The sequence below is a fragment of the Mesoplodon bidens genome (genome assembly GCF_964165515.1).
Source record: "Mesoplodon bidens genome assembly, chromosome: 17".
Classification (NCBI taxonomy): domain Eukaryota; kingdom Metazoa; phylum Chordata; class Mammalia; order Artiodactyla; family Ziphiidae; genus Mesoplodon; species Mesoplodon bidens.
In genome coordinates, this window is record NC_138174.1 from 45347682 (window position 1) to 45636039 (window position 288358).

A 288358-nucleotide genomic window follows, 5' to 3' on the forward strand; every position below is an offset into this window, starting at 1 on the left:
CTAACTCCAAGCTGCAAACATTTTTATGTCACCCCAGTCCTCTACATTCCAAGCTACAAAATTTCTCAGTGATACCACCATAGTATAATATCAGTGCTTTGCAAAGCATCTGACACACAGTTGGTGTTGAATCTTGCTTTGTTGATTTAAAAAAAAAAAGGGGGGCTCTGGGATACATTGTGGATTACTGAGTCTGAAGTTTCTTCTTACAGAGACTATTTTCTTGAGAAACTCAGATTTTTATTTTATCAAAGAGAATATGGGAACAAAGTTTAGAAATAACTTAATGTAAGCTTTTTTAAAAAAATTTCAGTAGAATAGTAAATGATAGTCCTTTAACATATAGGACAGATTATGCATTAAGTCCATCTCCATGGGATCCTAGCCACAGGATGAAAAGGGCAGATAAAGTGTCCAGGATGACACCTATCAGTGAATGTGAATCTTTAATATTCTAAAGCTAAGAAGATTTTTACCAAGAAACTTTAACTTAAAATTTTAAGTTAGATGCTGTATATAAAGAATGTGCTCAGTTAACAAACAACCTGAGTGTAAAACATAAAGGAATAACATTTATATTATTAAACCAAGAAAAATAGAGACTTTGTTTCTGAGAATTCAGTACATATTTACCTTCCTCAACCATATTCACTGGAGGTTTTTTTTTTTTTTTTTTTTTTTTGCGGTATGCGGGCCTCTCCCTGCTTCGGCCCCTCCTGTTGCGGAGCACAGGCTCCAGACGCACAGGTCCAGCTGCCATGGCCCACGGGCCCAGCCGCTCCGCAGCATGTGGTATCCTCCCGGACAAGGGCATGAACCCGCGTCCCCTGCATTGGCAGGCAGACTCTCAACCACTGTGCCACCAGGGAAGCCCTCACTGGAGTTTTAAGAAACGTGAGAATCTGCATCATTCTTTATCTAAATGAATAAATCTAAAATAAAGCTTTTTGTAAACTTAGTTTTTTTAATGCAATGGCTCTTTTTATGAATTATGAATTTGTTTTCACTTCTCTAACCAAGCTTCTAACTGAGGAACTGTATTTCCCTGGGGTAATGCAAGGACTTTCTAAGAGTAAAAGTGCAGATAGTTTTAAGGGAATCAATTTCTAGGTCCTCAACTTCCATGCATACTTTTTGCTACAATTGATTTGCCTGAAAGATGCCTATGAAGTGGAAGTGTCCATGGAGAGATGAATGGATAAAGAAGATGTGGTATACACATACAACGGAATATTATTCAGCCATAAAAAAGAATGAAATAATGCCATTTGCAACAACAAGGATGGACCTAGAGATTATCATACTAGGTGAATTAAGTCAGAAAGAGAAAGACAAATATCATATGATATCACTTATATGTGGAATCTAAAAAACAATACAAATGAACTTATTTACAAAACAGAAACTGACTCACAGACATAGAAAACAAACTTATGGTTACAAAAGGGGAAGTGGTGGGAGGGATAAATTGGACCTATGGGATTAACAGTTGCACACTACCAAATATAAAGAAAAAAAGTGCCTACGAAGGAGGGCAGTTTCTTCTTTTCCATCTCCCCTTTCACAGTACCCCTCAGCTTGCTTTGCAAAGGTAGGCATATCTTTCACTGGCCTTGACCCTCACTAAACATTTTAATAATTTTATCTTTGAACTTGTGTTTTGAAAGTGAAGTCTGATGGAATGGTGAAATATGAAAATGAGTCGAGGAGATACACACACAATATATGTGTCTACCATTCCTTGTGGTCTTTTTTGTAATCGTTTTTGTAGTGCCATGAGCTCTGGTGGACCCAAGATGCCTGGGAATTCAGCAAGACTCAAAACAACTACAGGGTAAGTGTGTTACAGGACAGCTGAGTAAATGGGGGCCATTGATGACACTAGGACGACACAGTTTCCACTTGAATCAGGACTTGCTTCATAAGAAGAAAGAAGGTGATAAAGGGACATTCTAACAAATGCAAATGACAAAGGAACCCTATCATATCTGTTCTTATTTGTGTTACTTCTCTATAGTGGCCAACCATTTAAGCTTAAAATGATGACATTGAAGAAAAGAGAAAGATAGGACAACCCAGAGTTGACTTTTCCTTTCCATCTTTCCTTCCTCCCCAGTACACCAAAGGTAGAACATGTGTGCATATCAAAACAAAACAGCAAAACAAAAACAGTTTAGTTAGTTTTGTATAGTTTTCCTACTATTCTTGTAAGAACAAAATGTATATGTACTTATGAGCTACAAAGTACAAATTGTATAATTTATGTGATTCAGCTTACAAGTGAAATATTTTTGTATTTGCATATAAAACTGTCTTTACATCATATAAACATGAATGGTAAAATTCATGCTAATATTTGACATTTTTAATTTGTCTTTACTTAGAATGACATTAAACAGCAAATACAAAACTTCATGATAAGTCAAAAGAAAGACTGGAATAAATTTTTTTAAAGCAATATATTTTAATAAATTTAACATCAATTTTTCCCTGCTTTTTGAATAAGGGGCTCACATTTTTATTTTGCACTGGGACCAACAAATTATTTAGCTGGTCCTAAACATTAAGACAACAAAACCTCACTTTCATCTACTTTTTATGTAGATAAATAAGCAAAGTTCATTATGCTTTTACTCATAGATATGAAAGATTAGAATGAAATTAATTCTAACATTATCACATACTAAATATAACAGTCATCCATAGATATGAGAAATAGCACCACTGCTCTTTAAGAGTTGTATTTTCAATAAAAATGTGCCTTGTTGTATTTAATAATTACCTATAAAATACATAATTTATAATATTTTGGGATTACTCCAAAGGTAACAATAATTCAATCCAGAACACTTTCAAACACTGAGAGTTATGGTCACAAGAATTAAGAAGTAATATTAATTCTAATTTATAGACAATTTTTTTGTGTGTGTGTGGTACGCGGGCCTCTCGCTTTTGTGGCCTCTCCCATTGCAGAGCACAGGCTCCGGACGCGCAGGCTCAGTGGCCATGGCTCACAGGCCCAGCCGCTCCGTGGCATGTGGGATCTTCCCAGACCGGGGCACAAACCCGTGTCCCCTGCATCAGCAGGCGGACTCTCAACCACTGCGCCACCAGGGAAACCCTAATTTATAGAAAATTTTGTTGAAGAGAAACACAATAAGGAGATCAACAAATGACTTTCAATGTTAAAATACTTAAAATACTCCACATTACAGGAAAGTTAACATTACAGAAAAGTTAACTGAAAACTACAAACATTTCCAATTCCCCAGTTTCTGTGGGTCGGGTATCAGGTATGGCTTAGCTTGGTGGTTCTGGTTCCGTGTCTTCCCAAAGCTGCAATCAATGTGTCAGCAGTTTCATCACCTGCTAAGGGTTCTGCTTGGGGAAGATGCACATCTAAGGTCACTTGTGGGAGTTGGCAGGACTGGGTTCCTCTAGGGCTGTTGCATGTAGGGCCTCAGTCACTGGTTGTTTTTTGAAAGGTCTTCCTCACTGTCTTGTTTCTTGGGGCTCTCTGAGGAGCATCTACTTTCATGAGAATAAACAAGTGAGAGGCAAGAGAGAAACTACAGTTTTTTTTAAGAAATTTATTTTATTGAAGTATAGTTGATTTATAACATTGTGTTAATTTCAACTGTACAGCAAAATGATTCAGTTATATATATATATATATATATATATATATATATATATATATATATATATATATATATATATATATATATATATATATATATATATATATATATATATATATATACACACATATATATTCTTTCCCATTATGGAAACCATAGTCTTTTTGTGACCTAATCTCAGAAGTGACAGCCCATCACCTTTGCTGCATTCTGTTCATCAGAAGTGAGTTTCTAGCTCCTCCCACACTCAAGGGAAGAGGATTACACAAGCATCTGAATATCAGGAGGTGGGGATTATTGGGGGGTATCTTAGAGGCTGCCCTCCACAACTGGGTAGGGGAAGGAATTTTTAAAGACTCAAGTAAATATAACCTCAAGTTCAAACCTTTCGATTTCCATTTCATTTTTCTTTATTTCTAATCCTGCCAAGTAAGAGTTATTTTAATGGTGTGAGAGACAACAACAAAACAAACTGACAAAAACTACTGAACTCTTCCTGGAATAGAGAATTTCTCACTTATAAAGCAGTTCTGTAAACAAATGTAGCTCTGAAGAAATTTTATGATATGATATATAAAATTTATAACTGTTCTTAAAAATACATAAAATATAATTATAATATTTCTTTATGAAAAACATATAACCCTCTTTTGCATATATAAATATATATATGTGTATATACATGTTTCTAGTATGTATACTACTATATGCATATGCATATATGTGTATTTTGTATATTATACCTATTTTATATATATATTTTTTGTATATTATACCTATTATATATATATATATATATATATATATATATATATATACACACACACACACACACACAAATGTATATATATGTATATTAGTGGGTTCAACTGTGGCCCCCAATGCACAATCTGTGCATGTGACCTTACTAGGGAAAAGGGTCTTTGCAGGTGTAATTAGTTAAGAATTCTGAGATGGGGTTATCCAAGATTTATGGTGGGCCCTAAATCCAATGACAGGTATCCTTAAAGAGAAAGGCAGAGGGAAATTTGAGACACAGAGACACAGAGACACAGAAAAAAGGTCAGGTGGAAACAGAGGCAGAGATTGGAGTGATGTGGCTACAAGCCAAAGATCACCAGAGATTGCTGTCAGCCACCAGAAGCTAAGAAAGAGGCTCCCTCAGAGCCTCCAGAAGGAACCAACACTGATGACATTTTGCTATTGGAGTTTTGGCTTCCAGAACTATGGTGAGAGAATGAATATACTTCTGTTGCTGTAATCCACCCAGCTTATGGTAATTTGTTACAGCAGGTTAAGGAAACTAGTATATGTATGTATGTATACATATGTATATATATACATATATACATATATATGAAAGAGAAAGTGGTATAGATAGATATATGGAGATTAAATTGTTTCTGCCATCTATGTATAGATGCCCCATCATAAAACTAAGACACAGGATGCCCCATGCTCATTATTTCACTATGAAGGTCATTTCATGACCTGTAGCTGAATTCCAGATCTATTCTTCCCAATTCCATCGCCTTTTCTTCATCCTCCCTTTTCCACTTCTCTCCCTCTTCTCCTGTCACTGTCTTGCTCCCCAGCTGGCACACGTCCCCACCCCATCAGCTTTACACTGTTCTGGGTGGCCTCTTGATTCTGAATTCCTGCCGTGAAACATGTAGGGACTCACAGCTCTAGGGCCTCTGCGTTTCCAGTAAGGTTTCTGTGCACTATGGGATTTGCTTTCCCCCCTTTTTGACTGACTTTTACTGTATCTGCCATCAAGTGGTAGGATCCGAAACTACACTGTGACATGGAGAAGTCACATTGGCTATATGGATGACACACATACGTAGACTCCGTGTTAGATGTTGTCAGTGATCAATAAGTGATCAGTAGAATGGAAGCTGAGATTGACATATATACACTAATATATACAAAATAGATAACTAATAAGAACCTGCTGTAAAAAAATAAATTAAATTAGGGTCTTCCCTGGTGGCACAGTGGTTGAGAGTCTGCCTGCTAATGCAAGGGACATGGGTTCGAGCCCTGGTCCGGGAGGATCCCACATGCCGTGGAGCAACTGGGCCTGTGAGCCACAACTGCTGAGCCTGCGCGTCTGGAGCCTGTGCTCTGCAACGGGAGAGGCCGCGATGGTGAGAGGCCCACGCACCGTGATGAGGAGTGGCCCCGGCTTGCCACAACTAGAGAAGGCCCTTGCACAGAAATGGAGACCCAACACAGCAAAAATAAATAAATAAATAAATAAATAAACTCCTACCCTCAACATCTTCTTAAAAAAATAATAAAAATAAAAATAAATTATATTAAATTAAAAAAGAAAAGAATGCAAGCTGAAATGCTGAAAGAATGATGACAAATTACCACATTTGGGCTGTTTCTTAAAAAGAATATTGCACACTGTTTGTGTTAATATCTCTATTTTTAAAAAGGTAATTAGCATAAAGATTTCTATGATTTCATCTCAATTTCATGGGTCTAGTATACTTTAGCTAGTGATTAATCTAAATCAAAATTTTATTTTTTTTAAAAGCTTCAGTTCCAGTAGAAAACACTGAAAGGTATTTACCTTTGTGAATAGAAGTGCAAGCATAAGCACAATTCATATTTTTTATTATTCTTGTTTTTAGATACTAGCTAGCTTTTTATCCTTAGATAACATATAGAATGATAAACACATTTTTATAAAGAATTCCAAGAAGAGTTAGTACAAAACTATACTGTACTTTTATCTAAAAAAGAAATATCTATTTTGTGAGAATAAAGGGGCAATTTTATTAACTCAAAGTTTTAAAAAATTTCTTGAGGTCTTGTCAATTGATTTCAACTGATTTCTCACAGCATTATATCTATGCATATGATTTTTAAGGGTAATAAATCATCTAACCCTTCCCTCAATGTATGCATACACATATTTTGCTAGTAAAAGGTCTGTTTGATTACACTTTAAGAAGTATAGCAAGGCATCCAGTCATTTAATGTATATTATGATACCATAACCTACCACTTAACCTTATTTCTAAATATGATTTAAACTAGGCACACCTACTTCACTTCATCCCTTTCTTACAGACCTCCAGTCTTCTGCAGGAAAGGTGAGGGCTTAGAGAGATGCTGAGACTCAGCACATGTGAAAATAATACTGGATTAAGAATCACAAGGCTCGGGCTTCCCTGGTGGTGCAGTGGTTGAGAGTCCGCCTGCCGGTGCAGGGGATGCGGGTTCGTGCCCCAGTCCAGGAGGATCCCGCATGCCGTGGAGCGGCTGGGCCCATGAGCCATGGCCGCTGAGCCTGCGTGTCCGGAGCCTGTGCTCCACGGCGGGAGAGGCCACAGCAGTGAGAGGCCCGTGTACCGCACAAAAAAAAAAAAAAAAGAATCACAAGGTTTTACTTCAAAATGCCACTTACCAGCTCTAAACCATTTTTAGAGCTTTAGTCTTGTCATCTGTAGAATGGGAATGACACTTGCCTGATTACTGCACTCCTACTCACTGTCAGGTGAATCTCCCCTTGTGTCAGGCTTTGTGCTGGCAGTGCATTGGTGAACAGGACAGATGTGGTTTCTTCATCCACCCAACCACACTAACTGAGAATCCAACGAATTAAACTTGTGGTTACTGTGTTGTGGTGAGAAAGAAATTAGATAACGCTATGAATGCACTTTACAACCTGTGGAGCACTGCACTAAAGGGAGTTGATCAAGGAAAAGAAAATCCTAGCTGAGTACAAGGAAGGGAACCAGTTACTACTGGTGGTGGGAGGGACAGGGGATTCCTTAAATGTTCTGAATTAAATTTATTGAATTGTTTTCTGTCAACAATTTATTGAATTGTTCCCTCTGATACAGATTATGTTATCAATGTCTATACCCAAGATTGTTGGGATTATCTCTGACTTCCTTAAATAAGAAGGTCTTCTATAACAGGATAAAGGAAAAATGAAGGAGAAGAAAGATTGGAAAATGATCTGCTTTATCATCACAACTGAATTCAAAAGAGAGTCAGAAGGAACGTGAGTCACATCACTGTTTTCTCAGGATTTATTTAATTTTATTTTTTTATTGAAGTATAGTTGATTTACAACGTTGTATCAATCTCTGCTGTACAGCAAAGTGACTCAGTTATCCTCATATAGACTTTTAAAAAAATATTATTTTCGGGCTTCCCTGGTGGTGCAGTGGTTGAGAATCTGCCTGCCGATGCAGGGGATATGGGTTCGTGCCCCGGTCCGGGAAGATCCTACATGCCGCGGAGCGGCTAGGCCCATGAGCCATGGCCGCTGAGCCTGCAGGTCCAGAGCCTGTGCTCCACAACGGTAGAGGCCACAACAGTGAGAGGCCTGTGAACCGCAAAAAAAAAAAAAAATATATATATATATATATATATATATATATATATATATATATATATATATATATATATATATATATATATATATATATTCTTTTCCACTATGGTTTATCACAGGATATTGAATATAGTTCCCTGTGCTATACAGTAGGACCTTGTTGTTTATCCATCCTCTATATAATAGTTTGCATCTGCTAATCCCACACTCCCAATCCTTCCCTCCCCCACCTTTTCCCCCTTGGCAACCACAAGTCTTGGAAAACAGTGTGGAGATTCCTTAGAAAACTATTTATTTTTTTTTTCTTGGCCCTTCGTCAGCCGCCTCTCAGAGTTTGGTACTTCTGCATTTAATTTCTCGGCAACATCTCCTGAGGAGTGAGGAACCCTTTAAAACTTCTCCCCAAAGGTCAGTCGCTCTTTTCCTTTACCCTATCTGTTTTCTTCTCTTGCTGTGAAATAAAATTCCCAGAGCTATCTGAATGTACTGGGCAAAGAAATCATCAGTAAAATAGAAAGAATAATGATGAATTATATTAACAAGATCTTCCCATTTTTGTAATACTTTCCCATTTTTATCATAATAATGAATTATCTTGTCTGGCCAATAATACTATGTTTGACCAACATCTGAAAATCTGTAATATTTAATAGATCTTTTGGGAAGAATTCTTTCTGGAAGTTTAGATTACAGCTGCCTTTTTGTTGGCCAATGGGTTTAAAAATTTCTTTTTAATTTTTTACTTTTTAAATAAATATAATTTTTAAAGGTTACTTTCCATTTACTGTTGTTACAAAATATTGGCTATATTCCCGGTGTTGTACAATACATGCTCGAGCCTATCTTACACCAACAGTTTGTATCTCCCAGCCAGTGGGTTTTTCTGAGGTTTAATTTTTTCTGTAAAATGGGAGCCTTGGTGACTTTCAAAACGCTGTTGTGAAGAATAAATGGTAAAAAGTATATAAAGGCATTTTGTGAATAATAAAGTACTGTGTAGCTATCACTCTGCAGACATGCTCTCCTCTGCCTGTTAACACCTTTGCCCACTCTTTTTTTTGTTTGTTTTTTGCGGTACACGGGACTCTCACTGTTGTGGAGCACAAGCTCTGGACGCGCAGGCTCAGCGGCCATGTCTCACGGGCCCAACCACTCCGTGGCATGTGGGATCATCCCGGACCGGGGCACGAACCTGTGTCCCCTGAATCGGCAGGCGGACTCTCAGCCACTGTGGCACCAGGGAAGCCCTCCTTGCCCACTCTTATCCTTTCTTCACCTAGACCACACCAGTGGGCTGCTCTAAAGCCTGTGGTCAAGTGCTTTGTAAAAGCTCTGTAGTTAGAGTTATAATTTATGCCTTACTTTGCTGAGAGGATCGAAGTAATCAGAAGGGAACTTCCTTATACTTCACCACATTGACCACCTATGGTATGGGCATCTGCAACTCCACACCCTGCTTCTTGCTGGTCACCACAGACCCAACCACCTCTGCTTCTATCTAGAGCCAGCCCCGCATGCTGTGTCTACATCCCACCTCTCTTCCGCCTGAACAACACTCTAGGAATCCTCCCTCTGCATCCTTAATGTTTCATTCTCTATTTGATCATTGCCATCAGCAAGTAAATATTCTGCTGTCATTTCTCTCATTTTAAAAATATATTATCTCTTGATCTTTCCTGCCCTCAGCATCCACCCTATTTCATTGCTCTTCTTGAGGACAAAATCTTTGGAAAAAGTTGTCTGGTTTTTATTTGCTCCAGTTTCTCTCCTTTCATTCTCTCTTAAACTCACTCCGATCTGACTTTCATCTAGCGATGCTGCTTGCTTAGAAGCCATGTTGCTAACTCCCTGGTCAGTTCTCAGCTTTCATCTCCTTGAACTGTTAGTGGCATTTGACATAATTGATCACTCCCTCTTCCTTGATACTCTTCCCTCCATTGGCTTTCTCTACACTCAACTGGTTTTCCTTCCATCTGCTGGCCTCTTGCTTTCTTCTCCTTTGCATGACTTTCAAGGATGAAGCAAAGGTATTTGGACCCATCTCTTCTCCATGTACACACACTTTTTTGGTATGTCCGGTTTCATGGCTTTAGATACCACCCAAGACATCCACATTTCTGTTTCCATTTCATCACCCCTCTCCAGACTGATAAATCCAACTGTCTCCTCGACATTTCCACTAGTCCATATAATAGATAGCTCAGACTCCACAGATCCAATTCGGAACCTTGTTTGCCTCCTTCCCCAAAATCTATTCCTTCAGCAGGTGATGGCAATTCCATTCTTCTAGGTATTTAGGCCAAAAACCTTGGATTTATTCTTACCTCAATTCTCTCACTCACACCTTACTGTCAGTGAATCAGGAAATCCTATCGAGTTTGTGTTTAAAGTATTTCTAGAGTTTAGTCACTTTTCACACCTCCACTGCCACCTGATTTGAGCCACCATCATTTCTTGCCTGATAAGCTCCTATCTGGTCTCATTTCTTTTATTCTTGATCTCCTAATGAATTTGTGAATTCCTGATACAGAAGACAGAGTGATCCGGTAAAACATAAGTTGGATCACATCAGTCCCATGCTCACAACACTGAAATGGCTCCCTATTTCTTACAGGGGCCATGTTCCTTATAATGGCCGATGAGACCTGGCATCCCAGCTCCTCTCTGAACCTTCTCTGTTCCAATCACACTGGCTTCCTTGCAGTTCTTTGTTATGTCAGGCGGAGTCCCAATTTAGGGGCATTTTACTGGTTGTTCCCTCCATCTGGTTTACTTTTCCTCCAGATAATATTAACTTTTTCTCACCTCCTTCAGTCTTTGCTCACATATCCCCTTGTTAACGAGGCCTGCTCTGACAACCACTTTTACAACTGCCTGCCCCACCCTCTTTACCTCCAGTTGCTTTTTTCCCCTTTTTAAAAAGCATTTTCACCTTATGATATGCAATATAAATTATGTATTCATTATGTTTATTGTTTATGGACTATTTCCACCTATTAGAATATAAACATCATGTGAGGCAGAATCTTTGTCTATTTTGTTCACTGCTGCATATTAAAGATCCCAGAACAGTGCTTGACATATAGTAAGCACACAATAAATATTTTTGAATGAAAGGAAGGAAGGATTTGTTGTAACAATGCATCATGTGTATTAAATGGACTTTAACAGTTGTCCTCAGTCACTCAGTTATAAATTCCTTTAAGGATAGGAGTTTTTCAGCTCTGTATCCCCATGGGTAAATGATGGACTAAAACAAGAAATGCGGGAAGATGGATGTTGATTGCTAATTACATAACTGCTCTTAACTTCATTCACAATTCCGATGCTTCTAAAAGATTTAGGAGATTATATGAACAGAACCCTGAAGGAATGAAATTCACACATAGTCAAATAACACTATAAGACACATTTGTTAAGGCAAAAATAACACAGCATTGAAAATACTTGGGCATTTTTCATGTTTATATGACATTAGATTTATGTTTAAAATTTTTTCATCAATAGTAATAAGACAATTCAGTAGCGATAGATGAAATTTTACACAAGATACTCATTAATTTTTACAGATATCATCTCATAATCACCTTGGAAAATTTGGTTTCCATTGTTACTAGACAAAATTTTATAATGCAAAAGTATTACACTATATGTCAAGTTAGCTTTCGATTAAGGTTAATATTACTGAAATAACTACATCTGCTTTCTTCTCACTGTGATGTTTATCACCTAATAAGAATGCTAAAGTTACCAAGGAAAGATGTTTAATTTGTTCTCACTGCTCAGTTGTATGTTGCATCCTATTTTGTAGTAAATGGCATAATGTCCCAAGTGAGCTGCCATACTGTCAGATACATTATTTATACATAACATTACTGGTTAATCAATGAACAACAAATGTAGTAGCCTTTTCTTTTCTTCTTTATTTTTAAAGTGGTAGAAAGAGGAATTATGTAGAAAAAGATTTCATTTTCTGATATTAAATAATCTTTGATGACTAAAAAAATGAAGTCTACAAATATGAACATAATAATTAAATCACATGCCCTAGTGCATTCCAATGAAGAAGGACAATTAACTAGTCAAATCTAAATATGGATTGCTTCTTTTTTTTTTTTTTTTTTTTTTTTTTTTTTTTTTCTTTTTGCGGTATGCGGGCCTCTCACTGTTGTGGCCTCTCCCGTTGCGGAGCACAGGCTCCGGATGCGCAGGCCCAGCGGCCATGGCTCACGGGCCCAGCCGCTCCACGGCATATGGGATCCTCCCAGACCGGGGCACGAACCCGTATCCCCTGCATCGGCAGGCGGACTCTCAACCACTGCGCCACCAGGGAGGCCCTGGATTGCTTCTTTTTCTAGAAAAATATGAGGAAATCACTTTTCAGTATAGCTTGCAAACTATTAAATAAATAAGACTTTTCCCCAAAGAAATGTATAAAATTCATCTGAGAAAAAATAAATTAAAAGGGCATTAATGGTCCATTTAGAATCATAAATTCTGTGTCAAACTGAGTGATATGACAACAAACAAAAGACTAATTATACATAGATAAAACACCTCCTTTAAAATCTTATTAATATTTTGGCAATGAATCAAACTGTGTTTAACTTCAATTCCTATATGGACAAAACTTTAACTCTTTCTGTAGTTCCTTTCACACTTATATTTTGTGAGAAATAAGGCAGCACAATTGGTATAAATTGCCTTGTGTTTAGACATTCTTCTCTTCTACCAGAAATGGTATTCTGAAGCTAAAATTTTTTAGTGGGGAAGGTTATTATAGATTGTTTAGCCCTTTTAAATAAAAATTTTATTTGTGGAAGGATGAATATGAAATGAAGGGTAAAAACTTAATTTCATGATATAAAAATAACTGTACAATGTCATGTTCTCATAAGTAGAGAAAATGACATTGTACTGTTTGAGTTATATAGAAACAAACATATAAACAGATATCCAGCTGGATTCTCACAGGACAGGTAACCTCTATCTAATAAGGGTCTGGAAGTGTCCAGTTTCCAAGAGGAAACTATATGCTGCACTAACATATCTGGAAAAAGAAAAGACAAAGAAATACTTATCACTGATAACCAGCATTTATTGAGCCCCACTATGTGCAGGACACTGAAGTCATGTATGTATATCCTCCTACAAGTAGATTTCAAATCAACTGATTTAATAGCTATAATTCCCAAATGCATAAACATTTTTTTCCTATGAGAATGATAATAGCATTTAAAAGCCCATATTTAAAAGAAAAAAGAAGAGGAAGAAAACAAAGAAGTATGGTTTGTTTTTACTTCAGCTCATTCTGTTGTGTTTTTATTAACAGAAGTTTTAGATCGATACCAAATATTCTGCTCAGTTCCAGTGATTGAATATGAATACATTATGTGCATACAAAAATAGTCATAATCTAAGTTGATACAATAGTTCATTTTGCATTAGTGTCCTAGATGGGACAACGTTAAGAAGCAATTTAAATGAAATTCATTTAAATGTCAACTCTCATGCTTGTGATTTTTCTATAATTGGTTATTTAATTAAAATAATTCTCATAGTCATTAATTTAGACTAAAACTTGCTGTGCACTGACATGTTTTAATTACATGGTATTAACAAAATTGATATGCTTTAAAAAAGCATGGTTAAATTTTAAACAAGAATAAATTAGAAATCTCATAGATCATCCTACTTAGTGTATTTATGAGAAAGTCGGTCATTTTAAATGTTTATTGCTAACAAAGTCCCACAATTATTTTGCACATGGTGCAGTTTATACCCCATATCTTTTAGAAAGTTTTGATGCATATACAGGGCTCCCATTCATGAATATCTTTAACAATGTGTAAAGTAAACTAGATAGTAATAGAAAACCACAAGATGACCCAGGGATAGAGAAAGAGCTAATGCTTATGTGATACAGAAGCTCAGGGGACTTTACATAAAGAATATAATTTCATACATAAGAAGATAACTTCAAGCTTATACTAAAAGGTTAAAAAAATAAATGATTTTGTTGTGTCATTCTGTGAATCCTTCTTGCAGAGACAACAGAAATAGGTATATTAATTCAGTCTTATTTTTTTCAAAATTAGTTTTCACATTACATTTGTGGAGTTACATTTGTGATCAGTCTCATTCTCATTTCAATCTTTGTCAGAGGACTAGATAAATATTTTACCCTTTTCAAACCACAATTACAATCTTTGTCAGGAGCATGAGAAATCAGAATTTTAGTGTTTTCTATGAATTAGAGGACTTCTATATTGCTTTGACCTTTTTAATATTCTGTAATTTAATTGGAAGGACAGTCTACTTTTACCCAGGATTGCCAGTCTTCCTATTTAATACACTTACTGACACAAAACATCATTTTAAATGGCTGCTTCTTCTTTGTTCCCTGAGTGGAAGATTCTGGACTGATTAAAGCATTGTTTTTGCCAACTCATATTTTGCCAACTCATATTTTGGTTAGCAGATATTTAAAAATTCTTGTGTGGCCAGCTGGGTTCCCTTACTTAGTTTGTGTTTTGGATGTATGACCATGGCAGAATCATGTTTCCAATCCAATTTCTTTCACCTTGCTCAACATTTGTCTAAGACCAGCATTCATCTAAGCCCACAGTATGATACCCAGTGGATAATATAAAAGGAAAGGGGAGACATCTGCTTATACCTTACCTCTGCCTATGTTTTTATGTTTTTAAATGCTGGGCCCAACCAGGGTACATCTGTTATTTTAGATCATCTTCACTATCTGGTTGAACATGGCATTGGTTGTCTTGCACACAAAGGAAGAAAAGAGAATAGTAATTACTCACCAATTTTGGCTTTTGTAACTTAAGTTCTATTTAGATTATCTAAGTAGGTGAAAGCTAGTTTACAGAACTCATTCTGATTCCCCTCTTCATTATTACTTTCTTGTTTCCTGTATGTTTCTTTCTCATTCTGAAAATCATAAGACTCTGTATTATGAATGGGTAGGTAAGAAGATAAAAGAAAAGGATGGCCCTGGTCTTCATTACAGACAGTTTTACAATGAGAGAAGTTGGAGTAGATATATTTTTCTCTTCAAACTAGAACACTTCCTTCAAATCATGAGATCTTGGTTTGACTGGTTGCAGGTGATGAACAGGAACAAAAATATTGACATAGAGTATTAGGATCATTCAGAAGATCATGCCATCATTATAGGCTCTGAGTATCAGGATCATGCTAGGCAGCATTATAATATGAATGAGAAATAATAATAAAGAGTGGATGAAAACTCAACAGTGTATCCGCATGGATATTTTAGGGGAAAAAAATGAATAGACTTTTTTCTCTAGTCCAGGAATTCACACACAAAGCACACATACAATTTAGCCAGATGTTCAAAAGTATTTATTGAAAGGATAATAAAATATGTAACATTATTATCCATTTTTTAGTGGTGAAAAATGCCCTAACTTAAAAGAAAATTAATGCTTAATCTTCATTCCATATTACCTTATGCAATAGGTGTACCCCTATTAATAAAGTGACACTTTAGTAAATTGAATCTTACTGTAACATAACCATAGTCATCTGTACACTTGGTACAATGTGAAGAATTTCTCTCAATTTATGTTTTGTAATAAAAGATTTTAATATATTTGATTTACATAAAGTGCATCAGATGATTTAATCTAGTGATAGTTTATATTAAATAGGGTTGAGTTTTAATATGAATCAGCAACGGATGGTCATCTTACCCATATACCCAAGGGTCTGCAATTTTTGTCTTCCCATTCAGTGTTCTTTTACCTACTTTCCCTCTTCCTTTCAATAAATGGTGCAACAAAGATGGAGAAAGACAGTGATAATGATCAGGATAATATAATTAACTCTAGTAGCTTTACTTAACAAATTCTTCATATCCTCACCATATTGAAGGAGTGCCAAACTCAGAACCAGTACATCAACAAGATTCAGGGATACATGTTAAATAGTTTAAATTCAATATCCCACATAAATAATTTTAAAAAAATAATTGTAGATAACCATGAAATATAGAGAGCTTCTGGAGGTGGACTCAAGTGAGAAAAATCTAATGGAAAAATGGGCAAAAATTTGGAACAGATAATTCTCAGAAAATATTTACAAGTTATAATAAATAAACATATAAAATATACTCAATGTCACTAGCAATCTAAGAAATTAAAATCAAAATGTTGAAATGATAGTTTCTAATCCATCAGATTAGCAAAAACTAAAAATATAAATAATACCCAGTTTGGGTGAGGATATGGGGAAATAGGGTATCTCATACACTTTACTGGTACTATAGATCAAAAATTTTAACTGAGGAAGTACTTTGATTTTGCAATTTGACTTTTATAGATCTATTCAACAGAAGAATATCCACCTCTGTGCACAAACATACATGTACAGGTCTGGCCATTGCAGCATTTTTGGCAAATGTATAGCCTTGCAAATAAAAGAAAAAAATTTGGGGAGCCTATTGTATTTATATAGCATTGTGAGAAAAGGAAAATACTGAGAGGATTAAATAATTAAATCTGGATTTTTAGTTTAGAAGTTGAGAAATATTAAGAAATGTCATATATAGGATTTTTTTTTTAAGGTTTGCTTTAAAAAAAATTCCTTGCTTACTAAAGTTTCATTTGCTAACTTCCAGGTGGCAAAAACTATGGTGTTTAAAATGGTTTCTGGGACATCTGGAATTTTTGCTGTAAGTTCTACAAATGTAGTTTTACTTGTGTGAGTAAGGACCTTCTGCATTCCTCAGATGTGACTAGTAAAAACAGTTGTCAATCTCATCAAGCAAACTTCTCCGTACCAGTCAGACGATAACATTTCCTTCTCTTCCCCTGAGAGGATTGAAAGAAATTAGTCAGAAACTAATCTATTTATTCATTCAAGAAGGATATATTACACATGTACACTATGTCTGGTTGCTCAGGTACATCCTACAGATGAAGACATAGTCCTGTCCTTAAGACATTCACAGTTTAGACACAAATAACCATATGTATAAATGGCATGACCAGTACCATCCCTTAGGTATAAAAAGGATCCCATCTTTTTTTTTTTCAAGTTAAAATCTACTCAAATACCTATTTAGCAAAATATTCAAAATGTTTAGTGTGTCTTGGGGCCTCCAACCCTATCCATAAAGAGTACAAGAAAAAGAGAGGGCTCCTCAGGCCAAAGGTACCAGTTCTGTTTCTAATTGCCTCCTAGAGAAGGAACTGGAGAACCTTGTCAATTCCCTGGTGTGGCCCCTATTTTTGAGTGGCATTCTTTCTTTCTCTAAGACATGGTATTGATGTCAAACATGGATGGCTCAGCCCAGCTTGGAGTCATCTGCATCAGTTGTTGTGGTGATACCATGGTGGCGATGCAGCAGATGTGGAGAGAGACAGTGATACTGATTAGGATGAGATAATATAATTAACTCTAGTGGCTTTACCTAACAAGTTCTTGGTATCCTCACCTTTTTGAAGGAGTACCAAACTCAGGACATTACGCTACAAGATTCAGGGATGCATGTTAAATAGTTTAAATTCAGTATCCCGCATAAGTAATTTTTAAAAATAATTGTGGATAACCATAAAACATAGAGAGCTTCTGGAGATGGTTTTAAACTATCTAATCCCTGTGCCCAGGCTGTACACAGATGTTCATTGAGAGAAGACACTCTGACCCGCCCCCCCACCCCAGGTATTATGATGGGCTGAAGGGTTTTCTTACTCTGACTCTCGATAGCTATCCTCAACTCCTGAAATTACTGCTGCTTTAGATTCTTTTGCATGGCCACCTCTCCCAGGCACCAGTCTGTCCTCTTTCTCTTTGACTCAGATCCTCACTGATTTCCTGTCATACAGTGATTGACTTTTTTCCTCCCTGGGGAACTACATGACCAGAGTACATATGTAACAGCAGCAAAAAAGTGGAGATATGCAGCTCAGCCATCATCTCTGGACTGGATAATCCATGCTAGGTCCTGGATGGAGAAACTGCCTCTGGATAGAGGCTGCTGATGAAGGTTAGGGAGGGTAGAAAACTGCAATCTCAAAGCTTTGGAAAGGGTTCCATTTTTGTAACAATTGGAGACTTAAATTCACATTTGGTGCTCCTGATTCCTTTGCTGGGGAAACTACTTGTGTGAATTTTTCAGTATTCAAAATTAAATATAAAACATTTGAAGAAATTGTATCTGTGGATTTTTCTTAGTTCAGTCAAAGACTGATTTTTTAGTTCAAGGATACTCTTAAACTGAGAACACAGACATACTTAACTTCTACCAATTAAGGTTCAGGGTTTATTGCTATCTCCTACCACCCTTAGGCCAAATGGGGAGGACAGAGAGGGCTCTTTGTGTGTGTGTTTCACAGGGTGACAAGTAGGCACTGGATATGCTTGTCTGGACTGGGAACTAAAGAAGGATCCTCCAGGCACACCAGCAAAGACCAGAGTATCTATTCTACTATGTCAGGCTATCTGAGGGAGAGGCTCAGAGAGGGTTTTAGATGGCTATCTGGGTGTCACTGCAACAAAATTGAAACTATGAATAAATTTTAGTATTTCTTTGATAACTTTGAGCCCATAAATTTTAGCTAATTTGTCAAACAATCTGGTAACCAAAGGGAGAAGACCTCATTTAAGGTTATCAGATTTGGCAAGTAAAACACAGAAGACACAGTTGAATTTAAATTTCGTATAAACAGCAATATTTTATTGGTATAAGTATGTCTAAAATATGGCATGGATATGCTTATATAATAAAAAAACAATTCATCATTTATCTGAATTTCAAATTTAACTGGGTGTCCTGTATTTTTATCTGGTAAACCCAGCCTCATTTTATAATAAATTCTCTCACAAATTAATTTTCATGGTATTTTAGGTTCAATAGATAAATCCATTCAAGATTCATTTTCAGTCATTTTCTCCCTATTTTACTTTTGGAGTCTGGTGAGATAAGCACTCAATTTTCTTGGTCATCATTTTGCAGGAGTAGTCAAGGACTCAATAACGGCCAGACACATGAAGACGTCTTCTAGGAAAACCTCCCTTTTGGAGTAAAAAGACACTACTTCTCAAGGAAAAGACTTTTTGATATTTCTACACTTTTCCTGTCTATGACCCAAAAGTAATGGCTGTAAGTACTGCAGCCCTCTTGTGGTCAAGAGATAAGCATAAGGACAGATGTCTACAAATTAGTGGAGAAACACTGGGTCCCAGATCATCACTGAGTCACTCCACATGCCCTGCACCAGCAATCTCCAAACATCTTGTTATTAGACAGAAAATAACTCTTATCATTAACAGATGTTATATTGAATTTCAGTTATTTGTAGGTGATTGAGTTCCTTACTGATACATCTTGGAACAACTACCAATACAGAGCTTTTAAGCTTTAAGTAATCAAAACATCAAGTTTTGGAAAGAAAGAGTGGCATCACAGGTAAACTAATTTACTTTTCTAAAGATTTTTTGGGGCTGAGGAGAGAGGACAAAAAGGAAATCTGATGTCTTGCATCAGATTCTTAGAAGCCAATGGTTGAGCTTCTGGCTAGAGAGATATATATGCACAGAGGTTTTTATGAGAAATTTGGTGAGATCGCAAGTAAGAAAAGAGGGTCAGAAACAATGGAATTGTTTGAGAAACACTGTGAAATTTTGGATACCAACAGAACTGCTCTGGGCCAAGTGACAGATTGTGGACAGAGTTTGAAGAGGCTGTTCTCAGCACCTTAACAAAGAACACACCCCATCTCTGGCTCTCAAGGTTGGTGGTTTGGAGACCATCCAGAGGCAGCATCGTTGGCATGACCAGTGGCCTTCTCACAAGGGTCACATCAGCAGGGGCAGAAGTGGAGGCCTTGCAGGACCCTAGATTAAGACACGCTAGAGCCAGAACAAAAGAATAGACACCATGTAGTAAGCAAGGCTGCCAGTCTAGTTTGTGAACACAGTAGACATGTCCCTTTAGGAGCTCCCAGTAATAACTGGGGGACATTTTAAATTTCACTGAAGTTCAATTATTCCATAGGTTGAGGAACTTGATTCATTGCATTTGGTATTATAAGCTCATGAGTATTTTGGCATAGCCTTTTGGTGGGGCAATATTCCTGTTGACCCCAGGATTTTAGATTTATTTATGCTCCTCTAAGACTAAGGTGTATGTGTGGTGTGTGTCTATATTCTTTGAATAATTTTGCAAATTGCATTATAATTATATAATGGAGAGTCTACTCTTATTTATTTCAGGTGTTGCTATTACTTATCAGAGTTTTTATAAATGTCTCCTAATAGATCTTTATGCTTACTCCCTTAGCCTTCTCAAATCCATGCTGTACTCTGCTACCAGATCATGTCTGTTCCATATTAAAAACCTTTCAATTATTCTCTTTTGCCTATAAGGTCCAAGTTAAATACCTTCCATAATATATCCTATGTCACCTTTACAACCTGATCCTCCAACATTCCCAAAGTGTTCCCGTGTACCCCAGCCATGTAACCACTTCTTGAACACTTTATATCCTTTCTTTCACTGGCACATTCTTTTCTTACTGCATGGAACACCATTTTCTTTTTGCCTACTTCACTTACTCCTAAAGATTCTTCCCAAAGTGATTTTCTTTATTAAGTCTTTCCTGGGACCCATTAGGGAGAATTCGTTATGCCCAATGTCATGCTCCCATAATAATTTGCACACATCCTCATGTTGAACTCATAAGTTAGGATTATAATTATTTGATTGCATGTCTCTTCCATTATATCGTGAGTTCCTTGAAGGCAACTAATCTGATTTTGACCTCTTCTTAAAACAAGCTTCTAAATAGTAGGTGTTTACTAATTTCTAATTATGTAAACCAATGACTTATACTCTTTAAAATGAACTCCACTTCAAGTCCTGTTATTTCTACAGGGCAAGTATTTCTCAATTTGGTTGGTTTCTCTCCATTCCAACAACCACTGCCATAGATTAGAATTTCATCAAGTAGCTTTAGGATTATTTCTATGGCCAGTGCTTTTCTCTTCTTTCCATCAGAAGTGTTTTAAAAAGGGAAATTATATGAACAGGTTTGTGGTTTCAGAAAAGTAAGCCTGGTGGCTATGTAGAAATTGGACTGGGGCTGGTGAAGGAGGGAGAAAACAAGCCAGACTGATTTCCACGTGGCTGCTGGAGTTATTTTTCTAAAACCCACAACTCTGCTCATATAATTTCCCTTTTTAAAATACTTCCAACCAAAAATGATGGGCTAAGCATTTGCTTCAACATATTGTTTCTCCTGTAGTTTTCTGTTTTGGTTACTAAATTCACACAGGGAGGGAAAAATTAGTGTCACAATTGGAACCCAACGCAGCGGTTTAGTTAATTACCTCAAGTTTGGTGTTCTCACTGAGTAGGTGTGATCCAGATTGACGGCAGGGATCCAGATAAACCACAGGGCTCCCTTGACTGTTGCCCCTCCACTGCTTGAGGCACCAGAGGAAGAAAACAGACTCTGGGCATCAGGCGCACTCAGTAAGATTTTTACACCAAAGTTATTATTATTTGAGCTCTCATTAGGACCAGTGACCCTTCAGCAGCCAGTCTTTTTTTTTTTTTCTTAAAGATTATTTATTTTAGAGATAAAAGATTTGCTCCGTAAAAGCCAGTTTGGGGGATTACCATGAAAAGTAATGCAAAAATTTAAGTTTCTGCGAAAGAATGTAGGGTTTAACCATTTTAAGAGCATAACTGTCATACAATAAACTGCATATATTTACAAAGTGTACAGTTTGATAAGTTTTTATCTATGAATACAACTGTGAAACCAACACCACAATCAAGATAATATCCACATATCCACCCCGGCCCACCTAAGTTTCCTCTTGCCTCTTTTTTTTTGTTTGTTTGTTTTTTGTGGTACGCAGGCCTTTCACTATTGTGGCCTCTCCCACTGTAGAGCACAGGCTCCGGACAGGCAGGCTCAGCGGCCATGGCTTGCGGGCCCAGCCGCTCCGCGGCATGTGAGATCTTCCCAGACCAGGGCACGAACCCGTGTCCCCTGCATCGGCAGGCAGACTCTCAACCATGGCGCCACCAGGGAAGCCCTCCTCTTGCCTCTTGATAACCCTTCCCTCCTGCCTGTCTGTCCTTCCCTGACTCCCATACTCTATGCCAGTCCCAGGCAAACACCCAGTCTTGTTTGAAAAGGCCCAGCCCCCTGAGCTGAACTGATCCAAGTTAAGGTGGCTGGCAGAAGACCTAGCCTTACCATCCTGCCTTGCCCTGGGAAAAACCTGTGAACAACTGATTCAGTTGAGGGGCCTAACCTACCAAGCTAATTCCCTCTAACACACTGGAACTGGAAGATCTCCCAGACCACTTCCGTGGCAGCCATCTATCTCAATTTAGGTAAACTATCTAACCTTCTCATTTATGCATGTCCAGCATCCCTGGAGAGAAAATTCTCCTTATTTGCTAGAGATCTGATAGCAACTAATGCTCAGAAAATGCTACAAGTGGACCTACACTACACAGGGAACAAAGGAATACACTGTTGCTAGTCATCTGATAATTATCATGAGAGCTAGCACTATTTGAAGGCTTACTATGTACCAAGCACTGGCTAAGTGTTCTATATATTTAATCATTTGGTACTATTATTATCTTTATTTCACAAATGAGGAAACAGAGGTACATTATCCAGGTAGTAAGTAAAGAGCTGGAATTTAAACCAAATGGGATGTACAATTTCCCTGCTGAAAACTGCATGCCTATCACACATTGAAGACTCACTGGGTATATAATGGGAGTCAGCAACAAGAAGAGGGGGTTTGATTTTCACAATTAGATACAGTGTCACCCACTGACATAGTAATGCAGTAGGTAGACGAGAACTTGAAATACCCACTTGAAATATCAGTCTCAGTAGCAATTGAATGATTATGGCATTAACAGTTTTATCGATTGGATCCAGACTGCCACACCAAGGGCAAACCGAGAAGCAGAAAGAAAGAATTCGTAGAATCAAAAACATAAAAATAAACTCCTCAGTGGAATGAGGAAATAGTGGAATGGTGTAGCTCAAATCAGAATTACTGATTCTAAAATCCAATGATATCGGTGTGTAGAGTAAAAAGGAATGAACTGCAAATTAAGAGAGGAAAGATAAGACATAGATAATATATAGATGAGATGGAAGAAAGAAAGGATTGAGCACAGAATTATTTCCTGGACTGAAACAGGTGAGATTTTAGATACAAAAGAGTCAATAATGCCAGGTAATAATATGTTTTAAAAGCATATTTTTAAAAATATTCAAGGAAGTACTCTAGCTCAGTGAAAATTTATGATGGTAAAATTTTCAAGAGAGAAGAAAATAAATTATTAGTCAATGAAAAGATATTTCTGTGGGTCTACAGCAAAGATTTATAGATTCATAATATTCTTCATTAATAAAATGTTGGGAATGTAAAATATTTTTAAAGCCATTTTTTTCATGACCTATCAATATTTCTTTGATCCAGAAAATCCACTAGTAGGAATTTTTGGTGCTGAAATACCTTTTCAATTCTTCAATATATAGATTTTTATTAAAAAATTAATTGTAGGGCTTCCCTGGTGGCGCAGTGGTTGAGAGTCTGCCTGCCTATGCAGGGGACACTGGTTCGTGCCCCAGACCGGGAAGATCCCACATGCCACGGAGCGGCTGGGCCCGTGAGCCATGGCCGCTGAGCCTGCGCATCAGGAGCCTGTGCTCTGCAACGGGAGAGGCCACAACAGTGAGAGGCCTGCGTACGGCAAAAAAAAAAAAAAAAAGAAAGAAAAAAAGAAAAAAAGAAAAAATAATGAATTGTCACATTTTTATAAAAGTGAAAAATATACTGATCACATTTTGTATATAGAAATAAAATATAGTCAAAGGTATAGAACTAGATTCATAGATGTGTTTGTGGTATGTAGAAAAAGTAAACTTGTCTCTGCAATTATTTCTTGAAGGTAGAGTAACATGTAATTTGTTTCCTACTTTATGTATTTTCAAAATGTTTGAAATTTTACAGTAATATCTAACATTCTATAATCAGTAAGAAAATATAAAAGACATGATTATAATCTTGATAATTTGTGAGCCAGGTTTTGCATCTCTGAAGCCTTCTCCACAGTGGGTCTATTAGTCTTTTGTATTTTTTTTATACGCTACTGAGTTCTATGTACTGGTGTCTCTTTCAGGTTGTTACATCTATGTACATAAGTGGAATTACTCTACAGCTTTCCTTTTTTCTTCTGCTGTGCTAGTCCAGTTTGGGTTACTATAGCTACATTTGTCACATAAAATGAGCTTCTCTCCCACCATGCCCCATGCTGTGTTCAGTGTATGATCTAATCGCTTGAACCATTTTTATAAAAAGTGCTACCTTTTTCATGCCTCTGTGCCTTTGTTCATGATATTCTCTCTGCCTGGCAGGCCCTTTACTGTCTTCTTTCTCCGGAAGCTTCAAATTATCTTTTGAGACACAGGTTAAATGTTCCCTCTCATATGAAGTCTTCTCTACCACCCCAAGAGATTTTGTTTTCTTCTGATCCCAACTCATTTTATAAATAATGTTATCACTCAATAGCATCTATCACATTGTAGGGCAATTATTTTTCTACCTGTTTGTCTCCTTGATCTGACCAGAGACTTCCTTTCATTCCTCTTTGTGTGTCTAACCCCTGGTACACTGTCTGGTTCATCACAGTTTCTCAGTCTCAATAAATATCATTTGAATAATGCAAAGATACCAAGGATCACCTGAGAGTTTATGAGTTAAAAGTAAAAGTTCACCACTTCCTTGCTCATCCTTTTGAATGATTATTTAATTTTCCAGACTGGTAAGGTCAGCGGTTACTGTGTTATAAGAAAGAGTGAGGTGGGGTTTAATGTCATCTCTCCTAAGCCCTTCTATTCCTAGAGACCCAGAGAAGATTTCCCATCCTCGCTGAGACATGTTAAAATGTCCTTTATCCTTCAGTTGTCCCTTGCTACGTTCAATTTTGCTGTTCCAGATGTTTATTCTTCTGGTTACCCTTTTCGATTCGCAAGAACACTTTTTGACTTTTGTTTCCCAGATCCATTCTCACTGTCCATGTCTCTACTTGTCCTTCAAATACCAATGCTACTTGGATCCAACCAATAAGCCGGAATTAATATTATGAAAATTGTCATAATTAAACCGAATCTGAGCAAGATCCTAGCCTTCCTACAAATCTTTCACTTCTTAACTCCTTCATTGGTTTTTACTGATTGTCCTTTTTGAGTTTCTGTATGATTTGCCTCAATTCTTGGAGCAGGAGTCCTAGCCTGAACCTGAACTGAAATTTAAATGTATCTGGGACCTCCAGAAGCACCTTTGTCGTTTATGTGTTTCCTAAATAAGAATGAAGAGTGATCTTGTTACTCACCTAAGGAAAGTTATAAAGGTTGTGGAGGAAAACTTGAGTTCTGATCGAATGTTTTGGTCCATACAAAACCTACGGATTAACCTGCAGTCCCCGTGGAGAGAAGCATCCTTGACAGAAGAAAATGCTTTTGTGTGGAGGTCTGTGAGGCATGAGGGCAACACAAAAACTTCTTTGCCCCTAGGACACCACAAAGCTTTCTGTGGGCAGCAAGGGCTACTGGAAGCATAGCACCTCTTGTGTTTGCAACTTTGGCACAAACACCAGCCTCAAACAGTCAATCAAGTATCCAGTATGTTCCTTTATATTTATTTCTTAAGATATTTTAATTTAAAAGTGATGTCTGTTCATTGTGAAAATAATGGAAAATACCAAAAAAAATTTAATGGAGCAACTAACAGTCCCTGATAATTCCACAACACAGATACAGCTATAGACTTACATAATTAACTTGATATTCTATATGATTTTTGGTTACCTTTCTACTTACCATCATAGAACTGCTTTTTCATGATTTACTGCCAGACTTGTCTTCTCTAGAAAACTTTTCCTGAGTGCATCTCTACCTCCACCCCAGGTAGAATCATGGTAACTATCTTTGTCCCTCAATTGTTCAAAGTACATTCTTCTATCAAAAGATGTATAAAAATCTAGTCAACCTATTTATTTATGTATGTGTTTTCCTCTTAAAGATTGGAAGCATTTTTAATACAAGTAACTAACCCAGTGGCCTGGTACATATTAGACTTTTATCAAGTTAGTTAAGTAAATACATGACTAAGTAATCATAATTATTTTAGCCACAGGATAAATATCTCTTTGTAGACAATATGTTAATAGCTTGATGATATTCTATCACTTGGATGTAACATGAAGAATTCATTATTCTCCATTTATTAGGATACTGATGTTATAGCAAATTATTCTTATAAATAACATTGATAGGAGATAGTTTTGTGTGTAAATTGACATCTTTCTACATTTTTTGATTGTACAGTAGAAGAGGAATTATTGAATTAAAAGGCATAAATGTTAGCCATAACAAAATTGTTGTTCAAAAAGTCAGTATCATTTTGTACTCCCAGCAATGTATAAGCTTCAATTTCACTTCATCCTTGCTAACACTGATTTAAATATTTAAATGTTTATGCAAGATAGTTTTCTTTACACCCATACATCTTAATCTGATTATAATTTAATATATATACAAACACATTTAAACATGGTGTTTTTAATTACATATGTATATACATTAAGAAAAACCATCACATTATTTAAAAATTTTTGGACTGCTTTTTTAAGCTACCAAATTTTAGAAACTAATGTTTGTTTACAAATCATATCAATTTTGAAGGTGACAGTAGAGAACAAAGTCAAATATATATATGTATGTGTGTGTATTTAAATACATATATGTTTGTGTGCCTATATATAAATCACACTATGAAGAATACTGTTGAGTTCCTGATATATGCAAATGTGAACATTATGATTAACAAACCAGGTAAAGGCCAAAATAAAATTAAATTATATATTATAATCCAATCCATATGATACTTGTTCCTTTCCTGCTTCTCCCCAGACTGTCAGCCAACCACACAGTACAATCGCCTCAACTTCTATTTCTATCTACTACACCTTTCACTTGTTTTGTTCGGTTTGCAAGTTACTGTGATTTGACAGCCCCTGAGATTTTCTGAAGCATAGTATCTCCCTGTTCTCTAGAGAATATTCATGTTTTTTTTTCTTACTGTTTGATTGACATGGTGGAAGTGTGGTATTTGGAAGTGCAAGGGTTTTAATTTTATTTCATTTTATTTTCACTGGTGAAAATGAAACAATTTCAGCCTAACATCGGGCATTAATCTTTTTCTTAAAAGCTGTGGATTGTCATTAACTGACAAAATATTATGCTGCCAAGATTTTGCAAGCATTGTATTTGTTGTCTGATGCCAAACATCCTCTTTAAATGCTAATGAACAAAGTATGGCATACATTCTGTTCTTGATAGATTATGCCTATACCTTCTGTGGTCAACAGAAGGGGAATTCCAGGCCCATATGATTTCCATTCTGGAACACTCATCTCCTTAGCACTCACAAGCCAGTTAGCATTTAGATATATTATTCAATCTTATTCTTACAACGAACAGAGAAGCCGCAGCTTAGCGGCCATCTACTAAACCTGAAGAAACAACACTTTGAAGCAACTTCCCCTTGCATTTTTTCTCCCACTGAGCAAATACAGTAAATATTTGATTTCACACCTAAACTTCCATTGACTGAACTTAAGTAGCCAAATTGCAGAAAACTTTGAACACTGTAGGGGAACAGAATTTGCCACCCCAAAGTGTCTCTTTGGTATGTGGATTATTTTGAGCTGAAAAAAAGTAAGGCCCAAAAGACTCAGGGAGAAACTTTGACCTTCTGCTTAACTGCTTAAAGAATGTTGATAGAGGACCTGTTCCAGGAAGGGAGCTGTCACCATACATAACTATAGTATGAATTAGGTGTGTGGACAGGGAACAACCTAGCAAAGTCAGCTTGTTGAAATTCCTCTCTGTGTCCCACTGCCTCTTGATGGTCCAGCAAACATTTGTTTACCAAATAGTTGCTTTTCCATCTCCACGTGAATTACCTTCCTCCCCTTTGAAGTCCCAAACCGCATCCTGTTTTGTCTTTAGTGGAAGATGGTATTTAAGGTGAGGGTTTCAGCCATTTTGGTGAGTTACTCAGTTTTCCTTGGGCTCTTCTGTATATACATGTTATTAAAGTTTTGTTTGATTTTCTCCTGTTAATCTGTCTCATGGTAATTTAGTTCTTAGACCAGCCAGAGGAACCTAGAAGGGTAGAGAAAAATTTCTCCCTCCTCTCCCCCGACAATATGCTCCCAACTAGTGTGGCCTTTCCTCCATAGGCATTTTGGAGCCATAAAAGTATTTCAAGATGATGTGGTGACATGATCTGATGAAAAATTTGGGGGAAGGTAGGACAGTGAAAAGAGTGTAATACAAAAGCAATTCATAGGCATTTGTCATAAACTAGACTTGTACTAAGATAGAATGATGCTGGTGCATTAATTAGGAAAGGGTCTAGGGAAGATATTCTGAGCCATAAAGGCCTATAGGCTTCAGAGCCAGACTACTGAGTTTGAATCAGGGATTCACCCCATATTTATAATTAATTAATTATAAATATATATAAAATTAATTTATAAATCTCTTTAAGTGTCTGTTTTGTTAGATTTATCACCTGTAAGATGGTTGGAATACTAAGATGTAAGATTAAATATTGTTATAAAGTTTACATGAGACAATGGACTAAAACTTCTAACAAAGTACCTGGCATGTGGTATGTGTTCAAAATCTCTAGTGGTTTTCACTTGCTGCATCACAAATTTAGCAGCTCACAACACATATTTTTAAATCTCACAGGTTTTCTATGACAGAAGTCTGGACACAGCTGAGCAAGACTTCTGTTCAGTGTCTTAAAAGGCTGCAATCGAGGTGTCAGCCTGGCTGCCTTGCTTTCTGGAGCTTAGAGTTCTCATCTGAGCTCACTTCGTGGTTGGCAGAATTCAGTTCCTCACAGTTGTAAGGCTGACTTCTTCACTTTCTTGGTGACTGTCCATGGGAGAGCCACTCAGCTCCTAGAGACCACCCACAGTTCCTTTCCAAATGGTCCCCTCACAGACCCTCTCACATCATGGCAGCTTGCTTCTTCAAGGCCAGTGAGAGAATCTCTTTGTCCAGTCTGGTAAGACAGAGTCTTACATTATGTGACATAATCAAGGGAGGGACTCTCCCATTGCCTTTGAGACAGTGGATTGACTTGAAGAAAGTTAAAAGTTTCTGTAGCACCATGTTCAGGAGGAGGGGGTTATACGAGATTGTGGGACATTGGGGGTCATCTTAGAGTTCTACCACAATATATGTGTTAGCTCTTGTTAGTCAAATACTCTTTGTTATAAGACACAGAAACCCAACTTAAACTAGAGTAATCAAAGTAACATTTCAAAAGGGAGGATTCATTGGAAGTATTCTGGAGTTGCTCACAACATTCAAAAAAAGGGCTGCAGGAATCAGGGTTGTGAAAATGACTTTAAGAATCTGAACAAGGGTCATAATATCTTTGGAGACATGATGTCTCAGCATATAAGGAGACTCTTTTTTTTATGTGTTAGCTTTGCCTTTTTCTTGGCATTAGATTCACTCTCTCATGCTTCTCTATGAAACCTGGGGATTACCTGCCGTAATGTTCACCACCTTGCACCTTCTCTGAAGGATTCAGACTCTTCCTCACTATCTCCCGAAGCAACATGTTTGAAAAGGACTCCAACTGATTTGCAGTAGATCATGTGACTACTCAGAGACCAATAACTCTGGCCATGTCATTGAAGTATGATGATTGACTTAGTGAAGATCACAGGCCCACCCTCATGGTTAGGGGCAAATATATCAATTTCCAGAAAATGAGTTGGGCTGGAAACAGAGCTGGGAAGATGGAAGGCTGGTAGAATGATATTTTTCCCAATAAAATATTATGAATATTTTCAAACATGAAGTAGAAAGAATTACACAGTAAACACTCGTATACCCGTCTCTTAAATTCTATAATTATTAACATGTTGCTTTGTTGGTTTTACCACACATCTATACATCAGTTTTTGTCTTGGATCCATTACAGATACGTTATAGACAGTATACATCAGTCTAAACACTCTATCATGGCTATCATTAATTAGAGTTTGGTAGACTGAGTTCGAAGATGAAGGTCAAAGCATAAACAGTTTATTGAATAAACTTAAAAGGATAAGCTTTACCAGATAATGATTTCTCATTAACTTGGCTATGATTTTCCTAATATAAATGACAAAAATGACTACCTTAGGCATTTTATTAAAATGGAGAATTTGAAAACAGCAAATATGTCCAAATAATATTAGAAATAAAGAGAAAAAATAATAGAGTAAGCTCTCTCTATTCACTGAAATGATAGTTCAATCCACTTATTTGTCTAAGTTGGAACCCTTAGAGTCATATTTCTCTCCGTAAACTCTGTTATCCAACTGGTGTCTAGTCAGCCAGCTCCTTTCAGTTCTAGATAACCACCTCCCTTCCCCCTCCCCCATTCTCCTGTCCCCGCTTACAATTCTATTGTTTTCTAACATTCTCTCTCACCTTACTCTAAGGAACAACCTCACAATTTATCTCTCTGACTTAGGTAACTCCTTTCAACAAACTAATCTTTATAATGCCACCAGATTTTCTTTCTAAACACAGGTCTGGGTTTGTCACTCTGTAAAACTTGATACTTCTCCTTTGCCTGCAGGAGAAAGTTGAACATCTTAATATGGTAGACAAAATATAGTAAAGACCAAGTATTTTGTAAATGGCCTCATCAGTACCCTATATAACTGTAGAGAGTATTTGTACCATTCACATTGTGGCTACTGTCAATGGGTTGCCTCAAATATCTGTTGATCTTGATTTTATTTTTGGTAAAAAAATGCACTGAGTTGGCCCTGAGATGCTCTGGGTCAGGCTGATGTTACTACACACCGTGGAGTGTTATTATGGAACAATAAACTCATATGAGCAAGAAATTATGGAACTTGCTAAGAGCCACATTGGGACTGAAAGTATTTGATAATGGCCCTTTACTATTTAATCCAAAACTGATGAAAATGTCAGTTGACTAACAAATGACAATAGGAAATGTATTCTTACTAGAATTCTATGCCCTCTCTCCACACATATATGGTAGATAAGCCTTTATAAAATATGATACATAAGAAGGGGTAATTTTTTGCTTTAGTTAGATTTAATCCTATATTTATACCTTACAATGCCCTAATTAGAAAGTGTGTATTAAATTTCACCATTAGCTAAGACTACATTTTATTTAGGTTCAAGTAAATGCATTAAGATTTTACAAAGTAATAAGACTGCTCTGCAAATTTAAAACACAAATTCTGCATAGGATGGGGACATGAATTAACATAAGCTTAATGTTACATTGTTTTTAGTTTTTATGAGCCAAATGTTTTCAATTTTTGAGGTTTTTGGTTTTTATGAGCTTTGCATTAGTAGACTCATTTTTTTAAAGAAAGTTAACCGAATCCGCTAGTCATCAAGATTATAATATATCATGTACAATTCTTAGAACATTCTAGTAGAAATTTTGGTCATTTGTAATAGCATTTAGATATTGGAAGTAAATTATTTAGATGTAATGGGAAAATGTTTATATGCTTCCAAATAATTTATTATAAGAGCTTTTCCATGACTCTAATTATCTATCTTTCCTAATACACTTTACAATGAAATCCAATTTTCATAATTTCAACAGAAAAAAACAGTACTTTATTAGTGAAATTGGAATGCATTGTATGTTCACAAATGAAAGAAAAAAACATAAAATGCATGCATAATTTAAAAAATCAATTGATATGGATTTCTCTGACAATCAAAGGTGTAGTATGAATACTTTATTGTCTAAACTTGAAGGCACTGCAACTGCTGTTTCCAAGGATGCACATGTTTTCATGGAAACAACATGGATTTTAAATCAGGAAAAACCATGGTCTTAAACTATAGAATTCATAAACTAAGGCAAGTTATTTACCCCTCTGAACCTGTTTTTATGAAAAACTAAGTCAATCATACTTACTAGATAGGACTATTAAGAAGATTAAAAGTTCCAATGTATCTGAACCACCTCACATGCATAAGATTATAGAAGGTCCAACAAAAACATTAGCTCCCTTCCCTTGGTTTCTTGTAAAGAAATCAAAGGCAAAAATTCTTTTGAAAGGACTAATGGACATATCCCAAGGCAAAATATGTTTAGAATTTGGAGCATATGGAAGTCAAACATAAACTCTAGAATGTAGTTTGACACCAATGGTATCGCAAAGTAGAGAAGCTAGACAGAGACATGGATTCTAGACCTATTCTCTACCAGTTAGATCTGTAAGTTTGAGACAATGGTGCACTTCACAGACTCTCAGCTTTTCCAACTATTACATGATAAAATGAAGGTGTTGAGAATGACATTCCTCTGCAGCACTAAAAATTAAATTTTTCAATTTTTTTTTCTGTTTGTCAAAACAAAGTTCTGGAAGATATGAGCACCTAGGAAAGTTTGAATTTTTTTTTCTTAGAGAATGATAGCAACTTATTTTCTTTTCTGTGCTTTCTTGTTTTTTTCAGTAGGGTTCTTATTCCAGTATGAATTAAGTGATAAATAATATTCATTTTCACCTCACAAATTTCCTTCTCTTTTGCTCTTTGGACTCTTTAACTGAGTTCCTAATTTTCTAAATTCACTAAAGCATTGCTTTTCAAAATACCTCTACAAAGATCATGGCAAAGTTGACATTTTCAAGACAAGGATACAAATTCTATATATTTCTTCAATTAATTCCTCTCCTTAGTGTTGTCACCTACAACCAACTTGTTAACTGTAGGCCAAGTATAAACTTTTAAGAAATAAACTCCTCTACAGACCTCTACATGTATATTGAATTATGCAGAGTATTGGATGGTAATAAGTACATTTATAAGCATTATTTCTATAGTCAAAAAAAGGTTAATTTGAAAGTCATTCCTCCATTCAAGAAGAACAATTTTCTCCAGTCTTCTGACTATTTATAGAAAGACCTTTACATGTGCAAACTAATTAATAAATGGGATCAATTTCAAGGTATTTTTTCTGGTTCATCACCACTTAATCATTCAATTTAAAAAACATTTTAAAGGCCAAGTCTAAAATAGATTTGCACCCACGCCCCCAGTGTGAATTTTTCATTCTTTACAACATGGAGTAGGTACTGTATAATGACCTTTTCTCTGTTTGGAACAGGGATTAGAATAATACATTTGACCCTTTACAGTCACCTGGGAGAGACGTTAGTCTCCATGTTCAATAAACTGAAATATGTCTCAAGTGTCCCAAGGTTAAGGCCATGACTTTAAACTATTTAACACAGAGTATCATACTGATTCACTTAGACTCTCAGGCTTTTAAAAAAAATATTGGGCTGAATTTTATCTCCCTTATCAGAACTATTTCTTTTCTTCATACAATTAAAGCAAATATTTTACATTGCAAATAAAGCAAGTTAACCTAAGATGCATTGTGCATTATAATAAAATTTATAACTGCATAAATAGCAGTGTAAACTTACAGAAAGACTAGTAATTATAGTGCCATTGATGGTCTTTGTTGCTTTAATTCTGAGGCAGCCAGAATGATTAAACTGAATCTTAATCGACTTCTCCATTAAAAATGCTGGCAGAGGAGCTCCTTTAACCTTTCCCATTGATTGAACACAACAATCACCATTCGATTATAATGCAAAAGGACATTTGTTATAATGTAGAAAAGATGCATGAGCCATTTCCTTTTACTCAAGACAATCAATGAGGTGACTCCTACTTCTGCAAAGGTGAGAATGCTCTACCTGCGAGTCTGATAAAGCCAAAACCAAACAGAAACCTCCCCCCTGTACAGAAGAGCAGGAATGCACTGATGAAACTCATCTGGAACAGATTTATTAAGAAGAAATGTATCTTCTATTACTATTTACAATAGCCACATCTATCCTTGATATATTGTTTTTCTTCATAGGATTTCAAAGTACTTAAATTACCATGATCAAAGGTTTAATGGTGAATTAGTGAGGGTGGTTACTGAACCTTTTATATGTGTTCTCAGTGCATGCTTAACAATACAAATCAAGGCAATACTGGTAATTGGAGTAACAGAATTTTAGACTAAAGAGGAGCCTTCAAGATTAACTATTTTACTTAAGGTCAGACAGCTAATTGTAACAAACCCTGCACTAGGATTCAGGTCAGTCAATTGCCCATTCAACACGTTGAATTTGTCACTTCTGAAGTATGGTTCTTTTTCAGTTATGCTTTTTACCTGATTCCATACTTGTACAGAAGGCTCAGGTAATATACTTACATCATATAACCTCCAACATATAACAAAATATGGAAGTATAGCTGTGTTGCTCCATATGCATAATAGGGGTAGAGTAAAGATGGCCATGGGTTCTTTGCTATTCCTTCCATTGAGAGGTGAAGTATAATTCCCCACCCCTTGAATCTAGGCTAACTTAGTGATTTGACCAATAAAATGTGGTGGAAGGGACATTGTGGGACTTCATGAAAAGTACTGCAATTTTTGTCTGTGGTTCTTTGGACACTTGCTCTGGGGGAAGCTAACTGCCCTGTGAAAAATATGACCACTGAGAGTTCACCACATTATCGGGAAGCAGATGCCACATTATCGGGAAGCAGATGCCACTGTATGGAGAGGCTGTGAGGAGAGAAGCCCAAACGCCTCCGCTGTTCCAGCTGTCCCAGACCAGGGCCCGGATGTGAGTAAAGAAGACATCTTGGATAATCCAGGGCCAGCAGACATGCCGTGGAGAAGAACTAACGAAACCAGCTGACATCCAGAAACAAGGCCTTAGAAATACGGCCCTGGTCAAATCATGACAAATGACCAAGACAACCTTAATGTTAACCTCAGCTTGACTAAACATTAGAAGGTTTCTGCTGGGGAGACATCCTTTTGAAATGTAAACATCAAGAATGAGAGAGCCCCTATCTTCTCATCGTTGTGGGAAGGTAATTGTCTAACTTGGCAAGCACAGATAGCCAATCACATTGACCAGCCTTCCTTTTAATATTCTCCAGTACTTTCAGTAGCTCACCTCAGCATTTAAAAACCCTCCCACCTTTTTGTTTCAGTGGAGTTGAGTTCAATTTTTCTCCCTTATTGCAATAGTCTTGAATGAAGTCTCCCTTGCCTGCTTAACTCTGGTGCAGTTTTTCCTAGAGATGGCCAACTTGTTCATTTGTTTCTCCCCATCTGAAGCCCTAATCATCAAGGAGCAGGAATGAAGCATTCCTACAGTTCCCTGCTCTAACTCCAGACTTCCAAAATCATGGGCACAAGAAAATGGGTGCTGTCTTATGCCATTAAAATTTTGATATTGTTTGTTATGCAACAATAGATAACTGGAAACTTTCTTTGTCTCTTTCTCTCTCCATAGGTAGATAGATAAATAGGTAGATAGATAGATAGATAGATAGATAGATAGATAGATAGATAGATATGTATATACATGTATATATACACACACATTTATAAGATACAGTTATACATTATATAGATATAGACTGTTAGATAATGTATAACTATCTATTGAAGTTCATGGGCCTCAATTTCTAACAGTATTCAGTAGGGGCTAGAAGTGTTAAGTTCATAGCACCAATTTACTTTGGAGCATGCATTAGGGGTTCAGTGCATCTTGTTACTTAGGGAAACATGCACAACTCTTTAAGTACTTTGAATATGTGTCTAATCACTAAAACTAAAAGATTATTAAATACATAATAATTTTGTGTATACTTAAGCAACTGCTTATATGTAGCCAGCCCCATATCCCCTAATTGCTTCTTTTAAAAGACAGTTTGAATGTACAACTGACAGCAATTAGGATTTTTTAAAATAAATAACATATAGTCTATTGAAATAATCAAAGAACATGGAGACATAAGGTGAACAAAACAAAGCAATCTTTCCTCTGAAAAAGACCTGGATTTGAAATGGCAGTCTTTCAAATTAAGGGCCATCAGGTTTCAAATTTAGGTTCAAGAGAGTAAATCAATTTTTTTAAAGCAGGAATGAAACTTTCAAGAAAAGCATAATTTATTTGATTGAAATCATCCTATTGTATTTCCAAATTAACGTACATTTTTGTGAAAAAAATATCATTTTCTATTGAAGGAAAACCTAGAATATCTCTTAATATAACACCAGCCTTATTTGATCAGAGTGACCAGTTATTTCTGAGAAACTTGCTATACCATAGAGTCAGTTTTCGTATTCATGTTTGTCAACCCAGCCTTTTCAGAGGGTCTATCCAGAGGTCTCTTTAATGTCTAGATCCATTATCTTATAAAGGGAAGAAAAAATGTCATGATCCATAATTTTGAGTGCAAGATTAAAATATTTCTTCTTAGCACATTTTTGCTGAACCTGCTTGCTTTTTATTGAAAATTATTTCATGTATAAATCTCTAAAGTGTGGCTTTTATTGGTTTACTTATTTTTCATATACTATATATTTACATTATACCTTATTAATCATTTTCCAGGTCATAAAATTAAAACTGCCATTTCATTATGTTTTCTGAAAATATGTTGACTATAGAATATCTATGACTCACGTATCACTTGTGGGAGAGCAAATATTACAAAAAAAGACCCCATATCCTGCACTCATGGTGGGCCACAGCTCCAAAGTGGTTGGGAATGTTAAGATGAGTATTTACATAAGGAATAGCTTAGCTGGAAGACACTAGACAGATTATGCACTTCATCAGACTAAGGGTAGATGTGGTACTGCTCAGTCAGGCTCTGGGCACAGGGACTTCATGGCAATTCTTGATGTTGAGTGGCATGGGAACTGATAAATTCTTTTCTGTGGGCTAAAAGATTTGCCCCCAAGCTTAGGAAAAAGAGCAAGCTCTGTCTAGTGTAATAGGTTCTGACTGTATCACTCATGGAGTAGAAAACTTTGATGAGTGATTGCCCCAAGAATTAAACCCTTCCAAAGTCAACCTTCTTGCATCACTTTCCATTGATAGTGGCTGTGAAGGTATAGATGGGCCATTTAGTGACAGGGCTGTGCCTTTGTCTTCCCACTGTTACTTATTTAGTTTTATAATATATCCTAGAACTTATGCATTCTGGTTATGCTGACCTACCATGTGCCTTTCTTTATACTGATAGAACGACAGGTGTAACAGTGGATGGGATTTAGATTGGGCTTAAAAAAATCCTTTTTGATTATCAAGTAAAAAAATGTTTTAAAAATATATTGGAATCTCTTTTTCTATTTTCTTGGTTAACTCTTTCCTGGGGGAGTTCAAGGGACTCAGAGAAACAGGTATTTCATTCCTTTCTACAGGCTCATGAGAAGGAATCCCAGCCAGAAAAGAAAAAAAGTGTTCCGTGGATTCTAAATGGGTAACCTTGGCACAAGGAAGCTGGTCTTCAAGTTTCAGAATCTGACTCCCAGAAGTTGCTGAGAATCTTTTTAGAAAGTACTTATATTTCAAATATATACTGTATTTATATTATGTTTTGTTTTGGTAAATTTTGCTATTTTTCCTCAATTCAAACTTCCTTATGTGCTGGTCTAATTTTTTGATATATAAGGTATATTTGGAAGCTGTTAAGTCCTAAATCTAAGAGATATTAACTAAGTAAATTTATGCATTTATACATTCATTTTTTAGAGTAACATAATGTCAGAAGTGGTTAAGTCTGAGATAATATTGAATTATCAGTTGAAGGAATGTCACGTACAAAAGAAAAATATAACATGGAAAGGAAAAAAACAAAAACTTATTCTAGAGATCAGGAAAGCTTCTTAGGGAACATGATTTAGGGAATGAACAGGAAATTTATGAGAATGAAAGGTAGAAGTTTGCTAAGTGAGTTGCTAGATTGGGGGTCAGGGTGGTCCACTGGGGGATGCTGAAAAAGAGAAAACTCAGGAAAGTCTTATCTTTTAAAATGAATCAAGAAGATTTAGATATTTTTCTAGTCTACAGAAGAGTTTACACTCATAGGAAGTACGTGTTTCTAGAAGATGTTAAATAACTTGTTCATAAGTCCATCTGAACAGTCTCAGGAACACAAAGAAGTAGAAGTTTTTATACCCCCCCCCACTCCCAACTGCTCATGGCATTTGGGTTCAGCACCAGAAAGGTATGAAAGTCAAAGCCGACCTCTTAGGTTATTTAACTGAGGAAGCTCTGCCCACCCTGGCATGGCCAGGAACTGGGGTATGAAATAGGACATGGAGGAACATTAGCTGGGTCCCTTCTTGCCAGCTCAGCATTTGGGTGTGGCTGGGGGATGGCGCTGTCCAGCCTCTCTCCTGACTTAATCAGGTGTCTGATTCTAACCTGGTGCTTGCAGCCGTGGGAAGGGGCAAGTCACAGGCAGGAGTCGCATCTCTGTTCATGATTTCAATCAGCCACCCCTTCCTGGCATGATGACATAGAGAGCTGGAATCAAAGGCTTGCCCTTGGCTGGGTTTGGTTGCCTCCAGCACTTTAGGCCAAGTCCTTTCAGAAGCCAGCCCTCAATAGGGTCAGTCATGAACAGCTTGACCTGAGCTCTCAGTATTAACAGAAAAAGAGTTCTAATGTCAAAAATGCTGGACTGTGTTAAAGAAGGGATTTCATAAAGCTCTGATATGCTAATTTGAGGGGAAATTTTTAAAGAGGGAAGTATAATAATAGCTAGACTATAACCAAAAAAGGGAGAAGGACCAAAGTATAGTAATGGAAGAAGTGTTATCCCTACAGATACCACAGACACTGAAAGGATGATAAGGAAATACTATAAATAACTCAGTGCACATAAACTCAACAACTGGTTTCTCCTCTCATTCTTCTAGAGCTAAGGCCAAGCCTGGAAAGTTTCCTCATTGTCTTTCTCTATTAGGTGACTTCTTTTTCTTCCTGCTGATTTATACTTAATATGTCATACTTAAAGCGTTCTGGCTTTCTTCAGGATTTAATTAATTTGTAAGTTAAAGAATCTTACAATTATATGGTGTTTATCATTGTTTAGGCCTAATATAGATCTCTAGAGGCTCAAGAAGAAAAAGATCCAATATTATTTTCCCTTCATTCCTGAAGAAATTTATTTTCTGGATATAGAATTCTGAGCCATTGTTCTTGTGGAGCACAGGCTCCAGACGCACAGGCTCAGCAGCCATGGCTCACGGGCCCAGCCACTCCACAGCATGTGGGATCTTCCCGGACAGGGGCACAAACCCGTGTCCCCTGCATTGGCAGGCGGACTTGCAACCACTGCGCCACCAGGGAAGCCCCATTGTTCTTTCTTTTTTTGGTAGTTAAAAAATGTTGTGTCACTACCTTCTGGTCTCCAAGGGTTCTGATAAGATATCCACTGTATTCTAATTACTTTACCCTATAAATAGTGCCTATACTCTCTTGGTGCTTTCCAGATGATTTTCTTTTAGTTTTCAAAGGATTGACTATGATGTTTCTTGGTGTGAATATCTTTTAGGTAATGTAATCATTTTGCTGAAAAAATTGGTATGTTTTGTTTCTAAGGAAAAAGGAAAGACTGGACATTAGGAAGCAACTGATTATTGCTGCAAAATAATCTTCTTTATAACCATGTTTGCACCATCTTTTTTTTAATCCCCCCACCCCCCTTCCCTCTGGCAACCAGTTGTTTATTCTCTGTGTCTATCATTATGTTTCTGTTTGTTATGTTTGTTCATTTATTCTGTTTTTTAGATTCCACATATAAGTGAAACTATACAGTATTTGTCTTTCTCTGCCTGACTTATTTCACTTAACATAATACCCTCTAAGTCCATCCTTGCTGTCACAAATGGCAAGATTTCATTCTTTTTTTAAAATGGAATACAGAATGGAATATTATATATTCCATTAAAGAATATGGAATATTCTTTATCCATTCATATATTGGTAGGCACTTAGGTTGCTTCCATATCTTCTCTATTGTAAATAATGCCATAGTGAACATCAAGGTGCACCTATCTTTTCAACTTATTGCTTTTGTTTTCTTTGGCTATATACCTAGTAGTGGAAATGCTGGATGGTATGGTAGTTCTAGTTTTAAAATCTTGAGGGATGTCCATACTGCTTTCTATAGTGGCTGCACCAACTTACACTCCCACCAATAGTGCACTAGTGTTCCCTTTTCTCTACATCCTCGCCAAAACTTGTTATTTATTGTATTTTTGATAATAGCCATTCTGCGTTTGTACCATCTTTTAGAAATTTTATATTTACATAGTTTCAAGTTTCCAGTTCTGTTGTAGATGAAATGCCAAGAGGTTATTCAACCAGGAATGCTTTCAGAAACTCCTTGAAAGTTCTTTAATATTTTGGTAGATTGAAAAATGGCATCGGTTCTTCAATCTGTCCTGTAGTAACACCCTTTGCCATGTAACTTTAAAATGTAATCTTCTAGTGTCCTCATACTCAGACTCTGGGCAATGTCATGCCAGCTGTTTTGGGCAATTGTACATGTAGATATAAAAGTATCCCAGTTCTGAACCTAAGCTGAAAAGCCTTGTGTGTTTCTGCTTCTCCTCTTGGGTTCTGCTGTCATCATGAGAAATGCCTGCTGAAAGATGGAAAAAACATAAAGCAGGGTTAAGTGACCCAAACTCCTGAGTTGAGACCAGCCTCGATAAGCCAATGGCCAGTGGATTCCCAAAGAGGTGAGCAAACCCAGCTAAGATCAGGTAAACCTAATAAACTCTGTTGATCCCAGACACCCAAACAGCAGCGCTTATTTTTGTATATTACTAAGGTTTGAGGGGTTGTTTGTTATTAAGCATTATTATGACAATTGATAACGGATACATATATGGTTAGTGTTTCTTTGTTCATTTGAACTGCTATAACAAAATACCACAAACTGGGTGGCTTATGAACAACAGAAACTCATTTCTCACAGTTCTGGAGGCTGAAAGTCTAAGATCAGGGAGCCAGCATGGTGGGGTTCTGGTGAAGGCCTTCTTCTGGGGTGCAGACTCACAAATTTACTTCACTGTGGAAGGGACAAGCTAGCTATCTGCCCTCATGACCTAATCACCTCCCAAAGGCCTCACCTCCTAATACCATCTCCTTGGGGGTTAGGATTTCTTTTTTTTTGAGGGGGGGTGGGATCTGAGACCACTAGTTTATTTTTATTTATTTTTATTTATTATTATTATTTTTTTATTAGTCTCTGCTTTACAACAAAGTGAATCAGTCATACATATACACCTGTTCCCACATCCCCTCCCTCCTGCGTCTCCCTCCCTCCCACCCTCCCCATCCCACCCCTCCAGGCAGCCACAAAACACCGAGCCAATCCACCCACGCCACGCGGCCACCCCCCACCATCCATCCACCCCACGCCCAGCAGTGTATACAACATATGAATTTAGAGGGGACACAAACATTCAGACCATAATAGTATTATTCCCTTATTTCCAGTAATGAAACAAATTTGTCCTTTTCAAATATTTACTTGGTTATTTCAATTGGTGGAATTTGATGTCTGTGCTCAAGTTTTTATCTCATCCAAAAGTAATAATGTGCATTTTTATGGAATTCTCACCCTATGCCTCTAAAGACATGCCTCTGGATGCATACTATTTTCCACATATAATAAAAAATATATATATATTTTTTAATTTATGTGATTGGTATCTGTCCTATTGTCTGTGTAAATTTCCACAGGTTTTCAGTTAAGCTTGATAACAAGCCTTTCTTGTGGTACCTGAAATGATAGTTTTCCCTTTTGTGCATTCACAAAAACAAAGGTCACCTGACAAATCCTATGTCATTAAGATGAGAAAAATATATATAACATCTTCTCTATTGACGATTTTTAAATGCATATTATAACTTAAGGGTAAATAGAAGTGAGAGATTAAAAAATCCAATATAGTGCCATGAATTCCCCAAAGATCAAATTATGTATATTTGCATAGAAACAATACACATTCCTAAAGGATATTATGGGAAAAAATTTGGGGGGCCATTTAAGAAATGTGTGATATGTAAAATCCTAGGTGGCTTTCTTCTTTTGAGTTTTGAAACTTCTAATACTCTCTCTTCCTTTTTGCTCTTGGGTTCAATAGATTAAAAGGCACTTGGTCATTAAATACCTTTGAAGATAGTTATCTGCAGATTTGACTTTGGGGTACAAATATACAGGAAGAATTTGTAACCTGAGATGGTGGTAGTATTAAAGAGTAATATTTGAACAAGAATTGCTTGAGGAGGAATTTCTTACTTCAGACAGGCATCAATAGCAGATGGTAGGACCTACTGGGAAATAAGTACAAGTATTGGGATGGGGAATACTGTATTGTGGCAAATAGAAGATCGGATGCAGCAGAAATCTCTCTCTGGGAACTGAAGTTAAATTGCCCATTAATGTTTTATAAACACTTTTTTATGGAAGGGCTAAAAATTAATCAGAAAAGAGGTGTTTTAGCTAGCAAGCTTTGTGCAGAAATTTCTCAGATCTACTGGAAACAATTGATTATCTCTCCAGAATCTGTAAAATGTGCAAGGTTACAAAAAAACTTTTTCAGTGTTTTTTTGTTTTTGTTTTTTTAGTTTAAGTTGTTTGGATACAACATTGAATAAAATGTTTGAATACTATATTAAAAAAAGACAATTAAAAATAACATTGAAGTTTACTTTTTCTAAAGTATACAGTTTAAAAGTTTACTATCACAAGTCAAAATTTCATTATTAATATATGAAAAATAAACTTACTAAAAATCAATATTTTTAAAGCATATGTAAAATTAATTTTAAAATAAGATTAAAATATGCTCACCAATTTTTTTCCACTGAGAACCAAAACATCTAAGCACCATTTTATGGTCACACAAAGACCATTTACACACAGGTCCAACATATCAATATTCTACTTAATTTTTAAACAGAATTGGAGGGAGTTTCCTAAAATTTTATTTTGAAAGTTCACTGGGCATTTATTAAGCACTTTACTTTAGGACATAAAAGCTAGCTGGTACCATTGTACTGAAATATATGTATGTGATTGGCTAGCATTAATTTTTGAGGGCTTAAGAAGAACATTTGGTTTAAACACATAAAAGTAAATTAAATATTTAAAATAAATCTGGGAAAATATGTCAGATACCTAATATATGACTGAAGCTGTAATCTAATAAATAGTTCTCCTATGATCACACATCTGTTATGTATAAAATGGATTTTCTATGAAACCAAGAAGAACTTAACATGTCATGTTTACTGAAACACAAGATATGAAGGAGAAATGAGTGATAGGAACAGGCTTTACAAATAAAAATCTATATACAAAATTAATATACATACTTTTATGTGTTGAATTGTATCAACCCAAATTTGTATGTTGAATCTTAATCCCCAGTACCTCAGAAAGTGACTGTATTTGGATAGATAAAGTATTTAAAGTGTAACTAAGGTTAAATAAAATCAATTTGGGTGGACCCTAATCTGATATGACTGGCGACCCTACAGGAAGAAGAGATTAGGACAAAGTGGGAAAAGCATGTGAAGCATAAGGAAAACATGGCCTTCTACAAGCCAAGGAAAGAGCCTTCAGAAGCAACCAACCCTGCTGATACCTTTATCTTGAATTTCTAGTTTCCATAATTGTGGGAAAATACATTTCTGTTGTTTAAGTCACCTAGATTATGGTACTTTATTATGGCAATCCTACAAGACTAATACAAATACCTAGAAGAAATGGAATTTGTTTAATATAAGAAAGTCAGTTTTGTTACTGTCCTAATAATGCCATTGTGATGTCATAATGATGGCATGATGATATGTTATATTATACTGTCATGATGTCTTAGAAAAAGCTGTGTTTCCTTCTATATAATTTTCCAACCAGTGTTATGCTTGGTACACAACCATTTCTGCTATGAATTTTCTCTGCATTTTATATGTAAATTATCCCTTTTACATCCTCTTTTTTCGACTCAGCCCCACTCTCTGACCCTTATGTAACAGCAAGTATGTCTTATTGTCAAAAATGTATTGCACAGGAAGTCTAAACTAAGGCAAGTGCATGAATTTGTCAGACTTAAAAGTCTTTCCATGTTTCCTAAAACTCCCTTGGAGAGAATCTCTCCTTTCTTAATGGGCCAATTGTTTTCATTAACCACTAATTACTTTTTCTAAGCATAGGAGTATATGTGAAAAAGATGATGAAATGATATGGAAAATATTTTACTGATAATTGGGAAATATTGTACCAGCTAAAAATACCAAGCATCCAGGAGATTATTACTTTAAGTTTGTAGAAAAAATTAAAGCCTTAATCTTGAAGTATTATTATTATTATTATTATTTTTTGTGTGTGTGGTACGTGGGCCTCTCACTGTTGTGGCCTCTCCCTGTTGCAGAGCACAGGCTCCGGACGCACAGGCTCAATGGCCATGGCTCACGGGCCCAGCCGCTCCGCGGCATGTGGGATCTTCCCGGACTGGGGCACGAACCCGTGTCCCCTGCATTGGCAGGCGGACTCTCAACCACTGTGCCACCAGGGAAGCCCTTGAAGTATTATTATACCATGAGGACTGAAGATAAATTTGAACTGTTTTAAAAGCAAATCACCAAATTCTGCTTATAATACCTCTAGAAAAACACAGTCCAAATTTCAGTGTTGTGAAGAATCCCCATATATCACATTATATTTGTCAAGCATCAAGGTCTCCCTATAGTAATTTATTTAGCCAGCTCATATTGGACTGTTGACCACCATCCTCTCTGACAGGTACAAAGTAGATTTTGTACCATTTATCTAAGCCTTATTAGACAGCATGAAATAAAGTGTACACAAACCACTTTCCAAAAATAAGACGAACTTCAGGTGGAATAGGAAACTGGAAAGCTACTGTTTGGCTGAGTTTTCAATCTTTCAGAAAAGTTTTTCACTTAAGTGTTGTAAGAGTCGTAAAATTTCTTGTGACAGGCATTTAAGAAGTTTAGGATGCTGATGACTCTACTCTGGAAGCATTCAGATAAACACAAAAGACATGCAAATTTCATTGGCAAATATTTTCTCCCATTCTGAGGGTTGTCTTTTCACCTTGTTTATGGTTTCTTTTGCTGTGTAAAGGCTTTTAAGTTTCATTAGGTCCCATATGTTTATTTTTGTTTTTATTTCCATTTCTCTAGGAGGTGGGTCAAAAAGGATCTTGCTGTGATTTATGTCATAAAGTGTTCTGCCTGTTTTCCTCTAAGAGTTTTATAGTGTCTGGTCTTACATTTAGGTCTTTAATCCATTTTGAGTTTATTTTTGTGTATGGTGTTAGGAAGTGCTCTAATTTCATTCTTTTACATGTAGCTGTCCAGTTTTCCCAGCACCACTTATTGAAGAGGATGTCTTTTCTCCATTGTATATTGTTGCTTCCTTTTTCAAAGATAAGGTGACCAAAGGCGCGTGGGTTTATCTTTGGGCTTTCTATCCTGTTTCATTGATCTATATTTCTGTTTTTGTGCCAGTACCATACTGTCTTGATTACTGTAGCTTTGTAGTTTAGTCTGAAGTCAGGGAGCTTGATTTCTCTAGCTCCGTTTTCCTTTCTCAAGATTGCTTTGGCTATTTCAGGTCTTTTGTGTTTCCATACAAATTGTGCAATTTTTTGTTCTAGTTCTGTGAAAAATGCCATTGGCAGATTGATAGGGATTGCATTGAATTTGTAGATTGTTTTGGTTAGTATAGCCATTTTCACAATGTTGTCTCCTCCAATCCAAAAACATGGTATATCTCTCCATCTGTTTGTATCATCTTTAATTTCTTTCATCAGTGTCTTATAGTTTTCTGCATACAGAACTTTTGTCTCCTTAGGTAGGTTTATTCATAGGTATTTTATTCTTTTTGTTGCAACGGTAAATGGGAGTGTTTCCTTAATTTTTCTTTCAGATTTTCATCATTAATGTATAGGAATGCAAGAGATTTCTGTGCATTAATTTTGTATCCTGCTACTTTACCAAAATCGTTGATTAATCCTGTAGTTTTCTGGTAGCTTCTTTAGGATTCTCTACGTATAGTATCATGTCATTTGCAAACAGTGACTGCTTTATTTCTTCTTTTCTGATTTGGATTCCTTTTATTGTTTTTCTTCTCTGATTGCTGTGGCTAAAACTTCCAAAACAATGTTGAATAATATTGTTGAGAGTGGACAACCTTGTCTTGTTCCTGATCTTAGTGGAAATGGTTTCAGTTTTTCACCATTGAGAATGATGTTGGCTGTGGTTTTGCAACTGACAAAGGATTAATCTCCAAAATATACAAGCAGCTCATGCAGCTCAATATCAAAAAAACAAACAACCCAATCCAAACATGGGCAGAAGACCTAAATAGACATTTCTCCAAAGAAGTTATACAGATTGCCAACAAACACATGAAAGGATGCTCAACATCACTAATCATTAGAGAAATGCAAATCAAAACTGCAATGAGGTATCACCTCACACCAGTCAGAATGGCAATCATCAAAAAATCTAGAAACAATAAATGCTGGAGAGGGTGTGGAGAAAAGGGAACACTCTTGCACTGTTGATGGGAATGTAAATTGATACAGCCACTATGGAGAACAATATGGAGGTTCCTTTAAAAACTAAAAATAGAACTACCATGGGACCCAGCAATCCCACTGCTGAGCATATACCGTGAGAAAACCGTAATTCAAAAAGAGTCATGAACCACAGTGCTCATTGCAGCACTATTTACAATAGCCAGGACATGGAAGCAACCTAAGTGTCCTTCGACAGATTAATGGATAAAGAAGATGTGGCACATATATACAATGGAATATTACTCAGCCATAAAAAAACCTGAAATTGAGTTATTTATAGTGAGGTGGATGGATCTAGAGGCTGTCATACAGAGTGAAGTAACTCAGAAAGAGAAATACAAATACCATATGCTGACACATTTATATGGAATCAAAAAAAAAAAAAGGTTCTGAAGAACCTAGGGGCAGGACAGGAATAAAGACACAGATGTAGAGAATGGACTTGAGGACATGAGGAGGGGAAAGGGTAAGCTGAGGCAAAGTAAGAGAATAACATTGACATATATACACTACCAAATGTAAAGTAAATAGCTAGTGCGAGTCACATAACCACAGAGCACAGGGAGTTCAGTTTGGTGCTTTGTGACCACCTAGAGTGGTGGGATAGGTAGGGTGGGAGGGGATATATGTATACATATAGCTGATTCACTTTGTTATACAGCAGCCACACACCATTGTAAAGCAATTATACCCCAATAAAGATGTTAAAAAAAAAGTAAACACAATAAGAAAAAAAAGAAGACATGTAAATTGTAGACCATTTTGAAGAGTCAGCACAATGATGAAGACTTAAAATTAACCTAAAGATAGATCTACTTGCTCTAGGGAAAACTGATAGCAGTCAAAGATCTTCATTGATGATTCAAAGCTAAAAGTTTCTCTCAGATTCTGCTCTTTCAGCAGTATATGGTCAAACTAGTACACTAATAATAAAGTGGATGAGAAAAACAATTGTTTATTTGCAAAGCTAGGAGACTGAAAAATACATTCCTTCCTACGTCTTCAAATTCTAGTCAAAGTCAGATGTTGGTTTAAACTTTAGACTTTTATAGTGATTTTTGGAACTCAAGTATTATGTCTAGGTGTTCTGAAGAGAATCTAAAAATTAAGTTTGTGAATGTTCTAAAATAACATTTGAAAAAAACCCCAAAAAACAAAAAAAACAACCAACAAAACAAAACAAAACAAAAACACCCAGAAGGGACATTAAAAGAGAGAGAGAAAACTGTTACATGTGTAGGATCCAGCAGGTTTGCAAGAAGCAGTTGAGTCAAACATGCCATCAATTCAGTTGGGGAAAAATATTAAGTAAATCAGTTGTTTGGTCATGTGAAGATAAAACTGGATTCATTACATAATCCAAATACATTACTTTAGCTCTCTACATGCGTGGAGGTAAGAAAACATCATTGTTAAGAGTATGGGCTCCAGAGATAGACTACATGGGTTCAAATCCCAACACTAGTTGGTTAGTTTTCTTCTGAAAGTTAGCCTAAGACTTGGTTTTCTCATCCGATAAAGGGGAAACTAACATTACTTCCTCATAGGCTTGTTGGAGAATTAGATGATCAATGCATGTAATGTACTTCACAGAGGGTCTGGTGTAAGTAAATGCTTAATATGTGACAACCATAATTATTTATACCCATCATAATCAAACTAATTTTCAATTCATACCTAGGAAAATAATAACAAAATCCTCAAAGGTAAAAAAAAAAAGGGAAAAAGATATATCCTCTTAATTTATATATTTGGAATTACAACATGGCTTTAATAGACTTAGAATTTTTTGTGCATGGCCTCATAATGCCAAAGTACCTTAATGAAATGCCTAGATTAGGGATTAAAGTCATCCTATACCAGGCAAAACATTGTAAAGGGACAGAAACATCTACTATTTTAGTATTCTTGGAAGAAATTATTTCTATGTCTGATTAGATATATTATCCTCCAGGTTATAAACTGTTTCAGAATCTATATGGTAATTGAATACGTTCTTTGGGTATTATTCTACAATTAATAATTAGTTCTTTTTCAAAATTTCTGTTCTCCCTCCACCAGTTCTGTTTTAATTCTAAGGACATTAGCCAATGATTTTTTACTCCTTCCTTCCAAAGTATTTGAAATACACGTGACAGAAGAAAGAAGTTCTCTTTTCTAGTCAGCATACCAATTCTCAGTACACCCAGGCTGGTTTTTTTTTTTTTTTTTTTTTTTTTTTTTTGTAAAATGGTATTTTTAAAAAGCGCCGGGAGAACTATTCAATGTTTCTCACTCTAAGAAAAATTGAGGACAGCTGTGGAGGCTGGGATCCTAGGGAGAATGAGGTAAGGTTCCAGATGCTGCCTTTGGCTGCCAGGTCTGTAAAAGAGTATTGTAGTAAAATAAATAAATAGATAGATAAATAAACACTGCTCTTTTAATTACTAAGAAGACAGGTTTTGGTAAAAGGTGTGCCAAGCCACATTTAAGTGCTCACACACACACAATGTAGCTTTTAATTTCCTAACTTGTGTCCATCAGTATGATGGTTGCCCATAGGACGGATGACCAGCTATCTTGAGCATAATTGCAGCAGGGGAAACTGAAGAACTGTAGGTGATATTATTTTGTCTTATTTTATTTCCCTTATTGTCTTTCAAGATTTTTAAAAGCACTTTTGAGTGAAAAATGTTTAAAATAATTTCTTAGAAATATTCGTTATAGTCATCTTTATTTCAGTTTTATCACTTCTCGGTTTAGCAAAACAACTCTGCATTAACATAATGAGCCCATACTTTCTCACAAAGTCCATTTCACTCTGTGAGTGAATCAGCATATATTTATGTTATGTGCATAATTTTTAAGTTTTTAATGTTAAATGAACAGGGAAATTGATGATCTCTAGATCAAAAATGAGGTACCCAAGGTAACTCATGCATGTATGCATGAGGGCAAGGTACACTGTTTTGTTTTGGTTTTTTTTTTTTTTTTGGCTTCAAGCACAATTCTAGAAATTTCTCAGGATCCCCTAGGGAGTATGACTAGGAATCAAGTCATGCTGTAAAGGAATGCTGAGTGTGAGGACCCAGTTTCAGTTGGATAAACATAAGTTTATACAGGAAATAATAGATCAGCTTTCTCCAGAAAAGGTCAACTACCTAATAGCATGGGCAGAAAAAACAGTGTTGTGGTCAAACAGGGCAGACACTGGTATAAAAGATAAGGGAGAGAGGGCATTAGGGAGGAAGGTTAAGGGCCTTGTAAAGGATTGGCCATGGGTCAGTGAAGGAAAGGAAAGCAGATTGTGGAGAAGGGTGATGATCTCTAAGATTCTAGGAAGTGGATTGAAGGCTTGAAATTAGGATTAAAAAAAGCCCTTCAGGGCTTCCCTGATGGCGCAGTGGTTGAGAGTCCTCCTGCCGATGCAGGGGATGCAGGTTCGTGCCCTGGTCTGGGAGGATCCCACATGCCGCGGAGTGGCTGGGCCCGTAAGCCATGGCCGCTGAGCCTGCGCGTCCGGAGCCTGTGCTCCGCAACGGGAGAGGCCACAGCAGTGAGAGGCCCACATGCCGGAAAAAAAAGATAAAGAGCCTTTTGTTATGCTAATGAGAAGACTTTTTGGACCGAACCTAAGGATGGAGGCTGGTTGCCAGGAGACCCAACCTAGTGATTGGAGGGTTGGAACTTTCAGTCCCACTGCCCAACTTCTCGGGAGGAGAAAGGGGTTGGAGACTGAATGAATTGCCAATGGCCAGTGATTTAATCAATCATGACTATGTAATAAAGCCTCCAGAAAAACCCCAAAGGACGGGATTTGGAGAGCCTCTGGGTTGGTGAACATGGGGAGATTTGGGGAGTGTGGCATGTCTAGAGAGGGCATGGAAGCTCCATACCCTTTCCCCATACTTTGCCTTGTGCATCTCTTCCATCTGGCTGTTCTTGAGTGATATCCTTTTATAATACACTGGTAATCTAGTAAATTAAATGTTTCTCTGAGTTCTGTGAGCCACTCTAGCAAATTAATCGAACCCAGGAAGGGGGCTGTAGGAACCTCTGAGCTAAAGCTGTTTGGTCAGAAGCACAGGTGACATTCTGGACTTTTGACTTGTGTCTGAAGCGTGTGTGAGGGGGAGGGGTAGTCTTGTGGGATTGAGCGCTTAACCTGTGACATATGACGCTGTTTCAGGATCGATAGTGTCAGAATTGAGTTGAATTGCAGAACACCCAGCTGTGTCTGGAGAATTACTGGAGATGTGGGGAAAACATTGTAACTGGGTGCAGCATCCTTAGACCTCATCTTAACTAATTATATCTGCAAGGACCCTATTTCCAAATAAAGTCACATTCTAAGGTGCTTGAAGTAGGACTTCAACAGATCTTTTGTGGACACAATTCAACTCTTAACAGCATATGAGGCCAAGCTGGGGAGCAGGGGTAGGGCATTCAGAAGCAAACGGATGTCAGCCCAGGTGGTAATTCTTGGGTAACAGAGAATCACAAACTGACACTGACATTTGAAACTGAGAAATGTTACTAAAACAGTAGGACACATGTAGAAAGTGGGAGAGCTGGATAAAGCAAATTACAACCAAAGCTAAAATCAGCACCCCAGCCACAAAAGAAAAGAGGAATCAAATTTTACCTACTGTAAATAGGAATATACACTTATTTTATTAAACTATAGCAAATATATCAACCTTAGATAATTAAATGTCAGGATATACATTTTGGGAGATTTAGTCAGTTGTGACACTGATTCCTCCGTAAGCATTTCTGATTGTTAATCTGTAAGTGTTAGTCAAGTGTCACAGCATGGTGGATGAGGACAAGCTCTAGAGCCAGGATGCTTGGCATGAAAGCTGCCCCGTCCTCTGTTAGCTGTGAGACCTCAGGCAAGTTATATAACTTCCCTGTCACTCAGTTTACTTATCTGTAAAATGAGTACCTATCTCACAAGGTCCTTGTGAAGATTAATTGAGTTAGCCTATGTAATCTGTGTCTGGCGCATAGGAAGTGTTGAAAATATATTAACTATCTATATAGTTTTATTTTAATTGACTACCTCACTTTCATAAATAAAATTCTTGAATTAAATTAACTTAAATATAACTACAACAAATATAATCAAATTATTAAATTCTATTTCAGCTTAAAGTATTTTATTAAACATGTACGGTAGCTTTTCTGCTTTTTTCTCTTTATGAAAAATAGGGTTTTTTTGGCATAGGTCTAAAAGAAATTATTACATAGCATCTCCATCAGAAACTAGAATATGACATTTATTAAAAGATACTTGTTAATTAATTTTTTCATGTACTTTAAAAATCCTGTCTTTTTGTGTCTATTATGTAAGTGATCAAAATAATAGTACACATTAGTAAGGTAATATTGATCACTTACTAAGTGCCATTCTACCAAGCACATTATAGCCACTTTCTCATTTAATCTGCAGAATAGCCCCATTGTGTTATGTGTATCATAATGTTATTTCTTCTTATTGCTCTTTTAAAAATGAGGTCAGTTAAGCGCAGAGTGGTTCGATAATTTGCCCATGGTCACACAGCTAGCAAGTGGTTTAGTGAGAGCCCAAATCAGTTTTATCTGATAAGAAAGTCTGGACTCTTAGCTTCTTTGCTTTGCTGCCAGGCCAATTTCTGGGTCTCATTTTTATACACAGAGATTTTTAAAGAGATGAAATATATGGCAATTCAAAAATTGTTTCTAAAATCATCCTTTTTCCGTAGTTTTTTAAGCAGATAATCAGAAGACTAAAATATGTTTTGGAGCCTAATTCATCTCTTGTATTTCTAGAAATTGTATTAAATGAAATTATTAGTTCCTCAGTAAGGATTTCTCATTCAAAAAAAAATTCTTTCTTTTCAGAAATATTTAAAGAGCAACACATGGAAATGACAAATGCTATTCCTATTATTCCCTTACAAAGTGAAGCCTTGGTCTAGAAAATTTTCAAAGTCAAAAGGCCAGGGCTTCCCTGGTGGTGCAGTGGTTGAGAGTCCGCCTGCCAATGCAGGGGACACGGGTTCGTGCCCCGGTCTGGGAAGATCCCACATGCCACGGAGCGGCTGGGCCCGTGAGCCATGGCTGCTGAGCCTGCGCGTCCGGAGCCTGTGCTTCGCAACGGGAGAGGCCACAACAATGAGAGGCCCACATACCGCAAAAACAAAAAACAAAAAACAAAAAACAAAAAACAAACAAACAAAAAAAAGGCCAAAAGTATTGCCTTCTTGTTTTTACTTTTTCAGTGTTTTTCATCTCAATAAACCAAGTAACAACACTCTTGAACCTCACATTCCATAGACCATTATCACCTCTTCTCTCTTATGGATTCATTTAGAATTGCTTTCTACCTCTGTCTCTAAGCACACGCTGATTAAAATGTTTTAATTAAAATTATGACTACTACAGAAAAATTATTGAGAAATTCTTCAAGATGAAAATGCTTTGTGTTGGAAGCCTAATTCCACTATTCATGCTTCTACTGAGCAATATTTTCTAAAAGGTTCACCTTCATGTTGTGTAATATTGGATTTAGTCTCAACAGCTTGAAGGTAGTGTTTTTAAAACAAGGCCAAGCAAGCAGAAAAGTTTGTATGATGATACAGATTTGATTAGCTCTTAAACAAAACAAGTTCATCCAGGTTGGCCTGTGCAGTTATTCTAGAACTGAATCCTATAACTTTCTTCCACAGCTGTCGTTCTGAGAAAGAGAGAGGTCTTGTTATATTCTAAAACCGTTTTTAAAAGAAAGAAGCATCGTGATTGAGTGGGTCAGAGTGTCTGCAGCTTGCACTCAAACACTGGAGACACACTGGGATGAAAGCCAAGTTACTTAGCACTGTAATACAGTGAAAGGGAGTTTCACTAAGAAGCCAGTAGGATCATTTCTTAATAAGAATGGGCTCCTGTTTCCTACTTGATGAAACTGTGTACAGCATAGAGAGCTTTACTCTTCCCTTTTGAAGGCTTCTCCTCATTGCTCAATACAACCTTCCTTTTGGTGTTGCAAAACCCTGGGAGGACCATCTTGGGCCAACCTGGGGAATTCATTAAGGTTGATGTTCCTAATCAAGGATCAGAGTTTAACCCGGCCAGACATTCACACGAGCTGCAGAGTGGCCCGTTTAAAACCTGCTTTGTTTTTTTTCAGAAAAGCAGAGGTACATACAAATGAGTTTAGTCCAAACATTACTTCTCAAACGGTAACTTGTGTACAAATAACCTGGGGATCTTGTTCAAATGCAGTAGGTCTGTGCTGAGGCCAGAGCTTCTGAACTTCTGTTAAACTCTAGAACATCGATGCCATTGGTCAGTGGATCCAGCAATGGACCGTTAGTCTCTTTTCTTATCTTTTTAGGCAAGACCGTGACTTTGCCACACTGGCCAGATGAAAACCTGCCTTGATTTTAAGGAAATCGTCTATAGATTGGACATTTTTTCACCAACAATTTAATTCAAATTTAACAAACATCGAAGGAGAACTAAATTCTTTCTTACAGTTACACTAAATCTTCCATGAAACAGCTTATAGCCGGTTTCCCTTCTTTCTACCTAATGGCTTCCTACTCTTTAGCGTGACTGCCCTTGTCTTCTATGTTAACAGCCTTTGCTTAGTTTGCAGTCCCTCAGAGTTCTGGAGTCTGTGGCAAAGTGGAGAAGCTTCTTTCACTGAAGACGTTCCCTGCTGTGCTCAAGAATCACCTTAAAGAATTGTCAAAGTGTGCTCTGCTTCCAGGATCAGCCATAAGAAAGTACAACTTGTACCAAACCCAGAGAAGAATAAGATTTATTTGCAACTTGTTCTATAAGACAGAGGTTCTCAACTTGGAGGAATATAATTACATGAGGAGCTTAATCCAAACACCACATCCACACCCAGCGCCTCCGCCCCCCCCCATATACACCTTCTTCCTTTCTCACCCCGACCACTCACCAAATCCTGATGGATAACTAACTTTTCCCCAATCTTCTTTTTCTCAATGTGCCACCATCCCCATTAAGTACTACAATTTTAGAAGGAAAAATATGAGTAGCAGGGTTCAATGCTGTTGAGAGGTCAAGAGAGATATATTGCTTCCATGTAGCAATGGCAGAGAAGACAATATGGACTCTGACTCCTTCCTATAGCATCCTTCATTTTAGAGGGTTTATAAAATAAAAGGATTTTGGGGAAAAGACATAAACCTACAAAGCTGGAGATAACATGATCATAAATAACAGCAAAACAGTCTGGAAATTGGAAAGAAATAAGTATACAATATAGGAATCATTATACCCAATGGAATGGACTTTTAAATGGCAACTTGAAAAGCCCAAACAAACAAACACACAGAACAAAACTCAATTTGTACCACAAAAAAACATCAAAAGACTGAGGGATTAGATGTATCACACAGCTCTAGAAGTGGGGTAAATGAATACTCTTAGGACAGAATTAAGGCATTTTCAGACATGCATGTTCTCGAAACATTAACCTTCTTTGCATCTTCTGTGCAAGAAGCTGTGGATAGTTTCCTTCAAAATGAGTGAGTAAAGCAAGGAAAGCGGGAGATGCACAGTACCTGGTGCAGGAGCTCCAACACGACACAGAAACAAAGGGCAAGCTGGAGGAGGGGATCCCAAGATGACAACTGTGCAGATGTGTAGATATGAACCCATCTAGAGGGGAGCACGTCATAAAGGCTCCTGATGTCTCCAACAGGATTAAATTAATAATATCCCAGATGCATTGGAATGGATGGAGAAGAAATTTAGACAACAGGTACAAGTGTTTGGAGTAGAATTAGTGAAAAAAATATAACAATTGAAGCAACAAAGTTCAACGAATAGGTCCAGGAAAAAATTGTGCAAGAATATTTATCATATTTAAATTATGATCTGACGATATGGAGAGAATAGGGGTGGGTAGATAGGAAATTTGCACATATGAGGAGAAAGTAGGGGTAGAAAGGAAATCAACAAATAATGACTAAAGCTGAAAAGTGAACAGATAGAAATACAAGAATATTATTTAGTGCCACTATTGTAGATGTAAAATAACTGGCTGAAAAGTGTGAAAATGGTTGCCCTTTGTGCAAGGAAAATGGAGATGGGGAACGGGTGTGAGGAACTGTTCTCTTGTGGTCTCGTTCTTTCTCTCTCTTTGTAATAAACCTTGTGAATTCTTTGAATCTTTTTCAACTTCTTGATTAAAATAAAAAATAAAAAGAGTGGGGAAAGAGTAAAAAGTGTCCATTGAATTTTTGACAACAGTAACTTAAATTTGCAGTTGAGGCACAGAAGTCATTTAAAGATGAATTTGGTGGGTAATGTGCTCACAGGATGTCATTTTAAATCATTCCTCTGTGAGACGCATAGCTTTTGGTCCCTCGAAGTGTGGCCTCTGAGCACTTGTCTCAGAGTCAGATTGTTTGTGAATATTTGGGTTCCTGGCCCTACCCCGATTTTATGAATCAGGATATTTAGAGAAGTCACACTATAAAGAAGCTCTCTGGGTACTTTCCATTGACCATTAACATTTGAGAAGCACAGCCCTAGCGGAAGAATACATAACCAAGAGGTCTCATTCAGGTGACTAAAGAGTGTTTTTTCTTAATTGAAGTGTAATTGATTTACAATATTGTGTTAGTTTCCGGTGTACAGTAAAGTGATTCATATATATATATATATATATATATATATATATATATATATATATATATATATATATAAATAAATAAAGAATGTATATAAATATATATTCTTTTTTATATTCTTTTCCCTTATAGGTTATTATAAAATATTGAGTATAGTTCCATGTGCTATACAGTATGTCCTTGTTGGTTATCTATTTTATACATATTAGTGTGTATACATTAATCCCAAACTCCTCATTTTTCCTTTCCCTCCCTTTCCCCTTTGGTAAACATGTTTGTTTTCTATGCCTGTAGGTCTATTTCTGTTTTGTAAATAAATTCATTTATATCACTTTTGTTTAGATTCTACATATAAGCAATGTCATATGATGTTTGTCTTTTTCTGTCTGGCTTACTTCACTTAGTATGATATTCTCTATATCCAACCATGTTGCTGCAAACAGCATTATTTCATTCTTTTGTATAGCTGAGTAATATTCCATTGTGTATATATATATATATATATATATATACATATGTATCTGTATGTATGTATATATATATATATATATATATATATATATATATATATATATATATATATATATATATATATATATACACATACATATATACCACATCTACCGTAAGATCCAGGGATCTCACTACTGGGCATATATCCAGAGAAAATTATACTTTGGAAAGATACATGCACCTCAATGTTCATTGCAGCACTGTTTACAATGGCCAAGACTTGGGAGCAACCTGTCCATCAACAGATGAATGGATAAAGAATGTTTTTAAGATGCCCATCTTTTATTCTGCCAGTAGCAAAATGAATTCAGTAGGTCAGGGTTTATTCTCACTGGGAATATATTCCCTTCAAAAGTTCACCAGACACTTCTAATGCTCCTTCCTGGATCAGTAGTCCTGCTGAGGAATTCCAGAGCTGTCAGCCTCTGTCCTTTTACCATGACCACTCTGGAGACTAAACAGCTGTGCAAAGAATAGTGGTCATGACTTTGAGAGTCTATAGCAGACAGTTCTCTACGCAGTAGTGAAAAAAACATTTAGCATCGTCTTAAAGCCTTAATTATGTAGGCAAACTTGTACCAACTAATTTAACTTAATGTTGTTTGATTCAGTTATGTCACTTCATTAACAACCCTAATGTCCACAGATACCTTTGAAGTTATAGCTGGATACTACATTCCAGGAAGTGTTGGGAATGTGGAAAGGATTATTTTGTAGCTTTTACATGCTTTAATGTATCATTTAAAACAATTTAAAATATACATTCTCTCCCAACCTGGAGTGTAGAGTATATTATTATTCTGTAAAATCAATATCTCTGAGTTTTGAAAAATGCCAATTAAAGGAAAAAATAAATTATTGAAATATTCTTTCCTGTTTTAAATAATGTATAAGTGTGTTTGAGCTTCTGTAATGAAGCACTTATTACTGTGATAATGTTATAATATTGTTAGAATAAAATATTTCTGTGGTATTTGTAGATCTCAAATTATCTTATCAAAAATATAACTTGTGATAAAAACCTTAAATAACTGATATTTCCAAATAATGAATATAATATCATTTCTAAAACTCCTGGTTCTAATCCAAAGTACTGTGGCTCAGAAAATATCCAGTTAAAAAACATGCTAACGAGTCATTAAGAGATCCCCTATGAAACTAACAAGGCCATTTTAGTGGATGAGCCAACTAGCTGGAGAGGACTCTCCATCCACTGAGACATCAAACCTCCAAAGGAAACCCCCTACCCCACGAAGTCCCTTTCATCCACTCGGGTTTATTCCAGAGGATCATTGGTAGTTCTAATAGGTTGTGAGAGGAAGACAGGAACGAAATCCCATCAGGTAGGATCAGCTTACATTATTCAAAGCTTAATATTTATCATAAGGGCTCTGAGATTATTGACTTTTGAGGAATAAGATTTTCATAATTTAAGGAGGCATGCAGGTTTTCTGCATGCAATGTAGCCTTACAAGTGGTTTTACATAAGAAGTTAAAAAGTACCAATTAACAGAGGCAGTAAAAAAAGACACATCCATATACTCACACTATATACCCAGAAAGAATAATCATATATTAACATTTTTAAGGTTAAAAGTAGCACGTCTAGTTCTCAGCCAAAACAAAATTTGCATATTCTGTTTAGAATCAAGAAAATGACACACAATCTTTATTGTTTCGTATATGCTTCAGGAATTTAAGAAAAACATATTTTTAATCTCTTTTCCTGCCATCAAATTTGTACCTCTGGGTAGTAAACCTCATTGAGTATGTACCCAGAGTGTCTGGACCTCTCCAGACTGATACTACAGCATCATAAAGAGAGTCATTACTGAAATTTCACTTTCTGCCACTCCTACAAAGCAGCCCTTGGTACCCAGGAAAGTTTCTGTGTTGTCAAGCACTGGTCTCTTCTCACAGGTCTTGTGATCTGTGGTTTTCTTTTGCTCTGTTCCATTAGTGTGTCAGGGCAATGTGGAAGAGTAAGGACACCAGCATCTTTCACCGTAGCATACACAAGTGACACAAAAATAACCCCCCAGCTCGAGCCTGCTGTGCAGTGCCCAGCACTTGGGGCTGTACGTCATCTACCTCTCTCCCTGGCAACCTCACCTATGACTCTCCCTCAAGGCCACTGGGGCATCCACAAATGCCTCCAGAGTCCCCTGTTTTCTTCAGCCAGGAGGAAAAAATATCTTTTATACTAATTGGTACAAAATGACCCCTTAAAGGAACTACCCACCAAATAATCAAAGTAAGATATTGCTCAGTGTATAATAGCTGCCCTGTATAGGTTCAGCTTGATTCAAAGGAAATTTACAGAGAGAGTTGATTTAATACATCATCTAATCATGAATATCAATAGTAGAAATGGTTGTTTACTTAGATCTTTTTCAAAATACCTACACATACAAGCATCTGTTAAAAACATTTTATAAGATTCAAAAATCCTCAACAAAATACTAGCAAACAGAATCCAACAGAACATTGAAAGGATCATACAGCATGATCAAGTGGGATTTATCCCAGGAATGCAAGGATTCTTCAATATACACAAATCAATCAATGTGATACACCATATTTACAAATTGAAGGAGAAAAACCATATGATCCTCTCAATAGATGCAGAAAAAGCTTTGGACAAAATTCAACACTGATTTATGATAAAAAACCCTCCAGAAAGTAAGCATAGCGGGAACTTACCTCAAAAAAATAAAGGCCATATATGACAAACCCACAGCCAACACTGTTCTCAATAGTGAAAAACTGAAACCATTTCCACTAAGATCAGAAACAAGACAAGGTTGCCCACTCTCACCACTATTATTCCACATAGTTTTGAAAAGTTTTAGCCACAGCAATCAGAGAAGAAAAAGAAATAAAAGGAATCCAAATTGGAAAAGAAGTAAAACAGTCACTGTTTGTAGATGACATGATACTACACATAGAGAATCCTAAAGATGCTACCAGAAAACTACTAGGACTAATCAATGAATTTGGTTAAGTAGCAGGATACAAAATTAATGCACAGAAATCTCTTGCATTCCTATACACTCATGATGACAAATCTGAAAGAGAAATTAAGGAAACACTCCCATTTATAATTGCAACAAAAATAATAAAATACCTAGGAATAAACCTACCTAAGGAGAAAAAAGGCCTGTATGCAGAAAAGTATAAGACACTGTTGAAAGAAATTAAAGATGATACAATGGAGAGATATACCAAGTTCTTGGATTGGAAGAATCAACATTATGAAAATGACTATACAACCCAAAGCAATCTACAGATTCAGTGCAATTCCTATCAAACTACCAATGGCATTTTTCACAGAACTAGAACAAAAAACTTCACAATCTGTATGGAAACACAAAAGATCCCAAATAACAAAAACAATTTTGAGAAAGAAAAACGGAGCTAGAGAAATCAGGTTCCCTGACTTCAGACTATACTACAAAGCTACAGTAATCAAGACAGTATGGTACTGACACAAAAACAGATATATAGATCATTGGAACAGGATAGAAATCCCAGAGATAAACCCATGCACCTATGGTCACCTTATCTTTGATAAAGGAGGCAAGAATATACAATGGAGAAAAGACAGCCTCTTTAATAATTGGTGCTGGGAAAACTGGACAGCAACATGTAAAAGAATGAAATTAGAATACTTCCTAACACCATACACAAAAATAAACTCAAAATGGATTAAAGACCTAAATGTAAGGCCAGACACTATAAAACTCTTAGAGGAAAACATAGGCAGAACACTTTACGACATAAATCACAGCAAGATCCTTTTTGACCCACCTTCTAGAGAAATGGAAATAAAAACAAAAATAAACAAATGGGATCTAATGAAACAAAAGCTTTTGCACAGCAATGGACACCATAAACGACAAGAAGACATCCCTCAGAATGGGAGAAAATGTTTGCAAACAAAGCAACTGACAAAGGGTTAATCTCCAAAATATACAAGCAGCTCAATATCAAAAAAACAAACAATGCAATCATAAATGGGCAGAAGACCTAAATAGACATTTCTCCACAGAGTGGCAACAAACACAAGAAAGGATGCTCAACATCACTAATCATTAGAGAAATGCAAATCAAAACTACAATGAGTTATCACCTCACACTGGTTAGAATGGGCATAATCAGAAAATCTACAAACAACAAATTCTGGACAGGGTGTGGAGAAAACAGAACCCTCTTGCACTGTTGGTGGGAATGTAAGTTCATACAGCCACTATGGAGAACCTTATAGAGGTTCCTTAAAAAACTAAAAATAGGGCCTCCCTGGTGGCGCAGTGGTTGAGAGTCCGCCTGCCGATGCAGGGGATACGGGTTCGTGCCCCGGTCTGGGAGGATCCCATATGCCGCGGAGCATCTGGGCCCGTGAGCCATGGCCGCTGGGCCTGCGCATCCGGAGCCTGTGCTCCGCAACGGGAGAGGCCACAACAGTGAGAGGCCCGCATACCGCAAAAAGAAAAAAAAAAAAAAAAAAAACTAAAAATAGAACTACCATATGACCCAGCAATCCCACTACTGGGCATATACCCTGAGAAAACCATAATTCAAAAAGAGTCATGCACCACAATGTTCATTGCAGCTCTATTTACAATAGCCAAGACATGGAAGCAACCTAAGTGTCCATCGACAGATGAATGAACAAAGAAGATGTGGCACATATATACAATAGAATATTACTCAGCCATAAAAAGAAACGAAATTGAGTTATTTGTAGTGAGGTGGATGGACATAGAGGCTGTACTACAGAGTGAAGTAAGTCAGAAAGAGAAAAACAAATACCATATGCTAACACATAAATATGGAATCTAAAAGAAAAAAGCTTCTGAGGAACCTAGGGGCAGGACACAGAGGTAGAGAATGGACTTGAGGACATGGGGAGGGGGAAGGGTAAGCTGGGACGAAGTGAGAGAGTAGCATTGACATATATACACTACAAATATAAAATAAATAGCTAGTGGGAAGCAGCTGCATAGCACAGGGAGATCAGTTCGGTGCTTTGTGAACACCTAGAGGGGTGGGATAGGGAGGGTGGGAGGGAGATGCAAGAGGGAGGACATATGGGGGTATATGTATATGTATAGCTGATTCACTTTGTTATACAGCAGAAACTAACACACCAGTGTAAAGCAATTATACTCCAATAAAGATGTTAAAAAATTTTATAAATAAATTTGTTACATGATTGAGTACGTGTCATTTTCACATTCTCATAGCTTTGTAAAACGTGACTGACTATAATGGGAGTTATAAAAGAAATGCATACGAAATGCAATCAGAACTCAGCAAATGCAGTAGTTAAATCTGGAAGTCAAGGAATTCTTCTCCGTAAAGATACCATTTGTGTTAGGGTTTGGGTGATGATTAGGAGCTTAAGAAGAGAAAAAAGCTTGAGCAAGAAGCCTGGGCAGGAAGAAGGAAGGGGGAACAAGGAGTGTAAAGATAAAGGTACACATGGCCTGTGAAGATATTTTATCCCTGGGTTTTTCCAAAACCAAATAAAGATTTGCCGGCAGCTAGTTTATTTTATAAAGCAAATAGGTGGAACATGAGTGGAAGAAAAGGAATTGTAAAGTGGGGAGGAGGAAACACCAATCCAAAAGTACATTCCTAAGCTCCTTACCACCGTGGGCAATGGGAGCTCAAGCCCCTTTTGGACCCTCAGAGAAACTTGTGGACTGTACTCCAGATTTCTCTTCTCAGCATGTGGAACAGGGCTCTATTTACTGCCCCCCAAGGTCACATGTTGTCCCAGGTGTGTTAACTCCCTTGGTTTAACAGATTCTCATGGGTGTGTCAAGTGCAGGTGGCAGAGAAACCTCGGGGTGGAAATAAGAGATATTCTGGACGGTGGAAGCGATATGTCAGGGAATAACTTTGCACAGCTGGTTGCTACAATAGAGGCTGGAGTAAAATGTCAGATCAAAGTGATGTGAGACTGAGTAGAATATATATCAATATATAAGGTAAGAAGAAGTTGTCTGATATATAGACAGAAAACGTGGGTGTAAAATTCAGAGAGAAAATCTACCAAGTTAGGTTGTGGATATATTGTGAAGGACCATAAAACGCTTTGTAAAAGCAGCTTGATCCTGTAGTCAATTAAGAAGATCAAGGTTTTTAAGAGAGAAAACTGACTCAGTTATATTTGTGGCTTAATGAGATAATGCTGGTGTTTGTAGTTGTTTATTTGGCAAATGTATAAAACTTTCCCTCATGCCAAGCACTGTGCTAATTCTTGGGCATATTATGAAAAATAAGAGGAACAAGATGATCCTGCCTTCCCGGGTCTTCCAGCCTATGGAGGAAGACAAATTCACAGGCCGTTGCAATCAACTGGGATAAGTTTTAGAACAGGACATATGGGTGCCATTGGAGCCCACAGCAGGAGTCCTTGGAGTAGTCTATGGAGTTCAGAGATGGCTTTCTAGCAGAGCTGACACTAACGTGATATTGAAGGGTGAGTGGAGGAAAAGAGGAATGGCCCAGAGGGACCGGCACTGCCAGAAGGAACAGAGGGAAATAAGCATGGTGGGTCCAAGGAACTGAAGGTAGGTCAGCAGGGATGTTAAGAGTGGCATGTGACGGAAGAGGTGCTGGGAGATTCCTGGAGAGGTAGAGAGGGACTAGCTTGTACAGCACTTTTGAAGATTCTAAAAAAACAGTCAAGAATCACTGAACTAAATGAACAAAAATGTTGTGAATCATCCTTGTTCTTTAGTGCAAATAAGTTTAACTTTTATTTAGATCCCACCTCCATGTTCCAAGCCATATTTTCAGCAAATTAACCTTTGGCAGATAGAATGGAGCCAGTTTTCCCAGTTCTGAGCTCACCAGAGCTGACACTTATGTGGCCATCTCACAACCCACTGGGTGGTCTCTCTCCTCCAAGGCTGGGATCACATCGCACACAGTGGAAAATGGCATCACATGGGACTCTTGAAAAGGATGCTGAAATTTTTATAACAATAATTTTCAAAGACCACTTCAATCTGTCACTCTTTTATTCCACCCTTCTTTTATCCCATATAACAAGCAGGCGTTCCCTGACTTGTTTCCTATTTGTTTCCTATTTTATCGTCTTTGTCGTGTATCTATAAATAGAATAAATCTGCTCTTTTCTTGGTGACTCTGGATGTTTGTTATCTACTTCTATGTTTCCTGGGGGAAAAATATGACACGCAACTCTGAGACAGGAAATGTCTCTCTGCTACATTTTAGAACTATTAGAGATTCACAAAGGGTCACGTGGAAGACGAGATTGTTTGCTTTGCATCAACTGTAGTTTACAAGAGCAAACGCACTGCTCCAGGAATGTTGGAAATGTATGTGATGTTAAATTTGAGGTCATCCTCTCACTTGTCAGAACGTGGCTTCTTGTCCGAAGTTCCAAAACTTTAAGGCCTGTGAAATACTTGGAGTGGTTCCAAGGGAGAGCAATGAAAGTGATAAAAGATTTGAAGGCTAATACTTTTGAGGGAAGGCTGAAAGAACAAGAATTATTTCTCCTCTAAATGAGAAGTCAGAGGTAATTTAAAAATCTTCAAGAATATGAAAGGTTTTATGGGTAGAGCAATGGTGTCCAAATCTAGGGAAGTTTGAGCAATGGGGCCTGGGCACAGTGAAGGCATGCTGTCAAGGAGGGTTGCTGTGTGCTGGCATGGGGTATTTCACTGCAGAACCCCCTTCTTCTGAGGCCCAGAAGATTCGATATTATCTAGCAGTGAGGTGTCATATACTGCCTTACGTGAGCACTGGGGTAAAATAAATGACTTCTAAAAATCTCTAAATTCAGTAGTTTTCAGGTTTTTAAAAGGTCTTCCATTTGAAAGCACTCTGAGTGCAAATAAATTATTAGCCAAGACTTTATTCTTATACTTTCTAGAAATAGTAGCACATCCTGATTATATACTGGTAATATCTGCAACCAGAATTCCAGAAGCTCCTATCATATTACCAGTTTACCAGAATTATACATAATTATATACAATACACATACACGCAATACATACACAATATACAATCATCATACTACCAGTCTTTACACAGTATTTTCAAAAACATTTCTATTCCTATATTCCCTAGATCCTCTCTATTCTGTTTATCTCTTACAGTCCGATGAGATACTGTTGTCCTGAGCCATCTCAGCCTTTCATTCTCAAAACTGAGGATGATAAATATATAGTCTAATAATTCAGTTGAAATAGACATTCTTCCATTTCAGTAACAGAATCTATGCAGAGAGACACCTACACATTTTGGGATGTATACGAAGTTCTAATTTTATGACAGACAGCAGCATAGCATTGCATTTACAATCCTTTTACAAAGGTGGATGATAACAGAAGCTAGGACAATACAATAAAACACTATGTCTGCAATAAAAAGTCAGACTTCACTCGCCTGAAATGGGCTGGTACAGATCACTATATCTCTGTTTACGGGGAATTTTAAGATACTCACAAAACAAAACTGCCAAGCATGAAAGAATAATTTCTTTAGCAGCTGTTCAGGAAGGTCAAAAACACAGAAACTACTGAAGGTTACAAAAATATAGCTAGAACTCTTGGGAGTTGAGCTCCATTGCAACGGAAATTTCAGAATCATCTTCTGGTTGTGCCCCGCCAGATGTGAGCGCACTTGTGACGGGTTCCAAGATGCTAGGAGCTCAGTTCTGCCATTTGAATTACCACCTCCTGGCATCACGACTGAGGGGACAGAGTTCATAAATAAAAGCATAGATGTCTCTGATGCTTCGTTCAAAAAAGAAACCAACACGGATCGATAGGGACAATCTGACACCAGTATCCCAATTTCTGCCCAGACGCCAGCAGTAGGAAGGTTATTGTGCACAATCTTGAAAATCTGTTCTCCAAATGCATTATTGACAGAAAATGACATAATATGAAAGTAAATGAAGCTGAATAAATACCTGTACGGAGGGCCAGGCATCAAAACTACGCTTGGTGAAAAATAACCAAAAGAAAAAAAAAAGGCATAGGTCAAAATGTCATCATATGAAACATTGCTGTTTTTGTGGTTCATGACTCCAGATTGAAATATAAAATCAGCCCAAAGCCAGATTTGTTTTTTCTTTGCTATTTAACTTGAATAGATTTCTCTCTACTTTTGAATTTATAGAGCTTTGCCTGTCTTACTTTTAAAAAAAAATTCTCAATGAAATCCAAATTTTATGAAATCCAAATTAGGGAATTAGGTCATGTAATTTTGACTTTGAAGTCATTGCGGGGAACTTCCAATGTAAATAGTTTGTGCAATTCTGCTTAAGAGCATAGAGTGATTAAAAGAGAAATTAATATAAGTCGGTGTACTGTGACCATGAACATAATGTCTGTCAAGGTGGTTCCTTGAGTTCCTCAGTTGTTAACCTCATCGGATCTTGAATTTCATGGGTTCTTTGTTGTTCTTTCTAGCGGTCCAGCATTACCTCACTATTCCAAAAGCCTCGATGACTTCATACTGTTAAAACCACATTCAATTACATTTGTTATTAAAAAGATTAAAGGTGTGCTTGGACTCTTCATTTGTACAGATTGCAACAAACACAACTTTGTGCAGATCCTACTTACAATTTGGAACTTTCCTCTGTGTAGGGCCGCTGACTTATGATGAAGCAAAAACAAGTGCTGATGGAAATTAGTCAGACGTTGACAGAGATGATTTTAAATTCCTCAGGTGGAGCAATCTAGAAATGTTTTGTTGTAAAGTATCCTCTCAGAATAAAAAAAAAACATTAATGTAAATGTGAAGGATTTGAAACACTTTCACATTTGACAAATTTATTAATCCTAAGAAATCGACAGTTCAATTATTAAGCCCATTTTAGGGATAGGAAAACCAAGGTAATTTATCCAAAGTCATGGCAGTACCAGACCTAACACCTAGGCCCTCTAATTTGAGCCCCCAAAACTTGCTTACTCAAACTCAAACATATACTCAGAGAACGCTCCCACAAAGATGCATTGGCAACAGATGGCATTTTTCCTATTGAAACATTCTGATGAAGAGAATTTGTCTTTCTAGAAAAGTCCTCGATGTCCCATTTATCCAAAAGAAGAATACTCATGGTAGTTATAGGTCTAATAACTTCTATCATGATGTTTCTGAGAGAAAATGCATTTGGTGTCTCCTTTGGGGCACAGGAATATAGCTCACTAAATACAGAGGGTCAATTTTTCCCCCATTCATGGGCAGTGCGTACAGGGCTCCCACTAATGCCACCCCAGCTCTAACAGAGAGATGGTTCATGGGCCAGGTTTCCAAGGAATCACTGTGAGGAGTTCACAGTTTCTTTTTTTAATTTATTTTTTATTGAAGTATAGTTGAATTACCATGTTGTGTTAATTACTGCTGTGCAGCAAAGTGACTCAGTTATATATATATACATTCTTTTTCATACTCTTTTCCATTGTGGTTTATCACAGGATATTGAATATAGTTCCCTGTGCTCTACAGCAGGACCTTATTGTTTATTCATTCTATATATACCATTTTGCATCTGCTAATCCCAAACTCCCAATACAACCCTCTCCCATCCCCCTCCCCCTTGGCAACCACCAGCCTATTCTCTATGTCCCTGATTCTGTTTCTGTTTCATAGATAGTTTCATTTATGTCATCTTTTAGATTCCACATATAAGCGATATCATTTGTCTTTCCCTTTCTGACTTACTTCACTTAGTATGATAATCTCTAGTTACATCCATATTGCTTCAAATGGCATTATTTCATTCTTTTTCATGGCTGAGTAGTATTCCATTGTATATATGGACCACATCTTTCTATCCATTCATCTATCCATGGGCATTTAGAGTTCTCTTTTCTCCACACCGTTTCCAGCACTTGTTATTTGTAGACTTTTTAATGATAGCGTGAGGTGGTACCTCATTGTAGTTTTGATTTGCATTTCCCTAATAATTAGTGACATTGAGCATCTTTTCATGTGCCTATTGGTCATCACAAGTTCTTCAGTTTCCTTTAGACCATCTGTCTTAAGCTGACTCTCCATTACTCCTGTTATTTCCTTGTTTAAGTACCAAGGAACGCCTTTCTTCTTGTCCCTGCAAGAAAGCTACTACTCACTTTCAACCAGAATTCCTTACAGTTTCTTTCTTATTGCCATCTCTGAAACACACGCATTTCTTTGAACATTTTAAAATGTGTGAACAAGTGTTTTCTAGCCCTCTAGCCTTTTAAAATGTTGTTCTTTACAACAACATTTTAAGGATCCATTCCATCTACAGCAGGATGCCTGGGGCCCACCTTCCAATATATCTGAGTGCTGTCGCTTGTCTTATGTCCCTCTGGTCCCCTCCCACTCCCATTTCCCACCTTGAGGAATACTTGATGTCCACGTTTTGGCTCCCATGTGGTGATCTTCCCTCAGATCACAAACTTGTCAGGGCCTGTTCTCTCTTCCTCTTTCATTCACAGTACACTGTTGCATGTGACCCCCCAAAATGACTAAAAGTAAGGGGACAAACAATGATGGTGACAACATATTGAAAATATATGATCTTAAAGTCTCCTGACTATTCTCTGTGTTAGCATACTAGGGCTGCTATAAGGAATTACCACAGGTTGGTGGCTTAAAATAACAGAAATTTATTTTATCACAGCTCTGGAGGCTAGAAATCTAAAATCAAAGTGTTAGCAGGGCTATTATCCCTTGGAAACTTTTAGGGAAGGATACTTCCTTGCCTCTTTCTAGTTCCTGATGATGGCCATCCATCCTTAGCCTTCTGTGGCTTGTAGGTACATCATTCCATAATCTGCCTCCATTGTCACATGGTGTTCTTCCTGTGTGTCTCTGTCTTTACATGTCTTGTCTTTGTGTCGGTGTCTAAATTTCCCTCTTCTTGCAAGGACACCAGTCATATTGGATCAAAAGCCCAACCCACTCCAGTATTACTTTATTTTAGCTTAGTTAATTGCATCTGTAACAACCCTATGTCTGAATAAGGTCACATTCTAAAGTATTGAGAATTAAGGGTCTGTATTAGTCAGGGTTCTACAGAGAAATAGAAGTGTGTGTGTGTGTGTGTGTGTGTATGTGTGTACATGTATCCTCCCCAAATATATACATGGGGGGAGAGAGAGCGATTCTGCAGAACTGGCTCTTGTGATTATGAAGGCTGAGAAATCTCATGATCTGCCATCTGCAAATTGTGGATGCAGGAAATCCTGTGGTACAATTCCAGTCTGAGTCCAAAGGCCTGAGATCTGGGGTTGCCCATGGTATAAACCCTAGTCCAAGGATTGGAGAGAATCAATGTCTCAGCTCAAGCAAGCAAGCAGAAAAGGAACAAATCCTCCCTACCTCTGCTTTTGGCTCTATTCAGGCCATCAACAGATTAGGTGTGGTTCATCCTCACTGGGGAGAGCCATCTATTCTACAGAGTGTACCGATTCAAACGTAATCTCGTGTGGAAAACACTCTCACAGATGCACCCAGAAATAATATTTAATTTGGGCCCAGTCAAGTTGGCATCACTGGTTCCAACATTTCTTTTTCGGAGGACACAATTCAGCCCCTAACACTGTCACAGGGAATCTCTCCCCATTATTTGTTCTGTGATTCAGCCACTCCATTTTTAGGGCTTACCCCTAACCCCTCACTATGTAAATAAACTCTGGAAGGGTTTCTAGACCTGGCCCTGGCCCTCTCCAACTCTTCCTTTGCACTGCCAGAAGAACATTCCAGGTTTCTATGACTTCTTTCAAAGGACAAATTTGTGTATGTGTGTGTGTGTGTTATTGTTGTTATTGTTGCTGTTGTTGTTAAAGGCTTTCTTGCTCATATTTGGGTCTCTTATAATGAATTGGATAATTTGTGTTTTTTTCTAGTGGTTATGTTTTTAAGTATTTTATATAATAGCCTTAATCCACTACTCCTTCAGGTAGTCTCTACTGACTACCTGTTACAAACTGTAAGGATATAGTAAATTAACACTTTCTTCCTCTCTCTTCCCAACACTTCACCAGCAGGTTTTAGTTTATTATTACATTCTTTATTGTCCACTATACTTTTAAATACACCTATGCCTCTCTTTCTTGATTTATTAGGCTTAATGAAATATTTTGATCTCAGATTATAAAAGATGAAGTATTCAGCATACTTATACTACCTCTCTATTTTCCTCTCTCCCTTTCCCCACTTTTGTTACTTATATCCACACTGACAGGTGTATAACTTTAACAGTTGTTTTGTAATTCTTTTTGTTTTAGACTTAGTTCTACATTTAAACACATTCACAAATAACTTCCAGACTTTTTGCAGTAGTTTCTTGATTCATTTTTTGGCACCTATTTCTAGGAAATTATATTAAATTATTATTATTTTCTATAATAACTTATTCCTGAGGGACACTAATTATACATATATTGTATCCCCCTTGTCTGTGTTTCCTGTCTTCTATTTCTTTTAATTTTTAACTCCTGGTTTATTCACCCTTAATAAAATCTTGAAACACATGTCCTATGTTGTGGCTTCATCATCATTATTCTCTTGGCTTCTGATATGATCTTCATTTTTTTGGTTATTTTGTTATCTATTCTACTTTTTCTCTTAGTTCTCTCAGCTCATGTTTCATTTGCTTCTGGTTCCTTGCTCTACTTTCCCCTTGTTCTTTGCACTAAGACCCTGATTTATAGAGATGTTTTGCATCATTAGGTTTTTAAAAAATTTGTGTCACATAGTTTAATCATAATTTTTGTATCCTCCATGGCAAATATTCCTGAGGAGAGTTCTTTTTCTGCCCTTTCCCCCCTATTCATTTTAGTCTTTTTTTCGCTTGCAGTGTCTCTGTAGAGACTTGTACTCTTCTTTTACATAATTATTTAGCGTTAAAATTTTTTTTAATTTTATTTATTTTTGGCTGCATTGGGTCTTTGTTGCTGAACACAGGCTTTCTCTAGTTGTGGTGAACTGGGGCTGCTCTTCCTTGTGGTGCACAGGCTTCTCATTGCAGTGGCTTCTCTTGTTGCAGAGCTTGGGCTGTAGGTGCATGGACTTCAGTAGCTGTGGTGCATGGGCTTAGTTGCTCTGCAGCATGTGTGATCTTTCTGGACCAGGGATCGAACCTGTGTCCCCCGCATTGGCAGGCAGATTCTTAACCACTGCGCCACCAGGGAAGTCCGAATAATTATTTAGCTTTGAGTGAGATGAATCCTTCCTGAAGCCACTATCTCAGTGACATTTGTGTTGGGGGTGGAGAGTAGTCAAAGCCACATTCTGAGCCTTAGGAGTACTTCTCTGGGTGAAATAAGGGTGTGTATGGGAACAAGTTCCTTTTGCTTTTTCTTCTCTTAGCCAACCAAGATTGATAGCTGTAGTGGTAACTACAAAGTCAAGTCTCTTCTCTCCTGACTGCCTCACTAATATGCCAAAGGACAATCCATGTGGTTCCCGCCAAAAGGACAATCCGTGTGGTTCCTCTGTTACACCCACCTCCCCTGCTTTTCCTTTGTACCAGACTGGGTCTTGGGAAGCAACTAGGACTAACTCAAGACCTTGTATTGTGTTTCCAAAGGACATAATGTTACTCGATTTTCCCCCATGGAGTAGGCTACTTTTTTGAAGAATTGTGCCAGTTGTCTTCAATCTAAGATCTGCAGCCCCAAGTATCATGTCTTTGAATTTTCCTGTACTGTTGTTAGACCTTCTCTGTACCTGGGAGCCGTTCCACATACACTGTGGCTCAGGTTACAGAGGTTTTTCTAATTGCATCAAAGATGGAGGGTTTTTTTTTTTCCTTTCAGTTTCTTGTCATCCTTATTATTTTTGGGTGATTACCAAGAGACAAGGAGAACAGTACTATTTTTGTCTCTATTACTTAAAATCCAAAAATGAAGACTGGTCTCTTATTTTTGTTTTGTTTCAAACTTTATTTAACCTTTTTAGAGGAAACTACAAAGATGAGAAAACTCAGAAACCACAATCAAAGAAATTACCCCTGTCACGATGTAGCACATCGAGGACAAGAATTCTTTTGTCTACTTCTTCAACTCAAAGAGCTTGCCACTGTATCACAGTTTGGCATAATTTTAATGGTGGATTTGACCTAAAATATTTCTAAGAAAATAAACATAAAATCTGGACTTTGTACTAAGAGACTCACTTTTCATACTTGAAAATAGAGTTTCTATGAAATCTCAAAAGTTTGAAATAATAAATATTTCTCCAGTGATCCTTTCACACATATTCTGTTTACCCTCAGAAGTAGATTTTGGTGAAGGATAGTTAATATGGAAAATATTGAACTATTCATATATTTTCCTGAATTTATTTTATTAACAGAAAATGTATTTTTAGATCATTGATACAGCAGCATCCACTAAGAACTGACCTCTTAATACTGTTAAAACACAGTGGTATGTCACATTCATAGTGTACACCAATATCTCTTTTCTTTTTGGCAAAATAGAAAAGGTAAATATTCAATGCCCCCATTTAGATAGACTCAGATATGCAACAATTTCTGACACCAATCTAGAAATCTAGAAATGCATTACCTTAAAAATAACTGGAATTTAAAAATAAAACAAATAAAAATATTCATAGAAATGTTTTCATTCGCTGATTTGCATTTTTGGACAAAAATTAACTGAAGGATGAATATTCCTATATGGTTATATTCAATGAAATCCAGACTTTCAGGTAAAAATATCTAGGACGTATTCACATATGTGCCACTGAAGTCTGTACAAAAAAAAAAAAAAAAAGCTGTGGAGTAGAAATTCACCTAGCTGAACCTTGCAGACACTTGAAGAGTTAGGGCAAAGGCATTGTTAATAGATTACTTCTTTTAACATGTTCTAACTCTTCTCTTACTGTTACCTACACTGCCAGTGGTGGGTGGGTAAATATCTTTCAGCTCCTGAAAACCTTTTTGTTTGGAAGCAGAAAGGATCATGGTTTGGCCCGCCACAATTGTTTTCATGGTTGGCAGGGAGTTCTAATTATTCTGTGATATATCACAAGATCTAATAATCACACATTGTTCTTCATCTAGGGTCCTTTCTTTTCTACCCTAGTTTCTGCTTAAGGCTGGATGTTCCAGCATCTCTGTGAATCTTCCATCTAGCCTTTTGTAAGTGTTCTGATTATTAATGTTTGTCTTAATACATTCTGTCAGTGAGTACAAAGGATATAAGGGTGGTCAGACCCTTACATTAAAAATAAAAATAAAGAATAAACTTATTAGAGGAAGGTCAGTTATAACATAAAAAGCAAACAAGTGTCACATATATACATGGTGCAGATTATATGTGTTTCGATTCCATCTGCATGGGAAGTGCTGGCATATGGAAAGTTTTCTATTGGAAAGTTTTCTGACCTGCACTTTTATGTTAGTTGTGACATTAGATATGATATTAACTATGTAGATAACAAAAAGAAATAAATATTCTTGATTTTTTTAAAAATGTGAGGTTTGATAGTTAAGGCTTAAAACCACAAGGAAAGAGCAATCATTAAATCTTTATTAAGTATTTATTATGTTGAATACATGTTATCCACTGCTAGGGGGGTATGAACAATTGAGTTTCTGTCTCTCAGGAATTTTTAACACATTTCTTGAGAAGACATGGAAATTAAAAGAAATATAGACTAAGCCAGAAATAAATGATTTCCACAAACATTAAATGATTAAATTTCAAGACTAATAGTTCATAAGAAGAACTATATCAAGTCAGGGTCTAGAAAGGTCTCATGTGGGAGTGAATTGGGTTAAGCCTTGAAAGGTAGATAGAAATTGGATAAGTAGAGATAAAAAGCAGGGAGTCTGAGGGTGAAAGGAGGTCTGAACATATTTGGAGCTAGGGAAGTTTTGAAGTTATTTGGTTAGAGAAGGTGATTTATATGGGCAAGTAGGAAATAAACTTAGAAAAGAAGATCAGGACCAAACTCAGAAACTTAGCACAAAAGGAGATCTCAAAGAGTTATTTATTCCAATACTTAACTTTTGCCTAAGATCATACTTTTAAAAACAGAATTAGATAAATAATTTTTTCCTATTTTTATAGAATTGGTGATTTTATTAACTCTCGCTTTAGAATTTCTCTTACTTCAATTTGGGCTTATTTTCTCCTCAGTGCTGAATTGAACTCTCTTTATAGAAGGCTTTGTATTAATCCAAATGAGTTAATTAATGCTGTGGTAAAAAGACAGTCTCCCAAATATCAGAGGCCAAATACAACAAAGGATAATTTCTCACTCACTAAGAATAAATATGCAGTGTGGTCCGACAGGAGACTCTGCTCCACACAATAACTCAGAGATCCAAGGTAACTGAGGCAACCTCATTGATCAGCTGTGCCACGTGGAACACTGGTTTCTAGGTTGCTTCAACAAGGGAAAATCCAGCTGTGGGATCACACGCTGCCTTTCCATAATTTGGCACATCACTTCCTCACATACTATTGGCCAGGTCACAAGGCCCTCCAACTATAGAGGAGTGTAAAAGATAGGGGAACAGATGGGATGTTTGGTGAACTCCACTGTCTTGGCCACAACTTTCAATGTGGGAAGCACATCAATTGAAGGCACTTCATAAAATTTCTCCAACCTCTTGTTTATTAAAATACTTCTTGTTCTCAAAACTTAAATTTGGAGATTTTACTTCCTAGACTTTCATCTTTGGGTGAGTATCTTCTCTAAATTCTTGCTAACTAACCCCTAAGTGGAAATTCATTTTTTTAAAACACAACATGATCACATTTTAATACACAACCAAAATACAAAACACCATAGTAGATTGATGGCAATGAAATATGATATTTGCGTGACAAATGGTTAACTTCCTTAGTCATAAATGAGCTCTTAGAAACCAGTAACAGAGACGTTGATACACCAAGGGAAGTGAAAAAAACAAAAAACAAGAAAATGAAATAACACGAGTGACTAGTAAGGATTAAGCATATATGAAGATGACTGAGTTAAACAATAACAGAAGAAAAACAATTTCTTTGTAATATCAGATTACCAAAGATTAAAAATCTAACATTTATACAGTTTTAGGAAACAGACCCACATAAACACTGGGAGACAAGATTGATGAGGTCCCATCAATATAGTAGGGGAAATGTGGTTTGGACTCAAACTATAAATTTTGGATATCCTTATTCCAAGCAGTTCTAATTCATTGGAATTGTTTCAACAAATTAGTTGGATAATTTACAATTTATATATAAATCATGTTTACTGCATAGAAAGTTTGTAGCTAGTATACAGACCCGCAAAAAATGACTTGCATATTAATTTATTGATACGCCCAAAAGGATGTGCACAAAATTTCATTAATAGTAGATAACATAGATGGAGGTGGCAGAATTAGAGGAGGAAAAGAGGCGTTTAAGAAGTAAAATATTGTACTTCACAAAATTCCTTGTCCTTTGAAATCTTGAAAAAGATGATTTTTGATGAATCAATTTTAAATTTCTCTGTGATAAGTGAAAATTTTAAGTATATCCACTTATGGGAGCATGGAAATGAAGCCTTAAAATTACACCATCCTGAGCTTCTCTGTGTAATAATGCCTCCGCTATTCAAGCTCCTGAGATTTAGTCCTATGGCAACAATGGAAACAGTCAAGATGTTTGGTTACAATTTTCTCTTTAAGTCACTTTCCAACTTGAGCCTTCTCAGCCAGTTTTTCTGTTCTACAGGGAGTGTCCATTACAACACATCAGTGAGGAATCTCCATACGTTATGAAGACTGTCTTTTGGTTTTACTGAAGATGGTGGCATAAGCAATGACATCGGTTCTCCTAATTAGTCATCGCAATCATTATCGCCAAGAGGGGAAATTATATTTAACACTGGTTCTCTAAGAAATGTAAGAAAAAACCCAATGTAATTTTTTTTTATTAACTGTGTATGGATTTACCATTTCATAAATTATCTATTAACCAAAGTTAATTTTAGATCAGCTGTCTGCACCACATCTCTGGCTGCTCTCTGAACTCATCCTGTTTTAGTCTACTTTTAAGATTTTGCTCCAAGTCTTTTACCTTCTTGACCAACCCACTTTCACCCTGCAAAAATATGTCCTTTCTTCAAAGTCCTCAGCCAGTCATCTTCTCCAAAAGGCTTGCCCTGATTCTCCCAATCAAAATTAATACCTCCCTCTCCAAACTAACAAAATGTGAACATCCAAGACTTACCCTGGCATGCATTGTGTTTGCATCTCTATAAGTTATGCAATAAGGACTTTGCTGTCTCCCTTCTTCCACCTCCCACCCCAACTCCCTGGAAACATTTGGTAATGTCTGAGGACTATTTTGATTGTCACATTCTGGGGAGGTAGAGGACTGCTACTGGCATCCAGTGGGTAGAACAGGGATGCTGCTAAATATCCTACAATCACACACAGGACAGTCACCACAAATGAGGCTAGTCCAAAATGTTAATTAGTGTCCAGGTTGAGAAACCCTGCTGGAGATAAGAAGACCAGAATAAGAACCATTTTCCCCCATATTTCCTTCCCACAGAGTGCCAACAATAATGCTCAGCAGACAGTTATGTACTCAATAATGAACAGGCTTCAGAAATGTCTAAATGTGTCACCAGCAGGTATTGCTAGGAAGGAGAAATTAACTTTTACTAATAGCCATGGTTGAGTCTTCTAATGTTTGCCCATAGTTTCCTTCTTTTTAGGTCCATGAGAACATTATATCAGTACTTCCCCATTTCTTTTGCAGTTGAGTATGACTGTTATTTCTGGCCATTACGTGGTATGTGCAAGTGACTTGAGCCATTTCTGGGCCAGAGTTTTTAATTGCTGGTCTGAGATCCTCAGGTTCCCTGTTCTTTCCGCTGCTGAAATCAGTGATTCCATCCTGCATCCACAGTGAGCATCCCACAAATATACGAAGCATAGGTAGTGTGAGCAAGAGCTCATTGTTAAACCAAAATGCTACCACCAGTTTTTAGTGCCATATGCATATGAATATTTTTTAAAATCTCATGTAAAATTCTGCTCACTCCTTAAAGGTTTTCTTATATCAGTATGGTTCTTCTTAAAATGTCAACGTTATCATTGCAGCTTGTTAGCCTACCATTCTCTGATGTGAACCTGTTCTTTGGATTCATTTTACTGATTAGTCAAAAGATTTTTGAAATCAACCATTTTTGAAAGATTTCCTAAAACAGTCTTCATTCTGCTTTTGGACTTTTGTTTTACTACCTTCATGCATAGGGCTGTAATATTGACTTTACCTTTTCTAGCCAACTGTAGTTTATATATGATCTCAGTTGCCCTATATTTATTTCAATTTGCCTCACAAATCTAATTCTATTTGCTTCTGTTAGTTTGTAAAATATTTTCTGTTAACATGAAGTCACTCATGGGACACAGAAGTACCATAAAATTATAGAAAGAGCACAGCAATGGGGTAATGAGGTAGTACATAGAGCTTTGTGCCTAAGGTAGAAAAGCTGGGTCCCAGTATAACTCTACTGGTTTATTGCTGTAAGATAGATAAAGCCTACACATGCACTTTGTAAACCATTATGTGCTCGGCAAGGGGAAGTTTTTATCAATGTGCTCATGGGTCTCCTGCTCTGGCTTTGCTGCCACTGAAATATACAACCATGAATAAGTAAATTGACTCCTTGGTTTTCAGTTTCCTTCCTCATATACTAGATGGTAAAGTAGTTGATTTTTATTTCTCTTTCTGCAAATTAAAAGTCCAGGTTTCTATACACACTGAGTTATTCTTAATTTAAAGGCTTTTCAAAAATTCTATCCTCTTGAAAAAAGAAATGTGACTTATTCCCTTATTTCTCAAATTATTTAAATTGTTTAAATATCCAAGAGATAAGTAATCTCTATGCATTTCCAACTTTATATAACAAACATAGTGCATGACCCACTGTTCTCAATAAATGTTGAGATGAATAACTATTTACCATAGTATTAAATCACTCAACAAAAACAATTCATTTGTAGCATAGATTTATAGTATTAAATACGAATAGGAATAATAATAGGAATAATAATAGCTTTTTGTAAGGGAGTGTTTCATGGGCATTGTGTTTATTATCTTAATTTAACAACAATGGTAAAAGGCAGATGAAAATAATAATGAAGTGAAAATGAAGGTAATATTATTTTTTAGTTTGGGATATATGACCTCTTTATTCCTTTTAAATTTCCCAAAGCATTTGTGATCACTCTTAGGAATCGGTGTACAAACTATAATCTGAAAGAAATTGGTGGTATTTTTACAGTACGTGAACACAAGCATCTGATTTATAGTTCAATCTGTTAATGCACTCTGTTATTAGGCCACCTGGCAGTTTTATGCATTGTGAATTTAAAGAGGAGCTCGCTGTAACATAAGCTTTACAAGCTGGGGAAATATTATTGAAATGAAACATGAATGAGGACCATTTAAACAATAAAATAATGTGTAGAGACTATATATTTTTTAGTTTTAGCTAATACACGCCTTAGGTATAAATTCTGAAGCAAATTGAGGTTCTTATGAGACTATAAAGATGAAATTCAAAATAAAATTATTCTTGTGCTATTGTTAATCATGTAATATTCATGTGCATATAGAGAAGAAAACTACAGCCACAAATTCCTCTGAAAAATTAAGATTGCATATCTACTACGTTTTCTTTGAGTACTTACAGAAGTGTACTTGGGGAAATGCTGTCAGAATGAAAACCCAGAATTGAAAGGTGAGAAAAAAAACCCTGTAACTTATTGACCATCTCTTTTATGACTCTCAGTTTTATTATCATTGAAGGAATTTGATCCACCATTGTTGAAGTACAAAATAAGTTCTGTACAAAGATAATCCTAGAAAATATGTCAATAAGATTAAACAGTGGCATAACAGTGAATCTGTATTAGACTTGAAAAAAGTATGTCTATGTAGTGTGACAATATTCATACTACATTGTTCAAAATGCATCAGTTAATAGCTCATGTAGTTTAGGAAAAGTGTTATATTATGAAAAGTATGATAAGTAAGCTGAATTCTTTACAGTGATCCATGAAATTTGGGCTTGGTCTATTTGATTTTATGTCACTACTGTAGTTCTCTTTAATTAAATTATGAATTAGAAATTAAAAGATAGTTATTGTTTTTATTCAGACATTATACTACAATTAAACTGCATTATCCATATCAGGCTTTTGAAGGGATCTTATTTTATCATTCAACTTCTAATTTCAAGACAAGTTTTCCAGTATATATTTGCTTTAAGAACATTCAAATGGCTCAAGGGAGATTGCATTTTTGTTTATATAAACATACCCCTTATCTTTCATTTTTAAAATTGAGAAAATGTGAAAGACTAAGAATGTTACATGTATTATATTTTGAATATAAGGCACTTCATAAATACTTCTGGAAAATAATGGCTTTTGAAATACATATTTCTTCTCTAAAATTCATGAGCAAGTATTGAAACTGTTTCTCGTTGTCTCAATGTTTTTCATATACTTAACAGTCTAGTGAAAAAAAGTAAAATACGTTTTCTTATACATTGGAAGACAAAATCAAATATTTAAAATATATACAGTAACTAATGTACTATTATTCTTTCAACCTTAATATTTACTTTATCGTTAGACATTTGGATCTACGTTTTGATTCTGATATTTCTGTTTAATCTTCTAGTCTTAATATTTCACTTTAGAGATTTTGATAATATGATGTCCAAACATTTTCTTACAGTAAAAAAAGAAGAAAAAACAATGAAAATAAGCGATCATTTAACAAGTTAAATTTCCCCAAGTATTAGTCACGGCATATTATTTGGGTTAATTTTTTGAGATTTGACATTTGGATACTTCTTATCCTGCCATTTACTGAGGTTACTGTGTATTTTTTGCCAGTCTAATGTACCCTGAAGACTTTTGGTTTGGGAACTTCGGGAGGTCACAGGATATGATAAAATTCATTTTACTGAAGTGTACTGGTTATGAAAATTGCTTGTTCCAGTGGGCGATTTCACTACTTCATTTACAACGTAAGTGCTCATTGTGCTTCCCGTGGCTGGGATCTGACCCCTATATTTCTCATTTTCCTTCTGAAATGTGGGTCAGCAGTGTTGTCAGATTCCCTCTCTCCTGTAAAACATTTTATTTTTAACTCTTTGACACGAGAGCTTTCTAAAAGAACAGGTTAAAAAAAATGTCCTGCTAGACGGCATTTATGCCTCGAAGGAGTATCATTGCCATTGACCTCACAGCTCTTCTTAAATAGTCAGAGAAGGGCAACAGAATTGTCAATTAGGCTTCCGGGGGGCAGCATTCAGCCCAACTCGACTGGTGCATGGCAGCATAATCATGCAGATCTGGCTTCAGGAGGAGAAGCCGTTCAAACCTATAATAATGAGGGTTCAACAAATTTGAATTTCCTTTCTCAACAGCAGATATAGAAGATGTGGATTTGTTATACACTTATGAGAAGATTTTGTATCATTGAAATGTTACTTTGGATTATTCAGCCTAATTCTCAAATCAGAGGTCAGGCTTCTAGAAAGCCTCTAGAAGTCCATTTCTGCTTTCACAGATATGCTGGTTAGAAACAAAACAGATTTTTCCCTTCTGATTTTTTTCTGACAATGCATTCTATGTTCTTCCTTTTCTGAGAGACCACTGGACCAAAGAGGATTTATCAGTATTCAGTAACAGTTTACTAGGAAAAACTGATAGCCTTACTTACCTTTTAGGATTTGGTATACTCACCAATAATGAAAAGAATAAGTAAAAAATTCAATAATAAATTATAACTCGGTCTTTATATTTTACTAACTACCACAACATTTTTATGATGTAAATTAACACCAATTTTTCTTAAACTAGGAAGAAAGTAATAGAAGGAAAATATAAGTAATATAAAATGCAAAGTAGCAAGTATATAGTCAGTATAGTGTAGTAAAAAGAAATAGTCAATAAGATCTGCTCTTCTTTTCTGCCAAGCCACCATCCTAAAACTGGGCTGCAACACTTCAACTAGTAAGATGATATCCATCTGAAATATTTTTCCTTCATGAAGAAATTGTGTCTGGTCTTACCCAATAGTAACCTGACCTATTTGTTTCATTTGTAAATGAATTTTTACCAGGCCTAGACCGGTTTCTCAAAGGGAGACAAAGACAGGGAGGTGGGACCAAGGCCAATGGTGCTTGCTTAGTCTATAAGAGAAGAATGATTTCCCCTTCATGGAATGGAAACCAGTTATAATCATACTACCTGAAGATAAACAATAGAGGCTCACTGTAGTAACTGCCAGAAGCTGAATTGGGAAATCAAAAGTAAAACAACAGTTGGGCTGGGTCTTGTATTGGTCACCTATTGCTCTATTTAGTTCCCAGCCAGAATGGATCTCTTCTATCTTTCTGTGTAACATACGGGCACAAAATCTCAACCACACGTTTACACTGGAGTCTAAATTCCTTAGCCAATTAGTGCTATGATTTATCACAACAATTATTTGAAACTGAATTGAAGTAGTTATTATCCAGGATGGTCCTTGCTCCCTGAGGACAGTTGCTGAGTTGAACAAACCGGGAAAAATGCCTCAAAGAAAATTCATGCTACAAAATAACTACAATATTTATAGTTTATCAAATAAGAGTGCTAAGGCCAGATTTAGTGCCACATGTGTCTGTTACCCAAAGTGGTAATAGTTAAATGAATTCACAAGGATGCCGTATGTTTTTAAAAAAGGAAGATAAAGGGCTTGGCTATCTATTGCAAAGACCTCATGAAATTCTCCACTGAGATTGTGTAACAAATTTGTCACCAGGTGCAGGCACAGAGAACAGGTATTGAAATGGAATCATAAGCCGCAGTTGTTATACATAATAAAAATCTACTGTGGAGATGTCTCTATGTAATATTTCTGAACACTGAAGCGCCCCTTTTAGAAAAGGTTAAAGCTATATTACAGCTGTTAGTGATCCAATAGGAACGGTGTCATTTTCCTATGTGTGTATGCTACATTCATATATGCATAGTCATATCCATATTGATTGATTTGCCACATTTTATATTGACCATTACAATGAAAGATGAAAGACTATACCTAGATAGATTTACTGTTAGCTTATTGTAAATAGTCTGCAAACATTTTTAAAAGTTGGTTTACCCAAGAATTCCTGCTATCATAATCTCACCACTTGTTTTTCATTTTTTCTTCTATTCCATGGGGTATGTGACTCTGCATAGAGTCTAGACACCTACACATCATAAGTCTATTGACCTGGAATAATTGTTTGTACACATACACCCCTCATGTGTATTCCTTTATCAAGACGTTTCCTCCGGGTTTAGGGATTCCCTGAGAAGCATCTAGCCATAAGAGGTAGAAATGTTATCACCAGTATTTCTGAGCTAGTATATTTTTAACTTGTTTCAGTCTCTTAGCTGAGTCATTTGCCCTGGGGGAGAGAAAAGAAAATGAAAAACAAAGAGCAGAATAATGATAGTGGGAATTCTGACACACAATGGAAAAAAGTAAGAATTTGGGATCCTCTAGAGATAATGTAGTGAAACTAGCCCCTCCTTCTTTTATCCTTTAATAGAATGTGTGTACAGATGTGGTGTCAGTCTTTGAGGTTCATCAACATTTTAGTGCATGCTTGCTACAGAGTATTTATATTGGTATAAGAAAATATGTAAACTTCTGTTCCTTTTACAGACTAAAGGAATAACACTCAAATCCAGTTACAATTTCTACCTTCACTGTGCGTCTGGTGTTTTTTCTGGTGTTGTCAAGTGTATTATTTCATTTATCCCCAACAATGCCCTTTTGACACTGGATATTGCCACCTGCCAACTTTTCAAAAGAGGAAAGAGCACTGCTCTAATTTGTTTTTTTTTTTTCCAGGCAGTGGTGCCTTTCACTGAAGCTCAAAATGTTGCACTGTTAAAACTGCAAAAAACTTAAAATAATTAACCTAAAAAATGGGAAAACTTCACTTTGGGGAAATGCACTGAAGAAGAGACATAATTCATCTCGTCATTCGCAGAGAGGTCCACCTCTCTGCAAAGAGAGAAATTCATAAATATAAAAGCACTCTTGATTCTTGAGCCCCTATTCACACACTTTAAAATGGAATACTCATCTCTACATGTAGCCGTCCCTCAACAAGTGATTAAGAAGAGAAAAACATACATTGGGAGATTGACAAATGCCTTTGACTTCCTGAAGGTATACCTGCCTGCCAGACTGAAAGTCTGGGAGTGCAACTGCTGACAGTAGGGAGGTTCTACTGTAAAGCCCTGTTCCTTTTTGCTAGAACTTGTCCAGACCACTTAAGCTGGAAAAGAGTGACTCAGACCTCTAGAGCACAGTTGTTTTTATCTTTCTATAAAAATAGCAAACCAAAGCAACTTCTTTTTCTTCAGAACTAGCCTTTTCACCATTGATATGCGTTCCCTATTGCCTAGATTTTAAAGAAGCCAGAGTATTTATTAATTAGACTTAGGTTGGCACATTTACCTTAGGGGGAGCAAACTGATTTGCCTAGGTACTCCCAGACCCTGCAGAAGGACGAAAGAAGAGGTACAGGTTCCCCACTATCTGAAAGTAGAGGGTTCCTGTGAAACCTTTCCTAAGCCAAAACACCGTAAAGTCAAGAAGCAATTACCTTAGGACACATCCAGCTAGTGGATGCACAAAATAAATCGAGATAAAGCACAGATGCTCACAGACACAGTTCAAAGCTATGGAGGCTTGATGCTGAGATCCTGAGGGGAGTTCTCAGGGAAGGAGCTTGACTGTTGCACTCTCTTTGCTCTTCCAGTAAACAGCTTGCTGTAAAACCAACGCTGACCGCTATTTTTGCGTTTCGACTTTTTTCCATAAAAGCAAACATCTTCTTCAGATTTCTGTTCATTAGCGAAAACAGGTAGTACTACTGTAGGTCTTTCGTAAAAATGAAACTGCGTAAGATGAACCTTTGAATAGCGGGGGATACCAGTCTTTGTAACGGTTGCCAAGGATCCTAGATTCTTGTGCTTGAAACTGCCAGGCCAGACCCAGTGGTGTGACATGGCAGCACCTCCCTCCCTGGAAGGCAGAGGGAAGGACTGAAAACAGCCTGAGTCAGAGGGGAGGCACAGGACGTCCTGTCCTGCCTCACGTCCGGCAAAAGGGACCAGCTAAGGATGTGATGATGCAATTTTACAGTTTTCTCCTTTAATACACCTCTAGGGGATTTGAGTAAGTCCCTTGAAAGAGTTATTCCTTGAAGGAACAGAGCAAGAGTTTGCAGCACCCACAGGAGATTTTAGGACCCAACTTGCTTTAGGACCCACTTCCTGAGATGATTGAGCAGAGAGCAGCCAGTGCTGAAAGCTGCTGCTGAGGACCCTGCGGCAGGCAGTCACCCTAAGACACCTGACTGACAGGAAGCCAGAGAGCGCCCTGCCTTATCTGGGACATGGGAGAGCTCAGAGCTCCCACCGTCCAGCGTGGGCCACGCTGTAGGAATAAGTGATTCAGCTGAACATCTCTGGGAGGGTAGAGACAGGTTGGCGTTTGTTATGTTCCTTTCTCGGGAAAGTGAATAATAGTGTTCATTCAAATTCTGGAACTGGCATCAGCCAATTAGAGATAGTCCCCGTATTGAATCAAACCTGTAGGGTTGGCCCAGGAGAAAAAAAAAAAAAAAGTTATATACTGATAATTCCGGCTGAAGATTCCTTTCAATGTAATTTTAAAATCTTTTTCTTCAAATCTTGACTCTTCAGATTATCTCGATTAATTGGTAACAACAGCTACTATATACAACAGAATTACTGTCATCCCTTCTCAGCCAGATTTGTGTTTGAATCACAGTGTCAATGTTATATAAGGGATTTATTACAAAATTATCTGATAGTATGTCTAACAAACAATTCCTTCCATTAATATTCACAATTGAAAAGAAAAAAATACTACTGTGGGGAAAAAATGAGAAAAATCAACAGAAGGTGCCTAAAAAATAACATTAATATATATTTTGGGTTTTCCTTTCTGTTAAATTCCATGCTTTCACAGATTTCACATGAAAGAAAGTGAATATTGAATCAGGGGAATTTTAAATTATGTAAAATTGTGCCTATCATAGTCATGTGTGGGGAATAGTATACTGTTATAAAAATTTTCACCGTTCTTATGATTATTATTCTCAAAGAAAACTTGTTCTATAAAATAGTTAATTTTGTCATTGTCAGAAACCAGTTCCACCAGCAAGAAGACCTGCATTGTGATTTTTTAAAAGATAATATTCTAGGGCTATAGCTGCTCGGGACGCTTTTTTAGAGTTTGGGGTTGAGAGTTGGAAGAGATGGAGGGATGAGCGGAGGCAATGTTTACGAACAGCCAAGCCAACCTGACCGACTGACAGTAAAGCAGCATAATCAGAAATGAACGCTGTGAGCTAGAAGGACTGTTGACTTTTTTTTGCCTGATAGGACACTGGGGACAACCAGAGGGATGCCACCAATTTAGAAAGAAGGCTCCAACGCAGTTCAAAGAACTAGTCTGAGAGGCTGATGTATCTATCATGTCTTGCTCCTGAGAAATAGTCCTAATTCTACCTCCCCCAAAGTTTAAATAAGATACTCATAAATTATTTTGCTTTATTTCAAAGTAAAGTTGCATTCTCATAGATTTTTTTCTTACTCATGTCCTCTAACTAAATATTAATGCCTAGAAAGGCACTTCAAACTAGAAAGTGTTCAGATATGGGAGTATTGACTGATGCCTCCCAAATCCCAGAAATGCAAAGTGATGCTTGAGATTTAACAGCTCTTTGGGTAACCTCTGTTTAACCTTCCTGACATGCTAAAAAGTATTTCTCAAATTCTTTCTCCAAAGCATCTGGCAGACTCCCCCAACAACTCAAGCCCTTTCTGCAGACAGCTCAGTTCCCTTCTCTCTAACGAATGGAGAGTGAGTTGAAAGGTCCAGATTACGTTGCATGAGTTTCTTTAATCTCTCCTAAGGCAAAACCTTCTAACATCTCCTCTGAGGTGGGGATTCCCATTCTTCCTTTACTCTTCCTAGTAGTCCCATCCATGTCTTTCTATTTTCCTTCAATAGGAAAAACTCACAAGTTGTGTATTCTAGAAATAAAATTCTCACTGTTGAGCACATGATTTGCTGGGTGGAATAGAATTTGTTTAAGGGGAACTCAGAGCTTTGAAGGAATTACTTAGCAAAGTAATTTCTTATTCAGGGGTTACATAAAATAAATATTGCCTATAGTCTAAATTATCCTTGAAATATCTTAAACTCTCTATAAAATATTATAGAATATTGTATAATTTTATGGTCTGTTCAGTACCTGGCACCGGAACACTGCTACACAGAATGAGATGGTTGGCTTGCATTTGGGTTCCATGTTGAAATGAAAGCACAGAGAGCTGAAATTTCTCAAGGTCAGTATTCTTACAATGTGCCTTTTCTCTCTTGATTATAGAATAACACTGATTACTCCTGCTTAGAGTTATAACTACCTTTCCAGATTACAGTGATACCCAGTAGTGACTATTGCAAATCCAAGAACTTTCTTTGAAAGGTTAAAAGAAGGTCTAGGCTCAGAAACTGTGCTAACACAATTCAACCCCAATGTTCATTGACAACATTACTTCATTGCCATTCCTATCAAATTTTTCCTGTGACAAAGAAAACTCAGAATAGTATACCTTCAGTATTCATGGGGTTTACCTAAAATCTCCACATTACAGTAAAAAACAAATATTTTATTAGATATTTCAAATGACTTATTTTTTAAAAAGACAACTAAAAAATTATTTTGCAGTAAAAAAGTAAAAGATTCCTATCATACTTAACAAGCTATAAATATCCTGTCTTTTCTTTCTCTAAATTATAATTTCCATTTGTTTAACATCTAATTTAGTTCTATAAATATCCAATACCATTTTGATATTTACTCAAATGTGCCAAGTACTGACCTCTTTATCAAATTAGGTCTGTGATCAAATCAGGGAAAAAATAATACACTTAAATTCTAAATATGTTTATTATTTGTCTAGCAAATAATAAACTAAACCAAACAGTTAACCTTTAATGTTCTAAACCTTTCTAGAAGTCTGTGGTTTTTGGTGGAATTGGTAATCAAAACTCTTCAAACCATCAACCTTAAAAATATCTTTAATGATTTGCTTATAAAATTAAATAAACCAAAAGTATGTATTTCATAATTTCAAATTATAATTTTTTTTACTTGTTTATGTAGCTATTGATGGTATCTAGGTAAAAATGTTTGTATCAACAATTTATTTGTAGAAGTCTATTTAGAAATACTTTAAAAAATATAAATAGCTTTAAAAAAATTATAAATATATGACAAATCAATTGTAAAACTTTCAGACAATGCAAATAGAAAGTAAAAGCCTTCCTTCAGAAATAGGCACTATTAATATTCTGTGCATAAGATTTCATGTTTTTTCAATATGTAAATACAACACACACACACACACACACACACACTTGCTCTGAAACTAGGATCAGTTGATACATACTGTTTTTTAAACTGCTTTTTTTTTTACAACTTGGACATTTATCACATATCCATTATAATTTTCAACATTTATTTGGTACTTTTATTATATGGGCAATAAGTTATATACATATTTCTCTCTAATGGATATTAAGTTTGTTTCTTCCTAGAAGTTTGTTTATTAATTTTTTTTCTGTTTGGTTTTTTGTTTGTTTGTTTTTTGTTTTGTTTTGATGTTTTTAATTTAATTTGTTTATATAGCAAGTTCTTATTAGTTATCTATTTTATACGTTAGTGTATACATGTCAATCCCAATCTCCCAATTTATCCCACCACCACCCCCACCCCACTTTCCCCACTTGGTGTCCATACGTTTGTTCTCTGCATCTGTGTCTCTATTTCTGCCTTGCAAACTGGTTCATCTGTACCATTTTTCTAGACACATATATGCATTAATATACAGTATTTGTTTTTCTCTTTCTGACTTACTTCACTCTGTATGACAGTCTCTAGGTCCATCCACATCCCTACAGATGACCCAGTTTTGTTCCTTTTTATGGCTGAGTAATATTCCATTGTGTATATGTACCACATCTTCTTTATCCATTTGTCTGTTGATGGACATTTAAATTGCTTCAATGACCTGGCTATTGTAAATAGTGCTGCAGTGAACTTTGGGGTGCAGTGTCTTTTTGAATTATGGTTTTCTCTAGATATATGCTTGGTCATACGGTAATTCTATTTTTAGTTTTTTAAGGAACCTCCATACTGTTGTCCACAGTGGCTGTATCAATTTACATTCCCACCAACAGTGCAAGAGGGTTCCCTTCTCTCCACACCCAAATGCTAAAGCATTCATTTGCACAATTTCTGATGATGCCCATTCTAACCAGTGTGAGGTGATACTTCATTGTAGTTTTGAGTTGCATTTCTCTAATAATTAGTGATGTTGAGCAGCTTTTCATGTGCCTCTTGGCCATCTGTATGTCCTCTTTGGAGAAATGTCTATTTAGGTCTTCTTCCCATTTTTTGATTGGGTTGTTTGTTTTTTTAATATTGAACTGCATGAGCTGTTTATGTATTTTGGAGATTAATCCTTTGTTGGTTCATTTGCAAATATTTTCTCCTGTTCTGAGGGCTGTCTTTTCATCTTGTTTATAGTTTCCTTTGCTGTGAAAAAGGTTTTAAGTTTCATTAGGTCCCATTCATTTATTTTTGTTTTTATTTCCATTACTCTAGGAGGTGCATCAAAAAAGATCTTGCTGTGATTTATGTCAGAGTGTTCTTCCTATGTTTTCCTCTAAGAGTTTTAGAGTGTCCAGTCTTATATTTAGTTCTTTAATCCATTTTGAGTTTATTTTTGTGTACAGTGTTAGGGAGTGTTCTAATTTCATTCTTCTACATGTAGCTGTCCAGTTTTCCCAGCACCACTTATTGAAGAAGCTGCCTTTTCTCCACTGTATATCCTTGCCTCCTTTGTCATAGATTAGTTGACCAAAGGTGTGTGGGTTTATCTATGGGATTTATATCCTGTTCCACTGATCTATATTTCTGTTCCACTGATCTATATTTCTGTTTTTGTGCCAGTACCATATTGTCTTGATTACTGTAGCTTTGTGGTATGATCTGAAGTCCGGGAGTCTGATTCCTCCAGCTCTGTTTTTTCCCTCAATATTGCTTTGAATATTGGGGGTCTTTTGTGTCTCCATACAAATTTTAAATTTTCTGTTCTTGTTCTGTAAAAAATGCCATTGGTAATTTGATAGGGATTGCATTGAATCTGTAGATTGCTTTGGGTAGCAGATTCATTTTCACAATATTGATTCTTCCAGTCCAAGAACATGGTATATCTCTCCCTCTGTTTTTGTCATCTTTGATTTCTTTCATCCATGTCTTATACTTTTCTGAGTACAGGTCTTTTACTGTCTTAGGTAGGTTTATTCCTAGGTATTTCATTCTTTTTGTTGTAATGGTGAATGGGATTGTTTCCTTAATTTCTCATTCAGATCTTTCATTGTTAGTGTATAGAAATGCAAGAGATTTCTATGTATTAATTTTGTTTCCTGTAACTTTACCAAATTCATTGATCAGCTCTAGTAGTTTTCTGGTGGCATCTTTAGGATTATCTATGTATTGTATCATATCATCTGAAAACAGTGACAGTTTTACTTCTTCTTTTCCAATTTGTATTCCTTTTATTTCTTTTTCTTCTCTGATTGCTGTGGCTAGGACTTCCAAAAATAGGTTGAATAATAGTGGTGAGAATGGACATCCTTGTCTTGCTCCTGATCTTAGAGGAAATGCTTTCAGTTTTTCACCATTGAGAATGATGTTTGCTGTTGGTTTGTTGTATATGGCCGTTATTATGTTGAGATAGGTTCCCTCTATGCCCACTTTCTGGAGAGTTTTTATCATAAATGGGTGTTTAATTTTGTCGAAGGCTTTTTTGTGTGTGTGTGTGTGGCACGTGGGTTTCTCACTGTTGTGGCCTCTCCCGTTGTGGAGCACAGGCTCCGGATGTGCAGGCTCAGCAGCCATGGCTCATGGGTCCAGCCGCTCTGTGGCATGTGGGATCTTCCCGGACTGGGGCACGAACCCATGTCCCCTGCATCGGCAGGGGTACTCTCAACCACTGCACCACCAGGGGGACTCTCAACCACTGCACCACCAGGGAAGCCCTCGAAGGCTTTTTCTGCATCTATTGATATGATCATTTGGTTTTTATTTTTCAACTTGTTAATATGGTGTATCACATTGATTGATTTGTGTATTGAAGAATCCTTGTATCCCTGGGATAAATCCCACTTGATTGTGGTGTATGATCTTTTAAATGTGTTGTTGGATTCTGTTTGCTAGAATTTTGTTGAGGATTTTTGAATCTATATTCATCAGTGATATTCGTCTATAATTTTCTATTCCTGTAGTGTCTTTATCTGGTTTGGTATCAGGGTGATGGTGGCCTCGTAGATTGAGCTTGGGTATGTTCATTCTTCTGCAATTTTTTGGAAGAGTTTGAGAAGGATGGTTGTTAGCTCTTCTCTAAATGTTTGATAGAACTCACTTGTGAAGCCATCTTGTCCTGGGCTTTTGTTTGCTGAAAGATTTTTAATCACAGTTTCAATATCATTACCTGTGATTGGTCTGATCATATTTTCTATTTCTTCCTGGTTCAGTCTTGGAAGATTATACCTTTTTAAAAATTTGTCCATTTTTTCCCGGTTGTCCATTTTACTGGCATAAAGTTGCTTGTAGTAGTTTCTTATGCTGCTTTTTATTTCTGTGGTGTCCATTGTAACTTCTCCTTTTTCATTTCTATTTTTATTGATTTGAGTCTTCTCCCTCTTTTTCTGGATGAGTCTGGCTAAAGGTTTATCAATTTTTTTTAATCTTCTCAAACAACCAGCTTTTAGTTTTATTGATCTTTGCTATTATTTTCTTTGTTTCTATTTCATTTATTTCTGCTCTGATCTTTATGATTTCTTTCCTTCTACTAACTTTGGGTTTTGTTTGTTCTTCTTGCTCTAGTTCCTTTAGGTGCAAGGTTAGATTGTTTATTTGAGACTTTTCTTGTTTCTTGAGGTAGGATTGCATTGCTATAAACTTCCCTCCTAGAACTGCTTTTGCTGCATCCCATAGGTTTTGGATTATCATGTTTTCATTGTCATTTGTCTCTAGGTATATTTTGATTTCCTCTTTGATTTCTTCAGTGATCTCTTGGTTATTTAGTAACGTATCATTTAGCCTACATGTGTTTGTGTTTTTTATGTTTTTTTTCCCTGTAATTTATTTCTAATCTCATAACGTTGTGGTCAGAAAAGACGCTTGATATGACTTTAATTTTCTTAAATTTACCAAGGCTTAATTTGTGACCCAAGATGCGATTTATCCTGGAGAATATTCTGTGTGCACTTGAGAAGAAAGTTTAATCTGCTGTTTTCAGATGGAATGTCCTATAAATATCCATTAAATCTATCTGGTCTCTTGTGTCATTTAAAGCTTGTGTTTCCTTATTAATTTTCTTTCTGGATGATCTGTCCATTGGTGTAAGTGAGGTGTTAAAGTCCCCTGCTATTATTGTGTTACTGTTGATTTCCTTGTTTATAACTGTTAGCATTTGCCTTATTGATCCCTTGATCATTGTACAGTGTCCTTCCTTGTCTCTTGTAACATTGTTTATTTTAAAATCTATTTTCTCTGATATGAGTATTGCTACTTCAGCTTTCTTTTGATTTCCGTTTGCATGGAATATCTTTTTCCATCTCCTCACTTTTAGTCTTTATGTGTCCCTAGGTCTGAAGTGGGTCTCTTGTAGACAGCATATATATGGGCCTTGTTTTTGTACCCATTCAGCTAGCCTATGTCTTTTGGTTGGAGCATTTAATCCATTCACATAAGGTAATTATCACTATGTTTGTTCCTATTATGTTCCTATTTTCTCAATTGTTTTGGGTTTGTTTTTGTAGGTCATTTTTTATCTTGTGTTTCCCACTTAGAGAAGTTCCTTTATCATTTGTTGTAGAGCTACTTTGGTGGTGCTGAATTCTCTTAGCTTTTACTTATCTTAAAGCTTTTGATTTCTCTGTCGAATCTGAATGAGATCATTGCTGGGTAGAGTCATCTTGGTTGTAGCTTCTTCCATTTCATCACTTTAAATATATCGTGCTGCTTCCTTCTGGCTTGTAGAGTTTCTGCTGAGAAATCAACTGTTAACCTTTTGGGAGTTCCCTTGTATGCTATATGTCATTTTTCCCTTGTTGTTTATAATAATTTTTCTTTTTCTTTAATTTTTGTCAATTTGATTACTGTGTGTCTTGGTGTGTTTCTCCTTGGGTTTATCCTCCCTGGGACTCTCTGTGCTTCCTGGACTTAGGTGGTTATTTCCTTTCCCGTGGGAAGTTTTGTCTATAATCTCTTCAAATATTTTCTTGGGTTCCTTCTCTCTGTCTTCTCCTTCTGGGACCTCTATACTGTGAGTGTTGGTGTATTTATTATTGTCCCAGAGGTCTCTTAGGCTGTCTTCATTTCTTTTCATTCTTTTTCTTTATTCTGTTCCATGGCAGTGAATTCCACCATTCTGTCTTCCAGATCACTTAGCCCTTCTTCTGCCTCAGTTACTCTGCTATTGATTCCTTCTAGTGTATTTTTCATTTCAGTTATTGTATTGTTCATCTCCATTTGTTCTTTAATTCTTCTATGTGTTCTTTAATTCTTCTAGGTCTTTGTTAAACATTTCTTGCATCTTCTCAGTCTTTGCCTCCATTCTTCTTCCAAGGCCCTGGATCATCTTCACTAACATTATTCTGAATTCTTTTTCTAGAAGGTTGCCTATCTCCACTTCATTTAGTTGTTTTTCTGAGGTTTTATCTTGTTCCTTCTTCTGGTACGTAGCCCTATGCCTTTTCATTTTGTCTCTATCTGTGAATGTGGTTTTCATTCCACAGGCTGCAGGATTGTATTCTTCTTGCTTCTGCTGTCTGCCCTCTGCCTGTCTCCTCTTATAATATCTTCTAGTGTTGGAGGGCCTCCTTCACAGGCTGTGGGGTGGGTGTGTCTCACCCTGAGGACATGGACACTGGCAGCAGAAGTTCTGGGAGGTACTTCTTCTGTTTGTTTAATTTTGATGGACAGCCAAAAGAAGTTTGCGAATGAACAAAGACATGAATGTTCGTAGGAGGATTTGCATTTAGAAGTAAGATATGTATATATTATATTTTTAACAAATTTATATTCAGTTTAAATCAATGGCTTTTAAGATACTCTACAAGTTCCAAGGACTCTCCTAATGTTTGCATGTATAAGGTCATCTAATTTATAACTGAACTCTACTATCCCTGGTTTTACAAATAAATGACCATAACACTGAACTTTTTCCTGTAGAAGTAACATTTAGTTAGTAGCAACTCATAAGCACAAGGCACACTTCTGTTTTAAAGTTTTTTTTTTTCACTTACTTCATATTACTTAACCAGTTGCCTCAAAAATTACTACAAAAAATTAACAATAGAGTTATATTTTTGTCTCCTGACCACAGCCTCTGAGGTAGGTGCCAGTTTTATTTGCTTCAATTTACAGATGAAAAACACTGAGGTTGAGGGATATGTACCTGTCCATGATCCAGCAGTGGTGGGACAGGTGTGACATAACCTCTGGTCCCATCCTGCCCTCCTGCTCAACCATCACACTGTTGGAAGGACAGAAATTTCAGCTCTAGAAGATAACCAGAATAACTCTGTTGTGCTTATGTTCATTTAAGCATACACTTTGGGTGGGAAATTGAATTTTCCAGAATAACTATGTATATTGATAAAGTAAATCAGATAAATTCTGTATCTCTCCTTCACTTTCTGCTATGAAAGAGGAAATATATGGCACACTCAAATAGAAATAAACTCTTTACAGCATTCTGTACTGACGATCATTTTTCTGATTTTTCTCAAATTGGCACATGAAATCTGGACTCTACTACAAGAAGATGTCAACTCATTTTCGTATATCTCTACATTGATGGTTTATGTTCCTTGAGATTTTACGAAGATATCAAAAGAATTTTTAAGAATCAGGGAACCCATATTCTGAAATTACTATATAACTTTTCTACATCATTACACCCAGAAAACTAAGAAAGTTACACACTGAGCTCTGGCAATCACATTTTTTTCTTTTCTCATGAAGGGATATCATAACCTTTTCTGCTATGTCTAAGGGAATTGTTTTTAGGCAAAAACTGGATTGTCTTCATGGGCTTCACTTGATTCTCATCCTTTTGTGTGCACTTCTTCAAGGCCCAACTTGTGGTCATGTATAGTTCTTAATCTTTGTGTAATGTGGCTACTTTCTGTGCCTTTCTGTCCTTAATATTTGCCATCTCTCTATCAGTGACTGGATTCTTTCTGCTCCATTAGCATGCTCCTGCACCCAGGGAAAACTGGAGTTGGTGTTTCCAAGTCTATTTACAAGGAAGATTTGCCCTTTTTTTGAGTCCTCAAGCCAATCCCCATGCAGGCAGCCCTATGATAATACTTTCTGAGTAATGCAGTTTAACACTCTCCAGACCATAAGAGCTCAGGGATTATAACATATTACTTCATACTCATTATCTTTTTTTTACTTTCTATAAATGGAAATGAAATTAAAATCATTTATAATGTCTTACCCTGATTTGTTTTCATATACGTATCATGGGCATATACTCCAAGCTTCTCTATTGTAATATCCAATGCATTATATGTGTGTTTCCTGCCAGCAAGGCTGAGCTTCTCATGGCTCATTCACATCTATGTTCCCAGAAGCCAGCCCAATGTCTGATACATAGCAGTCAAGAAAAGTTTGATGAACATAAGAGCGAATGAATGAATTGAGGGTATTCTTTTCTTCTCCTAAATAGTCTATTTTTTAAAAAATTATGGCTTCATAGTGTTATTAAAGCAAATAAAATTTCAGTTACCCTAGTCATTTTTAGAATTGATTATCCCACATAATCTAGAGAATTAGTCTTACAGTACTCTACAGTAGAGTTTAATGTTAAATTGTAAATATGAAAACAGAAGAAAAACTAAATTTATAAAGGAATTCTGGGGGCTTCCCTGGTGGTGCAGTGGTTGAGAGTCCACCTGTCAATGTAGGGGACACAGGTTCGTGCCCCGGTCCAGGAAGATCCCACATGCCGTGGAGTGGCTAGGCCCGTGAGCCATGGCCGCTGAGCCTGTGCGTCTGGAGCCTGTGCTCTGCAACGGGAGAAGTCACAACAGTGAGAGGCCCATGTACCACAAAAAAAAAAAAAAGAATTCTGCAATATACAGGTAAAAACAGGTATGGTTCCCTTCAGCAAGCTTTCCTATTCAAAGCATTTCAGTAAATAAATGTTTAACAAGTAATGAAACTGATGGTTCTATTTACATGGCAGTCAATTTATGTTCTACAAAAGCTAAATTCTGCATTCCCACTAATACTTTATATTCCTTGACATTAGTCTACAACAAATGGCACAATTATGTTTTTTTTAAAAAAAAGAAAAAACCCATAATAGAAACCATTCACTCTGCCAAATATGTCATTACATTTTTTTTTTCTGTTCAGCTGCCAGATGTATTGCATTATATTATCAAATTGATAGATCTAGTGTTATTTCTACATTTACCATTTTACAGCAACAAATAGAAATATAAGGAAGGCTTGGTAACAAATCTTGCTTAATATGTATGTGAAGTAGGCAGTTTGTCTAAGAGAAAAATATAACTGATGACAGATTTTATTTCAGTCTGCTAGTGTTTATTAAGATGTCTACAAACAGAAAGCCATATCTGGGTACATCTCTTTCTGCAAACAGAGGAAAGTTTTAATTGCTTTAACCAGCATTTGCATTGTCTTTGTGGTGACATAGAAAAACATTTCAGGTCTAATCAGAAAATGTCTTCCAGAGGAGAATTCTTCAGCTTACACTTTAAGTCTAATAACATATTTCTTATAATTCTGGAATAAAGTTTAACAATGTAATACTGTGCTGTCTTCTATTTAAATTATTCCTAAGCCATTAATAGAAAGACTGGTGCTGTTTTTTGCTATGACCTTATTAGGAATATCATTTTCAGATATGAAAATGGCTTTATAAAATCAAAAAGCAGACTGATCAACCAACCCCAAGCCTCAGCATTATACATCTTTTCCATCAACAATATCTTAAACATAAAGAAGGTTTTGCTTCCCAGATATTCTTTTCAATTCAGTTCCCCAAACATGGACTACAATCCTACTAGGTGAAAGACACTGTTACCAGCAAAGAACATATTAAAGAATAAAAGAACTTTACTACATTTAAATAAATTTGCAGCCTGAGGTACTTGACTGGGAGCATTTTCAAAACTCTTGCAATTTCAATGAGGGATGTGTTAAAAAAAAGAAAGACCATTTACTACATATAAATGTTACAACAACCTTCAATACGTCAAAATATCCTCCAATTCATGTCTTAGTATCTCATATGTATCACTTGCATTCCATAAATACTGCAATGACTCCATTCAGGAAATAAATGCTGTCATTAATGGGTGGATAATGTATTGATAAAATGTGGTATGGAGTGGAAAGAGAGATTCAAAGTTGGAAAGAACCAGATTCAAAGCTTTCCTCAATATATCTCATTTGAGTTGCGTAAGCTTGGGCAAGTCATTTCTCATCTCTCTGCTTTCAGTTTGCTCATTCGTAAAATGGGGATTAGTTCAGTTTTCTTCAACAAAAATCCCTGCTTCTCTCCTGTGGACTGAGCATTGTGTTGGTCTTGAGGATATAAGCACCCTGTCCTCATGAAGCTTCCTTCTAGTGTGGGCACACATATTAGTCCAATAATCACATAAACCAACAGGGCAATTGGAGGGCATCGAGGATTACATAGGGCAGATTCACAATTGATTTGGGGCCTAAGTCCTCAGAAGGTGTAATTTATATTAAAACTGGAATCAAATCCAAAAAATTTCTTATAGGAAAGTTTAATTTTCCTGTAAGAAAGACCTGGAAGAATAGAGTGCAATAAATATTTGCATACATTGAGATGGATTTAGCTTTACATTTCCTTTTGACTTTCTTGATGTCAATAAATTTAATGCCAGAGGATGAAGTCCCGAGTCATTACTATACAGTTCTTCAAAAGACTGAGTGACTTTGAACAAATTACTTAACCTCTCTGTGACTCATTCTGCTCCGTTCTAAAACAGGAGTTTGCTTCATAGTCTTATTATTCAGATTAAATAAGTTAGTATTTGTAAGGTTTTAAGAATAGTGTGTTATATCTATGTCTTACATTTTGGCAAAGAAAATACAAGATTAAATTAAAGGTACTCTTAACATGTACACATTACTATATTTAAAATAGATAACCAACAAGGGTCTACTGTATAACACAGGGAGATCTGCTCAATATTCTGTAATAACCAAAATGGGAAAAAAGTTTGAAAAAAGATAGATACATGTATATGTATAATTGAATCACTTTACTGTGTACCTGAAACTAACACAACATTGTTAATCAACTATGTGCCATTATAAAATAAAAAAATTTTTAAATTGTTAGCGGAAAAAAAAATTAAAAAAAATAGTACTCTTTTCTGGGGTTGAGAGAAGGTGAAGCTTTTTTGTCAAGGTTCCTCTTTCCACCTCACTGCCCGGGGCTAGGCGCCGTGCTTCCCCATGAGTAGGTAAACCCTGAGGGGAGATTGTGGTCATGATGGAAAGTGGGTGTGGCAAAGGTGTCCATCTCTCCCGGAGTCCTACTGTGATTTCCTACCTAGTAACTCCACAGATATTGGACACAAAGATGCTTAAGAAAAGTCCTTTGCTTTCAAGGAGACTACACACCAGTGGGTAAGAAAAACAAAACAACAACAGTAGCATACATTCCAACATAATAACGTTTATGAAACAGTCTATATGGTGATCAACACCATGAATATAGAAATCAAGCCTTATTTATCTCTATGTCCCCCAGAGCCTGATAATAATGCTCAATAAATGTTTGCTGGATTGAATTGAACACATTAACAAGTACAAACAAATAGAGCCCGAGAATGTAATTGACAAAAGAATGCCACGTCGAGGAATGATCACGGTGTGACTCCGGGGTCCTCATGGCAACCTAGGAAGACATGAGGAACCCTCAGCTTTCTTTGTGAGCTCCTGATGTGCCAGTCAACTTGGAGATACTCAGGACCAATGGAGCTAGAAGGTAGATATCAGGTACCATTAGTCAATCCAGAGTGTTTACTTAATATTTAATACATTTTGCAGTGAAATGTTTTTTCCTGCTAATGGAATGTCCTAATTTGAAAGGCTTGTTTTCTGTGAATGACTTCATAAGTAATTTGATTTAGAATTAAAGCAATGCTAACTATTCCTAATTTCATGCCTTAATTTATTCCTGCAAAATTAAACACTTACCTCAACATAAATATTAGTGTCAGTCTTTGTGACATCTGGGAGGGGATAGAGTTGTCTCATGACACCTTCCAACCTGGAGCAGAGAGTTTCCTTATCCAGCAAAGGGAAGAAAAATTCTGTACATTCGGTATGGGCTCTGGATTATTCAGGAAAATTCTCTTTTGGATCCTGTTGTTCCTTACATGTCTCTTTTTCTCTAAAAAGGATAAACATAACGCTTTTTCAGTTCAACCTATCTGCCAAAAGCAGAAGTTGCACTCCATTCCCCTTTTCTGAGACTAAAAATGTTTTAATACATTAGGGATACATGTTATTATGCAAATAAATATGTTGATAGAATTCAGGCAGATGCCTTCTCTAGTATCTTGAAGTTATTCTGAATCTTTTAGAGGCTTGTTACTCAAAGTGTGGTCCTTAGACCAGCTGCATCAGTATCTCCTCGGAATTTAATGGAAATGTAGAATCTCAAGCCCCATAACAGACCTGCTGAATCAGAGGCTGCATTTTAACAAGAACCCAGGTGATGTACATGCATGTTAGAATTTGAGAAGCACTGACGTAGGATACATCTTTGGAGGATCAATTGGGTAAAAAGCTCTTGGGAACACAGCTCGACTGAAGGTAGTTGGATCACCTGTTGATGAGGTGGTATCAGATGTCCACCCCTGACCCAAGGGGCTCCAGGGGATCTTTTGGGGGCTTAGTTACAGAAGAAGTTCATTCACCAAATGAGTTTTCTAAATGGTTACTGCACTAACCTCTCTTCTTGCTGATGAAGGAGAGAGAAAAATGAAGTCCATTATTGATTTGGAATTATTACAGAACATCATAAGCAAGCAAGAGATTGCAGAGGTGGTAGTGTGCTTATCTTTTTTTTTTTTTTTTTTTTTTTTGTGGTACGCAGGTCTCTCACTGTTGTGGCCTCTCCCGTTGCAGAGCACAGGCTCCGGACACGCAGGCTCAGTGGCCATGGCTCACAGGCCCAGCCGCTCTGCAGCCTGTGGGATCTTCCAGGACCAGGGCAGGAATCCGTGTCCCCTGCATTGGCAGGCGGACTCTCAACCACTGCACCACCAGGGAAGCCCATGTGCTTATCTCTTGAGTGAGCGCTGTTGGAGGGATAAAGGAGCCAGCATTTATGTGAAGACGGACGTGCAAGTTTTTGCCTTCATAAATATTTGCCAGCCAGGAAGTGAGAGAAACCTGGAGAGGCATGTGTTGGGAGGTTTCTCTGAGTTTGCTTTGAGATTTTTTTCAAGATCATCTGCTATATTTAGGTAATTGGAATTCCATGTGCATTGTTGTTGAGAACTTAATATAAAAATATTTATATTTTGAGCTGCTCTTGAATAAAATTATATTATTTCTTTTGATGCTGTTGTCTGTTGCACACCTTTTGCCTATTATCAGTCACACACTATCAGTACTGAATTATTCTGTCAAGTGAGAATCTAGGAACTTTACACCTGCCAGTTAGGGCTGATTTTCAATATTGTGTGAAAATGCCAAGGAATGACCTGTCAGTCTGGATTTGTGACAAGAGTCCTGTTCATGTTGCCAATGGTTTGTAAAGTGTATCTTTGAAGAATTATTTTTATATGGTTCAGTACATGTCAATATCTGAGGCAATAATTATCTGTATGCTAGGCCCCAAATAAAAGGAACAAAACTGAAGGGGTTTCTTTGTTAGTAATTATATGTGAATATGTTGGGAAGTTTTTTTTATCTCATTTTTTTCTGAATCTATTCAAACCTCAATTGCAAACAAATGCCATTTATATATATATAAATCAATATATATATATATATACATCTGAGCCATTTTTGATCCTATAACATAACTGTGCCTCAAAACTGGAGTGCCTTCTCCTGTTAGGATAACTGATATAAAATCCTACTAAGACATAAATGAAGTTCTGGAGCAGAAGCAGTCAAACTCTCAAACTCCACAAAGCTCTCTTAAAATCAGAATGAAACTTTGGGAGATTTGTGGTAAATTGTTTGTATTTTTCTTTAGATACTTTTTTTTTGTTCTTATTTTAAACAAGGGTCAACCATAGCAGGGCTAGGAGGTAATTGACGACCTCTGCTGGTAGGCCTGAGCCAAACCCCACAGAAACCAAAAACCGCTTTCCTGATAGTTTTGTGGCCGACCTCAAGGTTAGGTCTTCATTCCTTACCTCAGCTGGCCAAGGGCATTATGCTCTAGTCTCAGGTCAGAATAAGAATAGCTACAGAACAGAAATGGACCCACAGACAGAGAAAAGAAAATTATGGTTATCAAAGGGGAGGGAGGGGGAGGGATAAATTAGGACTTTGGGATTAAAACATATACCCACTACTATATATAAAATAGATAACCAACAAGGCCCTACTGTATAGCACGGGGAACTATACTCAATATTTTGTAATAACCAATAAGGGAAAAGAATCTGAAAAAGAATAGATATACGTATGTATAACTGAATGTATATGCTTGAAACTAACACATTGTAAATTAACTACACTTCAATAAAAATTTTTTTTTAATGAAAATAATAGCTAACAGTTTGTGAGTGCTTACTCTGCGCATAAATTCATATAATCAGCTCATAACCAACCTATGTGTCAGGCACTGATGTCAGCACTCTACAAATATTTCTGCATCCAACCCTTAAAACAAAATGATGCTCGTTTTACTGAAGGAGATTTAGGTACAGAGAGTTAAGAAATTTGCTCAAGGTCACACAATCAGTAAGTGACAAAGCCAGGATACCTTGGCTCTGGCGTGCACCCTCTGACTGTTCAGTCATACGATGCACCCCATGATGTCATGGGAAAGCCTGAGCTCTTTCTCCATACCACGCACTGTATCTCACTTAATCCCCCCACCCCAGTGACTAAATGAAATAGATTGTATTATTATAACCCGCATTCTACAGATGAGAAAATAGAGGTCCAACCAGATGAAAGGCACAGAGATGGTAGAGAAGAGACTTATGAACAGGTAGATTGTTACTCTAAATCCTATGTCCTTAACCAGATTTGCTCTATCTGGATCTCCAAAACCAGTATGCAGTAATAAAGATGCCTTTGATTAAGATTAAACAGATTATGAAGACTGAAAAAAAAAATGGTTGAGAGTGATAACTAGATTTGAAGTTAGTTACCAGAGGTGAAGCCTGCTCGCTTTCCTAAAAAGTCAAATCTAAACTGCACGCCATCACATGTAAACTCCTCCAGCTTTAGGACGTTGCTTGTCCCAGTAGCTTTATTGCCTGTTGTTCTCTGTCTCCTTCTCCACACTCCAGTGCCAGCAAGCATCTGATTTTTCTTATCAGAACGTCCTGGATGCACTGTCCACTGACTGTAGACTTTCTCTTCCCTGCCCACCTCCTCAGCGATCGTCCTCCCTCCTGGAAACACTATATTAAGACTCAGTTCAGGGGTAGCTCTCACCAGGATCTTCACCTTGACCTTCTCCTTCAGACTGTATGAGGCATCTGTTCTCCTTTCCTAGGCTCCCCCCCTCATATCCTTTCTACATCTCTATGTATTGTCATCCTCTGTTCTGTAACTACTTACCCAACTAGAGCAAGTCCTTCTTAAGGTCAAAGATTTTATTTTGCTTCTGTTTGTGTCCCCAGCACCTAAAACTGTGCTTGGGAAACAGTAGGCACTCTGTAAGTGATTACTCCATGGGTGTACTAGCAACAGCCCAAGAAAACCTTATGGGGAGGTACTCAGAGCCTCCATTGGAAATCACAAGCATCTCTGATTACTTTTCCATTTTCAGAAGACAGATCAAGGCAAGTCAGAGATTCAGAAGGCAAATCATAAAAAGTGTATGTGGGGGGAAAGGATGATTCAAGGATGACTTTGTGTGACCCTAATATTGAATAGAAATTTTAAAAAGAGGGAGTACTCTGAAGTTTTTTTTTTTTTTTACCATGACCTGGATTATGCAGAATTTATTTATCTCAGACCCCATCAAAGGAATTTTTTTTTCAATTTTAATAACATTTTTACTTTGGAATTTGGAATAATTTTAGATTTACAGAACAGTTACAAAGATAAAACAGTTGCAAAGATGGTACAGAGCAGTCATACGTATCCCTCATCCAGTTTCCCCCAACAGCATAATTTTTCATGACGATGATGCACTTGCCAAAAGACAGAAACCAACACTGGTACGTTTTACTAGTTCTTTCCTAATCTCCTTTTTGCTGTTCCAGGATCCCATCCAGGATGGCACCTTACATTTAGCCACAATGTTTCCTTAGTTTTTTGTTGTTGTTGTCTTTTTTTTTAACTATGACAGTTTCTCAGACTTTTGTTGCTTTTGATAACCTTGAAGCTATTTTTGATTAGATTATAATCAGTGCTATACTTTTCTGAAATAACATGAGTCCTGACACATTCAGTCTTTTCCCTGCTCCCAGGTTCCCTGAACCAACCAACTGTTTAGACTACCCTGAGTGACATTTTAACTATCGGCCCCAGAAATCACAGCGTCATGAACTTCCTATAACTTTGGCATTGGTGACAACTTTTCATGTGCCAATACTAGAAAAACCACAAGGTCTGAGTAAAAGCAGATGTGTTGAAAATACTTATTGATACAAAGTACATCTTTCAATGATGGTTCAAATCCTGCAAGTATCCAACTTTAAAAGATTAATTTAAGAGGGTGAATAATGAAATGGAAAACACTGGCTTTGGAGTTAGAAACTCAGTGCAGTTTTCAACTCTGCCGCTTAAAAACTGTGTGGTTTCAATCCCTGCACTTAGCCTCGATAATCCCATGTATATCCATATGTAATTATAATTCTCAAACGTGATAATACGTAAAGAATACGTAAAGAACTTCCGGGTAAGATGGCGGAAGAGTAAGACGCGGAGATCACCTTCCTCCCCACGGATACACCAGAAATACAGCTACACGTGAAACAACTCCTACAGAACACCTACTAAACGCTGGCAGAAGACCCCAGACCTCCCAAAAGGCAAGAAACTCCCCACATACCTGGGTAGGGCAAAGCGGAGAGATTCCCGCACAGAGGATTGGTGCCGACCGGTACTCACCAGCCTGAGAGGCTTGTCTGCTCGCCCGCCGGGGCAGGCGGCGCTGGAAGCTGAGGCTCGGGCTTCGGTCAGAGCGCAGGGAGAGGACTGGGGCTGGCGGCGAGAACTCAGCCTGAAGGGGGCTAATGTGCCACAGCTAGCCGGGAGGGAGTCCGGGAAAACTCTGGAGCTGCCGAAGAGGCAAGAGACTTTTTCTTCCCTCTTGGTTTCCTGGTGCGCAAGGAGAGGGGATTAAGAGCGCTGATTAAAGGAGCTCCACAGACGGGCGCGAGTCGCGGCTGAAAGCGCGGAGCCCAGTGACGGGCGTGGGACGCTGGGGCTGCTGCTGCCGCCGCCAAGAAGCCTGTGTGCGAGCGCAGGTCACTGTCCACACCGCCCTTCCGGGAGCCTGTGCAGCCCGCCACTGCCGGGGTCCCGGGATCCAGGGGCGGCTTCCCTGGGAGAACGCACGGCACGCCTCGGGCTGGTGCAACGTCACGCCGGCCTCTGCCGCTGCAGGCTCGCCCCGCACTCCGTGCCCCTCCCTCCCTCCCGCCCGGCCTGAGTGAGCCAGAGTCCCCGAAGAGGCTGCTCCTTTAACCCTGTCCTGACTGAGTGAAGAACAGACGCCCTCCGGCGACCTACACGCAGAAGCGGGGCCAAACCCAAAGCTGAGACCCAGGAGCTGTGAGAACAAAGAAGAGAAAGGGAAACCTCTCCCAGCAGCCTCAGAAGCAGCGGATTAAAGCTCCACACTCAACTTGATGTACCCTGCATCTGTGGCATACATGAATAGACAACTAATCATCCCAAATTGAGGAGCCAGGAGTCAGTGCTGTGCCTCTGAGGTGGGAGAGCCAACTTCAGGACACTGGTCCACAAGAGACCTCCCAGCTCCACATAATATCAAATGGCGAAAATCTTCCAGAGATCTCCATCTCAACACCAGCACCCAGCTTCACTCAACGACCAGCAAGCTACAGTGCTGGACACCCTATGCCAAACAACTAGCAAGACAGGAACACAACACCACCCATTAGCAGAGAGGCGGCCTAAAATCATAAAAAGTCCGCAGACACCCCAAAACACCACCAGAGGTGGACCTGCCCACCAGAAAAACAAGATCCAGCCTCATCCAGCAGAACACAGGCACTAGTCCCCTCCACCAGGAAGCCTACACAACCCACTAAACCAACCTTAGCCACTGGGGACAGACACCAAAAACAACGGGAACTACGAACCTGCAGCCTGCAAAAAGGAGACCCCAAACACAGTAACATAAGCAAAATGAGAAGACAGGAAAACACACAGCAGGAGAAGGAGCAAGATAAAAACCCACCAGACCTAACAAATGAAGAGGTAATAGGCAGTCTACCTGAAAAAGAATTCAGAATAATGATGGTAAAGATGATCCAAGATTCTATTTCCCAGATCCAAAATCTTGGAAATAGAATAGACAAAATGCAAGAAACAGTTAACAAGGACCTAGAAGAACTAAAGATGAATCAAGCATCGATTAAAAACACAATACATGAAATAAAAAATACTCTAGATGGGATCAATAGCAGAATAACTGAGGCAGAAGAACGGATAAGTGAGGTGGAAGATAAAATAGTGGAAATAACTGCTGCAGAGCAAAATAAAGAAAAAAGAATGAAAAGAACAGAGGACAGTCTCAGAGACCTCTGGGACAACATTAAACGCTCCAACATTCGAATTATAAGGGTTCCAGAAGAAGAAGAGAAAAAGAAAGGGACTGAGAAAATATTTGAAGAGATTATAGTTGAAAACTTCCCTAATATGGGAAAGGAAATAGTTAATCAAGTCCAGGAGGCACAGAGAGTCCCATACAGAATAAATCCAAGGAGAAATATGCCAAGAAACATATTAATCAAACTGTCAAAAATTAAGCACAAAGAAATCATATTAAAAGCAGCAAGGCAAAAACAACAAATAACACACAAGGGAATCCCCAACAGGATAACAGCTGATCTCTCAGCAGAAACTCTACAAGCCAGAAGGGAGTGGCAGGACATAATTAAAGTGATGAAGGAGAAAAACCTGCAACCAAGATTACTCTACCCAGCAAGGATCTCATTCAGATTTGATGGAGAAATTAAAACATTTACAGACGAGCAAAAGCTGAGAGAGTTCAGCACCACCAAACCAGCTTTACAACAAATGCTAAAGGAACTTCTCTAGGCAAGAAACACAACAGAAGGAAAAGACCTACAATAACGAACCCAAAACAATTAAGAAAATGGGAATAGGAACATACATATCGATAATTACCTTAAATGTAAATGGACTAAATGCTCCCACCAAAAGACACAGAGTGGCTGAATGGATACAAAAACAAGACCCATATATATGCTGTCTACAAGAGACCCACTTCAGACCTAGAGACACATACAGACTGAAAGTAAGGGGATGGAAAAAGATATTCCATGCAAATGGAAACCAAAAGAAAGCTGGAGTAGCAATTCTCATATCAGACAAAATAGACTTTAAAATAAAGACTAGTAAAAAAGACAAAGAAGGACACTACCTAATGATCAAGGGATCGATCCAAGAAGAAGATATAACAATTGTAAATATTTATGCACCCAACATAGGAGCACCTCAATACATAAGGCAAATACTAACAGCCATAAAAGGAGAAATTGACAGTAACACAATCATAGTAGGGGACTTTAACACCCCACTTTCACCAATGGACAGATCTTCCAAAATGAAAATAAATAAGGAAACACAAGCTTTAAATGATACATTAAACAAGATGGACTTAATTGATATTTATAGGACATTCCATCCAAAAACAACAGAATACACATTTTTCTCAAGTGCTCATGGAACATTCTCCAGGATAGATCATATCTTGGGTCACAAATCAAGCCTTGGTAAATTTAAGAAAATTGAAATTGTATCAAGTATCTTTTCCAACCACAATGCTATGAGACTAGATACCAATTACAGGAAAAGAGCTGTAAAAAATACAAACACATGGAGGCTAAACAATACACTACTTAATAACAAAGTGATCACTGAAGAAATCAAAGGGGAAATTAAAAAATACCTAGAAACAAATGACAATGGAGACACGATGACCCAAAACCTATGGGATGCAGCAAAAGCAGTTCTAAGAGGGAAGTTTATAGCAATACAATCCCACCTTAAGAAACAGGAAACATCTCGAATAAACAACCTAACCTTGCACCTAAAGCAATTAGAGAAAGAAGAACAAAAACATCCCAAAGTTAGCAGAAGGAAAGAAATCATAAAAATCAGTTCAGAAACAAATGAAAAAGAAATGAAGGAAACAATAGAAAAGATCAATAAAACTAAAAGCTGGTTCTTTGAGAAGATAAACAAAATTGATAAACCATTAGCCAGACTCATCAAGAAAAAAAGGGAGAACACTCAAATCAATAGAATTAGAAATGAAAAAGGAGAAGTAACAACTGACACTGCAGAAATACAAAAGATCATGAGAGATTACTACAAGCAACTCTATGCCAATAAAATGGACAACCTGGAAGAAATGGACAAATTCTTAGACATGCACAACCTGCCAAGACTGAATCAGGAAGAAATAGAAAATATGAACAGACCAATCACAAGCACTGAAATTGAAACTGTGATAAAAAATCTTCCAACAAACAAAAGCCCAGGACTAGATGGCTTCACAACGAATTCTATCAAGCATTTAGAGAAGAGCTAACACCTATCCTTCCCAAACTCTTCCAAAATATAGCAGAGGGAGGAACACTCCCAAACTCATTCTACGAGTCCACCATCACCTTGATACCAAAACCAGACAAGGATGTCACAAAGGAAGAAAACTACAGGCCAATATCACTGATGAACCTAGATGCAAAAATCCTCAACAAAATACTAGCAAACAGAATCCAACAGCACATTAAAAGGATCATACACCATGATCAAGTGGGGTTTATTCCAGGAATGCAAGCATTCTTCCATATACGCAAATCAATCAACGTGATACACCATATTAACAAATTGAAGGAGAAAAACCATATGATCATCTCAGATGCAGAGAAAGCTTTCAACAAAATTCAACACCCATTTATGATAAAACCCTGCAGAAAGTAGGCATAGAGGGAACTTTCCTCAACATAATAAAGACCATATATGACAAACCCACAGCCAGCATCGTCCTCAATGGAGAAAAACTGAAACCATTTCCACTAAGAGCGGGAACAAGACAAGGTTGCCCACTCTCACCATTCTTATTCAACATAGTTTTGGAAGTTTTAGCCACAGCAATCAGAGAAGAAAAGGAAATAAAAGGAATCCAAATTGGAAAAGAAGAGTAAAGCTGTCACTGTTTGCAGATGACATGATACTATACATAGAGAATCCTAAAGATGCTACCAGAAAACTAATAGAGCTAATCAATGAATTTGGTAAAGTTGCAGGATACAAAATTAATGCACAGAAATCTCTGGCATTCCTATATACTAATGATGAAAAATCTGAAAGTGAAATCAAGAAAACACTCCCATTTACCATTGCAACAAAAAGAATAAAATATCTAGGAATAAACCTACCTAAGGAGACAAAAGACCTGTATGCAGAAAATTATAAGACACTGATGAAAGAAATTAAAGATGATACAAATAGATGGAGAGATGTACCATGTTCTTGGATTGGAAGAATCAACATTTTGAAAATGACTCTACTACCCAAAGCAATCTACAGATTCAATGCAATCCCTATCAAACTACCACTGGCATTTTTCACAGAACTAGAACAAAAAATTTCACAATTTGTATGGACACACAAAAGACCCCGAATAGCCAAAGCAATCTTGAGAACGAAAAATGGAGCTGGAGGAATCAGGCTCCCTGACTTCAGACTATACTACAAAGCTACAGTAATCAAGACAGTATGGTACTGGCACAAAAACAGAAAGATAGATCAATGGAACAGGATTGAAAGCCCAGAGATAAACCCACAGACATATGGTCACCTTATCTTTGATAAAGGAGGCAGGAATGTACAGTGGAGAAAGGACAGTCTCTTCAATAAGTGGTGCTGGGAAAACTGGATAGGCACATGTAAAAGTATGAGATTAGATCACTCCCTAACACCATACACAAAAATAAGCTCAAAATGGATTAAAGATCTAAATGTAAGGCCAGACACTATCAAACTCTTAGAGGAAAACATAGGCAGAACACTCTATGACATACATCACAGCAAGATCCTTTTTGACCCACCTCCTAGAGAAATGGAAATAAAGACAAAAATAAACACATGGGACCTAATGAAACTTAAAAGCTTTTGCACAGCAAAGGAAACCATAAACAAGACCAAAAGACAACCCTCAGAATGGGAGAAAATATTTGTAAATGCAGCAACTGACAAAGGATTAATCTCCAAAATTTAGAAGCAGCTCATGCAGCTCAATAACAAAAAAACAAACAACCCAGTCCAAAAATGGGCAGATGACCTAAATATACATTTCTCCACAGAAGATATACAGACTGCCAACACACACATGAAAGGGTGCTCAACATCTTTACTCATTAGAGAAATGCAAATCAAAACTACAATGAGATATCATCTCACACCAGTCAGAATGGCCATCATCAAAAAATCTAGAAACAATAAATGCTGGAGCGGGTGTGGAGAAAAGGGAACACTCTTGCACTGCTGGTGGGAATGTGAATTGGTACAGCCACTATGGAGAACAGTATGATGGTTCTTTAAAAAACTACAAATAGAACTACCATATGACCCAGCAATCCCACTACTGGGCATATACCCTGAGAAAACCATAATTCAAAAAGAGACATGTACCAAAATGTTCATAGCAGCCCTATTTACAATAGCCCGGAGATGGAAACAACTTTACTGTCCATCATCGAATGTATGGGTAAAGAAGATGTGGCACATATATTCAATGGAATATACTCAGCCATAAAAAGAAACGGAATTGAGCTATTTGTAATGAGGTGGATGGACCTAGAGTCTGTCATACAGAGTGAAGTAAGTCAGAAAGAGAAAGACAAAGACTGTATGCTGACACATATATATGGAATTTAAGAAAAAAAAATATCATGTAGAACATAGGGGTAAGACAGGAATAATGACACAGACCTACTAGAGAATGGACTTGAGGATATGGGGAGGGGGAAGGGTAAGCTGTGAGAAAGTGAAAGAGCGGCATGGACATATATACACTACCAAACATAAGGTAGATAGCTAGTGGGAAGCAGCCGCATAGCACAGGGAGATCAGCTCGGTGCTTTGTGACCGCCTGGAGGGGTGGGATAGGGAGGGTGGGAGGGAGACGAAAAGGGAGGGGATATGGGAACATATGTATATGTATAACTGATTAAATTTGTTATAAAGCAAAAAAAAAATTTCTATGACCTCTGTAGCTTGATACACAAATTATTTTTTGTCACCATTAATCCTATCTCAGGTAAAAACACTTATAGATGATCATGGGTTTTTGTATGTTATAATTTTCTATTCAAATTTTTCTTAGTGGTTATATCTGATTTTGGAATAGCTATGAAGTCTATTTTGGTTTCTATAACAAAATAGTAACAGCCTACAGATATTAATTGCTTACAATGTGCCAAACACTTATTCAACCTTCACTGAAACCCTACCACATAGGTAGTAGTGTGATTCCATTTGAAGGGTGGAGAAACTGAGACTTAGAGGGGTTTGTATAATTTACCCAAATTTACCCAGAAAGGAAGTAGAGAACCCAGGATATAAACTCAGGAAGCCTGGCTGAAGCACACCAACTCCTAATCATGTATCTATAATAGTTTTTGAGAAGCCTCTCCAAAGGTGCAACTGGTCACAGGGAATTCAACAAGAAGATTCTCTTGCACAAAGCTGGGAAAGCACAGATTGCAGTTGGTGTCACTTGGGCTTCACACTTTTTGTTGTTGTTGTTGTTTTTGCGGTACGCAAGCCTCTCACTGTTGTGGCCTCTCCCGTTGCGGAGCACAGGCTCCGGACGCGCAGGCTCAGCGGCCATGGCTCACGGGCCTAGCCGCTCCGCGGCATGTGGGATCTTCCTGGACTGGGACACGAACCCGTGTCCCCTGCATCGGCAGGCGGACTCTCAACCACTGCGCCACCAGGGAAGCCCGGGCTTCACACTTTTTTGATCACAAGCTTAGGACACCGCTCTGACTCCTTGGTTGTGTCTCTCATTAAATACAGTTGTGTCACCTTCAGCTCTTCCAGAGACCCTTAATGGCCAACACATTCCCTATGTGGTCGTTCAAGTCTTGATATGTCTTTAGATCTAAAGGACCTCCAAACTGAAACAAATTGAAAAAAATAGGCATTAGACACAAACAAATTATTATTTATGTGAGGGAAGGATGTAGTATTTTGACCAGTTCTTTTAAATGTAGGCTGTAAAGCTCTAGACGCTGACTCAGAAATAATCTATCTTTCCTGAGATTCTGTGTGGCTGTGCAGGGTGCTTAGAATCTACCCTAGGATGGCTGAAGTCTGAAAAATTTCCCAGGATGGAATCATCCACAGCCGCCTCTTGAATGACACAGAATGAAACCTCATTGCAAGGAGCAGATGTTATCCAATTGATGCAGTAAATTAAGAATAATCTTTTTTCCCAGTTGGTTAGCATTTGCAACAATTAATATTGAGATGCTTGTACTTTTATTTCTACTTTTCCTTTTTATGGCATTTTGTCAATGTTGCCTCTTCAACACCAATTCAAGGCAGTGGCACAACAAACTTTAAGATACCCTCAAACTTTAAGATACAATGATATGCATTGTACCAGTTAAAAAAAGTTCACAGCCAGGGATTGCTTGTCATGGCATTATTTATTAGTTTATTTAAGCAGGAAGAAATTTAACATGTAAGTTATGATACCCACTTGGGGTAAAACTAGAGTCACTACTGTAGTTTCTTTCTCCACTGCATCCATTCCTTAGGAACTCCAATCACCTCAACCCTTCCTAAATATTTCTATGAGTTCCCAGGGGGTGTTTCATGTGAACTCCACTTCCTGATTCTTCTGTTTACCTGCTGCCAGGCAGTGGTGACCATTTTCCTCTTGCGCTCCTTTCTGGGGATGGCATGTCCTTTGTCAGTTGATGTTTTCCAAGGCACCTGCACTGCTGCTGATGCCATTCAGCATCTGGGCTGAGATGGCTTTTTCCAAGTCTGCCAGCACTACTGCTTTCATTGCTGCTGAGTCCTCTCACTTTCAATTTCCCACAGAGATCTTAGTGAAACTCTCCTTTAAGTGTGTGCTTGCTCTAACATTATACACAGATGTATCTTCCTGGTCCCTGTTAATGACGTGCAGAGTGCTATGATCAGACTATCTCCTCTCTTTCCAGTCCATTCACTGCTCCATTTCTTCCCTGAGTCTAAGTGTTTTCCCACTAAACTCCTCATTTACATGGATTGGGACAGGTCTTACTTCACAATTTTCCAGATGTGCCAGATTTGCTTGAATCTTAAGGTGAACACCAGTTATGCTCTGGTTTTCTGTATCACTTTCTATGAGACCAAGTTTCCATAACACTGGTAATGCAACAATCATAATGAAAATGTATTTCCTTATTATGTAAGGGCTGCTTATGAAACCCCAGTACATTTCTCGCAGCCAGATTAAACATTTGATTGCCTTTATTTTTCATCAAGTATGCAAATTCTTTTTAGCAGGTTTCATTTTTGATTTAAAACCATTTTTCATGAAAAACTAAATCATTTACGGCCATATGGTGTCATGACAATGCCCAGTTAAGAAAAACTCAGTGAATTTTATACAGGAATGCCTTTTTGATACTCTTTCAAGTGAAAGAAACACGTTTGCTAGCTACAGAATGAGGTGCTTTAAGAAAGAACTCTGAAATGTCGATAAACATGCAATGTGGGTACTTGCCAAAGAGAAAAGATGCAGGTCAATATCATTCCCTTCGTTTTACATAAAAAAGAAGTAATGGTTTTGTTCTTAGCAGGAGGAGCCAAGACAAGGTACTCCCATATGTTATTTCATATATGGAAGCAAAAATTAAAAAGACATGCTAGGGAAACATGCAAAATGCAGTAAGAACTGACAGCACCAACACTCGATCTGCTGGTCTTCTGCACGACGTGTTCCACATGGTTTCTCTCGTGGATACAAGGGGTTCAGGCAAAACTTCAGGAACTGCCAATAATAAAAACAGCTACCATTAAGTGTGAACCTACTATGTCCTAGGCACTGTAACATGAGCTATATAGGTTTATCAACTCATTTATGCCTCACAGCAGTATTCAAATAATGTATTATTATTCCCACTTACAGACAAGGAAACCAAAGCTCACAGAGGAAAAGTAGTTTTCACAAAAACTTATATCTAGTAAATGGCACCGCTGGGATCTAAGCTCAGGTATGCCAGCCTTCAAAGTCTGCACTCTTCCAGCGATTCTATGATGCCCTTCAGAAGATAAATGAATGAATAAATATTCTGAGGTGTTGGGTACCATTTATTCTGGGCACCACTACCTGGAATATTCAACCAATAGGAAAGCAAGTACCAAGCACTCAGGAAGCAATGTGTATGGTCCTAAGGAACATCAGTGTGGGGTATTATCAAGGCTTGGAGTTAGAATCCCAGGACTACCTTTGATGAACTGTGCGACCTTGAGAAACTATTTAATCTGAGTATCTATTTCCTCATCTGGAAATGAGGATAATAAACCTATTTTCAAAAGACCCTTTGAGGAATTAAATGGTGATATATATATATGTCACCTGATCCTATTCCTTGGAGATAGTATTAAAATTTATGCCTACTGGAGCCTACCTGCATGACCAGAGCCTTTCCTCAATATCCTCTCAGTCATTTTTGTGTGCTCCATCTCTGTCTTACATCATGTTCTTGCGATGGAACCTCATCATGACCTCTTCTTCCTCCTTTCGTTCAGAGGATTTGTCTTCCAGACCCAGCCCTCCTCAGCTAGTAGCTTTCCCAAACTCTCCAGCCACTATGGTTTGTGATAGAGTTGGGAAGCAAATAGCTTTCTTCCCAATTTAGGGCCATACTTTATTATGCAAGCCTCTGAAGCAGGCTTTTGTTTCCTGCCCAGAATAAAATTACTTTCTCAAGTACAACTCTGCATGTATTGTTTCTAAACCACCTCTTCTTTAAGCTGCAGAACAAGTTTCTCCAGCTAATAGAGGAGGGGGGCCATGAATTCCCCAAGCATCATCCATTTCCTCCTTCTCTCCTCCCAACCTCCATCCCTCCATACTTTCACCCAAAATACAAAAGTTCCATTGTGTACTTATTTCATAAGGAGATACCTAGAAGGATCACCAGCTCATGCATTTTGCCAAAGTCTAGATTCTGAATTCCACTTTGACTCAACTCATCCTGATGAGGAAACTTCATGGCACGGTGTCTGTTATACGGCAACTATTCTGTAAATGCTAATTGCCTTCTCTAATCCTGGTATTACATTTGGGCCTTTAGAGATGTAAAGTAATGAAATCTAAACCTTCTAGGGCGTGACAGTGAAAGTGTTGTGAACCTTGTACAAAGAGAGAAAATTATTACTATAAACACCTTGCTGTTAAATATACAAAGGTCAGGACTTAGCACCAGGGTAAATGCCCACAAAAATTAAGATATGCAAATTCTACACTGATAGACAAAGAGAGTTTTCCCCTATCTTCTGATCTGGGGAAGATACTCACAGAAAAGTGTGCATTTCAGAGTTCGATTAATGAAGGTATTAGATGCTTTATCCATTCCTGGTCAAGGGTCTAAGGACTGGATGAAGCATAACAAAAACTCTGAACTGAAACATGATTACTCAAGAAATGGGAACAGACAGAAAAACCTGGAGAGGTAAAGAAGCTAAGCAAAGAAAAGCTATCTCTGTTTTAAACTGATGGAGAAAAAGACCTAAAAGCAGAGTGTTCTAGCTTGGAGGATAAATAGAAGTGGTGGAAGAGCTGCAGAGGGAGAAATTGTCATCAGGACAAGGGTATTGCAAGATGACTGCAGAGACCAGCATCATATCCAAAACTGAAAGTAAGGGCATTTGAGAAGTAGAGGATATTATTACTCAATGGAAATAATATAGAAAAAAGGATGCATCTTTCTCAAAATGCAAACATAATGTAATCATCCCTCTTTAAGCATCTAATGTCTCTCATTACTCCGTCAGTCCCTAATATGGCATTTAGGACCCTGTATAATATGACACCTACCTAAATCTTCAGCCTAGAAACACAGTTCTTTCAGTTTCCAGGAATGTGGCATCTCCCCAAATCAGAGCCTTTCTTCATGCTGCTCCCTCTTGCCAACACTTGGCTTCTGGTCTTGTCTGTACTGTGAAGTTGCTGGGCAACCTCATACAAGCCACTTCCAGTCTTTGGGCCACAGTGTCTTCATCTTTCTTAAAGGGAGTTGGGTGAGACTATCTCTAAATTTCTCTCTAGATCAAATGCTCTATGAGTCTATAAATATTCAGGAGAACATTATTAACATAATTCCAGGCTCAGGGAAAAGGGAAGGTAGTTGACATTTAGTAAGAGGCTACTGTAATGCTTTGTTTTGACCTAGCAGGAAAAAAGCATGCTTCACTTATAGAATTTCCCCAATCACACATATTGTAAGGAAAGAGAAAATAATCATTACAGGAGGTAAAAGTAGATGATAAAAAAGTTGTCTTTAAAATATTGTTTACTAGATACATGTAAGTCAATGAAGAAACCATTTCTATTATAACTGCCAATCCTACAGTCATTACTCTTCACTGTAGTTTTGACAAAATGACCCCTTTCAATATTTCTATAACCCAATGTGTTTACTCTGTGTGTCTTCTGAAGCTCACTCCTCGATCTTTTCAAGTTCCTTGTCTACCTCTTCCACTAGAATTAGGAAATCCTATTTTCAACTGATTTTCACATATCTGTCTTAAGTTTTTTTTTCCTGTCCAGAGATTTTCCCCACTTCCTCAATAATGTCTCTTCTCAGGAAGAAGTTAGCCAGTGTGGCTTGTAGATGTGAGGAAGGATGGAATCTGGGAAAGGAGGAAGGGATGAGAGAGAGTTTAGCTTCAGCCCCAAGTAAAGCCCTCCCAAAGAAAGGGGTCTGTCACCACAACTCTAGATTTATAGAGGTCATGGAAACATCATGAAATGACTCACTAATCTGGGAGGACTGGACCAGAGTCCAATTCAGAAGTGCAGGCAGACGTGTTCAGGATCAGAATGAGTGTTGGAAAACCACAAGCTTCCAATCACATCAGGGAAAGAGATGCCAGAAATCGCCTGCATGGAGAAGAGACAGGAACTTAGCAAAAGGGGGCAAAAACAGGGAAATGAGACGGGCACAGAAAATATGGACCCTTTCTTTAAAACAAACTGAAATCACAGGTTCTTCTTCCATTCTTCCTGTCCTCATAGAGATTGTGTCACAGTCTTTCCTTTCCAACTTTGATACTTGTGAGAAAATACATATTGTAATAAGACCAGAGCCATGAATAGAAAACAGATACAATAATTATTTAATTCCTTTATTTTTGCCAGATAAAGTTTTCCTGTCAAGAAAAAAAAACAGTGAGTAGCAGATATTAATATAAATGTGATCATTGGATTCATCCATAGTATGGAAATGATAATAGCTCTCTTAATACTGTTCATTTTAAATTCAGCATTAATTCTGACTTTTGAAGTGTTAAGTACTTCAAAAGTACTTAACAGCAGTATGGGGTTATTCAATTACACATGCAAGCATGAATTCATGTATAAGGGTGGTATGAAAATAAGACTCAGTATGGTGACAAGAATCACAAAATCTGTCCACCTTCTTCCAGTATTTATTCCAGGACAGTTTTTCCTGATTTGACATTCCTGCTTTACTCAGTGTAGAGAAGATGAAATAATAAATAGGAACACACTGTACTCCTATCCAAGAAAAGATTCTAGCTAGGTTTGTGAGTTTCTAAATCCTAGGTTCTGATCCCCATAAAGGATTCCAGTTCACTACCAAAGGGTGAATTTGGCAAATGACTCATGTAGGCAAATCAATTAGAATGAAGTCATACTCAAAATCACTTCTTCTACCTATTGGGATTTTTTTTTTTTTTTTTTTTTTTTTTTTTTTTTTTGCGGTATGCGGGCCTCTCACTGTTGTGGCCTCTCCCGCTGCGGAGCACAGGCTCCGGACGCGCAGGCCCAGCGGCCATGGCCCACGGGCCCAGCCGCTTCGCGGCATATGGGATCCTCCCGGACCGGGGCACGAACCCGTATCCCCTGCATCGGCAGGCGGACTCTCAACCACTGCGCCACCAGGGAGGCCCTGGGATTTTTTTTTTTGTTTGCTTTTTGTTCCTTTTTGTGATTAAGGTGTTCAAAATTTATCTATGCTTTAGGGCATAGAATGTGGAGGGTATTAGTTCTTTGAGGTATTTATTTCAGAAGGGTTTTTTGAGAAGAATCATGGCCCTTTCCAGACATAAAATTTTACACACCTACAATGAATTTTCCATTACCTGAGCAAGAATATTGGTGAAACTCCTAAATTTCCAAAGCTTTATCTAATTTGTTACTTGAACAGTTGGTAAGTAAGAGATGCGTACCTTTATTTAATCAATAGCTCAGAAGATATGCACTTGAGGCCCTCATGAGCAAATTCAGCTTTAATTTGACTGTGATAAACTATCTGCTGAAAGCTCAGTAGAGATGCTGTTTTTTGAGAGGAAACCAGTGTTTATAAAGTGGGTAGGGAGGGTGGCAGCGTAGTAAAGCATTTGAAGATCACCTTGGTTTTGCAGATTCTACCCTGATTGCTAAAAATCAGATACTCAGGGTGACTCCACCCCTCCCAACCTTACGCTTTCTCATACTCGTGGCCTGCCTCTCCAAGCCCACACCAGCCCTAACTTCCCAAGTCAAGAATCAAATCTTCAGAACTACTGTTCTGTATGTATATACACATATATTTTAAAATTTTATTGAAGTATAGTTGATTTACAATGTTGTGTTAATTTCTGTTGTACAGCAAAGTAATTCAGTTATACATATATATTCTTCTCCATATTCTTTTCCATTCTGGTTTATCACAGGATACTGAACATAATTCCCTGTGCTATACAGTAGGATCTTGTTGTTTATCCATCCTATATATACTAGTTTGCATTGCTAATCCCAAGCTCCCAATCCTTCCCTCTGACAGGAGAGAATCCTATTCCACAGGTTCGTTGGGGTCACAAGAGTCTCCCAAATCATTGAAAATATTGTGGTCCACACTTCCATTAGCTCAAAATTAAAATAATCTTACTAATCTAAATAAAAAATGAAACTGTTCAGAATGACAGAATATACATGTTTATAGAAATTGAAAGATTATCTTTTCAGATTTTTCTTCTTTTTTCTCTCCCTCTTTTTCCTATGCTCTGCCTGTTGGGTTATCAGCACTGATTGGGGCAGAAAATATTTAAGGACCATTGATCTAAATGATGTTAACTTTCTATTCCTCCAAAGTTCTCTAAATGCTATTACTGACCTAGGTGAGGGCATCTGAAAGTAATATACCTGGACTATATTATCTTATTTTCTGGAAAAATGCCTTCACTGAATTATGATTTAATTTTATGCCCCCAGCTTTTATAAAAGGTCATTTCTGAAGAATAGTCATTCATCCATTTGGAGAGCCACTCTGTATTTTTTGCAAAAGCTAGTGGAAAACGTTAAGCACCACGTAACCCAAAGTCTCTCTTAAGAGCATTCATGTGACACAGTTTTCCTATCATTTAGTGACAGGGAAATATATATTTTTTTCCTCCAGCTAAGTTTCTATTCTTCTTTTGGGGGAGTATTTAAAACAAAATAATCCAAAATGTTCTCCTTTTTCTGTGACTTTTTTAAGTGCAAAATTAATTTTATTCTTTACTGTTATAAATAGCTCACCCTCTGAAAGGAAAAGTGTTTTTCTGATATCAGGATAAAATAGTATTCTACCTTTCTTTTTTAAAAAAAATTATTTATTTTATTTATTTTATCTTTGGCTGCGTTGGGTCTTCATTGTTGCCTGCAGGCTTTCTCTAGTTGCGGCGAGCAGGGGCCACTCCTCGTTGCCGTGCACCTCACCGCGGCGGCCTCTCTTGTTGTGGAGCTCGGGCTCCAGGAGCACGCAGGCTCAGCAGCCGTGGCGCACAGGCCCAGCTGCTCCACGACACGTGGAATCCTCCCAGACCAGGGATCGAACCCGCGTCCCCTGAATTGGCAGGCGGATTCCCAACCACTGCTCCACCTGGGAAGCCCTCATTCTGCCTTTCTTAAACAACGTTTTTTTTTTTTTTTTTAATCTAATGGACACTGACTCAACCCATCATGTTTCCCTCTTCACATTACCTGCAGGAAAGCTTGAAGACAATTTTGTGCCCCGTCTCTAGTAAGTACATAAGACTTAATGGGGTGCCTTTTGTTTAGTAATCTCTGCTGGATCCGTTTCACTCCTCTTTTCTTTGCCTTTGCTATACTTCCCCTATTAAGTCTACTGTAGTACATCTGACTATACTGTTAATGTCTGTATAAGCCATTTTTAAACTGCCTCCAAATTTTTATTGGTTAAAGGAAAATGAATGAATGATTAAACAACTTTGAACAGCTATAACAGGTTTTTGTTACATTTATCCTTCTTATATTTATTCCTGCAACTTCCATTTTTATTTTCCCATTTTAAAATCATATGATTCCTTTCTGGAAGTAGGCATGATATGATGATATTTTAGAATATTGTCATTAAATAATAATAGCAATAATAGTGGGATTAAAAGTTATCAAGGAGGGAGAGAGGCAAGAGTTTGTCTTGGTAAGAAGGCTGAGAGAATGATGAAAGCCCATGGCTCAAGCTAGAGAGAAACTGTGAAAAAAAAAAAAAAAGGAGGACACACAAAGCATGACTAATTTTTATTGATGAGACATTTTCCATTTCTTCCTTCCTCCTGAATTCTCTTTGTCTTAGTTTTTCTCCCCAGATACAATTCCTTTGTCGAAATCTCCACATTTCTTTCTTTCTTTAATATCTTTTCAGTGTTAACAACACTCTAGAATAGGACATACTCAGGTCAAAATCGAGACAATATAGATAATGCAATAAAACTCCATGAAATCTACACAACTCAATTTCAATTCCCTTTTGAAATAGGTATCTTGGTACAACATTGACTAGGCTACCTAGCCAAACCAAACTCATCTTATTGTTAAGAAACGATTCTCGCAATCACATGTGGGGCAGTGAATGTGGGCATAAAGCTCGCAGCACCTGACTGTGAAGCGGACACATTTTAGCACCAATCTGTGCAAATTAATGTGTTAATGGGAAACTAGGATGATGCAGGGGAGGAAAAGATACAGCCATGAGGATTTGTGAGTGTAGTCAATGAGCGGATTTGGTAGGGATAAATATTATGTAGATTGTTTGGGTTGCTAATTTATGGCTTCCTTCAGAAATACTGTACTAGCCTTGCTTTTGGCATTTTAGATGTTATCACGCATATCAGTGTTTCTCAACATGGTGGGGGGGAAGGAGCGGGAGTGATGTTCTGCCCCCCAGGAGACCTTTGGCAATGTTCTGGAGACGTTTTTTAGTTGTTGCAACTTAAGGAAGTGGTCCTCAAGTGAGTAGAGACCAGGGATGCTGCTAAACATCCCACAGTGCACAAGACAAACCCCACGAAAGGAATGATCAGCCCTCAAATGTCCATAGTGCTGAGGTTAAGAAAGCCTGTCCTGCGTTAACCCTGTGTTATCACCTACTTCAACCCCAGTCATTTAGTGTTTTATTATACGTCACAGTCTGTCCACACGCCTGGCTCAAGGGAGGGCACATCTTGCATAAAACATAGTCCGCCTCGTCGTAGGACTCACAGTGTAATCGGCATAGTACACAAGCAGGAATAATAATTAATTATAATAATCATTATATAATAATTATATATAAAATATTATAATAATATTTTATTAATAATAATTAATTAAATAACATATTAAAGTCAGAAGGGGTAAGTACAATCAGAGTGATTTCTAAACAGTACTGTATGAATACAGCATGAATACAGAAAGGAGAGATCATACATTCCTCACTTGGCAGAGACGGAGGAAATCTTCAGGAATGAGGTAGCGTTTGAATAAGATTTTGAAGGTTGGGGGGCTGTGACCACGTTATATAAGTATGTGATGACACAAAACCTATTTCCTCTCGAAAAACCTAAACATGCTTAAAATACCAATTTCTGTTCATTTATACTACAACGAGAAAATAACACATATGCACAAAATTTCTTTCCCTATTATTGATTTTTGTTGTTTAGGAGAAAATATGCACGGAGGTATCCTATATTATCCATTACGCTGCCTCGGAATTCTCTACGCTTCGTTGGCCCAAGGGATTTTGACTGACGATCTTGAACTATATCCAGAAGCGTTTGAAATTCACCTGACCAAAATGTGATTTTGCACTTCTGTGTTAAACCAGAGCAGCCAGGGACCGCGTGCCTACTTTTCAATCAGCTGCTGCAGTTCCATCGAGAGAACAGAGTCCACACACAGTTGGCCCGGTTTATGTACAGTTTTCCTGCAAATCTGATCTGACTGAGAATGCCAAGATTACATTTTCATTTTTATTTGAGGGACCCGAAGAGCCTACCTGTTTACCCACGATGGTAGAATGTGGAAGAAAACATGATCAAGAAATTCTAGGATGCTTGCTGGATAAAAATAGCATGTGCATACTTTGAAAACCAAAGATTCACGTGAAATCGTGAGCCCTGGGTCCTTCACACTGAGACTCATCCAAAGGAGTACACCAGATTAAACACTGGTGAGACAGTGAATCAAAAACTCCTTCTTTTGTTGGAGGGCCTTTAATCATTCCAGAATACAAGCTGTCTTTCTGAAAGTATATATCTGAATAATCTCGAAAGCTACAGAAAACATAAGAAAGCACCCTTTTCCACTGAAGCCGAAGTCCTAAAGATCACTTCCTCTAATCGTAGCCTTTATGTGCTTTATAAATATGGGCAGACATTAGGAGCTATAACTCAAATATACATTTGTAAAAAAAAGAAAATGTTAAACTGTACATATTTAATAACGTCTTATAAGAGTGCATGTGTTCCTTGTTTTATGAACCACATTGTTCAATATCTTACAAGCTGCACTTTAATCCCAATAAAAATTTTTTTTAAGTGGAAATGACATTAGGACTTTAAGTGGAACAGCAGTCCTGGCTCCCCACGCTGCCGTGTCAGCTGTTTCTAACCTGCAGATACAGATCTGCATTCGGGTGTCACAAGACAGGTCAGAACCAATGTTTGGCTTGCTACCTCAGAAAAGTAATAACTCTTACAACTGCCGGGCTAGATAAATATCTGATGAAAAGAAAAGTCTAAATGAATCTGAGGACGGTTTGTCCACACCAAGATGTAAAACTGTTATTACTCTGGGCTTGAAAAAGACTAGGAAATAAATGCAGGCCACACTGAAAGCAAGCCGACACAGAGCAACGGATTGAGTTTCAAACTGTATAACTTTTCAGTTGTGTGCCTTTTATGTTAAATATGGTTCTGAAGATTAAAGTCTTCATTTTAGGCAAAGAAAGGAAATAATGTTTCCTGTCCCGTTTGCCAAGCTAAGTGAACAACTGTTCCTGCACAATTAGAATTGTTAATTGATTTGAAAACATAGGGCTTTGAAGGTGGAAAACTGCTGACATTATTTCAATGGGGAAATGCACTCCTGAGAGAGAGAACACTGCAGTACAATTTCTCTCCTTGTTTTGTTGAATATACATCTATAAAAACACTGTGAATCATGCAGTAAAAACTGCTCTGCTGATATCATAAATCTCTGATAATAAAAATTTCATTGTTGAAACAATAAAATAGACTTTTATTATAACACAGAGTATCCACCTAAACATTGTCCTTTTAGCTTCTTCGAGTTAAATGTATGCACAGTTTTACAGTCTATAAACAGATCTGGAATAAAAGTTAATAAATGTCAAAATTTGCATTTCAAAAAATTCTTGCTGCATTTTAGGGAAGATCAATCTATGAACCTTTCAACATTATGTCAAATGAAATGCTAATTGTACCTTTAGGAATTTCAGAGACAGTGACAAGAAACTAAATGCTCTGTTCCTTTGCATCAGCAAGTCGAGGATAATTGTATATCTACTCTTCTGAACTTCTAAGAAAAAAAACTCAGGAAAAAAAGGGTTTTCTATTCTTTAACTCAGGAGGGTAAACTCTTCCAGCCACCCTCCATCAATCTACCTTCAAATAAAGTGTGTTAACATGTTGACAGTGGACAAATCACACAGTGCTGCATTTATTCATTTTATAATAGGTTTGTCAAATGAGCTTCAGTTAAAGAGATTTAAGAGTAAGAAAAATTTTCCGCCAGAAATAACCGACTTCTTCCATTCAAGTGATGTAAGGTTTAAAGGTGTACTTCTTAACAGCCTAATCTTTATTAAAATGCACCCTCTTTGAAGGCTAAGTCACAAAAATAAATACCAGGAGCCCAAAAAGTGCTTTTATTTTCCCTACCCTGAAGATAAAGCACTAATACATCCCTTCCCTATTCTATAATAAATCTTAGCGCTGTATCTCTAAGAGATACAAATTATCCTCTAGACTGTCTTACAAGTGTGAGTGTAGATGGAACCAATGAGCAATGTTATCTAGAAAATAGCACTTAGTGTAAGGTTTGTACCATTTTTTTGAACATTATCCTATTTGTGGCATTGACTTCATTTCAGGGGCAGGCTGCTGAAATATTTGGTGGACCGACAGAGCAGTGAAAAACGAAGTTCCCTGAAACTGCAAAGCAGCATTTGGCCACCTATCATGGTTTTAAAAGTGAAATAGCCATTTCCTCCTTCTTCAAATCCCATTATAGTTAGTGTTGAGTCAAAAGCAGTGGCTGTTCCCCGCCCCATTTCTGAATCTTTCCATTGTCTATTGATATGTATCAGGAATACTAGGCGAAATCACTTCAAACGTTTAAAAGACTTCATTTACAAAGTATATTACACGGGGCCATTTCCAGGCTCACGTTGGACAGGCAATTTGTAATCCTGCTGCTTGTGTGAAACAAAAACACCCGAGCCTTCTCACGCAACGGTCACAGGTGATGGAAGAAATTCTGTGTTTTAGAAAATTCAGACGCAAAGAATATATATTTCCCACTCTCCTAAAGAACACTAAACTACTTTATTTTGTACAAACTCTGAGTTGACTAAAAACAATTTTATCTTATGTCTTAATTTTCCTCCACAGATTTTTCAGTTAATTCCTGAATCTATTTTATTTCTGATCCTTTTCATTCTTAATAAAAATTGGAATTTTCGGCAAGTCAACAAAAATAAAAATATGCTTAATGGAAATATGTAAATAAATTTGCAGGGGCATTAATAAACACTATCACAAAGCAGCAGCTTCGACTTACTTCAGACATAGATAATTTCTATGTAGTGAGCAACTCCTTGTGATGGTCCATTCCGAGCATCCTTTTGTGCACGTGACACACGTCTGGATACAGATTCTATTTAATTCCTGGGTTTAAAACAGTACACCTTTAGTGGTCATGTAACAATAGGGGATAAAATAGCAAGCATCTTTTTTTAAAAAAAGCTTAATAGTCAAGCAATTATACTCCAATAAAGATGTTAAAAAAAAGAGTGATCCTGAGGCATACATATTATGAACAATTGCTCCAGTTATAAGAAAACAGTAACATAATATTTTGTAGGTCATGATGTTTTACAGAAAATTTCCAACTTTCTTTAATATGTACAATTCCCAAAATAAATGCAGAAGCGGCAGCTATTCTGAGAACCCTTCGAGCAAATTTCTCAAGACAGCTTTGTTATTAATCATCCTAATTTTGCTCCCATTGTGTTACATTGGGGAAAAACAGTTGTATAATGGACAAGTATACTACTAAACAAAATGCTCATCTTTTTCTTGAGTCAAAACGGAAGGCTAATAAAGACAATTTAAAATAAAAGGGCCCATTACTCCTCAGTTTTATATGAGCTTACATGCTTTCATTGTGCAGAGTGTGTTATTAATTTCACATGCCAGATTCATAGGTTTCTGCAATATCAGGTTTGATGTATTCATTATCGGCACTCAGTACATTAATTCACGCTGAAGTCCGGTAAATCAAAATTATACCATCTGGCTTCCTGTTCTTAATGATGAATTTGATGTAGGGGTGATTAAGATTGTTAGGCTTTTGAATTTTAATGTAAAAATTAGGGGATTAAAAAGGCATTTAGAAATGACCAATAGTTAGAATAAACTTACTGACAGGATCTAATTTGTGTACTTGCTAGTAAAGCTCCATTTTAATTAGCAGCCACAGTCTTTCAGCACAAGCTCAGAGACAGAAGTTTAGTGATTAAGAAGATGAAGCTGTTAAATTGATAAATTGACCTTGAAATACTTGTAACTGTGGAGGAAGGCCCAGTAACTCAGATTGTTAGTGTGTTGCACTGCCACACTGGGAACTGAGTCCAAGTGTGACCCCAGACACAAAATCTGGGTTTTTCTTTTTCTTTTGGTTGGGGAGGGACGGGCGGCTCACCTTCCTCATCTTGGGGCTGGAGGGCTGGGGAGCAAAGGTAAATAAATACAAGAACCTGCAGACCCGTGGGCTGGCACTATAATAATAAGAAGGTGAAGATTCCATCACTCAGAACTCCTTGACAAGTGACGTTTGAATACTATGTCTAAACTTGAAAGCATCGTATTGGCTCTCTTGGCTTCCTGCAACAGTGATGCTGTAGACATACAGTAAGATCGGGGAGGAATATACTTAAGCAATGCATTAACTCAGGAAATCTAGGACACAGCCACCAAGACTCTCCCTTTTGCATCTTTTTCAGAAGAAATATAGAAATGGAAGAATCTAAATATCTGCAACCCAGAGCATGTACATAACACACAACCATTGCATTCAAACTTGACATGAGAGTTCTTTTAATTGAAAGGCCAATCTGACATGGAGGTTCCTTTGACAGTTAAAATTACCTCTGATCTTAACAGAAGCATTTGAAATGTTACACTGAACTCATTACACCTTTTCTGCATAAAGAAGTTTAATAGTTAAAACAAGTTAAGAAGGAATAGTCTTAATTTAAATTATTATTAGAATAATATAAAGAAACATCCGCATTTTTCTCTAAGACATCAAGCTAAAAGTGCAACAGCTATACGATAGAAAAGTAAGGTTGAAAATAAAAAGTATTTCCTGGGAAGAAAAAAAATGTACTACCTTGTGCAGTCTGGTAAAATGTGATGCTTTAGTTCCTGTGAAATTAATAAATGTGGTCATTAATGCACTAAAATAAAATACAGTCAGAATGACTTACATCGGAAAACAAGTACATCTGTATATATCAACAATTTGAAGGATTCTGATTCCTGGCAAGTCAAGGAATATTTTAAATCTTGTATTTTAGAGGAAATCGAATCTTGACTAACCACTGCAATTTATGTCATTTTAAATAAGATATATTTGAATAAGTATATTTTTCATGCCCTAAAAAGACTGATGTCTTCTTTTATAAGCTCATCCTGTGACACACTTGAGTAGGTAGGTATATTGATTTTTTTTTCTTTTTCTGATGGCAATGAAGTGTAAATGGAAAATATCAGACTTGGCAATCACTTAAACCATGTGAAAATTTCAGAGTGAAGGCTATTAGAGTCACTTTGTGATCTCCCCAGATGACCAGAGGGAGGGGAGGAACAAAAAAATTTCTACATTTCTTCAGATCTTTGTATGACAGCTAAGGAGAATAACATTCTTTCTAATACGCCAGTTTTCATCTCTAGTTGAGAATAACCTCAATGCTTTCTTATGTCACTGGCTGAGAGAAGATGAAAGACCCAGCCTTGTGTAAATGGCTTTGTCTAACCATCAGTCTTTAGCTCTGCATGGCAGCTGTACTATTGACATTAGCTTGTGCACTGGGTGAAATTGAAGTGAGTTAAATGTGACCTTGGCTTAGTTGTTGAAGTAGAAATGAACTCTACTGGGAGTGAAAAAAAATAAGACCAGTTTCTCTAACTTCATTTTTTCTTTAATGAGTTTAACAGCACTCTTAGGATTTGATACATTTTATAAAAACGCTTTTATTTCCTTTTCTATTATACACGGAGTAATCAGCATTTAGTAAGGTTAGCTTGCCCTTTTGTTATGAAATCTTTGTTTCAGGTACTTATGTGCCATATTCTGAAAAAGAAAGACACATTTTCCCCTTTTTCCCTCCTTATTGATCATAACCCTTAAATAGAGACAGAAGATTTTCATGCATACGTGTTCATGGACTTGAAAAACAAATACTGGACCACTGAAACAGTCTTAAATGCCCAGTGCTTTCGATTACATTGCATTGGGCACGAGGTTACATGTGTGTCCATGGAATAACCTGTTAGAAAGTCATGTGCAGGGAACACGTGAGACCTGCAGGAAGCCTGGAAGTGCTGGAACACTTCTAACACTGCAACTTCCTTGTTTTTAGACCCAACATATATAAGGTAACATGTGTATCAAAAGTACATAGGATTGGGGCTTCCCTGGTGGCACAGTGGTTGGGAGTCCGCCTGCCGATGCAGGGGACACGGGTTCGTGCCCCGGTCCGGGAAGATCCCACATGCCGCGGAGCGGCTGGGCCCGTGGGCCATGGCCACTGGGCCTGCGTGTCTGGAGCCTGTGCTCTGCAATGGGAGAGGCCACAGCAGTGAGAGGCCCGCGTACCGCAAAAAAAAAAAAAAAAAAAAGTACATAGGATTAATTTTACATTTTAGGTGGAGACAATTCAGAAAGTCTTTGAAGTTTCATCTCTATTTTGAACATTCCTAACTCGTATATACACAGACACATTAATTACATGTTTCTATGTATATATGAGTTCATATGTGCGTATATGTGTGTGCATAAGTAAGTGTGAAACATGTATGTAACTGAGCAGGACCCTATGGGGCCTTCCCAGGATAGACACCACCCCGTCATGTCCTCCACCTGTCTCTTGTCTGTAGAAAAACTTTAGCTTTCTAGGCCTTCCCCAAGTTCCAAAGAATAAATTCAATCAGAGAAGTGAGAAAATATAGAAAGAAAGGAAAACTGTCAAACAAGATAAAATAATAATAGTTGAGCCATTAAACAAAGTCAAGGACATTTAGTTCCTCCTCAAGGGCTAGAGATAATATTCTGAGCCACGTCCTTTGAGCTGTTTTACATATGCTAAAACTCCCACCAGGTGGAAGAAGTTATCTGTACGCTGCCCACAAGCATGTAGACCCCAGACCAGTTGGAACCAGAAGGTTGGTGATGTTGACTCTTGATTACCTCACCACCAGCCAATCAGAAGAATGTCCACGAGCTGATCACACACCCCAAACAGCCCTCCCTCAACCTGTCTTTAAAAACCTTTCCCTGAAACCCACTGGGGAGTTCAGGTCTTTTAAGCACTAGCTGCCTGGAGTCCTAGCTTAGCAGCTTGCAATAAAAGCTGCATGATCCTTCACCACAGCCCAGTGTCAGTAGATTGGCTTTGCTGTGTGTAGGCGGATCCAAGTTTGGTTTGGTAACATGTATACATATGCACACTATTTTAGCTAATAATAATGACACATGAGCAATAAATCAGATACTTCAAGTTCAGTTTCTGTCACCAAATTTATCAAAGAAACTCATCATGGGAATATTTTAATTAGCTTATCTAATCCAACTTGAGCAAACACAATCTAAACTCCTGATACTTTGCAGTTCATAGTTCACCAATAATGCATTTCTAATACCACCCTAAAGTGGCATCGCTATTGGGTGCTAATAGAACCTGTACTTTTGGCTTCTTTTTGTAATCATCTTTATACTAGTTTAATGCTCCGGATTTTTTTCTTTTCCCTGTTTGTTTTGGGTGAAATAATGGCTTGCCCACAATATCCACAGTTTGATCCCCACTATATGTTACCTTATGTGGCAAAAGGGCTTTGCAAATGTGACCAAGAGAAGGATCTTGAGGATTAACTGGGTGGATCCAATGTAATTACAAAGGTCCTCATCAGAGAGAAGCAGAAGGGTCAATCAGAGACTGGGATGTGACAGCTGAAGCAGAGGTCAGAGTGATTCAATGCAATGAACCAAGGAATACGTGAAGCTTCTAGAAGCTCGAAAAGACATGGGAGGAAATGAATCCTCACCTTGAGCTTTTCCAGGAGGTACACAGCTCTGCCAACCTATTTTTAGACTTCTGACCTCCAGAATTGTAAGATAATAAATTTGTCTTGTTTTAAACCACTAAGTTCGTGGTAATTCGTTACAATGTCATTAGGAAACTAATGCATTGATGCACACATATTTCAGTTATCTTTACACAGTGATGCACACTATGACAACATTATCACTCATTTAAGTAATTTTTATCGATTATTATAGTTTTTTTCATCTTTGAACTTTTGTGCTCAGGTAAGTATGTGTAGTATTGGTAGTTATCATGTTTTGAAAGGGCTCAGCAACATGACAGATTTCAAAAAAGGAATCACAGCAGTCTTTAGAAATAGATGGCAAATTGGAAAGCCAGCAGGACACTCCATATGAATTTAACCGTAAAAAGAAAATGTTATGATCACCTGCAGAAGTCAACATAGTGCAAACAGAGAAGTGGGAAAGGTCTTCAATTGGATAAAGGGTTGTGGGAAGATGCCATGGTGGACAGCTGGTCACATGCCATTACTTCCAGAGTAGAGAGTCAGAACTGGTTATTGACTTAACTTTTAGGCAAATCAAAAGGAGGCTGGGGGCTTCCCTGGTGGCGCAGTGGTTGAGAGTCAGCCTGCCCATGCAGGGGACACGGGTTCGTGCCCCGGTCCGGGAAGATCCCACATGCTGCCGAGCAGCTGGGCCCGTGAGCCATGGCTGCTGAGCCTGCACATCCGGAGCCTGTGCTCCACAACGGGAGAGGCCACAACAGTGTGAGGCCCACGTACCGCAAAAAAAAAAAAAAAGAAGGCTGGGCCAGGAGCTTGGTGGTTGGTTGACCCCAGCTTTGTGGCTGCTGACTCATACAAGAGCCATCCTTGGGCAATAAAGTAGTAGAAGCATGGATTTTAAGGCTAGAACTAGAACAAATTGCTATGCTTCTGTGGGCATTTGCTCAGAGAGTATACAATGAACTTGGAGATAAAGCTTGACTAGATCAAGAGGGAAGCAGTTTCCCTGGGCTGTGCCATATCTTTGGAGTGTCTATAATTGGAAGACCTTACTCAGGCTGAATTTGTTGTGCACTCCCTTGCCTTCGCTGAGGAGTACAGGCTCAGTGAGGTACCTTGTCAGGATGGACTGAGCAAGGGCTTCGGACCTTTAAAGGGGACACACCACACTGGAACTAAAACACCACCCTCTGGTGGGCATGCATACTTGAATAAATAAGTAACCTCACCTCTCTGAACCTGAGTCTTCTACCAAATGGGGTTAATAATGCCTACTTTGTAGGATTCTTATGGATATTAAAAGACATAAGGTAAGCACCGTACCTAACATTGGCATGTAGGAGGTTCTCAGTAAATTTAAGTTTCTCTCATTTCTCCCGGGTCTCAGTTAAAGGAGGACCATGAGCATTTTGAAGCATCGGTGTGGCCTGAGGTTGGCTGTTGTCCACATACCTCTTATCTTAAGTTTCTCCTGGGCTTTTCAACAGTCTTTACTTGCCTTTCTCCTGCCCTCATCATCATCTTTGTGTATCTAGCATTCTGAAGACCTACTAAAGTTATTCATATCCCCATTCTTTCCTCAAATCATGAGGACAGAACCATATTCATCACATTCTTAATTACCCTTCTCCAATTCCTTTTACAAAGGAGAGAAAAGAGATCATATTTATTTGATGTATGTTTCATGTCAGGTACGGTGTATGTATTTTCACACATATGCTAAAATATCATATGTATATGGTACATATGCAATCTATTTAAGTTAAAAAATATATGTATATATGTAATCTGAACATTTATATAACATTTAAAATGGTAGATAAATATGTTATACTATTATGTGACCAGACCACATAATGCTTTTGGCATTTTTTATAATCTTATTAGCTGCTCTACAGGCAGAAAAGTTAAAAATATATAATATGGCCAAATCCTTTCTGAAAACTAATTAGAACAAGTTGATTATAAAATTGTTTTAGGAAAGGGAATATATTACTAGAGTGCCAAGATATCAAAGACACAAATTTCAAATAGAACCACATATAACCCACATAATCATTTCAATATTAGGCTGACATAATTTGGATGTTCATTTATCATGCACATCGTAGGCATGAAACATTTTTCAACTGCTGTGCAATCTATATATGTTTGCAAGGGGTAACTACAATGATTTTTCAGCTGGCCAGGTGAATCCCATCCCCCAAGAGAATGGGGCAGGGGGTGAGCATACAGGAGTCTTCAAATAACTCAGGGCCTCTTCAAATTGCACCCTCTCCCAACCAGATTTCAATAGAGAAGAAATATTTTTTAAGAGAAGAAATATATGCCCTCTTCCAATTGAGAGGTACTCCAGGAATGTTTAGAGACATTTTTCAAATTGTACCCTACCCCAACAGAAGTGGTTAAATGCCCTCTTAGAAAAATGCCTGCCCTTCTGGTGCTGAGAATAATTTCCCCAATGTGAGTCACTGCTTCTGGTGAAGCGTGTTGACATCTTGCTGGTGTGCTGGTGGGGAAAGCTGGCTGGAACCACTTTGGTAGCCCAGCATTCTTAAAATCTTAAATTGCCTGCAAAATCATTAGAAGAGTTGTGGAAAAAATATGTTCCTTTAACATAGATGTAGTCATATGTAACATAACAATTGCCCTTACAGACACAACTATTACAAACATATAAATGTAATTATTAAAGCACCGAGTAGAGGTTAAACATACACACACACACAGGCATATATACAGAGAGTAAATTTCAATAACATTAGGAATCACAGTGGGCCATTTCATGCACACTATCTTATGTTAGTTTTATTAGTTTTACTCCACTTTGGCAAGCTAGTATCTTCCTCATTTTTTTAGATAAAAAGGATAACTGACTTGCCTAGTTCATATAAGGTGGCAGAGAGACAATACTGCCTCTAGGATTTTGTTTCATTGCTAGGAAGTGCTGGGGGGCTAGACCCTAGTAGAAACCACAGCCATCAGACAGAGCAAGATTTCCTAAGAGGATAAAAAGCCACATTATGCGTATGGATGGACATAGAGATCTTCATACTATGTGAAGTAAGTCAGACAGAGAAAAGCAAATATCATATGCTATCACTTATATGTGGAATCTAAAAAAAATGATGCAAATCTACTTATTTACAAAACAGAAGTAGACTCACAGACATAGAAAACAAACTTATGGTTACCAAAGGGAAAAGGGAGAAGGATAAATTAAGAGTTTGGAATTAGCAGATACAAACTACTATATACAAAATAGGTGAACAGCAAGGTCCTACTGTATAGCACAGGAAACTATAATCAATGTCTTGTATAATGGAAAAGAATATGAAAAAAATACATATATATATATATATATATATGTATAACTGAATCACTTTGCCATACACCAGAAACTAACACAACATTGTAAATCAACTATACTTCAATTTAAAAAATGCCACTCTATGTGGACACCTGTGTCAATCTAGCAAGAGATGAATGAAGCTTGATAAGGGGAGAACAGGAGAAAAGACAAACTAGAAAGAATATAATATGAAAATCTCGGCATGCTGAAATCAGCAATAAGGAAATGCTCCAGCTCTGGAGTGACTGCTGGGTTTAAAACCCAACCCTTTGGCAACCTTGGTTAACTCATACTCTCTAGGACTTCCCTGTTGTGTACAGAACTAGGATAATAAAGCAACCACATCGGAGAACCAAGGACTTTGGTGTCTGGAACAGACTAAGCACTTAATAAATAATATTTATTGTCACTGTCACATCAGCAAGGAGCAAACTGACCTTCTCTCATGCACAGACAGGCCTCCAGTCCCTTGAGTAAAGATGGGTGGTAGCATTTTGGGACAAGGTCTAGGAATAAGTCAAAGACTCAATTACTCAAACAGGGTGTGACGAGTTTGACTTGATGCTGAGTCACTTGAAGAACAAAATTCAGGCTTCTTTCCTGTGAAGGTAAGTGTTCCCATGACCCGGGGGTGAACCTTACCTGTTTAGAGGGTCAAGTTGTCCCAAATGGGGGGCAGAAACTGCAAACGTGCAGGGTTTGGAAGGGGTAAGTTAGGTCATCGAAAGTATAAAGCTCTGAGATATTTCTCTCAAAGGGTTTTGGAAAATAACCTAACTGAAAATTTTACTAACCTATATAATTGGACCAAACCTCAGTCCTTGTTAGTGTCAGAGAAAGAGTACTGTTTCTTCTCTGGGCCATATTTTCCAAGCAAATAAAAATGGGTACTTGTGGCAAAAAACAACACTTCTATGCAACCCAGGTGAGTCATCCTGCCATCTGGGTGGTGATGTTTACAGCAAAAGCACTGTCACCCTCAGGGTCTGCACTGAAGAGGAGCTCTCACTGGCACATGGTGGTGGTGGGGGGTGCATAGAGGGCGTATGTGGAGAGTAGGTCATGGGGTTCTCTAGACATGCAGGCACTGTGTCAATAACCACAGCCTTCTCCCTGCATGTGTGTCTCCTTGGTTCTAAGCTATTTTTACCTTTCCATATTTATTCAGGTTTCTCATGCTCTATATCACATTGTCTGTGTTTGTGCCTATCTTCTCCCACTGGAGTAAAGCATCACGAGGACGGCGGCTTTGTTGTTCAGTTCAGTTATGCTAACTTCTAGTGGGAGAATGCCTGGCATGGACCAGGTTCTCGGTAAATGAGTGTGGCCAGGCTGATTGGCCAAATGGTTGTATCGTAACTGCCGTTGTGAGGATGCCTTTTGCCCAGAGTTTTGCTCTAACTCTAGAGCCCCTTCTGATTCTGACCTCTTTTTTAAAAATTTTTTTGAATTAATTTTAGCTTACATAAAAGTTGTAAAAGTAGTACAAAGACAAATATGATATCACTTATATGTGGAATCTAAAAAAAAGTGATGTAAATGAACTTATTTACAAAACAGAAGTAGACTCACAGACATAGAAAAGAAAATTATAGTTACCAAAGAGGATAATGGGGTGGGGGAGATAAATTAGGAGTTTGGGATTAAAACATATACACACTATTATACATAAAATATGTAAACAACAAGGGCCTACTGCATAGCACAAGGAGCTATACTCAATATCTTTAATAACCTATAATGGAAAATAATCTGTATAGCTGAGTCACTTTGCTGTACACTTGAAACTAACACAACATTGTAAGTTAACTATACTTCAATAAAAAAGAAAAAAATTAGCAAAAATAAAATATCATCTGATTAAAAAAATAGTACAAAGAATTACTGCAGATCCTTCACCCATATTCCCCAAACATTAACATTTACCTTGTTTGCCTTGATCATTCTCTGTATGTGTGTGTGTCTGTCTTTCTGTTTCTGTTTCTCCTGTGTACACACACAAACTGGCACATATAAATGCACATATGTATTAGTTTTAGAAACACTTTTTTTTTTTATTTTTTGCGGTATGCGGGCCTCTCACTGTTGTGGCCTCTCCCGTTGCGGAGCACAGGCTCCGGACATGCAGGCTCAGCGGCCATGGCTCACGGGCCCAGCCGCTCCATGGCACGTGGGATCTTCCCGGACCGGGGCACGAACCCGTGACCCCTGCATCAGCAGGCTGACTCTCAACCACTGCGCCACCAGGGAAGCCCATACATACTGTTTTTCATATTCTTTTCCATTATGGTTTATCACAGGCTATTGAATATAATTACTTGTGATATACAGTAGGACCTTGTTGTTTATCCGTCCTATACATAATATATAATAGTTTGCATCTGCTAATCCCAGACTCCCTCACTGATATTTCTGATAATGCATACAAGATTTACTGACAAACTTGCATTAATAATCTCTAAACAAAGATTATTTGCTTATGTGGTGGCATAATTGAGGTAGTATATTATTCCGTAATTCTCAGAAAAGCCCGTGGTCAGTTCAGTTCATGAATTGCCAAATTTGGGCTAGGTCCTGACCTTGAGGAGTTTATCATCTCTGGGGTAAACATGGACACATGATTTGAATATAATTCAGTAAAATATAATAATGATGCATGATAAAAACACTATTGAAAACTCTTAGCAGTGAAGCTCCAAATTAAAGTATTTTGCTTTGTGAGCTTGACTAAGACGTTTGACCTCTCTGGGTTCCAGTTTCCCCATTTGTGGGGGAACATAGAATTATGCCGAAATTGTAAGATTTCAGTTAAGAAAAGTGCTGTCCTACTTCTAAGAATTTACAAAAGTGGTAAGGATAGATGGTGGCTATGATGTTCTGGATATTTTATCAAAAATAATTATCAGAAATAATCTTAATCCTGGGACATTTAAAATATCAAGAATGTTTTTACTCAACAAATTTTGCTTGGGAAATAGAGGTATTAAAATCATTCTTTTAACCTTAGAACGACTCTAAAAGTAATATGATCAGTAGATATTTGTGGTAGATGTCAGAGGCAAGGTTGACAAAGATTATGATTTCTTTTCCACTGGAATACAATTTTAAAGTAAAAACTGTTCCAAAATCAATTCTTCCTTTCTTCTTTATTCAAAACTATTGGAACAGCATTTAGTTTCTGACCTGAAACAGAACTGGTTGTTGCCACCAAGATAAGTAGAAGCCCTTAAATCACTGACTTCAAACTTTATTGGAAAAGTCATTTAACAATTACTAAGTCATTAGTATAGAGTTTTAAACAGAAGCTCCAAAACATCTCACACAGCATTTAAAGATTTAACAAAGTATCCTGTCTGGACAGAATTTTTGTCTTGTGGGTTAAGAAATCACAAGATGTATGGAAAGCCCAGGCTGAGGCTAAGAATTGATATATGTTTATTAACTAGGTCTAAAGAAAGTATGGAGCCCAGTGAAAGAAGTTATGGCTTCTATTCTGGAACAGAAATGAAGAGCTGGTTATTATGCAAGAAAAGATTATGCTTACTATAAGATAAAGTTTAATAGACTATATCTCTTGAATTTACCAACATACACATGAGCTCTGTTGTAATAAAATTAGGTTTTTCAAAAAAGCCATGTGGTAGCACCTGGTAATAGATTGAATCACTGGGTATTCCAACTTGGATTCCTTTCCAACTATGATAGGGAAGCAGGTGAAAAATAGAACACCTAAAGTTAATTGAATCATTGCCAGGAAAAAGAAGAATGCAAATGATGATTTTGCACTTTGGACAATATTATCTCTAAGGTCCAATTCATCACTAAATTTCTATGAAATGCTCATTTTAAGAATCTAGAATAATTAAAAATATCACATTAGGATATTATGAGGGAAAATCACTTTAAAAAAGTGTTTAAGTAACTGCCTATTGCAGAAGCCATGGAACCCAAAGGAGGTATTTTCAAGCTAGAAAAAAATCAAGATCACCTCTATTGTTTCCAGTGTTATTTTTTTCAGCAAGGATATTGTTATTCACTTGTCCCTTCTTTAGTCCTCACATCTCTTGTTAAAGTATTATTGTAATAGAAATTATTTTTTAACTCATTAAAAAACACTCCCTCACCATGGCTACTGTTCAAAAATAAAGTCAAAAAACACACACTTCTTTATATCATCTTTTTTTAAATCTCATTTCCTAATCTATCAGCTCAGAAACACTATGGAAGCTACTCTTCAACTTTGAAGTTCTACCAACATTTTTCATGATTCTTTGCATGTTTCATGATGTTCAATCTTCAAGGATGTCCTCAAGACCAATTTAAATAAATGAAATTAATTGTAGCATATTCCAGACCAACTCATATTTGATATTTTTAAATATCTCTACAATTGAAAAGAGAGTTTGGAGTAAGACATTTAGAATTTTGATTGTCAACAATAACAAGAAAGGAAATTTAGCTAAGAGAGCTCCCTGGTCATTAAATTAATAAACTTCTTACATCTACTACCTGTGATATATCCTAGGTGGCCATTCCCAGCTAAGTCTCATCAGGTATTTATGATCACATAGATAATACATTCATGGAAGACATTATCTTTGACATCATGAAGAATTACCCAATAATACATTTAAGCTGTCTTTCCAGATTGGTTATGGAATTTTATATGTTCCACATCTTCATTCTTCCAATAGTTAGCTAATCTTCTGTGTCTCAGAAGATAATACTCATATGAATAATTTTTCTCAGCTAAGCCAGGAATTCTTTGTTAATGCTTTTGTCGTTGTGTTTCTGGGTCTTAAGGCAAGGAAGAAAATAATACCAAAAAATTAAAATAATGCATGTATCTCCATCTTTCTTATATAACACTGCCATCAAAATTGAGTTAATAACCTCACATTTTATCAGGCTAATATTTCTTCACTGACTTCAGAAGAAAGTTTGAAACTTCATAGCACCTCATTCACACATTTAACCTACCTTTCTGATGATCCTTCCCTCTCCTTTTCTCATATGTCTACCTGTAACGATGTAATATTGAAATTTTAACAGAAAGGAGTAAATATGATCTTTCTGCATTTGCACTATTTTAGAAAACATCTTTGAAATAATATAACTTATTTTTTTAAAAAAGGACAAAGGGGCAATACTCTACTTTTAAAATGATACACAAAGGTGAGAAGGGAAATGGACAAATATGGGTGTTTCCCTGAAAATTATCCTGGAGTAGTAATATGAGGTGAGCTCTGAGCAGGAAAGGAAAAGATTCCCCTTGTTTTCTGGGGCTCAGATTCCAAGGCAGGAAACTATCTGAAGATTCTAAAGGTTGAGTTATTCCTCATATTCCATGAAGAAATTCAAGGAGTTAGGCAGAAATTCCAGGTCAGATTTGGACTGGGTTGGAGTTGGTTCCTAAAAATAAACATTTTGAATAACAGATATAAATTACTTTGTATATATATTCATATTTTGCCCCAAGTTCTCCTTAATACTTTGTTAAATATCAAACTCTGGTCATCAGGGGGATTAAAACAGAAGCTCACATCAACACTTGGGACAAATGGCATCAACTTAGAGAAGTCAAAGACAAGACAAAAGGTAGCTTGTGAGTGTGCTGCTTCTACAATCAGTGAGTGCCACGGAGGATTTGTAGGAAATGGAAGCATTATTTGGGTTTCCCAGAAATTATTTAAGTCAAGATATCTGAAAGAATAAAAAACATACTCATGAGACCATGAGCTAATTGATATATGGTCACTAAAATGAAATTACTTACTGTGCCATCTCAAAAAAACCAAAAAAACAATAAACTGAGAGGCAAGCTATCTATATTAGATTTTTAAAATCTACAAAAGCAACTATGTATTACTTCCCATTAAGTATTATCTGTATTCGGCTCTAATCTCTAGCACAGCAAATATTTTGAAAGCTAGCAGTTTCAGAAAGCTTTTCAATTTTATCATATATTTTATTTTCAGTGTCTTTAAAGGAGGGTAAAAGAGCTATGCATGCACTGAAATTTCTACTCTTACAAACTAACAATCATAGATAATTTTTAATCCATTCCCATTTATTTCCCTCTATTATAGGTGGAAAAAGTTCATCTCTTCTTCCACAGGGGGATGCTTCCATCTGTACTGTATTCTATATGCTTTCCCAGCTCCACAGGTATTTTGTGTCATCAATTACACTCCCTCTATTTTTTTTATTTTTCAACTGTTTATTCCCACTGAGCCATAACTCTCAGTACGTCAACATACTTGTGTTTTCTCCATTAAAAAAAAAAAAAAAAACACAAGACCAGACCTACCAGACATCTATGGAACATACCACCCAACAACAACAGAATACACGTGCATTTCAAGTGTCCATGGAACATTCTCCAGAATAGACCATATGTTGGGTTACAAAACAAGTCTTAATAAATTTAAAGAGCTTGAAATCATCCAAAGTATCTTCTCAGACCACAATGGAATAAAGCTGTAAATCAATAACAGAAGGATAACAAATATGTGGAATTATATAACATACTCTTAAGTAATAAATAGATCAAAGAAGAAATTATGAGGGAACTTAGAAAATACTTGAAGATGAATGAAATGAAACAACATACCAAAGGTTGGAAGCTTTCCCAAGATCAGGAATAGGACAAGGATGTCTACTCTTTCCACTTTTATTCAGCATTGTACTGAAGGTTATAGCCAGGCCAATTGGGCAAGAAAAAGAAATAAAGACCGTCCGTAGTAGAAAGAAAGTTTGGTGGCTATCACAAATTAATGATTCTTTTTAAAGCTTGTTTTGTTTTCACTCATCATTACGTTTGAGAGATTCTTGCATGATGATATTTACAGATCTCATTCATTCACTTTCACTGCCACACAATATAAAGAAATGATTATCTATTTTAGTATTGGCCGACATTTTTGATTGTTCCCAATTATTTGCTATTACAGAAAACTTTGCTACAAATATTCTTATACATATAATATGGTACAAGGGATTTGGTAGGGTACTTAGAGTCAAACTGCTGAGTCATAAAGTATAAACATAATCAACCAGAATAGCTGTGAAATAATAGAAAATATAAATTGCCCTCTGCCCCCGGTTCCTGGCCCAGAACCCCTAAAACGCTTATAATTTCCTAAGTGATAAGAGCCCCAGGAGCATCTTTTGTTCTAATATTTAGTCTTTGACACTGACCTCCTAAATCCCTTGGAATTTCCTGGGTGATAAACGTTTATTTTACTCTAATAAGATGACTCTTTAGAAAGACCAAACCATAATTAGAAGCTTGGAATTTTCAGCTCCACCTCCCACCCTCCAGGAAGAAGAGAGGCGCTGGAGAGTGAGTAAATGACCGATCATATGCATGTGATGAAACTTCCATAAAAATCCCAAAAGTATGGGTTCAAAGAGCTTCTGGGTTGGTAAACAAGAATATATGCACACGTTAGTAGAGTGGTGTGTCCCAAACTACACAGGGACAGAAGCTTCTCTGCTCTGGACCTTTCTGGACCTCATCCTGTGAGAGGTGTATTTTTTCATTTGGCTGTTCATTCATATCCTTTAATATTTTTGTAATAAAGTGGTCATCTAATAAGTAAACTGTTTTCCTGAGTTTTGTGAGCAGCTCTAGTAAATTAATCAAACCTGAGGAGGGGCTTGTGGAAACCTCTGATTTATAGCTAGTCCATCAGAAGCACGGTAACAACCTGGACTTGCAACTGGTAGGAAGGTGGTAGGGAGCAGTCTGTGGAACTGAGCCCTTAACCTGTGGAATCTGATGCTATCTCCAGGTAGATAGTGTCAGAACTGAATTGAATTGAAGGACACCCAGCTGGTGTTCCCAAATTGTTTGGTGTGGGGAAAAAAACCCACACAACTGGTAACAGAAGTGTTGTGAGCCTGAGTAGAGGAAACAGTGAGTTTCTCCTAGACACGAGGTAATAGAAAATTCATTTTCAGAACTGGTTAGATCAATTTACATTCCTATTAGCAGTGTATGTTGGAGAAGTTGATATTTTCATGATATATGCCAATCAGTAGGGTGTGAAATGACATCATATTATGATTTTAATTTTCCTTTTTTCCTAATAAGGTTGAGAACTTTTAAAAATATTTTTTAGATTTGAGGTCCATTTATGTTTCTTCTTTTGTGGAATGTCTATGTCTATTGACAATAATGCCATTTGCTTATTTATCTTTTTCTTATTAATCGTAAGTATATTTACATATTCAATGTACTAATATTTTGCCAGTTATATTTTTCATAAATATTTTCTTCAAATATTTGACTTCTTATTTACTCACTTTCAGGTGTCTTTTAATTTAGAATTTTAAAATTTTAATATATTCAAATGTATTTCTCTTTTTCTATATGGTTTGTTCTTTTTTCTGCCTTAAGAAATCATCCTTTACAATTCATGAAGAAATGTTCTTATAAAGGTTTTAAAATTTTTGCATTTCACACTGAATACCAGTCCATCTGTAACTTATTGCTATTTATGGTATAAAATGGGGATTCATTTTTCCACATAGATAACCTCCTGTTATCTAAGCATTATTAAATAGTCCATTCTTTCTCCACTGATGTATAAATGAGAGTTCTAATATATGGTTTGGGGACTCAATTCTGTTCCATTAATATCTTTGTCTATTCCTTCATCAATACCATACTTTAAAATTTTCTATAGCTTTAAACTGTGTCTTAATCCACCTCTACCTTGTTCTTCTTTAAGAAAGTTTAGTTCTTTGACTTTCTAAATAAATTCTAGAATACCTTGTTAAATTCTGTAAAAAAAAATCCTTCTGGGATTTTGACAAGAATTACTTTAAGTCTATAGATTAATACCAGGAGTTTTTCCATCTTCCTGTTAATTAATAAGGTGTGTCTTTCCATTAATTTAGGTCCATTTTCCTGCCTTCCAATGAGCTTTTTATAATTTTCTTCTCTTTTACCCTAAATCCAGAGTAATTTCATCTCAAGTTCCTTAACTAATTACATCTGCAAAGACCCTATTTCCCAAAATGACCAATTTTTGAGGTTCCAGGTGGCCATGCTTTGGGGGGGACACTATTCAGCCTTCTACATTAGTCTTGCCATGACCTTTGATATAATGCTGAATAGACATCCTTATTATTGATTTGGAATGAATGATTTTAATATTTCCCCATCAGATAGGATACTTTGCTGTCACTGATGCAGATGTTCTTTATCAAGCCAAGGCAGTTTCTTCTCCTCCTAGCTTGCCAAAATGAATGTGTGCATATGTGCTTCATGTAAGCTTAATAAATTTTATCAAGCAATTTTTCTGAATCTATTAAGAAGATAATATATAAATTTTCTCTTTTAATCTGTTACTTAGTAAATTACAATAATCAGTTTTCTAGTCTTGAACTCAAAAGCTTGCATCTCTATAATAAATTCAATTTAATTATGAGGCATTATTCTTTTCTTTTCAATTGTTGGCTTTAGTTTGCTGATAGTTAAGATTTTTACATCCATGTTCATTAGTGTGAATGGCCCATAAATTCTTCCTTTGTGTTCTTATTAGTTTTTTTATTAAAGTTATACTAAAATTAAAGTGAATTTGTCACTAAACCTTATTTTCTGAAAGAGTTATATATTTTTTTGAATGTTTGATAGAGCTGAATGGACTTGCTCCTTTTTTTGGGAGGTGGAGGAAATTTGAAATACTGCTAAATTTTTTCAGTAAAAGTAATTGTAGGTCTTTCATTTTCCTTAATTTTAATTTTTTCTAGGAATATGCCCATTTCACTTAATATTTCAAATGTATTGACATACATGTTTTAAACATTTTCTTATAATATTTTTGTTGCTATTGTCTTAGTCACATCCTCATTTCTAATGTTTATTCCTGTCTTCCCTTTTTCTTGATCTGATTTCTGAGTGTTTTCAAAGACCTAATATTTGGCTTTGCTGATCCTCTCCACTATATCTTGCTTACTGTTTTATTAGTTTCTACAGTTAGTTCTTGTCTAATATTAGCACTTAATCTTGTAACTTACCTTCTAAATATAGCTTAGTTGCATCCTACAAATTTTGGTAAATAATACTTTATTTATGGCTCAGTTTCTAGGAGTTTCTTATTTCCATTAAGATTGCTTTTTGAATTATGGGTTATTTAGTTTTCAAAGATATGCTTATCTATTTGTTCTTGTTTCCTAATGAAGTGTATTTCTGTTGGGGAACTTGAGATTCTGATATTTTTTTAATATTTTAATTTTCCCCTAAAGTCTATTGTGTCTAATAATAATATAACTACACCAGCTCTCTTTTGATTTTTTTCTTGCCTGATCATTTGCCTATAATCTTTTTGCTTTCAGCCTTTCTGAATTCTTTGCTTTTGCCGTGTCTTTTACAAGTAGTGTACAGTTAAATTGGGTATCATTGATACAATTAGATAGTCCCTACTTTTTAGAGAGTATAGACCATTTACATTAGTATCTACCAATTTATTTTGTGCTTACCAGGTCCATTGGATCAATGTGAGATCAACTTGGTCCAGGTTTCTATTTGTCTCTTGGCCTCCACAAGCCTCCACTCTAGATAGGGAGCCAGGGTGGTGTTTTGAGTCTCCTAGTATCCATGTCAGTTGAGAATATAATCTGGTAGATGGTCACAGGCCCATTCAGGGAAAGATTGGGAGAAAATCTGCCATTTATACTTGTAATAATGTGTTAGGGTTCTTACTCAAGGGCATCAGTCTTCCCGTCCATCAATGCTCTCTGAGTCAGAAAACTAGCTCAGACCTGAAACTTGATGAAGGGCCCTGATTTTCTACTGCAGTAGCTGACCTCACCCATCACCTTGCCAGATCTCAATTTTTTTCTGGTTATACAAGTCAAGGAACACCATTGACTGCTTATCTATGTAATCCCTAAGAATACCACAGGCTATCAGCTATCACGAAGTCATTCAGTTGCCACTCTGGTCTTGCTGTCATTATAATAATTATGTCCACCTTGCCTCTGTTGGTTAAGTGTCACAACCTGGCCTCTGCCATTTTGAATCATTCCTGTTATTACTGAGGAACACAGTGTCATGCATCACATGCTACTCTCAGCTCTAGCCCATAGAGGATAGCCACCACCAAGTTTGTAAAAGAAACATCTTACCAGTACATTTCTTATTAACTTATTGATTTATTGAAGGAGATCTTTTGGATCCTCCCAGGGAACCCAGCTACTGAATACTCTGATCTTATGTAATAAGTTTATTTTAAAACTGTCATTTCCCTGAGGCTTCTGACTCCTTCTTAATACTCTGCCAAGGCATCTCCTATGTCTCTACTTTATTTTCTTTAGGCCATAAGTCTGTCCACCAAGCATCAAGGAGCCATCTGAGCTGCATAAGGATCACTTGCCAAGACAGAGTCATAGAGAGTACTTCCATGTCAATTAACATCCGCCCTGATCCACCACCTTCAAGTTCTATTCAATTACATGTTTTTTGCAAGTCCTGCTGGTACATGTCTTGTAATTTGGGGCTGTACATTTTACTTCCTCTCAGAAAAGGCTCAACATTTCCCTGCTTGGGCTATGCCAACATGACCCTGATTATTGGTCTGGAAGAAGTAGGAAATGGCAGGACTAAATCTTGAGGAAAACATGTACAACTTATGAGGCATGTACCCCAGCTGAGATCTTTCCACGTTCTCCAAATAAAGAAAGAATAGTTCAAGGTCCAGAAGAATCTTGGCTCAAGATCTTCTGGCTTATTCACCAAATGTTCCCATGCCAGTTCTGAAGGTACCACTCTTTATCTAGTAGATGCCTGAATTTACCATAGGGCTGTTTAGGCTGTGCTTTCATTGCCTTCCTCATCATTCTGTTAACTTTACAATTAAACCCTGGGCCCGGTTTTCATCACTATCTGTTCTATGACTGTGTGAGATAAGGGGCTTTTAAACACTGACATATAGAACCTCTTGTTTTCAAAACATACCTTGAATGATAGTTGGTTAGCCTGAGTCTGTCATTTTCTTTCTTTTTTTTTTTTTTGAGGCTCCTGAAGCAGATAACAAAGGCCAGCAAACCCCAGAAGCCTTATAATTATCACTCATATTTTTCAAGTGCCATTACCACTGCACAAGCTCCCACTTGAATTTTGTCTTTATCCGCCAGTGAGAGTCTTAGTACTTATAACGCTACTGCATGCCAGGGGTTATCACCACTCCACCTTTTCTCAACAATGACAGTTCCAGAATTTCATCCCGAGTGTCTGCTTTTTTAGGGTCACTTGTAGTCCCAACTGTCTTAACCGGGTTCCTCTTTCACCAGAGAAAGCAGAGTCCGGATCCTTCTCTTCCTCAGAAAGCAGAGACTGAGACACAAGGTTGGATGAAGAGAGCTTACATTAGGAGATGGAAAGTTTGAAAGAGAAAGCCAATAAAAAGCCACATGATCAAGGTGGTCACTGGTATGGGCAGTTGGGGTTTGTGCCTACTCAGACCTTCTGAACTGCTATGTAGAAAGTTTTTCAGGATTGTCTCCTCCAACAGATAAAAGAGAGGAGCATTTTTTTAAATTAATTTATTTATTTTTGGCTGCGTTGGGTCTTCGTTTCTGAGCGAGGGCTTTCTCTAGTTGTGGAGAGTGGGGGGCACTTCTCATCGCGGTGCGCGGGCCTCTCACTATCGCGGCTTCTCTTGTTGTGGAGCACAGGCTCCAGACGCGCAGGCTCAGCGCACGGGATCTAGCCGCTCCTCGGCATGTGGGATCCTCCCAGGCCAGGGCTCGAACCCGTGTCCCCTAGCATTGGCAGGCAGATTCTCAACCACTGCACCACCAGGGAATCCCAAGAGGGGAACATTTTAAAACTAGTTCCCATGTCTGATTGGTTAGAACCTGCTCTTTATACTTCCGTACATTTGGAAACATACCAGGTAGGTATGTGCAGGCATCACAGATTTGGCATCGGAGAAACCTAAGGAAGAAAGCAAGATATACGTAGCTCAGCTAGGGTGGGACACATTCAAGTTATGCCCATTAAAAGCTGGTTACTGGAGTGATGGCTGGAGTAAAAGATGGGCCCTGTCACTGTCAAGCAGGATGCAGGGCAAGCCTGATACATTTATTTAAACTTTTTAAACATCACAGTTTTGTACTTCGTATCTCATAATCTCAACACCCACAGTTCTTGCTAGTCCAATTCAGTATTTTTTTTTTGCTAACTTTCATTGATAATAACTTCTTACACTGTGTTAGTAATTTCAAATGGTGAGCTTCTACTTCTTGAAAGTATCTGTGAAATAAAGTTAAATTTGAGGCCTGTGTTTAAAAACTGTCCCTCCAGTGAAGCTATCATCTCCATTCTACCCAGTTTCTGTGAGTAGTATCAAGCAGGGGCTAATATAAACTAAATTTTGATTTAGGTTTTTGTGGACAGATAAATCATGTGACTTTCTATTCCAATCCTATTCTGAGAGCTTATAGCTACAAAGTCTCAGAGGACATGTTTATTGCCTTTTTTACTTGACCAAGAGCCAAGGTCAAGGTACATAAGTATACCTACTATCTTCTATTATGGTCAGATTTTCTAGTTGTCTACTATGGGTGTCACCTTTGGGAGTGCTAGCCCTTGGAAAAATCTCCATTTCATCCTCACCCCCCTCCTCCAGCCCACATCTTGTCTCCTGACCCTACAAAAGGTTGGCCCATTAACCCAGCCTCTGAGACACAGAGGGTTTCTAGACTCCCTTATGGTCAAAACAGGCTCTAGTGCGCAATTACCTCTCTGGATTGGTGCTTTCCCATCATTTCTATAACAATTATTTCTTTAACTTTGCTAACTCCTCCAATATGTTTCTTCAAATTATATTTGGTTATTCTGTGCCAAGAAGGTTTTCTCTGAATATTTAATCCACCATGTTACCAAAATAGATGTCTCTAGGTTCTGAACATCTTTACCTGAATGTCTCATAGAATCTTCAAAAATTGCACTCATCTCTTTTCCCCACAAACCTGTTCCTCCTCCTGTATTCTGTATCTTCAACAGGGGTACCTCAACCCATTGAGTCGCCCAAGGCTTTTAGAAGCAGTTATCTTTTTTTTTTTTTTTTTGCCATACGCAGGCCTCTCACTGTTGTGGCCTCTCCTGTTGCAGAGCACAGGCTCCGGACGCGCAGGCTCAGCAGCCATGGCTCACGGGCCTAGCCTCTCTGTGGCATGTGGGATCTTCCCGGACCAGGGCACGAACCCGTGTCCCCTGCATCAGCAGGCGGACTCTCAACCACTGCGCCACCAGAGAAGACCCTGCCTTTTCTTTTCATCATATTATCACACCAATTTTTACCACTTACATCTCTTAAGCTTACCCATGCTCTACTTTCCACTAGCGTGCCACTCCTGACTTAATTCACGTTGCTTAAGATCTCTCTCCTGGGCTATTAAAATCACCTAATAAATAGGTGAACCCCATATGTTCATTTACTTTCTAAACTATTCTCCAGGTTGTTGCCACAGTGATATTTCTAACGTCCAATCTAGCCATGATACTTGCTTGTAATATTCTTTATCATCCTTCTTTTGACAGAATTCTGTCCACACAACTTAGGATGATATACATCCTAGCCCCTGGATTGCCTACCTCTACTTTTTGGACCATATTCTTCGCTGTACCTGGAATGCTCTTCTTACACCCCATTATTTCCTTGAATTTTCATAATATCCTTTGAACCCTTCCCCTATGGCTTTAATAAGCATCTCCTCCTCTGGACTCACATAACAGTTTTAGATACCTCTGTTTTGGTGCTTTCCACCTACTGGTGATAATTTAATCATTTGTTTGTCTATACCACTAGGTTACAAGTATCTTTAGATTTTGCACTCCCAGCAAGTGATAATTTAATCATTTGTTTGTCTATACCACTAGGTTACAAGTATCTTTAGATTTTGCACCCCCAGCAAGTAGTAGAAGCCACAGATTATGATATTTCAATAGTATACCATATCAAGTTAAATGAATACATATAAAAATGAATGACAAGGCTTTATATTTCCTCTGAGATATAGTGCTTACCAAGGTTGGACATTGTTACCTTTGAAAAGGAAGAAAAAAATAATAATACAAGTTTACCTAAAATAAAAGGTAAGTGAAAAGTACTAAAGATAGTTCTTTGTATCTTGTATGTTCACATTTTATTCAAATTTGTTTTCTACATATTTTCATTCTTTCATTTATATTTAAGCATATTAAATTTTCATTGAAAAAAGACTATCAGATGATAGCATTTATTTCTTGAAAATTATTATGCAGTGTATTCTTTCAGAAACTACAATTTATACTACCAAATAGAAACACACTTTGAAGAGAGTGTTTTCACATTTATGTAAGTTTAAATTGTTTCACATGGAGCAGCAGCAAGGAATAATGTTCTAGTGTTACTTTAATGTATCACAACATTAAATTTTTCACTCTGATTTCACAATGCAACTTGCAAATATTTAAAAAAGGATTATTTAAAATGCTTTTTGCATTAAAATAATGTCAAAGCATTTATATTTTGTAATAAGGATAATGAGATTAAAGCAGTAATAAAAATATGTGAGGTATTAAAACTAGTGTATAGGTTCAGAAGAATAAAGAAGATAAAGGCAAGTGGAATTCACACACTGTCATGTATACTATTACTATAGAAATAAACAGGAGATAAAAATATCAAATTATATAAAATAAATAACATGAAATAAGCTTACCAGGTGACCTTAAGAGGTGTAATTAAGACTCTCACAAAGGTGGTTGTCCCCCATATAAAATATATTATTAATATATGTAATATATAATGTATAGACACACATATACATACGTATACACATAATATGCCAGTCAACATTATGTTAAGAAACACTCTTTCAGGGCTTCCCTGGTGGCGCAGTGGTTAAGAATCCACCTGCTAATGCAGGGGACACGGGTTCGAGCCCTGGCCAGGGAAGATCCCACATGCCGTGGAGCGACTAAGCCCATGTGCCACAACTACTGAGCCTGTGCTCTAGAGCCTATGAGCCACAAATACTGAGCCCGTGAGCCACAACTACTGAGCCTGCGTGCCACAACTACTGAAGCCTGCACTCCTAGAGCCCGTGCTCTACAACAAGAGAAGCCACCACAGTGAGAAGCCCATGCACCGCAATGAAAAGTAGCCCCTGCTCGCCACAACTAGAGGAAGCCTGCACACAGCAACGAAGACCCAACGCAGCCAAAAATACATAAATAAAATTTAAAAAAATTTAAAAAAGAAACATACTCCTTCATAATTTAGTACTGCTGAAGTTTCATTAATGAACACATGTAAGACATGACCACCCCCTACCCAACACTTTCTATCTCCTTTTTATTGCTTTATTTTTTCAAAAATATTTTTGCTCTTCCAACATACAATTTACTCATGTATTTTCTTTATTACTCTCTCCTCCATGTAGAATTGAAACTCCAAGAGCTTACAGGGTAGATAATTAATATTTGCTGAATAAATGAATATTGTCATTTTCACTCAGTCTTTAGTCTATGTTTACTATGTACCTATGTTACCCCCATATCTTTTTTCTTTTTTTATTGAAGTATAGTTGTACAATATTATATAAGTTACAGGTGTGCAATATAGTGACACAAATTTTAAAGGTTATACTTCATTTATAGTTATTATAAAATATTGGATATGTTCCCCATGTTGTACAATATATCCCTGTAGCTTGCTTTACACCTAATAGTTTGTACCTCTTAATCCCCTTCCCCTATATTGTCCCTACCCCTTCCCTCTCCCCACTGCTAACCACTAGTTTGTTCTCTATATCTGTGGACATCACTCCCCTCTCTTAGCATTGCCTACCATTCTATTAAACTGAAACAGTAGATAAAATTATATATAGGCATGCAATTATTTATATTATATATAAAATTAATATATGTAATTATGTGAATATATTGGATATTACTAATTAATTGTTACAATTGCCTAAAAAGGAATGAACAAAATTCATTTCTCATATTTTTAAACAAAAAGAAGTTATGACTATAGTAAAAGCAGTTAACTTGGCCAAGTATTTGTAGGGTTCTAATCAAATCATCACTTATTTCTTATGTACTTAATTGTCAGTTTTGAAAGGGCAGGATGAAAGGCCTTATACAGCACCCTCCATTTAGGAAACTTATTGAAATTGATATCCATTTCCTTGGAGGAATTACATTAACTATATTATAAAAGGGATCACAGAATTATGTTAAGAATTATTTCCAACTGCTTACTCTTAATTGATTCTATATTAGAAGTGGAAAATAAAGAGGACAGAAACACCATCCAGCATTTTACCAATTAGAGTATACTACCCAAGAGAAAATTAAAAACACTCATTTAAAAAATGTTTTTAATCCATTATAAGTAGAATTACCATTCAGACATTCAAAATCAGCAATCAGTCAAACAATTCCTTGTATTTAAAAAGAGAAAGAAAGCCTCTTTGGTGCTCTTTTTATATATCAAAAATACTAAGTAAGTTCTTGCTATGAAAATATAAATTCTTGGGGCTTCCCTGGTGGCACGGTGGTTGAGAGTCTGCCTGCTGGTGCAGGGGACGCGGGTTCGAGCCCTGGTCTGGGAGGATCCCACATGCCGCGGAGCGGCTGGGCCCGTGGGCCACAACTGCTGAGCCTGTGCGTCTGGAGTCTGTGCTCTGCAACAGGAGAGGCCACAACACTGAGAGGCCTGCACACTGCGATGAAGAGTGGACCCCGCTCGCCACAACTGGAGAAAGCCCTCACACAGAAGCGAAGACCCAACACAGCCAAAGATAATAAATAAAATGTGACACCTTTATAAAAAAAAAAAAAAAAAAAGAAAATATAAATTCTTAAATCTTTAGGAAAATATTCCCCACTTGCTTTCCTAAAAACACTACTATCCCATCAAACACTAGTGTCCCATAGATATTAATCAATTTTTTTTAAAAATATGTTTTGGTCAAATAATTTAGAAAAATAATTTAGAATATTCTGAGTTAAGTATATTTAAATAAATTTATGAATTACAGAATTTTCCACATCCTATCTCAAACTTACTTGCCCCAATTGTCCTAAGACTACTGTCCACCCACTCCCCTCTGCAACACATATCAGGATCACCTATCTTGAGGTACACTATGCCCCAAGAACTGCCGGATCAGTATAAACATCATCAAAATCATTAATTGTTTCACGTTTATTAGTTCTATGGAACTCCACCCTAAACCAAGAATTTTTTTAAGACAATAACTATTAAAGTACAGTTATTGTCTTTAAAAAAAGCCCATGCACCACAACTACTGAGTCTGCGCTCAAGAGGTCGCAAGCCACAACTACTGAGTGCACAACTACTGAAGCCTGCGTGCCTAGAGCCCGTGCTCCACTACAAGAGAAGCCACCACAATGAGAAGCCCATGCACCACAACGAAGAGTAGCCCCCGCTTGCCACAAGTAGAGAAAGCCCACGCACAGGAACGATGACCCAACACAACCAAAAATTAAAAAGCTAACAAATAAATACATAAATTTATTTAAAAACAAATCATTCCTATGGACTGGGATTAGGTTGGGCAGCATATCGATTCCAGGCCAAGCAGGAATAAATCCAACTGTCTTTTTGTACCTTTCCAAGTTATCAAAGCAATATTGTTATAATCTGTACTTCTCACAAATATTCCAGTAGATTCATTTGATGTAGTCATTACAGCAAGTCAGTTACTGATTTTTCTATTATATGTACTCTTCTTTCCAAGAGTTTTGGAACTGGAATAAATTTTGAATGATCCCCAAACTCTCCAATGTGTTGTCCATATTCATTCACTTCATTCCTGACTTATCATGTCTCCTCAGTTCTCTCTACTTTCATTCCACTACCATATTAAAACCATCCCATGGAAGGATATCAACAGTTTATATCTTGAATAAGTTTATAGTCAATACCCTGCCTTTGCTTGACTCAACATTTGACATGCTCTCCTCTTTGAAACACTTTGAACGTTGTCTTTTCTGTAATTCAATCTGGTTTTCCTCCTGCCTCAATGGCCAATAATTCTTTACTGGCTCCTCATGTTCTAAACAGCTCTAAAGTTCACACTTGATCTCCATGTGGCAAAATCCACTTGTTACTTCTCAAAATCCAACTGATCTGACCGTGATGGTTAATTATTTGTGTCTACTTGACTGGACACTGGAATACCCAGATATCTGGTTAAACATTATGTTTAGATATGTCTGGGAGGGTATTTCTGGAAGAGATTACATTTGAATCTCTGGACTGGGTAAGGCACATTGCACCCCAGTGTGGGTAGACACCAATCCATTTAGTGCCTAAATTGAACAAAAAGGCGGAGGCCAAGGAAGGGAGAAGTCTCTCTCTGCCTGACAGTTTGAGCTGGGATATGACTCTTCTCCTACCCTTGGACTAGAATTTATACCATTGATGCTCCTTGTTTTCAAGCCTTCAGACTCAGACTAAAACTACACCACAAGGCTCCCTGTGTCTCCAGCTTGCAGATGGCACATTGTAGGACATCTCAGCCTCCATAATGGTGTGAGACAAGATAGAGAGATAGATAGAGATGTGTGTGTGTGTGGATAGGTAAATAGATAGATAGATGATATATATATATATATATATATATATATATATATATATATATATATATATATATATCCAGCATGGTAAATTTTACATATATATATATATATATATATATATATATATATATATATATGTAAAATTTACCATGCTGGATCACTACCTCCTCTTTAAAGTACTTTTTTCACTTTGTGTTAAAGATAACAGACTTGTATTTTTGTTACTCTTACCATATTGCCTGTTCCTTTTCAGCTACGTGCTGGTTCTTCTTCACCTCCCTAACACCCCTGACTATGTTCTCATTTCTTTATCCACACTCCCTCTGACTAGGTGACTTAATTCACTCTCATGGATTTATATGTAATCTATACACTGATGACTCTATATCTTCTATGCTGATGATTCTCAAATCTGTATCTTTAATGCTGTCTTCTCAAAGACTGATATATCCTACTGCCTATACACCATTTCCACTTTGATACCTGGTGAGCATCTTAAATTAATGTGACTTAAACTGAATATGTTAATTTAGTGACCTAAACTGAATGGTTGCCCCCAGTGTCTATACAGCTTTTCCCCATTTATTTGCATCTCCATATATGGTGCCACCATCTGCCCAGTAGCTCAGGCCATTAGTAATCATCCTTGATTCCTCTCTTTCCTTAAAATACTTCTAATTGACCAGCAAGTCCTTTTGGTTCGACTTCCAAACTATATCCTAAATCTGACTACTTATAACCAACCTCACTGCCTCAACTCCAATTCAAAATATATCCGCCAAATGTCTGAAACAGCCTTGTAAAAGTCTTCCACTTTTCAGTTTTACACAGAGAAGCCAATGTTAACTTGCTAAAGTGTAAGTCAGATCATGTCTCTTTCCTATTTTAACACCATCCAATACATGTTTAATAAATTTAGAATAAAATCAGAATCTCTCACCATAACCTAAGACCCTACACGATCTGGCCCCTAAGTTACCCTCTAGTTCTACACTCTTTTTTTCTGTCCCTTTAAACCTCTGACTTTGTCCCCTTCTCAGAACCTTGCCCTTACTCTTCTATATGCCTCTTCTATTCCCCTTACTCAGATTTTTGTATAGCTGTCTTCTTTTCACTATTTAGATGTCAGCTTCAATGTCCTCTCCTCAGAATAGTTTCTTATTAGCCCCTACTAAAGAATCCTCTACCAGTTTATATCATATTAATGTCTTTTGTTTTCCATTCAGAATTTATTTCCATCTGAAATTATCATACTTTTTTTCATTTATCTCTTTACAACATTTTTGAGGGCAAAGACGTTGCTGTCTCATTTGTCAATGATCATCCTCCATTGCCTAGAACAATGTACGATACAAAAATTTGTTGAAGGACTGTGAACATCCCTAAAAGTTACCAGATGAATAGAAAAGCTAATCTCATTCACTTAAGAAGTAACTTCCCTCCTCCTAACAGTCATATAAGGGTCCTGGAAGCTTAATAGATATAAGCAGAAAGAGTCTTTTGGCCTTCAGTGTATACTTGTGTGGTAGCCAGACTCCAAGAGGGTCTCCAATGATCCTCATCTTCTGGTATTCAGACCTTTGTGTAGTCCCCTCCCACATTGTATCTGAAATGGTCTATGTGACCAACAGAATATTACAAAAGTAACATTGTGAGACTCCTAAGGCAAGCCCCACAAGATATTGTTACTTGCGTCTTGAATCATTCACTTTGTGGGAAGCCAACCACTATGTCCTAAAAATCCATAAGCCACCCTGGAACAGAAGGAACAAAAGAAACAAGTCTTTTGCCATCAGGAATGTATTACCCATAAGAATGAACCATCTTAGAGATAGAACCTCCAGCTCTAGTCAAGTCTTCAGATGACTGTGGCTCTGGACAACATCTTGGCTGCAACCTCATGAGAAATCCTGAGCCAGAGCTACCCAGCTGGGATGCTCCTGAATCCCTGATCAACAGATACTGTGATAAGCATTGAGGTTAGTTATAACCACAGTTAGTGACTAATATACCTGATCTCTGCTGATATGTTCATTTTCCGAGTCCTTAAATTTTTGCTCCTTCTGTGCCCTCCTTTCTCCCCTACTTGGTTCATTCTTAAAATGTTATCACACCCTTTCCTGCAATCCCTCTACCTCAGGGAGCCTAGGATATTGAAATGAAAAGACAAGAAGGAAGGTCTTCTGCGTGTCTGGCAACTTTGCTTCCAACCCTATAACAACAAAGCTACAGATACAGAGGTTGGCTGATTTCCTGGGAAATAAGGAAAAACATCGTGTATAAAAAAATTCAACTTAGCGCACATAAATTGGAAATTAAAGAATGGTACCTACTTTATAGGTGTTCTGAATGGAACAAGTAAGATATTGCATTTAAAGTTCCGAGCATGACTGATCCACGGTTAGTGCTAAATAAATATTGGCTATTATTATTGACTTTTCTTTTGCCTGACTCTTTTTTTTATTTGAACAGGCTTTTAATTCACTAAAATAGATTAGTGAAAACAGTATATTATAAACTCCTAACACTGCACAATAGCTGATGATTCATATGAGAGAAGTGTTTTCTAAAACGTGTTATCGTAACTTGAGAATAGACTTTTTAATACATACATTTTAGGAGAATAAAATTAAGCTGAAAATTAACCAAAGGCTATGCTATCTTAATTATAATAAGAGATTGTCATCTAACATATTGAAAACTAGGGAGGGATGAGCAAGAGACTTAAAAAGTAGTAAGAAAGTAAAAGCAGCAAGAGATTGACTTGAATGTCATTATCTTATTGCCTTTTGTAACTAAAAATGTATTGTTTCTCACATAAAGCAAAGCACTGAAAATTATTTGGCAGCAAGGTTATTATTTCACATATAATTACATCTCATATGAAGGTACATCGGCAGACATGTGGTGGCTAAATTGTCCATTTTCAACTAGGAAAAAGAAATGCAGTTATTTTTTCACTTACATCAGTCAAGAAGATAGCCGCCAACAGGAAGAGATAAAGACTTATTTGACACTAGATCTATAACCAATGATTTTAGTTATCACTTGAAATAAGTGAGAATTTTGAAATAGGCTTAAGATTATTTGAAGAGCAATTTGGTACCAAAGTCAAATAGCAGATGAAATGGAAAAGTAAAAAAAGAAAAGAGAAACTGCTTGTTTCCATTTCTTGACTGTGTTTGGATTTAGAGATTTCTAAAACTGTATTTCTCATAGCCAATTAACCCCTGAAAACACAGATGTATTAATTCACCATTTTTGCAAATAAATTAAGCATTTAATTCAATTATCTTCTCTATAAACCAATTAGATAAATCCTGAGTCAATGAATATACTTAAACATTATCCAGGGTGCCAACAAAAAACAGTGTTATTTATAAAAAGCAGACAACTAAATTCTAACCCTCTAAGCTGCCCATTCTGAATATTTGTTAAATCATCAGAAAAGTACTAGTAATTGTAATTTTAGATAAGTATGGTCTGCAGGTATTTGTAATGTAGATGTGATAGCAAATACTTACATTCTTGAAAATTTGAAGAAAATGTTATCATCTGAATTCCTTTTAAGGAGAGCTCCTATCCAGGTGAAAGAAATACTTGGATCAAGCAGGACATGGAGGGTAATATTCCCAAGGTATGTTCAAGTTATATGAGATTTGGAGAGGAATTTTTTTTCTACTTTTGAGGCTGAGAGGGGAAAAAAACAATAGAGGGGTTAGGAAGAAACTGGAAGTAAGGAAGAAACTGGAAGTAAGGAAAAGGAAGAAGGTTTGTGCATCATGACAGGTCTCACGAAGTCCCAAGGTTTAGTAAGGTCAACCACACTCGCAAAATGTTGAGTGGATGTGTGTGTGTGTGTGTGTGTGTGTGTGCTGATAAAAGGATTTGATTTTCAAGGATAGAGGAGCATGTAGCAAAAAGGCTTGTGAGGTAAAATGAATGGATGGTCTTAGGTTATCATACTAACTGAAGTAAGCCAGACAGAGAAAGACAAATATCATATGATATCACTTATATGTGGAATCTAAAGATACAAATGTACTTATGTACAAAACATAAATAGACACACAGACATAGAAAACAAACTTATGGTTACCAAAGGGGAAGGGGGAGGAGGGATAAATTAGGAGTTTGGGATTAACAGATATACACCACTATATATAAAATAGATAACTAACAAGGACCTACTGTATAGTACAGGGATCTATATTCAATATCTTGTAATAACCTATAAGGGAAAAGAATCGGAAAAAGAATATATATATATATATATATAAAACTAAATCACTTTGGTCTACATTTATAACTAACACAACATTGTAAATCAACTATACTTCAATAAAATATTTTTTTAAAGGTTTGCAAAATGCAAGCCTTAGAAAATTCTCAGGAATCATGGGGAAGGATAACTTTTGATATTCACAGGTCCAAGAACTGAGAGCTCTAAGTTCACCTTGCTCTTCAAAGAACAGAGAGATACCAACAGCCTATACAGTGCCTGTTCCTTGGTAAATAGTTTCTTTCCACCTTTCCATCATTAAGTAAACAATTTTTGGATTAGTTAGGCTTCTTTCCGCACCTTCCCTAAATTCTATGTGAGTTTTTCCAGTATAGTTGATGTCATAGTTATATCATTAGCAACTAGAAAGTACTACTAAAATATAAAAGAGATTTTGGGGAAAAAGATCAAAGTACAGCCAACAAGCAAGTAAACAGAAGTAGGATGAGATGATACAGAGTGAGCAAGTTGAACCATTTCACTCTAACTTTGTGCTTGTTCTCCTAAGAGCTTATCTTTTCCTCTGAAAAACTTCAGACCTTCCCCAAATTCTCTGAAAATTCCCAACTGTTTATGTTTTGGCAGTCACTTTTATTTGGTGTTCCTATATCTCCTCTCAAACTCTCCTTGTCTCACCTCCTCCAGTTTGTATACACTATTCACAAACCGAATTGTGAAACACAGACACATTTCCTGATTTCAGGGGTAGGGGGATATATATACATGTAGATCATATGAGTCTAGAAAATTTTACTGCAGGTTGAAGATGTAATTAAGGATTAAATTTCAGAGCCACATGTGAATGCCTTACTTTGGAATACTAAACATCCTTGGTCACCAAGAAATTTCACTGCTTGTATTCTATGAAACCACCCTTACTCTGGCTCAGGGTGCTTTTTTCTTCACTCCTCTCTTCCTTTTCATTTACTCTGTGCTCTTTCACCCTTAAATTCATCTTCATTTCTTATGTGAAGTCTAGCTCTCTTTTTTTGTTTTGGAGTCTCCCTCTAAACCCTACCCTAGAAGCTTTACTTTCTGATCAAAGACATCCACACCGGAAAGGAATCACATTACTCACTTAGGGACAGAATTGTGTTTTAAAGTAGCATAGTAACATTTTTCCTCTCCTCTACATATGTCTTTTCTGGTGCAGTGGCCAAAACCTGCATTTTTATATGCCTCTTTCAGCTCTGCACATTATAGGGTTTCAAGCATAATAAATGCTTGCAAGATTTATCAAATTTGGGGACCAGATTCAGAGAGAAAGAAATATGAAATCTGGTTATTTTTACTTCTAATACAGTTTGGTTTTGATACTTACTAAGAGCTAATTATTTGATGTTTCTATACTTCATTTCCCAACTGCAAAATGGAGTTAAAATGGTAATATACTGTGCATGTCTTATAGGGTTACTTTATATATCAAAAGAAATATATATGAGATTATTTTGAAAACCAAGAAGTCTCCTACAAACATTTGGCAATACTACTAAACTTTATCTTCCACCCTGTAGATAAGGCTGGTATATAGAGTACATAAACATTTTATGATCCTGCTTTTACAAACACACACACACACACAGAGAAATTAGAATCCTGTGTAAAATACATAGTAAGTTTCAAATAAACATGAGATAATAAAAAGATTTGTAATATGCATTGGAGGTTATCAGTGGACTTATGGAAATAAGTAAGAATGACCATCTATGAATGTGACCTTAGAAACTGTTACCAATAAGTGACTGTCTCTGTGAATATAGTTAAATATCATCAGAGAATAAGTCTTAAGTCACTATTTTACCCACAAAAATCCAAATTTACTTCTCATTTACTGGAAAAGCAGTGACGGGGTATTTTTAAGACACAAAGCAAAATGCAGAAATCTGTAAATTATGATTACAAGCATATTAGGATAATACTTTTGCCAGTCAAATAGTTCTACTTCTTTATTCCTTATCCTGCAAAAACATCTCTTCGGTATCGGTGGTATTTTACTTCTGAGATGAAATTTTATCAGTTTAACATTACCTTTTCTTTAATTCCCCCTTGCTATGTCTCGCTAGGTACCTAAGAAAGACAAAGCTGGAACACTGAAGGCCCCATCATGGCACTTATCTAGGACTGTGGGATAAAAGGCATAAAATGGGTGGACCCATCCACAATTAATCATGGATGGTGATGTCTTTATTGGCTACTGACCTTGCAATGAGTTGCATGAGTTATAAGAAGGTTCTCTGTTACCTCAGTCCCTATTCTCTTGAAGCAGGATATAAATCACTTTAGCCTCATGAATTTCTCATATTTACAAAGTATACTTCCAAATTTTCCACAGAGGATGCAGGGTAACCAGTTATTTTTCGAATTAAAAAAAATAATTTTTCAGCTTGTTCAGATGTCATGCAAGGAGGCTGATGATGGAGATGATCTGACTGAGAGTGACCTGAGGATCCACGGTGAGTGTCAGTGAGAAGCCTGGATAAGAGCGGACAGATTCCATCAGCCCCATTTTGAGGTTGTTTGTGTTACTTCTTCTCTAACCTTATAGTCGAAGCAACACTCATGGTAGATTACCTTACTCTGTTCCATTAAGAACTGAAGCATGTAACAAATCAAATTCCATAGTGACAAATCTTGTTTCAGTGGCATGATAAGTTGCTTCTTGGCTGAAATTCAGATGAAGAATATCTGGATTTAGTAAATATACTTCTCCATATTCTCTTGAAACCTAGAATTTAAGTATTAAGTGATGCTTGGAAAGATGGGTGAATAGAAAGAAAAGAGAGGAACATGGCCTTCAGAAATATCAAGAGATCTCAGTGGACAAATACCATAGTGTGAATTCTGAATAATTTTTCCTATGTATGTAGTTATGCTCATGAGGAGAAAAATAAAATAAATATATTAAGCCTTGCTCTTAAAGGCTCTATGTATTAAATGTAAATGTCCAAGAACATTACACAGTAACATGTCGCACAAAATGTATACTCTACCATAAAGAAAAATATAACTTTCTCTCGAAAGAAATTACCCTAGTTTTAGTTTCATTAAACCCAGGGGAAACTAATGCTAACAAACCATCTATTAGAGAACTTTTAACCAAATGTTAAAATTTCAAGCTATAAAATGGAATCTAGCCACAGACTAACATGAACTTCCCATTTTGAATGATATTGGATTAAAATATTTAGTTATTAAAGAGACGTTTTTCAATATTTACTATGCATAATTGCTACTTTGACACATTGAGGGGCACAATGTATAAAATGTCATCTCTGCCCCTAAGGTTTTAGTCGCCCATGGACAGGATAAAGACACCCGTGTGTGTAACTAGAAATCAAAGCAGGCTAAGAGAAGTGCATTATGATAGGAATAAACCACGCTTTGGTAATTTAGAGCATAACATTTGGTTTTAATCATCATTCAAATTTCATAATAGCTAAAGCATCTGACTCTGGCCTTGCAGAGGAGTGATCGTCTGATATGCAGAAACTGGGAGACACATCAGGTAATGACAGCAAAGGCAAAGTCACAGGGACAGCTGTAGGAAGAGTAATCTCTGACATTGAATGAGCTCATCCTGTATGCTAGGCACCGCTCTAAGCATTAACCTGCTTTAACTCATTTCATTCTCACAAAAGCCCTAGAAGGTGGGTACGCCTATTGTTATTACCACTCAGCAGATGAGGAACTGAGGCACAGAGTGTGTAAGTCCTCAGCCTACGTGAGCACTGAGTTTGGTTCTCAAACTCAGTCTGGTTCACACCCAGTCTATTTTCAGCAAGTTCAGGGGACTAATTGGATTTTGAGAGAAGATGGGCTAAAACTAAAGACATATTGTGGAGGATCTCAGACAATGAGTACCTACTGATGGTTTCTGAGCAAAGAAATGACTAGAGACGTATAATACTTTAGAAAGAAATCCGATATCAGTCTGTATATTAGTTTTGGAAAATAAGCCTTGCGATCAAAGGGACTGGTTAGGAAGCTATTGCAATCATCTGAGATAGTGTCGGAACGGGAAAATGTAAATGGGAAGAAAAATGTGTAATTGCTAGTATGTAGTTTATCTTCTCCTCTCAATTTAAAAAGATATTTACCTTCCACCTCCACTACTGGGTTATTCAGACTTGACAAGAGGACAACATAATCCAGCAAATAGTATATTGAGTCTTACTTTCTTAGTGATTTAGGTTGCTTCCCTAGCATAAATTATAAACCTATGAAGATTATTACTTAATCACACAAAAGAAATAATACAACAGCTCTGTGTGCCTAGTGACCTGAAGGAATGGACACACTTTTGAAGAATTAACTAATATGTATGCAGAAAAAAAATCAAAATTTATCTTTATCACACAAACACACTGGATAAATATTTTTCCAATGTCTTGAGAAAATTCCCCCACTTTAAAACTTTACAGACACAATTTATGACTGATACCCAGTAAATATTACATTCTAATGGCAATGATATTTTATGTCCCCTCGTCATTTTTTTTAATACTAAGCTCCTAAGGAATTTGTGACATTCTTATTCTAATGTTACATTTTAAAAGGGTTCTTCTCTAACTTGAGAGTTTTTATGTGAATTTTCTTTTTTTTCTGCACTTCAGAAAAGAAAAGCAGGATTTCACTGGTTTGTTTTTGGTGCCATCTGTGTTATCAGCAAAGAAAAGTTAGCATAAGTTTAAAACAATGCAAGAGAGAACTATGTAAAATTCAGCTAAAGCTGTCATAATGAAACTGCTAAATTTCACAGAGATCAAATTCCAGTACACTGAAAATGTTTCTTGGGCCTGCCTAGAATTTCTCACCTTATTAGGTGTGAAAAACATAAATTGAGCACTGCTTTTTGCAAAATTTTGTACATGATGAGAACAGTTGGGGAAACCAAGCTCTTCATAGCCCTTCGATCTTGTATTAGGAAGACTGAGGAAAGTGACTGAAGGCTGCACATTTTACATATTCTGGGCACTTGTTCAATGATTGTTTCTGAATCTTCAAGTGGCTTATGAAATAATTAATTCATTCTCACATTTCCACTTCTTTCCAGAACACAAAATTAGCACTTTTTGCTTTTTTAAAAAAATCAGGGAGATGGAGAGTCAAAAATACCTAGTCAAATTTCATATTCCAAGACCAGTTCTGAGGTCCAGAACTCATGTTTTCTGAGTCAAACTATTCAACTCTAGATACTACATTTCTTTAATAGTCCCCATCCTTAAATTTCAATAATTTCTCTCTGCTTACCAGACATCTTGGTGGGATTTAGCTCTACGTGCATATTAATACATTCCATTTATAAAGGTTGAAAACTCTGACTCATTGCCCATCAAGTTAAAGCACAAATTCAAGATTTTTAAGTACTTAATCTGTACCATGTAATGAGATTTCTATTACAAGTCAAAAAAAAGAAGTGCACTTAGGATACAGTCCAAAATAAAACTACCGAGCCTAAGTGTGAATCGGAGCTTCCCAAGCATTTCTTTATTTTCCACACATTTGCCCCCAGCATCTATAAATGAAATGTCTTTTATTAACCCCAATCCTGTACTATAGAAGTCTCCTGTCCTGCATGGAGTAGCAAATTTTACAACATACCATCTAAACGTGTGCATCTTTTTATAATAATGGATAAGAGCATCTCTCATTTCCTATCATTTAACACAAACATTTCTCCTTACTTAAAAGAATGATAGGGACCATTGAGTGTACACCCACATTTGATACCATTGTTTATTTCCATGGCAACTTGTACTTTTTAGCTGCAAAAAGTGACATATGGTTCAAAAGTGAGTAATACAAAAGGTCATTTCATCTTCCAATACCTAAAATATTTTTACACTGTACCTCCCACTTATGCCCCCCTTCAAAAGCAAAGGACTTTGCAGATTGAAATAGTAAAGGGTAATTATAATGTAGTGTAGAAATAAAAAAGGATATATAAATAAATAAATATATATATATATATATATATATATATATATATATATATATATTTTTTTTTTTTTTTTTTTTTTTTGCGGTACGCGGGCCTCTCACTCCTGTGGCCCCTCCCGTTGTGGAGCACAGGCTCTGGAAGCGCAGGCTCAGCAACCATGGCTCACGGGTCCAGCCACTCTGCAGCATGTGGGATCTTCTCGGACCAGGGCACGAACCCGTGTCCCCTGCATCGGCAGGCAGACTCTCAACCACTGAGCCACCAAGGAAGCCCAAAGGATATGTTTTTAAATATATGATTGATAATCCTACTGTTTGTCCCTACTAGTACTCTAGAATAGTCAACAGAGAAAATGCCTCTAGAAGTCAGTGTGGATTCAAAGGCTATGCTGGCTAATTCCATTTCTTTCAAGATAGCATTGCTGGATCACTAGATGAAGTCAGTGTTGCAGAGTATATTTGATAATTTGTTATGACAATTTAGTTGGAAACTAAAGTATTTTATATTAGTGAGTATATTATAATTAACTCTGGTAAATTATTCCAAAATGAGTATTTTAGCTTTCACTATTCCAGGCAAAAACCGGAAGGGAGAAATCAGTGTAATCATGCTTTCTTCCCCAAGATAAAGGGGAGAAGTAAATCTCTGTTATTTCGCTAAAGTAAAAATTTTAATATATTTTGTTTTAAAAAGCAGCTGACAAGGAGGTATCTCAATCATAGTACTTGTAGAGAAACAGTAACTTCCTGCCAATGAGGTTAATATTGATAGATAATGTCCTTTGTATATTTCAGAAGACTCAGTATTGTCTGTTTACTTGCCTAAAAGAGGATAGTTTGGCTTTACCGGGAGGATGAAATACTTCGCATTTGTAACTTTTCTCTAAAGAAAAGCAATCTGATTTTATCAACTGGAGAACAGTGTGAGAGGAGAGGGAGTGGGGGAGGACACATATTTATTGCTAACGGCACAACAAACAATGAGAATTGAACATTTATTACATAATCAGTAACATACTAGAATTTGTGCAAGGGCACAAAGGAAGTTGCACTATATGAAAGGAAGCACAAAACCAAGACTATAGAACCTCCTCTCAGGGTGAGTAGGGGCCTTTTTCCAAGGACAGTTAAGCAAGTGTTCCTGTCTCAGTTAGGATTCTTAGGTGAAAAGGTGTTTATTAAACCTGGCATTCTAGGGAAGAGGGCAAGTTAGGAACTACATTATTTAATTTTCATTTCGATGTCCATTAGTAGAATCCAATGGTGAGGTCAGAAATCTAAATAGAAACATCATGTCATAGTTTTGCTTGTTCTAAAATTATGTATATAATGTAGAATATGCCTTTAATCAGAAACAGTCATCTTCTTGCTATTTATATGTAACTGAATTCCCATGTGTTGGGGGAAAAGCAAGGAGTACATACATTTGTACAAACTCTCAAAGCTCTGATGTCTCAGGTACATTCTGTTCAAGCAGTAGCTGGCATGTTGGAATTCTTCCTTCCCTAAGGTCTTTTCGTGCAGGGGACAATGGTCACAGAAACATGGAATGTAGTACTTTTCTCTTTAGGCATACAGACCGAGTTCAAGGACATTTTCCAAACGTATCTCAGTAAAAGTTTACTGACAGAGAACCACCCAAAGTAAGAAGACATTGCCTAGATCTTTTTGGTTTGACCTTTATATACAGCCTGTAGAAATGTGTTCAATTCTCATACTTATCATCCAATGTATAGCTTAATAGGCCTCTCCACTTAATGCTATCTGAAGGTTTAACAAGAAAGCTTCGTCTTTAGAGAAGGTCAGAGTGAATAAGCCACAGTCGGTTCTGTAGCATTGAACATAGGACTTCTCTTGTGGGTGTATGTGTGTTTGTTTGATTTTGAATGATCAGTCACTTGAGGGTCCCTCTGACATAATCTGGTCACCATATTCCCATTTCACCCACAATGGTTTCATAACAAATTATCAGATATACTCTGCAACACGGACTTCATCTCGTGATCTAGCAATGCTATCTAGAAGGAAATGGGATTAGCAAGCCTAGCCTTTGAATCCACAGTGACTTCTAGGAATCCACACTGACTTCTAGAGTCATTTTCTCTGTTGACTAACTATTCTAGAATACTAGTAGGGACAAACAGTAGGATTATCAATCATAGGTTTAAAAACGTATCCTTTTTTATTTCTAAAAGAGGACAATTTCCTATCCATAATCTCCTTATTTTCTTAAAGATTATTGATGGTAACATTGAGAGCGCTCCTATAAATTCTTTAGACCTCAGAAAATAATGGTGCATACCTGCAGTCAGATCAGATGAAGCGTGATGCAGGAATGCAGAAGTATTTCGTCCCCAAAGTGCCGCCCCTTGAAGTCCTATAAGACATACTGTGCTGCAAGGTCTTCCCTCAAGCCCACCCAACAAGTTTATGACTTAAAACCTACTCCAGAGAACACAGTCTTCACTGTTCTCCCTCTAAATTCACCTCTCTGCCAGCTTCTCTCCTCAATGTCTATGGAGAGGTGGTCCTAATGGGATATGTTAGGACATACTCTAGGAGGCATGCCTCGTAACACTAAGATTAACTTTCAGACACAGAGACAGTATTGTTCCGAGGTCTATGAGCCTAGACAATACCTGGTTGAATATGTTAACATGTCTTAAGAAACAAAAATACTATACACAAAAGTGGGAATAAGCTGGTTAGCTTCAAATGTTGAAAAAAGCCAGAATGACAGGGATGAGAGTTAGGGTCACTCATGTTGGAACTGCCCAGGGCATAGAAAGATTTTACCACTTGGACTTAATCATCATGGTTTCTTTGGTATTATCACCCATACAGATATCTCAGTTAAGAAAATTTAAGACCAACTTGACCTTGTTTTCCTTTCATGCTCATCAAGAAAAAGGATGATTTTTCTTCCCAAGTAGTAATTCTCTACCAAGAGAGGATCTCTTCCATATCTTCCAGTATGAGCAACTTCACCAAGTCAAGTTCTCAATATTGAGGACTTAACATATCGTGAATGGTTCTAAGTGTTAAGTATGAATTTATTTAATCCTCACAACAATCCTATGAAGTACTGAGAGCTACAACTCTTCCTCTGTTCCTGCTAATCTTTTGAAAATGCATGTACCATTCTTTTAAGCAGGAGGTTCAGTCTCTTCTTTGTGGCCTCCTTGATCTCAGCTTGGCTGGTCATCCTAATCCACAAGTGAGCCAACCCAACTCCTCAACAAGAAATAACTGGAGTATCTGTTAATTCACTACTGCTGCTATTTCTGATCATGTACAGCCTAACAGATATTTTTCTGTGACTGTTTTGGGCCTCAGGCTAACCTGGTTTATATTCATATTTACAGTTATTTTCCTGTGAACACAATAGAATGCCAGGAGTTCTGAGTCATAAGGGGCCCTAGTCTCAGCCACACATGGTGTCAGATCTGCCCTCCCTCTCAACATTTATATCCTTGGATTATGCTTATGTCACTGGATTAAAGTTATCTTCTGGAGCCATTAATGTCTTCTCCCCACAGCTTGAATTTAGCCACCCTAGTCCTTCCAAATGGGCTTCCCTAATTTTTAACTGGGAGATCAGAAAATTGGGGTCTCACTCTCTTATTTTCTAGAGGATTCCTGGACCCATGTTGCAAATTTCTTTTTCCTTTCCCATAGTAGCATATCAAGTGATATTGTGTAGAATACACCTTTGTCAGGCCATAGAGGATTCTATTACACTTTTTTCCAAGTATAATGGGTGAGATAAGACCTATACATAACCAGAAGGCCACATAGTATCACTTTTAAGAAAAAGATAGATAATTAGCTAAGTCCTTCTTGACCAAGAATGTCTAGAGTTACTTATTCATCTTTATGTAAATTTGTATACATAACCTTCATGTACATTCATTATATTTAATTAATGTACTTGTTTCAATTTCCCCCCAAGAAGTGGATCCACTTTTTGTGCACTAGCATGACCCATGTAGGCCAAGGTGAAAGACTAAAACTAGAACCAAGTTGAACTGAGTAGAACATGCACAGTTTAATCACGCTGAACTACCCTCTAGAATGTCCTAGGCTTTCCCTTCCCTCAAGCTTCTATACATGCCTCCCACCTTGTCTCTGTCACTCTTCCAAAGGGGAGAGCCCTTTGGCCTGTTTTCCTCCCACTCACCCTGAAAATCTTAGCTGGATAGCACCTCCTTCCCTGGAGGTGGGGAACATGCATTTCTTTTTTGCAGATGGATCCCTTCTGCCTGACATGTTATCTGGCACGTGGTAAGTGATAAATAAATAATGTTGAATGAACTAATAATCTGCAAGTTGGCCACCAGATCTCAACTCTATCCACCTGAAATCACACTATCTCATCTTCCTCAAAACCAGCTCTCCCTCCACACTCCTCTATCAAGAGATCCAATATTCTCCTTGTCATTCTGAACCATAACCTTCTACACTTTTGGCACATCCCCTCCCCTTCATCTCCTACTCTAGTTACTTAAAAATGTCTGATTCTTTCTTTATAATGTCACTTGGATTCTGCCTTCCTCCATTCTGACTATGTCTTTACATCCTTATGATCTAATATATGAATTACTGCAATCGTCTCTTAAATGGTCACCCAGGTTTCAGACACCATCAACATACCAAAAGATCCTAAATCTCACTGCTAGACTAATTTTCCTAAAATACCACCTTCATTATGTCACTCGTTTGTTTACTAAGTCAGGAAAAAATATCTCTGTCTTTTTTAAGGACCTTCATAATTGGACACATGCTAAGTCTCCAAACTACCTTCCATTTACACCCTCTGTTCTCATCAAAGAAATTTCCTCACTACCCCAATAGACAAAGCATCCAGTCTCACTTCTTTCCTATATTGGAATTTTGGGTTATATACTATATATCTACCCTATATTGTAATATGTACAATGGTTACTCCATATTGAAATGTATTTAATACATGACACATCATCCAAGGTTAAGCTCAAGTGACCAATGCCTACATGAAGACATCTGTCACTAAACCACATGAACCTATCAGTATCTCAACCCCCTTATTAAAAACATCATTTTCTACAGCAATTTCTCTGCATTTCATTATGGATTATCTTTTATGTTTTTCTGATTACTACATGTGACCTAGGCATGACTTCTTGATATCAGTGAGTATCTTTAATCAGTAGCAAAATATTGTACACAGTAGGTGTTCCTCAGATTCTTGGAACTGTATTAGTCAATTCAGTAAATATTTATTAAATAACCACTATATATCAGGCACTGAGGATCCAGCAGAAAAAAAAACCTACTTGCCATTACATTCTAATGGTAGATATTGAAAACACAAAAAGAAACAAAACAAATAAAAAACATTTCATGTAGCAGTGTGTGGATTAATATTGATAAAATATTTACATTAAATCACGTTACCTCGCAAGTACAAATAGAAGCCTCTTGGATTCATGTGTTGCATTTGAAAAATCTTACCTCCTCTAACTGCTACCCCCAAAACCAACCTCTACTTTCACTGCTTTTTAGGCATAGATTAGTCCTTAGTTCTGCAAGTGAACTTTCGTAAGACTTAGTATCTTCAAAACAGAATGAAACTGAAATATTATCTTTAAGAATTAATTATAATTGAATATATGCCAAAAGTACATAAAAAAGAAAAGCTCTGGCATGCTATTCTGCCAGAATAGAAATAGATTTTGGACTCACTTCAGTTTCTAGTAAATTAATGTCCAAAAGCACACGAGAACAAACGTACACACGTTTGTAATCTTGGCAAAGAGGTCAGGGTGCGCACAGAGCCTAGAATTTCATCTTTTCCTCTCCTCCAGAAGGTTATCTTGCCTGTGGTCTCTATATACTGTTTATCAATCATGATCGCTGAAATGTTTCCTAATGTCAATTCTTTTAAATAACTCTCTGTACATGTATGTGCAGTTTTACTGTTTTTCCTGATAAAGAACATATTTTACACCTTTCTATATAGTGGAAGGTAGGCATGTGTTCAGTTGATTCGCCTCCATAAGGACCTGCAAAGTGAAATTCACTGAACTATTGACATTCATCAGAAGAATCATAGTTGTGTGTGTATATATACATACATATTCATCACATCTTATTAGGTCATAACTGTGTGCCAGGCATTGTGCGCAGCTCTGAGGATGCTGACATTAAACATTACAATTCCTGCTCGGGAGGGGTTCACAGAACTCACAAATGATCCACCTTGGTGCTGGGTGAGATGTACGGTACTAGAAACATACATAGCTTCACTTTCAAGGAATTTTAGCTCTGAAAGAAACCTCAACATCACTGAGTCCATCTCAAGTGAGAGAAAGGAGGTCCATATATCCTGTTGGTTCCTCAAAAGCAGCTGGAACCCAGGTCTCCTGAGACCAGGAAGATCTCAGTCTTGTTCTGCTTTCTCATTATGCCATTTGCCAAAAGATTGATTTGTTTTCTAAGACCAGGTGGTTTGCACAGTCAACAAATTAGCTAAATGTATAAAACAAGCTTTAAAATATATTAAAAGAGTAACAAATTAGTTACTATCTCACAAAGCATGATGATAAATATTGTCATTCAATATGTGAGATGCATTACACTATCTGTTATTCTTGTCTAATTTCCTGATTTCTTCCACTATTGTGTGTTGTGCAAATTATTAAATTAACTTCAGGGTTTAGTTCATACTGAACTGTCGCCAAATTCAGTGACAGAAGGAAAGATATAGGAGTAGCCATATATAAATTTATTGTTGGGTAAAACAAATGATTCTTCTTCTTGGTCATAAAAAAATACACACTCTTCTGGTGAATTGTCTCATCCAAAATATGAGATTCTTATCATATGAGTTTTATGTTCTCAATCTATTCATATATATATATATTGAATATGTTTTTTTCCTTTTAAAAATGTCTGCATTGTCCAAAACCTTGTTTGAATGCTAGTAACTCTGATATAAATGTGTATGCATATCATGTGTGTTTTCAAGATCCAACTTTCTAAGTTCAATAGGACTTTGTGTTATGTTTTATGAGAAAGGACTAAATGGGACCATTTTTTATAAGATAACTATTGTAATATTGCACTGGATTTATTAAAGCAATTTTGCTAATGCTTCTTTTCAGAAAACACTGATACTTTCAGATACCTTCTATGCTTACCTTTTAATGAAGACTATTTTAAGGTGATTCTTTCAGATTTTAGCTACTTATTTTCCTATGCATTTTTAAGGTATGTGTATGCAACACTTCAAAAGAACCACACACACACACAAAATGTATGTGTAGTAGCAATCATATCAGAAAGAACAGAAAAACATTTTAAAGCAAAGGAGGAATGTCACTTATTCAGGAAGTACAAAATATTTCTTATTCAATGGTAGAGATTTTTATATTTACAAAGAAATGACACTTTAAAAGATAATTATTTGTTTCAACGAATGTTTTTAAGAAACTAAACTAAAACTACAGAAATTAATTTAATATACTATTGATTTAAATCAAGTATCTTTTCTTCTTGTGAAATACCTAGATAACTGGGGTAATTTGAAGGAACTTTTAAAATTACCTGGCAAATTGCCTTGATCTTCCGCCTCAATATTCTATTTTACTTTGCAGATTAAATAGTCTTACCCTCCAAATAGAATGATTTCCTTCTATCACTACTTCTGGGTCATTGTCAGTTCCCTGGGGAGTTGTAAGATTAAAGGTGTCTAGGATGTGCTAGAAGATCCCAGCTTTTAAATCAATCTGATTTCCTGTCTTAAGCAGGCAATTACCATAGCAAAACTTCCTGAATTCTGTTTTCAAAGCCTTGGGAAAATGGAGTCCTGAATCATTTCCATGGTAATTTCTACATGTCACCCTTATATCGTTTCAGTAAATGAAAGTTTCCTTAAACACCATCAGCAACAATATGGGTAAAACTTGTTTTTTAGTTTTATCAATTCTAAGTTAAAATGCCTCCATTTATAAAACCCTAAAAAAACACTTGCTCCCAACTTCTGTTTTCTGTTCCCTGGGACAAAACAGCTGCCGTCTGGAAGCCACAGGCACATCTGTAACTATATCAGCCATACAATTAGAAGTCTAGTCTTCAGAAAGCGATATTTGAAGAGTAACAAAAATCAGTTTATCCGACCTGCATAAAGCCATTCAAGTATACTATATTTATCATATTAAAAATGCATCATTAAAATTTAAAAGCAGGGGCAGTTGCTCAATAAGCTAATGGTATAGTCTGAAAACTCCGGTCAAGATTGTGTTGTTGAATTCGCAGTTGGCTAAAGGGGAAAGAGAAGGAGGCAGGGAATGTGAATGACCTTGCGCCAAGGTGGTAGGCCCTCAGAGATTCTGCTGTCGGCTGGGGTTGAGCTCCACTCGGAGGATGTTTACTGCACTGCATCCTGACGGCTGAGAATGAAAGTGCCCCTCTAAACACATGAGCTTGAAATCGCTTCACCTTAGAGCCTAAACGTCTGTCTCTATAGGCGTGTGAATGTGAACACATATTTGTATTTATGGGAAAATTTTATGGGCTTTTGCCTGTGTGCAACAATGACTCCAGGCTCATCAGAGAACATGTTGTAGAAAACAGCATGAAGAAATTTAACGAGAAAAAAGAAAACGGATGGAAGAAAACTTAACCTTCGTGAGAATCATGTCGATTTATAAACTAGTAAATGATCACCTTTATTACTGGTTGGTTTATTCACCTCACATCATCTTGAAAAGAGCTAGACAAGGTTCCTGAAATCTATTAATTAGTTTCCTCTTGCAAATATTAACTCAGCAAAATCCTATTCTTTCATTAAATATGTGTAGAATGTTAAATTGAAATATCTACATGTGTATACCTAGTCCCTGAGTAGATAAATCTAACTTGCAAAATCTTTTCTTAAAAATATAATTTAATAGCAAACTTACTTGATTGTTTTCTATAATTCTTTTGTAACAAATTGTGCACATCTAAATTTACTATAGTTAACATATCTACTCATTGGTAACAAGAACATTACAAAATAATGATAAATATAATTTTCACCTAAAATCTTCTACAGGGGAGATGACCACAGAGTAAAAATTAAATAGAGAGAGATAAAAGAAAAATAGTCAGCAATTGCCTTTTCACTCTTTGAGACATTCTTTTTAAAGTGGTAGCTGTGACATCAAATAGGTGATATATCTGTTTAAGGTCTTTGGGATGGCACTTTCCTTAACAAACATTTTAAATACTTTAAGCGAAAAAAAACATTGTTCTCTCATTTCTAATAAAATATCATGGTATATAAGGCCAATCCATGAACTAGAAACAGATCTACTTTCTTTTTTATTTTGGAGTAGTAGAACCGCTTTAGCCGTCAATGACTATTCTCAATTATTAAAAATAGGAAACCATATCAAAATATTTATTAAATTACTATTTAGCCAAACTGTCAGAAATATTATTTTTTACTTTTGGATAAATTAGTCTACATTTAGAATCCACAATACTAAGGCAGTCTTTCAGGGACAAAAGCCTTAAAAATCTAAAATCCTTAAACGTTATTTAAAGTAAGAATCTGTTTTTCCAAGTAAACATAACAATGTTTCCTGGATTTGTTGTTTTAGTTTTTAGTGGTTTAGGAATTGCTTCTCTTCCTTAACATCTACTATATTTTCTTAATCTCTTCACATTCCTCTTCTTCTGGGTATTCTCTGTAAGTAATTATTTACTTGCCTTTATAAGCTGATCAATAACCAACTGTGAGATAATTTACAGGTCTTGTGAAATATCTGTCCATGTGTATACTTTTTAATGTAGTGGATTTCAGAGATATCCAGCTTTAAAGATAATCTTCAGCAGATGCATTTTATATTAAACATTAGCATTGCTGGCTTTCTAACACTGAACACTTCAACCTCGACCGTAACACCATTTTCTCTTGCACCAACTTCGTATTCACCTATATATGCATTGCAAATAGCAAAATGTTCCCCCATATGTGCTCTAAAAAATCATATAGGTTTTATGAAATGTGCAGTTTTTTAAAAAAAAAAGCAACGTCCTGCTGAATATGAAAAGTTACAAAGGGATTGATTGTTTGGTTCCAATGAGATATCTTTGTTAGTTATTATACTTTGTTAACAGGGATTAAGTTCTCAAAGACTCATAATAATTGGTGACTACTAATTTTATCCACTTAGGCAGACTATTTAAACATGAAAAGATAAGATTCTCACAAAAGAGGATGGGTTGAATGAACTAAGCCTCCATGCATTCACTTGCTTTGTGTGTTTGTTCAATAAATTCTCATTTAGCAATTTTTATGTGCCTGGTCTCAGAAGGTACGTTTTATCATATACAATCCCAGCAGGTAAAAGAAGCTGGAAATTCTCAACTGAGATTATTATTTATTTAATTTTATTTATTTATTATACAGCAGGATCTTTTTAGTTATCTATTTTATACATTTTAGTGTATATATGTCAATCTCAATCTCTCAACTGAGATTCTGAAACAAAATTTTAAAGGATCTATTTACAGGTGTGGGCAAAGTTAAGAAAAATCTACAACGACTTTTTCAGGTCTCCAAGATAAAAAGCAATGTGAACTCAGAAAGCCATTAATCTCACCATTAGGCTTGAAGGAGAAAGTGAAAAAAAATGATATAACCACATGTTCAGTTAGAACTGTAGCTGCCAGGACATGATGAGGGGATGCCTCCCAGTTGGAGCTTCCTCTTCTGCCCACCACCTCTGCCTGGGCTTCCCATTGGCTGGACTCCAGGGAAGCTGGGAAGAAGAGAGCCCAGGTGATATAGTCCACAGGGTCAGGCTTCAAGGGCACAGAGCAAGACAACGAAAAGCAGAGAATGGAGAAAGGGAGTTGGCAACTGAGAATAGTGCTTCCTGGTGCTGAAGATAAGATATGAATAATAAAAGGACCTCACAGATTAACCAGGTATTTGGGTATGTAAATAAATATCAGCAAATAATTTCAGTATGGAGCAAGGATGCAATACTAGAATAGATTTCTTAGTAATGATGCAAAGCAGGTGGAGATTCTTTTCCATTTATTGAATCCATGTAGCTTTACAGAGAATCAAAGGAAACAGAACTTGGGCACACTGATTTGAGCTCTGGTGAAAAGCACAGCAGATGACCAAGCTGCAGTGTTCTATCATGATGGTGAAATTACAAGTAACCAAATTCAGCAATAAAAAATAATGTGGGCCAACCTAAAAGCCTACACTCTATACCCTTTAAAAATACATCTTTATGCTTTCACTCGAAAATGTTTAAAGTTTTTTTTATATGCCAGGTACTGTAGTGGGTTTTCACAGTGCCTAAAATTTAGTTAAAGGTATCAGTAGATTGAGGAAGTGGAGGATGCTTTGGGAACACATAGTGATGACAACTGAACCTGCTATCCAGGTAACAGAGATGTCATCTGGTAGGAAGTGATGATAAGGTGAGACTCCAGAGATGACTAGAAATTATTCATTTAAAGATGGAGGGAAAGGTTTCCAGGGAGAAGCATCTATGAAGGTCCAGAGATGAGAGAGATCAGGGTATGCTCAGAAAACTGAAAGGGGTTCAGTTTGAGGGAACATCAGGCATCCATAATAAGTGAGCACATTTTTTGGGCAATTAATATGTGCCAGGCACTTATCCTGATTCGTCCCACTTAATTTTTTTTTTTTTTTTCTTTTTGCGGTACGCAGGCCTCTCACTGTTGTGGCCTCTCCCGTTGCGGAGCACAGGCTCCGGACGCGCAGGCTCAGCGGCCATGGCTCACGGGCCCAGCCGCTCCGCGGCATGTGGGATCCTCCCAGACCGGGGCACGAACCCGTATCCCCTGCATCGGCAGGCGGACTCTCAACCACTGCGCCACCAGGGAGGCCCATTCGTCCCACTTAATTTTTAAAACAATATCGCAAGGAAGTACTACTGTTGTCTACCTTTTGCAGTGGAGGAAACAAGAACTGAGAGGTTGAGTCACACCTGTAGTAAGATTTCTAGAAGTGACATGATCGGTTTTGAATGTTAGGGATTTCCCTGGTGACACAGTGGTTAAGAATCCTCCTGCCAATGCAGGGGACACGGGTTTGAACCCTAGTCCGGGAAGATCCCACATGCTATGGAGCAACAAAGCCTGTACGCCACAACTACTGAGCCTGTGCTCTAGAGCCTGTGAGCCACAACTACTGAGCCTGTGTGCCACAACCACTGAAGCCTGCATGCCTAGAGCCCGTGCTCTGCAACAAGAGAAGCCACCGCAGTGAGAAGCCCATGCACCACAACGAAGAGTAGCCCCTTCTGGCTGCAACTAGAGAAAGCCCACGTGCAGCAACGAAGACGCAATGCAACCATAAATAAATAAATAAATAAATGTATTAAAAAAATTTTTTGAATGTTAGAAAGATTCCTCTAACAGCAAGAGAGGCAGGTATCAGAGGGGTGTACGATGGATGCTGGGAGACAAATTAGGAGGTAACTGCATTAGAGCAGACAATATTTGATGAGGACTTAAACTAAGGCAGTGTGGCTTGTATAATGTAGGGAAAAAAGGAGATGTGGTAGACATCACCCAGATAGAATGGAAGGATATGGTAACATGAGAAGAGCATAATGTGGAAAATGAAAACTCTAGGGAGAGCCTGAGTCTCTGGCTAAGTCAACAGAGCAAGCAATATCATTAGCCAACATAAAACAATAAAGAAGAAATAAATTTGTAAAGAAAGAAAATTGGTCTCCTTTAGAACATGACAAGGGGCACTTGTGGGACATGAAGTTTGAAATGTCCAGGATAAAAGTAGGAATAAGCAGTAGGAAAGCTAGACTGAAGCTACAGAGAGGGGAGTTACTGGCATAAGTGAGGCTCTCGTTCAATGAGAGGGGATGAAATCACCAAAGAAGAGTGTATCACATCGCAGGTCTAGAGAACTGAGGCTAGAAGCCTGGAGAACAGCAGCACTGAAGAAGTAGAACAAAGAAGCAAGACAGAAAAGTGACATCAGAGACAGAAGGAATTATTCATACTGATGTTTAACTAAACAAGAACAGAATTTCAAATAAGGATGGAGAGACATCATCAAATATCCTAGGTGGGTTCAGAAGGGTCTTTGAGGTTTGAGGATTTGGAAGTCATGGATAAACTTTCATGTCCAATACAGGCCAGATTTCTCCAATGTGAGGGAACATCCTTGCTGCTTACCTGTGAAAACAAATTCCAAACTCATGGGCAAGCTTCGTGAGTCTCCTGAATCTGGTTCTACACCTCAGAGCATCAGGAGACACCAAGGCTGAAAGAAATGTATAAAAACGTAAGCAAGCATGGTGTGAGCAAGGCAAGGTGGGGAAGTGGGGAAGTGGCTATGAGCTTTGCAGCCACTGAGCACATTCATCTGAAGATAAAGGATCAACCTTCAACTATTCTATGCCACACAAGGATGTGTATGCCCAGATAAAAGAACTGTGCAGGGGCTTCCCTGGTGGTGCAGTGGTTGAGAATCTGCCTGCTAATGCAGGGGACACGGGTTCGAGCCCTGGTCTGGGAGGATCCCACATGTAGCGGAGCAACTAGGTCCGTGAGCCACTACTGAGCCTGTGCGTCTGGAGCCTGTGCTCCGCAACAAGAGAGGCCGCGATAGTGAGAGGCCCGCACACCGCGATGAAGAGTGGCCCCCACTTGCCACAACTAGAGAAAGCCCTCACACAGAAACGAAGACCCAACACAGCAAAAAATAAATAAATAAATAAACGCCTACCCCCAACATCTAAAAAAAAAAAAAGAACTGTGCAGATTTGGGGGAAAAGAGTTCAGAGATGCAGGTCCTTAAAGGAAGCTGCCAGCTCACTTTCTTAAGTTCTACTTCTTCAGTCAAAATTCTGCAAAATACCTAGCTTTAAAAGTTGCCCTCACTCAAACATGAGCAATCACTATAAAAGAACCAGCATGGAATCATGCAAAACGAATTCACTTAAAAAAATGAAATTATTATTATAAATACAAGTCACAGGGAGGTTACATACCAGCCAATAAAATAAGCCAGGGAGCAAAAGAACATTTGAAACAACCCTTCTTCTCGATTTCAAAAAAGTAACAGTCAGCAAAGTATCGTGGCTAACTTATGGCCTTTCAGCCAGACCACGTGGGGTTCAATCTTGAGTTGCAGGTTATTGGCTGGGTGACCTGGCAGATTGCTTGTTATTTCTGTGCTTCAGTGTCTTCAATGGCAAAATGAAGATGACAATAATAATATCTACTTCATAGGTTCTTGAAAAGCAGAAAATGATTTGATAGAAGCAAAGTGCTTGGGGGAGTACTTCATAAATACTAGGTATGATGTTAAGTGTAAGCATTTTCTATTATTTTTATCCACTTTGAAATGAAGGCTCAAAGTAAAAATAAAGAGGAAAAAAAAAGAGATTATATGACAACAGAGAGAGACTGAAAGTGACCTTAACAGAATTTGGGAAAGAAAAACTGAAGAAAAAAAAAAAAAGAGCAAATAAATCATTGCAGTAATTCTAAGCTAGCAAGGCAAATACATAAATATTAAAAATAGGTAGACCCTTTTGTCATTAGAAATTATCTTGAAGTGTCAAATCATTAAATGTTTCAAATTTTTTAATGTAAAATGCATTTAAGGTTTTTTTCTTGTTATGTATATGCAGTTATGGAAAAATCACATGCTTCAGATCTTTTTACGTTTCTTCAAAGCATTACTTTAAATGCACACTTTGAGGCTTTTCTTTTCTATGTTAATAAGCTCTTTACCTGAACTTCTGTCAGTAAAATGAAGGGAGAGCCAAGATATAATCAGTAAATGAAGACACTAAATCATATATTTAGGTCAAAGCTTTCTCTTTTTCATCAATGGCGGCTTATTAATGTATTTAATTCTAACTTTATCTTTTGAATATAAATTTAAGAAATAAATGAAATTTGGAGTTCTCATCTTAACACCAATATTTCTAATTAGTAAAAGAAATTTGTAAGCTAAATAAATATCTTCTGTCTGGAACATCATCAGTTCTGGCCATGACTTTCTTGAATAAAATTTATTTATTATTTTTAAAACATCTCATAATGTGGTATCATGTATTTTATTGATATTATCTTATTTTGAGTTTTGTTTGAAAGGATTATTTGCTAATTAGTAATATGGGATAGTTATTCCAAAGCTAGTTTTATGAATAAGAAAAATGTTTTATGTAGTATTTATCTTATATTTTTTACATCTATCTTTTTTCACATGTGTATTTTAATTTTTTGAACATTGTTTTTTCTATAACATTACATAGTTAGTCTTAGATTCATGTCTGAGTTTAACCAAGATTTTTAAAGACTCTTGAGCTGGTTTCAATTCATTATATGTGATGCTCTAGCTTTTAAGATTTCATACTTAAAATGTGAATAATGGAAAACCATATATAACAAACATATCTTAATTTTGGAGATAGATCATTATTGTTATTGTCCAATAATATGACAAACTCTGCTTCTTAATGTGGGTGTGTCAGTGTGCGTGTAGTTGGAATTTTGAAAGAACTGGGATGTTGATATGATTTTTGTTAAAAATGTTTTTGAGGGCTTCCCTGGTGGGGCAGTGTTTGAGAATCTGCCTGCTAATGCAGGGGACACGGGTTCGAGCCCTGGTCTGGGAGGATCCCACATGCCGTGGAGCAACTAGGCCCGTGAGCCACAACTACTGAGCCTGCGCGTCTGGAGCCTGTGCTCCGCAACAAGAGAGACCGCGACGGTGAGAGGCCCACGCACGGCGATGAAGAGTGGTCCCCGCTTGCCACAACTAGAGAAAGCCCTCGCACAGAAACGAAGACCCAACACAGCAAAAATAAATTAATTAATTAATAAACTCCTACCTCCAACATCTTAAAAAAAAAGTTTTTGAGAAACTTGTAAGATATTTTTAGCATCCAAAAGACAATTCCCACTTTTCTATAAATCTTACTAAGTATCACATAAATTAAGTTAAACATGCTACTTTTTTTCAATATAATTAAGTAAAAATAAGGACACAAAACACATAAAACTCTTGAACTTCAAAGGAGTAAGTTAGCAGCATTGAGTGTAAATAATGTTTATGGAGTAAACATAATTGGGCTGCAAGTGAAAAGAGGTTATATATTTAAACCAACTCAACCATCAGTAAAGATATTCTGGAGGAGGTGAGTTTGCTGGACCTGTGTGAATAAAAGACAGGGAAGACTTTCTTGGATGCCTTTCTTCTTTCTAGCTGGTATTTGAATCAATGTGAGTGGGTGAGATCACCCAGGCAGAGTGTGAATTGAGGGCAAATTGAGAAGTGTGGATTGAAAAGCAAAAGGGGTCAATGAAACAATCCAGGGGAAAGACATATTTTAAAAATGGATACCAGAGACACTAAAGAAACTAAGGAGGAATAAAAAGCAAAATGGGGGCAAATCAGGAGAAAGCAGTACCTTGGAGGAGAAATATTGGGGCAAAAGACATTTTGAGCAAAGGGAACATAGGTATTTGAAAAGGAGAAAGTATTCAATCCATCAATGCTATAGAAAGTTCAGGGACAGAAATTCTCCCACAGCTGGATAATCTGGAGGACACTGGTGATCTTTACCAGAGGAAAGAGCAATTGGTGGTATTCGATGCCATATTTCAGGGTGATCAGCACTGGTGATTATTGGTGAGTAAAGAGGGGAAATAGAGACAGATATTATAGACTATTCTCTCTAGAAATTTGGCTGTGAATGGAAGGGGATAACAGGATATGGGAATGGGTCATGTCAACTACAAATTGGCATTTTCCATTGGCACTTGCCATCTACCTCTACAAGGATTAAATCATGTACAGCTGCAGCTGCTGACTTTCAACACCCCCTAAAAGGGGTTCAGGGTGGAGAGCTGAAATGAAGCACTCTGTGCTCTGGGAAACACTGGCAGAACAGGTCTTCAGATAGTTAGATATTTTCAGGAGCCAATTTTATGAGCCTAGTATCTTCTCATATCTAGAAAAGCACTAAAATCCTTCATGGTGACGTCTGCTTCTCATGACTAGGAGTAACCTGCATGAGACTAGCAGAAACCTTCTGTAAAAAAATATGTGCTTGATTGCATGTATTCCCCCTTCACCAAAATCACATATATACTGACCTTCCCCCCCTGCCTCTTTGGAGCAGTTTCTAAGAGCTATCTGAGATGGTCTCTCCCGGCCTGCAATCTTCATTTTACCCCCAATAAAACTTAACTCGCAGCTCTCACGTTGTGCATTTTTTCTTAACTCGAGAGTCACATAACCTTGGAGTAAACATAGGGTCATAATAATTGTAATAAAACATTATTTTGGGCCATCCACAAAATCTTTTCAACATTTTAGGAAGTCCCTGAAAATGTATCATTTGCAATCAAAACCCTAGTCCTTGAGCCACACCAAGTCCCTGATGCCTCCAGCATGTGTATGTCAGCACAGTTCTCTCAACTTGATGGCTCTGTTTTCTTTCCAACTTTGGCTGCTTTTGCTGTCGTTGCTGTGTGACATCACCAATTCCTTTTCTTTTAAATGTAAAATATAACTTAAGTCACTGGGTCCTCTTCCTCCTTTTTTCTGATGTGTGCCGTCTTTTCCACATCTTTAATTTCTGCTTTAACAACATCTCTCTGAAGTGGGGAAAACACCACTCTAATCTTACAACTACACATAATGAGCTTTACAGTATGGAGAAAGCATTGTAATTTCCTTGAATGGAAATTATTAATTTAAAACCACAAAACCTAACCAAATCCTATCACACAAAAAAACTAAAAATATTTACCCTGTATTTTTCTGTCTCTACCACATGGACAGAGTAGCTGGGATTTTTTTCCCTGATACTAGTGCTATGTCATTTTTAACATCTTCTCTTCTTGGCACTTGAACAGAAGCTATTGGAGTAAATAATAGAGCCACAAAATAGTCTGAGCAGCACATACTGAATCAGTATTGATGGAGCAAAGAAACTTGGAAGAGCAAATTAGAAGTAATCCCATGGACTTCAGAGCACAGAATGAAAAGCAGATTGGAAAGGCTGGCTATAGATGGATTGAGAACATTTATGCATTTCCTGGATTTTGTTTTAAAAAGTGTACCTTGAGTGTCTATTGCTTTGGGAGGAGAATTAGGAAAGAGGGTTTTTCTCAATAAACTCCTGTGTCACCTAACACACTGTAGTGGGTAAGCACTCAATACATGTTTGGAGACTAATTTATCCTAAAAAACTCAAATATTATATTGTATGAATGAGCAAATTAATGTACAATAATTAAATATCCAGCCAATAAAGTTACACAAAGTAAACCAAAGCTTACAAATCTCAGACTCTTCAGAAAAATTTTAGAATCACTATTTGATAGGCTAAGACAAAATTAGTTCAGTCTCATTAAAATACTGAAATCAAACCTCGTTATTTTTTTAATCAACATGAAATTAAATGTTTACTTTTCAAAAATTTGTTGTCATTGCTCACTAGAGAAAATTAACTGTTTCATTATTTATCATTAGTGGCTCATTTATGTAATGTGCCACTTTGTTTAGTTTTTCACCTTTGAAAAATTAACAATGAATTTGTTTTCTTTGAGGCTCCAGACCCTTATATTTATATGCAAAGTTGTCCACAGAATCTATTTTATGCTACTCTTTTTTAAACTGGTACACACTGTTCACACCTATATTTCAAGTTTGGAAATGCATATTTGCAAGCAGCAATACAGAAGCATTCACGAAGAATGCATAATCTCTGAAAATTATGAAAACATCCCCGTTACCAATACATTTGTAAATAATAAACTGACTACCATATTGTTACTTCTGTGTAGCAGGAGAAGTTCATTTTCAAAACAGATAAAATTCAGTCTTTAGATGTGAATGGTATGAATGACAGTCTTTTCTTTCTTTTTTTTTTTTTTTTTCAATTTCTTAGTTGTTTGGGATCCTTAAGCATGCAAGTCTCAAAGAGGAGGGTCCACAAAGGAACCAGGGTTGTCTTATGGCACCCAGTTAAGCCAGAGCTGGGAATGCCTCTGGGTCATCCACATCAGGAGCAGAAGCACTTGACTTGTCAGTCTTGATGCCATGGTTTGGACATCCACCATGCCCACGGCCACCTCGTCCTTCCCTGCCACCTCGTCCTGGGCAGCCAGGCTCTCCAAAATTGATCTCCAGCTGAGATGTTATATCATTTGCTGGCTTCCGGAAATGGTGATCCATAACCAAGTCTTCAGCATGAACCTCTTCACTCTTTGACTTATGAAGAACAAATCCCTCTTCCACTGCCCATCAGCACCTTCATTTAGTTTTCAGATATTAAATTCTACTTTTGCCTGGTCCTTATTTTGACAGCCTTCCACGCATCCAAAGTCATTTTTTTGGGGTCTTCTTCCTTTACTTTTCAACTTCATTCTCCTTATTTTCAATGTCTGCCACTGGATGTTCTTCACCTTCAGGTGTTTCCTCAGTCACATTTGATTGCTCCAAGTCAGTTAATTCATCTTTGACAGTTCCCCAGCTGTGAGATCCGCTACCTCCATGCTTGTCCTCATGCTTCAGGCCAGATCTGTCACTTCCACTATGCCTATCAAATTCACATTTGCCACAAGAATCAAAGCCATCTCCCCGGCCCATTCCTCGTCCACGACCTCCTCGACCTCTTCCAAGACCACCAAGGCCTCGGATAGGCCAGTCAATAATCAGTCTATCAACTGAAAATTCTCCTCCTTCACCCTTTTCTTTTTTCTTTTCTTTTTTTTTTAATAAATCTCCTCTTATATCTGTCTATAATATCCTATTGCTTGTTTCTTTTTTTAATATAAATTTATTTATTTATGCATTCATTTTTGACTGTGTGGGGTCTTCAGGCAAGGGCTTTCTCTAGTTGTGGCAAGCAGGAGCCACTCTTCATCATGGTGCATGGGCCTCTCACTATCTTGGCCTCTCTTGTTGCGGAGCACAGGCCCCAGATGCACAGGCTCAGTAGTTGTGGCTCACGGGCCCAGTTGCTCTGCGGCATGTGGGATCTTCCCAGACCAGGTCTCGAACCCATGTCCCCTGCATTGGCAGGCAGATTCTCAACCACTGCGCCACCAAGGAAGCCTCTCACCCTTTTCTTCAAGTGGCTTTTCAAATCGTCTTTCACGAGGTGGTCGCCTTTCTGGTCTCCTATCAATTATCTTCTCTTCACCCTGAAGTTGTTGATCAGGTCTTCTTCCAACACGTCTTCTTCCTTCTTTCTTAAGCGCCACAGGTGGCTCCATCTCCTCCTTCTTGTCAACCACGCTGACGCTAGGGGGCAGCAGGTTCTTGATGTCTTTCTGGGACTCTTTATGCAGCTGTTTGCACGCCACGTTGGAGTTTGTCTGGGCTGCGGCCTGAGCTGCGCTCTTGGCCCTAGGGCCCCCAAAGCCGCCCCCTCCGGCTTCTTTTTTCTTGTTCTCTGCTGCCTTCAACACCTCGAAGGGGTCCAATTTGTCATCAAATAACTGGTCGAATCGGTTGGTGACCACGCTGCCAAAGCCTTCCTGTAAGTGCCCAGGCATGATGGTGGCTCGGCGGTGCGTTCCTCCACGGATTGCAGCAGGCCGCGCCGAGCCGAGAGCACCTGCTTCAGCTCTTCCTACAAGATGGCCTTGCTATTCTTTTTGAATAAAATCTTAAATGAACATTGCTTCCGCTTTCTTCCTAAGACCTTTTTATATTCGTATAAGATTGTGATCCAGATGATTTATTCTTTGCTGATTAAAGATGAAGAAGACCATAAGTTTATTAATTGTTAGATTTATATGTGCAACGTGAAAGTGAGTGAATCAAATGTAAATCCCAAGTCGTGTGCAAATGCACAATAGATTTATGGAATCTAACAAATTTATAAAGGAAATTTGATGGTATACACTAAAAATTATTTTGCGGCACACATAACATAAAATTTGCATTATAAACCAAGATGCTTTCTGCAACTCACATATGCAGGAGAACATGTCTGCATCCTCAAAGCCGCTCTAATCCTACAAGTACACATAAAGAGATTTATAGTATGGAGAAGGCATTGCAATTTCCTTGAATGGAAATTATTAATTTTAAGCCACAAAACCAAACAGAATCCCATCACGCACAACCTAAAAATCTAGAATCCCTAATGTTCACCAAGTTTAGTATCTTGAGCCTTGAATTAAATCTGTAGAACTCACATCCTACATGGATGCATACATCCTCTGGATTAGACAATGTGGTTGTCATTCTAGCATTATATCACTTGAGGTCCAATGTTCTCAAATTTTTAAATCCAATTTTCATGCTTTCCTCTGTCATATTAATTTTGGTCATGTTTACCTTAGAAGTAGACAAGGGTGATAATTTATTTATTTTAGATGATACCTAGCTTATTTAGAGCAAGTAATTTCATACTCTATGAAAAATAAAATATTGTGATTATGAGACTTTTTGTCAAAATCAAGATCTATTGTTAGGAGACACTGACATGATGCTTTATAACTTTTTAGTCATCCAGCCAAAGGGTAGTTTGGATTCATAGATAACTATGTTAAGGATCATTTCAAATTTTCCTATTATTAGTGCAGCTTTATATTTAGAAGAGTTGGTGAATAAAATAATTATCCATCTTGACTGTAGAACTTGTCTTTCTAACTGTCCTACATAAAATCTTTAGGCAGAAGAAACAATCAAAGCTTTGTAGAACAAATGAATTAATTGTAAAATTAATTGGGCCATGTTTCTACTTTTAAAAATCAAGTTACATTTTAGCGAGTCTGTGAACACTTTTACTAAAGAAAGCCGCAATCAGACTGAATATACTAATGAAATTGGCTCCCTACATTTTAGGGAATTATTTTCTGTATCTTATCAAGGATGCTTAATATATATTATAAAGCAAAATTAAGAAAAAATACTAAAAAAATAATGGTGAACTATTTCATATGATTTTCTAGAGATGAGAAACATCACTGATTTGCCAATGATACAAATATTTTTTGCATTAGCTTTTAGATTGGAAGGCTCTATTTCCACAGATTTCACATTAAGAAAGTTTTTTCACTCCCTACAAATACTGACTCCATAACAAAAGCATAAGAAAGTGTGCTTTGTACCCAAATTAGGTGATATTTCTCTCATCAGTTTTTTTGCTGATTTTTTTTTTTTTTTTCGATACGCGGGCCTCTCACTGTTGTGGCCCCTCCCGTTGTGGAGCACAAGCTCCAGACGCCCAGGCTCAGCGGCCATGGCTCACGGGCCCAGCCGCTCCGCGGCATGTGGGATCCTCCCAGACCGGGGGCACGAGCCTGTGTCCCCTGCATCGGCAGGTGGACTCTCAACCACTGTGCCACCAGGGAAGCCCTTTTTGCTGATTTTTAAAATCTTGCTTTAATATTTGCATCACAGCACCAGAGAAATTAAGTGAGACACTGCAGAAGAATTCTGCAACACTATAAAAAAAAGCTTCTGAAAGTTTTTTTTTTTTTAAAGAATGGAGTCAGTGTGTCATTTTTGTGCCCTTTAGTTAAGTGAATATATCACAGTTGTTTTTTAGTGAGCTTTATAATGTTGAGAGTTAGAAAGCTTACTTAGGTATAAAGATCAAGGTTACAGCACACAAAGAACCAGAGTGGTTATGAAAGAAAGAAGAAAGGGAAAGAAGGGTGAAGGGAGGGAAGAAGAATTTATTTTTTACCAAAAAAAAAAAATCTTTTTTCTTACACGGCTACATATATGGTTTTAATTGTCCTCCCTCAAATGTATTCTCTCATGTGAGTTCTGTAGATGTCCTCAGAGCAGCCCTTTCCTGACAATTTCTTTCACCATCACTTGACCTTAAAATGTGATGTGTGGAATACTTTAACACTCCCACAGACCCAAGTGTAGAAAATAAATAACTCACTATACTCACACAGTAAGAGTGAAACAATTCATAAATATTTATTGAGAGAGTGAGTAGAGCTTTGAAATGAGAGTGTGGCTCTGAAATTGAGGTCGATCTGAGTTGTGTTCTGGTGTCAGAATTTAATTGCTGAATGACTGTATCCAAGTTTATCATTCCCACCGGTACTGTACGGCAACATCTCTGTCTTCTTGATTTAATTCTTGCTTTAGCTACAGTATGAAAGCTGGCTCTCAGTCACTATTTGTTGAATGTATTAATGTATAAGCACACCCCAAAGTTATCATCCAAGTAAGAAAAACAATTGGTACCTTAACAGGTACAACAAAAACTTTATGGTCAATGTTTCGGAATGGAAGAATCCGATTTCTGAGGGGAAATGGCACTTCACAGTCGATAGGACTGGACCAGGAAGGATCCTGAATGATAGGGAAGGAGTTTGGCTGCTTTCTTAGGCAATTTAGAGTGCTTCTTAGGATGCTGTCTTCATTTCTATTTTACCTGTTACTTTCTCAGTTTTGCAAACCCAGGGAGCACAAGTCCCGGACAAGGGGAGTGGGGAAGGGGAGGAGAGGGGTTCAATATGAAGATGTATTTCCAGTCACCTTGACTGGAATTGCTTGATCTTGCAGGAACTTCCTCCAAGACCTAAGTAAACTACAGATCAGGTCAATTGTGTCTAAAGGAAGACATGGGGAAAACTTAATCCGCTTGCTTCCATGAGTCAAAGTTGTATCCAAGGCTCTTTAATACTCTTGAACTTCTAAGTTTGGCTTGCAGCCCTGAGCCAGACAAACAATAGCCTTCACTCTCACATTAACAAGGCAGCCCCAGAGCAGTGAGCAGAGGTGTACTTCCTTTGCTTTGGAAATTGTACATGAGGTATTGAGATGGCATGGCCGCGAGGTCGAGGCAGTCAGAATTATTGCATGGAGTGCCCAGACAGACACCCCGGCCCTCACTCATCTGAACTTTTTATAACACAGAAATCAAATTTGGGGGATTATGCTGCTGAGATTTAAGCATAGTTTGCTATTTCAACATAGCTTAATTTATCCTGACTAATATAGAAATTGCACAAGGAACAGACTGTTCCAATAACAATAAAATTAAAATATGTGGCATTAGCTTAGCAATTGGGCTAGGGTAGCATGGAAACAGACATTGGAATTTGGAAAGATGGCAATCCATATTTTACAGAAACAAAATATTTGATAAAACTGTTGCTTGTTATGATCTTTGAAGAATCATGTATGTTTAATGAACTGGCAGCATCAGGAAAAGGGTTGGAGGACAGATGTTATAAGTGTGCTTTTTGTGTAAATGGCCGCATTTGGCATGATATTAGAAGAGATGCATTTCAGGAAAGAAATGAAAGATATTCAAGAGATTCCAAAAATTGAGAGACTTATATTTTAAGAATTGCTGAATCATTTGAGAACAAAAATAGAAGGTCTCTGCACAACAAAGCCTGATTAGAACCTGTTTTTTTGGCAAAGATCACACCAAGGAAAAGGCCTTTGCACTTACTGTTTTAACCCCGGAACAGTTTAAATTGACTCGGAACAAAATCAGGTTAAGGTGTAATTTTCACTCAGAAGCTGGAAAACCTCACAGGAGCCTCCTTCAAATTGAGAGAGAAGTAAGAAAACTAGAAAAGAGAGAAAGAAAACAGATCTATGAACTGCTTAAAAAAGAAATATCTGTGGGGGTAGTTACTGCCTTGGGGAACTAACCAGAATCAATTTTTGAGAGAGTTATACTGCCAAAGAAACTCTCGGCCTGGACTCAAAAATTCTGTGACTGTTAGAGATTCAAATTCTGTGACTCTCAAATCCCCAACATTTCTTGAGCAGGAAGTTGCCTGAGAAATCTGTTATGCTATCAGGTAGAACACATTCTCCAATACCATTACTGATGTGGTCCAAGAGGATAATAGAACATTTATATGTTTATATAATAATAATAAAATTTATTTAAAAAATACACCCAAGTGTACTCATGGATGGATGGATAGATGGGTGAAGTATATAAAACATTCAATAAGTGCTGTGAAGATAAATAATAAGGATGAGAGGATGGGGCAACAAGGGGGTCAGGGAAGGCCTATTTGAGGCTACAGTTTATCACATTTAACACACTGTTGACCCTGTAACTCTAAGTTCAAAGTTTATTTCTTTCTTTGCTTTTATTTTTAATAGAGTTTTTCCTCAGGTACCTCTACCTCTTCTGTTTCTTAGCACCGTCTGCCTCTGAAATATTGGTGACCTTGGTGTTTTGTCCTTGGCTTGTCTCCTCTTCTATCTCCATCTGCCCACTCTGGGCAATTGCATCATGTTTTCATTCATTCATTCATTCATTCATTCATTCATTCCACAAGTATTTTTGAACTGCTGTTATATGCCAGGTGCTGTGCTAAGCTCTAGGGAAACAACAGGCTCTCAGCCTTAGAGTAGAGTAGGAAATAGAGCCATTCAATAGATAATTACATGTATAATTATTTAATTACAACTGTGGTAAAGGCTGCAAAGGAAAAGTGCAGGCTGTTCTGAGATTGTGGTAAGGTCATTTACAGAGAACAAGGTAGTAGGGAAGCTTTACAGACAGAGAGGACAGTGTATGCAAAGACCCTGAGGCAGAGAGAAGTCACTTTCGGGTCAGTGGCCCTTTGAAAGTAAGGACAGAGGATGCCTCTAATTTCTATTTGTATCTGCAGCACTGCCACAGTATTTGGAGTAGAGCAAACACACAAGTTCTTCTTAAACAAATATCTTAAATAATTAGTGATGGGGAAAAATAAACCCAGTGAGAAGGCAAATGGAATAGTGGAGAAATTAGCAAGGATTATATACAGTAAAATTTACATCACACAACTTGCTATTGAGATTCTGTTCATTCTTTTATTAGGGACATAATATTATTCAAAGATGAGTGTCAACTTTATGAGTCACCCATGTGGGGTTTAGAACTAAACTAATTCTCAAGTTCAGATTCAGTTCTCATGGCTTATAAAAGAAATTATTTTTTCTTGCTATCTGAAATGAATGTATGTTAAAAAGAAATACGAGCTGGGTTTACTTATGTAGTACTCCTAATTTAAAGTTGGGATTTACAGCCTACATTAATTATATAAGCTATAAAACAATGGTTTTTTGCTCTGGTTTGAAAATTCACTTCCTCTCCATAGTAGCACAATGCTTTTTTGTTGTTGTTGTCGTTCCTATTTTTTGTTAAAGCCATAGGAAGAAAGAATGAATTTGAGTCCTTTACTATCCTAATCTGTAACTTGCTTATCACTTTTCACTGTGCAGTAAAATCTACATGTATTCTTTTTCATGTATTACCTAGAAGGAGAATAGTATTATATTTATGTCCTATTTTATAGCTGAGTGTTTTATGGATTCAGATGGGGTTATATGGTTGCCAAGTAAATCAATATTGTAATTCTATCTTCTAAGTATCTCTTAGAGTTCTCTGCCTCTTGCAATTTCCACTGCCCCATCCTTTTAGGTAACCATCTTCTACCTCCTAGACCTTTAGAAAATTGTCCTAACTCCTCTTCCTTCAACTGGGTTTGTTGCCTCAATAGCTAGAGTGATTCTTTTTTGATACATAACCTGAGAATGTTATTCCTCCTCTTAGAAATGTTCAGTAGAGCCTGGGAACAACTCAATCTGTATTGTAAAGTGTCAGGAAGAGGAGTCGGATAGCAGTGAGTTAGGCATGAATGTAAAGCCAATAGAGGCAATAAGATTGAATTTTCAGTAAATTTGGCCAGAAAGGAAATGAGAAAAAATGGGAAGTTGAGGGAACGAAGGAACCAAGAGAAAGATGGGCTAATTATTAAAAGAAGGTCTTAGAAGGTCTGAGGAAATGGGAGAGAAGGCACTGATGAAGGTATTAGTCTCACAGAAGAATGGATGGATAGTTTGAATAGGTATCTTCCTGAAAGAGGAAAGACAGAAGAGAAGTGGAAGATGATGTAAAGATATTAAAAAATTGAAAAAGGACAAAAAGAGGAAAAATACATTGGATGACCTTCAGCTTTCCCTTTAATGAGGAGGCAAGATCATCTATAGAAAAAATGTATAAAAATTATAAATGATCCCTAATATTATACTATAGTGCCCCTAAAATCAAGCAGATATTACAATTTTAATACTTTATTTTATAAACTGAACAAAATGCTTTGTTATTTTGCTGTGAGACCAGACAACTTCTTCTGACATCTTTCCAGTAAAACTAAGTGATAATGAGCACAAACTATGAATATAATACAATTGGAGATGAATTACATACTTACGCTACTTCTGTAGGAAAATAATCATTTCCAAAGCCATAGTTATGGTCAAAGACTGTATCTAAAGTGATATTATGTTCAGATCAAACATGGGACACAGAAAACGTTATTTAAAATAAATTTTAATGATTATACTAATAGTTAACATGGTTTGAAATCTCACATTAAAATAAGTTATTTCTTTTGAAAAGGTAAAATTATTAACATTTATGTGATGCAAAAAAAAACTGAACAACAAAGTCTGAATGATGGTGATGATAGATGGTAATACTATCATTTGAATTAGCATAAATCATTGGGAAAATCTGATTATAAAAAGGCAAAGCAGTTTAGCAAATGGTCATATTTCACATCATAAATGTGGAATATAATACTATTGTCTATTCTTTCTATGAAAAGTTAGCTTCTTCAGGATGTCTTAATGAATAATAAAACTGACTTAATTTTTCCCACTGCAGTCAACTTTTCTGTCATGTTATTAATGATTAATAATGACTGTATGCTCAATCGTTTTTTCTTTCTTCTCCAGATAAAAGTAGTATTCTAACATAAGACTTTTTTTTAACTGTATAGGGGGTAAAAAGATACTCTGAACATACAGAACAGCTGAAATAAAAGAGAAATGTCAATCAATATCTCCACTCTACTCAAAATAATTAACTTATAATACCTAGGCTTCAGTAAGTTATTTTATCATGTCCTAGAAGAGATGGCATATGTTTTACATGTATTACATTATCGTCATTGGTATTTTTACATTATAATACAGTGGATTTGAATTTAGAGCTAGACTTTTTAAAATAAGAAAATACAGTACCAATTCAAGAATATCTTAGCTGAATAAAAAATGACAATCCATATTTTTTTAAATGTAAGAGGTCATGTTTGTATAAATGTTTCTCTACACATCTTCAAGAACAGCAGCCTTTGACAAAGGTCTAAAAAGGCCTATGAAAACCAAACATAATAACATTGTTATTCTTTTACTTATTAACAGAACAATGCTTCCTATAACAATTAGATATGAATATTGCAAACTGAATTTAATATTAAGCTGTCTTTGAAAGGCCACTTTGCAGCAGGTTTTCAAATGCTTAAAGCACAGCAGGAGATTAAGTCCATCTTCAAATATTAAATCAAAACCTTTTTTTAACCTGATAAATCTTACTGAAAGCAAGGGCTTCTTTTCAAGAGGGAATTATTCAACTATCAGAAGAGAAAACGAAACCTCCTGACTATTGACTATAGTTGGTACATGATCCATTTCTACAATAAAATACAAAGGTAGAAAGATTAGATAGTATAGGTAGATAGAGAGAGAGACAGAGACAGAGACAGAGAGACAGAGATAGATAATAGGTGATAGATGGATAGATGGATGGATAGATAGATAGATAGATAATTAGATAGACTGACAGGGAGATAGATGATAGATTACATAGATAGATGGATAGAGTGATAGGGAGATAGATAATAGTAGGTAGATGATGATAGATAGATAGATAGATAGATAGATAGATAGATAGATAGATAGATAGATAGATGCAACAGGGATAGGACTCCCAAATTGGTATAAATGAACACTCATTTGCACACACTCTTTTATGACTGCAGCCCAATGTTTACCTTAAAATGATAATTAGGTACTTCATCATTTAACTTTTGCTATGTTTACATATTACTTCCCATCCACATAAGTTTGTTGAAGGTCTTACATTCCTCTGTATTCATGAAAGATGCCCAACATTTATTAGTTTGACGGTTCTTCATAAGATGTTATGAATACATCTATGCTCATTGTGAAGACACCAACAAAGTAATTTTCTACCTATGTACTTAGCTACCTACCTACCTCCTATCCATCCATCCAACTAACTAATTACTACCTACCTACATATCCATCATTAATTTTTTCTTCTTTGCAAGGTGGGAATTTCAGCCAAGGTGAGAGTATTCAATTCTCAAATTCATCACATGAACTCTAATAGTCAGCCATCCATCCTGTCACACGTGTGTCGAAGGCAAACTGTCCTAATGTTAACTGGCAGCCTGATGTGGGTAATGCCTGCTTTCCACATTAATTAACTCTCTGTGGAACTGGAATTCTCTTCCTAAGTTGATCCTATAAAACCAACCACCAGGAAGCTTGAAATAACCTTCACTTGCATAATAGAAAAATGCAATAAAAAGCCAGAACAAACACATTGCCAAATATTTCTAAATGTCTTAAATAAAGTGATACCTAACACATTTGAGTTTAAGGAGAATAGCTAATATAATCTTCCTAACAACCTCAATGACACTGTATTTCTTTTTCTGCTTTTGCTCATCCTTACCTTTTTTTCTTTCTAGGTGAGAAATGCCAAGTGTGGGCCAACTGAAGGAATTATTTTTAAGTAGATGTTATTTCCAAGAATTTATAATGAGATGATCACTTTTATTTCTTAAAGCCAAACAGCTCAGTGATAGATAGTACCAATTCAGCCCTAACTTATCAAATAGAGAGAGGCAGATTCACTCTGTAAACAAGCTTATTCGCCTTCTCTATTTTATGAGCATTGCCACTCTCTTTAAAATTGAGCCTATAAATAATATATAAGTGGAAATCTATCAGATGTTGCTTGTTTACTTGTATAATACTGATAATTCAAGATTTATATCTTGTATTTTAACAGAGAGAATCTGATTAAATCATAGACCTACTGAATATAATTTTTCAATTCTATAGATTTGGCTAAAAAATTAAAGTTATAGAGACTGAATAAATTTACTGGTTGAAATAAAATGCCACAGTGGAAATATGAAAGTGGTTTCAGAGAATAATAAATATGATTCCCAATCCTAGCAAAGCCAGTTACCAACTATATATCAGGAGTCAGGTTCCTGAATCTTCAAGAGACCACAGTTTCCTTATCTCTAAAACGGGGATACTAATCATATCTACCTCATGGAATAGAGCTTAAAAAAAGCCTGATAATATTTTAATAGAATATTGAGTGGAATTTTTCACATGTCCTGGAATTGGTCATTCTTGTCCAAAGTTCAGATGGATAAGGTACTCAAAAGTCTACTTTCTTAAACAAATCCACCAATGCTCACTAAGGAAGAGGTAGAGTGGATTCTACCACCACCAGCAATCATAACTTCTCTGGCTATATAGGAACAGGCTGGAGAGGAGGAATTAGTCATATTCTGCATTGTAAAATGTATAGTGTTTGAGAGGAGTAGCTTCTTTTCACCCCTTCCTCTGTGGAAGAAGGGTGGGTGACCTCCCTCTCCACCAAGTCACTTTGGGGAGGACTTCAAGAAAATCACTCCTAGAAACCAGGGCTTTCTACAATCACAGGAGCTCTTTGGCTTTATATGTGAAATATCTGCTGGCCCACTCTGATTCTGCAATAACTACAGGCCTTGGGAGAGTTGATGATGTGCCTCCAAATTTAAAGATATTGGTATCTGCTTAGTATCTAGATTTAAAGAAAGCATCAGGCCATGAAGTGAGAAGCAATTGTAATTTAGCATATATGGAAAGAAAGTCCTATTGACCTCTACCCCATCTCAGTATTCCCAGAAAACAAAAAAGAAAACATCATTCATGGTTTCTCTCCTTCCACCTGAAAAAGCACAAAGGCCAGAGGAAGAGGGAGGGATTGTAAGACTGCTCAGGAGACTTAGTCCAGGCACAGAAACTACCTACTTCGGGTGTGTGTTGGGGGCTCGGGGCAAATAAAATTGTCTTCTGGCTGCCTTCTCTGCATAGATCTTAACCTTGGAGGTGGAAAGGTTAAGCTGAACATCACCCAAGGAAACAATGAGCCACAACAGCAGAAACCAAAAACAGAAATGAGAAACATTATAGTATAAGTAAAGCCAGATGATTTAACAAAAATCATTCAAAACCTTCATTTGTTAAGCAGTAATCCATTTCAATATTTTAAGTGATGAGGACAGGAAATTGAGAGGAAAGAAGAGTGTGGGGAGACGAGTACTCGGGTTAATCCAGCAACAAAGTGGTAGATGCTTTCACTGCAAACTGCATGACATCCAAGTGCCAGACAAATCTACCTTAAATATGCATGTGTTGAATGTTTGTGATGTGACTATTCAGAGAACTAACAATTACTAGTTCCTCAATTCCAAAACTAGACATTTTATGTTTGTTTCCATACTATTATTACTAGTTAATGCTTACTATAAAACGGGCATTTTTGCTAAATGTTTTAGTTATGTCGTTTTATTTTTTTTACTATCCTCATTTTTAAAGACAAGAAAACTAATACTTGGGGAGGATAAGAAAGCTGTCCAAGATTACACAATTCTTAAGAGTTGACCCAGGAATCAAACTCATATAACTCAAAAAATCCATGTCCTTAACCAATGTGTGTCCTGCCTCCCAATTTTTCTTCTTAACTGCCAAAATTAACCCTTCTCAGGATCAGACCAGATTTAGTACATGATGACTGTCTCACCTTTGTTCATGTTATTCCTTCTACCTGAAATGTCATCTCCTCTTCTCCTGTACTGTACAAATCTTAGCCATTACTCAAAGCTCATCTTAAGCCCCATTGGTCTTTTAGGAGTACATATAAAGCACAAAAATTATATGTAGAAAGTGAGATGAGGTACACACACACACACACACACAAATGTATATGGAAAATATATTGGACTGGTTTTACAAAAATAGAACATTTTCAATTGTTTACTTTCATGTTAAATTACATTTTCCCATCATCTTAAGTCCTTTTCCATCTTACCATTTTCTTCTATGTAATTTTGAAATTTCTGATGTTCACTAACAAATTTCTGATTAACTGGCTTTATGAAGTTTGCTTCTGTTTGCAGGAAATTTCTTTTATAGTCTCTCCATTATTTAGAAAACTTTATAGACAAGGCTATAATTTATGAAATGGGGGATCATTCTGGAACAAGAGACCAAATAGATTTTTAACTACTTCATCAAAACCATCCATAAGTAAAACAAAATACAATGCCAAGATAACCTTTGTAGTTAAGTTTCTAGCAATTACTTTTTTCCCTTTAATGGTGATGAAATATAAAGGATATAATCTCCTTGTTTCATTTCTTCGGAATTCTTTCTTGTGAATATGGCTCACTACCCAAAGTCCCCAAATATGATTAAGTGTCAATTGACTTTATTTGCTAGTATCTCCTGATTTCCCCCATCCTTGAAACAGAGCAATTGATGATGAAAACTCCAGAATTAAAATAACTGTAGTCAAAATCCTGCTCCATCGCTGTTCCAACATCACCCACCTCTGTGATCTTGGACCAATTTCTCTTACCCTTGTTATTCTATCTCAAAAACAGGGGTAATCTTACTTAACTCATTTAAGTTGTTGGGAGGTTTACTGAAACAATATGAAGTGTCTAGTAGGTTGTTTATCATATGAGTAAGAGCTTACTGTTTATTGAATCCAGAATAGCTCTAGCTCTCAGATACTTTCATCAGTTTACTCATTAGATATATGCTTGCATTCATTAGTCACCAGTTACTTTATGCCTTGATTCCTTAAGGCTTAGATCATAGAATATTTGAGTCACAAAACAAAAATGCAACCCAGCTAACACTTTTTCAGTGGTTGCAAAGTGCTAAGCATTGTAGAAACACTTTTTATAGATAATCTTATTTAATCATCACGATAATCCTAAGTAAAAAATGGCAGAGGCTGCTAATAAACACAAAAAAAATCCATCTCCCTTTCTTTCCAATCAAATGTCTGCCCAGATAGACTTTATTCTCCAGAATCCTTGCAGTTAGATATGACCATGTGGTAAAGTTCTTGCAAAGGGACTTTGAGTAGAAACCATGTATGCAATCTCAGACATATAGGGTTTTCCTCCTTCACAATATCTTTTACTTTCATTCTCACAGGAACTCAGACATGGCAACTACTCCACTTCTATCATGCATATGACAACATCACTCTAGGGATTGGCAGGATAACCTAATGGAGGATGTCTTTGTCCCTAAATCACTGTGTGGGGTTACAGTCACCATGATGCCTCACATCATTCACCTCGGAACTATGTAATAAACTATATCATTAAACCACTGTATTTTGGTATCTTTTTAATTACATTAACTTGAATTTACCCTAATAATACAAACAGTATTAGCTTTATTTTACAGATGTAGAAACTGAACCTCAATGTGTTTATGTAAATTGTCTAAAGGTTACAAAGATAGTAATTCGTTGGGTTAAGATCTGAAACTTAGCTAATTTCTATACTATTTTCCCCTGGTAGTCATGTTCACTGAGAATGACTACTCAATATTTGACTGTGTCAAGTCTTACATACTTTGGAAACAGGGGATGGGAGGCATTCTTGGTTTTCCTAAATTTTATGCTTTTATATTATCTTTGAAGTTCAGACATTTGGAAGTGGTAGGGCATATGAATTGAAATTTTAAAACAGAATATATTCATTATAATATAAAAATTAAAATTTATGGAATGTCACTACTTTCAGAGAAAACAAGATCCAGACAGCAGATCTTAAAGTGGTGAAGGCAAATTTTATTCCAGAACTATTGGAATAGGGGAAAAGAGACCTTAGTGTAGAACTGAGCTTGATTTCAAGGAAATAAAGACAAACAGAGATATATAACCAAGGAGTGGGGTGTGGGCTGTGGATGGAAAATTACCAAGAGAAAACATCAGAGGTAGGGGGATTCTGGCTCATCTGACTTGAGAGGGTTCTTGCTGAAGGCAGGCCAGGGTGATAAGATACCAAGGGTAGGGGATGAGTAATTTGATCCGATATCAACGGTGAGGGGTTTTTTGCAAACTGATCCAACAAAATTCTTGTTAAAACTGTATTAAGTGAGCCAAGGACAGAGCCCAAGTGTGAAGTCTCCTCAAAAAGAGGATTCAAAAGAGCCTGAATAAAGTTTGTCTGAAGAGAGGCTTTATCACTGCGAATCAAGTAATTTATCCTTATATTATTAATATCCCCACTTTATGGTAAGGAAAATAAGGCTCAAACAGGTTACACACACTGTCACATTTACAGCAAGAGACTGAGAATAGTTTCCCATCAAGTCCATTTTATTCCAAAGCCTGTGGTTTTTCTACCATGCAAGAAAAACACATGTGTGTGTGTGTGTGTGTGTGTGTGTGTCCTATTTATATGGATGTTCCAAGTAGAGGAATATACTACAAGCTCAGATCCAAAGTTTGCTTTCATTCATTTGTATTCTACCTTTTGTCTTAGAGAATCCTCTCAATCCATGGACTGATTTACATTATAACATGAAGGCAGAAATTATGAGACCTAATCCTATAATTGTGCATCTTATTTGTGAATATATGTTAACCCTTGTGTCTAGTTGTACAATGAAAAGATTAGTAGGTTGAGAATAAACGATGAAAATGAATTTTTGCCACTACCTGAGTAGCCAAAAATGTGTAGATTATAGGAGTAGAAAAAATAAAACAGACATCAAAAGATAGAGTTCTAGATAAATATATGTAACAGTATGAGTTATTTTGTATGACCAGTACTTAAACATGTATGTTTCTTTTTTCATAGCTCAAGAAGCATCTAGGGAGACCCCTTTTCTGGACTCTGTAGAAAGTAGAAAGCAAATATAATATATTCTTGGATGGATTGGGTTTACACTACAGTTTAATCAAAGGCAATGAAACTCAGGTGTAAAACTAACAGGCAACATCCATAACAACAAAATAAATTGTTTCAAAAATCAATGCAGCCTCTGATTAAGTATAGATGTAAGTCTTCCTTTTAGGGGCATGTTGTAGAAGACAATTTTGCTTAGAAGGTTAAAAGATAAGTCTGGAATCATCCTTTCTGACTTTGAATCCTGGCTCTGGCTCTCCAGAGGACCTTGGCAAATTATTTAATTTCTCTCAATTTCTTTATTTTTAAAGTAAAATTTTTCCAAGAATTTAGCAAGATGATATTGATAAAAGGCCTATACCTTGTGCATAGTCAACAATAAATATTAGTTGTTGTGCTGTTATCTATGGTACCACCTATGGTGCTCCATCAAGTCTTTTCCTCATATATGGTCTTTCTAGTCTTTCTAACTCAGCTTGGGTGGAGATGATATCTTCTCAACTAAAAACAATCCTGGGCCTCCCTGGTGGCGCAGTGGTTGAGAGTCCGCCTGCCGATGCAGGGGATACGGGTTCGTGCCCCGGTCCGGGAGGATCCCATATGCCGTGGAGCGGCTGGGCCCGTGAGCCATGGCCGCTGAGCCTGTGCTCCGCAACGGGAGAGGCCACAACGGTGAGAGGCCCGCGTACCGCAAAAAAAAAAAAAAAAAAAAAAAAAAAAAAAACAATCCTATATTTAGATTCTCCTTTATTATTTAAATTTTCCCCTTTCACCTCCCTTTTAAGTAGCCATGAGCTTTTTTTTAAGAATAAGCTTTTTCTCCCTTAAGGTATTATTTTCCATTATTCTGAAAGGAGATATTGTTTGTTGCAGTTATTTATGGCATTGGAAAAGACTTCAGGTTGGAAAAACTGCAAAATTTCCTATGTCATGGTTTATATTCTGATTAAATTTACACTCATTAAGTTTTAAATGAGCAGGGGCTGCTCATTTACAAGCAATGGTGAAAAATAAAATGGATTCTGCTGACATCATAAAAAGAGAGGCAGTCAGACAACATCCTGAACCTGATAAGGCCTCTAGATCCAATTATCAATATATGAGAAGGACGAGGACAGAAGAACACATCAAATGACACCATGAAGATGCAATCTACAAAATCCAGAGAGAGGACACTCTAGAGAATACATGACATGGCTTCTTCAACAAATAAATTACAGGACAAAAGAAAGACATGGATGGAGATCTACAGATTAAAAGACACATAACATGTGTCAATCATTCACAATGTATGGACTTCATTTGAATTCTGCTTAAAATAAACATGCTGCCCAAAAATACAACATTTGTGAGACAAATAGAAATTGAATAATACCTGGATATTTGATGATAGTAAGGTATTATTAGGTTTTTAATGGTATGAAAATAGTAATGAGTTTATATTAAAGAATCCTATTATTTTAGAGATACATACTAAAATATATGGATAAATTTATATGAATGTGTGATTTGCTTAAACTGAGTATGTAGTGAGGAGAGAAATAAGTGAGGGATAGATGAAACAAAACTGGCTATGAGTTAACCATTGTTAAAACTTGGGGATGAATACACGGGCGTTCATTATACAATTTTGTTTACTTTTGTGTATGTTTGAAGTTTTCCATAGTAAAAAGATGTTTTAAAGAAATAACTTCTGATCTTATTATAATGTAACATAAAAAAGGTAAAAATTATTTCAAATTTAGAAGATTCTCTGGTATCCTTAATTACAATTTCAAGACATGTTTGAGGATGGCCAATCTAAAATATTTTATGCTGATATTTTGAAGGCTACAATTATAAAGTGTCATATTTTTCTGATTTCCTTCCAATATTCCTGGGTGTCAGGTATGGAACAGTGATGGGAGTGGTCACTTTTCTATAGCTCCCAGGACATTATTGATACATATGTATCAATAGAAACTATCAGTGCACAATAGAGTTAGGTGGTTTAGTATGTTACTTTTCTATTTTATTTCAACAATATATTCAGTTGCTGAAATGCATTCTGAAACCAAAAATAAATTATATGATAACTATCAATCATTTTGAACTACCTTCAAGTACTAAATTTTTTTCTGAAGAAACAGAATAGAGATGAGATTTAATAGAACTTAGTCAAAAATACTTTCTATAAGACACATCTTGGAGCAGATTTTGAAAATAAGACACAAATTCATGAAAAGGAAAAGTTGAAGAATTATATACACACACACACACACACACACACACACACATATATATAAAATATATTTAAGTTACTGCTTAAACTATGAAGCTTTTTATAAAGCAAAAATTAATTATTATAATTTTATGGAATATATTATTTGTTTCTAATTAATTAAAATTTGAGAAGAATTCAGAAATTTCCTTATTATCCAGACATGTATAAATCAGTTTCTTGACACTGCTCTAACAAATTGCCACAAACTTAGTAGATTAAAACAACATATATTAATTATCTTATAGTTCTGGAGGTCAGAAGTCTAAAGTGGGTCCCTTTGGGCTAAAATCCAGGTGTCAACAAAGCTGTGTTCCTTTCTGGAGCTCTAAGGAAGACTGTGATTTCTTGTCTTTTCCAGCTTCTAGAAGCTGCCGGTTTTCTTTGGCCCATGGCTCCTTTACATTTTTAAAGCTGCCAATGGCCAATTGAGTCTTTTGCACGTAGTATCACTCTGACACCAACTCTTTTGTTTCCCTCTTATGAGTTTAAGGACATCTGTAATTAATTGGGCCTACCAGGATAAACCAGAATAATCTTTCTATTTTAAGGTCAGCTGATTAGAAAACTTCATTCTGTTTACTAACTTAATTCTTCTTTGAACGTAACATATTCACAGGTTCCGGGAATAAAAACACAGATGTGGACATCTTGAGATGGGGGCCATTATTCTGCTTACCACATAGCCCAACTAAACTCCATAAGATTTAAGGCTTTTTTCATAGATACTTCTTTTTCACAAATAGTTTGCATTGTTTTTACTGGTAAAAAAAATATATGGCTGCTTAAAATTAGTAGTGCTGAGTCCTTTTGGGTGACTCAAATAAAAAGATCTATAAAAGCCATTTTGAATGCATATCCAAACCCTCAAGAAATGTTTACTGATGTTTTCAAGTGACACATCTATAGCTTCAAACCACTGAAGAAAGTACAGTGGAATTCCCTTACCTCAGCAGCATTTGTTTATGACTTAAGCATAATGTATGATGCAGTTTCTGAGCTGTGTGATTTATCCAAACATATAAAAGAAAGACATAACATTGCCAGAAGCCTATTCTAGAGTGTCAAAGCAGATTCAGGTCTTTGTATCAATGGCTGACAATCCTGGATCTTTTGCTGAAGAGGCTGTCAGAGCTTTTCAGAACTTGCTCTTTTAACAAAATTCACTACACACGATAAAATGTCTTTAAAAGAAGTGATGGAGAAATTCCCATTAGTCCTAAAGATAAAAAGACCAAAATTCTACACAACCGCATTCTTTAAAAATGTTATTTTTTTCTAAGTAGCTGTATGCAAAATCATAAACTATTTCATGGATTAACACATCTTCTGAAAACTATTTTGATTCCTGAACCAAGATGGGTGCACCTAGACTCCTGTCCACTTTCTTATTTAGACATGGTTTTCTTTAACCCTTTCATTTTTAGATTCAACAGTCATAACAACTGCTTTCTGAAATATATTTCTTACGTGGGCCTAATGATCTACTCCTAAAGTATTTGCATTTCAGTGGTAACTCCTACAGGTCATTTGATGAAGTATAATATAGAAACACATTGTATGTTTAGCTAAACCCACGTTAAACATTCAGTATATGGGTAAGATACAAAGTAGTATAGTGGATATTCCACTGAAATTAGAAGTCCTCTCCACCATTCAGTCTTGTCAACTATTTCAGTGTACCAATGTCCACTCTGTTTACTTTTCCTGTTTCATTCCAGAGAAATCTATCTGATTCATATTCCAAATATACTATTCAACTATGCATAGTTGTACTAGCTATTGAATAAAGACAATTTAAGAAAATTATCATTTAATGTAATATATTTGAACTAACTCAAACTTTTGGCTCAATAGTTCTGTCAATGACACCACAATTCTCTCAGTTCCTGGGGTGCAAGACATCATCCACCTCCCATCTGTCCATCTCTTCTTCCCATCTTTTCCCCATGTACAACACTAATAAAAAAATGATGATCACTGCCATCTCTATTCTAGATCCAAAGTTGTATATTCTCTCTATTGCTTACAATATTTCAAGGTAGATATTATTATTCCTTTTCGACAGATGAGAAAGTGAGGATCAAGAAGGTGAAGTGACTTGCCCAAGGCCATATCACTAGGATGCATTGGACCTAAGATTCAAACTTACCATGTCTGTTTTGTTCAAAGGAAAAGCCAGATCCACTGAACAGTGATGCCTCTAATCAGTCGAGTCGTATCAATTATCTCTGTAAAGTTGTCTGTATTGGTTCCTTCCTCTCTAGTCTGATTTTTTCTCTTGCCCAGACCTTGATCACGTCTTATTTCAACTCCTGAAATAGCTTCTCAACTGGTTTCTCTATTTCTAATATTTCAATCCTTAAAAGTCAGATTAAACAACTTTGATCATGTCCATTCCTTTCTCAGAAGCCTGCAACGGTGCCACATTGCCTAGAGGTGGGTTTTCCAGCAGGCGGATCACAGACCTTTGCCAGATGGATTATAAAACCACATGACCACATTCTTTGCAGGCCTCTCCACTACTGTTGACTCACACATTTGAAATGCACAGGGAGGGCTGCCATGCCAGTCACTTACTTGCATTTCAAATGCCCCAGATTAAAGAGAATATGAATGATTAGAAGTGAAGAGGGACATGATTTCAGCATGTCCCTCTTCACTTTGGGGGACTTGGCTAGAAACCACACAGACTGAAAGACCAAAGGCTGCCTGCAAACTCCTAATTCTTCCCTTGATCCTTGTGGTATTCTGACAGAACTTCCCTTTATCAGAATATCTGATGCTTTTCTCAATTTCTTTCCTTGAACAAATACTTAAAAATATGAGACTGCCCAATTCAAAATGCATGTCCCCCCAAATCTCAGAGATGTCAATCTATAAGATACAATGCAAACTGTATTCAAAGCTCCTTATAAGTTGGCTGCATCTCCCATTTAGCTTTATTTTTGCTGCTTTTTTGACATTCACCCTTGACTCTAGTGATCCCTGGCTACTGGCTACAACCTCACCATCATTAGCATGCATTCATGCTGTGACATTTATTCAAAGCATCTCTTCTGCCTAATTTGTCATCTGCATTGTTCTGTATTTACCTGAATGTGAAACAACTTTCTCTGCTTAACTACAAGTATAAAATAGAGAATTAAAACTTCCAGTGAGGTATTGGCCCAAATAACCTCTGTAGTCCAATCTTGAGAATACGAGTATCCAATATGAGTAAGGAGGTGTCTAGGTGAATATTGTCCAGAAGCATCACTCTCCACTGAGAATAGCTGGAGCACACCTTGTTCATGAATTCAGTGATGTAATTCCAGGATTATAGAGCTTAAAAAATTTTAGAGATAATTTTATCCAATCCTCTCACTCAACTGACACATGTTATAATTCTTTGTGCTGATAGTTCTTGTGTATACGTGTGTGTGTGCTTGTGTGTGTGTGTGCGTGTATGTGTATGTGTGATCCCTCCCTTAAGGGAGGAAATGTGCCTTAAACATTTTTGCATTTCCTAATGGTAGACATTGAATTATTTGATATATGGTATATTGACTGAATGACAAATTCAAGGTAACATAGGTGACTACACATTACCAGAATTTATTTAAAGTTTTAAATCTACGTTAAGAAGGAATTTTGGACACAATTAAATGTGAAAGTGATCAAGAAGGAAAACTGCAGGGAAATTAATCTCACATTTTCTCCAAAAATATCTGGCCATAAGAAATATACAAAATAAAGCATATGAATAATGAGTTAAAAATAAAAAAAAATTTTCACTAGGTCATTTTTTTCTGAGGTAAGACATTAGGTAAAATCACAGAATAAAATCAAAATAAAACAGTAAGTGTACCGTTTTAGAAAAATTTCAAGTATAGTACAGAACCTAGGGAAACAGATTAAAAAATAAAGTCACTTTATAAAGTTTGAAATTATAACAAAACCACACACTAAAAATTCTAGAAACCATTATCTATAATTTTCACTAAAATGCTTATTTTGAACAAATAGTTGCTATTCTAAGGTGAATTAATTAGGCACTGTATTTGTTTTCTTTGGACGTACAGCTGCAATGAAACCATGCGTAAAGCTTGCTAAAGCTTAGTAATTTTTTTTTCAACAGCACTTCAGGCTCTATATTAATGCCAAATACACACATACCAAAAATATCCACTTCTACTTCAAGTTTTAAGTCTCTAAAAAGGGTATAATTGTACTTCATTCAAGAGTTTGTTAAATAAACACTAAAAATTTGATTGCCAAATGTATTATCTTAGAAAGAAAAAGAAAATGATATTTTAAAGACAGAGAGTTCCTAATATTGGAAATTAATCAACATGAAACTATGCATCTTCTATCAGCGAGTCCTAAATATGGGACATGGGGTAGTAGTTCCCCTCCCTCTCAGCTATGCTGCAAGGAATTCAGGAACGTGTCTATTTTGTGCTTGGAAAGAGGAGTCAAGAAGAGAGCAGGCCACCTTCCCCAAGGCCAGATGGGTAATTGCTATGGGAGTCACCAAGAAAAGAGAAGGTGATTATATCCCTGGCAGTCTTACAGGTTGAGTTCCCATTTCCTCCATCCATACAATGGTTAGACTCTAACGCTTGGTGGCCTTTTTGTTCAGACATTCCTAATTTCATGGAACAATAGGTACAGTGGTGTTGCCTGACCTGAGGAGTTTCAATAGTGTAAGTCTGGGAATCTACATAAATTTTCCAGTTCTTTTTAAGGATCAAGTGCAATCATTAGTATGGCAAATTAAGGTTGGTTTGTTGGCTTGTTAACAAAGAGTCACACTTGAAAATTCCCATACCTTGCCTATATTGGCCATGCCTGGTGGAGTGCTAGTGAGTAGAGATACATTTATCCTGCAACAGGTGGGAATTTGCCCACCACAACTACAATACACACATAAAATGAAACTTACAGAATTTTCTATAATGAATTTCTTCTTGCTCTAAACACCTCTCCCCTCCCCTACCATTTTCACTGTTTAATAGAAAGAAACTGAAACTATTACTCGAGGGTTTATACAGGAACCCCCCCACACCCCAGCTGCCTTGAGATAAACAAGGTCTTTTTTTGCGAAACTTGTTATATTTTAAAGTTTCTTTACCCTTTCCTCTCCTCTCTTTACTCTCCTCTGGTGGCCTCCAGATAGCACAGGGAAGACTCATGTCATCTCATTGTGGAAAGGAAAGAATATCTTTTTTCTATGTGGTCCTTCTCTACAGGCTCTTACTGATCTCCACTGGAGATGTCATTTTCTGGACTGGTCTGTGGATGTCATCCAGCAGAAATTATGGAAATTCTCTTTATATAGACTGGTGTAATTAAGGTTCCTGGAAAACTCAGTTGTTTCCTCTGTGTTGAGATCCATGAAACTCAACTAAGTCTTCATTTGACCAATGATTTTGGAGTGTCCACCTCAGATCATTTGCTATGGGACTCACTTGCCCCACATGGTGGCTTCCTCTTGGCTGACACACTCAGATACTCTCTGACACTCCTACAGCATCCCATGACAACCTTTGAATCTCCTTCATGACCTTTGGAGGTCATGGGAACTAAGGGATGCCCTGTGTCAGGCTCTCTCATGCTCTCTACCCCACCCTGCCACCATTTTTGATTCAGGCTCACATATTGGTACAGAGCCTCTCAAATTACTTTAAGTTTTCTCATTCCATGGTCTTGAGGTCAGAGGAAATAGTTCTGCAATTACCCCAAACCATTCTTGTTGTTTAACAGACTTCACTTAAGTGGATGAAGGAACCCATAACAAGATATTCATGGCTAATTGGTTCATATTCTATCTATCTATCTATCTATTTATCATCTATCTACCTATTTCTACCTCTCTCTCTCTCTCCCTCCCTCCCTCCCTCCTAGTTAAAAAAAAAAAAAAAAAAAAGAGGTCCACTATGCCCTTCCTCTCAGGGAAGGATTTTCTTTGTATTGTTTTTATTATTATTTTCTTTACGTTCTTCACCTTTGCCATAAAGGGGGAAAAGCCTGCAGGAAAAGTAGTTTGCTGAAAAGGAAAATTATATTAGGAAATATTTCAGAAATATTATCTTCATTAAACATATCTGGGGAATTACAAGTAGTTTGGTATAGTGACCAATTAATTCCTAAAGGCATAGGGAAATGGGAAATGGGAAATAATGTGTTTGGGCTACTTTAGCTGATACTACAATCAGGAAAATAGCCTTACAGTGATACATTGTCTTGATTTAGGGAGATAGTTTAGTGGTCAAGAACAAGATCTCTGAAGTCATGTTATCTGGGCTTGAAATCTATATTCACTGCCTACTTACTATGTGCCCTTGGGAAATTTATGTCACGCCTTTTTTTTTTTTTTTTATCCTGTATGCAGGCCTCTCACTGCTGTGGCCTCTCTTGTTGCAGAGCACAGGCTCCGGATGCACAGGCTCAGCGGCCATGGCTCACGGGCCCAGCTGCTCCACGGCACATGGTATCTTCCCGGACCAGGGCACAAACCCATGTCCCCTGAATCAGCAGGTGGACTCTCAACCACTGCACCACCAGGGAAGTTCCTATGTCACGTCTTTTTATGCTTTAGTTTCCTCATCTATAAAAGAGCAAGAGTGCCAGTATCTACTTTGAATGGCTGTTGAGATAATTCACTGTTTGTATATAAAAAATCAGAAGAATGTTTGGTATACTGAAAACACTAAAAAAGGGTTAGATTTATTAACATTGACATGCTGAAAATAAAACCTCTTATTTTCTTATCTGGTGAGAAAATCCATCATGACCCATGGGGAATGTGTGTGAAATCTTAGCCATTTTTATTTTAGCAGAATAAGAACAAATAAGCATTATGCTGAATCTCATTATTTAATCGTGTAACCTGGAATGACAAGGCTTAGTCAAATCAGTGTTAGATTTTAGATAATCAGCATATGTGTTTATTCGGCTGAAAAGGCAGCAATCAACACAATGCTTTCATTTTCTCCTTCTTTCACTTGAAAATAAAATTTTCCCTCTGACGTGCATTCACAACTACCTTAAAGTTCATGGAAACCTTGGGGTCAAGCCAGAAGGCAAAATTTGACCCCAAGGGACATTGGGCAAGCTGCCACTACAATTTGTTCACATTTAATCATGTAGGACAACTTGAACAACTATTATTATTGAATAGTTTGTTCCCTAGATGTTACTATAACAGGTGAGGCCTTTGAAGTCATCAACTATGAATTGACATTTTCCATTGGCACTTGCCATCTACCTCTACAAGGATTAAATCATGTGCAACTGCAGCTGCTGACTTTCAACGCCCCCCCCCCCCCAAAAGGAGTTCAGGTTGAGAGCAGAAATGAGGCACTCTGTGTTCTGGGAAAAACTGGCAGAACAGGTCTTCAGATAGTTAGATATTTTCAGGAGCCTATTTTATGAACCCAATTCTTATATCTACTCATGTCTAGAAAAGCACCAGAATCCTTCATGGTGACGTTTGCTCCTCATGACTAGCAGTAACCCGCATGAGACTAGCAGAAACCTTATGTAAAAAAAATATGTGCTCGATTGCTTGTACTCCCCCTTCACCAAAATCACATATATACTGACCTTCCCCTCTGCCTCTTTGGAGCAGTTTCCCAGAGCTATCTGGGATGTTGTCTCCCAGCCTGAAGTCCTCAGATAGCCCCCAATAAAACTTAACTCACAGCTCTCACGTTGTGCATGTTTTTAAGTCAACAAAGTAATCCTACAAATTATATTTTAATAAAGATCTGAATTTGACTTGACTCATCCATGATTATATTTTAATTTCTCTTTACTACTCCATTTTCTACATGGATTTGGTTTTAAAATTAGACAATTTTTTGCATCAGCAAACTGTAAGAAATTGTTGTGACATTTTTTTCAAGCATGTTGGTCTCTGAAAATTTGAGAAACGTTTTTAATGAATTGTCAATATAGAAAAAAATGAAAAAAATTTAACGGCCACTCAAAAGCGAACATGGGAAAATGTGATGAGAAACCCCTATGATGTTCATAGTTAAAGGAAGACAATTAAGTGATGTAATTTATTTTAAAATGTTTAATATAATAGTGATAGGGGAATTAAAAGCTAACACAAAAGGTTAAAACAAATTAAAGGTTAAATGTATTTTGAAGTTAGAAAACTAGGCAAGTATGATACTTGAATTATCTGTAACAAAATTCAGTAAGCTAGAGCACTCCAGCTGTAAAAAATAAAAGGCATTAAGATATGTGAAGCCAAACTTTAAACTTGTAATTGCTGTAAAAACCTGCATTATTTCTACAGACTGGATGATTTGCTGAATAAAAGATTTACTAGCAAGGAGTAGCCTCATACACACTTAAAGATGTTTTAGCGTGATAAAATTCTTTCATTCGCACAGAGAGTAAGGAAATTCTCAGATGTGACACAGCAGGCTTAGAGTGGGATGCTCCCAAAGTGAACTTTCTTGTCTCTGAATCACTTTTTTCTTCCCTGTCATATTTGTAAGTGCCACTATAAGTCTTTGGGAAAGCTCTGCATTTCCTTATATGAATACTGAAAATGTCTGCATATAAATGACATAAAGATTATTGCTTTAATCTTTGAGCAGGAAATCAGACTCTTCCTCACTAATAAAATTGGTAATGCATTAGAAGTCATAATATAGCTCTATGCTCAGTAGAAATAACCACATGTGAAGTGTTTTTGAATGACTGAATGAATGAGGACAAATCTTAATTATAGAGTTATAAAATTTAATATCAAAATGCAGAAGCATCAAAATGAAGCTACTTCTTTTAGAAGGTCTATAAGTAACTTTAAAAAATTGGGACTCTAGACAAGCCTCCTAGATAGCCTAAGCCACCAGAGGGCAGACAGCAGAAGCAAGAAGAACTACAATCCTGAAACCTGGGGAACAAAATCCACATTCACAGAAAGATAGACAAGACAAAAAACCAGAGGGTTATGTACCAGATGAAGGAACAAGATAAAACTGCAGAAAAACAACTAAATGAAGTGGAGATAGGAAACCTTCCAGAAAAAAAATTCAGAATAATGATAGTGAAGATGATCCAGGACCTCGGAAAAAGAATGGAGGAAAAGATCGAGAAGATGAAAGAAATGTTTAACAAAGACCTAGAAGAATGAAAGGACAAACAAAGAGAGATGAACAGTACAATAACTGAAATGAAAACTACACTAGAAGGAATCAATAGCAGAAAAACTGAGGCAGAAGAAGGGCTAAGTGACCTGGAAGACAGAATGGTGGAATTCACTGCGTGGAACAGAATTAAAAAAAAAAGAATGAAAAGAAATGAAGACAGCCTAAGAGACGTCTGCGACAACATTAAAGGCAACAACATTCGCACTATAGGGGTCCCAGAAGGAGAAGAGAGAGAGAGAAAGGACCCGAGAAAATATTTGAAGAGATTATAGTCAAAAACTTCCCAAACATAGGGAAGGAAATAGCCACCAAAGTCCAGGAAGCACAAAGAGTCCCATACAGGATAAACCCAAGGAGAAACACAGCAAGACACATAGTAATCAAATTGACAAAAGTTGAAGACAAAAAAACTATTGAGAGCAGCAAGGGAAAAATGACAAAGAACATACAAGGGAACTCCCATAAAGTTAACAGCTGATTTCTCAGCAGAAACTCTACAAGCCAGAAGGGAGTGGCATGACATATTTAAAGTGATGAAAGGGAAGAACCTACAACCAAGATGACTCTACCCAGCAAGGATCTCATTCAGATTCGATGGAGAAATCAAAAGCTTTACAGACAAGCAAAACCTAAGAGAATTCAGCACCACCAAACCAGCTCTACAACAAATGCTAAAGGAACTTCTCTAAGTGGGAAACACAAAAGAAGAAAAGGACTTACAAAAACAAACCCAAAACAATTAAGAAAATAGTAATAGAAACATACATATTGATAATTATCATAAACGTGAATGGATTAAATGTTCCAACCAAAAGACACAGACTGACTGACTGAATTCAAAAAGAGGACCCATATATATGCTGTCTACAAGAGACCGACTTCAGACCTAGGGACACATACAGACTGAAAGTGAGGGGATGGAAAAAGATATTCCATGCAAAAGGAAATCAAAAGAATGCTGGAGTAGCAATACTTATATCAGATAAAATAGAGTTCAATAGAAAGAATATTACAAGAGACAAAGAAGGACACTACATAATGTTCAAGGGATCAATCCAAGAAGATATAACAATTATAAATATATATGCACCTGGCATCATAGGAGCACCTCAATATATAAGGCAACTGCTAATACCTATAAAAGAGGAAAACGACAGTAACACAATAATCGTGGGGGACTTTAACACCTCACTTACATCAATGGACAGATCACCCAAACAGAAAATTGATAAGAAAACACAAGTTTTAAGTGATACAATAGACCAGATAGATTTAATTGATATTTATAGGACATTCCATACAAAAACAGCAGATTACACTTTCTTCTCAAGTGTGCACAGAACATTCTCCAGGATAGATCACATCTTGGGTCACAAATCAAGCCTCAGTAAATTTAAGAAAACTGAAATCATATCAAGCATCTTTTCTGACCACAACACTATGAGATTAGAAATCAATCACAGGGAAAACAAACATAAAAAACACAAACACATGGAGACTGAACAATATGTTACTAAATAACCAAAAGATCACTGAGGAAATCAAAAAGGAAGTCAAAATATACCTAGAGACAAATGACAATGAAAACATGGTGATCCAAAACCTATGGGATGCAGCAAAAGCAGTTCTAAGAGGGAAGTTTATAGCAATACAAGCCTACCTCAAGAAACAAGAAAAATCTCAAACAAACAATCTAACCTTACACCTAAGGAATTAGAGAAAGAAGAACAAACAAAACCCAAAGTTAGTAGAAGGAAAGAAATCATAAAGATCACAGCAGAAACAAATGAAATAGAAACAAAGAAAACAATAGCAAAGATCAATAAAACTAAAAGCTGGTTCTTCAAGAAGATAAACAAAACTGATAAACCATTAGCCAGACTAATCAAGAAAAAGAGGGAAATGATTCAAATAAATAAAATTAGAAATGAGAAAGAAGAAGTTACAACAGACACTGCAGAAATACAAAGCATCCTAAGAGAATACTACAAGCAACTCTATGCCAATAAAATGGACAACCTGGAAGAAATGGACAAATTCTTAGAAAAGCATCCCCTTCCAAGACTGAACCAGGAAGAAATAGAAAATATGAACAGATCAATCACAAGTAATGAAACTGTGATTAAAAATCTTCCAACAAACAAAAGTCCAGGACCAGATGGCTTCACAGGTGAACTCATTCAAACATTTAGAGAAGAGCTAACACCCATCCTTCTCAAACTCTTCCAAAAATTGCAGAGGAAGGAACACTCCCAAACTCATTCTCTGAGGCCACCATCACCCTGATACCCAAACCAGACAAAGATACTACAAAAAAAGAAAATTACACACCAATATCACTGATGAATATAGATGCAAAAATCCTCAACAAAGTACTAGCAAAAGGAATCCAACAACACATTAAAAGGATCATACACCATGATCAAGTGGGATTTATCCCAGGGATGCAAGGATTCTTTAATATACATAAATCAATCAATCTGATACATCATATGAACAAATTGAAGAATAAAAACCATATGATCATCTCAATAGATGCAGAGAAAGCTTTTGACAAAATTCAACATCCATGTAGGATAAAAGCTCTCCAGAAAGTGGGCATAGAGGGAAATTACCTCAACATAATAAAGGCCATATATGACAAACTCACAGCAAACATCATTCTGCATGGTGAAAAACTGAAAGCATTTCCACTAAGATCAGGAACAAGACAAGGATGTCCACTCTCACCACTATTATTCAACATAGTTTTGGAAGTCCTAGCCACAACAATCAGAGAAGAAAAAGAAATAAAAAGAATACAACTTGGAAAAGAAGAAGTAAAACTGTCACTGTTTGCAGATGAGATGATACTATACATAGAGAATCCTAAAGATGCCACCAGGAAACTACTAGAGCCAATCAGTGAATTTGGTAAAGTTGCAGGATACAAAATTAATGCACAGAAATCTCTTGCATTCCTATACACTAATGATGAAACATCTGAAAGAGAAATTAAGGACACAGTCCCATTTACCATTGCAACAAAAAGAATAAAATACCTAGGAATAAACTTACCTAGAGAGACAAAAGACCTGTATGCAGAAAACTATAAGACACTGATGAAAGAAATTAAAGATGATACAAACAGATGGAGAGACATACCATGTTCTTGGATTGGAAGAATCAATACTGTGAAAATAACTATACTACCGAAAGCAATCTACAGATTCAATGCAATCCCTATCAAATTATCAATGACTTTTTTTTTACAGAACTAGAACAAAAAATCTAAAAATTTGTATGGAGACACAAAAGACCCCAAATAGCCAAAGCAGTCTTGAGGGAAAAAATGGAGCTGGAGGAATCAAACTCCCTGACCACAGACTATACTACAAACCTACAGAAATCAAGACAATATGGTACTGGCACAAAACCAGAAATATAGATCAATGGAACAGGATAGAAAGCCCAGAGATAAACCCACACACCTATGGTCAACTAATCTATGAAAAAGGAGGCAAGGATATATAATGGAGAAAAGACAGTCTCTTCAATAACTGGTGTTGGGAAAACCAGAAAGCTACATGTAAAGGAATGAAATTAGAACACTCCCTAACACCATACACAAAAAAATAAACTCAAAATGGATTAGAGACCTAAATATAAGACCAGACACTATAAAACTCTTAGAGGAAAACAGGAAGAACACTCTTTGACATCAATCACAGCAAGATCTTTTTAGATCCACCTTTTAGAGTAATGGAAATAAAAAGAAAAATAAACAAATGGGACCTAATGAAACTTCAAACCTTTTGCACAGCAAAGGAAACCATAAACAAGAGGAAAAGACAACCCTCAGAATGGAGAAAATATTTGCAAACGAATCTACGGACAAAGGGTTAATCTGCAATATATCTAAACAGCTCATGCAGCTCAGTATTAAAAAAACAAACAACCGAATCAAAAATGGGTGGAAAGTCTAAATAGACATTTCTCCAAAGAAGACAAACAGATGGCCAAAAAGGACATGAAAAGCTGCTCAACATTACTAATTATTAGAGAAATGCAAATCAAAACTACAATGAGGGGAGCTTCCCTGGTGGCGCAGTGGTTGAAAATCTGCCTGCTAATGCAGGGGACACAGTTTCGAGCCCTGGTCTGGGAGGATCCCACATGCCATGGAGCAACTAGGCCCGTGAGCCACAACTACTGAGCCTGCGTGTCTGGAGCCTGTGTTCCACAACAAGAGAGGCCGTGATAGCGAGAGGCCCACGCACCGCGATGAAGAGTGGCCCCCGCTTGCCACAACTAGAGAAAGCCTTCGCACAGTAATGAAGACCCAGCACAGCAAAAATTAATTAATTAATTAATTAATTCCTACCCCCAACATCTTCTTTAAAAAAAAAAAAAAACTACAGTGAGGTATCACCTCACACCAGTCAGAATGGGCATCATCAGAAAATCTACAAACAACAAATGCTGGAGATGGTGTGGAGAAAAAGGACCCTCTTGCACTGTTGGTGGGAATGTAAATTGATACAGCCACTATGGAGAACAGTATGGAGGTTCCTTAAAAAACTAAAAATAGAATTACCATATGACCCAGCAATCTCACTACTGGGCATATACCCAGAGAAAACCACAATTCAAAGAGACACATGCACCACAATATTCATTGCAGCACTATTTACGATGCCAGGTAATGGAAGCAACCTAAATGCCCATCAACAGACGAATGGATAAAAAAGAGGTGGTACATATATACAATGGAATATTACTCAGCCATAAAAAGGAATGAAAATGGGTCATTTGTAGAGACGTGGATGAATCTAGAGACTGTCATACAGAGTGAATTAAGTCAGAAAGAGAAAAACAAATACCGTATATTAATGTGTATATGTGGAACCTAGGAAAATGGGACAGATGAACTGGTTTGCAGGGCAGAAATTGAGATGCAGATGTAGAGAACAAACATATGGACACCAAGGGGGGAAGGTGGAGGGGATGGTGGTGGTGCTGTGATGAACTGGGAGATTGGGATTGACATATATACACTAATATGTATAAAATGGATAACTAATAAGAACCTGCTGTATAAAAAATAAATAAAGTAAAATTTAAAATATAAAAAAATAAATACTTAAGCAGAGATAAATGAAATTTTATTTTGGTAAGGAAAACTTTTTTTATTTTTCAAATCAGAATTGCTAAGTAACTAATTTGTGAATTAAAAATCACTCGCATTTGTCTGAATGTACATTATTCAGTTTAATTTAAATATGAAAATCAATTTGATATAATTCCATAACTAGTGGATAAAAAAAAAATTGGGACTCTAGAAATCAGAAGAATTTTTTTAACATCTTTATTGGAGTATAATTGCTTTACAATGGTGTTAGTTTCTGCTTTATAACAAAGTGAATCAGCTATACATATACATATATCCCCATATCTCCTCCCTGTTGTGTCTCCCTCCCTCCCTCCCTCCCTCCCTATCCCACTCCTCTAGGTGTTCACAAAGCACCGAGCTGATCTCCCTGTGCCATGCGGCTGCTTCCCACTAGCTATCTATCTTACATTTGGTACTGTATATATGTCCATGCCACTCTCTCTCTTTGTCAGCTTACCCTTCTGCCTCCCTGTGTCCTCAAGTCCATTGTCTACGTCTGCATCTTTATTCCTGTCCTGCCCCTGGTTCAGAAAATTTTTTTGATATTTGCCATTCACTAAGAAAATGTTACACGCTACACTACTGAATGAAACAGAATGGGCCAGTGAGGCACCTTGTTTTTAAAATTACTTAAGACAAAATTTTGATTGATTTCTTAGTGTCTGTAATATCCTGAGAGTTTACCTACAGTTTCAAAGTAGTCTGGGCACTCATCAAAACATGAGACCATCAGAGTTTAGTAAACTGGAAACACCTACATGTTTTTTCAGCTACTGTTCTACCACTTCACTACTCCTACTCCCAAAAAAGTAGTAAAAATGCATTATGTAAAATTAATGCTCATATCAGACATTTTACACCAGTTACAATTTTTACTTCTAATTGTCCATGTTTGCTCCTCTGTAAATTTACATATTATTTTCAAACCCCAAAACATAGCAATTTATATGTCAGTCATATACTTTCTTTTAAAAGCACCCACTCTTGTATAACTTCTTTCTCATGCTATCAACAGTAATTTCCAAAGAATCTTAGGACAGGGGAAGATATAAATTTTGAAAGAGACATACATGTAAAGGTAACAATGCCAACTAGAAACATCATTCTAAAAGAAGTTGAGGAACTAAAAAACATAGAAAAGGACTTAGCTCAAAAATCATTTCTCTTAGTAACACTTTTTTTAGAAATTGTATACAAATAGTTTATAATTTGATGCAATATCAGGCAAGATTTTAAATTTCCAGCATGAAGTACTATTAGAATAAATCTCATAGAGCAAAAAATATTTACCATCAGTACAACTTTTCAAATAACAGACTAACAGGAAGATGCAGAATAAAGGTGTAGACAAAACAATAAAATAATTTGGTTATGCCACATTTCTTTACATTCAAATCAGAAAAGGGTAATTAAAAGAGTAATGAAATATGAAGGAAAACACACTTCTAACATTTTCTTCTAATTTGAAATAATTTGTCTAATGTTCATTCAATTTATGTGAAAAAGTCACTATATACATTCTCTACACAAATAAACTTGCCTGTTATCCCAAGGTGATCATTTTTAAGCATGTAGAAATTAATATTTTTTAATGTTTCTAAAAATCCTTTGATCAAAGCAGTCAAAAACACTAAGAATTATTTCATTGACCAATCACTCTAACCTTACTTTGTACATTACAGCTTGGGCTAACCAATCAAAATGCAAAATATTAGCAAGGTCATATAGTAGTATGACAAAACACACACTATATTTCACAGATTACAAAAGACATTAAAATTCTGATATCCCATTCATAAGGAAAAGGTTGTAATGAGAATAGAAAATGGCACAACATTAATTCATTGTGTGACAAAGAATATAATGGGAATGGGAAATAGTACAAACATAACTCATGCTTCTTACAGTTTTAAGATTGTAATGTCATGGTTCATATCACATACTTAGCAAGAAGGTGGTAGTCAATGTGTTGCAATATTCAATGACTTCTGAATTTAGTAAGAGCATTATTTTGAATACATATATATGTATCTATACAAACACACAATATTTTAATACGTGTATTTTCAGGATTGGGTATATTTAAAAATTAAACAATGTTGCTAAAACGTTTTATATGAAAAGATAGCATGTGTATGATTAAAATATGAAGAGCACTATCATAAATCCACTGGACAAGTGAAAATATGAAACTAAAATGTGCTATTGGATACATTCAAGTTAATATTTTAAAATGGAATAAAATCTATTGGTAAGCAATTGCTTTCAATCATTTTATAAAGCAATGCATGATTTTATAAAATATTCAACTATTACATTGCAAAGTCAGGAATATTTGTAGCGTGGTTACAAGTCTTCACCCAATAATCAGTGCTGCTCTTTGACTTTCTTAAGAATAGATATGGTCTCTAGAACTACAGGAGGTGATATTCTAGGAACTGTGGAACACTGGGAAAGCAAAGCTGGTGTTTTGTAATAAAAATATAATCTTTAATAGTAGCATAAAAAGACTAATGAGCACTTTTTAAAAATTTTATTGAAGTATAGTTGATTTACAATGTTGTGTTAATTTCTGCTGTATGGCAAAGTGATTCAGTTATACACATATAACAGATTCTTTTCCATTAAGGTTTATCACAGGATATTGAATATAGTTCCCTGTGTGGTGCAGTAGGAGTTTGTTTTTATCTATCCTATATATAATATATAATAGTTTACATCTGTTAATCCCAAACTCCCAATCCTTCCCTCCGCCACCCCGCTTCCCCTAATGAGCACTTGTGGCCAGGAAGGTGTTTCCAAAAAAGTCTAAAATGTTGCTCTAAGGTAATTTTAAGATAAAAATGACAGCTCCATTTCTTCAGCTTTAAATTATCCACCCTAGGAGGAGGGCATATGGTGGATCATCACAAACATTTTGTGTGTCTGTGTGTGTACTTAAAAATGCATTCTTATTTCTCCCCAGTTGATTCTACTTTTTAATTACATAAGCAGTAGTTAATATTAAGATTTAGATTTAAACTTATTTGCATTTCTTAAATAAATATCCAATAACATGCTGGGATGTGGGGTCAGATTTAATTAACCCAGGATTTAAAAATTGACATGAATTATCCCAAAAATAGATAACCCACACATTTTTAATTGAGTAGTTGGCATGGGAATATTCCACTTTTAAACATCTTTAGTTCATGGGGAAATATGAATGTAAAAAGAAGTTTTGTAAAATGAATAATTACCTCTATTAAAAATATGTTCAGTGGGAAAGAAGTGCTAGTTCCATTACTGAATCACAATTCACACCTGAGATGCTTAAAATCACATTAACAATTTTTTGAAAATATAATTAAATAATGTTTTTATTTAATTTTACAAAATGTGAAGTTCTGATAGCTTTCAAGATTTCAGTGATTATTTAGTACATTGAAATAATATTTAAAATAATGTCTTTGTTATACAAATTAGATTTCTTTATGATATATGAAAATAACATGGAAACATAGACAATTTATTAACTATAAGTGAGAATATTACTTATTAATTAGGTGGTAAAACTGTGATTTTGTGAAACTAACTAGTACTGATCTAAAGGGGATAATGTCTTAATAAATTTTGGAAGACTTTAGAATTTAGGGAGTTTATTATTTAAAACTCATTGTGTATCCAGTGGATGGTCAGACTTTCTTGTTAACAACTCATTCTATGGCACAGAAAACTCATATCTAGATTAATTGCCCCCCCCCAAAGATTGTGGTTTTGAAGAAATTGAAGGAAAACTGCAGAATACTATGTTATAGGGGCTTCCTATAATTATCTTAAGTTCAAACAGATTCCAAAAAGTAAGATGATTCCAATATTTAACATATCCCTTGGAAAATTAATTATTTGGTCTAAAAAAATTTTAATGTAGTATTTTCACCTGCATTTTTCAATTTATTTAAACTAAAAAAGAAAAAAGTCCACCTTTAAAATTTTCTTTAATTTTTTTTAAAAAAAGAAAAATATTAAAGTTAATTATGTGATGAATTTAAACAACGATGACTAGATCAGGAAATTCAAAGGACAATTTTGAAGTATATTTACAAAGCTTAAAAATAAACATGTTTTTTTTTTTAATTTACCAAATGTGTGTTTTGAATTTGCTGTAGACAATTGGACAATCGCTTTGTATTGTAATATATACCTAAGATTTTTATTTTAGTTTTCCTCATTTTTTCCAAATAAATGTTTTAAGATGTGTTAATTTAATGCAGAAAATAATGTGATGTTTTCTTAAGCATGGAATATTGTGCTATAGTTTATGCACACTAGCAGTTTTATGTATCTAACGTGACTTAGGCTCTGTAACTTTTAATGCACCAATTAAGATGTTCAAACCACAGATTTAAATAGCTGTCTATGACTGCCATTGGTTGATTTATTTCCTGATAATCATTGGAGCTGCTAAGTGAAAAATCAGAGATAGCATCTCTTTAAGAACACTGCTCTTCTTTGTCACACTTGCTGAATTCAGACTCTGATTGTGACGGGGGCAAAGGGCTAGTGTCACATTAAAAAATCTGAACACATAGTTCTCTTTATTGGAGAATCATTTTTCATCATCTTACAGGCATTTTTGACCATTCTTAATGTACTAACCATTGCATAGAGTTTGGAATTCAATACTGAACTTGTGATAGTGAGATTGAGGATGTTCTACAAGCTTTTTAAGAAATTTCAGGTAGGGGATGAAAGTGGTAGTGTTGGTAAATCAACTTTTCACAAGGGAGCAAAATGTATTCATCCCCTATGGTAGGCAGAAAAATGGTCCTCCAAAGATGTCCACATCCTGAACCCTAGAACCTGTGAATATATTACCTGACACAGAAAAAGAGACTTTTCACGTGTAATTAAGGTAAAGGTCTTGAGATGGGGATGGTCTCCTGGATGATCCAGGTGGGCCCAAAGTAATCACAAAGTAATTGAAGGGTCAGAAAGAGATTTGAAGATGCTGCTGGCTTTGGAGATGGAGGAGGAGGCCAAGAGCCAAGGAGTGTGGGAGGACTCTAGCAACTGGAAAAGAGAAGGGAACAGGTTCTTCTCGAGAGCCTCCAGAAGGAACACAGCCCTGCTGATACCCTGATTTTAAGCAAGTGAGACCTATTTTGGACTTCTGACTTCCATAAACCTAAAAATAATAAATTTGCGTTAGTCTAAGCCACAAAGTTTGTGGTGATTTGTTACAACAGGAATAAGAACTAATACTACTCTCCAACACTTTTTAAAGAAGATTGAGTGTCATTTAAGGACCAGTTTCAACATATATATATATATTTAAAACCACACAGCTATCATTATTTTTTAACTACAATTGCACAATAGCTATATTAAAACAACAGTACAAAAAAACACTTTGCATTTTAAAGATGAAAAATTCTTCTTCGAGTTCAAAAATGATTTCAAATTAGGTATATTTTTTAAATGTCCTTCTTCAGAAAACCAAATTGCAATTTTGCAATTCCTTCTATTTCTTCTTTAGCATAATCAATCAATGAAAGATAATGTCATAACAGAATAAACCAACTAAGAAGCAAGAATGTTATTTTTAATTCCTCTGTAGCTGACAGGACTGAGAAGTCTTACTCTCTTACTTATTTGTTGCAATAAACCTTGGTGAATACATCTCATCACCTGATTGTACTCTTGGTAAATTTCCTTACTTTGCAGTCTTTACAGAAGAAAGATACCGCTCATCATAAATCTTAAATCTCTTTGCAAGTACAAGTGAAAATACAAGCCCATATATGTTAACAGCTGTACAACAGCCTCCTGGGATAAATGTATTATAGGTGTAGAACCGTCATAATAGCACTCACAATCTCACTTTTCCCATTTCATAGGTTTTATACCTGTGCCATCTGGGCAATACACCTGGATGTACAACAGAATACTTACAAGCCTTGGCTTTCTAAATGGCCTTTCCTGGCCTCTGATTTTTGTGGAACTCTTTTGATTTTTTGATTCACACTAAACCTAAATGCCTTACATTTTGATGTGTATAAATGTTAATATTAGAAGGAAACACATTTTGTTGTGATTTAAAAAAAAAAAACGTGGGATGTAGTTTTATGAAACACAAATGAATGAGATCAACCTTTTTTTTTTCATTCTCTTCATTAACAAAGAGATTTTCGCCAAGTCATTTAACAGGTGTTCATTTCCTCATCCTTCTGAAAACTGGGGAAATAGTTGAGGTTATTGTTAGGATTAAAGGAGACAAATGTGTCTGGAAGGCATATTTTGAAGTACTATTTACATAATTAGTTGTATTATTTTATTGCTGATATTCTTCAAATTCATTAAAATGTAGTTGAATAGAAAAAGTTTTTATTTCCTTGCCCCTTTCCAGTTTTCCTTTCATTCCTACTCCTCATTCATTGCTTTTATTTTTCCCCTCACCCAATAACTGCATTACTACTATATCAGTTTTCTTATATTTTGGGTAGAAAAATAACAGTAGTTAAAATATAAGCTGATGTGACTGAAGTCAACATAAATCCAGCATAAAATTGTTCTTTGTCATCTATTCTTGTTTACCTCTTTTGAGAGAGGCAACTCTGTAACTTTCAAACGCAGCTGGTCTCAAGAAATGTCTAGTACATGCCACCATGATTATTATAAGAGCATCATCATTTCAATGACACTATTCCTGGAATGACAGGGTCATTCATTTTAATGAAATTGGTCTATAGTTTTCTTCCCCTCTTTTCTTTAGGTACTCCTACTCTTTTGCTCAGCATTTACATCTTCTGGTGCCAATGTCCTCCAATTGTCCTTAAAGCCCAGGGCCATCACTTGACTGTCCACCTAACCAGTCTTCCCGGAAGCATTCTGTTTTTACTCTTTTCCCCAGAATAGCTGCATTAACAAGACCTGTTGGAGAAGACTGGTTCTTCAAAATGTTAATTGACTAAATGAAACATAGCTTATGAGTTATATCCAATCTCATTTCAAGTCTTGGATCCTGGCACACCATATGACCAGTTTTTCCCTACTGGTAATGATTTTAATAAAAATGAATGTCCTCTCATTTCTAGAGACAAGAAACAATAATAAATGGTGAAAAGTCAGGCTATTTGGTTAACAAATTAGGGTTAGATTAAATAAGTATTATGTCAGTGGGGGTGGAATTCTCAATTGAAAAACTGAGTCAGCATCGCTGTTTTAGTGAAGCATAGGTATGCATATACACATATTTTTTAATCCAGCTTTTAGAAAAAATTATCCACAGAAACACCATTAGATAGCATTTAAAATGTTTACCTTCAGGATATAATGCTTAGATGAGAGTCAGTCCTGACACTATGGTTTTACCTCTGTACCCTAGTGGTTGAGGATGCAATTGCTGGTCATCCTCTCAGCCATCTGGGGCTATGATGCTGCAAAAAAAAAAAAAAACCCCAGACAACTTTTTTCCCCATTACGTGCAGTTAAGTTCCTGTTTGCAAGTGTTATTTATAAGGAAGGCAGCAGGACTTGGAAACAAACCAAAGAGTAATGTAAGCATAAATGCTTCCAAGGAGACATGTGTCGCTAATGGCTTTTCACAAACCATAGGGAATGAGGGAGTAACACTTCCACTCCATCGAGCTGGCTTAATTTTTTTAAGCATGTGAACTATCTGAAGAGCTTTACAGAATTTCACTTCTGAATTAGGACTTTGTTGCTTTGAAACTGGCTGTTACTATTCTAATATAATAACATGAATGGCAATAAGAAAATACAAAGACAAAAAAAATCAAGATGTAACTTCAGGAAATGTGTCTGCCATTTTCATGGTGGTCAGGCACACATCCAGGGCAGCAAGGGTGCTTCCATGGTGATAAATATAAAAGATGACTTTGAGGAAAACTATGCATGTAGATGAGGATCACACTAGGACAAAGTCATATTTTTACATATAGTTTAGGAAGAAGATAGTAGTCCAAATTTTCCTCGACACCTCTTTTTAAATGGATACACATCATCCAAATCAGTCCTACAAATCATAAGGAAAGGGGGGATTACATTTATTCAATCTTTAATGCTATCACAGTCAACATATTTAACTTAGGTGAGGTCAGTTCATGAGACAGTAAGTTTGAATCTTTTGTGTGTCGTGCTTATCCTTAATACACATTGCATGAAATCTTCCTGTTTATCAGTAAGGATGTTGGCACGCGTTTTACAAAATATTTATAAGAAAGGCATCTATGATGAAAAGAAGGAGTCAGGAAGTATGGGTCCTAAAGTATTGCTGAATGGACGCATGTGCCGTGAACCAATGATCTTACCCTGAGCGAGTCAGTTAATTATCTTCTTCTGGATATTTTCTTCTGTGAGACAAACGTTTTTAATTCAGTTACCTGTAGTCTCTCTTCTATCTCCAGAATTCTGTGGCTATTATAATAAAGTTAGTGTTGCAAATTAGTATAGAAGTGGAATTCAGGGCTTCAGAGACCAAGTTCAGGAAAAAAAAAATCTTGTCAAGCCCCTTAGTAAGAACAAACAGGCTAAAATCTTTACCTCTCCTGGTTCCCTGGTCCTAGAAATCTATATTAACTCCTCACCCCCTATCCCAGCTCTGTCATTGTCTGTGCTCTACATGTCTTGTCAGGTAGTTTTAAATAAGTTATTGTTGTAACTCATTTTTTCTGTGACTTCCCAGCAAGAACTTTGAGACGTATGTTATGTGGGCAAAACTTCCAACTTATTTCTAGCACAGTTAACTTTAAAAATTCTGAGCAGCTAGCCAGGGTTTTTGTTCCCCCCAAAAGCAGCTTTACTCAAGAAAAGGGGGGAAAAAAAGAAAGAAAATTATGGAGAAGTCAAGTTAGTTTGTTTATAAGTAACCATGGTCTTCTCACAGTCATACGTAATCAAAATGAACAGCTTCTCAATTTCTTTGAAAGCAAATAATTGAGCTGAAAGCAATTTAACTGTCTTAGGCCCAGATATATCGTGTATTAAAGGGATGGATACTAAGGAAGATCTGCAGCCCAAAGGTACAGATTTTTATCTCGTCAGTTTTCCCAGAAATGCTTGTAACTTTTGAGTGGGCAATTCTTTGAATAATCTGATCACTAACTAGTAAGGTTTACCTGAATATCCATTTTGACTTCCAGGTCATTAGTTCTCAGCATTCTGTTCTCAGATATAAAGTGAAATCTGGTAATGGTTATTTAAAAAAAAAAAAAAAAAAGGATGGTCTATCTGAAGTTCAAGTGAATATGGACTTTTATGCTTTTATGGAGTGTCTGGAATTTCCTTTTAGTGCTATGCAATGGCAATAATGGCATTCTGGGTTCTGTTAAATGGAAGACTATTGAAGAAATTAGAAGAGTATTTATTCTATCTGGGTTGTGAAAGCTCAGTCTGTTAATCCGAGAAATGCTTTGATAGTTTGATGGAACATTGAGAGCATTTATTTTATGATTTTAATTGAGCTTCTCAGGTTGTGTCTACTGAAATTTGGATCTTCCCCCAGCCCCATAAGATCTTTTGATCTTATGGTTTATATTGTTTCCAGAAACTTTTGATAAATTCAACACTGACTTGTTCACTTGCATAAGTTATTCTTTCCTTTTAATAAAACAAAGGAATTTCCCCAAATCAAATAGTTTAAAAAATGTCATAATTAAAAAGTGACTTTAGTTTAAAATCTCACATATTTATTAATGATTAACAAAAATTAAACATACAAAAGAATTATTTCATTTAAGTTTAGATATTTTTGGTTTTAAATTCTATATAAATGAGAGCTTTGGAGCTGAAATTCTATTTTGAAGCAGACACTATAGGACAGTAATTTTTAAGGTGGAAGAGATGGGGAAAAGCACATCCTTCCCAGAGAAGTAGATCGAAGGAGAGCAGAATTGTTCAGGTTTCACACACTTTCCATTTTCCTCCCTAAGATTTTAATACATCTCTCTTTGGGCACCTCCCACCATCTACCTCAGAATAGAGCCCTCATTCCCTAAGGAGAGTCTGCACGGGCCTCAAGGCTGATGATGGAGCAGGGGAGTTGAGAAGCTCTGCCTTCTATGGTCCTTGCACACTGATACCTGGGAGAATTAGACACATAATCTAAAGGAAGGATTTTGGGGTGGAAAACAAAATTTTTTCTTGAAATATGATTTTGTTTTTCCAATTTGGACAGACGCATGGGGACAAGAAATATTTCCATTTCCTCTTAACTACTATTAAAAAAAGGAAAAGAGAACAATGGTGAAGGTATGGGGGAAATGAGACTTGCCACTTGGTCTCAGACTTTCAGACCTAATCGGTCCAAGGTGAACTTAAGGACAAATGCCCTGTCTAAGGAGGGGCAGCTGCTACTCATTTCCTCCTAATGGTTCCCATAAGGAAATATGGGCTGAGGATTGCCAGATAATATTTTTTCATAAAGGATGTTATTAACGTGTATTTTTATGTGAAGTCTCATACATTTTAAATGTTGACTGCTAATTTAGAAAATATTTTAATAGTGTGATCCAAACAAAGCTCAATTGGAGCTTACCCATTTGGAACTTCTGATCTGTATCTCATTTTTGTTTTATTTTGTTTTGTTATATTAAGTATAGGTATATAGTTAGTTTGGTTATAAATCTTTAAAATCAGGGGTCAAGGACCAAGGAAATATGGTATAAGAGAAGAACAAAATTAGAGTTAAAAAAAGTTGATCCGGGTTATGGGTAATCTTAGGCAAGGAACAATTTTCTGTACCTTGATTTCCTCTCCTATAAATGAAAGAGTTGAATTAAATGACCTTTAAGCTACATACCACTCACAAAGTTCTATAATTTTAACATCCCTGGGGAGTTCCCTATAATAGTTTAGAAATGCATGAGTGTCTGGGTGAGTGTAAATATGGTAGGTCAGGATTTACAAGAATAGATGTAGTTATAGATGTAATTGATAACAGTTATTGGCTCAGACTATTCTATTTTTTTCTTTGCTTTAACCAGTGTTTTATGTCATTTAGGCCCACATTCTTAACTACTGTGCTGTGTTGCATTGTCTGCTCAAGCATCTGTGGAAAGAAAATAGAACTACTTTACAAAATAAATCACTCAAGAAAACAAACCAAAAGTTATTTTAGAAAAAGTTTACTCTTTACTTAATTCTATATATTACATTAAATAAATGTAATATTTTAAAAAGTCACTTTGTGTATCATTGTTTTAATTTACGAAGTTTGTATGTTGCTTTAGAAAAACTACCCAGCAGTTCCATTAAAATCACATTTCTAGCTAACAAGTCCATTTCTTTCTTTCTTTTTTTTTTTAAATTGGGGTCTAGTTGTTTTACAATGTTCTGTTAGTTTCTATTGTACAGTGAAGTGGAGTTCCCTGTGCTATGCAGCAGGTTCTTATTAGTTATCTATTTTATACATATTAGTGTGTGTATGTCAATCCCAACCTCCCAATTCATCCCACCTCCCATCCCCCACCTCCCACTTTCCCCCCTTCGAACAAGTCCATTTCTTTCCTCTTTCAGTGCAGATTCTTCAACAGAAAAACAGAAAAGTAGAAGTATTATACCTCCTGAGAGCCATAAGAGATTAGAAGTGGGTTATGGTTGTTTTATTAAAAAATAAATATGCTTAATTTGCATATTTTGGTATCACTGTTTTGTCTAATCTAATGCCTCCCAAGGCTAAATGTACAGGGTGCTATTAAAAATATAAATTATTGGGCCTCATCCCTAGAGACTCTGTTTTTTGGTTCAAGATGGAGGAGCCACTATTCTAAACTAATACCTTTCACAGACGAGGAATTGGTTTTACAGATACATTCAATGGTTTGAAGATAGGAATTGATCTTTAGTTTTTGGACATAAGCAGGTTGTAATTGGACAAACTGAAATCAGCATTTTTGGACCTGGGCTAGCTTCAAACTCAAGTTTGATCTAGACTTGTTTTCAGTTGCTTTCTTTTTTAGATTCCCAAAATTAATCCTTTCCAAATGCATAATTTTTAAATGTTAAATATAACCTAATTGTACTTGAAAGCTTACACCTAATATTTGGTGACATAAAAATTGACACATAAATATGAAATGTATTTATTATGGACTGAAATGTGCCCTCCCTAGATTCACATATCGGAGCCCTAACTTTCCAGTACATCAGAATGTGAGTATATCTGAAGATAGGGCCTTTAAATAGGTGATAAAGTTATAATGAGGTCATTAGGTCATTCAATCTGACTGGTGCTCTTATAACAAGGGGAAATTTGAACACACAAGGAGACACCAGGGCTGCACAGGCACAGTGGAAGAACCATGTGGAGACAATGAAAAGGCACCATCCACAAGCCAAGGAGAAGGGTCTCCAAAGAAACCAAACCAGACAACACTTTGATCTTGGACTTGTAGCCTCCAAGCCTGTAATAAAATAAATCTCTGTAGCTTAAGCCACCTAGTCTGGTATTTTGTTATGCCAGCCCTAGCAAGTTAATAATGGATTCTTAGGTGAAATAAACAACAGACACATATATAAATTGTCTTCCATATTTATCACAATTTTCCTGAAAATTGACTCTGAAAGTATATTTTCCAAAAATATAATGTTAAAATGAAAGGTGTTTACTCAACAAAGGACTCAGTATCAAATAAAACATAAAACAGACAAATTGTATACAATGCAGACAAAGGCACCATTATAAACAAGGCTGGGCCAGGGTATGTGGGTGATGAGAATAAAATTCTGGGCTCGAGATGCAGATGAGGACAGGACAACCAACCCATGTGAAGATTTTTAGCCAATTTGTTTCTCTTGAGGGGCGTGATTTTTCCGCCAATATGTATTCTCTGAAGCACTGAAATTAACTTTTATAGTACTTTGAAATAGTAAATTTGTAACAAAAGCCATAGAATTCTAGAGATAGAAGGTGGACTACGGGAATAAAGAACAATAACAGAATAAAGAACATTTGTCTCACAAATATCCAGGACAAGAAAATTAAATGAATTGATCAGAATAATACACCATTGGTTTACAGCAGATGAATTCATCCAGCAAGTCTTTAAAACCAACTTTCTTGATTCCTCATTTAAATGTACTCTTCATTTCATCACATATGCCTTCCTTATAAATATTTTGTAAAATGGGTACAAACATGCTTGCTGATAAACAGGGAACTTCTATGTAATTTACATAAAGGGTAAGCACCCCATACAAAGGTGCAAACTTACTGTCCCATGAACTAACCTCACCTAAGGTAAAGATGCTAATTATAATTGCATTAAAGACAGAGTAAAAATAATTTTTCCCCCCTTAGAAATATTAATAAGTTCCATTTCACCTGAGATCACCCTGTTGAGAAGTATCTTGGATGAAAGACATCCTTGTCTGTTCCCTGGGCCAACCCGCTTATTGAGGCTTCGTCTTTCTTTTTTTTTTTTTCTGATGCTTCATCTTGATGAGCACAGGCACGACCAGTAAAAGAACCACCCAATCAATGTACAGAATGGTGAGAAGCAATAAATTGTTATTGTTCCAAGACTCTAAGTTTTGAGTTACTTTGTTACACAGCAAAGACTAAATGAAACAGGACTTTAAAAAAGTACATAATTAATACCCTCATAAAGATAGCAGAAGGTATTTTCAGTTAAATAATAAAAACGTGCTATTAAAAAAAGATGATCATAGAATAAGAAAAAGTTCTTAGAAGTTATAAAATAACCAAAGTGAAATATTCAATGGAAATCTTGGAAGATAAAATTGTAAACATACAGAACTAGAAAACAAACTTATGGAAGACTGGAGAGAAAACATAATACATGAGAGAATTAATTGGGGAGGTCCTCCAATTGATTTATTTTTAAGTGTTCCAGAAAGATAAGTCAGAAAAGAAGCTACCAGTGATAATTGCAGAAAAACTTCTGATAGGGAAGGACCCATTTCTTCAAACTGCAGAAGGGCCACACTAATAATAATAATAATAAAAAGACCTATGCCAAAGGCTATCACCACAACTTTTCCTAAAAGCTTCTAAAGAGAAGAAAAATAGGTCATATATGCAGAATTATTGACCATAATGGCCTCAGATTTCTCGATAGCTACTCTGGAAGTTGAAGACTTTGACTTTGGAGCAGTATCTTTAAAATTTGGAGGGAAAGTTATTTTCAACATAAAATACTATATACATCCAAACCTTCAATCAAAAGTGAGTTGAATAAGCATAGATTAGCATATGTTGGCTAAAAAGTACCTTGTGCTCTTTTGGTTAGGCAGCTGCTAGAGGGCATCTTTTAGCAAACAAAATTTTAAAAAAATGTATCCACATGAGGATACATTTGAGCCAGGAAAAGGACTCTCACCAGAATTTGACCATGCTTCACCTTGATCCCAGCCTAGGGAATTCTGAGAAATAAATGTTGGTTGCTTAAGCCACTCAGTTCACGGTATTTTGTTATAGCAGCCCCAGCTGAATACGACCGTGAAGCTGTGCGACTTCAAAGGCTAGATCATCAATGTCATTCAGCTTCCTCCTCACTCCCTCTCTCTCTCAGAACGTGTCCATCGGATCCTGAGGCTAAAATCTATGACGTCTGGCTATCCTGAAGCCACCATGCTGGAAAGACCTTGCAGAAAGAACACATGAAAACAAAGAAGGCGGCCTGAGGAGTGCCAGCTGTTTCAGCCCCAGCTGTTGGAGTGTTCCCAGCCCAAGTGCTAGACATATGAGTAAGTCGGCCGTTAGGCGGTCCCGATCCCAGCCTTCTAGCTGCCCGCTCTGATATCAAGTAGAGCAGAGATGAGCCGTCCCCACCAGGCCCTACCTAAATTCCAAACTCATTAACAAAATAAATGTGTTCAATGTTTAAAGCCACCACGTACTGGGGTGGTTCGTTGCGCAGCAATACATGACTGGAACACTGTCAGTGCCTTTGATCACAATAGCCTTCCTCTTCCCTCTAATTTGCTATTTCTAATAACGGTTTAGAAAGCAGATAAGCAGACGCATTGAAATTTTGTGTAAAAAGAGGGTAAAAATACACTAACAATAGACTCAGAATGTTCTTCTATGAATAAGTGTATGACTTTTGTGTCTGAATTTTTCAATACAGATTTAGATTTTCTGGAACCCTTTTATGCTTGTATGCTAGGTTTTAGTTTGCTTTCTTCAAGGCAGAGTTCTAGATAATAAAATAGTAATGTTTGTTTCATATTCTTTTTTCACAATATTCTATTCTTCACAGACTGCGCTTATGATAGTAAACTAAAGAGGGGGAATAATTCATCATGATTCCTTTTTTATTATGTAAAAACAGCCTGGTGATAGGAATAATTTCTTAAATATTAGAGCCCACACAGATGATAATTCTAGCCACCTTTGATTTTTGGAGCAAAGGCTCCACAATGAGGCTACAAAGGCTGAGAGTACTGAAATCCTTGCTTTTATTCAATGAAGCCACTTTAAGGACCCAGTTAAAACATGAAAACAGACTAAGAAAAAATAACTTTCCTGTGGGACTCAAGCTCTCCATAACAGAGTTATTAACTTTTTACGATCGTTATAATTATTGGTAGTGATGGCGATAACAATATATCATTTATATAGCACTTTAGAATTGCACAGAGCTTTCCTACCATCATTTATTAGCTAATCTTCAGAACACTCTTCAGTAATAAGTCAATATTTCTGCTTCCATTTAACAGGTAGGAAATTGAGGCACCACAGGCTTGAGACACTTGTCAAAAGTCAATGAAGAGTCAGTTCATGGCCTGAGCTGAATACGCAGTAACGCTGCTAACGGCACCATCCTCCTAGACCAGCCTGGATCTCACTCAATAACTCTCACTCGCTGCTTTGAACAGATGTGACTACAAACTTGATTTTTAAAGAAAATTGTCTGATATTTTCAGCTGCAATCTTAAGAATATTCCCCCAAAGTAAAAATTCTTCTTAACTGCAAGGATTCTTTGAATACAGAAATGAATGTATAAGTTACACCTCTATCTATATAATGTACATTACATAATAAGTAAGCCCTTCAAGATGAATGCCAGAACTCTTTTGAAAATAGCAAAGAGTTCAATTATGTACCTGAAATGTATCCTGTATAACCTGGAGAGGCCATGGAATTATCCCCCTTAGTTAATTTTAGGAATGGCCTACCCCTCAATGGTGTCTCATGTACAGCTAAAGAATACATAACATTAAATAATAAGATAAAACAGGAAATGTCAGATTCAATAAGAAATATTACCATAATTTCCAGATTTATACCAGAGGCAAATTTGAAAATCTCTGCTGTTGGAGTTACTGAGGATGCCTAGATATAACTAATATGGTACCATGATATTAGCCGAATTATTCATTTCTCTATCAAGCATGTAGGCATTAGGTGTACTATCTTGGGATATATTTCTTTATGGAGAAGACTCTACCTCTCCCTTTTTTACCCCTCCCCCATGTCTTATTCCTCTATCCAACTAGTGCAACACAGTGACTAGCTTGAGTGGACCACCTTGGTTTCCCCAGTAAACTGACGTTTTGTTCTCAAACAGTGCAGCAAAATAGAACATCAAAATATGCTCTTGCAAAACGCATTGAAACTTGGCATTTGTGCTTTTAGCACAAATATGGCAAATCAAGGACCCGTTCTTGTGGGCTTCCTTTAGAGATGCCCATCACCCAGCATCCATTTCATGTCAGGTCCTGCCAATTGTGCCCTGTGGCTGACACTGGCCCACACACACACAAGTATGGCACAGTCTATGGAATCAGAGGACTTCTTTTCTTTTGTTGGTTTCTTCATCTTCTGAGCAAGAATTCAAATGTCAATCACTTTTAGTTAGATTTCATGGAGCAGCATCATAAAAATGGTAACCAATCCAATTGCAAATGACTTGATGAATCTTCTTTGAAGAGTTGCCAATAATGCTAATCGTCAAATGGTTGAATCCAGCTTTGTAAAGATGCGTTTGTGAAGAACAGCAATCTCCGTGACTTTGACAAAGGAACTGCTGACTTGCATCACTGTTTGTCTTTTGATGTGAAAGAGCAAATCGATTTATGGAGCTTTTGCTTGCAGATGTAGGATATGATTAGTATGCAGAAAGACCTTTCCACAGTGTCATTTGTTTATTTAGCTGCCTCTGCACTCAGCTCTGATTGTGTATACCTAATTAATGTATACAAAGCTAAGAGAAATAAAATCACAGATCCACACTCACAAGAAACTGTAGAGCATGTCATTTGTCACCATTGGGTCAGGGGACACTCCAATTTTACTAACTGCCCACCAAATAAAACATAGATTTATAAATGAAAACAATAAAAATGCCAGCCTTTTTCTCATCAAAATGATTCTTAGCTATTCCTGAACTCAGCTAGGTTTAAATATGAAAGAGATGTACTTTCTTTCCTGTGTTGCTCTTTGAATTTTTATTCAAAGCAGTTGTTGAGTCTTTATGAAAAGTACCCATGATCTTCCAGAGGTCAAAGTACTTTGTAAAACATCCTGTGAGACTTGAATCATCCCATCCTTCAAGGCCTGCCTGTTCAGAAGCTTGGAAATTTTAGCTGAGAAACAGTTTCAAGTGAAAAAGCAAAGACGCTAGAGATCTTCATGTCAATAATGAATGATCAATAGAAGTCACACACTCAAAAATTGACATTCCGTCAGCAGTTGCCTGTTATTCATGCACACTTCACATTGTCTATTCAGGTTCTGCAAGAGGCATTGGTAGCAAAATGGCAAAGCTGCTGAAATCTTTAGACGAGCAGATAATGAAATCCAGAGTGACATCTAGTGACATCCTACATCAGAAGCACTTGCTTTGCGTCTTATAAACTCAGCTTCGTATTCCAGCACCATCAACTAGTTAGCCTTTCCAGTACAGGGACCAGCACTTTCTATCTAGTTACTAAATTCTAGACAAAACTCTACAATAATTTTCTTCAGTACGTGTTGCCTCCAATGGTTGCCTTGCTTTGATACAAGTCTCTTATTTTCAACCACCAAACTATGAAAACTTCAATCATTGACTACAAGTTTAAATGGCTCTTTGAATTTCCCCACAGCTATTCTATCCACAGCAAGCCAGCCTTTCACACATTCCCGCACTGCGCTGTCCCCGCTTTAGTGCGAAAGCATGCCAGAATCACTGCCCTAAATCATGCCAGGGAGCTGCCAGAATAGTCCAAACCTCTCCAAGAGCAGAAGCCAAGGGAGCTGTTATCTTGTTGCTGAATCCCAGAACACACTATCCCACCTAAATCACTGGTGTCATGGTCTCATTTGCAATGAAATTTCTTCAATGTTTTTTCTAGTGTATTGGGGGATTTTTTTTCCACGGTGGGTTGTTCTGAATAATATGGCCATTTTAGAAACAGAAAAAAAAGAAAATTTAAGTAGAAGAGATGAAACTAACATAGTGTTAAGAAGAAAAGATTCCACATATATGCTCTTCATGGATTTTGGACATCTTACAATGACTCTTTCACCTGGTGTGAGCCTCAGTTGGACTAGAGCAAAGGCTTGTTCAGTGAACATCTCAATACAGTGAATGTCTTTTTTTTAAGTCAGTCTCTTTTAAATAGGGCTGTTCTCTTTTCCCTAGGCTCCTCCTCAAACGACACATGAAGAGCATGTCACATATAGAATTAAATAAATAAATGCCCAAGTGCAAAGAGCAATGGTCTGTGGGCAAGCGACATGTTTCCCGAAATAGCCATAATTAAAAACAGAATGATGTAAATCCACCTTTCAATTCCACAATGCAAAAAGAATTAAATAGTACCTCCTCCTAAATATCATAAAACTTGTTGGAGAAGGAAGACTGTGATGGTATTAAAAACAAAATTTCTCTAGGTTTTAAAGTATGAGATTCATACAATAATTCATAGTAATGTGCCCCATGGTAGGTGCTGAGGGTAAAAGACAGAATAAGCCATACCACATTGTAAATCAACTATAGTTCAATTTTTTTTAAATGGTTAAAAGAAAAAAGAGGTGGAATAAGGCAGTCAAGTTCCTTGAAATCCTGTCTTTAAGCTTATATCTCAAGATACCAATTCCTGACAGGACTCCCACCAAGAAAGAACATCTAGACTGATTAAGGAGCCTCAATTTACCTCTCTGTGAGCTCCTTACTTCTGTTTTGAAGTTCACATTACACATTACTTCAAGGAGTCATCCTAACATTTTTTACTCAAGTTCATTTCCTTCAACTCCTTTGTTTTAGAGTTGAAAAAACAGAGGTCTGAGAATTTAAACACTTTCCCCCAAGGTTGCAGTTTTAGCAAAGAGCAGATCAGGTGAGAATTTAGGCTTCCTTATTTGTTACCAATTTTTTCCCCACTAAAATACTTGGTTTCATGTTGTCACAGGCAGAAAGCATAATAATTATTGTCAATAATATAATAAAAATTTCACGATATTGTTGATCTGTTATTTTTTGCTCTTTGCTGGATTTCCTTGGAATTAATTTACAGATATTACATGTTTAAAGCAATTCATAGCTCCTCTAATTTGAGAGGGGTAATATTTTATAGGGGGAAAATATTGTGATAATTAGTAAAGGGGAGCCATATTAAAATGGAGTTGGGACTTCAGGAGTGGGAGTTCTCACTCATGTGTCACTCATAGTCAATACAGATCAGAACAGAAAGAGACTACCTTGAACTTCCGGCAGGAAGTAATTCCAATTTACTCCTGCCAGCAGGAGAAAGAAAAATTTTCTCCTTGCCTGGCAACAGCTAAGTCAATGAGAGTCTGTCACAACTTTTCAGCCAATGAAAAGCCACTACACTTCAAAGTCCCTGTTTTCTCCAATGGACTTTTTGTTTATAATAGCCCCTCCCAACTTCCCTTTCTCCTCTATAAAAAAGTTTTCTCTCCTTTGCTTTACCAGGACTTGCAGGACTTGCATGTGGTTCACCATAGTTGCATGTTTTTAACTGCAATTCTTTACTGCTCTATTTTGCTGGTAAAGTAACTGGCTGTTTTATTGCTTTAGGTTAACAACACTGACATGAGAGAAAAAGACATTTAGGTTTTTATTATTATCTATTTTAGTAAATATTTGGGGGATTCTGAGTATCATTTTTATCTGTTTTAAAAAAAAAAGAAAGTCATGCTATGATCTCTAGAGTTTCTACTAGCTGTAAAAATTTTACTTAAGGTATAAATATTTACTTTTTCGTACCTAAGCTACATTTGTCAGAATATAATTCTGTCATTATCCAGCATAAAAGATTGTTTTCTCACATAATTAGAAAACGAATTTAAATTTTACACATTTTAAAATACAGTAGTGCAAATTTTTTCTAATATTAAATTTAAAACTGCTCATTAATTATTGGAAACTTGACTACATTCAAAAACTTTTTCCTACATAATAAATACCAAGAGGATGTCTTAGGCAGAAAGATGTTTCTCCCTCCTCCTGTATCTTGCCAGTTTATTTTACCTCCTTCTTGTCAAAGTAATCCACACAGAATCTTGTCTAAGTTTCATGCACTTGTTTAATACTTAAATATTGCATGCCATTCTCATTTTTCAATATCTTTTAAGATAAACTCATGGAGTAGAAGTATCACTAGACTCTCCTTTCATCTTTACATCTCCACAATTTACAAGAGTGCTTGCTCTTATACATGGCACTCAATAATGTGCTGCAATGATAAATGCATGCACAAAGATTACAGATAGAAGGAGCCTTAGAGGTTATTAATCCAGTTTCCCCATTTTAAGGCCATATAGTCACTGAGTCCCACAGATATTCAATGACTTACCCAAGGTTACCTAACCAGTCAATTGAAGGATCTGGAAGCCTTCTGACTGATAATTCCATATTCTTTCTAATATTCCTTTCCCTTTTCAAAGATATTTTGAAAACGTTCTTCTAAAGCATTTACTCTGTAAAATGATGTTTGGTTATTTTCCCACACAATTAGTCCCCATATATATCTCACATATAATCAACCTAACACCATATGCTCTCTAGTATATAATTTACAAGCTTATCCATGCTACTTGATCAGGCTGGGGACATGACACATGTAGTAGCTGAATAATGGCCCCCAAAGATATCCAGGTTCTAATCCCCAGAACCTATGAATATTCTTATATAGCAAAACAGACTTTGCAGATAAGAGTAGTTATCTTGAGATAGATAGATTATCGTGGATTATGTAGGTGGGACCTAGATGGAATCAGACATGTCACTGTAAGAGTGAGGTAGAGGGAGATTTGACTACAGAGAAGAAGGCAATGTGGAGACTGAAGCATAATGTTGCACTACTGACTTTGAAGAGGGAATGAGGGACCAAGATTTGTTTTAAAGACCAAAGATTTATTTTAAACAGACTGACCAAAGTCAGTTATCCTCCTAAGGCCTAAGTAAAGAAAAAGTATAAGTTTCTAAGTTTCCCACAAAATAAATAAATAAATAAATAAATACATACATACATACATACATACATACATACTGTGGATGAACTGCATCCTGTGATATTGTGATTTGTAATAGGAAATATTTATTTAGCCTGCATCTCGTTTCTGGCACAGAGCTCTCAAAACTCTTGAAATTTCCTAAGTGATGAGAGCAGTAAAGGTGCCATTTGTTATGTTAATGAGGTGACTTTTGGACCACACCAAAGGATGAGAGAGGGGCTGAAGATTGAGTTCAAGCACAAGTGGCCAATGACTTAATCAACCATGCCTATGTAATGAAGCCTCCATAAATACCACAAAGGACTGGATTCAGAAGGCTTCCTGGTTGGTGAACATGTGGAGATTCAGGAAGAGTGGCACAGAGAAGGCATGGAAGCTCCACACTCTTTCCTACACCCTGCCCTATGCATCTCTTCATCTGGCTGTTGATTTGTATCTTCTAATGTCCATTATAATAAACCAGTGATCTAGGGAGTGAACAGGTGTCCTGCGTTTTGTGAGCATCTCTAGAAAATTTATTGAACCCACGTTGTAGGTGGTGGGAATCTCTGATATATAGTCAACAGTCAGAAGCACAGGCAAAAACCTGGGCTTGTTATTGGCATCTTGAAGTGGGGGCAGTCTTAAAGGCTGAGCCTTTAACCTGTGGGATCTGATGCTACCTTCAAGTAGATAGTGTTAGTATTGGGTTGAATTGTAGGACACCAAGCTGGTGTCAGAAAATTGGTGGTTGTGTGGCACACACACATGTTGGAATGGGGTCCATGACACTTTTTAGGCCCTAAAAAAGAATGTGCTGGGAGACACAAAGATCTACACTGGGAGAGTACCCATTTGGTCCAGAAAGAGGACATGAATACAAGAAATGCAGCCGCAGAAGCTGGAAAATGCAAAAAGATGGATTTTCTGAGAGCCTTGGGAAGGAGGACAGCCCTGTGGATATCTTGATTTGAGTCCAGTGAAATTGATTTTCAACTTCTTATCTCCACAACTGTAAGAGAATAAATATGTACAGTTTTAAGCCACTGTTCATGGTAATTTCTAATAGCAGAAATAGGAAACTAATTCGATAGACACAGTATTGGTTGGGGAGTCAAGAGGCTTGACTTAAACTTGGCTGACTCATGCCATCTCTAGATGTTAGTTCTACAAATGTCTCTGTGTGGCTCCCAGTAATATAATGAAGTTTCTCAATACTGTATTTTCATTTAAGCTCAGTGAACCATCTCAATACAAGACAACTACTCTACTGGATACCCAAATAGAGTCATAGGCACAGCTGATGTTATCCTATAGGAATCTTAGTTTAAGATTTTAAAAGATGCCTCCCTGGGAAGATAAATTAGAAATAAATAAATAAATAAAGCCTTTAGAAGAAGAATAAAATCTCTTTCTCCTGAGACAGCACAATGCTGGAGCAGAGCCCAGGCTTATACTAGTGGAAATCCACCAGACTTTATAGCCTCTAAACACCCGAGGCTTTGTGCAGTGCACACACCGTGCTATCCTTCTCAGTGCCCTGGTCCTAGGAGAAAGAGAGAGAGGCAGAGCTCAACTCAGCTTCCTGAAAGGGGAAAGATACAACCTCTCCATTTTTCTGCCTCTTCCACTAGGGACAAATACTCTTGAGAAGAATTGTCAGCTTCTTGACACTAAATCACTTTGGGCCTTCAAGGCATAAGAACAGTGTATATCAAGACAATATCAATTACACAGTTTATTTAAAGTCACTTTTTAAAATAATTCTTGGTTAAATGAAAATATGTTACATTTTACCAAGTTGTTTGCTTTCATATTTGAAGACCACAATTACTAAAAACTAGTTAATAAGGACCATTTAATTTTTAAAATAAAGGAAAATACATATGCCTGTTAAAATAAAAATTCTATCCTAGACTTCTCACTAGTGTAATTAAGTATCATACGACTTAGGTCCCTTTTGCTATCGACTTCCTGAATGTTGTGTTCTTTTCTTAGAGCTTGATAAGACAGTTCCCTAAATTTCCTTCAACAAGAAATGAATATTGACGATAAATTGCTATAGTCACCAAAGTACTAAGCATGGTAGAATACACATGGAGCGATCCTTGCTCCATAGCTAACACTGTGGTAAAATCCTCTGGAGAGCTTAATTTTAAAGTGACACTTCTTCATTGTAGAAAATATAAATTTTCTACAATGAAATCCTGCAACCGGAGAACTCCTTTGATATCAATTAAAATTTTTTTTCTATAATGAAAAATAACATAGTCATATAATGTACATAAAACCTATATTTACAGTTTGGCAAACAGATACAAAGTGAATACTCATGTAACCACTCCACAGGTCAAGAAATCATACATTATTTTCACCCCAGAAAATGTGTCTCTTCTGTGCCTCTTTCTTTTCATAACCTTTTCCCTCTTCCCCAAAGGTCTCCACTATCTTGAATTGTGTCACACTTATTCCCAGCTTTCCTTTTGTTTACCATCCATATATGTATCCCTAACACTATTGATTAGTTTCTGAAGTGTATATAAATGGACTCACACTGTACATAGTCTTGTGTTTCTTACTTGTTTTATTCAATGTTGTATATGTAAGATTCTTTCATATTGTTCTGTGTAGCTAGAGCTCATTTATTTTCATTGTATTATAATATCCTTTTGTTGAATATACTACAATTTATTTGTCCATTCTATTGATAGTAAACATTGGCATATATCTCTCTGGTCTTATTTTATATAAGCATTGTGCTATATATACTCTTTTTTGTGTATCCCTAATTATTTTCTTAGAATAAATTTTAAAAATTGAAATAATTTGCAATAGGATAAATTCCTGGGGTCAAAGGATATTAAACATTGTAAAGAATTTTGATTTGTATTGCCAATTTTCCATTTAAAAATGTATCCCTTTACTTTCTCAAGAGCAGAATATGAAGTACCTAATTTTTCAATGTTCTTGTCAGCAATAAACATCATATATTTTTACAAGCTTCACAAAATTAATAAAGGAAACTGGCATGTATTATTTGAATTTGTATCCCATTGATTCCTGAAAGGTTAAATATTTCTTCAACTTTAACAGCCATTTTTTAATCAAACAACATCTTTTAATCTATAATGGTTCATCCTTTTGCAAGACCATCACTTATACACTAATTAATGAATAACAATTTTAAAAAAATTGTATTTTCCAGAGAATAGTTATTATTTACATCACTCCAAGCCCTGATGACTCTTCCTCAAACACTGTAAAAGAGAGGCAGCCCTCTCTAAGGGAAATACTGCTGACAATTCTGTTGTTATCTGACAAGCTGGGAAGGAAACTTTCCCACTTGATCAAAATGTCATTTTAACCATCATCACCAAGGCCTTGTTGGATCAGCCCTGTGACCATAGTGTTAGTCAGCCCCTATGGCCTTCTTTAGTTCATAGCAAAGTCTAGCTCTCAGGATTAAAAAAAAAAAAAAAAAAAAAAACAGAGCAAACAGCATTTACATACAGAACACTACTCAAATTATAATTTATTCAGGGAGTGTCACCTAGTTCTGTGGAAATGGAAAAAATGATTTGTGTTGAGCGCTTCAGTGGTAATTCAGCAGGACTATGCCCTCCTTCACTTTTGATAAATTGAATTAGGAGAAACCGGACAAACCTCAATGGCTAATCTCCACCACGTATTTGTTTTAGAACATTCTGTTACTATGGAGCATTATTTCAGAATGATCTGCTTGATATAATCAGATAAGTTGGGGACAATTAAATACAATTAACATCCACAAATGGAATTAAAGTGCAGACAATATTAGAAATGATAGTATATTATAAATAATAGATACAGAGCTATGATTTGAAGACTCTGGACATAGAGCTAAAAATATCCCAAGCAGTTTTGAGTAACAGTTCTTTTTTATCAAAAAAGTTGTTTTCACTTACAAATTTACATGAAGTTTTGGGCAAGGCTTCTTGACCACATTTCCTGGAAAAGTTGATCCCTTTTATGGTGTGGACTATATGACCTGCAATACACTATTCTGTTGTATATACTCTTTTCAATATTACAACCAATTTTAGACCAACAGGTAGTCCTTCCAAGAAAACAATGAAAGAAAAACATTATTTTCTTTAGAAAAGGCATACTAATGAGCTGTTCATTCACTGCAATCTTTGGAGGAGTTATTTTTAAAATTGAATAACACGTTAATATGGTTTTAATTCCTTTGACAATTTACAGGCATGCTTGCCACACCTAATTTAAGAAACAAAATATCTTGTAGTTACTTATTCAGTTTTCATTCAATTTTAACAGCCTACAGTGGAAGCTAAGGGGGTCTCCTAAAATCAAAATTGATGGAAGAGATGAAAACAGTTTCCTGATTACTAGAGATTGTCCCTACTGGGAGAGAGGAGGGAATGGGGATAAGGGGGTGCATATAATTTATCATCCAAAGTCTCATGGAACCAAAGTCTAAAATTCTAGTGTTAGAAATTGCTAACATATATACTCCATTTAAATAGTAGCATTGTAGCTGAATTCTCTCACTCTTATTCCTTCTCACTACAGTGTTCCGTCTTTGAGCTCCCTTGGAAAAGAGAAGCATATAACTGAGATAAAGAAATGCGTGTAAAAAAACAGAAATTTGCACCTTCGTGTTATGCACCTGATGTGTTTTTCTGTTTTAAATACTCTTCTAGTTGTTGTCTCCCATAACTCTTAGAGTCTGTATGCTGCTCCATATTCCATTCAATTATTCCTAGAGTAATGAGACTCTCTGCAAGATCTTAAATACTGATTTAATATCTAAAATATTGCACAAAATGTAAAATATTCATGGGTGACGTTTTTAAATAAACACCTGTGACTAGATTAAACATATACCGTGAAAATAAAAGCTGTTCACAGAAAGGCATTTAAAATGTTTTCTATCATTACTAGAAATTGTATAGTAGGGAGCAGTAAAAATATTGAATTTTGGAGATTATACCCAAATTAAATTTTAAATGATCAGACAATTTCGGGAAAACATTCTACAGAATACATTCGCTTTAATAAAAGTATGGAGAAGAGTAGAGTTAAGGAATGCTTGTTAGTATGTGATGCACTAAAACCTCATCACCTTTTCTGCTCATGGCTCATGCTTCAGGAGCTAAGAAAGACAAGGTGAGAGAAAGTAAGTGGAAAAACTGTGACGACGTCTTCACTTTGGTGTTTTTTATCCTTCTTTTGTTGTCCTCTGATTCCACCTTCAACTGTCTTCCTTTTCTCATGTACTTTTCAGAAAGGCAACAAGACAGAGCCTTAAGACAGGTCCCGTTAAAATGCAATATGATCCTGAAAAACGGTGAAATTAAAGCAGAATGGCCACACTCCTTGACTTATGTAAAGTTTATTTGAACCTGCCTTGCTCTCCTTTTGAACCTGATAGTGCATGACCTTCTTAATGATGTGTAAATTAAAAGGACTTTATCCAAGGCTCAATAAGTAGGTAGTCAATGCAAAAATAACTGAAAGAAATTCTCTAATAATTTCAGAAGAGATATAATATCCTGCAATATATGGATCTAGAACAAATATTCAAAGACAAAATCCCAGCTGAATAGTTAAAACGATTGCATTTCTCCTATGTAATCGCCCTGGAGAAATATCAAAATCAGATATTCCTAATTAGTCTCCTCACTATTTAAACTCCATTCCTTAGATTAATAATAGGTATAAAGATGTTTTGTCTCTGTAGCATTAGATACCAAATGAGTTCTGTTTTCAGGAACACACTAGGTGATAACCCTCACTGTGGTTCTAGTCTATCATGTACCTGGATAAGGTTTATTTGAACTGGAATATTAAAAGAGTGATTCCTAATTTTGATCATATTACATAAAAATGTTCTGAGGGAGGTTGAGAGCATGGGAGAGGAAGGTGAGTAAGTTGATTTCAGAGGCATTCAGGGTCATCAGCCACGTAGGGAAGAGTTCACCCAGAAACATATGTAAGCAAGAATCAAAAATAAGGTAGAATGCTCTGGGAGAAAGACCTTGAAAGAACCAGCAAAGGGATCTAGAAAAGAACACAGCGAAAGATTGCTCAGATGTCTAGAGAACCTAAAAGTGCAGACCCTTGGAAGTTAGGTGAGATGAACACCTATTCCTTTCTTTCCTTGAGCTTTGGCTGTTCAAGATGTGAAACATCTCCTATTCACTGATACTGGGAAATGTATCACTCTGTGGGTCTGGTAGTTAGCAGGGTCATTCTCAATATAGAAGATGAAAGAGCATCTTCTCTCAATTCTAGTAGCGAGGCCAGACATGATAACCTATGCTCAGCAACCGAGAGTTTCCCAACCAGAAATATGAATCGGGAGTAAGTGTCACAAAGAAGCAGGCACTGTTTAGACTCCTTCCCTGGTGGCAGTGGCAGTGGTGCCCTGTGTTTAGCAATGGGGACAGCAGCACTGTCTAACCACCCATTCCCTGGGGCAGGATCTGGACTGGGATTTGAAGTGTCCAATAGTTCCCAGCATCTTTCCAGACTGTGTCTTGAGGTTTGCTGTTGACCATCAACCATGACTATCCTTCCAAAAAATTCCTTCTCTGCTTCGTTGTAACCTAGCATGCTGACCAGGATAGGGCCAAATGCAAAATGAAAAGTTCAGGGCCTCCTGTTAAAAAATTATTCAGAGTTTTAAAACAGCAACAGCCAGGCATTAAAACAAGCGTGAGGCCCTTCTAAGCATGGGGCACTGTGTGGTCACCCAGGCTGCAAACCCATGAAGCTGGACCTGCTGGTACATCACAGAAGGAAAAGCACTTACTGATAATATAAGGTCAAGGAAAAAAATCCCCGAGAAAGTGAATACTCAGGTTTTTTTTTTTTTTGGGGGGGGGATGTTGTTTGTTTGTTTGTTTGTTTTTGTGAGTGGTCATAGCCTGAGAATGAATGTTATAGTCAGAATCAAGTTATCAGTTTGAGCTCATTTCAATCTAATTGAATTGCCAGGGTGCTAGTCAGGTTTGGCAGAATTTGCTGTGTCTTCCCAGAATAAAAACTTTTCTTCTGTGCATGTAGTTTATTTGGAAAGATCTTGGGTGTGATTTATGAACTTTGAGATGGAAAAATAAAAAGTGAGTCAAGGGTGTTTTAGAATGTCCAACTCTAATCCCAAAAGAGCCACAGCAGTGGTGCCATCTATTCTGCCACTGAGAGATGGCCACACTGTGGCTATTGACACACTGCTCAGGGGTCCTCTCCAGGGATTCTGAATCCCTTAGTGGCCAATACATTCAGCCAGGGTACAAGCCAGGTTCAATCAGAAGATTTGCTTTTTAAGGGAAAGCCATCTGTTTAGATTTCTATCCAGTAAAACTGCCCAGTTTCAATATACTCACCCTTAAATTTTGTGTCTGAGCGTAAAATTCCATGTAACCTTGTATTGGGTAGAAAGAAAAATCTCATTAAGTGAGAAAATTCTGGTAACAATGGTTCAAATCATCTGGTGGCATCAGGTCTGCCCTGAGGCTACCCTCTGGCTTGTCTTCTCATACCACTTGACCTGTGCAGTCCTGGGAAATGGGTAAACATCTAACAACACACAAATGGTCAAAGTAGCTACTGTTATACGTTCTGTTGTCCAACCAAAGTCTTCTGTTTAGCCCCAACATATCTTTAGACCAAGTCTCACAATTTTTATGTTAATGGAAAGAGCAGGGAAGGAAATCTGCGGGGATTTCAGTGGCATGTCAAAGGCAGTGGCAGGTTGGAACACCCTTGTAGTGACATGAAAAAACCTTTCGGCTACAAACATAGTCTTTCAACACAGCAACATGGGCTTAGCAGACACATTTGAAGAAATAAGCTCTGCTCTGCAATCAGGAACTTGAAAAAAATCACCACTCCTTGGCCCACTGGAAGAGCTATTGAGATTTTCAGCCTAGAAGAGAAAAACTGCTTACGTGCCTACCTAGCCTTTTCCTCTGTCTCATACACCCTCCCTGCATTATTGTTGGTTTATTCAAGTTAGTACATAATTGAAAGCAGCTGTTATTCATAGGTGACTGGAAGTCTTAATATTCTTTGGGAAACATGCAAAATTAACTGCATTCACATAATTCAATATCCATTTTTTTCATATTCCTCTTAAATGGATTTTAATTACATAAATAACTATCTCTATGGAGCACCTACCCCATGCTAGGCATCAGCGTATCAAATACCAAATCCTTTTGCTGTATTGATTTCATCCTCCTAACATTCTAGGAACTAAATATTAGGACGCTCAAAAATGTGGAAACTTGAATGTAGAGAAGATACGTGATTGATCGAAAGTCACATTAATGGATAGAAGTGGTAGGATTCAAGTTCAATTCCTGATGTCTTGTTTCCTGTTACCTCCAACAATTTTGGAGTATCTCTTATATAAAAGTATCGTGTTAGGAGCTAAGAAAAAAAATCAATGTAAAACAATATCTTAGGCCTCAAAGAGCTTTTAATATAGAGAGGAAGAAATAAGAACATTTATAAATCCCCACGGACCTAGTCAACTGATTCTTGACAAAGGTCTAAAGGCAATTTAATGGGAAAAAAAAGTCTTCTTAACAAGCGTTTTTGGAACAATTAAACATCCGTTTGCAAAAATTTTGTTAAATGAACCTCAACCCATATTTTGAACTGTATACAAAAATTAATTCAAAATGGATCATAGATCTAAATGTAACACTTAAAAGTACTGTATAAAACTTCTGGAAGAAACCATAGGAAAAATCCCTTGTAACTTGTGTTAGACAAAGATTCCTTAGATTCAACACCAAAAGCCAAATCCATAAAAAAAACTATTGATAAATTGAACTTTTTCAAAAGTAAAAACTTAAATCTTTCAAAGATACTGTTAAGGAAATGAAAAGATAAGCCACAGATTGGAAGAAAATATTGGCAAACTGCATATCTGACAAAAAATTTGTATCCTGATTTTATTTATAAATACGTAAACTCAATAATGAAAAACAAACAACTCAATAAAAATAAGTGGGCAAAATATTTGATGGAAACTTCACCAAAAAAGATATATGGATGTCAAATAAGCACAAGAAAGAATACTAATGCCATTAATCATTAGAAAAATTCAAATTAAAGCCACAGTGGTATTTCACTACACACTTTTTAGAATGGCTCATTTTTTCTGATGACAGTACTAAAGTTCTGGAAAACAGTTTGGCAGATTCTTATGAAGCTAACATACACTTATAAATGACCCAGCAATCTCCCTGTCAGGCACTACCAGGTACTTACCCAAGAGAAGTGAAAACTTAAGGTTACTCAAACACTTACATGTAAAAGGTTGTAACAGATTTATCCGTAATCTCCCCAAACTGGCAACAACATTAATGTTTACCAACCACTGAACAGATAAACGCATTTCAGTACAGCCACAGAATGTAATACTTCTTATCGATAAAATTAACAAACCACAGATAACTACATGAATCTCAAAAACATTATACTACAATAAATAATGACTCTCCCTGGTGGCCTAGTGGTTAGGATTCAGCACTCTCTCTCAAAAGCATTATACTGAGTGAAAAGAAGCCAGATTTTTTTCATTGAGCATGCTGTATGATTCCATTTAAATGACATCTTAGAAAATGAAAACTACAGGGAACAGACTAGAGGTTTCCATGAGGTAGGGGTGGGGAAATGTGTTCACTACAAAGGAACAAAGGAACAATTGGGGGTGGTGGAGATATTTTCCATCTCAGTTTTGGTGGTAATTATGTAAATATTCACATTTGTCCCAAAATTCATAGAGCTGTATATTGAAAAGGGTGAATTTTGTAATATGTTAATTACGTTTCAACAAACAAATGCTTTAAACATTCAGCATATCTAAAACTGAAGCTAACCATTCTCTTTCTCACTGAGCCTTGCTCCTTTCCCAGCTCAGAGAAAAGCCATTCCAATCCACCTGGGGATCCACTAGTGGGTCCTCCTCCATCCCTCACTCTGAGCACAGTTAGCTTTGATGCCCAAGAAATCCTATCCCTTTAGATATATTCTCAGAAACCTTTCTTCCTCCCTATTTCTGTTGTCACTGCTTTGTTGGTTCCCTCAATATTTCTAGCTCCATGATAGGTTTTCTACCCTTGGGTCGCATTTTGCTTCAATCAGTCTCCCCTATGCTCTGTTTTGAATGATCTTTACAAACCGTAAGCCTCATCGGCGATATCTATGCTCAAAATCTTTCAAAGTTTCCTGGGCTTCCCTGGTGGCGCAGTGGCTGAGAATCTGCCTGCCAATGCAAGGGACATGGGTTCGAGCCCTGGTCTGGGAAGATTCCACATGCCGTGGAGCAACTAGGCTCGTGAGCCACAACTACTGAGCCTGCGCGTCTGGAGCCTGCGCTCCGCAACAAGAGAGGCCGCGACAGTGAGAGGCCCGCGCACCGTGATGAAGAGTGGCCCCCGCTCGCCGCAACTAGAGAAAGCCCTCACACAGAAACGAAGACCCAACACAGCCAAAAATAAAAATAAATAAATAATTAATTAAGACCACATATTAAAAAATAAATAAATAATAAAATCTTTTTAAAAAAAAGCAAAATCTTTCAAAGTTTCCTGTAGGATAAAGTCCAAGCTCCTTAAACTGCATAGAAACCCTGTCCAGTGTGTCCGCTGCTGCTCCCACAGGTATGTTTTCTGTCCCAGCCACACTGTGACATACCTCCCGGCTCCTGAATGTGCTATACCTTGTTTTTTTCTCCCCTGCATCTCTGCAAATTCTGCTCTTTTGCCTGACATGCAGTTTTAAAAAGCTTGTCTCTAGTGAAACCTATTCATCCTTTGAGACTCTCCTGACATCATTTACTCAACGGAAACTTCTCTCCACTGCCCCCATCAGGCCGAGATGTGGATGCCCCAGCCCAGTGCTTGCCCCTTAAAGAGGGCACTCAACCTTCCTGTTCTGCAACTGTGCATCGAGCTGGCACAGTAACCGTCAAATTACGTGCTGCTTAAATAAAGTGGTCATGAATCATATACCCTTAAATCCTCAGCAACTAGAGGCATTCGGTATATATCTTCCAAATAACTGAGCAAATCAACATGTAAATACGTTACATAGACAGCATCAGAAAAAAATTACTTGAACGTTTTACCCTCCTGACCTACATCTCTTGATATTTTGGCCCTGGATAGACTGCTTTCTGAGAAAAAAATCCCCTAACACATGCATTAGCAATGGCGCAACATGGTCCAAACAAATCCCTGGGGCTATAAAAGAGCAAATGTGCTAAGGCAGGCATAATATATAAAGCAGTTCAGTTGTGGGAAAAATTCAAGAAGGGTGAGTAAGGTCACTGTCCTATATTTAAAGTCCACAGTAAAGGTTTTCATGGGCTGTTTGTATTATTCATAGGTCACTCCTACTCCTGAGTCAGACCAGGGGAGTTTCTGAGCTTGCTATTTGTAGAACCAAACCGGGGGACTCAGTGAGGACAGATTCTTGTGGCATGCATCTTCATTCATTATGCCCTGATAGGCATGGGGATTTGCTTTTCTTGGGCTGAGAGTGGAAGCTCATTTGTTTGATGTGTGCTCATGTGGCTGTGCACTGAATGAGAGCAAAGATGAGAAATGGGGCATGGCATGCCCTCCGAAACGGCCCAGCTTGAGAGCTGGTTTCCCCCAATGGAGAAAGGAGCTTGGGACAGACATGGCATCCCTGTGCAGAAACACAAGACTGCTTCAGTGTCTGGGAAGCCATAATCACCACAAAGAGGGGAGAGGAGAGGCTGTCTGTCTCCCTAACTCTACTACAGACCACAGGATCAGATACATACACAAATCATTTCACTGAAAGTTAAGTGAATATTCCACATTCACAGGTTGTTATTTTGGGGTTTTGTTTTGTTTTCTCTTTGGAGAGGAGAGAATGGGACTAATTAGGACCTTTTAATGTACTATAGAGTGATTTTGCCACACTTTTATTCATATTAATCATTTTCTTCTCTTTTTTCTAGAACTGGGGAAGTGGAGTGTCTTCTCTGTCTTTTGTGTTGAAATTTCTAATTCATTTTCAGTCAATCTACTCTCACTGTTTATTCACTGGAAATGAATTAGAAATTACAAAAACTATAGATTATTCATTTCCAACCAAATTGTTGTTTGAAACAAATTGTTTTGCTGAGCAGCTTGAATTTTAATCAAATTATATTTTGTCAAGTTGGAATCAGTGAAATTGCAGTGTATCAATGGTTTATGGGCAAAATGACTAACGAGGAATCACTGGGAACCCTCAGAGTGGCCCCTGGCGAAACACAGAGGGGCCCAATGGATACATCAGCCAAGCCCTTGTATCACAAATGGCCCTGACAACAGGGTGGTGAGGAGAGGGCAAAGAGAGCTCCTTACAGAGAGCAAATCAAAGCTAAGAAACAGGAGAGAGCTTGTTCCTTTCTACCTATGGCAACCCCCCCACCCAGGGGAATCCCAAGAATATCCAAGGGGGTCTACACTGAAAAAGGTAATCTTATTTTTTTTCCTTCTTATGTCATATGGCAAGTATCGTAGGCAAGGCTGTAATACGATCTGCAGGGCCCAGAGCAAAATAAAAATGCAGAGCCCTTTTTCAAAAAGCAGGAAAAAGTGCTGTTAAAGGTACTAAAATTTAAAGTTTTCCCCTTCTTCTGTGGTTTCTCAATTTGTCATGGTATTTTTTATTTGCTATTTAATTTCATTCTAAGTAACAAAAAATTCAAATTTAACATTATTAGCATGGATTTTTACCATTTTTCTTGCATTGTACTATGTCAGTTTTAAATGCAAATATAAGAATTTATAGTGGAATTACTGAAATTACACAATTTGTATTTCATAGCTTGTACTCGTGTATGTATTTGTTCTTACAAGAACAGGAAAAGCTCTACCAAGCTAATTCAACTGTTTTCATTTTACTTCTTGATGCAGATTCTTCCAAGACTCTCTACCTTCAACTGATTGATGAATAAGAAAGGACTGAGAGGAAAAGGCATTATAGGTTGCCCTATTATTATTATGGATTGTCATCATTTTTATCATAAGCTGTTGGTTAATACAATATAGTAACACATCATTAAAAAATACAACAGAGTTGCTTAGCTGTTTGCATTTGTTAGAATATCACTGCCTTCTCTTACATTTGAAACAAGTTCTGTTTTCAAAGAGAAAACATGGCTTTTCAGAGCTTTCAGCACACCCCAGCCTTATGTGTAAGGACAGACAAAAGATCAAAAGGACAAATTAGAGAGACTACAGAAAACAACCAAAACCTGGAACAATCTAAATTTCTCTTAACAGAAGAGTAGAGAAACTGTGGCTATTCACACAATGGAATATTACTCAGCAATAAAAAGGAACAAACTATAGACCACCCCCAACTTACAATGGTTTGACTTAAGATTTTTCAGCTTTACAATGGTACAAAAATGCTATGAAGTCAGTAGAAATTGTACTTTGAATTTTGAATTTTGATCTTTTCTGATACTGTTTTGTGTTGCCAGGCAGGGCAGAGAGCTGCAGCTCCAGGTCAGTCAGGTGATCCTGAGGATAAGCAACAAATACACTACAGCCATTCTGTACCCATGCAGCCATTCTGTTTTTCCCTTTCAGTGCAGTATTCAATAAATTACATGAGATTGCCAACATTTTACTATAAATTAGGCTTTATGTTTGATAACTTTACTCAACTGTAGGTGAATATAAGAGTTCTGAGTACATTTAAGGTAAGCTAGGCTAGGCTATGATGTTTGGTAGGTTAGGGGTATTAAGTGCATTTTCAACTTATGATATTTTCAACTTATCATGGGTTTTTCAAGGCATAACCTCATCATAAGCTGAGGAAGATCTGAATTGATTTGTGCACCAAAAAGGGTGAATCTTAAATCTCATTACGTTGAACAAATAAAGCCAGGTGCAAAAGAGCAGATACTGTATGATTCCATTTTAATGAGATTGTACAACAGGCAAACCTAATCTATGATGATGGATATCACAGTACTGGTTCCTCAGGAGGGCCTGAGGGATGTCTGTAAAATGTCCAGAGGAAACTTTTTGGGGTGCTGTAGATTTCAATATGTTGACTGGGGTGTGGGCTATATGTGTATATCCTTTTGTCAAAACTCATCAAACCATACATGTAGAATCTCTGGATTTCACTCTATATAAATAATACCTCAGCAAAAATTAAGTTACTTTTCTTTCCCTCAGATTTGTTTTTCCTTGTACCTTTCTCTGCTAAGCAAATTTTAAGATCAGATTGTCAAATGCCAGAAGGATTATGCTGGAATTGACACTGGAAAAGCATTCACTTATTTAGGGCAAGAGGCATTCTTATTAAGTCCAATGATTATATTCCAACCATTAAGATTTTTCATACAATAATTTCTTTAAACTTATCTCTATAGAGACTTTTCACATTGTTATTACATTCATTTGTAGGTTATTTACAGATTGGCTTATCTTAATGTAGAAATTGATTACCACCATCTGATTTTCTTATTGACTACTACTGGAAAATAAAGAAATTAATTATTTTAAAATATCTGACCACCTTATTGAATTCTAGTATTGGTTTTAATAGTTTTTAGTTGATTCTCTACATAGTAAATTTTAATATCTGCAAACAATAATTTTTTTCTAGTATTGTATATTGCTATTATTTCTTTTTCATTTTATTGCACTTACTAGAATACAATATTAAAGAGTGCAATACTAAATAACAGTAGTAGGAGATGACAGCCTTGTCTTGTTTATGAGAATATTTTTATTATTTCACTATTAAGACATTCGATTTGAGTGTGTAATAAGTAAACGTGTATCAGGTTTAAGAAATTTCCTTCCATTTCTGGGAAGATTCCTGGAGGTTTTTATTAGTTTAATTTAAAAGGATGATAAATTTTGTCAAGTTTTTTGGTAACTATTAGGATGCTCATTTTTTGTTTGTTTCTTAAAATGTTAGTAATAAATTAATATTAATAATATATTAATGAATATATCATTAGTAAATGAAACATTATTAATAATATAAATATTAATAAATAAAACATTAATAAATATATCAATATTTAAACATTTGAATACTAAATCTCTACTTGTTGGTAATGTATTAGTCTTTTAATATGCGAGTGGCTTCCATTTGTTAATACTTTATGTAGGAATTTTCTATTGATTTATTATCATTTAGATTGCTGTTTGATTTCCACTATTTCTCTCAAACTATGTCTGGATTTGATATCAGGGCAATACATGCCCTCAGTTAATTTTGGGAGGCTGCCAATTTGTATCTAGTTTAGAAAGAGTTGAAATATTGGAAGAAGATTTGGCACAGCTTGTCTGTAAAATTATCTGAGCATTGAACTTTTGTTAGAAGTTGCCTCCCTCATCAATTTCCCCCATGATTATTGGTCTATATAGTTCTTTTCTTTTTTTACTCTTCTTAATCTATATATTTCTAGGAAATCCTTCATTTCATCTAGATTTTCAAATCTATTGGAATATAGTTCCAAGTATGACTATGTCTTTTTCTTATTTATAATACTATTATTTTTGTTCTGAAAGTCTTGTCAAAGGTTAGACTAATTTGTATGTCTTTTTGCTGAACAACTTTTTAGTTTTATTGGTCAAGTCTATGTTTATTTTTTCTTATCTTATAAAATTCTGTTTTTACCTATATTACATGTTTCTTTCTACTTTTCTCTTTTATTTTTATTTGTTGAACTGAAAGTCTCAGTCATAAATTTTCAGTCTATTTTAATCTAGGAAGTAGCATTTTAAGATTACAAATTTCCTCTTGAATACTGCTTTGGCTGCATCCCATGGGTTTTAATAAAGATCACTCTTTTTTAAAAATTGATATCTTGACTACTTCTTGATCTCAAGAGTTTTTTTGGAAGATTATTTTTAAGTGATTGGATGGGAAAGTTCTATTACTTCATTATTAATATATATTTTCATTAAACTATGGTCACAAAATGTGAATTTTATGATTCATAACTGCAGAATTTATTTAGATTTGTCTTTTTGATGTAGAATATGTGGAGAGTTTTTGTGACTCTCATCATATTTGAAAAGACGTATATTACCTATTTTTGAGAAAAATATTTCTATATGTATACTAATTAAACTATTCAAATATTTTATATCATTCCCTTTTTCATTTTCTTGGCCTGTAAATTATGAGATGAGTGCTAAAATCTCTCACAGTGATTTTGAATTTATGAAATTCTTCTTAAGTTTCTAGCAGTTTTGACTTATATTTCAAAGCTATGTCATGAGGTTAACAAATGCTTGTGACTGTTCATATATTCTTGATAGATTTTTAACTCTTATCAATACAAAATATGATTTTCATTAGAATGTTTTCCAGTGTTCCAGTTTTGTACCTCTTTCTTCATTTTATATTTGCCTAACACGTTTTTTTGGCAACTCTTTTCAAATATTCCACATCACTGGATTTTAGAAGTGTCTCTTGAAATTATCACATATTGTATTTATTCTGTTTATTCTACAACATTTGATATCCTTTTAACTTAGTAAAAGTTTAACCTTTACATTTATCACTTTTAAAATTTTATTTTTTTATATATTTTTAAATTTTTAAATAAAAATTATATTTAAGGTGTACAACATGATGATTTGATATACATATATTTAGTGAAATGATTACAGCAGTCAAGCTAATTAACATATACATCTCCTCACATAGTTACCATTTGTGTGTGTGTGTGTGTGGTAAGAACACCTGAAATTTGCATTCTTGGCAAATTTCCAGTGTTCAATATAGTATTATCATCTGTAGTCATGCTGTATATTAGACCTCTAGTCTTATCCTACAGAGTTGCAACTTTGTACACTATCATGTTTTTTACTACTTTGACTTTTTATGTTATATTTCTTCAGAAATTGTCTTTTCATCTTTATCTTTCTCTCTCTCTCTCTCTCTCTTTTTTTTTTTAGTGATTAGTAAGTTTTGTTGACAGACAATTCTCCATGGATCTCACACATTTCTGCACATCTCATGTACAAGGTCATAACTGTCCTTTGTTCCAAGCTGTCTTTTCTAGGATGCCTATATAGTTAACAATCTTAGAAGACAGAGGCAGTATCTCTCTCCAGAGCAAAGAACAGGTTTGGTTAACCTCTTAGAAGATAGAGATTGTTTTTTCTCTCTGGAGCAAAGGACAGGCATGTTTGATGTCCCTCTGCAATGTGTCACCTGATACTCTTCATGTCACCCTTTGGGAATTAGAGCTCAGGTAACCAGGGCAGATATTTATTCTACTTACTGTAATATTGTCCTTGGTCAATGTCTCTGACCAATGAGTTTTGTGTCTTCTGCCAGCATCCATGAAACTATGGTAGGGACTAATTTGTTAGCTTGCAGGTCAGGTAACTTCTCAGACCCTTCACAGTTCTTGATCACTGATCCATACAACTTCTAGTCTATTGCAACGTTGCTCAACATGATGTCTGTGGACCATGGGAGCACTTCTGTGACTAAATGAGAATATTTGGAGTGTGGTCTCTTGAGGTGGAATGCCCATTAACACCACCAGATCCTCTTGAACTAGCTTCTGATGAACTGGAGCTAACGGAAACAAGAGTAAGTGTACATTTGAAAGTGTGAATTGTCAGGAATGGGAAAGTTTAGAAATCCTAAATGGGAGACAGCACTGGAGTGGGTAAGGTGGACAGTGACAGTCTGACATGAGAGGTTGCATAAATCATTAGAGCAGCAGTGGACATTGGACTCACTGAGAGCCTGGACACCTCAGGGTCTCTACACCCTTCAAGATACCAGGAGTCAGAGGGCTCTGGACTTGGGCAAGTTCTCAAGTCCAACCCACGTATAGGTTCCAATCTCAGGCTTGGGCATGCAGCTGATTTGGACCCCAATATCAACCAGTGTTGTAATCAAGGACACCTTTGTGAAAGTTCTTGTGGCTTGCAAGACCTGTGGCGTGTGGTTATATTTACAGTCTAATAATTGTTAATCTAATTACTATAAAAAGAGCAACCAATATGAGAAGGGCAGGCTGGATCCTTTCTCAATGTAGAAAATGAGGCAGATAGTAGCTGCAGAACAGTAGTATAAGCTAGGTCTAAGTAAGGGAAAAGGCAAGGCCTAAATTACTGGTGAACAGTCAGTCCCACAACTGTGTACATGGCACAGACTAAGAGCCCCTGAGAAGAAATCACCCAGACCAGAAAATCCCAGACTCACTTCTTTTCCCCAGGAGTAGGTGGGGATCTACAGCAGAGGCAAAGTATTGGGGGAGCTGCCTGGCACCCAGCTCCTGCTGATGCTATGGGAGGCCCTCGTTTCTTGAAGTTCCTGAGAAAGTGATGCCAAGCAAAGGCTGCTTCCAGTGTTGGAGTACCAGCACTTAATGGACTAACCATTCTCACTCAGAGTTGTTGCAGGTTTCTGCGATGATGGGCCCTGAGGCTCTGAAACATACATTCTGCCTGGTGTGATGCTCTCCATCTAGTGCCCTTTGTGTTCTCTGTGCTTATACTAGTACCGTGCAGGTACCAAACAGCACTGCTGGTTTTCAAGCCTTCTAGTTTGCAGGCAAAAGCCCCTGAAGGACAGAAAGAATTGTAGCAATTGAACAGATTGCTGGCCCAAATTATTAAGAATGAAATGGCCCTCTCTTGCTACCTCTGGAAGCAAACATCTGAAGCCCTCTTCACTGCAGTTACTGTTGGCTCTGAGATGTATGAACACAAGTATCTGAAACCTTTGGCTTTGCAATAATTGGCCTAAATTTTATTCTGGCCACTTTAGGCTAAAAACTAAGTGCCTGGCAATCATGCTGAATGTTGATTGTGGATATGACAGCTATGAAAATGAAGAAACAGATTAGGACAGTACAGTCGCTATAATTACCATTTCTTTTCTTCATTACTGTAGCCATCACTGTTGGATCTGTGGGGCTGGACCTCACTGCCCATCTGAGGAAATGGTGGACTCTGGACAGGATGCAATAACTTCCCCAAATTTTGAAGTTATCTTTCCTCCAGGATGGTTCAAAAAAACTTTCTCATTTTAGTCTTGCTACAATAGAGGTGGAAGCAGAAATGATGAGTCAGAGGTGATGATTGAACCAAATTGTGGGGACCGGGAGAAGTCACTTATAATGCAAACCTTATTAATAATATGTCAGATGTCTCCCAGCAGGGTTCAAAATTACCAATATTTACATTCTTGTATCTATAAAGTATTTTTAAGCTTGAATTTTTTTCATCATATAAAGGAGACATTTGTGAAAAGGAGCTCGTAACCATGACCAGAAATGAACTCAAAAAAATTTGTAAAGAAATTAATCCCAAATCACAAGTACAAACTTCCTCATTTTTTTTTCTCCTGGTCGTGTTTAATTGTTTGTGTTTGATTTGTGGGAGAACAGGATTGCTTTTGTTTCAAATGGAGTTATTTTCCATATTTTTTTCATTTGATGTGATCTTGGGAAAAAAAATAGATATCCCTTAAGAGAGACAAATAATTCACGTCATGAAAATGGGCTGCATAAAATTGTAATAAATACATATTCAAGGGCACAAATATGTAGTAACACATTGCAGCTAAAAATCAAATATGTGGTAGAATTTCCCCTAGGGAGAGAGATAGACTGCATCAAAAGCAATTTACTCTTTCCCTGAAGGCCCCAAATGTCCCACATTCTCAATTCACACATCCTGCCTTGTGGATGACTTTTGACATTAAGAATCGGTAATATTTTCGTGTGTTCTTATTTTCAAATCATGGTGTCACTCCTAGACAGGTGAGGTACAAATCCGTATCTCTTAGAGTAACAGCTATTGCTTCACTTTCTCTAAATACCCAAGACAGTAATTTTCATCTTTCTTCTTAATATGTACAGAATAGACTTTCATCTCCCACTCCAAATGAAGTTTTATCTCTCTGTCAACAGTGACAATTGCAAGAAAGCTAACTTGGCTTTTCATGTTTTCCTCAAACATAGATCTTGTCACTATCACTTAAACTACAACTCATGTAACAAAACAATTCTTTTGCCACAATTCCATGTTACAAGCTCCATCCTTTCCATCAGACACCAATGTCTAACCAATGGCAGTTTTTTTGTTGAGGGCTGGGTGAAGAAAGCAAGGCACAGGAAGGGCCAAGACCTTCGTGTGAACAAGGCAGAGAACTTTGGTCCCCAGCCCAGGAGGATCTTGGTGAGTGTGTATTCTTTCAGTTGGACCTGCATTGTTTCCTTTGATACTCCAGCTTCTGCCCTTATCCTAAGCTTCCCAGATTCCAGCTAAGTGAGATGTGTTTCCCTTTCCCATACAGCAAATGAAGTTCAAGTGAATGCCTGATTCAAAAGCCACACCTCCCTTGCTGAGTCATAGAGTTGTTCTGATAATGAAAAAGGTAATTTATGTTAGACTCTTAACGCAGTGCCATATAGGGGTTAGCTGCTGTCATTGTCACCATTATTGCCATTGTTATTGTCATTATTCCGTGGCTCTCTTGAATTAATATTGTTTATTTATCTAGCTCTCTTTTGTTTCATTATATTGGATTCTAACCTTTAAAAATTTGACCTAATTTTCCTTTTCTTTCAAATTTCTGAAGGGGGTAGGGAGAAGGATATTTTAAGAAGTTAGCTTAATGTCTTGTTTCATCAGCTCCAACAAAATGATGCCATAATTTCAGTTTGTCTACATCTCATCATTCCATAAGAGATCAGCCTTATCTCTTCATCTGAAAAGTATTCATCAATGTGTTCAAATAATGACAGATGGATGGGTGCTGCAAACAGCTTTAATTTGATCTTAAAAGTTTTCTCAAAGAAATGAAGTAGAGATAAAAGTAGTAAAAGTAATCAGTAAGTGAAACAACTACACCTAAAAATTTTCTTTTGCTTAAGTAACAAAAAAGCTAACCCTACAAATTGTTGAGGAGAGATGGTTGTTGAAGCAATAGTTAACAAGCTGATATGAGAGTAATCTGGGAACTTGAATAAAGTTCACAGCTTAAAGACAGAATTCATCAGAATTTTACCTTTTTGAAGAAAATAATACCTGTGGAGTGAACTGGAGTACAGTCTGCCTGGTCTTTGTATTATTTAACTATTATTTCATGTAGAATCTGAATAGTTGTGGTGGCCGGGTGCTTGTCTTGTGCAGCTTAATTGCATCATCTTTGAATTTAGAAAGCAAAGATTCTATAACTTCATCTACTATTGTCTTCGTCATTTACTAGCTAATCTTGGGCAAGCTACTTAATTTTTTTTTTTTTTCGGTATGCAGGCCTCTCACTGTTGTGGCCTCTCCCGTTGCGGAGCACAGGCTCCGGACGCGCAGGCCCAGCAACCATGGCCCACGGGCCCAGCCGCTCCGCGGCACGTGGGATCCTCCCGGACCGGGGCACGAACCCATGTCCCCTGCATCGGCAGGCGGACTCCCAACCACTGCGCCACCAGGGAAGCCCAAGCTACTTAATCTTGCTATGCCTCAGTCTGCTTATCTGTAAAGATGGTAGAATTTACCTTATAGGGATGACTTGATAATAAAATGGAGTAATGGGTGTAAATTACTGAGTGTCGGTTCATTGTAAAAAATAAATATTATCCATTATTATACTAGGGATCTTTTCCAGTTTTATGAAAATAATTAGATATATCATGAGTATGAAATCACTAGTTCTCAGACTAAAATTTTCTCAAGTCTACAAAATACAGAACTACGTAAACATAAAACAACGTAAAACTATAAGAGAAAGTCCATCAAAGATATTTGAACTTAGACTTCTCTACTTTTTATATTAGATTTTGATGGGTGTTGAATTCATCTTCTCCTCAGATCATGATCCCCTAAGACCTTAGAAGATTCCTCTCTTGTCTCATTTAATTTCTTCATCCTATTCTCCTTCTTTCTCTGATTATCCAACACATGCAAACACAGTGCCCACTCCATATGTAAGTAGTCTTGAAAATAAATATTGAATTGTTTTATGCATGTATCATTCTTAATTTACATAAATGATATTATACTAGAGATCTTAGTGTATCGTATTTGAGTCAACACTATGTTGATAAAATCTACTCGTGTTTCTGTGTATACATTTAGTTCATTGTCTCTGACTGCTGTATAATATTCCATGCATCCACTCTCCTAGAGATAGTCACTTAAATAACTTTCATCATCCTGTTACTACCAATTCAGCCACTTGTTCATGTTCTCCTGTGAAACTGTAAATAAGAACTTCCTGGAGGTACAATTCCTGTAGAAGGAGACACTGTAACTAATTGCACTGATACAGCTAGATTGCTTTCTAGAATGATTGTACTATTTTCTCACATCCTCATTGACCTTGCCATTACCCAACGATTTCTCATTTTTTCCACTCTAAGTGTAAAGAGATTTTGCATTGTAGTTTTATTCCACATTTTTCTGACCATTAGTGAGTGAACTTGATTTCTGCTTTCATACTTCTCTGCCATCTCCATGGAGTCCTTATTCATATCCTTTGCTTATTTTTCTATAGGATACCCTCTCCATTTCTTATGGATTTACAGGCTTCGCTTGTATATTTGAAATACTAGGTTAGATCTTGCAAATATCTTCTCCTAGTCAGTTATCCACATGTTGACCATATTTATGTTGTTATTCATTGAGCAGAAGATTTTATTTTTATGTAGCCAATCTATTACTTTTCCTTATGGTTTATGCTTTTGAGTTATTTTTTAAGAAGTACTCTTCCCACCCCCACCTAAAGTCACAAAAACATTTTTCTTTATTTTCTTCCATTATAGCCTGTCTAGTGGAAACAAAGCCAGACATTAGTGAAAGAGATATGGACTAAAGTCAGTAATAGTTTTGTAATAAGGAAGAGGGTTCAGCATAAACTGAACTCAATTTCACTGAAACAAAAGTCTCTAGACTTTTTAAAAGCTGAAGGGCACTAAGGGCACTAAGGCACTAAGGGGAAGGCACTGAGGAACATGATGGGAACTTAGGCCATGTGACTAGGCCACCTGGATTTGTTAACTGGCATATTATCCAGAGGAGAAAAAAACCTCTCATATCTCTACAACAGGAGGTAGTGGTACAAACTGAAGCAAGGTGCCCACGGATGTTAGGCCCTTACCTTCCAACAGGGAATGGGAGAGAGTGTCAGAGTTTTCTCCCTGAATGTTTGTATTTTAAAAAGATGGTTATCAAAGGCTTGAGGAAACAGTTTGGGGTAGGAGTTTTATATCTCAAAGGGCAGAGAAAGGATTTATAATTGAAAGCTTTCTAAAGTCACTGCTCTAAATGCTGATTCAGGGACTGTATTAGTCAGGATTCTCCAAAGAAACAGGATTGATAGGATGTGTGTATAGGAGATAGATAGATAGATAGATAGATAGATAGATAGATGTCGACATAGATATAGATATATTTGCGGGGGGGAGAGAGAGAGATTTGTTATAAAGAAGTAGCTCACATGATTATAGAGTTTCAGAAGTCCTAAGATCTGCAGCAGACAAGCAAGAGACCGAGGAGAGACAATGTACATTTCCAGTCCAAGTGTGAAGGCCTGAGAACCAGGAGACGGTTCCAGTCCAAAACCTGGTAGGCTTGAGACCCAAGAAAAGCCAATGTTTCTGAAGGTTATGAGCCTGAAGGCTAGAAAGAAACAATGTTGTAGCTCAACCAGTCAGGCAGGAGGAATTCCCTCTTATTTAAAGGGTCAGGCTTTTTGTTTTATTCATGTTTTCAACTGATTGGATGAGGCCCACCTCCATTAGGGAGAGCAATCTGCTTTATTCAAGTCTACCACTCAAATGTTAATTTAATTCAAAAACACACTCACACATACACACAGAATAATGTTTGACCTAATATCTGGGTACCCTATGGCCCATTCAAGGTGATACGTAAAATTAACCATCACAGGGGCCTATCTGCCTCTCACCAGGTTTTGGCTGGAACAAACAGTAAGTTTTCCTGGCAATGCTGAGCTTTCTCAGGTAGGCATTTTAGAGGGTGCTGGAGTCATCTTAGGGACACAGCTTTATTTTGGTAGAAGTTATGCTAGAGTTTGGTTGTCTCTCAGTGCAGAGATTTAGATGGAGTCATTTTGTGTCAAGAGTTCTACACTTGTCCAGGTTTAGAATTTACCTTTCAGGTTAATCCATCTGGAATTTATTTTTAATATTTTAGAACATAAAAATATAAGTACTTTTTTATAGAGTAATCTAGCTTTCCCAACATCATCTAATAAACATTCTCTCCTTTCCCCTACTATTTAGAATCCATCTCCATCATATACTTATGTTTGTTTCTGAATTCCCAGCACCATTTGTTAAAGAGACTATCCTTTTCCCATTGGATATTCTTGGCTCCCTTGTCAAATATTAGTTGACCGTATATGCCAGGATTTAATTCTGGGCATTCTATTATGTCTCACTGGTCAATGTGTCCATTTTTGCACCAGTACCACAGTGTTTTTGTTATTATAGCTTTGTACCATAGTTTGAGATTCAGAAGCATGATGCCTCCAGCTTTGTTCTTTTTTCTCAGGGTTACTTTAGTTATTCAGTCCTGTTCTTAAAGTAATGTTAAACATAACATGCCCATAGCAACTTTCTCCCCCAAACGTCTCCATTTCCAGGTTCCCTAGATCAGTAAAGGGCAGCTTTTCACCCAGCTCCCCATGCCAGAGAAAAAGACTTCTAGACCCCTGCCTGTCCCTCCTACCATAGGCTCTCAATCTTCAAGGATTCTGAATCTCAGTTCCAAAGCATCTTTAGACATCTCTTTCTTTCTAATCTGTTTCCTACCACCTACATCAGAAGGCCATCTTCTCCTGTCTGCACCACTGCATTAACTCCAGTTTCCCACCTATACCTCCTCTGCCCTCTTCCTCTCCTATACATGGTTCCCCCAGGTGTAGTGATGACTGGTTTTCCAGCACCAAGAGGCTTACAATCTACATGGAATGCAGAAGAAAAAAAAAGGCTAAAATGAATTAGACTGAAAAGCTTTTTAGATCAGTGATTAAATAATATGCTCAAGGACCTGAAAGGAAGACATCTCTAATTGTGAGGGGTTATGTTAGGGAAGATTTTCATTTTAACATAATTAGGTTGTGGTATATTCATTTTAAAAGATATTTTAAATATTTAAGCATTTTTTCTCAAGGAAAAAAGCCTATGTCTAATCAAGATTTCCTATTGGCATTTTGCAGACCCAATACCAGCTGGTAATGTATCTCCTTCCTCCAGTTTTTTCCCCATAATGTATCCTTACATCATTGCAGGATTTTTCTAAAACATAGATTATGCCAGTCTCCTGCCAAAATGCTCCCCAGTGAATACATAACTAAGTCCATTCTCTTTAGAGTAGCATGCATGGCTTTTCACCAACTGATTCCAGCCTCCTTTCTAGCCTCATTCCTAACCCCGTGTCTGTCCCTCCATGCATACTCCCAATTAACCACTGCATATGACTGAAGAATGCCCTGCCCATTTTCATGGGCCCACTCTCCTGGGGCTGTTCTCCAGCCTGGAGTGCCCTTCATACTTTTCACTATCTGACAAGACTCTATGGTCTTTTAAATTCTTATCCTTGTGCCCTATTTTCTCTGTGCCTTTCTCTTAGACATCCCTCAACTGTTTAATCCCCTACTCCAGGAAATAAATTACTCCTTTAATTATTTAACTAGTACTATTATAGTATTTACTATATACTGTCAATTTCAAAATGCACTGTCTTTTGCATTTAATATGTCTGAAATCAGGATGTGTGTTATAATGACAAAAATGTTATTATTTGACATAATTTATTTCTTCTTCTTTCCCTGACCAGTGATTGAACCCAGGCCCTCGGCAGTGAGAGCATGGAGTCCTAATCACTGGACCACCAGGGAATTCCCCGCAATTTATTTCTCACTGTCACATAAAATAATGGTACATCTTATTGTACAATTGATGAAATCTTAGATTAGATGAAATACAGTAGTTCTTTATGGATATGGCTCTCCTTCTATACTGTGAATGCCTTGGGTACTCTAATTCTCACAATACAAAATACATATGAATCCCATAAATTTAAAATTGTCTACTTCAGTGGGTGGTAGATGCACTAAAGCAGGGGCCCCCAACCCCTGGGCTGTGGACTGGTACCAGTCTGAGGCCTGTTTGGAACTGGGCTGCACAGGCCCGCGCAAGCGAAATTTCATCTGCTGCTCCCCATTGCTCACATTACCACCTGAACCATCCCCCGCCCTGGTTTGTGGAAAAATTCTCTTCAACGAAACTGGTCCCTGGCACCAAAAAGCTTGGGGACTGCTTCACTAAAGCACAGAAGATATAAGAAACATTAAAAGAATGTAATTTAGACTGATGAAATCTGAATAAGGTCTGTGGATTGTACCAATGTCATTTTCCTTGCTTTGATATTTTGTAAGAAGTTATCATTAGGGGAAATATGATTAAAGGTATGTAGGATCTATCCGTACTATATTTTGCAACTTCCTACGAATCCAGAATTATTTATAACCTGAAGGCTTTTGTTAAGAATAAATGCACAGAAATCCATTAAAAAGACAATATAATTTTGACACCATTGTAGACTGAAATCAGAGTGGCACATAAGTGCTCAATAACTAGTTACTATTACAATTTTACTTATTTTGACTTGCCCTTGACCTGTCAAAATTACCTTATTCATGTAACTATTGAGTAGCCAATATGCACAGTCTGTGCAATCGTTAAAATGCTAAATTTCACCTAATATCAAAACTTCCCCCACTCCTGGGCCTGCAGCAAAGAGGGCGGAAGACTTGTTTTCTATTTACTAAGCTTCTACTCACATCCCCTGCCCTCCTTTCTCCCCTAGGGGCTTCTAGATTTTCTAGATTGGTGAAAAGTAGAAAAGGGAGAGGCAAAGCACATAAAAGGTAGGATCAAAGTCTTTACTTAACAGGTGACATGGTACATAGACAATGGATTCTTCCGGGATTGGAGAGATTTTAGAGGCAACACTTTCCAGACTTTGCAAATGGACAAACCTGACTCTCTTCCTCATGGGGACATTTGTGTGTTTCCCATGTGTGGAAGTTTCCTGGTGGCTCTCTTGGCAACATGTTAATTGAAATTAGCCCTCGGTCCAGCCCAGTTTCTCTCTCTACTCATCTGCCTCAGGTTTCCACAGCAGCCTCTTACCTTTGACGTCTCAGCAGGGTCAACACCAGCCTCCAACATCAGGATCATTATCAATCTCCTCCAATATCTTCTCAAAGCTCTGTTTCCCACAAGACTGGGGATAAAGGAGAAGAGACCCTTCCTTGTCCATGTTGGGGGTAGGAAAGTGGAGAAAATGTCACACCAAAGATAGTAACCACTCTAATTTCCAACTTTGACACTTTCATATGTTTGAAGTGGCTGTTGGCTGAGGTTTGTAAAACTAGTGGTACCCCTGCTCCTTTGCAAATTCTGTGCTGTCCCACTTTACCTGACATCCATGGTATTAAGGCCTTGGCCAAAATGGAAGTAGAAACCCTTACATGTTTACAACCACCTCATCAATTCATCCTATGAAAAAAGAACTTGAAATTTTGGATATCAAGAAATCCTACTTCTAATAGCAGCATCTTTTCCAAACAAGTGATTTTTTTTTCTAAATAATCAGGAACTGATGAATTGGGGGATTGGGATTGACATATATACACTAATGTGTATAAAATGGATAACTAATAAGCACCTGCTGTCTAAAAAAATAAATAAAATAAAATTCAAAAATTAAAATAAATAAATAAGTAAATAAATAATCAAGGTCTTCAAGTTTGTTTCCAAACTATGTCATGTATTTAGAATACTTAATTATTTTAATATGTATTCAACAACATCTATATTTCTGTCAAAGAGAACACAAGGAGTGAGAAAATTTCTATTGTAAAATAAATAAAATTACATCAAATTGTATTAACAATAAATATGTACATAATACAAGTGATTTCTATGCTTTACCTGGTATTCCACTTTAAGCACTTTTATTAAAGAGAATATGGCCTCAACAATAATACTCTGTCAGAATTTTAAAATTTGAGATATAAACCTAAACCTATTTTAAAAAACATGTAAAACAAAATCTACGTGTATTTGTGGATGAGTTTCACATCTAATTCTGCAAAGGTAGCAGGGATTGTGTGTGCATGAGTGTGTGTGTATATAGTCACATTTATACACATATACACACATATATACACCTATATATAATATGAGTAGACGTTGCTTCTAATGTATATTGAATTTTTAAGATGTCTTTCTGAAGTGATTTTGTGTACATTTGATGGTCTTGTTTAATAAGGCATTTAAAAACAAAAAAACAAATCAGAATAAAATATCCACTCTTTAAAGTCTAAGTCAAAGGCTATACACATGAAAGACTGAAAAATAACCAGCTTTTAAATTCTGTCCTTTCAACAATACGACTGCACTTTCAAACGTGCTTTGTTGTTTTCTTTTAATTCACTAAAATTAATCTTATAGATGTGGATGCCAGATTTGCATTAATTAAAACTCTACTGTAGAAGCCAGGCTTAATTGCAATCAAATTTGCTTAATTATGCATGGAGAGAGATTCCCAAACGAGAAAGGTTTTAGTAAGGATTTTGTTTTTTTGCATTGACAAAATAAATTGAAATTGTCATTTTTTGTGTTTTATGTAACACTTGTAAATAATTTGTGGAGCACCTTAAGTCTTCTATGTAAAGCAATGTTATTGCTTAAGTAATTATAACAATCTGCATTTTTCATTGTTAATTGTGGGTGTCAGACTCATTAATTTTAATTTACAGGCTGTAATGAAATTAAGAAAATTTTATGCTGATCTGCTGAAACTTGTCTTACAGGAAGTTGTTTAATACAACTAAACTTTGAAAAAGTCAAGGCTCATTTTTGTAATTTGTATTTCAACCAATACAATCATTCCACAACAGTTTTTCAGTAAAATCTGGCTTCAGGACAAAAGCAGGTTAACTTTATGAATAATTTTGGCTTTAAAAAATCACTTAATGTTTCAAGTACAGCAATAATTAAATTTAACTTTGAACTATACTTTTTGCTAAAGAAAATCTGCAAACATAAGAATATAGTTTCAATTCTATTTCATTTGTTTTCTACAGGGGATTATGTTTTTGAGGAGAAAAAAGATAGACATAATCAAAAATCAATTTAATCATTCTTAGATCAAAGGATTATCAGTACACTATTTAACTCATATTTCACCGTGGATTATCCAGTTATTTTATCTCAGATATCTATAGCCATATATCCATAATTTTAAATACTACATTTGTAATCTCATTTGATTTTTGTGTGAATTTAAAACAAAGTAATTCATTTGGAGATTAGCAAGACACGTATTTAAAATAAAGAAAGTTGATGACAAGGAAAAATGCTAACTCTTTTTGATTTTCATGTTACATTTTGCTCTTGAAGCCTATTTAAACTTTAAGTGGTATAATTACTAATATAAAAATATAATGGAAACAGAAAGTATCTTTCATGCTTATTTAGTAGCAAGTGAACTCAGGGAAATTAGCTAAAAAGCCTTCACCTCAATTATTATACATCCAATTAAAAATTCCAAAACAATTACTATAAATTCTGCCTAAAACCAAGCATGAAAGTTTGGTAGTCAAACACACAGTAATATTGAATGTTTCAAGAAGAAAATGACAAAGCAATATTATTCCATAATTAAGGCTAAACTTTAATTACAGCTTCTTTAAAATCAAGTTATTCTGAAGAGATAAAATAAATCACCAAAGGGGTTTTGGCACTGCATGGCATACTCTACAACAAGGTATTGGTGAGGAGGGTCAAAATCTTTTCTCATTATTAACTCAATAGGAGACATAGTAAAGATAAGGAATGCTTAGGGAGGATACCAAATACACCAAGAAATGGGTACCACATACCTAAAGGAGTTTTCCCGTCACTCATAAACAATGAGAATAAGACAATTATGTCCAACAAATTGATAGTGAAAATTCAGAAAAACTCGTTTTCATCCAAGACTTCAGTTTGAGAATTACTTTTGCATTTTATTTACCCTGATTAAAGCCTCAAAATTTGTTCATTTTCTATTTCTTCATCAGGACATTTGATCACTATTTCATTTTTTCCATTTTTAATTCCAACCAATTTTTACCAGTTCCTGGGGAACTAAAAGACTCTACTTCCCCAAACAAATTTTTCTATGATTTTCTGTGCCTCTCTTTAGTACATCATAAAGAACGTCTTTATTGAGATTCATTTCTATTACCCTGTGAATTAGCAAGATTTAATATTTTATTATTTTCTTAAAGCCCAGGTACTATTATTTACCAATGCACTGAGTTTATTTTCTGATGCTCCTTGATCTTTAATTTGCTCCCTTAATTATGCTTTTGTCTCTAGTCATGCTTAAATCTTCATTTTGAGTTGTCTCTCTCATTTCTTCACTCTCCTGCCTCCCTTATCACTCTCTGTTTCTAATTCCTAAGTACTTTTTCCAGTGGTATTCCACCTTCCTTTCTGTCACTCTTTGCTGCCCATTTCCTCTATTCCATTGTCTGTCCCATTTCATCCTGTCCTCGCTGCCCCTGGTTTCACCCAGAGATGCTATTACAGTGATTGATTTACACAGTTCAGAACATTCCATAGGTATCATATTGCTATACAACATACACATCCCATACAACAATAAATCTAAAAATAACTAGCAAAAGGAGACTTTTAAGTTGAAAGTTAAACGTGCTAACAGGGTCAGCTGGTACAGTCATTCTGTGGACGGTGGTTTCACTACCTTGGAGACAAATGGGCAAGAGCCAATGGAGCTGGGCACTCATGATGAAATCGGTAATAAATCAGACACAGAGTATAAGCATGAATCAGATTACTGTACTCAAATAAGAGCCAGGCACAGACTTGAAAGGAAAATATGTCATTTCCTTCCCTTTCCCACCATCTCACTTCCATCTGTCTTTTGTCTCTATTCCTTGATGCCTGTCTTTCTCATTCCCACCCCTATTTTTAAGTTACCCTTATTCTATAATTTTCTAAGGAAGCAAGATTCATACCCTAATCCTGAAATGCTTATGCTTCTTATTAAATGTAATTTGAGGTGTTAAGACCATATCTCAGTTCTCTAAAGAGTCGGGTGGGTAATGAATAACATCTGTATATCTTAAAAAGTGAAAGGCAATTCACAATTCCAAAATGAACAGACGTAACATCCAAAGATAATTTGTAATCTTCATATGACCTCTAATAAGAGCACTCCATCACTTGATGGAAGATGTCGCTTTTTTGTTCTCTTCTCTTCTGTTCCTAGACTCACATTCTTTCAATTGTTCTTTCAATCATTCAGTAACCACCCTCCACTCAGGTGTAGCCACAAATACCTCTGTTAAACCACTTGTGAGACATATTAAGCACAGCCTCAACAATGCGTGAGAAATACTGATCCATGAGAAACAATAGCACCAGACAGAATGAACTCTTAAATGGGCCTCTCATCTAAGGCCAAAACTCAGGTTACTTTCAGAGAAGGAGAGGTATAACAATAAGTAGACTTTGCCAATTTCTGAGCTTTTCTTTAAGTACCTAAGATTTTTTTATTATTATGGAAAAAATCAAACATATGAAAGAGTAAGGAGAATAGTAAAATGAATCCCATAGCCCTATCAGACAGCTTTACCAATTATGTTTCCTCTCTCCCCCAATCTTTCCCACCATTAGATCTTAGACATTGCATATAATCCATAAACCCCAATGAACTTTTAATCAAATGTTATTGTCTCTTTGTCTCTTTGGTTCATAAAAGGACTCTTTCAACTGTCAGTGAAAATTTACTACAATGCTGTGTCATTTCAATTAATAAAAAACATTTGCTCACTGTCTACTGTGTACAAAAAACTAAGCTTACCACTCTAGTGAGGGGTTGGAGAGTTTTACTGCTCCTTAGAGACTTTTAACCAACATTATTTTTCAGTGTTATCCATGCCGCCCACCAGCAGAATTATCTGGTGTCTCTAATTTTGAGTCTTTTCAGAGTTCTTTAGTGGAAATTAATTTAGTTAGTTATATCTTCTACTGTTTTATCATTTATATTTTCTTTGTTCTTATAGAATTATACCCCTTTTTTCCTTTATTTTCATTTTAGTTAATTTTAGGAACAAATAGGTAATCTTGTATTCCCTCACTTTAAGCTCTAAGCCACTTTTACTTGAGCATCAGTACTTTAAGTTGATAGCACATTCTATGTGATGATGGGATTCTGATCGGCAAAGAGGAAAAGACAGAAAATTAGATTCGAAAACAAGGATAAGAAAACATTGCTTATACTTATATTAGTTTCCCTGTTCTATATCTGATTTTTTCTTTATATTAACAAAGCCATATTCCCAGTACTATCTCTGTATTTTGATTAATGACATTTGAAATTGGTGGAGAGATGGGGCAGAGAAAATGGTGACTCTTATAGGTCCCCTATGTAGTTTCTTCCTTTCCTGGCAAAATGTCACCTACAAAACATACTGCCCTTTTACTCTATTTATTATGAACACATTTCTACAACACCTGTCTCAGGACAATGTAAAGTAGGAATCATGTGTTGGTGATATGAAAACATCAGCTGCATAATGTTGGAGGAGGAAAAGATCTTGACAGAACAAGCCGAGGGTGACCTGTGACTGTGTTCAAAATAGTTGGGACTGTTGAGTGATCTATAATCTCTTGTTGTGTTTTGATCTAGTTGTATCCTAGTTGATTTGTTTACAAGTAACTTCAGATTTTAAAAGAGGGAATTTAATGGAAGACTACTGGGCAGCTCACAGGAAGAAGGTAAGCTTGGAGAACTAGGCTTAGAAGCTGCAGGAGTAGGGACTCACTCTTTGGGAGACTGGGATGCAGGACCCACTGACCTTCTCTGGCCAGCATCATGGGAACGATGGAACTCCAGCCATGTTTCCTTGCTGGCATCACTCTGTGCAAGTTTCCTGGTCCTAAGAGTCCCCCTGGCTCCATCTTTGTCAGGTGCCTGCCCTTGTCTGTACCAGGCTGAAGAGAGGAAGTATCTGGTTGAGGGGACTTGCCCCTCTGTGTTTGTCCACCCTACTTGTTTGCCCTGTGGACGGGCATGGTACTCTGATTACAATGCCGCCAAGACTCCACACTAGGGGATGGCAGTAATTCCCAAAAGGAAACCTGAGCACCATAAATAAGGAAGAATGGTTGCCAGAAAGGTACAATTTACTCTACACAATTATCTTCTTTTTCTATACAAATCTATTAGTAATCATTGCAAGGATGAAAAAACAGCAGACTTTCATAAATAGAAGAAGCAATCAGTTACATTATTATCTCTGTTTTCTTTAAGCCTTTTCTGCCTTGAATAACTCAGTTCTTAACACCTTACTAAAGTATTACTGTCTTGCTCTCCACAAGAGTGAAACCACCTTCGGGTCTTCTTTCTCAACACTTCTGAACTTCTTCAGTACTCCCTGAAGCACCCAGCACACTAGTTTTTTCATTACATTTACCATCAAAAATATGTGATTATGAACACATGGTGCTGTAGAAGTAGTCTACACAATGTTGTATCCCTCTTCACTGTGTTTACTTTTTGTAAAAAAAAAAATACAACATTCAAAATTTAACAGAAAAAATCCAGGTGAGGATATGTCCCCAAAATGAGGCATTCCCAAGTGTGAACTGCAATTCCTAATAATGATGCCCAATATTTGCAAAGTATTTAATGGCCTCTTATTTGATTGTCAGAAGAGCCATGTGAACTTGGCATGTTATTCTCTAATAAACAAATGAAATAAAATGGGCAGAGAAATGGCAACTGCCCTCCCTCTGCTCTACCATGTATCTTGGATTCCCTACACTGCAGCTCTGTGACGTCGAGTGAATTACTTAACTTCTCTGCACCTCAGGGCTCTGATCTGTAAAATGGAGATAATGATAATACTGACTCACAGGGTTAGTGTGATGATTAAATGAATTAATATTTGTAATATATTTAGGACAATGCCTAGCACGTAGTAAAATCAGTATTAGTGTTAACCATATTATTGAAAATAAATAAATTAATTAATTAATGAAGCAGACCAAGAAGGCCCCACTGAGAAAGTAACATTTGCTTAATTGCCTGAGAAAGGTGACATGATGATCCGCACCCTGTCTGGGGAAGAACTAGTGGTAATAGCAGGAGCAAACGCCATGAGGAGATGTGTGATAACATGTCCGAGTAACAGCAGAAAGGTTGGTGTGGCAGAATCAAGGTAAGTAACGTGGATGAAAAATATCACCTGTCATATTAGTAAACAAAGGATGCTGCAGTCATCAAACCATCAAGCCACTACAGGCACCCGGATGGTGAGCCCTGAAGGAAATCAGGATGGAGACAAACAGACTGCCAACGACCAAGCTGGCAGTCACTGCAGCCGCCTCCCGACTGTGCACCCTGAGGGGACTCAGGATGGAGAAAAGCAGGCTACTGGCCCTAGATAGTTAAGGGGCCTATCAAAGGAATCATTTCAGTGAGCCCAGACCCTTGCATTCTTGCATGTGTAGAAAAGTGCTAAATCCATGAACTTGAGACGTCTGGTTTTCTTTAATTAACGGTAATCTTTTGATGTTCTGACTAACTGGTCTTTGTTGTAGAAACTCCTATATATCCTGGGTCCTCCCTTACCTCTCTGAGCAGTCCCTCCAAGCTATCTGAGAGGCTGTCTTCCGGGCTTAATTCCTCAGAAAGTCTGCTGAATAAAACATAAGTCTCAACTTTTAGGCTGTGCACTTTATTCAGTCAAGAGTAAGTACAGAGAATGTGGAGATGAGGTCAGGAATGTAACTGGGGTCTAGATCAGGTAAGCCCCAAATACAACACTATAACCATTTTGGCTTTGCCTGAGTGAAATGGGAAGAATCGAAGGGACTTCTCCAACAGTGATATGACCTGACCTTTTTTTTAAAGGACCCCTGGTTGCTGCCATGGGGCAAGGGCATACTCAGTGATAAATGTAGGAGGCTACTGCAGTCATTCAGAGGAAGATGGTGTCTCAGATCAGGACAGGAGCATAGAAGGTATTGAGAATTGGTCAGATCCTAACTATACTTTGAAGGTAAGCCCACAGGATTTGCCATTATATGGAATGTGGGATGTGAGAGAAAAGGAGAAGTTGAGCATGATTTCATTGAGATGAAGGTAGAGCAGGTTGCAGGGAAAATAGGTTAGTACTGAAAAAGTTAAGTTTTGAGAATCTTATTAGGTGTCTAAGTAGAGACGCTGCAAAAGCAGTTGGATTTCAGTGGAAAGATTAGGCTAAAATGTATTTAGAAGTTGTCTACATATTGATGATATTTAAAGTCATGTGTGTAAAGGAAATATCAAGAGGAAAACATAGACAAAAGATGGAGTCCAAAGTCTAGTCCCCGGGCAAACTCAGAGCTAAGAGACTAGGGCCAGAGAGGAGAGAGGTAACCAGGAGAATGTAGCATCCTGGAAGCCCAGTGAAAAAGTATTTCGATGAGGAGAAGCAATGGTCTTTATTAAATGGTCCTGAAAAGTCAAGGAAGAGTAGAACTAAAAAGTTGTCTATCCAGATTGAGCAGCATTGGCAACCAGAAATAGAGTTGGTGTCTGTGTGCTTGGGGTGAGGAGTCTGGGAGCCCCATTGTTCAAGGGAGGATGAGAAAAGAGAAGTTGGAGGGAGAGAATAGAGACCATACATTTACAGAGTTTTATAGTAAAGGGCTTCAGAGAAGTATCTGCAAAAGGAAATTGGGGCCAAGAGAAAGGTTTTGGGGGTTTTTGTTTCTGTTTTATTTTTTTTTAATTGAAGTACAGTTGATTTACAATGTTGTGTAAAGTGTTAGTTTCAGGTGTACAGCACAGTGATTCAGTTATATATATATATGTTCTTTTTCAGATTCTTTTCCCTTATAGGTTATTACGAAATACTGGGTATAGCTCCCTGTGCTATACAGTAGGTCCTTGTTGATCATCTGTTTTATATATAGTAGTGTGTATATGTTAATCCCAAACTCCTAGTTTATCTCTCCCCTCCTTTCCCCTTTGGTAACCATAAGTTTGTTTTCTATGCCTGTGGGTCTATTTCTGTTTTGTAAATAAGTTCATTTGTATCATATTTTAGATTCCACATATAAGTGATATCATATGATATTTATCTTTGTCTGATTTGCTTCACTTAGTATGACAATCTCTAGGTCTATCCATGTTGCTGCAAATGGCATTATTTCATTCTTTTTTATGGCTAAGTGATATTCCATTGTGTATATATATACCACATCTTCTTTATCCATTCTTCCGTCGAGGGACACTTAGGTTGCTTTCATGCCTTGGCTACTGTAAATAGTGCTGCTGTGAACATTGGGGCATATGTATCTTTTCAAATTATAGTTAAGAGAAGGTATTTTAATGTAGGTGGGAATGTAGCACTTTTCAATGCTGAAGAAAGAGGTCCAGGAGAAAAGGAAAACATTCATTACAGAAGAGGAGAGAATTGCTGTGCCAGTGTTTTGGGTAGAAAAGAGTAAACACATGGAGGGGTTAGTGTTTTCCAGGAGAATGGAGAGTCCATCCATAGTCACAGGAAAGAGAACAAAGACAATGAACCCAGATCTGGTGGCATCTATGGTGGTAGGAGGTCGGGAAGTTCTCTTTGGATGGATTCTATTAACTCAGTGGAATAGGAAGCAATGTCATCAGATAGGAGGGCTTCTCAGAAAGTGGTATGTTTAAGTATGAGATTACCAGGCTGTTGTTATTACTGTGATCGCAGAGTCTGAGATACTGGGGAATGACTAACAGAGGGTAGAGAGAAAGATAAGGAGGAGAGTCCAAGAAGCAAGGGTGAAGCTGGCCTTCTCCGTCTTCACTGCCAACTCTCCCTGGATGATTTGTCCCCTGCCCCAGTGCACCTCCACACCTGCACCTCAGGAAGAGCCTCACAATACAAAACACCCCTTTACTTTGAAGGGATCTTAGTGATTAGCATCAGGCTTGGTCTCTTCTGAAGGCATTTAAACATGTTTCTCTTGCCAACGGCACTCTTCTCTGAGATCTTTGGATGGATTTCTCATCACTCAGATTTCAGCTCAAATCTTTTCCTCGGAGACCACCTCAGACCCCCTGCTATGGTCTGAATGTTTGAGTCCCTGCAAAATTCATTTGTTGAAATCCTAACTCCTAAAGGTGGGGCTTTTGGAAGGAGCTTAGGTCATGAGGGTGGAGTGCTCATGAATGCGATTAGTGTTTTTATCAAAGAGGCCACAGAGGGCTTCCCTGGTGGCGCAGTGGTTGAGAGTCCACCTGCCGATGCAGGGGACACAGGTTCGTGCCCCGGTCTGGGAAGATCCCACATGCCACGGAGCGGCTGGGCCCGTGAGCCATGGCCGCTGAGCCTGCGCGTCTGGAGCCTGTGCTCCGCAATGGGAGAGGCCACAACAGTGAGAGGCCCGCGTATCAGAAAAATAAAACAAAAACAAAAACAAACAAAAGAGGCCCCAGAGAGCTTTCAAGCCCCTTCTACCATGTGAGGACACAGCAAGAAGACGCTCTCTGTAAGCCAAGAAGAGGGCCCTCTCTTGACCATGCTGGCGCCTTGATCTTGGACTTCCAGCCTCCAGAACTGTGAGAAATAAATTTCTGTTGTTCATAAACCACCCAGCCGATAGTATTTTGTGATAGCAGACCAAGTGGACTCAGTCATGACTCTAGCTCATCCCCCTTACCCACTTTCCACTCTTTAACATTATCATCTTTATTTTCTTCATAAAACTTACTATCAGAAATTAGGATGTGTATTTCCTTGTCCAGGTGTTCCTTGTCTATCTCCTTCCATTACAATATAAACTCTATCTTGGCAGGAACTGGGCCTTTTTTCTTTATTGCTATACACCCAGTACCTAAAGCAGTCCCTGGCCAATAGTGGGTGTTCAATGAATACTTGCTGAAAAAACTAATGTACAATGCAGCCGTCTTTTGTGAAATATGTTTGACAGATAATAATGTCCAAAAAATGGATATTTATCAGGTGATCGCCACTTTAGAAGTTCTCTTGCTTCATTTTGAACAGATATAATTGGCAGAAAGTTCCTGATTATATTAAACTTAGATGTTCTTCCCCAGGACATCTTCTTATTGGTCCTAGTTTTACCCTTTGAAGGCATGAAGAATGCACTTAATTTCTTGCCCACATCCTTCATGGATGTCACAGGTCATGTTCCCTGGGAAGCAGACTCTGAGGTGGATGCTAGGATACAGGGAGTCTGTGGGGGAGTGCTGTCAGGAATCAACATTTGCAGAAGAGTGAAGAAAGCAGGGGGAGGAAGAAGAGGGGAATGTGGGCTGTGATATGGTCACAACAAAGGCCCTGGGCATCTCATGGGGTGCCCGGAAACTGGGATGGATCTTCAGAGTTGTCCTACCTTGAGGCAAGGGGAGTAGGACTTTGTACCATCACACAGACCAGTCAGATGCAAGGAAGGCACATGGGGCTGTGAGGTGTCTGTTGCCAATACTCAGTCCCTGAGGAGTGACTACTTCAGTCCTGAAGAGGATGTGATGGCTCATCACAGTAACCAATACACACACACACACCCCTAGCTTTGTTTTTGCACTTTTGATACCCTTGAGGATTGGGGGTTAGGAAAATTGTATTCTAGCACTAATTTTAAGGCTAAGCTGTTTAATTGGCAGCAAGTCTCAGGTTACTTTTATATGTAGATTTAGGATGCTGGAGGTTTTCAACAAGGTAATTGCTGGTCTTTATTCCTGCTCTCAAATTTCAGGATGGTTTACAATGATATGAATTCAGTTGATCGATTGCATGACTTTTGAGTCATTGAAGTTTTATATCCAGCACCTCCCTGGTCGCTTTCCTTTGGACATACCCTTGTTGAAGCTGAGCATTGGCACTTGGTTCCCTGTCATCACTTAATCTTAGTACTTGTACCAGTTTTCTGTGACTACTGTAACATATTACCACAAATGTGGTAGCTTTAAACAATAGAAACTTATTCCCTCATAGTCTGGCAGCCAGAAGTCCTCAATCAGTATCACTGAGCTGGAATCAAGGTATCTTCAGGGCTGTGCTCCTTCCAGAGGTTCTAGGGAAGAATCCATCCCTTGCCTCTTCCAGCTTCTAGTGATGCTGGCACTCCTTGGCTTGTGCCCACATCCCTCCAATCTCTGCCTCTGTCTTCATAACACCTTCTCCTCTTCTGTCTGTGTTCAAATATCCCTCTTCTTATGAGGATACATGTGATTGCCTTTAGGGCTCACCCTGATAATCCAGGAAAATCACCTCATCTCAACATCCTTAATCACTTCTGCATAGACCCTGTTTCTTTTTTGGCTCTTTTTAGACCATTTTTTTAATACATCTTTATTGGAGTATAATTGCTTCACAATGCTTTGCTAATTTCTGTTGTTACAACAAAGTGAATCAGCCATATGCATACATATATCCCCATATCCTCTCCTTCTTGAGCCTCCCTCCCACCCTCCCTATCCCACCCCTCTAAGTCATCGCAAAGCCCTGAGCTGATCTCCCTGTGCTATGCTGCTGCTTCCCACTAGCTATCGATTTTACATTTGGTAGTGTATATATGTCCATACCACTCATTCACTTCATCCCAGCTTCCCCTTCCCTCCTACCATGTCCTCAAGTCCATTCTCTATGTCTGCATCTTTATTCCTGCCCTGCCGTTGGGTTCATCGGTACCATATTTTTTACATTCCACATATATGTCTTAGCATAGGGTATTTGTTTTTCTCTTTCTGACTTACTTCACTCTGTATGACAGACCCTAGGTCCATCCACCTCACTACAAATAACTCAATTTCGTTTCTTTTTTATAGTTGAGTAATAGTTCATTGTACATATGTGCCACGTCTTCCTTATCTGTTCATCTGTCAAATGCCCATTGACAGAAGAATAGACCATGTTTTAATATAAGGTAATATTCATAGATTTCAGGAATTAAGACATAAATGTTTTGGAGGGTGTAATTTTTCAGCCTACCACAGTGCTCAAAATATCTTTTCCAAAGGCTGACATCATATATATTAACTTATGATATCTACAGCAACTTGTATTTATCTAGACAAACTAGGTTATTCTGTGGCAACAACAAAATCACCTGAAATTTTGGTGGCTTCAAGTGTGAGAGTTTATCCCCCATTCATGTCCCAGTTCAATGTAGAGGGGAGGACCTGCTCCACCTCATCCTTCAAGGACTCAGGCAATTTCATCTTGGGGATTTACTCTCTACTTGGTCCTTGGCACCCTTTCCTGTTAGTTGGCAGATGGGAAAGAGAGAGGGGATCACTAGCACACCGACAGTCCCTGACACAATATCTTTTGGCAGCTTTTCCATTCTTCACGTGGTAGACTGTATTATTGTCCAAAATATTCATTACCCCACCCTGGGATGCTCTACCTTTTGGCACCTCTCTTAGAGGACAATTGTATATCTTCACTCTGTTGAATTCAAGCACGGCCATGGACTTGATCTGACCAATAAAAGGTAAGCAGAGGTGACAACTCTGGTTAGACAACTCTGGCTTTGGTCAGACTCAGTCATGTGTCCACTCTTACCTTTAAGGGAGGCCAAATAATGTCTAACTCTACCATCAAGAAAAAGAAGAGGACACGTTGTTGGTGAACGCACCATTCTCTGCTACAACAATTAGTCATCTTTTTGATCCTCTCTCTCCACATGGGAGATTATATTGTGTTCAAAGTATTTGCTGTTCCTCCCTGCAACTCCCTCCCTTTGGCATTTCTCTTTGAGGGAAGATTTTATAACTTCACCCTGTTGAACTCAGGCATGGCTGTGTACATTGCTTTGGCCAATAAAATATGATCAGATGTTATAAGTGTCATTGTTGGAACTAGCATGTGTTCATCCATCTCTCTTTTCCCTCTGCCATGAGACAATGTCTCAGATCAAGGGTCCTCCATCTGCCTAGATCCTGGAATGCGAAGGGTATACAGCAGAGCTAGAGCCAACCCACCATGGATATGTTATATGAGTTAGAAATTAACCTTTAAGCTGTAAGCCACTCAGATTTTGAGACCTTTTGTTAACACAACATCAGCAGAGAAACACACTCCAGCATTTCTCTGAGTTTATTAATGATACATCCATGAGCTAGAGATGATCTAAATGCAAAGAAAATATCTAGAGATTCTCTTATAATCTTCTCATCTCATTCACACATCTTAGATTCCTGATGTGTCTTTACCTTCCCAGATGTCTTCTATTTTTCTTAATTTAAATTGTGTTTCCTTTTTTCCTTAATCTATCTCTTCTCTTTCTTTGTCCAAGTCACTGAGAGTGTTTTCTGAGCATTTAAGCAGAACTAGAAACAAATGTACAAATCTGTCATTTCTGTATCTGGCATCATTCAAATATATTAACACTCTGATTCAATGGTGTGCTGAAGCTGGCTTATATCAGCTCACAGAATTGACTGTTAATTTTTCAGTCATTTTGTGAAGAGTTGCTAAACATAGCCATATGAAAACTTAAATTACATACATTCACAATTAGATAACTTATATTTGAAACCAAGGGAATAAATAATCAAAACTCATCATTTGCTCTCTTAATGTTATTTCTCCATTATATCTGTATGGTGGAGATAGTTTACAATGATGTGCTACCTTGCATTTCTTTCAAACTCTGCATTTAGTGGTTTCACACTGGTAGTTTGAAATCAGGCAAGGTTGGAGTACTTATATCACAGAAATGAACATACAGCACGAATCAGAGTTTCGGGGGTTTTAACTTTTGCCGGCACCCCACCATATCTACTCCTTCTAAAATTGCTATAAAAGTTATATAAATTTTAAGTCTAAGACTAAGCAAGGCTTGAAGGGGTTATTTTTGGAGAAATACATTCTCTTAGCTTTGAGGCAATACTTTCGACATCTTCAGTAAAGGTATTTGTGGAATACCCATTTTCTCCTTTAATAAACATGTCTGACTTTATGGGAACACTCTGATATAAGAACTAAACAATGTGAATTAAATGTAAGTCTGTTAGAACTAACTCACTGCTCAAGAATAGAGATCAACAGAAAATAAGAGATGAAATTTAGTAGGCTAATGAGATGATTGAATTTTCTGACAGGGTTAATTCATTTGTAATAATGAAGAAGGTCTGGACTACTGAAGGGGAAACGAGCTTTACTATACAGGAACGTGTTTACATTACATATATTTATTGCTGTGATTTCATTCTTTGTTTGGAAAAGAAAAACAAGTTTTCATAGGCTAATCATCTTCCTTATCTTCTTATTCTAGCTAATTAGTAATTATAAATCACCTATTCTAAAATAAGATCTAGGACACAATGAGGTTTGTTAAAAAGTTAAATCAAGCTGGCTGAATGCCCAGAAAAATTAAAAATTTAGTTTAACACTCTTGGGATTTCTATGTATGTCTATGTATCTATGATTGGGTTTATTAGACATAACTAATTGAAAAGAAAAGATAAAATATCTGGAAATTAAATGTCAAATAATGTTAGTCAGAGATAAGAAAGCATTTTTTAAAATCAAAGTTAAATGGACAGAAAAAAGTCTATCAAGTAGCTTAATGCAATAATTATTTTTTCAAAGAAACTTAAGGTGTTCAACTTACCTGCATTTAAAATTAATACCTAGAGACAGAAAAGTTATTCTCTAAACCCAATACTGAGAAATATAATGGAATCAAGGGTAGACAAAGCTGTAAGGGAGATTAAATAGGAGTTAAATAATAAAAGTAAAGAGACAAAGAGATCGGGACAGACATACAGGGTAGAAAAGAGAACATAGCAGGACATCCATATTGGACATTTGCCAACAGAAACTCGACCCAAAAGAGAATCAGCTGGAAGGCAGGACAGGCCTCACCTTGGCCTGGAGATAAAAAGGGTTATAAATGTTCATAACTGCATTGGATAGTGTGGTAGCTGTAATACAGTTTTGGTTTTGTTTTTAATGCCGCCTTGACCCAGTTTTGAGGTCCTGGCTGGAGGCCGGTCAGTTTCCCTTTCAAGGAGCTGAATCCACACCTCGACCACTTCTAGAATGGGACTCATACTCCAGGACCACTGATTCCTTTAATCACCAGGTATTGAACAACTAGGCAGAGCTCGTATGCTCTGGAACCTCCAAAGTTATTCAAATAAGCCAATCCACAGGGAACTGGAAACAGGGAACCACACATAAGCTGCCCCCTAGAGCCACTGCTTGCTCTTACCTTGTCCCCAGTACAACTTCCTGTGTGTCTCTGCCCAGCCTTCTCTTGTTTGGAGCTGTAAGCAACAAAAAGTTCTGTCTTCATCTAGCCAAGTGTCGTGATGTTGTATACTGCCATCAAAGGAATCTTTAAATCTTATAAAATAGTTGTCACATTTAGATAGAAAAGGATTAAGATAAAGGAGGTAACCTAACCAATGGCAACTACATAAGATATATTCTTATTAATATTTTTATCAATAAAATAATGTTTTTACCAATATATTTTTATCAATATATTTACCAATATAAAATAACTTAAACTTTGACCACAAAAGTAATTAAGAAAAGGCTCCACAAACCACATCCATTGATATCACCTCTCAGTGGTGTTCTCACCTCGTGGTCACCAGTCAGAGGAAAGGAGCTCCAGAGGGAAGATCTGACCAATCACAAGAGGGAACAGGGTATCATAAAATTGCCCAGCTCTCCTGGGTTTGTGGTTGTAACCTCTACATCCTACGTTTAACTTCCCCAAAACCACCTGAATCTTCTAAGATTTTGAGGGTCAAAGAAGCATTTTGGTCTATTCTAAGAGCCAGCAGTAGGTAACCATTAACAAAGAAGAAACACCAAATATTCCTTAATGAAAAAACCAAAAATCCCTTAATCTCCCTAATCTTTAGTTCCTCATCTGTAAAACCCTAATAATTGTCTCTAGGTCATTAGATGAATAGAAATGACAAGTGTACAACAGTTAGTCTAGTTCTTGAAGCAATAACGCTCATTCATGATAGCTATGTGTCAAAATAAAAATTCTGCTACTCAAGGTTGCTTAATCCTTCAAGTTATCTTTCATAACTACGTTTTCCATTTTATAACCAAGACTCTTATCCTACCAAATCCTTTTTACCACATCAAGCAGTGTATAATGTATTCCAATATGTCTTTCCCTCTAATTAATCTGCCTACACCTTCCTAGTATGTGGTTAGAGAAATACTCATTCCCACCACTTCAAGTTCACACTCCTCAACCTCACTTTCAAGGTTTCAGCTTCCTAACTCCTTTCACCATCAAGTTCCTTCACTATACATCTAGCCAGTTTTTCCCATTCATGGAAGCATGCTTCTACTCATCAGAACAACCTAACCCCTGCTCCCACAATGCCCTGAACTGCCATTCTTAGTCTCACTGCTGCGCTTCTTCCTGCTCTGCAATGCCTTCCTGGAAGGACCTATAAAGAAAAAAATCTTACTCAATTTTCAAGACCAGTTCAATTACATGTCTTCCATAAGACTGTCTTCTATCTCTTCAAGGTGATCTCCACTTGTCTCCACTTGTCCCTGCCTCCTCTGCACTTGTATCATGTTTTGTTGATACCATATAGTTCAGAAACTTATTTCATACCCCCAAGAAAATTATAAACATTATTAAGGCCAAAATTACATCATTCATTTCTTTGGGTGGCTTAGCACTTGGCACTAAAGGTGCTCATGAAAAAATTGATTGCCTAAAAATAACAGCCCTAAGATGAAAGTTGACCTTTATGGAAGGTATTCTTTGTGTCCAGAATGTTCTCTTTACATGTAATCATTGTCCAAAAGAGCTGTTGTGAATTATTGTCACTTACAGATGAGGAATCTGCAATGCAGCAAAATTAAGTCACATGCCCGGGGCTGCAGTGTCAGTCAGCCAGGCCACAACCATTTACTTAGAGGTTCCTCCAAGTACACAAACGTTGACTAGACACATTGGTCTTTTCTTCTCTCCCTTGAGAGTCCAAGTTCGTTCCCATCCAGAGCTCTCACACCCTTCTCCTTCCTCCAAATTGTCACATCACTGCCTCATTCTAATGATGAAGGTCTCAATGCATTGTTATCTCCTCAGAGAGACCTTCCCAGACCATCTGCATCATAGTGGTCCCCAATTAGTCCCCACCATATCATCCTTTATATCTTCCTCATAACAGTAAATGAAGACTCCAAGTTATCTGTTATTGTTTATTAGCTACAAATGAAACAAAATACCTGCCATCACAGAGTTCTATACATTACACTTAAACTACCCAGACAAAGGTCTGCTCTCTGTCTTCAAAACATGCTTCTTAAAATTATGAGCCTGAATCACAGAAGTAGTTAATATTTATTTTTAATCGAAAAAAATCTGTTATTAACTCTTTTTTGTTCTATTTGCCTTCTGATAATATTTTTTCTACTTGCAGTCAAAATAAATAAAATTCTTTAAATTATAAAAATTATTATGAGCTATATGAATTCACTGTCTCTGTAGGTAGAAAATGGTGTAATATTTATTATTTTATGTTCAGCCAAATAGGTCAGCTTTAGTAACTGGTAATCTCTAGACCCCAGCTGCAGTTTTCTAGACCCCAGATTGCTGCCCCTGAGTTATCAGACTTGGGGAAAAATTATCCTCTGCAATAGTTTACTTTTCTGAACAGACTAAAGGTGCTTTCTACATTACTCAAAAGCTATGTGCTAAGGGGAATTTTGGTTTACCTTTGCTACTTTTTACGGAAGCATGTGTTGTGAAATAGTTAAACATTAGCTTGATTGTGTAGATAAAAAAGGGAAAACACTTTGAAATAGGCATGGTTAATGGCTCCTTTTTAAAAGAAAAATCTAACTATAGACACATACACACTGAGACACAGTGCATCCATCAACCTTAGAAAAAGGTTTCTGTTCTGAGTATTGACATGCAAGATAGTGGCAGAGCTCAAGATAATGGAGCAGCTTTATTCCTAGAGTGATGTTTTTAACTGGGACTTCATTGATGTTTTCAAGGTTTCCTGAGATAAAATAATAGATCAAAAATGGTTGGATTTCTGGGTTTCACAGGAGACTTTTTTTTTTTCCCAGACAAATCATGTAGGATTTTCCTACAGGTCACTAGATTTCCCTAATTCTAATTTCAGACTACTCTAAATTATTTGAGTAGATTATCCAAATTGTGGGTTATTTGTGGCAGTCTTCTTAATTCTTGCTTAGTATTTACCTAAAAACTGACCCACTTCTGAACCAACCACCTTTCCTGGCTATCTAATAGCATGAACTCAGGGACTAGCAGTTTAAGTAAATCCAAATTAAGAAGGCAAATTTTCCCAATGTAAAAGTTGTATAATATACTCCAAAATATTTTGAAATTTTATATTATATTAGATCATTTGTGACTCTATATTCCTTCACTAGGGTGTGATTTATCATCTTTATTTAGAAATTTTTGATTTAGCACTCCAAATATTTATCACCTTCAAAAACCAGTGGACCTGAGAAACCCTTAGGAGAGGTAGGTATCACAGCAGAAGTTTTATACTGACTGGTTTAAATGATAATCATGGTTTGTTGAAATAGAACAGTAAACTTCTCCACTCAACAGTTTTATACAAATCAGAACTAAAGTCCTTAATAAATAAATCCAGCTGAACATGAATAATATTGCCAAGAACTACATTTAAGAAGTAAAACAAAATCTAAATAAATAAAAAAGAAACCTAATACTGATTAAACCATAGTTAATTGAAGTTCATTGATTAGCCCACAGTTCATAACAAGTGAGAAGGATTCCTTCCAACTCACAGAATACTTTCAGGTTTAGGCATTTCTTGAGCTCATCTTCAATCTATGTTTTCGTATATTTGAATTTTAAAAGCCTGGTGCTGGCAGACTTTTCCTGCTCAGCTAGAAGCTAATATGAAAATCTTCCTAACGAGGATCCTTATTAGATTGAATGTCTTGAAAGCCCAATTGAAGACAGGGCCTGACACCTGGGAATCAGTAAACAAGAAGAGAAATGCATTTGTAGGGCTTCCCTGGTGGTGCAGTGTTTGGGAGTCCGCCTGCCAATGCAGGGGACACGAGTTCGATACCTAGTCTGGGAAGATTCCACATTCTGTGGAGCAGCTAAGCCCATGCGCCACAACTACTGAGCCTGCACTCTAGGGCCCGCGAGCCACAACTACTGAACCCGCATGCCACAACTACTGAAGCCCGCATGCCTAGAGCCCATGCTCCACAACAGGAGAGGCCACCGCAATGAAAAGGCTGCACACAGCAACAAAGAGTGACCCCCACTCCCTGCAACTAGGGAAGGCCTGCACGCAACAACAAAGACCCAATGCAGCCAAAAATAAATAAATTAAATAAATAAATTTATTTTTTTAAAAACTATAAAAAAAAATTCTTTAAAAAAAAAAGAAATGCATTTGTAATAGAGCTTGGTGTTTCATGGGAAAGGGGGTGACAAGGCTAGAAAGACCTAGGGGAAATACACAAGCTTTGTGAAGTCCTGTGCTGTGTTATGTTGTTATGGGTTGAATTGTGGCCTCCCAAAATTCATTTGTTGAAGTCCTAAACCCCAGTACATTAAAAGGTGACTTTGTTTGGAGATAAGATCTTTATAGGAGAAATCAAGTTAAAATGAAGTTATTAGCCTGGGCCCTAATCCAATATTACTAAAAAGGAGAAATTTGGACACAGAAATTCATACAGGGAGAATGCCATGTGTATATGAAGGTGGCCGTCTACAGATTCTCCACTCACAGTCTTCAGAAGGAACCAACCCCGTCAATACCTTGATCTTGGACTTCTAGCCTCCAGACTGTAAGACAATAAATTTCTGTTGTTAGACACCCAGACTGTGGTACTTTGTTATGGCAGCCCTAGCATGGCATGGGGATGTTAAACTTTGTTCCATCTTCATAACAAAATATTCAGTAAAATTTACCTTGTAAATTAATTCTTAATGTAAAGGAATTATTTCTGGAGAATGTAAAGAGCTTCTGAAATCTGAATATTTGTGAGTATGTGATTAAAAATAAAACACAAACTGAGAGCTAACACCTGAGGTATTCTACTTTCTCCTTAGTTCATATTGTACCATGAAAAAAATTGCCTGATAGAAAGTAAAATAGGCAGCTTCTTCTAATTTCACTATTCCTTTCCACATCCTCATGGTCCTTTCTAAATCTCTCTATTTGTGCATCACTGTGTAGGAGAAAGTCTGAACTTTAAAATTAGTCAAATGAGTATTTAAACAGCAGCCCTGCCACTTGTAAATAAGTTACTTAATTCTCTGAGCTAAAGTTTTACGACATGTAAAATAGTGATAAAATTTTCTTTAAAAGTTTCTGTCACTAAATAAGGGGAATACAAAAACAGGCTAAACAACACTAAAGAAACAACCAACCAAATGCAAAATGTGGGATACTCTATAGGGTAAACGGCCAGGTTTTCTTAACAAATAAATGGCATAAGAAAGGGCAGAGTGACACACAGATTAAAGAAAAGCATGAGGGACATATCAACCAGATGCTGTGTGTGCAACTTGTTCAATCCTGATTTAAGCAAACCAGCTGTAAAAAAGATTTCTGTTAGATAATTGGGGGAATTTGAATACAAATGGATATTAGGTAATATTAGCAACCTATTATTTTGGAAGGTTGGTATATAATTGCTATGGTCTGAATGTGTCTCCCCAAAATTCATATGTTGAAATCTTAATGCCCAAAGTGATAGTATTAGGAGGTAGGACCTTCGAAAGGGGATTAGATCATGAGGGTGGAGACTTCATGAGTGGGATTAGTGCTCTTATAAAAATGGTTCCAGAGAGATCTCTTGCCCTCCTTCCACCATGTGAGGATACATTGAGAAGTTTATGGTAATTAAGAACCACCTTTTAAAGAATTCTCAGAGAGAAAACAAAATTAAAAATAATTAGAAATTAATTATAATGGTAATACTACATATAAAAACATGGATATGACTAGCAAAGTACTCATCAGAGGAAAATTCATAACCTTAAATGCTTCTATTATTAAATAAGAAATAATGAAAATAAATGAACTAAGCAATAAAATCAGAAAACTAGAAAATACAAAGCAAAAGAAAGGACATGTGACTTCATAAGAATAAAGGCATAGAACTTTTAATTAATTTGAAACTTCTGATTAATTTGAAAATAGAAAAGCAATAGGGTTTTAAATAAAATCATGATTTGGTTCTTTGAAAAGATGAATTGCTAAGGCAAAAATAATAACGTATGTAAAACATTAAGCATAACACTGGAGATACAATCATTACACAAATGTTTTAAAGATTACAAACAAAAACTTCAGGCAATTCTTCACTAAGATGAAAATTTTGATGAAAGTAAATTACAAAAACTGGCTCAAAATGCTATCTGATCCATGGAATGTAAGAGATTAGAATAATTATCAAAAAACTACCCTTCAAGATGGCATTCGGCCCTTAAATTTTTAACAAATAAGTTCTACTGATTATCCATTCAAGGGACAAATCATTTCGATCTGTGTTTTAAAAATTACTTTTAAAAACATACAAAAGCATAGAAAATTTCACAATCCATTTACAGTGGGTCACCCAATGAAGAATATCTCAGGGAAAGAAAACTTTAGAACAAATTCATTTAGGAATACAAATAAAAAACAACTTTTTAAAAAATTAACAAATTGAATCCAGGAATATTTTTAAAGTTTAGCATATTGTGACCAAGTAAGGATTATTTCCAGAGTGCAAAGATGGGTTGATGTTAGGAAGTCTAGAAACAGAAATCATCATATTAATATGCCAATGGATAAAAATAAAATGATCATCCCAAATAGATACACATAGAAATTTAATAAAGTTCTATAAAATTTCAAAATAAAAATCTTAGTAAAATAAAAATTGGACAATGGTTTCTTACTATGATTTGAAAATCTATCACTAACCAACATCCAGAATCCTGCTGTATACTAGAGAGTAGAATCTCCCTATTCAACCAGAGTAATGAAAGGATGCCTGCTAACATCATTTGGGAAGTACAAGTAATGAAATAATTAAGCAGGGGATGGGGGAAAATTATGAATATTGGAGATGAGGTAGCAAAACTATCATTATGATTGTCCTAAACAATTATTATTATCATTATGTTGACCTAAACAACATAAAAGAACAAATTAAATTTGACTACAACTATTAGGGAAGTTCAAAAATATGACTAGTTAAAGGATTAGTGTATACAACTCAGTTTCTTTCCTAGATAAAAACTTTTGAGACTATGAAAATGGAAAATGATTCCATTTGTGACACAACCAAAATATAAAATGCCTGGGGGAAAATATTTAAGATACATTGTATGTTTATGAAAAAAACTATAAAATTTACTGAGAAAATAAAAGATGCTAATAAATTGAGACACCATGTATCTGATATGAAACCCTGGTACTGGAGAGATTCCAGGTTTCTCAAAATTATGTATAAATGTAAAAAAATCATGTGCAATTTAGCATAATAGTTAAATGCACAGACTTTGGACACAGTTGAGTTAGAATCTCAGATCCACATTTTATTGTGAGACATTGGATAAGTTACTTAGCTTACCTGAGCATCTTCATTTAGCTTTAAGATAGTCATAAAGAGATATCTATCTTGTAGGATTGCTGTGGAGATTAAATGAAACAGTGCATGTAAAACTTTTAGCACTGGGCTTCCCTGGTGGCGCAGTGGTTGGGAGTCTGCCTGCCGGTTCAGGGAATGCGGGTTCATGCCCCAGTCCGGGAGGATCCCACATGCTGTGGAGCGGCTGGGCCCTTGAGCCATGGCTGCTGAGCCTGCGCGTCTGGAGCCTGTGCTCCGCAACAGGAGAGGCCACAACAGTGAGAGGCCCGCATACTGCAAACAAACAAACAAACAAAAAAAAAAACACCTTTAACACTGTGTCATACTCTAGTTAGAGATGAATAATGTTGGATATTTTAATTATTATTATTTCGTTCTGCGTCAGAGATCTTACACATTTTCTGTAAAGGGATAGGTAGTAAATATTTTAGACTTTGAAGGTATATAATCTCTTTGATATATTCTTCTTTGTTGTTTGTTTATTTGTCTGTTTACTACCTTTTAAAATGTAAAAAATCATTCTTAACAAAGGTCTGTGCCAAAAACAGGCCACGGGCCAGATTTGATCTATGGGCTATTGCTTATAGACCCATGTCCTAAACAAGTAAAACAAATTTAACCTCAGTAATAATCAGGGAAATGCAAATTAAATGCAAGTTATCAAGTGGATGAAGGTTTTTTTTTTTTCATATCCAGTATTTATGAAGATATGAGGAAATGGGCACTCACATACACTGCCAGTGAATTTATGACTGGTAGCAAATTGAATGCATCAAAAAGCTTAAGGTGTGCATTTTCTTTCACTAAGAAATATCTAGATATAGATTATATCTATATATAGATATAATTCCCAAAGAAGTAATGGAGACATCTTCATATGTTTGAATAAGAATGTTTATCACAGGGACAGTTATGTTGAAGAATCAGTAACTACATAAAGGTCTAACCATAGAAGATTGGTTAAATAAATGACAGTGCCTCTATACAGTGGAATACTATGCAAGTATTAAAAATAATGATGGATTGTATACTGCCTTTTTCAACTGAAAAACAGAAAACTAAAATAGTGTCATTAATAACTCATACAACAGAGCTGGTGGAAAAGTCAAGTAAAAGCTAAATTTAGAAAACATTATTGTAGGATGACTCTTTGTCTTTCAACAAAAGGCTAGGCATTGTCTTCAGTGGATACAAATAGAAAGAAACAAAAAACACACAAAGTAGGACAGGGACAGTCTGCCAGAAAGAAATCCCTTCATTTTTAGACATATGCTTTTTCAAAATCTTTTTCAAATGTTGAGATGCAATGTAATTTTTTTTCAGAGTCTCTTAAAGACTTAACATTTTAAGGTTAGTGAAAAAACACATAGAATTCATGGAATAGCATTATCATTTTCCGGGAAGTTCATTCAATTGTCCAATTATACACAATGTATGCTCAGAACTTTGAATTGGGTGAGATTTCAAGACTAGAAAAACTGTAAAGTAAGCAAAATTTATCACCACTTCTGATAGTAAGTTCATTGACTTTTTGGCTCAGTTTCCTTGGACTACATCCATTTTCTAACCCCCAAATGCCCTAAAATCTTTATTTTGCAGTCTGTACTCAGCTACTCAGAAGCCCTCACTTTAGAACTAGCCCATATATTTTATTTAATGAATTCAAGCCCCTGGAGACAAGTAGCATATTACTTCTCCAAGGTAACTGGTAACATTTTTAACAGTTGGCTACCAGGGAAAAAGGACATATCTGAAGCAATATCTTTGTTCAGTAGTTGGATTTGAGACACCTTGGCAGATTGGTTGAGTAGGATACTAGAAAGCTTTTAATACGGGATGCCTCTATGGAAGTCTGCATTGTAGAGAAATCTGCATTCAGATATTATTAGTAAAGTTAATAGCATTAAAAGATCTTATAAAAATTTATATCCTTACTCAGAGCAAACCATAATTCAAAAAGACACATGCACCCCAATGTTCACTGAAGCACTATTTACAATAACCAGGTCATGGAAGCAACCTAAATGCCCATGGACAGACAAATGGATAAAGAAGCTGTGTTACATATATACAATGGAATACTACTCAGCCATAAAAATGAATGAAATTGGGTTATTTGCAGAGACATGGATGGATCTAGAGACTGTCATACAGAGTGAAGTAAGTCAGAAAGAGAAAAACAAATATCGTATATTAACGCATATATGTGGAATCCAGAAAAATGGTACAGATGAACTGGTTTGCAATGCAGAATTAGAGACACAAATGTAGAGAACAAACGTATGGACACCAAGGTGGGAAAGTGGGGAGTTGTTGGTGGGATGAACTGGGAGATTGGGTTTGACATATATACACTAATATGTATAAAATAGATAACTAATAAGAACTGCTGTATAAAAAATAAATTAAAAAATAATTATATCTTAATAGTCCCCTTTGCCACCTATACCTTGCCCTGCCCTGAATAGCTCAATGAAATTGTGGCTGAGGTTTCCCTTGTAGACTACCTGGGAAAATGTACAGCTATTCCATCATGTCATTCTTTAAGGTCAGCATTTGCTGATTTTATTTATAGTTTTCCTTTCTGAGAGTTGCCCACATCCTTCCCCTTTCCACCCCTCCTTTACCCTGAATTCCCACTCTACCCAGTGTAACCAAGGAGAAAACAGAGACGTGCAGGCACTTTGAGATTATTTTTTTTAATCCATCGATCTAAAATAGTGAATGCACTAGAGATTAATTAGATGAGCAGATTTTATGATTCAAAAGAATAAGAATTCCAACGTAGCACAAGGAGGAGGGTAGAGAAGAAACAACCAGGCAAGAGGATGGTAAGAAAAAAGGAAAAGAGAAAAAGAATGCAAAATGAGCAAACAGAAGTGGTAAAGCTCCAAGACCTTTGGTATAATTCTTTGATGAGCAATTGTATGCGTGACCTTCAGAGAAAACTTACCTATTTCATGATTTGTTGACAGGCTGGTGTGTGACATTTTGACTAAAGGACCTAGTTACATTGTGAAGAGAGGAAGGTACCCTTTAGGTAAGGAATATAAACAAATGTCTCAGACATTTTT

General features: G+C 36.8%; 1 pseudogene across 1 annotated transcript; it reads right to left on the reverse strand.

Annotated features, from left to right (window-relative positions):
* Positions 1-180571: 180571 nt before the first annotated feature.
* Positions 180572-182411, reverse strand: LOC308605005 (SERPINE1 mRNA-binding protein 1-like; annotated as a pseudogene). Its single transcript has 2 exons — positions 181886-182411; positions 180572-181514 (listed from the first exon to the last, which is right to left on the reverse strand). The product of its transcript is annotated as an SERPINE1 mRNA-binding protein 1-like (transcript).
* Between the last annotated feature and the right edge of the window lie 105947 nt (positions 182412-288358).